Source organism: Cottoperca gobio, chromosome 15 (genome assembly GCF_900634415.1).
Source record: "Cottoperca gobio chromosome 15, fCotGob3.1, whole genome shotgun sequence".
NCBI classification, from domain to species: Eukaryota; Metazoa; Chordata; class Actinopteri; order Perciformes; family Bovichtidae; genus Cottoperca; species Cottoperca gobio.
The window spans coordinates 6,563,342-6,847,143 of record NC_041369.1 but is presented as its reverse complement, the minus strand read 5'-3'; the positions used below and the strand labels follow the sequence as shown (position 1 = coordinate 6,847,143).

Sequence of the window (283,802 nt, the reverse complement as noted above, 5' to 3'; positions counted from 1 at the left end):
TAACGAATACATAACAAATTATTATACGTATGTCAAACATTGATAGCTTATCACTTACTTATTTAAAACGTATCAGAGCGTCTGGCCAACGCAGCTGGAAAAGTGCCATCTGGTTCACGTCATGCTGATGCTGGAGAACGGCTAACATGCTGAACGCTAGCTGTACTGTAGAAACACGTTTAATAAGTTACTCCGTCGTCAGGGATAATCTTAACATAGGGTAGCAATAGGGTATCCACTCGTTATCAATACATTGGCTGTAGGGTTCACCGTCAGCCGACGTAGCCTATATCTGACGTAGTCACGTAAGTATTTACGTACTATATTTATGTAGGTAAGTATTTACGTACTATATTTACGTAGTTAAATATTCACGTACGTATTCCGTATTCACGTATGTCTAACGTAACGTCTGCATATCGTATGAAGCACACGTCGGGTACGTCCGGTAATTTTGAACATGCTCAAAACATCAGCGTTCAACAACGCACCCCAGCGTAACACAGCGAGCTCTTAACGAATACTACTTATACCTTACCTTATATCAACGTACACCAGCGTGTTGCCGATATTTTGTATACGCCATATTTTTGTATACGTTATGCATTCGTTGGGCATTCGTCTGATACATTTTGTATAAGTAAGTGATGCGCTATCAATAGGTTAGACATGCGTATCTGTATATGTTCATTTTTCCGATCCGATGAAAAGTTGGACGTATTTGGACTCTGACAGATTGTGATATACGCCAGCATACGTTTCTGCCATACGGAGATGTGTGGCAGGGTCTTAACAGACTAATTCAGTTCCCATAATATTTGTGTGAACATTTGAGGATTTAATTGTGGCAATTGTAGAGTCTACTAACAAAACGTAGTATTGTGTTTTTGTTATAAATCTTAATTTGAATATGTTGGGGGGAAAAGGGGAAATCATTGGTTTAAGATTAAAATCTTAATTATGATATTTAAACGTGGTTGGTGGGGGGGGGGGGTGTCTCCTGGTAACTGAGCATGTGATGTTGATGCAATAAATATGGTTTTCCATTGTATAAGTATGCTCGTACTCAATTGAGTGTTTTTGACATATTGTTCTTATTTTACCTCAACTGATGTCACCATTATACTTCATAAAGGACTTACAGTGTGGCTCTGATATTTGTATAATTTCTTTCTTAAACTTGGAGAATTCATGCATGAATGATAAATAACCCACAACAGGTCAATTTTGTTGTACATCAGACTGTATGTATCTTCTGAATTTTAAAATGAAATATAAAACTATGTTCCTTTTATACACTTGAATACATTCTTATTCCATGTTGGCTCCTTAACTGCCAGTATTTATTTATTTCTTGTGTAATATGAGGTTCGGTCACTTGATGTGATCTATTCTCTGTTTGGATTGATCTCATTAGGCATGCAGCTGTTTTACTGAATTTACAAATGACTTCACTGTTATGAATATAAATATATAAATGAATCATGACTTTCCCCTCTAAGGTCCTGAGAGAAGAGACACATGTACAAAGCCTGAGAGAGTGTAGCCATCTGGGACTTCTGGTCAAAACTTTCAAAGTAAAATCTTAAATATGCAGCATTAAAGTGAAAAACAAACATGCTTTATTTATTTTATCATTCACTGTAAAAAATCTGTGTCATATAACCCTATTAATATTTAAAAGGTGTTAAATCTGAGAAAAGGTCTTAAAAATAAGTGTGCTCCAGCTGAGTAATGCATTTATGAATGGATTAATTCTATATTACAGTTTTGTGTTTGCTTTTGTTTCTTTAATGAATAAGATGGCTCTGTGCATTGACTGTTTTAGGTGAAAGTTGGAAGCTTGCATACACATTGAACAGATCTGTTTATGTTTATTTGTATTCTTTGGCAAACAACATGAGTTATTAATGTGTTTAACAGGCCTTCTCAAATGTGACAGACGTCAGCATAACTCCTCTGACTGGTTGATTTATTACATGTTCTCATTTGACAAAAACATTCTGTACCACAACAATATTCATCAGTTGATACATTTTAGTCATTTCAACATAAATGAATTAAATCTAACTAAATACAGATGTATAAATCAGGCTAATTTGTAATCATGCACAAATGTAATCCAGCTAAATGTAATCCGTGTTCCTTCAGATCACTCGTTTTTCTTTCTTAAACTAGTGAACAGAAAAGCGACTGCAATGCTTTTTAGTTTTTTCACTTTACTAAATGGTCAATTGAACATATGCTGCGATTAGGAGCGAGGGGCGGGGCCAATGTATAACCTTCACTCATCACTGGAGTCTTCTACCAGCCACACGTCTCCTCCGTTATTGATTGGCTGGTGCAGCTGATCATCTCAACATCACTGGAGTGAAGACAGATTAACCTCAAGCGCATCACTCTAAAATGTTGTATCCTCTTTGTTTTCTGATTCACCATCTTGTTAATAGTGTTTGTAAAACCGGTAACAGGCTGCTGCTCTGGCGGTGATAACTGAGTACCTCTGAATAGCATTAGCACAGCGCACATGTGTGTGTGCAGACACAAACTCCTTCAGAAGCTGTGATCACAAACGCTTCAGATGAGAGGGCGTCTCGCTTCCCCTCTCCTCGCATGGTTTCCTCTCTCCTCGCATGGTTTCCTCTCTCCTCGCATGGTTTCCTCTCTCCTCGCATGGTTTCCTTGCGTGAAAAAGACGCAAGGAAAAAACGCGAGTGAGGATAAATGTTGTTGCAATTTAAGATGCACCCACAGAAAGGTAACAAGTGCTTGCATCCAAAAAGTTGCATTACCGCCTTCTACTGGATTGAAATTGAAGTTGTATTTATTCCCCAACCTCTAATTAAACTAGTCGCAGTAATCTAGGCAAACTCTGGCAGGACATGAAAGCCTCAGTAATCCTCACGATAGCCAAACACTTTCAATACCTATCTTTTACCAAGCGAGGGCTTTTGTTTTGACATTTCTTCCCACAGTTCCCCTCTCCCCTAATGTTCACTGAACATTTAGTAAGGTAATAACAAAAAGCATTGCAGTGGCTTTTCTGTTCACTGGTTTAAGAAAAACGATTGGTCCTCAGATGCACGGCTTGAATGCTCGTCATGGTCATTATTCTGTTTATGCCAGCTAGCAAATGCATTCAAGTGAAGTGTTAAACCACATATTTTGATACCTAGAAACATATCAATTATATATCGTATTAACATTCGGTCAAATGACTTTGGGTAATGTAGAGGTGTCGTTCAAGATGAAACCCTACTACTGAGCATGTTAGCATCGTTTAGCTAACTGTTCTGGTTTTCCGGGCCGCACCTTTACTGTTTGGGTTCAGTCGTAGGTTACAGGCTCCAGTCAACACTGTTTCCCGCCGAAGCACGAAGATAGCTAGTTAGCTAGCTAGCTGTTTTAACCACTGCAGGCTAGCTGACCTGCCGAGCACGTAAACACCGACAGAAAAAGTTAGTTAGTAGCTGGTGAACATTTAGCCGCTAAAGAACAAGATATATTTCTCACGGGGTGATGGCGACCAACAATGAGCTCACGGGACAGTGAATATCGGATTTAAATGAATCAAATGGTCTGAAACAGGACTCCTAATGAATGCTAACTGTACTCCGTTTCCTGGAGGTGTAAAGGTGTGTTACCGTTTGCCAACATGGTAGCCATGAACTTAATAGTTGTCATTATTGTTTAGCTGCCTCCAAGTGGCCAACATATATTAATGACACCTGCTTTAAGATAAACCATTTTACTGTGGTTTCAACATTTATTTTGGTTTTATCATGAAATGACGGAGTCCAGGCTTTTATTGTGAAGGGACGGTGGCCCAGCCCCCGGTGCTCGGTGGTTGCGTCGTGCAGCGGTGTTGACGCAGCTGAGGCCGGTGAGGGTGAAGCGCTGACAGGACACTGGTGGAGAGCAGCAGTCGGCGCACATAGCTCAGTGAAGTGTGTCTGCAGCAGCCAACATAACACTGGATTACCATCACACAGAGGTAAGCATGTTCCTGCTCTGCATCACTGCTGCTGTGCTTTAATGTTTTCTGGAGATTTATTATTATTCCATATGAACCCTTATTTTTTTACATTGGCACCATAACAGCTGACTTTGTGTTATTGTCGTATATAGCAAAACCAGCACCACTTCATTTATTTCTTATTTAGCACTCAGTCATTAAATGTGGATTCAGCAGACCTTATCAAACATAAGTGCTTTTATGAGTTAGTCAATCTAGATGTTGCACCTCAGCAGAGAGGCGCTCTGGCTTTGGGACAGTTACTGCAGTACAGGCTGATACAAACAGGGGGGATGCGAAACGGCCATGGGGTGCCGCACTGTGAAGCTAAATGCCCAGGAGAAAAAGAGAAAATCTCAATTTTAGGGAATGAAACGCTTCCTGGCTTTACATCTTGCTGAATACTGCCAGGTATCATTTAAAAGAAAAAAGACTAATTAATCATTTCTATTGTGGCTGTTTCTGTAAATACGCAGGTAGGGTTATTAGTGGTTGTCATTGTGAGTCATGGGGAGCTGACTACAGGCTACTCCACATGCATACAATAAGGCTGTGACATCAGGACCATGCACTTAATGGAATCCATATAATGTGGCATGCAGGTGTTAGAAATAGTTTAATGAATAATGTTTCACTCCCATTTTTATCACCATGTTGTCAGAATAGAATGTAGCCTTTGCCATTTTTGATTGGATAATTTTAAAGGTGATTATGCTTTGAGGAATTGAATGTAGAAGAAGTAGTTTGAGTCCTGGAGGTGCATTAGATTATCAGTGATGCGTGCTTAAGTACAGGTTGTAATGTTATTTTAGAGGAATATTTTAGTACAGTTTGTTATTTTTCATTTGGTATTCCAGTGACGTCTGTGTGAGTATGAGCAGCTGTGTTGTGTAGCTGCACAGTGGCACTAGTGCATGTATTCTCCGCAGTTATAGATACAGTGGACCTGAATGTTACACTTGATGTTATAATCTGCCAACCAAGTCTGCCTGAGGCGTCATGATGAACTGCATGTGACACGGACAACTGCCTCACAGCACGCGTGGACGTATGTAGACACTTAGACAATCAAATATATTCGCTTCTTGTTGTACATGTTGCAGTGCTACAAAGCAGTCAGAATTACTACCACAGGTAAAAATTGCTTAACACTCTCAAACACTAGCAATACAAATCCTTTATATCTTAACATGTCCCTTTTAGTGTATTTCTGAGTGGAGCTTGAACTCTGCTTCCAAATGAAGTTTATGAATGCCATTACATGTAAATCCTAGTAAGAAAAGAAAAGCTCTCTATGCTTTTTTAGTTTTATAAATAAACTAAATGAAATATTCTTACAAAAAGCCATACTCCTTCTGAATTGAAGTTTCTATCTTTTAATAAATCACCACCCTCACTGCAACATTAGTATCTCCACTGTCACTGAGTCGTGTCGTTTTCCTCTGAAACCCAGCGAATGTATTTGTCTTGTTTGCCCGTGTTTCATTCATGATTTTACTACACTGGTGACTTCTTTTACTCCAAGGGATCTGTGTAACATGACGCTAAACAAGCTTGATAAAATATTAACCCGGACACAAATAATTCATGAAACTGCTACGAGGACAGAGGCAAAGCAGTCAGACTGATTTTTCCCCCCAAAGAAAATCCCTTTTCCCATGTTTTGTTATGTGGACGACACATTAGTGAATATCACACTCCTCTGTGTCTTATCACAGGGACACATGTAGTGGAGATAGTGTATCTCAGACTGTGTTTACTCAGAAAGAAGGAACAGGACTTCCATGAGCTACATGTTAAAGGACTTTGTCAAGTGTTTAGTCACTGAGTGAAACAATATTTAGAATCTACCTAATTTCACAGCCTGAGGCCGCTCTGCTCACGGCTACTACTGAGTAACTCATTAGTTGTAGTTCAGTAGCAGTTCAGCCGCGTATGAAGCAGACTCCTGGTTGACGACATGTCAGCAGAGGAGTTGTAGATGTTTACACGGAGATGGTTACAGGTTTGTGTGTGCAAATGGAAGTCGTATGTTACCGAGCCATGAGCCATTTGTACAGTCACGCAAACAGCAGCCAGACGCCTATATGACCGTTTGCACATATTGTTGGGCAATTAAAGCAAGTCCAATATGAACTGAGTGAAGTCCAATCTTTTAGAGATTGAAAGGATTCAACATATGTAGCAAATGTACAAATTACGTTTTGCTGTAGTAAAGACTTGTTTATTTTAGATTAACTAGCCTCAGATTTCAAGAAGAGCGACAACAATTAGTCGACTAATGGATTAGTCGATCAGAAGAATAATCCCCAACTATTTTGATCATCGATTAATCGTTATACAAAAATGGCACAAAATGCAGTTTTCAGCCTCTCAAATATGGAGGTGTCCTGTTTTTTCTCTTTTTTATATCAAATACAAAGACTGACAACTAGATTTTTGAAGACATCCTCTTGATGTACATCTTTCACTATTGTCTGACATTTTATAGACCAAACGATTAATTGATTATCTAGAAGTTAAACGTCAGATTAATGAAAACAATCATTGGTTGCAGCCCCATTTTCATGGAGGATTTTCTTTCTGAATTACTCCACGATTTGTGGGCTTTCAGGTGTTTTAATATGTATCAACAGGATTTCAGGTACCGAGTGACTAATATTGAAACAGAACCTGAAGTTTGGTACCTGCTTTTATAAACCAGTAACATTCTAGTTCTTGCTTTTTCAAAGACATAATAAATCAAGGTCACCGTGTTGCATTTCAGTCTTTTGAGCTCGACAAACAGAAATGATAACCTGTGGAGTAAGCATGGGACCTGTTGGTGTGAACCCAGCACAGTGGTTAATATTTTATGAAGCTTGTTCAGAGTCATGTTACACAAGTCCCCTAGATTTGAGAGCAGCAACCCTCGCAAACCGCAAAGATTTGCCAGCCGGCCTCCAGATCACACAGTCTTGTTTTTCCAACATGATCTCCATTTGGTTTGGAAATGTGACACAGAATATTAGAAAAATATGAACTAAGTCATAATATGTTTATTTAAGTTAAATCACCACATGTGCTGAATATGTCTTTTACGAGAGCAACATTATTTAATTATATTCGTATCTTTGTTATATTTCTTAATGTATTTATTATTATTATTCATGCGAACTGCTTGTTGAAGCACGACATGGACCAAAACCTTTCTAGTGAGTGTTTGTAGAAAGCCGTGTCTGTCCCGTGAGTAACGGTGGCTTTGAACACCAGGTTTCTGTTTTCACTCCATGTTAATGTTACAACAGGTTGCTAAGCAACCGCCCCCCTCATCTGCTTTCTCCATCTGCCACCATTGGCTGAAGTGGATGGTGAAGTGTTATGCTTTGACTTTTCAAGGTCCATGGCACAAAGAAGCCCTGCGATCGTGGACGCATGTAAACAAGGCAGCGAAAAGACAATTTATGCTTTGGTGATGGATTTAAGCTGCACTCCTCGCCACCACCACCCCGCCCCCAACACCCCGCCCCCACCCTTCTCCCCTGTGTTATATGTCAGCAACTGGTGGAAAACGTCAGTATGGCGCCAGTTGTTGGAAGATATTTTAATATAACCAGCATGTGTCTCACTCATCATCACACAAACCAAACCCGAATGATCAAGCGACGGTGATGTGTAGCATGTTTATAAATCACTCACCACGAAATATAATAAACGATAAGGAAGCTCTCACATGTGTGCCGCCACCTATAAGGCCCGGTTGTTATTGATGGAGCTGCCTGTTGTGTTTGTGTCTGGCTGTGACGGGACGAGTCAGACTGGTACGGCATTCCTGAAATAGACAGATGATGAGGACCCGCTGGAGTCCTGCCGCGCACTCATTTCACACGAGGATACCTTCATAGCACTTAAAATTGCTGGATTATCACTTCGCTGTTTATATTCACGTTTAGCCGCCATATCCTATGACTCAATTATCAAGTAGTCTTGTCACATAGGCGCTCGGAGAGTTATATTAGGGAACACACTCAGAGCGTCCATTCCACGTCGGAGTCAAAACATCCAGCAGAGATGATGACACTTTCAGCATGATTTGAATTGTCATCGCAGCTCACCTAACGTGCGTTATTATCTAAGCCGGGAGGAATCCATTGTGCACAGCTGAGCTCGTTATCTAGTGATGACATTAAAGCAGCGTCATGAGTCTCTCATTCATATCCCCAAATAGGGCGGTCAAGATATTAGCTTTCCAAAACACAATTATCATGGCCAAAAGAATTCACCATAACAATATAATTGTCATAGATGTCGAAAATAAATAAATAATAATAATAATAATGCTATCAGTCAAATGCATCTGTAACTTCTGGTAATTGGTTTTGTTTAGTTTTTATGCCTCCGTGCTGTTGACAGCGGTGACCAGAGGCATCATGTTTTTGGGATGTGCGTAAGTACGTCGTGCCGCTCTCGTGAACGCCTGAAGGGGATTTGGAGTTTGAATCAAGGATAAACTGATTAGAATTTGGTGGTCAAAGGTCACTGCAACTTCACAAAACCTGATTTTTGGCCATAACCCAAGAAATCAAATGCTAACTGTGACAATTTCACACAAATATCTAAAAGAACAAAATGAAGTGAGGACATTTTGGACAGACATAGAAGTTAACTGCAAGTTGACTGGCTGACGGAGGCATACAGCCATGAGGCAGGTATTATTAACATGACTTCAATCTTTTCATTTCAAATATCCCAGTACTCTTTAAAACCGGTTTACAGTGAAACCCATATAAATACAGCAGTATATTATTTTAAGGAAATTGACGTTGTATTGCCGTCGTTGTGGATTTCTTTCAAATCATGTCCCTTACTGTATCCCAGTTTTTACTATCTCCTTATTTGCTCATAAGTTTTTCTTCTTTTTAATTTTTCACTTTTCGCCTTCCAAAGTAAACTCTCAAAAAAGCCCCATAAAGAGACACCTAAGGGCTTCTTGAATATTCAGTTGAATGTTTATCCTCACTCCGGGGCCTGTGAGGCAAGCTTTCTCACTCTTTGAGTGCAGCATGGAGCCCTTTGCTGTGAAGATGTATCACCCTGGGTAAACTGTCAGCTCCCTGACATTCTTATTACACTGGCTCTAAAAGCCTAGCAGGCATGTTATAAGCAGACTGGCTCTCTAACACAGCATCTGGAACAGTCCATGCGGCCAACTGCAGTCCTCCCCAGGACCTTCACACGTGCCAGCCAAGTGTTCCTCTATCCCGGGGATCTGGCTACGGTCACGTCCAAAAACTGTCGAGCCTTCTCATGGACACGCTGGCAGGCTGCGAGCCTCTCCAAGCACTAAGGGACACATCTTTCATTGGCTGGCCTGATGGAAGCTTTTGTTTTATGCCTCAGAAAAAAGGACATGTTATTCCTAAAGGTCAGCAGCATCCTTGAACATAACAGTGATACTACTGGATCACTTTGAACTCATTAAGTCTCTGTAATATTTCATTAGGTGAGGTTCAAAGAATTAAAACAGCGTTCATATAGACTCAGCTTAAGCTCCTACCATTATCAACATGAATGTGTAATCCTGCTCTGAGGCCTTTAATGACTGCAGTATTTAAGTTACATACATTTCCTTTTATGCTGCAGTTGTTTGAAATGAACTTCAAATAGCTTGGTCGAGGAATGTGTAGAATCCCAGGCTGCCGTCCAGCGTGGAAGCTGTTTATGGAAGAGAGTTGGAAGGGTGGAGGGGTAGGTGGGGGTCTCTTGTCAATTAGGGGGATAAGCTGCTGCTCCGGAGCGGCCCTTTCGAGCCATGTTTGGAGCTATTTGGTGAGATACACGCACAGCGCTGGATAGCTTCTCTCCTCTCTGCCATTTGTTGACAAAGCAGAAGTCAAACTGCGTTACGTAACAGCCCTTTCTGTCCGTCCATAGTACAGCCGAGCGTGTGGTGAGAGCTCTTTTGTGTTAACATAGCTCACTTTTAAGGCGGCCTCTCACTGCAACACAGAGACCTCCTGTGTGAAATGCATCATAGCTCAACTTGGTACCACCCCACCTTTGTTTAGTTTACACAGGGGGGAGGCAGAATCTGGAGCCTGATTGTGATAAAGTGATTGTTGCTGCTCCGGTCCACTGGACATTGAACTCATAAAGCAGTTCAGTGAAAAATCCATTTTTATAACACAAAAATAAAAAAAGTACTGTATCTACTAGGGTCAGACAAATGTATTTGGTAGCATCCAGTTTGTTTCCAACATCTGATAAGCTGGAAGTTTCTCACAAATCACAGCTACAAACAAGCATCCGAGCCACTATCCAGAAGGTGTTGTGGGTCACACGGCTTGAGTCTGGCCTTCATCTTAAGAGAAAAATCTGTTCTTTGTTTCTTGTTATGAAAATGTAAACATTTATTAAAACATTGGTATCGGCCCTCAAAAAGACGTTTATTGTTATATTTAACTTGAATATGTTTCCTTAACATTAAGGAATAGGCCAACATTTTAGGAAATACACTTTCCTTCGGAGAGTTAGATGAGAGGATTGATACCACTCTAATCGCTGTACGTCACGCTAAATATGAAGCTGGAGCATTCAAGCGTTCTGTTTTTCTCTCTCTTATGTCGTTGTAACGGGAATATCTCTGGCTTTTGAACTAATGGTTGTACAAAAAAGGGCATTTTGAAGATGTCAATTTGGGTTCTGGGAACTTTCTTTTTTAAACTAAACATAGAATTGAGTAAGGAAATATTTCCAACTGAAGTATCTACATACACGTACATGTACATGTTCCTGCTGTCTTACAATTCATTAGTTCTATTATAGAAATCTCTTTTTAAAGATTTTGGTATTATAGATCTAATCACACAATAACATGCAGTCAGTAAAAGTCATTGCAGCAGTTCATCATGTTGCCTGAAGTATGAAAACCTTATGGACGGCTGAGTCATCCGGTAGCAAATTCCAGCCGTCCTCCAGTAGTCTGTCTCTCATCTCGTGGCCCTGCAGGAGCATTTCAAGAGGTGGGAGGATTTTATATGGTGGTCTGCACAGTTGTTGAGTGGGTGCCACATTCCCAGGTGGCATGTGGTGACAGGTCCATCTGGGCACGCCTGTTGTCAAAAACAAACAGACCCCCTACACAGCGAAGGTCAAGGTCAAAACGGGACCATCCCGCCCAGACAAGACCCTCAAAGCTCAGCCAGACGCCCCAGGAGGTTTCAGAGGGTCCTGATGTGCGTGGACTAAGGGATCGCTGTGCACATCATCGAGTAGGTAATGCGCCTCCCGAGATCTGCAGTGATGTGTTGGGAAGCCTTTTGGGAGTCTCTTGTTTGAAAGGTATTTAACACAGGTTTGAGCTGAGAGGGCGTTTTATTGGCTGTGATTTCCTGGAATCTTGACTGATATTTTTAGTGCATGAATAACACGTGCACTGTTTGTACGAGGTCTCAAGAGACGACCAGAAGACGTCGGAGCTCAGTGCTGTAGCTTGTGGCTTTTTTTGCGTCATTTTTAAGGTAACACCAAAGTCTTGTTAAATTCTGGTTCTGGTCGTGCTGATTGGAGACTGCTGGTCTAATCTAACAACGTCAGATCACGATGCCTCAGCGCAACAAGAACCCCTGGTTAAGACTGTGAGCTTAAACCTTAAAAGGTTCTTTACTTTTATCTGTTTAGCTTCTCGGTCGAACTCACTACCTGCTGAACATTTATTTAAGACGGGCAAGAAGTACACATAACAAACACGATAGTATGACGACATGATATTACAACCTCACTATAAGATTTGAAAAAAGATTTCGAAAAAACAGCCAAACAAAAAACAAGAAAACAAAACCGGTTTGACAAAAAGAAAAAAGAAAGATAACGTTTAGCAATTCATATAAGTAGGTTGACAGTCCTGATACACAAACAAAAAAAAACACACGACAGGCACACGTATTTTGTATTCCACGTACTGTCGTCCCACTCTTCAATAGAGCTAATTAAGTTAATTATTTCATATTTCATATTTATTATGTTGTGCTACTTTGCAATGGTATGTGGCAATTTCGTTTTTCCAAAAGAAATTGGTTTCACAACTTTTTTCAGAAACTTCAATTCAGGTTACTTCTTGATTGAGCTCTAAATATAAATATTTTTACCCAACATAATAATTGTATTTATTATCTAGGGACAATTGTCACCCAGAACCCCCAAATAATGTTTAAAAGTGTAAATGTGAAATAAATGTTAGGTGGCCATAGCCAGTTTTGGATATTGGACCACAAACTTGTAGGACATCCTTCTCGTCCTCATTTCAGAATCTACATAATGATGACTGTTCAGTGTTAAACATATTATATCCATGTGCGTTGTAGAGATTTGCCAGATAGTCAGTCTTGGAGTTCCTCAGGGTTCTGTACTTGGACCGATTCTATTCACCTTATATATGCTTCCTTTGGGCAATATTATAAGGAACCACTCTATAAACTTTCATTGTTATGCGGATGATACCCAATTATATCGATCAATATACCAGACGAAACCAATCGATTGGCTAAACTTCAAGCATGCCTTAAGGACATAAAAACGTTGATGTCTAGCAACTTTTTGATGTTAAACACAGACAAAACTGAAGTTATTATACTTGGCACTAAATGCCTCCGAAACGCATTTTCACCACCGTAAGGAATCTTGGCATCATCTTTGATCAGGATCTGTCGTTTAACTCCCACATAAAACAAATCTCAAGGACTGCCTTCTTTCATCTACGTAACATTGCAAAAATAAGACACATCCTGTCTCAAAATGATGCAGAAAAACTAGTCCATGCATTTGTTACTTCAAGGCTGGATTACTGCAACTCATTGTTATCAGGTTGTTCCAAAAAGTCGCTTAAGACTCTTCAGTTGGTCCAAAATGCAGCGGCACGTGTATTGACAAGAACAAGGAAACAGGATCATATTACTCCTGTATTAGCTGCTCTGCACTGGCAAAATACAGAATATAATTCAAAATCCTTCTCCTGACTTACAAAGCAATTAATGGTCAGGCTCCAGCATATCTTAAAGATCTCATAGTACTGTATAAACCAACTAGAGCATTACGCTCCCAGACTGCAGGGTTACTTGCAGTTCCTAGAGTCTCTAAGAGTACAATGAGAGCCAGAGCCTTCAGCCATCAAGCTCCTCTCCAGTGGAACCAGCTTCCAGTTTGTGTTCGGGAGGCAGACACACTCTCCACATTTAAGAGTAGGCTAAAGACTTTCCTTTTTGATAAAGCTTATAGTTAGGGCTGGCTCAGGTTTGCCCTGGATCAGCCCCTAGTTATGCTGCTATAGGCTTAGACTCCCGGGGGACACCTCCCTGCTCTCCTCCTTCTCTTCCTCTCTCCTCCCCTCCCTCTCTCTTCTTCTCCCTCTCTATCTGTATGCATTTATGTAAATGTCAATTTGATTTGATTTGATTTAAATTGACACCTTTTATGAAGCAGGGAAATCTAAAAGCTTCCTCCATTATAAGGAGTGACGGTGCGTTTTGTAAATTTCAGTTTTACAGGAGTTTGTCTGATAAAGTCTCCTTTTTATTTTGCTGCTTGTCTTGGCCCAGTCACTGCTGCCCGTTCCAGAGCTCCTGCACTGCTCTCGTCTTCTTCACAGGATGGATGGCGTTCTTTGCCCGTCTCTGCTCTGAGGCATCTCTTCCTAAAAAGGCCACTCTCTCGTGTGTTTATACAGCGAGCCGAACTGCTGCAAGCTGTCATCTTCCCATTAACTATCATATGTGAGAGGTTCAAATACTCCCACATCTCCCTTTCATACGGTATATTCGCCATCTTGGGGTTCATCTGAGGATACAGCGGAGTTGAGATCAGTGTAAGCACTCCTGAAAGGAATGCCTGCTAATGGTTTTAGAAATGAGATCACGGATGCATCGTCTCCCTGGGATGCAGGGGGTCAGGAAGCAAGTTGATTTTATTAAAGAGAGAAGGGAAATAAATACTCAGAGCTCCTGATGCTCTAAGACTGCAAAATGTTTTAAAAGGCCCCTGGGGGACATGCTTGGAATCGCTCCCATTTTCATCCATTTAGGCCTATCTGTGGAGGTTTCCAGCTGGAACATGAGTCCCCTGCCTGTTCTGCAGGTTGGCTTATTTACCGCTATGTGTAAACACACTGCGAACACAGTCCCACACTAACTAGCAAAGATACAATTTAAAGCAGCATAAAATCATAGAAGAAATTCTAAATGGATGTTTGTTTTTTCCCCATCACCAGTATCCGTAGTCTACAAACAAAAAGACCATTTGTGTGCGTCTGTGTTTGTGTACATGTATGCTTGAGTGACAGTTTGAGTGTGTGTGTGTGTGTGTGTGTGTGTGTGTGTGTGTGTGTGTGTGTGTGTGTGTGTGTGTGTGTGTGTGTGTGTGTGTGTGTGTGTGTGTCTCTTGACTCAATCAACCCTTTTCTTGGCATTTTAAACGGCGACGTCTCTTAAATCAGTCGTGCAGGCTGAGCACAATAGGAGGCCCGGCGGAGCAGTGGGAAGTGTTTCACAGACACTTTTCTGGTGGCCTTGGTGTTCTTTCTGCATGCTCCACTGATGCAGCTCAGATTAACATATGTTTGTTCTCTCTCACACCCTCCCTCCTTGTCCTTAAAGGGGAACACGGATACATATTTGAATTCATTCATTGGTCAAAGCCTTCCTCCCAAACTAAACTAAAGGCATGGAAAGTGAGGCTTGTGATTAAAGTGTCAACTACAGAATTGTTATCAGCTGTTTTATCTTTTTACCTTCACTGAGTTTGAACTGATAACAGAGTCCCCATTGTGTTTGAAATGGTTGAAAGAGAATCCACAGAAAAATCTCTTCCCCAATTAATTTCACATGTATCATCTGTTGACATCCAAGATTGGTGTTTTAGCTTTGTGATCACAGAATCATGGAGCAGCACATGAGTGACGGTGATATTGGACTCTAAGGACACAGTCAACTGTTTGTTCTGCTGTTTTCTCCCTTTGCTGCACATTTTAATATCAGTGTGCTAAACCTTTATAGCACTTAAGAGGGTTGGAAAGCACTAAGAAAACATCCTTTTATATATTAGATCTTGCCGTATGAAATGCTGGTGGTTATTGTGTTGTTTTTGAAGCAATAACTTTTTCATCAATGATTCACTTCAAGCTGTGAATGTCTTGTGTGTCATAGACCAGATTTGAACAGATGACTGGAGGTTCACTGCCTTCCTGTCTGGCTGCATTGTATCTCATTTCAGTGTGTAACCCAACCATAGTACTACCACAATTTCATTAGCTGTATGCGGTCGCCAATTACAGCTATTGGTTGCAGTGCCTCCACTATTTGTCCAGTAGAAGCTACTGCCAGCCTTTTCAAGGAATCTTCTCTATCTCTACGAGATATTGCTTCTCTGTCTTCCATAATAATATACACCGCATGCTGCGAGCCGACACTGCAGCAAAGCACCGGCCTGGTTACCAAACTTTCTCTTAGATATACTGATATCTGCAGGTGGTGACATCGTTAAGATACAAATCACGTGTGAGTAGAGCTGCAGAGATTAATCAATCAGTTGTCAACCATTTAATCACACGGCTACTATTTTCATAATCGATTAGTTGGTTGGAGTTATTTTTAAGGGAAAGAAAAGTCCAAATGTTCTGTTTCCAGCTTCTAAATGTGAACGTGTTCTGGTTTCTTTACTCTTATATGACAGTAAACTGAATATCTTTAAGTTGTAGACAAAACTTGAGGACGTCATCTAGGGCTTTGGGAAACACTGAATTACATTTTTCACCATTTTCTGACATTTTATAAACCAAACAACTAATATATTAGTCCAGATTAATCGACAATGAAAACATTGGGTAGTTCCAATTTTACGTGTAAATTGAGGATTTTGACTTTTCACTCATTTAACCTTCTTAACTGCATTATACAAACACCAGAAGTGATTAAACTGTGACATGAAATTGTCTTTGCTGCACCAGGTATCTTTGTATGTCTGCAGGCTAAAGTATAATTCCAAGATATCGGCTCCTTTACGCGACAATACTGAGTTGAATATTTGCATCCCTGTGTTTCTCCTCCAGAGCTCTCCAGAAGGGGGCAGCGTGAGACCGAGCGCAACTCCCAGTAAGTCATCTCACTCTGAAAGTACCATTGAGTTATAATGCTTTTGGTTTAATAATTGGATGCTGGTGGAGCACTCAGACATCCAAGTCATATTCATACACACACACACACACACACACACACACACACACACACACACATACACACACACACACACACACACACACACACACACACACACCTTTATTTAAAGCTTTTAATGGTACAGAATGTCTGAACCTCTTTCATTCCTTCTATCGATTTATAAAAATGCCTTTTACATTTCTGTAAACATTTCAGCCACACAGTAAAAAGTGTGTGTGTGTGTGTGTGTGTGTGTGTGTGTGTGTGTGTGTGTGTGTGTGTGTGTGTGTGTCATCAGGTCCTCGAGCAGTCTGCGCTGTCAGGATCACGCCTCTTAAAACTATGAAAGGCTCTCCTGACCTGATTCCTGCCACAGGTGACGTATCCCTCCGCCTCATCAATCTTTCAGTGCCTACAAGTGTGGGACACCTCGTACTCACAAAGAAAACACAGAATGAAACTCTTAAAACTCACATCTTAACAATGTGGCGTCACTTTAATAACCTGTGTTGAGTTGGGACCAGCTCCAGCTGCTCTACTTCCAGCTCTGACTTAGTTTTACAGGACAGTAGGAAATTAATTTAATGGCCTGGTTTGGATGTTACAGATCTATTTTGGTCATTTGGGGCATGAGGTAGCAATAACTTGGATTCCAGCGGCTCTGAAGCAGAAGTGCACTGTGTATATAAGACTGCTCTGCCTTGAGTGACGAGGAGCTGCGGAGGTGATGCTCTTATTTTGAATGTGTTCAGATCTGGACCCCAGCAGAGTGTGCAAAGGGAAAGGTGTCGTGACTCTAAGGGCCACCCTTATCCACATAGACGAGGAGGGCTGCATCAGCCGAGAGCCAAATGTCATCACAACACCAAGTAAGTCGGAGCGAATGCCACAGCTGCCTCATAACAACCCTCCACATGATGAAAAAATATTTAGAGGACAGTAACAGTTGCACGGCCGTGTCAAAACAGGACACGTCATTGTGGAATGTGGACAGATAATGTGAACGTTGCTGTAATTTAAAAAGCATTTAATCATGTTATTTAGTCGTAAAAATTCCTTGCATGCCTTTCAGAGTTCTGTTTTGATGTCAGGATTATATAACGCGTTATGTTTTGGAGTGTATGATCAGTCGGCGGGCGCACTCAGAGCCGTGATAAAGGGCAATTGCTCATATTTTCATGCGAGTGTCAAAGAGCTTTATTGTTGCGGCCTGCCCACTGCACTTTGGAGCAGGGCGCCTCGACTGTGGGCTTGTTTGTTACGTAGAGCACATTGGAACCGGACTGGAGGCTGGCCAAGGCTTTTGGGGAGATGCTTTAATTGTTGTAGAGAATATAAAGGCCATTGGAACAAACGGCCTTTGCAGCTCACTGAATAGACGCTTTGTTCTGATGACAAAGTTCAGAGATTGTGGGAGAATCTTTTTTTCCTTTTTTTCCTTTCCTGGGCATATTAACATCTCAGTGCATGAAAACCTCTGAGTAAAGCATTCACACCCTGCAGATTGAAATGGAGATTTGTTTGATCAGCAATTAGCTGTTATGGTTTGAGTAATACTGTACTTTTTAGTATCATCCTCAGTGTTTTTATTCTTGCTGAGTTTGAGTTCTGGACTCTTTTCAGGTGACTGGACAAGCCAGATTAATGGAGACGGCTCTAAGGCAGGATTGGCTGAGGGAGGCAGCAACATCACAGCTGATTTACCGCCTGTAAACAACACTCAGTGCCAGGTACGTTTACTTCCACCGCATTTAACACAGGACCTTTGTTTGGCTGTTTGTTGTTTTACAATTATGAGAGCTGTGTGATCTCTTTATTTTGAGGTGGTTATTTGATTTCAGTGAAGAAAAACTTTTTATTAATTTAACAGCGTATTTTATGTTGATTTCAGGCCAATTCACCAGAGAGCATAAAAGAAAACCATGCTCCATCGTCCACTGGCATTCAGAACTATATCACGCCAACCTCCGGCTCCGTTTACCCCTGCACCAGCACAGTTAACCCCACAATAGTCCTGCTGCAACACAACAGAGGTGAGCACACCAGTCTTCTACGCCTAACTTTATGTTACTCTTAGCTGTCCGTGATCCGTTAGCCTTGTCTTGCTCTGTGTCACACATAACCTGCGCGTTCTCACTTTTGCTTCATATGTTCAGTCACATTTCACTGTTCTGTCTTTCTCTCACAACAGAGCAGCAAAAGCATCTTTCTCATTTTGAAGGTATGCACTGGGGGGGAGGGGTTTCTATTTGTAATGTGTTTTTCATGTCAGCAGTCAGTATTATTACAAAGCAATATTTTTTGTCTCTCGACTGAAGCATCTGTCACCTTCCTACTGCCATGACACAGCCAGAGAAATGTGAATGAGTCATGTTTTATGCGTCAATGTGTTGGAAAATATTGGAAATGTTTATTTGTTGACAAGAATGTACCCGACAAAAACATCACAGCTATGATTTATTTTCTGTCTCTTTTCTTTCCATTCACATTCTGGTTTTTTTTCCCGATATGTTGCTAATTCCAGACCTGCGTCACACCAGATTTAATTTCATGTCTGTTGCCAGATAAAGATTTACACTTTCTTCCACTTACTTGACACCTGACGCATCTCATTCATGGAGCCAAGTGCTGCATAATGTGCCACAAAGTTTACCTCAGGGTCAGCAGTTTGTATCATCCAGTGGCTTTACTGACATGAAATGAGGAAACAAGAATGGAAAATTACAAAAGAATATTATTACAATATTCTTACCATGACCATGGCGGGAAAACACTTTGATGACACTTTTAAAGCTAAATACAAAATAAATAATATATTATTTATATAAATATTTTGCACAAGAAATGTTTGTATTAAGTATTAATGCCATGGCAAGTGTTGCTACATACATTTCCCCCAAGTGTTGATATTGTATTTATAGTCTAATCATTTCACTCACTCTTCTTTATTCAGTGGTACAGAACACATTCCGTCATGTAAAATGGATAATTTGGTAAATTATAGGTAGAAATGCAAAATATTGATGTGATCAGTGACACAGAATATATTTTAAATGACATGCGGTACCCATAGATTCTCCACGTAAATTGAAACACATAGTAACAATTAATTGGAGAAAGTAACACACACCAATACTTTGTTTTTTGGCTGCCATTTACTGTATGCAGTATATTTAAGCAATAGCTCACGACAGGCCGTGGTATATGGTCATTATATCACAGTTAAGGGGCGTCGGGCCGAACCACGCCCCTTAACTGTGATATAATGACCATATACCACGGCCTGTCGTGAGCTATTGCTTCAGTATATCCTGTCATGTAAGTCAATGCAATACTTCAGTGTTATGTGTCATCTCACTATAAATGTGCTGTGAACTTTGAGTGTTGTCTGGCTTACAGGGTTTGTGATTTTTTTTGTTTGTTCCAGACCCAACCCCAGAAAGGGACAAAGGCCCTGACCCTGGGAGAGACTCGCTCAGTCCAGTCCCTGATATGGACTGGAAGAGGCTGCGGCTATCACTGCACTCCCCTGACTTCAGTCCTCTCAACAAGCCCATTGTGCCTGTACGGGTGAGCAACAAAACCTCCTGTCAAATGAAGACAAATCTGCTCACTGCTGAGTTTAATGGGTGTTTTGTTCATATGATCCAGTATATGGGTCTTTAAATGTTACAGTAAAGATTTATATCAAAGACATTACTATACTGTATTGTAATATAGTATGTTGTTGATCCATTTTATAAGTCTAAACTAAATAGTTTTCTCTCTTGTATTTAAGAAAACTTTGTAAATTCCTTTAAAATCATCAGTGAAACAGGTGAAAGGAAACTTTTGCCAGGACCATTTTTGTAAATCACTCTTTTTTCATCTTTAAAAACTAAATTCTGGGAGGTGAAAATACATACAGTATATGATATTTACTGACAGATATTTATATTTTGTTATATGATTTAAATACATTTCTAGCCTACACCCAATAGTGTACCTTGTGTCTAGAGTACACGGAGAAATACATGAATGCTTTTAGTCCTATTTAGAACATGCGGTAGTCGTGCACTTTAGCCTCTTGTGGCCAAAATGAGTATTACAACAACTTCTTCCTCCCACCTGCTTTACTGATTTTTGGGGGGGAATTTAGAAAGATTATCCTGGCAAAACCTTATTTTCAATGGCTCTTCTCCATGTAGGGGCCAGCATAAACATCTTAATGGGTTGCAGCCATTGTTAATGTTGCACTTAAACATCACCAGGGCTGCGCTGCTCCTGCACAATGTTCATATATGCGCCTGTCATTCTGACCTATAATTAAAACTCTCCACATCTTAATTTCAGAACCCTGAAAAGTCCAAAGACTGGTACAAGACAATGTTCAAACAGATACACAGAATACCTGGTAAGAAAATGATCATGTCTGATCAGTTTTTCCTTTCATGTTCCTCTGTTGGTGTCTAAGCCCTGTGTGTGTTTCTATATGTGTTTGTTATGTCACGATGTGCTCTGTCTCTCCATCACTGTGCTCAGAGCCTATTGAGGAAAACCCTTACCGCCCCACCTACATTTTCCCCGAGAACTATGACAATCAGATGAAATCAAAAGGTATCCGCTGGCAGTGACTCCTCTCTCGTTGGCTTTACTGATCTGCAGCCATCCTGGGCACTTTCAAATACTTTAGCCGTTAACCCTGTCCTACCTGGCCCTGTGGCAAGTGCAAAACCACATAACTAAAAGATGCCCAAAGTATTTGAAAGACTTTTACCTAATCTTTTCCGAAGTCTGTTCCATACCATAGAGCCGTTTTACATGCACTGCAGGTTTCGTGCTGATCTTCTGATTTAACTCAGTGTTGCTGTCCTGGGACATTTTCAAGATCACTCTGCTTTTTTGATTTAATAGGCCTTTTTCTTTAAAGAAGATATTTTTGGCATGTCACAGTAGTAAAAGCACAGGTGTACATGATAAAAATGAATGACGGTTGAATTCCATTTAGCGTCTTCTGTTTCATATATATGTGGTAGGTATTGTGCATGCTGGCTCACCGCCACGCCGTCATGACTCACTAGAACACTTAAATAGAACGGCGCCATCGTTAATGTTATTAGTGACACCTGTGCTTTTCCTACTATGACGAGTCAAATTGCCTGCTGTGAAAAAGGCCTTTATGGTCTGAGTTTTAAAGGGGCAGTACACCAATTTTACACATTTACTTGGTACGGTCAGTTTACTTGTCTGGACTAGTAAGCCTGGGGTTGCATTTAAAGAGTTGCATTATAGGATATGTAGTCGCCAGTGTTTTTGGAGCCAATACCAGGGACAAAAAGTCAGGATATCTTAGCTTCTGCTGCATCAATTGACCGTTGTTCTTAAATCTGTCTTTTGCAAGTCCCCCATTTTTATGGAATAAAATGCTGATAAAAAGTAATGTTTGTGAATATACTGTTCCTTCTAATTATTGATTTCACAAAAAAAATGGATTGGGCTTTTTAGAATCTTAATTTAAAGATGATTGTCTGGTTGATGAACAGCATTGACATTGATACATGTTGACGAGGATGATGCACGAAGCCTTGTAGTGCCATTCCACTTTCACTTAATAAATTGTAACAATTCCTCATGGCTTTTCTCTTTTTGCTGTTAACCATCTAATATCAAAAGCTTCACACCGTTGATGTTCAAATATTTTATTATCCATTAACGTCGTCATCATCATCATCATCATCATCATCATCATCATCATCATCATCATCATCATCATCCTCATCATCATCATCATCATCATCATCAGAGAGAAGACAGAAGAGCATGGGCAGTGTTTAGATGTAGTGTACTACTGTAGCCACTAGATGCTGCTGCAGTCCTGCACTGATGCATGGGCTGTTCTGCCCTGTGTCGAGTCTCTCAGGCAGTACACACCCTTCAGACTGTGTACCGCTCCTAACAAGCTTCACCATGTTTAGGTTCCTGGTTTCACTTTTGAAGTCAACCCAGACAATTTACATGCAGAGAGGAGATGCCTGAAGGCATTATTTTCTTCTTAAGTTGCACTATGTACATAATATATGTTTCTCAGTCTCATCTTGACCTCCAGTGGACTGTAATTGTGACTGATACGATTCTGTAAACGCTAAATACTAAATAATTCATAAGGCATCAAAAACACTGTTTTCCCTGTGTTCCCCCCCCCCCCGCCTGCCTCACACCTTCCATTAGGCTAAGCATTACAGGTTCACAAAACACAATCAAAGTGTGTCAAATCAAAGCACTTTACAGGAAGCATTACTGAGCTAAAAAGGGATGCAAGCATCGATGCACATCAAGGCTCTGAATTAGTAATATATTGTACAGCAAAAAGGTCACGACTGCCACATTCAGAATTATCTCTCAATAATATATATTTTATCTTCATTACTTTTGATTTATTTTTACTTTATTAAGTAACAGAGCCTAAATATATGTTTTTATAAATGGCTTTTGGTTGTTGTCTGCCCCTCTCTCAGATGATTGTCCCACTCCCTTTGGTTACCTGGAAGATGGTGAGTTTTGGAATTTGGCTTTCACTGAAGTACAAAATCATCCATTCTGCGTCTGTATTGAGATTCATCTAAAATGACACTCTCACAGCATACACGATCCACACTTATTAAACACTGGTAACATTCCAGTTGATGCATTAATCATTCCTTTATATCATGCTGTTGATGTCCGTCGATATTATTGTGCCTGTTTTCAGTGAGAGCAGTCCCGCGCTCAAAAAGTGATGCCGAGGTGGATTCAAGAGGCCGGTCGATGCCCGTGCCAACGCGCTCCTCTTCCCTCAAACCCTCTGCCAAAAGGTCAGCGTCCTCCATCTGCTCCAACCCTCCTTATGACATTCACTTTGATGTTTAACACAAAGGCACAGTACTGTTCATGATTGTTAGGAAGAAAGGAGCTGTTTGCTACTTAAAATACTTCAAACGCCAAGATATACAAATGATATCACTCACCGTTAATATAATTCTGAGAAATCCTATTTATGTCTCTTTCTTAAAAGTGTTCCAGTGATTTAAAACCATGGCTGTAATGGTAGAGGCCAGTGAATGTTCTCACACATGACCTTAAAGTCTTGTGATGGACATTGTGTTCTGGTCCTTATTTACATACAGTGCTAGTAAGTATAATTGGTCGTTTTGGGTTTTTTTCATGCTGAATTACTTTTTTCCAAGAAACTTATGAGCATGAACATCTCTGGTAAACACAAGATTTAACGTGGTGCTTTTGTATGATTCTTTTTTGGAGAACTCAGATCTGTCCATTAAATCAACTAATCGATTAGTTGAAAAACTCGTATGAGTGTTAGTTGACTAAGAATTTATTTTGCGGAGGACAGCTATAAGTGCACAGCAGGTCAAAAACTATGTCTTCTTCCTGACTTTGAAAATCTTTAGTCCTCAGTGACTTCCACTTCTATGGCCCCCAAGTTTGTACTGGAGGCGTGATTAGTTTCACCCCTACACACACACACACACACACACACACACACACACACACTCACGTCAGCACTGACACAAGATGATCTGCTCTGAGAGAAATGAGCGATGGAGTGATGAAGGAGGACAGGTGATGCAGGATAAACTGTTGCCCACTAGAGCTGCAGATGACATGTCGAGGACTGACCTTCCTCTTTCTTCAGGGGTTGTGTATGAAGAGGGGGGGCATTGCTTAACACGTCTTTGTCCATAAAAAAAAAGAATGCTGCTAGAGGTTCTTGACACTCAGAAAGTGTTTTTTGTGCAGTGAGATGAGATATAATATTTATTTTCTCAGGTCCTTTTATGAATGATCATTTTAGCGTTGGCTGTCTACTACTGTAAGATATTCTCCCAGGAAGTGCTGCGCTCTGTTTTTTGTCACTGTGTCCGTTCTTGTATACCTTATCGAATTACTGATTTGGCTCAACCGTGAATTAGATTTACTGTCATATCATCATTAGTGAAAGCGAGGGACAGCAGGAGAGCGAGCAGGGATAATGAGGGCGGACGTCATGTTGAATAAAAACATGCCTATGCTGGTTGCCATGGAGACTACTTGATAAGGATTCGCTCTCTTCCATCCCACACCCCTCCCCTCCCTGACACCCGCCTCTCCACAGGAACGAGTGGGAGCCCCCGGATAAAAAGGTAGACACCAGGAAGTACCGCGCCGAGCCCAAGAGCATCTTTGAGTACGAGCCAGGGAAATCATCGGTGCTGAAGCTGGAGAGAACGGTATGCTAGCCGCCTAACTGTCTGCCAGATTCTCTCTCTCTCTCTCTCTCTCTCTCCTTCTTTCTGTGTGCATGTCGTTTAAGCTGTCCCCCATGCACACCCCCTCCCACCACCTCTGTATCTAAGCTCCAGGGTGGCAGCTTCACTAACAGCTCGGGCGGCGACGTTATGTGTAGCCTGAATCGCCATGTGCACCACATTCCTAAAGGGTGTCCTGTTGCGGTGACAGATGATCCTGCTTGGCAGCGGGGGAGTATCACTTACAAGGATAGCCATTGTCTTCCTGTCTTCAATTTAAGGTTATTGGGTCGTATCAGCTCGGTGTGAGAGGATCCCAGCGCGGACACAAACATGGATCCTGTGTGTGTTTTCTTCAGAGTCAGTGTTATGCTCTCTACTTTCGTCTCCAGCCTTAGCAATTTGTGCTCAATCAAATGACGCCACATTATTCAGTGTCCTTGACGGCTGTCTTTTGAGGATGAGCTTTGTTACATATACATATTTACCAAAGGTGAACACCTACATTTTTAATTTCAAGTATTTTATAATTGCCTCTTACACAACAGAGGACATGGATGGTGATCAGTATTGTGATTAAGTACATGTAGTTAGTTGATTATGTAATTATTGTTTGTCTGACGCTCGGTTACATCAAGCTAGTGGATGTCGTTAGCAAAGATCTGGCCCGATCCCAGTGGCACCAAATACGATCATTAGAGAGAGTTCGCTCCAGTTCATCACAAGCTCACTTATTGTGGCTCAGTGTTCTTGTTGTGTCAGCTGCTCATTTTCTACGTCAGATCTATTCAATTTACTCTCAGTAACATTACTGTTGTGAGCATTGTATTAAAGGAATAATTAGACATTTGGGGGATATGCTTATTTGCTTTCTTGTCGACAGTTGGTTTTGGCTCTGTCTGTCTGTCAGAAGGTGAGTTACGTAAAAACTACTGGCAAGATTGAGATGTAACTTGGTGGAAGGTTGTAGCATGAGCCAAGGAAGAACCCAATAAATTGGGTCAGATCCGAATTACGGGCCAGATACAAGAACTATGTTGAATATTTGTTAATATTGTGAGATAGGGCATTTGTGCTGTATTCATGTGGTGTCAGAGTAACTGGAAAAAATTACTTTCCGAATGGGAGCATGTGAATGCACCTTTGGCCTTGGTCTAAGCTCTCCGAGAGCCATTCTAGATGTGATCAGCTGGAGCTAGCAGCTGCTTAGCTTAGCATAAAGAATGGAAAGAGTTAGCCTGGAAACAGCTAGCCTGGAAACAGTTAGCCTGGAAACAGCTAGCCTGGAAACAGTTAGCCTGGAAACAGCTAGCCTGGAAAGAGTTAGCCTGGAAAGAGTTAGCCTGGAAAGAGTTAGCCTGGAAACAGTTAGCCTGGAAACAGCTAGCCTGGAAACAGCTAGCCTGGAAACAGCTAGCCTGGAAACAGCACCTCTAAAGCTCAATGAATGACGTGTTGATCTTGTTTGTTTCATCACAGAAACCAGACTGTGCCAGACTGTTACTTGGCCCGAAGCACTGACTTCCTTGAGTCCCAGTTGGTTGCCTGGCAGCCACCTGGGGACAACACGACTCCAGGTTTTTGTACAGATTAAACAAACGTGATAGTATGTGCTGGTAGGCGGATATTGTTAAGCTGTTTGCCCTCGTGTCCAATCTTTGTGCTAAGCTAAGCTAATTGGCTGCTAGCTGCAGCTTCATATTTATCTGACACTCGACAGTGATGTCAATCTTCTCATCTAACTCTCCAAGAAAGCAAATAAGTGATTTTCCAAAGTATCAAACTATTCCTTTAGGATAGACTTGAATACATGTGAACCTATCCTCTACTTAACCTGTCGTACAGAGTCATTGGTACCTTCTTCAATCAGAACATCTATAGTATAGCTGATCATTTATGGTGTTGGGTACAAATATGGACTCAATCACCAATATGTGATGGCTCATTACCTTTGTGTGTATATTCTGTGCTGTCTGAACTGTCTTCTCTTTGTCTTTCTCCTCCTCTTCTTGTTGCCATGCCCCTAGACTCAGGATGTAAACCCAGAAGATGTAGGTTTAGAGAATGAGCCTTGGTATAAATTCTTTTCAGACATGGAGTTTGACAAAGGGGTAAGTGGTCGCTGTCTTTAAAGTGGCAGTGTATTGTATTGTATTGCATGTGATAACATCCATGTTGAAATAATGCCTAAACAAACTCTGTCTGTCTATAAGGATACTCCAGTTTCTACTCCCACTTGCAATATTGTACTGAATAAGTTCTTTACTGATCCAGCACATAAACAAGTTATGTGACAGCATGTGTAAGAGGAAAATGTGATTTCCTCTTGAACTAAAGTGACTACCATGTGTCCCATCAACCTGGCTTAATGAGACCAACGTTTATGCATCCCTTTTCTTTCACTTTAAATATTCACTGTTTTTGGACGTATATCAGTAAACCTATGCACAGAAGACTTTTTACCAACGCACTTCATATAGCTGCTCTCATTCCTCATCATCACTTCATACAAGTTAAAAGGATTTCGTCCCTACGAGGGTCTAAAATAGTCAACTGAGATCTATTTTTGCCCTTTTCAAAAGTGTCTCTCAGCAATTTATCTGTGTCTGTGATGCTGAGTGAGCACAATCAGCTCAGGCAACAGAACACTGTCTGACCACTTGCGTTATCTGTGGCTTGAACTTTGTGCAATTTCAATAATTAATATTTAATAAGTCTGATTATTGATTAGGATTTGTTATACTCCAGTCGTAGAGTAAAGGATCGATTGAATTATCACAGGGCTCCTGTGAGTTTATCACCGTCCTTTTCTCTTTACAGCAAGCTCTTGCGATCTCTTGCCAACCGTGGCACTCCACACCCAAGAGGAACACGCCGTTTTGTTCACTTTGATGAGCACTTTGCCAACTAGAATACGTATCATAAGCCTGAGGCCTGGCAGTGGTGGAAAGAGTATTCAGATCCTTTACTAAAGTAAAAGTACTAATACTAGCTTTGTGACGATGCATTTTCCAGCTGATCCAAGAGGATGTTTAGATTAAGAAGCCCATAACTGAACACTTCATTCTTCTGTTTATCATAAACATTTGGAGATTCAGTACATGGTCTTCACTGGACAGGAAGCTGTCCGCTGTATTTGTCAGACACGCAGTGGAGTAAAAAGTACAATATTTTAATATGTAGGTCTACATTTGAGATGCAGTGGGGTAGAAGTATAACGTTTCATAAAATGGAAATGCACAAGTTACGGACAAGAACCTCAAATGTGCACTTGAATAAATGTCCCTAGTTATATTCCACCACGGTCCAGAAGTCACTCTTCCCTTGGAGAGGCTGCCGTCCTTACGAGCATCAGGCTCCAGGATAATCCCAATCCTTGAAATAATACTTGCTGCCCGTCTGCTATCTGGTTTATTAACCAAAATACCCAAACGGGCGCAGACATGTTGAAGCAGTATACGGTGTCATGCCAAATCCACGCCTCGGGGCCTTAGTGGGCACCAGACAAGCGTGGCACTGGCCACCCACAAACAGATGTTGGTTCTCCTCGCCGCCACACCCTGGATCATATGAGGTGGCACCACTAGCTACGACATGAGGTCATGTCCTAGCATCAGCCAAACGCAGAGGCACGGTCTCCTGTTCTGGGTTAGTGTATATGTGGAGGAGGTTTAGCGGTGGAGGCGACTGGGCTGACTGTCTCATGGCAGCCTGGATGTTTGCCAGGCTTGATGACTGGCTCCTGTTTAATGTCAAAGTCACTTCTAAAGCGGCACATGGTATGCGTAGTATTTGACCTTAAGGCCCAGCCAGACACTCTGGCTCATTGGAGTTTGATTGACGTATCGGTACTCATTCTGTATTACCGGAGGAGAGATGTGACTGGAAGTCTGCGGAAACCTCAGCGCTCCGGGGTCACATGAAGCGCTCGGCCTTTCACGGCTCTGATCAAGTTAGGGCTTGTTCTTATCTGCAGGGAAAACGTTAAAGAAAAACTGAACCTGGTTAAAAATAATGTAATAATAAACGTTCTTTTTGAGTTTTCTTAACTATAACACGTCACTACCGGACAAAGGAGACGGCATGAATTGGCGTCCACTCTCTTGACTATAACCACAGGAATTGAACGGACATGGCAGGAGACGGTGGAGGTCGCAATTGCTTCACATCGGAAACTAAAGTAGCGTGAAGATTAAAACAATAAACATGATTGCCATTCCTGCACAGTTCTCCAACCATGTATTTTGTATATATAGCTAATTTATTCAGAGACAATTCAACTGGCCCTAACAAAAACTAGTTCAAACTAAATATTTAAAAACTAAACCTTTCTGAATGAATGAAACTAAATTAAAACTAGCAAACGTACTCTGAAAACTAAACTGATAAATAAAAATGGAAACTTCTTGATTATTATTATTTATTAATAGTGTGGTTGTGTGGTTTCACACCGCTAATTAGCCAGTTGTCAACTAAATGCCTCTAAAGAGCGGGCTTAGTGTAAGTAATACCGCAGATAATCCTACAAGACTGCACTATTTTCTCTTCTTCTTTACCCCTGAGTAAAAGTAATGGTCCTCTTGATTAATATTAGTTCTGGGTTCAAGAGGAATCTGCAAACACAGTCACAGTTCCGATCAAACGTAGGCTCATCGATATACATGGCTAGCTGGAATTCCACACATAACTACGGTCAGGAAGAGCGTTTCGGTCCCCTGCAGCCGACAGAGTGACTCCATCTGTCGAGCATATGCTGACGGGAGGGCTGCTGCCACACTGTCTCAGCGCTGAGTTACACACAACACCACCGCCACCTGACATATTCTAAAGGAGGCAACTCTGTAAGCCGGCCAGCTCATTGTGCGTTCATATTTAACCTCTGTTACACACTTAGCCTTTTACCTTTAAGCATTTAGCGGAGATGAGCAGAGGGGCGCTCATGGCTATAACAGGCCCTTCACACTGGGGGAGCTGTTTGTTTTCATGAGTACATATCAACACAAATACAGTGCTGCCTGGAAAGAATGAGATTCATGTTACCATGACCTACTCATGATCGCTATTTTGAATATGAAAGCGGCTCTGAGTAGCCGGGGACACCTGTTAGGAAACATGCACAGGAAATTCTGCAGAAACGTTGTCATCGGTGTTCCACTGACTCACCGAGGCCGTCGTTCATGTCCATATACTGCTGCGGATACTTCATGCTCTCACTGCTTTGACCAAGTTTCATCCTCTGCGAGTGTCTTGATCTGATAAGTGGGAACAGTTTGAACATCTCTCTTTTACCCCTTTATCCTCCCTTTTTTTCATGAGCTGGATAAAGAAGTGTCTCACAGTAATGAGATGTTAAGCGATATCAGGGGAGGATTAGTTTCAAACAGTTTTACCCTTTTTATATAAAGAAAAGTTCACATTAAGTGACCCTAATCAGGCATCTGGTAAATAACCAGATTAAGATTCCATTCCTTTACATCCATGCTTGTTTCCTGTTTACTTTCCACTGATGCTGTGTGTGTATAAGCCCAATTACCCAGGGGGGATGCAAGAGGACACTATCCTCTCCCCCTGATATCACATTTGAGGGGGGGGGGGGGTACAAGACAAAGAAGAGCTGCAGATTATTCAATGACACTGGCGTGTTCCCCCGACTCGACATGGAACATTTTGCTTTATAAATAGATCAGACTATAGACCTGCCAGCCTGATGTTCTGCTCTTATAAAGATAGGCATTTATTCTGAAAGGTTATAAATGATCATCCTGCCCTGGCAACAAAGTGCAAAGGCATGTTGTGGAAGCGGAGCCTTGGCCGCGCCGTGGGGAAGTGGATGTGGAATTAGCAGCAGGGCCAGGCTGGCTGGGATGGGGATTGTGCAATCGTATTTGCAAACAACACTTGTGCTCTTATTCATAGTGCCCGTGTCATGTCTGTTATTTTTATCTGCTGTGACGTCCGAAAAGAGGAAAGCAACAGAAACAGCGAGCTAAAATTAGTTGGCTCTAAACCATTCAAAATGCTCGTGGGTGCTAACACACAGAATGACCACCCCAGTGTTTAGGAGATAATATCTGCTTGAAAATACTCTCTACTATACTCTTGTAGTCCTTCAAACATTATTCACTCACTTTGTGCTTGCAGCCTATTTCTTTCTGCCTTTATTTTTGTGCTCTTTGTCTTTATAATATAACATTGTTATAATGATACGTTTCTACAATGAATATGTATTATCTTTTTCCGTTAGCATTTGTGTCTCTTTTTGGCTCTTAAAGTGTGTGTGTGTGTGTGTGTGTGTGTGTGTGTGTGTGTGTGTGTGTGTGTGTGTGTGTGTGTGTGTGTGTGTGTGTGTGTGTGTGTGTGTGTGTGTGTGTGTGTGTGTGTGTGTGTGTGTGTATGTGTGTGTGTGTGTGTGTAATTCAGCCTGCTTGCACCACCAGCTGGTTAATTGTCCCCCGGTCTGGTCCAGTGGTAATGTGTGACTCAATACCAGACAAAAGAGACAGCTTCACTGCAAGACAGTAGCCCATTGGCTGAGCCTGTGACAGCCCCCTCCCCGCATGGGCGCCCCCTGACCGATGCACGCCCACTCCAGCCTCCCCCCCCCCCCCCCACTCTCCTCACTGCCGCTTGTTTTCTCCAACTTGCATGCAGGCCAAAACACACGCTTTACTCCTCCATGCCAAGCCCAGTCCAGAGAAGCTAAGAACCCCGGCTGCTCGAGACAAAAACCCGGAGCAGCGAGTGAACGGCACAGAGGAAAAGAAGAGAGAATCTGACCATAGCTAATGCTCCTGCCTCTGTTCTAGCTGGAGGAGACCTTCCTGTGGATCTATCAATGACTTCTTTGTTTGGTTTGTTGCAGAGTGCCCCCTCTTTCAGCCCCCTGGAAACAGCCTCCGACCTGCAGCAGTAGTAAGTCCATGCCTCCTTCTTATTCCAATACTTGCTGCTTTAAATCTCACTTCCTCCTTCCAGCATGTTGATGATTATTTAGTGCATGTTATGGGGATAAATGTCAGCGAGAGATTGCTCCACCCTGTAGAGCTCGCCCACCCTCAGCGGGGGGACTCCTGCTTCCTGAGGAGATCCTGTTAATAAGGCAAAAAGCCACCAGAACAGTGTGTCCTCTGTCTCTATTTCATGGTGTTTTTTAGGGGGGTGGGTGGTTGTAGTGTGGAGACATGGCTGCTATGTGGTGATTTATTTAGACAGCAACCTGGATGTCACTGGGATAGAGGGAACTCGCCCAGCTGCTGCATAACTTAAAAACCGTTATCTTCTGAATGGGTGTGTGTACGGAACGATGACCGGCAACTGGATTATGAAAGAGGATGCTGGCTGCTACTAAAACAAAGAGTACCCAGCCCTTGATCTTTCTAGTTTTTGTCCGACGAGATTGACATCTTCTATTTTTGTTTGCGTAATAAAATGTAAGGAATTTAGGACTGAGCCATGGTGAGTGTCTCGAGCTACAGTCCAGGGAAAATAAACTTCCTCCCTCCATTTCTGCGCAGAACTTTCCATCTGCTACAATCATTATGTCATCGCGGCCAAGTGTTCGAAAAGAAATCCCCAAGCCCACTTTTTAATCCGTTGATTTGTTGTTGGTTTGGGAAGAAAGAGGCTCCCGGTGGAAGTTCACCCCCCCCCCCCCCCCCCCCTCCCCACAAACTTTTCAAAGGAAACCTCAAGTCATAAACGGACTTCCTTCAAAGGCACACATGTTTATGGCAGGATGTTTTTTTTTTTCCTCGTGGGTTTGAAATCAGAGAACATTCTTGTTAAAATAGAATATAAATTGTAAAATGCAAATCCATATGTGCCAGTGTAGTCATCAGATGAATGAATGAACCATTACGTAAATGTGTTCTTTAAGGCGTCAATTAGACATCCATTGCGTGTGCATGATAGTTCTTACTTGTTAAGGTGTTTAGAAGATGTTTATAACAAATTGTTTGTATGGCCTCACAATGGGAGCTGTCATCGCGATGCAGCAGTACGTGCTCAGTAATTGGAATTTAAATGTGCTCCTCATCCTTGCAGATAAACATTACCGTTAACCTTCTGCCACAGGTTCCCTCTCAGGCAGCACACTCACTGTTTGACCAGAAACCCTCCCAAGAGATTGTCTTTAAATCTTACACGGCTCCTGTCCGGCAGATTTCCTGCGTAGCATTTATTTATTAAGTAACCTAGAACCAACTTGATTTTAATGGCTCGCTGCAGTCAGCGGCGCACACAGCTATGAAAGAGCTTATTGTGTTGAGGTTGTGAACAGGGCGAGTAATCTATCCATACATTTGTGCAAGCTTGTAAAACTCTGACTTGGCAACACTGCAGATGTGAAACGCATTTTGGAAAATACATTATTCTTTGTCCTGGCGCGAGGGAAACAGGATTGTATGGGTATTTATTTTAGATGATACCGGAGTCTGTGTCAGTTTAACGACCGTGTTTGTCTGCACAAGTAAAAGAGCAGCGTGAGCAGCGTGCAACACGTGAGCGGCATGTGAAAGAGAGTAAACCTGACAGTTGTACAGGTGCATGGCAGGGGCTGATGCACCATGTGGGAATGTTCAGAGAATATTTATAGAAATATGTCCCTTTGGCCTCTCTGGAATGCCAAGATATGTGTGGTAGCGAATGCCTTCTCTCAACAGCCTCCAAATTCTGCACTTTTCTTTCTCAAGTTTGGATTTTTCTGTCTCTGATTATTTTTGTCTCCCGCAAGTCTGTGTAGCCAGGAATTACCTCAAGATATACTAAATAAGAACCATATGAGAGCTCATTACTCAATGTGTGTGCCTCTGGTTATCATAAAAACATGGAACTCAACTCTTGTATGAATTGGACTGTGTTTAATTAGCTGTCTGCGTTCCTCTCCCCGCTGTCTAGCTCCTCGAGCAAGTCTGGACACAGCGAGGTGGAGAAAGACGGAGGATCACCCTCGAGCGAGCCTGGAGCTCCAGAATGCGACCGCCATGTTTACAAGAGTGTCCTGGAGGGCGGCGACATACCCCTACAAGGTCTACGGGCCCTAAACAAGCGCCAAGCCAGCTCCTCCTCCTCTAAAGGTAGGATAACAGCCACTTTATACATGTGGCCAGTAAACAGGTGTGTGTATGTTTATGGATGTGGAGGCCAGACAGGACAGGCCATTAAAGGTCTTTCCTGCTGAGACACAAGCAATTAGTTACAGACATGTCGAAGTTTCAAAGTTTCAGACAGGGATACATGTGTTTCCGTTTACCTTTCCGTTGGAATCCACACATTTGTTTTTGCTTCCAGACCTCACAGCATCGGCCAATCACCTCGAAACATTCATTCCCTCAGCAGCTTCTTGATTTATTATTGATGCCATGGATGTTTTCATCAAATGTGTACCGGCCATCTGCTTTGGAAAACTCATGGAGGGAGTGAGGTTGTCCTGCTAAGTCTATGGAAGCTAACCTTGGAGAGTCCCCCCCTTCCACCCACCTTCCACCCCCCCACCTCTTGCTCCAGTTGTGAGCTGCCAGTCTCTAGGCAGGCTTAGGGCAAGACTCCAGCGCGTTCCAGCGCCAGAGAGGGGATGGATGAGGAGGGACGGGCGAGATAAACAGACAGGGGTGAGATAAACAGGAGGGACACAGAGGGTGGCAAGGTATGAGGAAGTCAGCTGTCAGAGTGAGGTCAGGGGCTGGAATGCCTGCGCACATGGCCGGGGAGAGAAACGCTGGGGGAGGAGAGATGTAAGGTAGAGCAGGGAAGGAACAGTGTGTCTCAATAAATGTCATTACATTACATCTGGGAAGACATGCAACAGATGTCACTTTAGAAACGTTAAACGTTTTGTGTATTTCCACATTAAAACCTAAGACGCTTGGAACAAAGATGCATCGAGAGAGTTGTTTCACACAGTTGAATTGTGGGCCCATGCAGTAAGTGGATTGGGCACGGTCAACTGACTAGCACGCTCATTTGTAAGCCTTCTACCCAAAGTGCTAGAAACCAAACACTTGATCATGTGTTTCTGTCTTGTGCTCCTGAAATAAGAACATATCTGTATTAATCTTCGTCTTTTAAAGAACTGAGCCTCTGAGGGCTTTTCAGATGCCACATGCAGTGGATAGATATTAAGTTTACTTCCTCAGTGTGTTTTTCTGGTAGATATGACAGATGGGTCAGAAGTGTCTCACAGCATGTGAAAGTGTTGTGTCACTTCCAGGTTCCAACTGTAGTGCTATCACGAGCGTACTATTGCTAGGAACTGACGCAAGTATGTCGTTTTTTACTGGGCAGGTTGACTCAGGATACATTTTTAATTTACAACCGTGTCGGGGAGCAGTGTATTAACAGGGGTGCCACAGGGTATTTATCACTGCAGCCGCCTGTCTTATTGCTAAAAGTAGAGAAGAATATATGTGGGAGGTTAAAGCGGGACAGGCAGCAGTCACGTAAGAGAAAATGTGTGAATAGATAACAGAAAAGATTTCTATTTATTTGTATCTTTTTGTTTTCAATGTACTGATACTGCAGTCAGTGTTAAGAATTCCTATATGACCTCCAACATCACATAACATTTCATGGCATATTGCTGTTTTAATACTTAATGTTCCACTTGTTATATTTCTGTTCAGTGATATTGATAATGCAAGAATGTGTTAGACTTTAAATTTCCCCTTGTCCCCACTACAGCACCACGCTGTTCAACAGTCATCTATTACTTGATGCACAATGCATCAAGTCTGCTTCCTCTTCTCATCTACTTTGGATGGAACTCGGTCTTTACTTTAGAAATGTGCCTGACTCTGTTTTAGTGTGTGTGAACCTGTGACCATTGTAATCTAATATGTTGTTTATTCTGTTGTCCTGCATGCTTGCCAGTGGATTATAAAGGTGGGAATGGCTATATAATTTCACCCTGCTCCTCTGTAAATAGTCGATCGGTTCTTGCCAGTAACGCAATAGGTAACCAGTGTAAGAGTATGAAGCCTCTTTCTGCTGCCAAAGCCTGCATACCCCAAATCCTGCCCTCTAAATTCAAGCCCAAGCTGCTGCCGCCCAGTGGTGACGGTCAGGAAAGCAGGACTAAAGCTGTCCGACACCCAAAGGCCCACAGCTGTGAGGAGCTGTACACCGGGCTGTGTGACACAGACTTTGCTGGAGCAGGGGAAAGGGAGAGCGGGGAACTTTCAGACTCTAAGTTCGGCTGTGGCACAGAGTGCGCGGACAGCCTCAGGAATATTTCCCCTGCTATTAGGAGGAGCACATCGGCGTTTTCCAGCCTGTACAAGAGCATGCATCACATCCAGCGGCCCAGCTCTGCCGGCTGCAGCCCCAACGGCAGCGTACGCAACCTGGCCTCTCTTTTTGAGAAGTCAAAGGGCGAGGGGGCTGAAAGGTCAGAGGCGGACGACGCGGGTAACATTCCACGGGAGGCAGTGTCGTCACGGGTCAGCGAGTTTGAAATGATCATCCAGCGGTCCAGCCCGGCGCCCAGCCGCTCCTCCTCCATGCCCACCCTGCACTCCAGCCACAGCCCCGACCACGGCGCCGCCCACCTCTACATGGCGTCTGCAGTGTCAGCGGAGTCCCTTTTGGTATCTGACGACACCCAGATGGATGCCTGCTCCCCAGTGGAGCCAGAGGACAAGAGGTGTGGGGAGGAGGCTGTGACACCAGGCAGTGTGACTGTGGAGGCTTCCTCCTCACAGGACAGGCATGTCAGGACTGAGTCGCCCTCTAACACTGAGGCCGAGGTCGAGCAGATCTTCAGTAAAAGTTTTCCAGAACTGTTCCACCAACATGTCAGTGGATCAAAGAGTCCATCGGCGCTTCTTCCACAATCCTCTCCGCAACACAACCATCTCCACCACCACCACCACCTGCAGCACCTGAACAATCAACTTCTCCTCAAACCCAGCAAATGCAAAGGCTCTTGCCCGGCTTCCTACACTCGCTTCACCACCATCCTCAGACACGAGAGGCAGCAGGCCACCAGCCAACAGGAGAGGCCGCCCCCTCTGGAGAAGAAGACCACGCTGCCTGGGAACCTCCTACTCATGGGCCCCGCTCCCTTCAGGTTACGGAAGAACCTGCAGTCCCACCAAACTCGGAGGACCCTGTTAGCCACCAAGGTGACATCGGGCACCCAGAGGCCCAGCGCTTTGTCTCCCGAGCCAAGACCTCTGATACCTCAGCGCCTGTCCTCCCTGGAGGTCCTGGAGAGGCTGGGTAGCGGGGAGGGGAGCAACACTGACAACCTGAGTAACGGGCAGGGCTTGGACGCCAACGGGAACCTCCTGCAGACGCTGGCAGCTCACCGCAGAGGTGGCTATCTCCATCCCTTCACCACTGTCACCCTCCTCTCTCCTCCCTTTGTGGTCACTCATTTATCTCGACTCTCTCTTCACCTTGTGTCCCTTTTTTCTCCACAAAGCGACGCCGCCGCCCCTCCATCTGTAGTCTGTGTGGTGTGTTTACAAAGTGACAGGGAAGCCTCCATCTCATTGTGTCAGTGTGCTGTTTGGTGCTCTTCCATTTCACTGTGAATGAGTATGGTCCCCACAAACGCATCAAAACACCTCAGTGACTGTAGGAGGTTCAGGCAGCTTTTGGTAATGTATATATCTCCCGGTGACATCAGATTTGAGTTGTATGCAAGAGTTCTAGAGCCTGCATGAGCATTACATCGACACAGACTGAATTCTATTTTATTACCTCAAAACGGTGTGAGATAAATATCTACATTTGTCTTTTTTTATTATCCACAATGAGACGTCAAATCTTGTCCTTACACAAGACAAGCCTTACCTTAAACTACAATTCCCAGCGTTCCTCTGTAATGTTGAAGTGGGACAATTTCGATATAACATTGCATACGCTCTCTCAAACTGATGTCTCACCATTTCTGTATCTGTTTTTATTTTTCTGTTTATCTGCCATCTTTCATTCTCTCACCATGAAAGGTTTGTTTAAGCCTGACCGGATGTTCCCTGCTTTGATTTCTTTACACAGCCGGGACATTGACAGTTATTATGTGTGGCCCTTGCTGGGACACAGAATGAAACATCTATGGCGGTGTGGGGAGCAAATTAAGTCATGAAGATATCTAGCTAAACTTCAGTAAACTAATGGATGCTGGTTGGTCGATTAGTAAAACCATGATGTCATGTTTATTCTTTTGGCCGAGACACAGTCGGTTTCATATTTTCTTTCCTGCATTTGTTTTTTCCATGAACACACATCAGATCATTCTGTGTTCATTCCTACGTGCATGCAGGAATACATTTGGCTTTTTGGATGTGTGTGTGTGTGCATTTTGTTCTAGTGTTGCAGAGGTTATGGTGTTCATTCAAAGCATGCATAGTTGTATTGATTGTTATGATTCTTTTCATTGGAATTAAGGAGTTGACTGCAATATCATCATCTTCTGTTTGAAAAGTTTTGTTCTTTGAGTTGGATTTGCCCCGACGGTAAAAATGCTTCACGGCGTAATCTTCTTTCTGTCTCTGTTTCAGACTCGTCCCCAGTCCTCGGGGAGAGCCAAGATGAAGTGTTGCGAAGGCGCCATGGGGACAAAGAGGTAAACTTCCTTCTTCATTTAAGACAAACTTTCCTAAATGACACTCCACGGACAATGCTTTTGTCAGGAGAGCTGTTATGAATGAGGAAATATATATTATACATGACAAAGAATGTGTCACATAAATAAAAGAGTAGAGGAGACCCATATCTGGAGGGGACAAACAGTTGAGTCTGGTTTCCTGACAGAAAATCTTGGAGGAGCAGCGGCGGCTGAAGCGGGAACAGGAAGAGGCTGACACGGCGTCGAGACGACACACAGGCATTGTTCCGACGCACCACCAGTTCATCACCAACGAGCGCTTCGGAGACCTGCTCAACATCACAGATAACACAGAGAAGAGGAAATCAGGCGTAGAGGTACAATACAGGGCCGTGTCTTATCCTTCTGTAGGCAGGAAAAAAGCAACAGATGCTTGATGTCAGTTTGCGTGCGAGTCAGGCTGGGGGGGGGGGGGGTTTGTCAGCGGGATTTCTGCAGAAACAGATGGCTTTCTCTTCTGGGTCAAAACATTCAGAGGGTGATGGAAGACAAAATATGAGTTGTTGAATGTATTACTCTCCAGCTTCCATACTTTACTTCCACACTGCTCATCGTTTATCGAGATGTAATTCTGTTTTTAAAAAAACCTTTATTCAGTCCTCACCATTAGATACCTGATGCTCCTTTTAATACAGCTTCTATTGTTTTTTTGGGGTGGCGGGGGTTCAAATATACCACAAAAGACAAATTCAACTTGAACATAAGACCGTTAAGTTGAGTTCCTGTCTCCAAGTATAGTCTACCAGGCAATTGATAAATGAGCGTACAGTCAGGCATCCACACACACATTTGTGCATTGTGCTTTTATGTGTTTTGCATGTTCATGTGTTCTGTCTGGATGTGATTTGTGGGGGTTTTAAGCTGCAGTTGGTAACTTTAATATAAAATAACATTTTGTCATATTTTGTTGAAGCTGTCGCTACATCCTGACAGTGGTGCATGAGACGGATGATCAGAGCTGCAGAGTCTCTACCGCTCTACTAAACTGTCAAACTAGGCAGCGCTAGTTAAGTATGGATGAACATTCTGTTACTGCATTGCCTATTTCTGAAATGTTTTCAGAAAGATACCTTAGTGTACTGTTTAGGAAAATGAGAGCGTTTGCTCCGGCTGCTTGGTTTTCGGGTCACAAACGTTCTCATTTTAAAGCTAAACAGTACATTAAAATATGTTTCTGAAAACATTGGATGCAAGAAATAGGCAATGCACTAACAGAATCTTGATTTACATTTCTTCAGCGCTAACAAGTTTGACAGTTTGATCGGAGTTCACGAGCAGTGATTGACACTGCGAGACTCCTCGTCTCTGATTGGCTGTTTTCCTTAAGGTTACAAGGTCAGTAGGAGCACTGGGGGAGGCAGAGGAACATGATTTTTACACAAATGATCCGTCTCATGCACTTCTGTCATGATATAGTGACAGTTTCAACAAAATATGACAGTTACCAACTGCAGCTTTAATATACCCTTTTTAATAACAGATTTTAAAATCAATTTCTGCCTTTTGCAAGCAAAAAGTTGACATAGCTGTTTTTTCTATTTCTATTTCTAATGTCAATGACATTAGTTGCAACCTTGTTGTGTTGGCCAGAGTGTGCCTGCTCGCTTGGCAGGCCGGTCTAACAGTAAATAATCCCCAGTAGTTTCTTACTGGCATGGTCCAGAGGACAAGTAACCCAGTCTGTCACCAGCACTTCATTCCTATCAGTGAGAGTATTAATGTTCACACGGGCCACTGGAATGACAACTCGTGCAGATTTACAGCTCTCACCCTGTTCCAGAAACATCTTTTCTCTAAACACAAACATGAGAGAATAGTAAAGTGCCAAAGATGTCGGTAGATAAGTGTATTTAGTCTTTTGGATAACTTTCACTCACTCAGTACAATGTCAAGACACATCTTCAATTTCTTTTCTTCTTGTTACATCTGCACAGAGAACTCCAGCCATGGCTCGCTTCGACTTCAGAGCAGAAACTCTAAAGTGAGTAATCTTTCTCACAAGCAGGGGGTATTTGTTGCAGGGATGTTGGGTGTGACAGTTAGAGGTGTTATTGATGCTGTTAAATCACGTCCACTTTGTGTAGATTTACATATGAGCACACCTTGCATAGGTGGGGTTAGCAACTCCTGACAAAAGAATCGCAGGAAATCAATGTTTAAAATAGTAGAATTATATTAATACATGAATGTGAATACATCCCAGCTCTGCATGAGATCACACATGCTTCATTTTCATACTGCAAAACTATATGTTTTTTCATTTCATGTGAGTAACTCATCTCTGTGGAACATTTTTTAGGGAATTGCCGTTTCAGAAGGGGGACATCGTCTACATTATTCGACAGGTGGATCAAAATTGGTATGAAGGGGAACATCACGGAAGAGTTGGCATTTTCCCTCAAAGTTACGTCGAGGTATGTAAGCAGAGCGACTAGGACAAGATATTCGAATAATGTCTCTTTCAGCTTATCTTCCATGTATATTTTATGTCATTCTCAATTGCAGTGTTGGAGATGTCTTGCCGAATCATTCTGCTCTGCTGTTTCTTATCACTTTGGTTTCTTGTTGCCCTCTTCAGCTCCTTCCCCCCACAGAGAAAGCCCAGCCAAAGAAAAGTGCCCAAGTGCAGGTTCTGGAATATGGAGAGGCTCTCGCCCGCTTCAACTTCAACGGGGACACAGTGGTGGAGATGTCCTTCAGAAAGGTATGAAGGATGAATTAGTCAACACACTGAAGAGCAGTTAGGAGCACTTTAAAGGAACTTTCCAGAACATAGAGTCACACTTGTTCTGAACCCACACATCCTGTGTCTGCAGGGAGAGAGGATCACGCTGATTCGTAGAGTTGATGAAAACTGGTATGAAGGGAAAATCTCAGGCACCAACCGCCAAGGCATCTTCCCAGTCACCTATGTAGAAGTCAACAAACGACCCCGCGTCAAGAACGGGGTGGAGTATCTCGACCCTCCTGTCAGCCAGTCGCCACAGCGCAGCACTAATGCCTCTCCTCAGGTAAGGAAGCCAAACTGGTCCCTCAAGCGTGGGATACATAAATGGATGTAGTAGTTTTTATTACTACTGTGAATCCAGCACGTCTCTTCTTTGTTCACCTGTACACCCACCTTTTTAATTTACATATTCTTTGCCCAGTGTATTTCTCATCTTTCGTTTGCTTTTCTTTCTCTCATCCCTTCTTTGCTTCCATCTCCTCCAACATTGCTGTTTCCCTTTAAGCTGTATCGTAATCGTCTGACCACCTCCCCCCTGCCCCTCCCTCGCTCCCCCCGCCGCTCCGTGTCCCCCGAGGTCCACGCTATCTCCTCTGAGTGGATCTCCCTGACTGTGGGAGGAGGGAGCCCTCCTGCCGCCCCCACCCCTCCCCTCCCACCGCTGCCCACCGTGTCCTACCGCTGCGGCGAGTACCTGCCCCCACCCTACTCTGCCAGCCCCGTGCCTCTCATCAGCGGCAGCCCATACTGTGTCTCACCCATGGCTTCCCCATCTGCATCCCCTCTTCCCCCGCCGTACCCGCCCAGACCCAACTCAACCACTCCCTTCCTCACGTTCACCCCGCCTCAGGGGGAGGACTTCTTGCTCTCCCGTCCCAGCATGAGCCCCTGTGGGGGGCCGGTGCTGGAGGGCTGGTTGAGGGGGGAGAAGGAGTTGACAGAGGGGGAAGGCGCAGAGGGGGACGCGGGCCACGCAGCCCGGGGCAGAAGGCGAAATAGTCCTGCAGAGGTATCTTCTGCATGGTGTGCAGTGTTGCATCTCAAGCTCACTCAGGAACCTGGGCCTTTGGCCACAGTTTAATTCCCTAAAAAAGATGTTTGCTGAAGTACTGAAGCTGTTATGTGTGTGTGGAAGATGTGACTAACGTATGACCTGAAGGTGATTTTACCCCCATGGATGAATCTGGAGGCAGAATAAGTTTATACTGATCACAGTGTTTCAAGCTGCAAGTCTGCATGTTGTTGTTGTTGTTGTTGTTGTTGTTGTTGTTGTTGTGTGAGCTACTAACATGCAAGTGTTTTACAGCCTTTCAGTGTTTGTATAGTGAGTTTCAGATGTCTTAGCTGTAAAGACTGTAAGAGGAGCTATTGTCCTTGCATTTCCCACATTTATTGAGAGCTCAATTGTCTTTTCTTCATTAAATTCAGCATTTGGTTGCATGATGTTGTTGATCCATTCGGAGGTGTGATGCTGTTGGAGTTTGGAAGTTTATTTAGGACAGTGACATATTTATTAGTAAGTATTTATAGGTTTAACATGTTGGCTTGTGTTTCAAAAGCTGCTGCGAGGTTAAAATGTCCACCTACAGGGAAATGCAACCTAACTGTGAACTGAAGTATGACGATGTTTACAGCAGGTGGATACGTGGTGAAGAGCTTTAGAGAAAAGCTTTTATTTTGAAATGTCCTTGTTGATTTGACTTTTCTTTGTGTTGCAGTTTGTGAGGAACGAGGCTGAACATCATGGGCGGAGCTCCAGAAGCCCAGTGATGCTGTTTGATATTCAAGATAACAACAACGTTAACTCGTTTGCGGTAAGGTGGTGCAGAACTTTCTTAGACTTCTGCTGTAGATTTACAAAAATAATGTGTAGTTTGTTAAGTGACTTCATCATCTGTTTAACATTCTAACCTTCAAACATCCATTTGACTCACATCATCTTTAACTCCCATTATGTCTTCTACATTTGTGCTACATGTTAAATATGTGAGACATGAGAAGAATAGCCTTTCAGTAAATGACTAGTTTGACATTTTGGGTGGGAAATGAATTTGCTTTTTTGCGGAAAGTTAAATAAGAAGATCAATATCACTCCTGTTTGTCAGTTCAGTAAGAAGCTGAAGGTATCGGTCGCTTAGCTTAGCTTAGCTTAGCTTAGCTTAGCTTAGCTTAGCTTAGCTTAGTTTAGCTTAGCTTAGCTTAGCTTAGCTTAGTTTAGCTTAGCTTAGTTTAGCTTAGCTTAGTTTAGCTTAGCTTAGTTTAGCTTAGCTTAGCATAAAGACTGAAAACAGGGTGAAACAGCTAGCCTGTCTTTGTCAAAGGCTAATAAAATGTAACTACCAGTGCCTCTAAAGATCCCAAATGATCATAGTTTCTTGTTTGTTTAATCCATACAAAGACCAACTATGTGCAACACAACTGAGCATTGCTAGAGAGGTCTTCAAAATAATAAAATCTAGCTTAAAAAGTTCCAAAGATTGCAACATTGGCCTCACAGTTACATTGCAATCAGCAGACACACCAGGAAGTCACTGCTCCCGGCCAAGAAATAGTCCAGCACATATCTTTCTGTTAAACGTCATATTGTTGTTTAGACACTTTACACTGTTATCCCAGTTAAACTAACTGGCTGCTGGCTGCAGCTTCATATTGAATCACCAGAAATAATAGTGGAATCAATCCTCTCATCTAACTCTCCGCTAAAGCCAATAAAAGCGCCCAAGTATACATTTACCCAAAAGAACGTTGAGCTATTTCTTTAAGCTGTACCTGTCCTCTTCCCCTTGATACTGCATGTTCATACTGAATGGTATCCTGTAAAGAGGTGAACTAATATTTCATGTTTCCTGTCTACATGCTCTTTCATGCCTCTCCTCCTGGGCTCCACCGTCGTCTCCTCTGCTTTTTCTCCTGGCTTTTAACGGATCACTTCCTTTTCTGCCTTGCTACTTACTGGACCTACCTTCCTGTCTCGCCCTACGCCCCCCTCCCCTCCCTCTCTAACTCCTCACTTCCCCCACCTCAACTTCACCTCGGCCTCTTCCGGGACTCTCGGTTGGGCCGCTGTCTGTCTTTCTCTGACGACTTCACCTGCTACTACTCCTAGGAGACAGTGTGTAATGAGATCTTGAATATAGCTGAGACCTCGGTGAGGTACTGCAGCAACCTGTCCCACCTCCCTCGTGACTCTGTCCATAGACTGCACCCCCACCCCAGTAAACAATCTCTCATCATTTCCCAGCAACCCCAGTCCCACAGCAGCAGTCCGGAGCCGAACCGTCTCAGCTGTGGAATGTGAGTAAGATCTGTGTTTCACTTTCACCCGTTTGTCTTTGTCATTTATTTACTGGTTCCACTTTTTTGCGTATCTAAGTTTTGCAAGTTTACCAATGTATCCTTGTATCCTGCATCCTGCTCTAGTTTCCAGGCTCTGTACAGTTACGTGCCGCAGAACGAAGACGAGTTGGAGCTGCAGGAGGGAGATCTCGTCAGCGTCATGGAGAAGTGCGATGACGGCTGGTTTGTCGGTATGTGCCTGCAGGCCTCGGGATACATTCCTCAGAGACGCAGTTACACTCGCTGTGTCACATTAATCCATATAGGGTTTCTGCAGATTGACAGCAAAGGACTGTACGCGTGCAATGTGCATGCTCAGGGCAGCAGTAGAGTCATTTTCACCTCATCACATCCTTCCATATAGGGTTTCTAAAGAATGACAGCAGAGGATTGAGTGCAATGTACATAAGGCTTTGCACTTAATTTTAGATATATGCTTAAAGCAACTACAAGGAATTTCATTTTGTGTTAAATGTGGCGCCTCATGTGGACAAAAGCAGTAGTGTTTTCCCAGAATGAAGACTGCATTTCCCATGAGCACCTCCGCCTTCTTTTCTCAACTTTATTCAAAGTACTGCTGATTGCCTGGTGCATGTTTGTCCTCATGCTAATTATCACAGAAAGATTTGAGGTGCGAGCTTTGCTTTGCTACATTCCACTTATGTAAGCCAAAGCGTCAGCTCTATTTGTTTTACCCACAAACGTAATGTCATATATTGATGTAAAACCACGTCTCGCAGTGTATGTCATAAATAGCATAGACATATTATATACCAGTCTAGGTGGAAGGTGGACAGTCATTAAGAATACCTTCTTATAGAAAGAGCCAGTCTTCTCGCTGATGGTCCCGTTTGCTTGTGTAGGTCATATAAAGGCATCAGTGAAGGTCCTTTTAGCATTTAAAGGAAGCATCCTTTTACTTTCTTTGGTCTGATCCATGTTTCTCTTTCTTTTTCTCTACAGGTACCTCAAAGAGGACAAAACAGTTTGGGACTTTCCCTGGGAATTACGTGAAGGAGGTGAAACTGTAAAGATATCTAATCTGGCTGTAACACTTGGTTGCCTGTCAAGCTTGGGAAGTCATTACTATCGCGCATGGCTGTTGGTTAGCATAGTCATTTAGCCAGGCGAATCCATTTTGTCTGGGAAAGTGATCAGTTCGGCCGGAGGTATGTCAGACTGCACGGGGAGGCGGAGACAGAGACAGCTCACTGCCCTAACCTCAGTATGGTGTACAACCTTGAGCACTTTTTACACACTTCTTGACAGAATTCGTCCGTCTCCACATGTGGAATTTCTCCGTGAAAGTCTACCACAAAGTAGCTTTTATTGTACAGATAATAGCTTCCATGTTGTCCATGTAATTTACAGTGCACAAGTGTTCACGTAGCACGTCAGTCTGGAGGCCGGCAGCAGAGCAGTGTATGGATTAAAGAGTGGATCTTATAACCTGAACGGGACTTGGGAGGATTCAGAATGTATTTTCATGGGATGTGTGTTTTGGAGCTGATGCTCGTGTGCTACCTTTCAGGACCAGAGGTGTTTATCATGATTAGCTAAGTATGATGCAAACCATGCTTCCAAAAGAAAACCTTCAGTGTTTGGATCAGCATGCCAGACATGTATGAAATTTTAATGTGGTGGAGAAAATGACTTGAATCGAGTGCCCTCCAGAGTCTAAATACTTATGTATAAAGCCCCTTTAGAAACTGCTATGACATACGTTTTACTTTCTGTTACATTATATGAATCATCATAAAGTCAGTTTTTGAAGAACACCACAACATTCACAACTCAGCTGTAACCTAAAGCGTCAGATACCAGTTCAGTATTGCCTTTATGTTCTGTTCATCGTTATACAACAGTTATTAAGTGGGCTTTTAGTTTCTCTTTTTCCCAGTCACCACGGCAAACACAAGTACAGGACACGTGCACTGTGTTGCATGTCTGATTTAAAAAGTGAAGAGAAACTGTGCATATGCACATCCTATATTTTCAGAATCTATTTATTTGTCCTTTTATACCTCTTCTGTCAAAATAGAAGTGTTTGCTGATGGATGAAGCCTGTAAGGTAGCTGGTGGGAGACGCCTGGCTCTGGCACAATCCACAGGACAGGCGTGGTAGCACTTAACTTCCTGTTTGGTCATTTAGGGAGATTCCACCTAACAAGATAATAGTAGATTAATCACAACAACAACAAAAAAGCTATTTCATGTTTTAAGTGAAACCAACAAGGTGTCTTAGAAAATAATCATACTGACTTTTAAGAGCATATTGAGATTTGAATGATGCCCTTACAGATTGTATGTTTTAGCCATGTAAATGTGTACAGAAAACTTTAAGAGGCCTTCCAAATATGGCTACATATTTTCATATGTAATGACTTGGGTAATACAGTTAGTGGAATGATTTCAATAATAAGGTCAGCATTAGTACAGCATGCGCTGTAAAATCAAACTGGAGCATGAAACACGATCAGCCATCGCCTGAATATTTGCCTCCTTCGGCTGAAAGCAAACATACGTGACGACAGGGTTAACCGTCTGCTCTTTGAGCTTCAATAGCTCCCTGGTGGAAGATTGCTTTGAATTCTGCTATCAAAGCATCAGAGCCGTCTTCCCATGAGTACAGAGCTCCCCCATCTCCAGCGCCATCAGATCTGCCACATGTCAGAATAGATCCTCTACACGCACAGATTGAAAGATGATAGCTACTTTTTTTTTTCGTTGCTCGTGTTTTCATCAAATTCCTTGTTGTCATCAACCGCTGCACTGTGCTCATCAATCCTCAGCAGAGCTGTCAAATTGTACTTGCAAATCATTTTGAGTGCTTGTTACGACCTGCTCTGCACTTTGTAGAGTAATTGCTGAGGAAGCATTTTAAAGGGAAAGTTCACCCCAAAATTAAAACACATATTTTCCCTAGATTGTTTTGGTGTGAGTTGCAGAGTGTTGGAGATGTCTGCCTTCTCCCCAGTATAATGAAACTCGATGGCACTCTGCTTGTGATGCTCAAAGCGACAACAGCAATGTCTCTTTTCAGAAATCATGACCCGGCTAGTCAAGATAATCCACAGAACTTGCTGTGAGCGGTTACATGTAGGAACTATTTTCTTTCTACTGTCTCACCGCGCAGAAGGAACGTTACAGCTCAGCCCAGGAGGACGCCATCAATGTTAACATCTCGCCCCGTCGTGAGCCTCTCGTCCATGAATGGAGGCTCACCTTTTCTGCGCAGTGATACGGTAGAAGGAAAATAGAGAGAGGAAGACCATGTATTTTTTGTTTTGCAGTGAACTGTCCCTTTAGCTTTGGACTGAGGTAGTGCGCTCTCTGAAGTCGGATCCTTTCCCAATCCACACATTTCTAATCAAATGGTGCCAGACTATCCGTGGGCCTACCTTTGAGTATAATGTGAAGTATTGAAAGATGCTCTCACTTGGATCTAAAAGTGTATGTTTACTATATCTGTCTTTGTTTTGAAGGTGTTAAGCTAGTTGTGCAGTGATGATAAACATTGACCTAATTGGAACATGGTTTGAAGCTGTATGTGGCTACCACATAAGTGATACATGAAGTTTAATATTTGACAAAGTGCATTAATTTAACAAAATTTAGTAGCAGTCAGTGTTTCATCCTCCCTGACGTTTGCTGTTGAGACAAAATCAGGTGTTTCTTCTTTGCGCGGATCACCATTTTGCCAACATCAGCAAAGGAATGTTTTCTCAAGATAATACACTGCATTATGGGTTTGCCTGCATAGCACTGATATAATATTCAGGTATTTTGTTACACCACAAAAGCATGTTTTTCCCTCCACTGCTGGCTAAACGTTTTTGTTCCTGTGTAACTCCAGCTCCGCATGAATGTGCTGATTGGTTGTGAGTTTGTTGACCTGTAGGCACACTACATGATGGACAAATAAACAACTGCTCATTTAGTCATAACACAGCTCACTCTAGATTGTTTCTGTAATATTGTGCTCCAGAAAACATCACAGGATGTATGAATGTATGAATATATGAATGTGGTGCAATGCACACATAATATGTAAAGATGCAGACTATTGAGCAGCATGGCACAAGAAGGATTGTAAATATGTAAAATAAAAAATAGTGGTTTATTTACCTGAAGGATTTTTGGCTAAGCACATAGTGGAGCGTTACCGAGCACAGGAAGTTTGACGCATATGAACATTACGCTGCCATTTGTGAAGATCATAATGCCTTATGTTAGATGCAAAAATTGTGCCTCATTTTCATTTAATTGTTTTTGGAGTATCACTGAAATGTATCCATGACATGTTTAATGTAACCATGGTTTCCCCATTAGTCCTAGTCTCTGTGATGGGAGAACATCTACTAAGAACTTGTCAGTTACTGTGCGAGTACCTAAAAGTGTGACAGGATGCTTTAAACTTAATGATTAATAATCATAAGAATGGACTAGTTTGATGAGACGCACAACCTGCAACAGGTTTGGTTTGTTTGCTTCAATTTGCAGTGCTGTTACATTGACAATATTAAAATAAAGATACTATACACTGCTGTGACTTCGGTATTATGCAATATTTAATAAACCGTTTAAACCATTTGGTGTGTTACCTGTTTTGATTTCTGGAAAAGATCTGAAGGATGGCAGAGGTAGAGCTGTGGACATTTACGTTCATTAAGCATATAAATGTTAATGAGCTGTATAAAGTTTATGAGCGTGTTAGGGCACATTCTCTGTAATCATGAGCGGGTGCAAAACCATGTGAGCTAAAGGTGGAGCTGAGAGGATCTTTTATCTTACTTAGCACATCATTTCGGTTACACCCTGGATAATTAGTGAAATTAATACAAGGGTGAAATAAGCTTTTAATATATGTAAGAGGATAACTTCTGTAATGTCAGTACATGAATAGTTATGGTAATGTTATGTTGGCTGCTCTGTGAGATGTAGCAAAAGTATGTGTGTCAGATGTGTAAAATCCCATTAGGGTGATGATGTTGACAGATGTGTGTGTACAGCCTCAACAGATGTACTTTTCACTTGACTTGATCTTCTACATTGTGAAGCGCTTCGCTCTAAAGCTCTTACAGACTTCAGTGGAATGCCTGAAGGCCTGTTAAGGGTGCATGTGAACCCCACAAGAAAGGACGCGTTTCATTCGGTCAGAGCCTTTTCTCTCCACTTTCAGCAGAGGTCCTCTGGCAGGAATTCAAGTTTTGGGAGCGGCACATTCCACATCCTGGGATTTAGCTCTACCATAAATGGTAAGCTTGCATATAAACACGGTGACGTACCGGCAGGCCGACATCCCTAAAACAAACAGTGGAGCTCAACTGAGAGAAGCAAAACATGACGAGGGATTACTCTGCTCTGCTTCCAAAGTATTTTCAGTGAGGTGAAAAGTTAATTCAATATGGTCATCATTTGCATTTAGCTTCATCAAATCAAATTAAATCAACTCCAAATTCACCCACAGCCCCACAAACAACATTCAAATCCAAACTGAATCTTGGATGCAATAAGGTGCTAAAAACACAGTTTAGATGGTGTTGATGCACCAGTGTTGCTCCGGATACATATCGATTATTAATCAAGTGATAACACACAGGACTCCTTACAAAAACAATGGGTGAAGTGGAGGTGAAGACACCGTTTTCTCTTCTGTTATTTCTCTCTCGGGACAGAACAAACACAAAGGTGTGAGTCGTTTTTTGAATGTGTGTGTGTGTGTGTGTGTGTGTGTGTGTGTGTGTGTGTGTGTGTGTGTGTTGCACAGAACATTTTATTCTCAGTTTAAACGATAAGTCTGGCGTTATCCTATATGTTGCTTCTTGTCAATAAAGCCAATGAAAGGACCTACATGCTTTAGTTTGTCTCTCACTTTCTGACTTCCCTTTCCTTTCTCTGCCTCTCAACTCCAAGCCTATTTACTTTAAAATGGGGCCTAAATGTATTGTTCCATTATTAAAAAATGTTTTGAAAAGGCTTAAACATGTACTGATTCAGCTGGGCACTGCCGTTTTTAGAAAATGTTATTCAAACAGGAGTATATAGTGGATTTGTTGCGGACTATTTTCAGATGCAGTCCTACAGATTAATACATATTTGTGCGCTAATAAATATTTACGGCTGCAGGACTGTGTGTGTGGGATTGAAAGCCAGTGCAACTAATGTATGTGTTTTTAATAGTTGTATGCTCAGAAGAATAAGCTTTATTGGTCTTGGGATACACATTAGTAAGATTAATGGTTTGGTGTTGGTCTTTTAAGAAGTATATAAAAGTCTTGGCCCTGGGTCTTATTCTACCACTGGGACAACTTCCCCTGACATCCCTGAAGCTTGATCAGCGTCCCCAGACACATGACGGAGTGGTCCCTTTCCTTAGTACACGATCTTTGTACTCTCACTTATCAGCGTGGAAACTTCAAAATCTATTCGTCCAACCCCAACCTGAGGGCCCACCCCCTCCTCTGATGCTGCAGACCAAGGCTGAAACCTCTGTCTATCGATCATTGCACATGTCATTCGCTGTAGGAAGTGGACTGGTGTCTGAGACAGATCTTTAAACACAGTAACAGTTAACGACAGTTAAACACGTGCATTAACGTTATGCCGCTCCGGGTAGTAGTGCAGGGGCCTGGACCCTGGGGATTCAGGCTGGTTGGGGGAAAGGACTTCGAGCAGCCACTGACTATTTCCCGGGTAAGTATTTCACTGTTACGTGCTACGTTGTAGTTGAGTGTAACCACACCTGAAACTCTCACCTCTCGTGGTTTCCTCTCGAGAACAGACTGTTTGTTAACGTTAGCTCGTGTTAACAAAAGGCTAACTTTACTTCACAGACGCTAAACTGTTATCACTCATTTAGCTAACGTGAACTATTGTTAGTGTCGGCATGTTGTACTTCCAGCTACTGACATGACTAGTCCAGGGTTTTACTTCCAGCCCTTGTAGCTTCATTTCCCCATTTCAGTTCTTTTGTTACCTGAGATATATTCTTGGTGAAGACTTATGTTTAGTTGAAGTAACTGTAAGTAACTGTAAACTTAAGTTTAGGCTACAGGTTAAACGACAATAGTCTAAATATAACTTTACCGGTATTTCGTCATGTCCGCTAACTTTCTGATATACGACTAGACTGTCGTAATTATTAAAACAAATCTCTTTCAGTCCTAACTTCAAATTAAAAACATAATATGGAGGAACAAATGTGTGACTATTTTGAGTGTCCCTGAACACCTCTTTGACTAAACTGACAGCTTTCGCAACTCATTCTGTCTTTCCAGCAGAACATTAAACTGGGCAGCATACAGTGCTGTGTCAGTGCGCATCCACACTGTGCGCATCCACACTGTGCGCACTGTGCGCATCCGCACTGTGTGCTCCACTGTGCTCCTGTTGTAGATGTTGTAGATGTTGTTACAGGGGTCGCTCCTCTCCACCCAGGGAAGTGATTAGGAATTCCTGGACTATGCCACAGTCTCGCTTCAAGCCGTTATCTGGCTGAAAACACTTCTCTGCAGGCGGCTTTGCCCGTGTTTACTGTAAATAATGAGATGTGTGTCAAGGTCAGAGTTAAACGATACAACAGTAGGATTAATCTCTGATTAGAAAATTTGATTTCAGACCCAATATTCATGATTCAAGTTATATTACGAGTAAGTGGTGGTCTTTTCTTTTTTTAAAGAATATATATATATATATATATATATAGATAGATATATATAGATATATATATATATATAGATAGTTTATAATATATAAATAAAAATGCCCATCCCAATTTCTCAAAGTTCAAGTTCAAATTTAAATGTCAGTCCAAAGCTAAAGATATTCAGTTTAATATGATATAAAACAGACAAGAGCAGGAAAGCTCCAACAGCTATTTTTGCCTGAAGAATTACTTTAAAGATGAATCGATTACTTAAGTAGTTCGAGATTTAGTTTTCTGTTCTGATCGACTAATAGTTGCAGCTCTAGTGTCCAACACCTTGAAACTTAATAATATTAATAATAAGCTTGTATAAAGTCCAAAAAAAAGTTGCTGTTTCCTTTTCAATTCATTATGTCTACTGGGTTGTAGGTCACCCCTGGGAGTAAAGCTGCCAAGGCCAACCTGTGTATTGGAGACATGATCTTGGCTATTGACGGAGAACCAACAGAGAGCATGACTCACTTGGAGGCGCAGAACAAGATCAAGGGGTGCATAGAGGAGATGGTGCTCTCCGTAGACAGGTGGGATGTAGCAACATGTGCAGGTCTGATCTGTGTAGCCGCGGGCCTGAAAAACACTGAGTAATATGAGACAGCTCAGCTGCAATCCAGGTGTTCAGGGAGTGACGTGATGTTTATTCATAGCTTTTAAGTCTGTCTTGTTGCACTGAAGTCTTTAGTTTGAGAAGTGCATGTATGTATGTTTGCTTAACTGTGTCGTGTCGGTGCATTGCATCATAACTTTCTGCTGATGGCAGATGATTTCAAGTAGCAGGGATGTTGAAACGGGCAGGTTGAAGCAAATATGTTTGTTCAAATTAAGAGGGAATGTGTTGCATGAAGGGGGGTAAACTGTCAAGGAAGCTAAGCAAAAGAACAAACCTGCAAGAGGTCTGTTGCGTTCAAAGACATAATGCCATGTTCATGTGAAGCTACACAGGTAAAGAATCCTCATGCATGTTATATTTAAAGCCAACATGTGGACAATTATATTGTGATCTTGTCCTTCCTCTTTTGTGCAGATCAGAAACTAAAATGTGGTCGCCACTTTCAACTGAGGAAGGGAGGACACACCCGTACAAGATGAATCTTGCATCAGAGCCAAAGGTGTGTGTGTGTGTGGTTGTGTGTATGTGTGCTGTCTCAACATCCAAGCAGGAGGAGCTTTTTAAAATGACTCTGAAACTCACTCCTTTAGTTTGAATCTTTACAGGTAGCCATACGGTTTCTGGAAGCCTGAACGTTCCTTTCCCACCGCGCCCAGTAAGCCTTGTGGGTTGTATTTTTTCTTTTATACTGCCAACGATGAAGTCATTGTTTACTTCCCAACAGGAGGTTTCCTAGGAGACGGTAGTTTATCAGCCAAGCTCTGACGCAAGCCTCAGTTCCTGCCCGCTGAGCGGAACTTTGCTGCCAAAGTGTGAATACATGTAGGAACTGGTGCGATGCGTTTCAGGCTCTGTGTGTCGCAGCTCACAGATGTTGTGCACTTTCCTCACACACAATAACACGTGTTTCAAGCGCTTGTCTGGAGTTTGTCACTTTGTCTGTTTTTATTACTTCAAACATTGCTTTTTACATGTTAGGCTACTGGTCAATGCTAGTGTTGTCAGGTCTTTATGTGTAAGTTTAAGACTCGGGGGTATTCTGCAAGTTAATTGTCAGATGCTTGAAGCATGAGCTATATCTGGAGGCATTTCCGTGTTCCCACTGAAGCATGAGCTACATTTGGTGGTACTTATGTGCCCACTTTCATCGCATGCCAGTGTCATGACATATTTGTCTTTTAAAAACCGGTAGCTATAATTAAGGCAAAATCCACAGCCTTACATTATCCTGCGAACTTATGTGTGACTTTCAGCCCAACTGGAAGCAGCAGATGAAGCTGTTTTCAGTTGAACAATATTTTCTCAGTTTTCAAAGTGTGCAGAGGCAACATTATTAAATTCCTTGTTGGAAACAGAGTTTGGGTGTAGTATTCCTCACATGATCTCAGCTGCATGTTTGTACACGTGCAAGTTCATAAAAACATTCAGTTCTGAAGGCGTCAAAGGTTCTGACCACCATTGCATCAAGTCTGCACCACGAGTGTTGCATGTTTCACACTCGGTGTGAGAGTTATTTCACAAATCTTTGCACTCGCTATCTTTTTTTCTTTTTCTTGCTTGGTTACTCGCTAAAAGCTTTAACGGTACAATTTTCCATTTGTTTTTCCACAGGAGGTGAGCCACATAGGCTCGACCCACAACAGGAGTGCTCTGCCGTTCGCTGGTTTTGGCCCCAAAGTTGTGACCAACCAGTACAACAGCCCCTCTGGTCTCTACTCTTCAGAGAACATCAAGGACTTTAACTCGACTGTGGACGAAGTCAAAACCATCGCTACAGCTAATGAGGCCAACAACAAGTAAGATGGGGGCAGCAGAAAAACACATCAGTTTAAATGCACGCTATATTTTAGAATATAAATGTATATAAATAAAGATGGCTCTTTCCGCCGGGGAACTGGAGCAGTTACTGCGTCCTGAGAGGCAAAATGTTTTTGTCAATGGAGTCGGGTGGCTTTTGTGAGCATAGATAACAGCTTCAGTTCCCTGCTGGAAACAGCTGTGTGACGGCAAGGTGACGCAATGAAAATATTCTAAATATAGCTCACATTTAAACTGGTATTGGGTTTTTTTTTGGTTTTTTTTAAGGTGGCTAAATTAAAGGAGTGCCAAATACTGTAGGTATTGCCTGACTGGATAAGTACCTCATACAACCCCACTTCAAAATGTGAACTATCCCTTTAACAAAACTGTAAAAGCGTTGCTCGATGTTTATAAGGGTCAGTCAGTATGAACCTCGTGCTCTGTAAGTTGGAGCTGGTGATCAGTAACAAAATCAAACAATATTTTTGACTCACTAAATCCATATTCTAGGTTTAAAAGTGTATTTATCTTGTATGTTTGGCATCAACTTCTACAGGTTTGTTCGCTGTATTGCCAAAATATTTTGTCTTGTCATATCTGGCGGAGTACGCATACTCTCACTCCGCTCTGTTTCCTCTCTACTTTGTAGAAGTGTATAATCTAGTGTGTCCATATACCGTCACCTTTCCATCAGAAGGACCAGGTCAAAGTTTAACTAACATGTTGCGTACATGCTTTCTGTTTCTTATGTGTTTACTTGTGTTTCACAGTCCGTTTGGTTGAAACGACCTCCATCTCAACTTACTCTTCAGGAAAAACATTCAAGCACTATTTTAAAACTTTGATCAGAGGTCCGATGTTTAATCTCAGAAGAAAGAATCTCAATACGTCTAAGAATCAATTGTTTTATTGAAAACCTAGAGGTCTCTGATTGGTCGGCTTCTAACTGCTGGAATAAGTGGCGTTTCACTGCATTCCTGATTTTAGTTTCTCAGCAAAAAAAACCAAATCTAATTTCTGGACCATATTTCACAGTGTCCTTTTCTGCTTTTACTTTTTTTAAATGTCGTAATTTTACAAATTGTTTTGTTCTTCAAAAGTGAAAAGGTTTCATGATCTCTTGGACTTTTATAGCCGTGTTCTTTGAGCCTCAACATCAGGAACAATGAAAAGACAAAGCGTTTGCTGTTCGTCTCCTCAGACTGTTGAGACATTTCTGCATCCTGTGACTCGTGCAGACATATTGAAATGTGCACACTTGCTTCGTAGAGCGCCATCCGATCCATCGGGCAAGAGGCCGCCTGTAGCAGCAGATTCCGAGGTTTACAAGATGCTGCAGGAGAACCAAGAGTCCGACGAGCCTCCCCGACAGTCGGCTTCATTCAAAGTGCTTCAGGAGATCCTTGAGACGGGTACGGGTCCTGCTTATTACTCACACACCACAGCTTCCTCCAAGAGTAATCTCGCTTTTACAATGTATCGCTTTAAGGAACACTTATCTGTAGATGTGTGGAACCAGTGCAACCTCAGTTTGTTAGGATTGTTCATCCGAGTGTCTGATGTTTGAAGGTGACCCTGATAAACCGTCCGGGTTCAGGAGTGTGAAGGCGCCCTCAACAAAGATTGGATCATCAGTGGGGAACACGGAGAAGTTGCCCTCCTGTGACAAATGTGGATCTGGGATTGTGTAAGTGTTTTATGATTCCTCTGAACTGTTTTACAGATGACGTGTTTATTTTGCAGCACTAAGGAAGTGTTTCAGCCATTTATGGCTTCATCGGAATCTAATCTCAAGTCGGACGCCAGACTCGCTGATGGCTGCGGTTTGTCTTGCTTCACTTTTAACACTTAAAGCTTCCACATGGTGACTAGATGTTGTGCGGCAACACACAGGGCCCCAGAGGTTTGTCTTCTCTACTTGGAGTTTGTCTCCACCTTGTGGCTGAATTTAGTGAAGACCGATACAAAGTCATGTTGCTTATAGTAGTGGACACTATAATTCTATTTTACTGATTTGGATTCAATATCCCTTCAAATCTGTGCAGATACTTTAGTCACGATTAGGATTTAAACATATACGTGTAGGAATAAAGACTAACTTTCACTCATGAGCCACGCGGTGTGTGTGTGTGTGTGTGGTTGTGTCTGTAGCTGCTGCCCTGGATTTTCTCTTTTCTTTAAGTTTTTCTGTGTTTCTGGGTACCAGCCGCTATAGAAGCTTGGCTAGGACAGGTGCCAGATCGTAAGCACACATTCAAGAGGAAGCTACGAAAATTGCAGACAAAGCACTGAAAGAAATGCAAATATAACGAGGCGAAACGCCAAGCGGACAAAGCTTGTTCCAACACGAGAGTAAATCTGGGGCTGGCTTTCACCCACTGGCGAACACCGTTACCCTCGTTGAGACGGGGAGGAGGGCCAACTTCAAATGTTGCGTTTACAAATCCTACTCATTGTGCCAATAAGATCTACTTGATGACTTGGGGGTTAACAATGTGCCCAGAGCTCTCAATAATACTTCTCTGATTATAGGATCGTTTCAATGTTGTGTCATGTGAAATTGAACAGAATCCAATAAATCATTCCAGACCGCTCCTTTTTAAAATTTAGGAAGATGAACCTGGTCATTTCTTTATCTTGAACTGTTTGCATGAAATGTCTAGTAGCAAGAACAATATCATATATCAGCCCTGCTTTGCGTTAGGACAGTCAGACCACACACTATTATCTTGCATAGTTAACGGTGTACGACAATCTGAATGGCTGGGACATTTGTTGCACGTCTGTCTCTCCCTTGTTTCCTCACATTTCTCTCTCCCATCTTACTGTAATGAAGGCAACAAATATGCCAAATCATTTCAGATATGAGGGCAGATGTACGTATGTGGATACTCTGTGTGTAGAGGCTAAAAGCAGCGGATTGATTCCCATTTCTGAATAAGATGTTTAGCGATCGTATATATCGGTGTAATGTTCTGGCGTCCAAATACTTGTCCATGTAGTGTAGTGTAGTGTAGTGTAGTGCCGAACCAATGGCCGTGCACAAACCAAAGAGAACTGATCCAAATAATTGAAAACCAGGTCATAGATCAGTGTCTGGATAAACTAGATAATTGTGTGTTAATCATGTTGAATGTGTAAATCTCTTCTTCAGGGGGCTGGTGGTGAAGCTGAGGGACAAGTTCCGTCACCCCGAGTGCTACACCTGTACAGAATGTGACGTCAACCTAAAACAGAAGGGACATTTCTTTGTGGAGGACCAGATTTATTGTGAGAAGCACGCACGCGAGCGAGTGACTCCTCCCGAGGGCTACGACGTGGTCACCGTCTTCCCCAAGTAGAGCGCTCGCCGAGCTCCGCGTCGGACTGCACGCCAGTATAGGACAAATGACATAATCCAAGACATTCCAACATTCAGCTCATGCTACTCCCAAGACTATCAAATGGTCTTCTCTGGTATTATGCTTCAGTACAGTCACTGGTAGGCAGGACGGTAAACAACTACATCTTTGAAAATGTTGATTTGCACATTAACTTTGGCATCTACGAAATGAAAATCGATATGAGATAAAGGCATTTAATTGTTTTTCTCTCCCTAAAGAAAAAAAATCAGTTTTAATGACAGCCACTGTGTTTAAGTAATATTTGTCTTTGTACATGTACTGTATGTCCTTTTGAATCATGGAAACAATGAAAACCACTTTTCAACCCAGGAGACGTGTTTTCTACATTTTTTTAATTAAATAAATAAATAAACTTTTATGCAGCAAAAAAACACTCAAACCATTTTGAATATCACCAAATAAATATTTTTACCTTAAATCAATTGTCTTGCCTCCTTAATTGATTGTGCTTCTGCTCTTTTAGAGAAACTAATTGTAAGATTGCTCTGCAAAAACTAAGTGACATGACAATGAAATTGTGTTCTAAAAACAAACTAATGGACTTAAATGACGTGTGACTTCCTTTGTAAAGCACTTCATGTGTAAGTGCTTTTTAAATAATACATTTACAGCGACGGTAGAAAATGATCTGTATTGGCAATTAGGATCTCAATGAGTGACGTCACTGCACGTGTTTTTGCTCCTGACTGCTGATGGAAAACACCTGCTCTGACGTGACCGATCAGTATGTGGGACTGCAACATGCCTACAAGTGTTCAACCATCGAGAGCAATGCAGCGGCACCTTTATGTTCAGATGTCCTCATGAAGTCAGTGCCAAGTGTTTTTGACATAATTCTCACCACAGAATGACTTTAAATAAAAGGTGACCGGGATAACACTGGATTGATCTCTGGATAATATCTTGTAACAGTGTCTCGGGTCAAAGTCAGCTGAGGTCACATAAGCAGACTCTGCAGGTGACGCGGAGTCCCACTCCGCAGAGGAAACACTTGTGGGGCTGCTCGGATCAGACCCCACCGGCAGGTATCCCGCCGTGTGTCCGTGCTGGTCGGCCATGCGCAGAGTCTCGGTCAGAGCCCAGATGTAGTTGTGGGCGAAGCGCAGAGTCTCGATCTTGGTCAGCTTCGCGTCCTCGGGCAGCGCCGGCAGGATGCTCCGCAGCGCATCCAGAGCGGAGTTCAGGTTGTGCATCCGGGAGCGCTCTCTGTCGTTTGCCTTCACTCTGCGCCGGCCCCGCTGCTCACCTCTGCTTTTATGTTTTACATTTTTTATTGAGGAGGCTTCACCTCCGGGAACAGTCAGTGATTTCTGAGGGATGTTTTCACCGGAGTCTTCTGAAGTGTCACCAGCTACAGTTGGAGAAAACCTGCTGAGCGTCACTGCGTCTCTGCATGAGCGCAGGTCACTGGGGGCGCACGGTGCTTTAGGAGACATCCTGTGAAATTTAAACAGAATCAAACCTCTGATGCATAACCACAAATATAAAAGAGAATGTACGACTATTTTACAAGATTTGCAATAAGGCAATAATGTCTGAAAGAGTAATTTAATCAAGTTTTAGTTTTTAAGCTTAGAGTATGAAAATCTTTTCCATGAGCCTCCAACATGTTTTTAAATACAATCTATGATTTAAATGATGTCCAGTGCAGGTTTTTACCTCTAAATTACGTACTTTAGATTATTTGTTAAGGCATGTAACCGCTCTACTATCTAGAAAATCTATCTGGTAAAGATCAAAAAGCAGATTTTGAAAGACTTGAGATGGATGGATATATTTGCACTTACTTGACAGGTGATGCTCGGACAAGGAGGCAGCCAGTCGTCCTTGTTAATCCTCTCTTGTAGCTGGAGGCAGCATACACTGTATATGTGCAGCTGACAGTGAGGGATGGATGCTCATCTCTGCTATTTTATATGGCCTTTATCTTATCTTTTTGCCCGGTGGACGCCTGAATCAACAGCGCCTGTCGAGGGGCCAATCAGCTTCCAGGCAGCGCGTCCTTCACCCTCTCCCCCCTCTCTCCCTCAGTCTTCACACTGCTGTATTTCTTTGTGTATTTCAATCAAATACGTGTGTGTGGTAAAGTGCCATATACGTATGCCAAGTTAACCGGAATCATATGTTATAGCCTGAGTGAGATCAAACTTAATGTTCTTGTCTTTGATTTTCCCAAAAGTCTGTCTTCAAAAAACAGGCATCATTCAGGATCACTGCTGATTCTGAGCTGCTTCTTTGGGGATCTTATTATAACTGTTCCTATATTGTTTATTACATAGTAATCACATCCTGTCAGCCATGCAGTCATCTCACAGAGACAATGCTGGACGTTTAGGTAGAAAGATCCATTGGGAGCTTCATCGTGGAGTCCAGTGAGGACATATTTTTGACAAACAATGTAAAGATTATCACTCAGACCTCAAGCTGAACTTCCATTTACACTTCAGTCAGAGAGCAGGAGCTGGAGAGTTTTAGGCATAAAAGAAAATGCGTTGGCATAAACTAAAGAAATATAAATATATCTGTCTTCTTTTTACGCATAGACATTCTTCATCCACAACCATAAGAATGACCTTGTACACGAGTGTAAGTGTTCAGCTCATTTGAAGCTCTCAATGCCAGTCAGTACATCGTTATTTTTGTTCATCAGTAATAACGTCTCTATGTTAATTAAGAGACGCTGCAAAGGTAGTACACGTGGCTGCTTTTGTCCCTTTCACGCGCAAAGGATATGGAATCGTAAGAAATATTTAAGAAATTACTGTATTTCTCTCCAGAAATACTTTTTAGCACAAAGTGTGAGTTTGCTTTACAAATCAGTTCAGTTTTCAGATATCTCCATCGTTAAGGATACTTGTAATGCCACATTTTACGCACTCGAAATATTGGCAAGTGCCGTGCTGGGTACACAGTGGCCATGGTAACATGGCAAACTGGCTTCTAATATCAACTTCAAGTGGACCACAGTACTGAAAACTGAGGTAAAGACAACAGAATCTCAGCAATTATTTTCAAATAAATTGTTTATTATTAAGTATGCTGTTGCGTATGTTTTATTGCGCATATCACAGGACTTGGTAAGGTTAGCGTTAAATAACTTTATGCTGCTGCATGCTTTTTTTTGAGTGTTTCCAGAAGTTTCTTTAAGGAGTAACTTATCTCTTTGTTAGCTCAGAAGATTTAAACTATATCAAAGAAAATGTCCTATTTAAATCCACATATATTGGGACAAACATTTGTTTAATGCGTTAAAGCGCAAAACTCACTTAGTTGGACAAAGACAATTACGCATGGGGCCACCTAACATAGAGTATCAGAGAGGGTCAACCCCGCTGTGTGAACAGATAGCACAAAGGCTCCTGTCGTGTGTCACAACAATAAAAGCTTGATTTCTTGTGTCATGTGAGCCTCTATGTGTGCGCTATGACATCTCCAAAAACATGTCCACTATCGCCACAACTCAGGGGCGCATTAGATTTTATAATGTAACTCTACTTTTAGAAAGTTAAAGATTAGTAAAATATGTCAACAATATGCAAACACGTTTCAGCAGTGGTGGTGGGGGAGGGGGAGTGTGGCAGAGCTCAAACATGATTTACAATTGCCAACAAAGGACCACAAAAAGCTCTCCTTAACTTTCTGTCTAAATATGTGTTTTGGGATCTGATAACCATATGCTTTCAATAAACTGGACAAATACACGAGTGAGATAGGAGATGGTGCCTTGCTGTTATAAACGGCACGAAAAGTCTAAAGTAAACTGAATATTAACACTTTACATATAATCATTGATGCTAAATCCATATTCGGATATCATGGACAGGTGTGGGTTTGAAGTTGTCAGTGTCTCCTTGATTTTTATCAGCGTGCTGTAGTGTCCTGCTTGTTTTGTAAAGTGTAGGCAAACATAAGCGCGCAGTTGCTGTGGAAATAGCAGATATCGGAGCAGACTTGGTACGAAAAGTGATTTAACAATATTTAACAATAAACTGAGCAAGCTCCAGAGCAGGTGATACCTGCCCGATGCTCCTGATTAATACTTCCTCTACCACTTCACTTTACAGTCCCCTTTGCTTATTTATTATACGAAATCTATTTATTATTATTTTAGCAAACAGAGGTACCAGGTGGGGCTTTATTTTCGTCTTCAGCTTTTTGTTTGAAGGACGTTTTGAGGGGGGCAATCAAAGTCCAACAACTCGCTGACCAGATTGTTGTCATCCCAAACTAGCAGCGAAGCCATTCAATGTGCCCCCCTCCTCTTCTTCTTCCTGGCAAAGAGCTGCCGGGGGAGAGAAAAAAGGAAAAAGAAAACTTCTTCAAGAAAGAAAAAACATCTTAAAAACATTTAATTGCAACCCGGATGCCATATGTACACCTCTTGTGAAACCCCTCAACAATGTGACTGCCTTTTAGAAAGTATGGAGTGCGCCTTTGGAGACGTGTGCGCTTTTGGAGAGGTGCGCGCGTCGTGACCAGAATGACCCCAAACACACTTTACACAAGAAGTAATTCACTTTTAATGTGCTTAGGAGTTTCCTTTCACAGGCCATGCATTGTACCGCTCACCTCAGCTTTAGAAGACAGTGTGCGCCAATTACAGTGGAATAGCTGTCCTATGAACACAGTATGTCTTTTTGTAAAGATTTGAAGCACGAATAGGGCTGTGGCTGCAAGTCGCCCTCTTCACCCCTAAACTAATGCACAATGTTTCTTTCTTTCTTCCGATAGCTTGTTTACGATGGTCCACCTTGTGTTCATTAGTGGCTCTTTGTGAACAAAAAGAAAAATGTGGATTTTCTTTTACAAATGAAGAATTTAAGATAATTTAAGTTAATTTATAAATCTATAATTTAGCCATTAAAGATTAGTCTACTAAATTGACTTTTGTATGAAAAGCTCATATACAAGAAGTTTTTTTTTGTAGGGCTTTTTCATTTGAAAGTCTCTAGTGAAATCCAATAGTTCTGCGATAATTAATAAGAATAATTAATTGTTCGAGGAAGGCAGCCCACTCTGAAGTGTCTGCAAATTAAATCCCAAATAATTATAATTACAATTTACATCTTTAGAGAAAATCCTTATATCATTATTAAATATCTAACAAATTTAGCAAAATGTTGCTCCATCCATATTAGGCAATTTGAGGTGATTATTTGAGTAATACAATAGATCCTTTGTCGTTCTTTATATAGCAGTATTTTCACTTTATCAGTCCAGCAGCAGCATTAATAATAAATAAATAGAAACACCACTTCAAAAGAACGTAATCTGTGTGAACTATGAAAGAGCTTTTTCTGTGCAGCATGTGTCCTCTTCATGCTGTTGTTGCTGCAGTGCCGGTGCTCGGCTGCTCTGGGGCGCTGTTTTCACTCTATGAAAGAAAACAACATTTCATGTCATTACAAAACCAGCAACAAACGATGCATTCACGTAATGTCGAAAATATCTCAATTCTAAGTAGAATAAAGGTGAACAACCCAACACAGCTGTAAAAACGAGTGTGCGCCAGAAATATCGCCCTTTTTAAAAGGCAGAACTTCGCAAATACATGGCTGTCAGTTCAGTGGTCACTTTGTTTTGTTTCATAGATAAACATCAATTTCACAATCATTAGCATTTTCTTGTCACAAAAGAGTAGTTCACTCTGAGTAGCTTAACACTACGCGATTTGTCAAAATAACAGTTGCATAACATATTATTTGTTATACTCAAAGTTGTAGTTACCTTGAAGGAAAGTGTCCTATGTATTAGTTTAAGAGAATTTGGGTGTTTTAGCAATCTGCCAAACCTATTCTATATTCTGGTTTGAAATGTTAAAATTGTGACTACTTTTTAGGCCAATACATAACTAAAGAATTAAGGGAGTTTAATTTGTGGCGTTGACCGGAGTCGTCCAGTACAAACCATGAATCTTTAAACTTGGGCAATTTGAATTTTTTGAAGATTGATCTACTTCCTAAAATGAAAACCGATGGATTATGTGAAAGATGTAAATATATTTATTCATTGCTTTATAATAGATACATTGTTTGTGTTACCTCATGAAAAGTTAATGTAAATGTTTTCATAGGACAGAGACCGTCATGTGGAGAAACACCATGACAACATAACGGCACCAATATGAATACATCAGCTGAATAAATAAAATGTAAAACAAAAAAACATACTTGTTTTTTGTTACTGTTATTTTCATGACCTCAATATTTCTAACATCCTTGATATTTTGTATTTTTTATTATTTCTAATGAATTCACTGACAAGACTGAGTGTTGAACTTTACAAAGGGCATTTGAACGCAGCATCAGCTCTTTGCTAACTCACCCAGTTGTGAGCGTCAAATCGTACGACGCTCCTCTTTCTTCAATAGTAGATCTACAAACCGTGCGACGCCGCGCGGACAGCGGTCTTCATGTGGTTAGACCTGCCGCAGCATTGTCAGATCTACACATGCCCAGACCGCGCGCAGCTTTATCACACTCCTGGTTACTTCCTGAATCAGGGTTAGCTTGCTGCTGTGTTTGTTAGTAGCATGTAGATGAGAGCCGAAGACAGTAAAGCAGGCTGCTGGAGGTGACTTTCCAGAGGAGCAGACACATAAAGATACACTTTTGGCGAGAGTTTGCTTCGACAACATGGATTACTGGGTATGTGTCGCTTCACTTTTGTTAGTTTTTTACACACAGGACGGTAGTAGTGCTGATGTTAGACGCTTGAAGAGGCGAAGACTTGTTCATCAATAGTGAAGAGAACTAACGAGACTTGTTTTGCTCTCAGGGATGCTCCAAGTCCACAAACAGCGTGTTTGACTGTGACCCTTGATAAGAAAGACTTATGTTACAGACTTATGGCTGTTTTGAAGAAACACTTACCCTACATTGATACTTTGGCTCCTGAAATGGGACACTTTACATAACACGAGCCACAATATGCTTTCAGACACTTACATAAGACATTAATAGAAAGTAGACAACAGTGCTATCTATACATGACTTCATGTTAAGCTTCCATTAAGTCAAAATCTTATTTTATTTTTTGATGAGGTGTCTGCTAGTAAGGTTTACAGCTCTTTACTATTGTTTATTGAAACAGCCAGCCACTGTTTAAAATTAGAGATCCTGTTCAAGTTAAACCTGCAGGAAGCTTAAACAAAGCATTACTTTTAGTACTGCCACCAGAGAGCTTTGGAGATTTGTGGGATTTTCTTAAAGGAGCAGAATCAAGTGTGTTAATTGTGTTAGACAGAAGACTCAGCACGAGGGGGGCAGCTCTCTGACGCATATCAGCTTTCAGTGCAAAGTTAACCTCCAAACGGTGTGTCACAGGGACTCATCACGATCAATATACGGAAGAGAAAGAAGAAGTAACTCATGAAGTCACTAAATGTCAGTTCATGTCACGATAGAATTGAATCTCCATAGTTTAAAGAAAACACCACAGCTGTAATTATTTACCCTCAAATGATTTCTGGATTTCTCTTTGACTGTTTGGATTGTCGCAGTCTGTTCCCCCTTGATGTATCCAGGAGAAGCCAGCTCACACCCAGTACATTTCCATGAGAACATGACCTCCCCTCTGAGACAACAAAAGCTCTCCTTACAGAATAGTCAAATGTTGTACGAGGGGGAGCAAAGGAATGGGCGTCCAATGTTCAACAATAAGTCGAACAATACTGGTGCAAGTGTCTTTGTGTGAACTCTGTATAAGTTTTCCTGAGGCAAGGATCGCATTGACTGGTTTTGGAAAAGTGTGTGCGGACCTGAAGGCAAACATACAGACAGAGAATGTGTTGGACAACAGAGGGGAGCCTGTGTCTTAAGGGTCAGACTTTCCTTTTGCACTGATGTCAGATAACGCCGTTTAATCTTGTCTTTATGTGTGATGCGTGACAGCGATCACTGATAAGCTCTTCAGTCAAGCGTCCCAGTCAACACATGGTAATGCATTATTTGCAGTTGCTTCCCACCTCTATGCAGCTGATCTGGCCAAACCTGCATAAGAACATGTTATCCCAACAGGCAGGTATGACAGCTACAGTCTAAGCAGGGGGGCGGACTCCTCACTGACAGCCCTCCGTTCAGTCACTAACAACAACTTGATATTCTCATCATTGAACTCTTTTTGTATGAATTTCTGCTGTTGGCAGATGATGCTTTGACACAGTGTTTCAACATTTTCAATTGCGCAAGAGACCGTGCCTCATTGTGAGGTTATGTGATGTTTATATCACAAGGCGCAGACGTGAGATATTGTCTTCTTGAACCTTAAGCCTTTCGCCATCTGATTGTGGCTGGTGTGGAGAAACAAGGGTCCTCTTTATCAAAACTGCCGACTGTTGTGTAATAAAAACGCAGCAGAGCAGAGATAATGGAAAGATAATTTTGCTGCACTTATGAAATGGCATTCATGAGTCAGTTACTGTGAAATTGCTGTGATTGAAAGCTCAGTTTGATCCGGGTGCACATTTCAGCATTTATTGATGATCAGGCTAAAATGTACAAAATATCACGTTTATTGTACGACAAACTTCCTATCTATCTTGTCGAATCATGATAGATTACAAAACATCCCCACTGCTGGCTGGATGTGTTGTTGCTGGTTTGTCTGCTGGGAGGAGTCTGGTGATAGTCGTCCAGGCAGCTGAGAGCGTTCACTCTCACTCTCACCTGGAGATCCGAGAGACGGCAGTATTAGTGTGAACTCTGTAGCTCTCACAATGTCGTCTGATGTGAGTACTTCCGTTTATGATTTGTCACATTGAGCTTTACATGCATCAAGCTGAACACTACCCAGATTTAACATATTCAAAGTTAATACTTTTTGGATTTTCATAGTTGTCTTAATATTAGAGAGCTGTGTTGTTGAATTATAAGTACTTTGGTGTCGTGGACCTTTAACTTCACCAGGCTGTCGATGTCTGTTCCAGCGCTGCGGGGGAAGTTTCTTTAAAAGTTACAAAGTTACTCTTTCTTAAAAGTGAGTTGTTGGGAGTATATGTTGCGTAAATTCAAGATAAATCTTTCTTTGTTTCGGAACAGTTCTAGTTCACTATTTGTCAAGCATACTTGGACTGTAGTTTCTCAATCGGCAGCACGGCATCTCCAGAGATAGCGTGCAGCCTGAATGGGCTTGACTTGCAGTATTTTCTAAGATAACATGCTGGAGTGTTACTGTAATTTAATGTCTATGTATAAGCACATAGGCACATGGGAATTGCAAGTACACATCTTCTCTCAAGAAATCTCATTGAAATGAAATAATTGCCTCATTTCTTATTAAAATGGTAACTTTGGTGACAAACGATGACTAACTGCCATCAACATGTACTCAATGGTCACTTCCCCATATTATGAGAAATAAACCTTTTTGTAACCGCATATTGTATTTGTGTGTCTCTGTGCCCAGAGTGCCTTAGAGGTGTATAAGGAGATGGTCCTGCTGTACCTGGAGGAGGGCCGGCGGCAGGTCAACTCGCGCTGCACGGACCTGGAGCCTTGGCAGATCATCGGGGCGACAGTCATCACCACCATGGGAGCGGTCTGGATCAAAGGCTTCCTGTTCCAGCAAGAAAGTAATCTTTCACACGTGATACATGAGTGATAAGTAGGGGGATTAAACCAGACATGATAACACATGAAACAAGATAACAATCTCCTAAAACTGTAGAGACCATGTTCACAAAGCTTTGAGTCAATAAATACTTTATTTAATATTTCTTATACTTTTATAATTATTTTCATTATTTTACGAAGCATTATGGACTAAAGAAACACGCTCTTCAACACTGAACCAGTATTGGCATATAATGCATCTTTTTTTGTGTTGTTTTAAATCCACTACTAAAGATGGAGCTCGTCCTGTGAAAGTACCTCCACCTCAGAACTATTGAAGGTTTTCTTACGTTTGGAGTTCAGTGCTCCACCTTCTTTAGACTTTTGTTTGAGCATTTTTTACTTAATTCTCCCAATTTCTCTTATTGATTTCTGTGTGTGCACACAGCCCTGCAGTTTCATGACCTTTAATGGCGCTTAGTGGGGCGTTTCCCTGCTAATTACTTTCAACTGGCACGTGCTTTTAATTTATGATGACAAAGGGATTCCTCATTATAAGAGCACAGGTACAAACAATTTAAGTCTACGTCATGAATCTGATGTAGACTTTTTTTAAGGACCTTTCTCAAGAACAAATTTAAGAAAAAACGTAGGAAGATATTGGTGAATGAGGCACAATGCTCCTACTAGTTGAACATTATGGGAGTTTGGCTGCCGTACTGTAACTGGCGGTCATATTGTCTGAACTGTTAACATCAGGTTTACTGCTCATCTAGGGACTAGCTTTAATTGACATTTCCTTGTTACTCTGCAGTTAGTGTCTTCGAGTACATACCTTCATTCAACAAGACTTTCTACATCTGCTATCATCAATCAATCAGTGTTTGAATTCCTCAGCAACAAGGTCAGCCCCACCTCTCCTACTATAGCTACAGAGTGAGGCTTCTTCCAGGAAACTGCATGTCTTCAGTGCTTTCAGGGTCAGAATGAAATGCTTTGTGAACATGGCTCCGATTCTAACAGTCCACGTCTCGCCTTGACGAGTGATTATAGGTCATAGTCAGCTGTTTAATGTCTGGTTGATCGTGTGCCAGCTCTTTCACCACAGCAGCTGCCTTGTGTCTTTGGCTAATAGGTCTCCTGTCCCGAATCAAGAAGCTGTGCTTTCGACTCATCAGAAAAATACCCTTTATTGGCGCAACTGTAAGTATCAGTGGTAAATGTGTTCCTCCTTCTCCTAGCAGATGTGCGCTGACTCTGGCGTCTGAGACTCGTATGAGTCACTCATGGATGACTGAGTACAGCACGCAGGGGGCGGGGGGGGTCAGACCTTTGGCACACTTTACATCATGCACTGGTGATAACCTTCTGTTACGTCTGGTCACTATATCACCAATAGATCACTCACTTTCAGGCTTTATCTAAATTGTACATAAAGGGTTGATAGTGCAGTCTGAAACACAGTTACCTCACACACACACACTCATTTTAGGGAATAACATGCTTTACTTTACTGGTGTTATCACTGTCCATGCCTGTAAAGTATATGTTGTCCTCTCTTTATGACAGATCCAGAGCCAGCTCAACAAGGCTTTGGATGACATGTCTACCAGTCTGTGTACTCTGAAGGCGGGGATGAGCTACACTAAGCAGCTGCCCTCTAAAGGCCTCTCTCAGAGCCAAGTGCTGGACAAAATCAGAGAGTACGAGACTCTGAGTAAGTCCTCATTCATTCCTTTGCTTCATTATCTGTAGAGCTGACTTCCTGAAGAGCATTTCTAGCCTTCATTACAGTTTGTGGCCTTTTTTCTTATTGAAAATAAATGTCTTTTGTTGTTACAGATGAGGTGAAGTGGGAGAACGGATGTGTTTCGGGGGCAGTGTACTGGGGTGATGAATCGCTGACCAATCTCCTGGTGAAGGTTTGCATCTTTGTATACATGTCTGGACTTTGGCGTTCCCACACAAATAGTTTGAGGTTGAACTTGAACACATTTTGGTGTTTGCTACAGTCAGCAGGACCGACTTATTTAGTGTTTCTTTTTGTATTTTGTAGCGACTCCTGCTCAGGCCACCCTGCTTTGTGTGTCACAGTAAATATTTGGACTTTATCTGAACTTCTTTGTGTCTTCCTTTGGTTCCTAGGTATATGGAGATTTTGCTTGGAGCAACCCACTTCACCCAGACATTTTTCCTGGCGTAAGAAAGATGGAAGCAGAGGTTGTCAGAATGGCTTGCACACTTTTCCACGGTGGACCGAGCTCCTGCGGCGCAGTAAGTTATCGTAAGCATATGCTCACTAACGATATAAACTGAGGATGGATGGATCCAAAGCATTTGAACAACTGTTTTTGTCCAGGTGACTTCAGGGGGAACTGAGAGCATACTGATGGCCTGCAAGGCGTACAGAGACATGGCGTACGAACGTGGTGTCAAATACCCTGAGATGTAAGAGGAGCGTTATTAGATATCGGTTGATGAGTTATTACTTGTACACATTTGCAATTTCCTTCAGCTTCAGTCACTTTTCCAAAAATGTACACTTACAACAACAACACAGTAAGAAGCACTAATGTGACACTAAATAAACGACAAGACAATCTTTCTCTTTTTTAATGGTCGTAATATTGTTTGGGATCATTAATGGCCAGTGAGACTTTTTATATTGTAGCATAATAAAACATAATTACATGATACAAATGGATCCACACAATGTGGTTCAGTGTTATAATACAATCGGTAAAACGTTGCCATTTCTTTCAAAGAAAAAGGGTTTCTCAACCAATATGTAATTTTCTCTAGTGATATATAATTATTAATTTCTGCAATCCACATTCCAACTGGTAAAGGGTCTTCTGATTTCCATTTTAGTCTGACCCATTTTTTCGTCTGTAATTAAGATTCTTGCAAGTTTAACAGCGTTGCCACGACTGAGGTTTAATTTGGTGAAGGGTTAGGGTTATCCAGAAGACATACTTCAAGCTCCGCTAGGAACCTAATCCTGTGGATTTGTAATATGATGTTATATTTATTTTGCCAACTTCTTCAGTTTTACCACCGAAGCAAGCAAAACTTTATGTATGTACAAAGTAAGAAAAAAGTAAAAAATATATATAAATAAATAAAACCAACAAATGACCCAAAAATAAAATAAAAATAAGACGGCAATAAAAGAAGTAAGAATACAATTCTATTAAATAAAACCTTGAAGAACACGTCTGAACTTAATCATGGTCATGCCAGTAAAGAATGAACACAGCATTGACCATTGGCTTCCTTTCGACTGTTTTCCACAGAAGTTGTAAAATTATAATTTATATTTTTCTACGTTTTGCAGTCTTGCACCTGTGAGTGTCCACGCAGCATTTGACAAAGCAGCGCATTACTTTGGGATGAAGCTTGTTCACGTTCCGCTTGACAAGAAAACCATGAAAGTAGACGTGAAGGTGAGAATACAAAGAAGACCGTATGTGCCAATTGACTGCTTTTCTTAGACATGAGTTATTCCCATATTGTTTCTTTTGCTCTCTCAAGGCCATGAAGAGAGCCATCAACAAAAACACCGCCATGCTTGTGTGCTCGGCGCCTCAGTTTCCTCATGGAATCATCGATCCCATTGAGGAAGTCGCCAAGGTCAGAAGTGAAACATGTTTCCCTCTAAAGATTCTGAAATGAAAACCGGGAAGTCAAATCTCCTGACACTTTCCCTCGGTGTGTTGCAGCTGGCTGTGCGCTATAGCCTCCCACTGCATGTGGATGCCTGTCTGGGAGGTTTTCTCATTGTGTTCATGGCCAAGGCTGGTTACCCACTCGCCCCGTTCGACTTCAGGGTAAAAGGCGTTACCAGCATCTCTGCAGACACCCACAAGGTAAGGAGTGGTTGTTGATTCACTTTAAATTAAAGCTGCTTTAAAGCTTTCTTACTTCAGAAGAAAACAGCAGCACAATATCTTATAACAAATCCAGGAAATGGATATTTTACTATGTTTAAAGTAGTAGTCATAGAATTAAAAGACCAATGTTAAATCCTAAATGGCTCCTCCAGGCCATACTTTTATAGGAATTCTAATACTGTGTGTCACTGCATTCCCCCCCAGTATGGTTACGCCCCCAAAGGTTCCTCTGTGATCCTCTACAGTGATAAAACGTACCGTCACTACCAGTACTTCGTAGCTCCAGACTGGCAGGGGGGAATCTACGCCTCGCCCTCCATTGCAGGCTCCAGGCCCGGAGGAATCATCGCCGCCTGCTGGGCGACCATGATGCACATGGGAGAGAATGGATACATCGACGCCACCAAGAAAATCATCAGCACAGCGCACAAAATCAAAACAGAGTAAGACCTAAAGTCAAGATGTCAGAAGCAACTCTCAAACTTTTGATTTCATACATTATTTAAATCATTTTGTCTGTTTTTTTTCATTTACAGAATCGGCAAGATGAAAGGTGTGTTTGTGTTTGGGGACCCGGAGGTGTCCGTGGTGGCAATAGGCTCCGATGTTTTCGATATTTTCCGTCTGTCTAATGCTCTGACGTCAAAGGGCTGGAATCTGAACACACTGCAGTACCCATCCAGGTACATGCTCAAAATAATGAAATAGTTTTAATATGTCACGAGTAGTCAGGAGTGTAACAACTGTATGATGTTTTCTTTCGCAGCATCCACATTTGTTGCACAGTTCTGCACACGCAGCAGGGCGTCGCTGATCGGTTTGTCAGTGATGTCAGAGAGCAGGTCGCCATCATCATGAAGAACCCCAAAGAGAAAACCACAGGAATGGTGAGCGAGCTGTGCTTATAACTCCATCGTGCTGCGTTCAAACACTGAATATACAGCACGACGTTTAAGTAACAAATTCGTATATAAGTATTCTAAACGTACATGTACATTTCATATCATGTAGAGTGACATATTCTCAAACAACAAGAATATGAACGGAGGGAAAATACATTCTGGTTCTCCAATATTTTAAGACTTATATTTTTACCTGGCAAAATTAATTAAGGAGCTTTAAAAACATTATCCTGTCAAGACTATTTTTTTCACCTGTTCTTAAGTCATAAACAGGAACCTTTTTTTTTTTTTTGATCAGACAGAGAAACTGGATCACTAGAATATTTGTTTCTCACTTCCCTCTCAGTGCTTCCGCATATATACAATACTGCAGCACTAAACAAGTACACGCTTAAGAGGAACTTGTATAACACCCTGCATGATGTTTAGGAGAAGTCCACACTATCATAATAACTTTGTTAAAAAGACTCTGTGATGGCACATTGTGAAATCTTCAGCGCAGCCACAATGGAGTATGATATCATAATATGTGTTTTCTATCTGAAGCAATAAAAGTAAAAGACACATTTTGGGGTCAGTACTCAGAATCAATAATCAATAACTCACCATTTTGCTTTGATTACACAATGTCACCTGTTGCGTTGTTGCCAGCCTACCACATAATAGACACCGTTCAGTTTCCAGTTCAGCAGACCTACATGTCTTTGGACTGTAGGAGGAAACCAGACAACTCAAAGTGGAGAATCCTGTTGGTGTGTGTTCATGAATCATAGAGACAAGTGTGAGATCGTAATCCAGTCGTAATGAGGCATGACAAAGCATGTAAAGTATGTTTGCCAGTCTCTGTTGTTTACCATGCTGTTGGTACACGTGGCATTTTGTTATCCTGCTGCAGAAGGTGTCTGTTCTAGTCGACACAAACTGCATTCATTTAAACAGAGTGGAAACTCCACCCAACAGGCACAAACCGGCTTCAGGCCAGTCATGTTCGTTATGAGCACACCCGGGAAAGAAAACAAAGGCCATAAATAGCAAAATCCTGCTGTGTCCGACTTTGAAAACCCCTGGGCTAACACAATGGCGCTCAGTCTACAGTATATGTAGAATGACAAAGTCTGTTTTCTGGAAGTCAAGGGAGGTTTATAAGGACGGCAAATATTTCCTGAAATGCTCTCAAACTATCACAGACTGGTGATAATCTATCAGTGTGAATCGCTTTAACTCTCTTCCTGTTTCAGGGAGCGATCTACGGCATGGCCCAGTCCATCCCAGACAGATCCATGGTGACGGAGATCTCCCGAGGTTTCCTGGACTGTCTCTACAGCACTGAGGTGTCCCTGTCAAGCACCAGCCACATGAACGGCAACGGCAAAGCCCACTGAAGCAGGATTGGGCCCTCCTGGCCAGACCCCACTGCACGCAGGGAAACACGCTCGCCTCCTCCCAGAGCTCCGAGCTAATTGCTCAACGGTTGCCTTATCTTGCATACATCCACCATACGGAAAACATCTGCAAAGATCTTTGAAGCACAAGTCATCGCGCGCGTGCGTAAAGTTCATTTCAATTGTAGCTTGTGTTAAAGGCATATGTTTGTCATAATCTCCACTGATTAGCAAAATCATTCCATATTTCTTTTACTGCCGGAACATTTCAGCTTGTTGCCATTCACTATCTGTGATGACTCAGCAAAAACACAGACCACTGAAAGCTTGTTAGCAGCGCTTTGCTGCCCTCTAGCATGAAACCTGATGTACTGCTTTAGACTTAGAAGCTGTAAGTTTTCATCATGTGGTAGTTCTCTGGAAGACAGCTTTTTTAAATGTAAACACTCTGTGATGTCCAGACAAGAACATATCAGGTTAATCTGTAAATCACTTGAAATTACAATTCTGATGTTTATGGTAGAAGTTTGTCTATAAGCATGAACGTGCATGTCCTTTGTTTGTTGGCACTTAGGGGGATGACCATTTATTTTGTTTCAAGTCTGCATTCGTGCTACAGTGGTTGGATTTGTAGACGAAGGGGGGATGATTTGGATAGTGGGAGATTTTAATGTCGTTAATATTTAATAAAATTGTCTTTATATAGGGAGAACTTGTAACCAGGCCATGAATATTTTTAAAAGGGGAAAGTGGAATACAAAGCTTATTGGCCACTTTGGTGGCTTTGTGATTGTTGTTCAGTTGGAAAAGAACTTCACACAGTAGCTGGTTTGTAAAGTAAGCAATGAAATTGAACAGATTGGACTGAAGGTTGTTTCCAACCCTGGTCCTCTGTATATTATCAAGAAGCAGAAACTCACTCGTCTGCATAGAGTCACTCGTCTACAGCCTTGTTTTAATCATTTGTCTCCTAATTCAATCTACCTCAGTTTCTACTCGTTGCAAACGTCATTCCGTCAGCCACAAAGCACGTTCTAACAGGGCAAGTGTGTTTTTTTTTTTTTGTTTTTCATTCCTAACATAAACTTCACAATGTTAGGACCTTTGACAAACTGTAATAAAGTGTTTTTAGATATACTCCTACTGAAGGGAAACAGATCCATTGTGATGGAGGTTTTTGATCCACAGACTGACAGATTTGATAGTTTTATGTTGGGACCCAGTCTGCCCTGTCTGAATGTTCAATATGTTTTAGTAGATATCCGTTCAGCAGGATATGTATACATATACTAACAGGTTGACAACGTAACAATGCATTCTGTAACACCAAAACAACTTGTTCTTTCTTTTATGTGCTTTCCTAATATTGCTTGTTGAAATTATTTCTACGTTTGTGCAATATATAACTTTTCCTTTTGTGAAGTGAAACGAAGAGGAACGCTCTACTATAAATGTTTTAAGTCATTAGAAACTTATTGAATGACAGCATATCGGCCTCGTTAGTATAATTTAACCATTTGTGTGACCACTGGGTGTTTATTAATCACTTAATTTGTCAGTGTTTGTGTTTTTACATACTGAGCATTTTTAAAGAGATTAGATATGAATGTATTTAAGTTCTTACATGTGCAAGGACTTCTCCATCTTTTAGTAAGTACCTGGTTGAAAGACTGATGACATCCCCACTAACGAGTTAAACTCCTCCCATCATCATGTGTCCATCCATCCTTTAATACTGTGCCCAGTGACTGGGGGGAAACCCCTGCCCGTGCAAAAAAGACTTTTCCAGCAGTGAACCCTCCTGTTTGCTTTTGGAGAAATGTCTTCAAAAATTGTGAAGATTGAATGGCTAAGAAATCTCTTTTGAATAAAAACATTTCTTTTGAAAATGACTACGAACTGTTAGATTCTTTAGAGGTCTGCAGAGAAAAGCTAAATTGTGTTGATGCAGTTTGGTGACATTATGTAGCAATAATGAACCTTCGCCTCTGTGCCTTCAGAGGTTTGACCTCATGACTTCTGCAGATTTTCCCTCTAACTTCCTCAGGGATTTGGTTTCATAACATTAATCCACTGGTCCCTCAAGCACGCAGAGGGGAGACAAAGAAACACAATCGAATACATCCTTACATCAGTCTTGAAAACACACACGAAAACACACACACACACACTTTGACAGAAAATTACTTTTACCAACAGTACAGTACAAAAGCATTGGCACATAAAAACACCAGTTGTGACAGAGGGACACGTGTCAATGTTATCTGGAATAACTGGAATGGTTGCTGAAAAATTACTAAATGATTTAGACTTGTAAATAATTATTTTACCTTTGGCTAATAATCTCATTTATTCACCAAGTGCAAAACCAGAAACACATTTTAAAAATCACATTGGACCCTTTGCAGTCTAACACCTCCAGCTACGGAATTCACAATTCATTGAAACACACTGGTTCATATTCTTTGGATTCGCAGGTCAGATCCTCTGACTTTCTCAGTGAACTGATGCGACTTTAAGGAACTTCAGTTTCCACTGTTGAAATGGCTGATGCGTGTTGCTCACATCAAGGAAGCCTGGTCAATGAAGGTGGCCATAGTGATGTCTCGCTGGGACAGCCCCCCACAGTCATGTGTGCTGAGAGTGATCTGGACCTGGTGGAACAAAAAGGGGAATGGAAATCACCACATGACTAGAAAATGTTTGCTTTAGCCAAAAAGATGTTGCTTAAATCAGAAAGCCTCAAGTTGCAAACCGAAAAACTTAATTATAGCATCATCTACGTTTTCCTTCCCATTGATATGCAAGGCAATAAAAAAGGCAAATATCTATCCCTGCCTCCATCTGCAACAGTGATAAAAGCAGTTGATGTGTCAACTGAGGCGAAGGCCCTGAAAGCAGTCAAAGTGTCATTTAATGCTTTTGTGTTCAGGTTTAAACCAGTAAAGTTTAAAAAGGTGAGCACTAAAAAGAGCTGAAGTGGAGCATTTCAGATGTCAAATCAGACCTTGTTCTCATTTAAAAAGTTAAGTGAGTGAGTTAAAGGTAAATGAGGAAAGTATTGTCAACCCAGCATTGGGGTAGGTTTGAATTTGTTGACCATGGCCTCTTATACAAAAATGTTCAAATGTTTTAAAACTACACATATTTTAAACATGCATTATCTTTTTGTCCACTTGGGGGCATCAACGAGCTGTAAACAACACGACATATGACTTTAGTTGATATCGCGAACATGTTAGCAAACAGTTGTTGTGCAACTGAACAACGTTAGCATTCACTCGTGTTTCAGGCCCCCTGATGAATGCAAGTCCAATATTCACTGTTTTAACTCTAACTGTCTCCTGGGGGAAGTATCTGTCTCTTTAGCTGCTAAATGCTCCACTATATCCACCAGCTAGCAGCTAAGCTAACTGTGCCTACCTGCTGGTGCTGAACAGCGTACAGTGAGTTTATTGGAGCCTTTTGGCTGGAAACAGCTGCCTGCTGTGTCTGGAAGCGATGCTGGTGAGTGCAATAAAAGTGAACCAAAGCACTAAGGTTTGGGCCTTTGCCCACTTAAGCTGAAAAATAGTAATGGATGTGCAAAGTAAACCACTTTCCTCAAGCTGACCCTTCCCCGAGGAGATATGTCATGAGCTTCACATGTGCAACAAGCTTGTACATTTGCTAAAAACAGGGAGTTGTGTTGAAATCAGCCACATTTAGGGATTATTACAGTGCTTTTCATGATTTTGCAGATACATTTTTATAAAAGACTAATGCATTTGATGCTTCGGTACATGGTCACAATACTTGGTCATGAGTCATAATTAGTATTTTATACCTTATTATAGACATTGAACCATTCAGGATGATGGTCCATCTTTTCTGCTTGTAAAGCCACTCTGGACATGAAGCCAAAAGCCTGAAGGGAAAGAACATCATACAGTCATGTGTGTGTATATATATATATATATATATATATATATATATATATATATATATATATATATATATATATATATATATATATATATATTATATAAACAATGTACAGTAGATCATGTGGATTTTGTTTGTCAATTATGATGTATTATGAACCTGATTGAAGTCTTTAAAAATAAACTCTTTATAAATGGCATCCCGTCCCCCGACCTCCACCCACTGAGCGTTGCGTAGCAGGGGGAGTAGGTGGTTCCTCTCCTCCTCAGTCAGACTCTGAATTTTACCAGCCTGGTAGGAAAGAGCAGAGGGAACAGTACAGCAGATCTGAGAGGGGCAGTTTCACAAACACAAACTGTGATTGGTTGCACAGGATCTCATCTGGAAACAATGAGAGGCTGCATTCCTGGGTTAAAAAACTAGCTGGTTCAAAGGTATGTGGTGGTGGGAGGGGGTGCAGGTCCCTTTTGGTCAGTTCCTAATCTTTACACATGATGCAGGGTCGCAGGGTCACAAGGTTTTAGAGTTGCCTGCTTCAATCAGCCCTGACTGTCAACATTTCACAACATCCCCAAATCTGGTTTCATTGCACATTGAGGGGGGGCTTTTGAAGGCAGATGAGCGGTCATGCTTATAAAACCAGAGCAAGCAGATGTCACGATCACCGCCTGAAACAGAGCAATGACATCAACAGGTATCATAGCAACGCTCTAATCTGCTCTATCAGCTAAGCGAATGAGCAGCACACAGACAACGCCTCTTGGCTTAAACCTATTCATCACGTGCGGTGGCTTAAAGCATACACAAAGACAGGAACATCATGTGTCAGTCTTATCCCTGCAGAATCATACAGGCTCATATTAAATGTATCAATCTGCATTCGTAAAAAAAAATTCTAGAGGAGTTTTAGACTGAGTGACTAAATGACAACAGGTGTGTGAGCAGTAGGCAGCCCTCACACACTGGAGAGCGGTTGTGTACTCACCATGTTTGCAGAGTGTTTTCATGCACAGAGACGGTTCAACTCCAGCTCCCTGTTGCACAAATCTGCTGTGGCAGCAAGTGAGAGCGACTGGAATGAATCCATCTGACACAAGATCCGTAGGTCCTGCTTAGCTGCCCCTGCAGAAGCCTGAGCAGAAATCCTCACTGCTGATAGGCTACTGCCATCATGAGTTTAATCATCAACTGTCATCTGTTGCACAAGGCATGCGTGAGGCCAGCTATTACTGTACTGGCAGTGTTTGTTGTCTGATGAAAGAATGGAGATACTGTCCCTCCTTATACACTGTTTAACAATCTATTCGATATATGCACACGTATTAAACATGAACTTAAACTTCAGAATAATGGCACACTGTTAATGATGTCTCTGTTCAACATGACGGCAGATTTTAAAGCAGGCGCTGACCTTCAGCTGACAGGAGGAGTTCATGTCAAAGGTTAATGAGCTGCTCCTGCGAGATTGCCCCGGTGAACTCATCTGTCACGGCGAGCGCTCAGGGAAATGAACTGGTTAATGAAATGAGGAGAGGGAGAGGATGTTACAAGTGATCAACATTTCACAGATAAATGAGTGGGGAAATGAGAATAATGGTTCAGTGTTCTGGTTAGAAAGGAAGGCTTAAGAAGAAAACAAATAGATGCAAGTTAAATGGTATAAATTGTCTTTGGAAATATAGTTATCCCTCTGACTCCTACATCAATACACTTACTCATATAATCTTTTTAAACCGGGTCTGTTTTCATCATTAATCCCTATTTTATTCTTAATCAACAAAATTGCAGACTCATATTACCCCAAACGTGCTTCCACACATATGCATCAGAAACCAATTTTAAGTAACCACCAAGCACTCGTCCACGCTGCCCTTTGACCGCTCTTATATTGGTGTGAGGGTTATAAAGATGAGCAGTTGAGGTGGTTGTTTTCCAGTAGCAACATGGAGCCCAGGAGAACGCTACAAGCAAGTCTAACTTTGTTAATCTTTGTCACCAGCAGCTATGGGGGACACTTAAAGTCAGGTGAGTCTTCTAGGATTCATTAGTAGTAGACGTGGATCCTTCTGGTGTTCAGTCTCAAACTGTCACAAATGTTCTTGTATTGAGATTTGACGCAGGATTATACCAAAGAGCAATCACTTTGTGTCCCAACAATCAAACATCTCGTGTCAATCAATGTTTGCTCTTCATACTTGAGGTTAACATTCAATTATGACAAATGGACATGTCCGTAGTCTGAGAACTTACTCAGTCAATACTATTGAGTCTGTGTTATGATCTTGATAATGACAGTGATCTGATACACCCTTCCGTTTTATATTTATGATGTACAAAAAGCTTTGTGTACACCATAAATCAGTGCTGCTTTGAATCTTTATAGGGCCCACTCTAAAAATGGACCAGGCTTTGTTAACATTTCATAATCAGCTGGCAGAAGAAGTGCAGGTCTTCTACACGTCAGATCACTGCTACAAGGTAAAGAACATACACTCTGTCTCTCCCCACATCTGTTTGTCCAGGTTGTCCAATATATAATAAGGTATGTATATATAAGTCAGTAAAATAACTAAAGTTCTCCACTTGTCAATTTTGAGAGCGTCACAGTGAAACATTTAACGACACATATTACTTGTGTATCTGACAAATTAATCTTATAATAATTATACCTTTAATCATCATTTGTCTTGAGACCCCTTTAAGTGTAAAGTACATTAAGTCAGTGTTTGTACTTCTCAGTGTGTGTACCAGCACTTGGTCACTGTGAAGCCCAACAACAACAATGCATCTGCAGTGATCAACACGAAATTCACTCTGACTATGCAAGTGTATTCAGAGAGCAGGAATGCGACTCTCTGCAGGTAACACACCACCTACAATCACAAGAGGTAAAACTGCTGATTAGTTTCCTGGTTACTCATATTAACTGCCTGTGGGAGTGTATTGCTCTGGTTTCCAGCCATGATATAGTGTGGTGGCATCTGATGATTGCATCAGCAGTCTGCAAGATTATTTACAGGGCTGGGGGAGTAATCCTGACCTGCTTTCTGGACCTGAGTGATGCCCTCCCTTAAACTTCCTCCCCGGGTATCGATCAGGAGCCTTTTTGGGGTTAATAAGACCTGACATTCCAATATTGATGAAAAGGGGCTCATTAAAGCTTCAAAGCTGTGCCTGTCCTGTGGAAACCTCAGCCGAGATGTTAACTGGAGCAGACTGTCGCCATATTTATAAACAATCAGGACTGACAAGGCAGAGTTCGGGGGTCACCTGTAAACATGGGGCCAGAGATTCGGTTGCAACAGATCAAGCCTCTGGTGTTTCTCGCCCTCTCAGAGATCTGGTCCTGGGCTTCTCAGATCAATGCTGAGGTCTCTAACCAGACTGTGCTGCCATTGATTTCCTTTCCCCCTTTGAAAAAACACTCCAAGTGATAGCCAGTATGTCATCCCAACAGTGGATCAATATGAGCGTGTAATGCATGTTTTTTGGTGGCCTGGAAGTGGAGATGACGTGAGGACAGAGGGCTGCACTTTAAGTCTGCAGACACTAGGTGGTGCTCCTGAGCTTCATAAAGGAAGGAGTTAAGAAGACCATTCTTTTATATTTAGGTGAAGAGGAAAAAGTGAATGAAAAAAGTAATTTGATATTGTTCTAAGGTAATATCATTTCAAAGGGGATCAAATCAAAACAGCCTGTAGTTTGATGTGCTTTTAAGGGAAGAGCATCTCAATATTTCACTGTTTTGGATGCAGGACGAGTCAGACATATGGAGAAGGCTGGTCACTACTCGGTTTGGATCCAGATGTCCGAGACTGCCAGTATCCACAGCTGCACTAACGCTGTGTATAAAAGACCAAACAATACATACCTGCGTAAGTGCACAACACTGATGGAGAATGAAGAATACAGACGCTCAGTTTTGAATAACGGACTGAGAACGTGATTGCTTTAAGACACAGTGACAGTAAAGGAACATGGGTCCACGCTCAGGCCAAGCCTTTGATCCACTGTCTACTAAATTGAGTCAGCAAAGAATCACTCGGCTTGTCGACATCTACTGAGCTGTAATACTCCCGCATCTCCTGGGACATGATGTGTATTGATCAGATAAGACATGCTTTCTTGAAAAGGGATAAAATAAAAGCTTTTCTGTTTGTTTTGAAGGCCCTGCCTCTGCGCGTGGAGGATTGTGGGTAATACATTAGGGAGTGTGGAAGGATTAGGGCGTAATGGGATTTTGAAAGCGTCTCTCCATAATGTACACTCTACTTAACAATATTGCAGATTATGTTGTAGATCAGACTTTTAAGGCCAAGTAGCCATTATCCCAGCAGATATATGGTCAGTGTGACGGCACCCCTCACAGTATGATGAGCTTCCATTAGCTCCGCAGACCAGTGATTATACAAACTCCCCATAGGACTTGCTCATCTTAAGTAATGGTCTGGTCAGCAGCTCAAGACAGGTTAGAGTTGCCCTGCTAGGGAATTTCAAAGTTTACTTAAGCATCTCGGATTGATCGGCCATGGGGCTTCATGAGGTCATTTGATAGGTGCGGTATTCTTCAAGGATTTGTTTCTGTGCAGCTTTAATCATGTTAGTACTGTATTCTGCATTGTACCACAAAGCACAAGTCACACGCCGAGGCCTTAATTCTCACAAAGAAATCCAGAATATCGACTGCCATCGAGTGTTTGTGCGACTTCAGCGGACGTATCGATGAAAGGAACATAACGTAGTTCAAATGTCTCCATTACTTTTCTTTTCATTCTGACAATAACTAATAGAGCAAACATGGCTGTCGCAGAGATCTCGTGTTGTTTCACTTCATGTGCTGAGAGCTTTATGGTGTTTTTATGAGTGGGCAGCAGAGATGCCAGGACTTTCCCGAGGCAATTAAGTGACCACTCTTTGTTCAGAGTGGATGTCATAGTGTGGATTCAGCTCAGGTTAAAATGGCTTCTTTTTGTTTGTTTTTACACTGAAGACAAACATGTGCTTTGACGCAAGAAGGCCATACTGATATCTCCTGAGCTTTTGTCTTATAGGTTTATAATCAGAAGCACTGCTATAAAATACTGTTTATTCAATACTGCTGGTGCCTAAGGGTAAGCAATAATGTTGCAGACTTGCATTTTTGATTGCAAAAAAAGAAGGTAAAATCACATTAAGTGTTATTTAGCATCATTTACATCGCACTAACGTCACCATTTACATTATGCAGTGATACAGAGACAGGACTGGGTAGATTTAATTATTTCTTTAGCAAATAAGAGACATCTCATCTGCAGTATTTGTGCCCTCTCATTCTGCAAACCTCATCTTGACCCCGCTCCTATCTATAAAGCCCTCTGGCAAACCAGCTCTTTCCCTCTGTCTTTGTTTTCTTGTCCTTGTTCCAGTGTAGCCTTACATTTTCCTTTTCGTACGCCTGCAGGGTTATATTACCCAGATGGATCGACCAAGAGTTTTCCATTAGGTCCTTGTTTGTCACTTGAGGGATCCCCTTTGACACTGGTTGACTGACAAGTGAGTCCAGAGGCGAGCGAAGCAGACAGTTTGGACTGCTAATCAGACCTTTTATCCCCAGTCAGATCCTATTGTGATAGAGATGTACAGTATAAAGCTCCACACATGGAAGTAGGGTGCACACTGATTACACAATGTCCATTCATAAACATTTTCCTTTTCTTATTTTCCAGCTCTTCTGGCGGCAGCTCTCTTACTGGCGATAATCGCCCTCTTATTCGTTGTGGCACCGTACATCTACAGGTACATATGTTTTTTACATCATCCACAATGAAAATACCATCCTGCACTGATTACTTCTCCATCTGACTGAGGCAGCTCAAACGTGTCTCATTTACAGGAGGTGTTATACATCACAACGTATTAAGACCATTTGCTGCCAAGATTCACAGTACTCAGTGGATAATGTAAGTAAGATGTTGCTTCTAATAAATGCATTAGATTAATATCTTAACAAATGCAACAAGATGGCACGGCAGTCTCATCAGTATCTACTGAGCAATTTTGATGTACTAAACTTCCCAAATGAACCATTAAAACCACATGTGTAGTCATTTTAATGTGTGTTTGAGAAAAATGGATGGAAACCTTTTTTTAAATAATGTTTATATCCTTGTTTGGTCACTAAACTCAACGTACAGAAGAGCACTTTATGAAGTAACTGCACCATCTTTAGCTTTTCAATGCAGAAAAGTATTTAATTTCTTTACATGCAAACATTAAAGTTGCCTTAATCCAACAGTAACATTGCATTATTTTTATTGGCCAACTACGCAGCCTGAGCTGCATACCAAAATTGCTCTGAGACTCCAGTCATCAAGACGTTTGGGAGACACTAATGGAATGATTGATACAAATGTTAGCAGAGCCAATTGTACAGCAGACTTACATGGAAGAGATAGAGTATCATATCCATCCAATCATCTTGCTTGATGGCAAGAGCTGCTGTGTAATTTTGGTGAGCATGAATGGCTACTCTCATTCTTCCAAGCAAGATGTCTCTGTCTTCCATATGCTGTCTGGTTGGCATGCAGATCCATCACAACATATTAGTGCTGGTGTCTTCCTGCTCTGGCTCTTTAAACTGCTGCATGGAGGCCAGCGAGTCAGGCTAATCTAACCGAGAGGCCAACAGGCCAGAGTCATCTCAATGCTGCCTTCAGAGAGAGGGAAAAGGAGGCGCCGACACAAAGGATGACCCGGGATAGAAAGATAGACAACATCATTTTGAGGAGTTCTGACCCATGTGGCAATTGGATATTTGGTTTTGTCAACATTTTTACACCTCTGGACAATTATAGTTACGTAAAATCTTCAAACAAGTTTGAATAATATGTCTATTTTTTGTAGTTGCTACAAGTATATGTTAATGTTTCCATTTTATGTTTTTCTAGAAGTGTCCCCTGTTCAACCTCTACACTTCTTTTTAATCTAAAAGTTAAAGAGAAACAAGAAATAGTGACCACGTCAGGAGACAGAGCTGTAATTATTACATAATCATTCTCTGCTACAGAAGAGGGTCTTTTCAAACGTAATGCCAATCAGCAGAATATGTCTTGTAATCATCACTTTGATATTTAAGCATTCAAAGCAACATGAGGCAACTTAGAGGGCTGTGAAGAGACACGAAAAGCTAAATTATTTAAAGCTGCACTAATCAATATTTGAATATCAACATTGAATGCAGTGACTACGTGGAATGTGAAAGTGGAGAGGCTCACTCATCGTGGCCTACAGACATGTATCACCCGACACTACAGTTGCCGGCAGCGCTGCAGAGCATTTTAGTGTCTTTCAGCTCATTGTTTTGGTTTGACTGTTTTGCTCAGTATTTCGCTTTTCTTCAACCTTAATCGCAGGAAAAGCGGGGCCTCCTTTGGAGCTAAAATGCTCGTGCACATTACCTACTCAGCATTAAAGGACAAACTAATTTAGCAGCTAAAACAGAGCTAAAGGTGAATATTGGACTTTCATCAGGTGACAACATGAATTCAAATGAATGCTAATGTTACTCCTTGTCTCTGCAAGATGTGTGAATGTCTTGCCTTATCAACTTTATTCAACAGACTTTCAATGTTAACATTTTGTTCCACTGCTTCCAACTGGCCAAAGAAAATCAGTTAATATTTATTAAACACGTTAAACTGAATAACATAATAACAAATGCAAACACTTCTGCTCTCTTTCCCCACATTTCATGTCCGTCTCCTCTAGCACTACTATATAAATGCATTTAGACAACAATTCTTAGTTTCAGGTCATTACACACTAATGAAAACATAGTTATGAATATATTATAATCCTGCCAATAAATCTCTCTGAATCCTACACATTGGTCCTACTTTTCATACAAGCTTGTATGAGCCAAACTGGGGTCATTTCCTTAAAAATATCCTAAATGAGTTTTTCTACCCCGGCCTATAATTGTTTCTACAGGACGGAGCGCCGGCTTGTGAAGCTGAGGAGCACAATACCACTAAAGCTAAACCAACACGTCTGCACTCACTGGACACTTTCCGAGGGTATGTACACCACCAGCAACATCCTGTCTATCAGTCTATCACCACATGCGGCTCGTTCACATGCTAAGTCTTTTTGGAGCAGTCTGAGGCATGATGAAGATGTACAGACCCATCATAATGAATAATTACAGGGTCACAGTCTGGCCACATGCTCCCCCCAAGCTTTTGTTATCAGGCAGTATAGCTCTGGGCATGATTTCTGATATCAGTGCGTCTCGGGTTTGGAACATTGTGTTGCTATTGGACAGGAGTGATGCATGTGATTGTATCTGGACTCCCTGCTAGCCTTAATTGTGGCCTGGGGGTAGACACAAAGCCCGCCTCTCTGGAAACAGGATGCTGGTGTGGCTGTGACCTCCCCCTAGCCAAATAATTGATGTAATAATACCGTCAACATATCAGCACACATCCACACGGCCATAGATCTCCTGCCAAAATGGAGAATGTGAGGAAATCCAGCAGCACAGGGGCAGCGTCCAGCAGACATTTGGCATCGTCTCCATCTGTGGCTTCCTTTTGGATGAAAAGACATCTGAAACCACCGTGCATATGTGCTGAATTCAAAATACCACATCGTTTTATTTGGGTTGGGAGCGGAATTGGTTAAATACACTTTGACCAGAATTTGCAAAAGGTTCAAGAAAAGGCAAAACTTCGATTTAATTTCCCTTCAGTTACGCTGCAGTCCTGCTCAATCTTATTAGCTGAAATGTCACTCGGGGTTACAGATACTTGTCACATATTGATATCCTGATAGGTAACACTGGAATTTCTCATATGCGACAACACACTTAATCAAACTGTGACTCAGCGCTCAAGATTAACGCTGCGCGTGCCTCCTCGGCCCTGTGACTTATGATCCATACTCCCTGATAAGTAACAACTTTCTGCGGAGAACAGGCACATCATCGACCATAAATGCTGAGACATTTCTGAAGGCAAAAGGCTTTTCTTCTGAGCTGAAAGGTTTTTCTGATCATTGCTCAGGCTGCACTGACATGATATACAGAGAACCGTAGGGTACGGTTCCACGTTAATTTTTCTAAAAGGATTTGGATTTTAATCTTGTGCCGCACTGCTAAAAGCCTGTCGTCAGTTTCCTTACTGTTGAAAATCGCACCGTCAGTAGTTCATACAACGGCGGGAACAACTATTACAGCAAAACAATGGCTGTATTTAACACCAGGTGGCTGACTCATTCCGTGGCCTTATTTTGACTGAGCTCCAAGTTATCCTCCGATTTAGTTTCAGATACGCTCTGATGTTTGGCCACACAGAAAAAAAGAACCTTGGCATTTCCACTCAAGCAGTAATTTATTATGACTAGATTGGATGTCAGTGTATTTGATATGGCCAGCGCAGAAGGTAACTCAATACTCTGCAGTGATAGAGTGTAACTATCCATTTGCAACAGGGAAATGTACTAAGCTAACACTCTAATTGGTAATGCATGTACAGTGATTCAAATCAAAGAAGTCCATAAGCGTCTATCAGCGAGTCATAACCAGTTGTCACTGCTGCGAGAAAGACACGTCTATCTACAATATGTTAGCTATAAATCACGTATACTGATTCCCAGACATGAATTAAATCTATTACTGAAGTGACAAATGCTCATTGGAGAGCTTCACAGGGATATTTACAACTCCAACCTGATTAGTAACCAGGGAACGAGCCTGTGGTGCTTCAACCTGGACATAATCTCGTATTAACTTTGGTGCAACATAAAGCAAAGTGATCTCAGTGCACATCATATTAATCATTTAAAGTTTCCCTTCATCACAATTAGCAGCCACTGGTGTCACATGTGTGGCATTTGTAATGTAATCTGCCAAAAATGGGGCCCTCCTTCACAATCAGAGTGTTTTGATTAAAAAGATGGCCAATAAGCCCCGATGCTGCGGGGACTTTCTCCGGGCTCCCATGTGGCCAGTGATTTAACCTCTGTCTTTGTCACTATGGCGACTAATGGATGTGTTCTTCAAAATTTAAATGATAGCCTGCATGCATATGTGTGCGTGCGTGAGAGAGAGATTCGTATATGGACACATGCAGCCAGGTTTACCTTACTTTAATAGCCCTTTTGAGATGATAGTGGCCGATTTAAAATCTAGTATCAGCAGGTTGGGGCTAAAAGAGCAGTAATGGCTTTGGTGCACCTCTTAATTGAATCTAGGCAGAAAAACGAGAGGAGGCAGAGGCAGATACAGTGCATCTTATCCGAGAGTCTTGTTCTTAGTCTTGTCCTGATCTTATTATGGCTCTTAAAGACCCCCGATGATATTTCTTTTCTTTTGATTAAATAAAACATGAATTAAAAGCATACATTCAAGTATTTATGGTGAACGAATTGAATCTGCCTTGGAGCAAACCTCTGTAGCCGCTTGACCATACAACTATTTACATTCCCCCTCAAGTTTGTGTTATGTAATGGCCACCGCCCATTTTCTGACAAACACCTTTTTTCTCCCCAGCGTCTGATTCAGGGAAGCAGTCCATCACGTGTGCTGTGTTTCAGCAGCCTTGGCCAGTGCTAAAGCATAAAGTGTATCATATATTAGACGCAAAGTCTTTAGTCAGCACTCCTGCTCGAGGAGATCCAGAGGACAAGTGTTCATTTCCTGAGTGATTCATAATGCTTAGATTGCATTACCTTGCATTTGGAGTGTGACAGAATAAAAAAAACCCTCCTCTGGCCTCTTTAACTTTAATTCCAAACTGAATATTGTATCAGATGTATTGGTTACATGGTAAGTTAAATATGAATCTGTTATGCTGCATTCGTAACAGTTTTAATCCATATTTCCATCATTCACTCCCCTGCAGGAAGGTAATCCAATTATTGCTCAACTCAACTCACCAGTGTGTTATAGTGCTTACTCGTGGTGGTGTCGTTGTAGGTTCTCCCTGACTGTGATGGTGTTTGTGAACTACGGTGGAGGGGGCTACTGGTTCTTCCTACATGCACCATGGAACGGTGAAGTATAAGACATGCACAGAAATACAAAATAAAAGAAAACGTTAAATTACAGCATGTATAGTACAAACTGCAGCCTTATAGCAATTTGAATCTCCTCTTTAATTGTGTTTCCCCTACAAGTATATTTTATAGAGCGCTGCATCATCCCCAGATGTTAGCGTCACACTGTCACGGTGCGGTTAAAAAGAGGACCCAAACGCAGTACACACGTAGTAATAACAAAGAGGAGCTTTAATAAACTAAGCTGAATACAAAACACAGGTATAAAACAAAACTGAGGGAGCAGGCTAAGGTGATAAGAAACAGGTAAAACCAGGATGACACGAGGGAACAGCAAGATCAACGCAGGGATAAACACAGAAGGAACGACCACACCAGGAAACATAGATGACGAACTGACGAGGAACAGTTGGACACACAGGTGTACAGTATACACACACAGAGAGACAAGTAATCATAAGAAGAGGACACAGCTGGAGGAGGCAGGCAAAGACACCAGGGCAGCATCAAATCAGGGCGGGGCAAACAAATCACTAAAAGGCGTAAAAACACACAAAGACAGGAAGTAAAACGAGACACAAGTGTTCTTTACAAAGTAAAACAGGAAACAGAGAAACTAAGAGCCAGGATCATGACAGAGCCCTCGACAAAAACACAATGGGATTTTTTCATTGGAATTTGGATTATTGCAGAAAATAAACTAAGTTTATGATACAAGATAATCTTCACAAATCAACCCTCCTTTTATGATTTTGTAAATACAATCACCAGAAGGAAAAAGCTAGCGTTATGCTTTAAACGAACTACACCACGGTCGCATGACTTCACGTCACCACCACTAAGATAAAGGCGGAGAAGTGTTCGCTGTGATGACGTGTAGTAGTCTCATTTAGCCACCTATTAGCCACTGTTGTTTTTAAGACTCTTCAAAATGTACGAGTTATTTACTGACGTATCTTACATTACATTTGACATTGAATACGTGAAAATCTCTTAAGCTTGTGTTAACCACACACCTTATTTCAGGCATCTAACCAAAAACCCATTCAACAAACCTTTGTAAACCTTTGTAAACCTTTGTAAACCTTTGTACTGTCCCCGTTGTGGAACTAATAAAGGATTTCTGATTCTGAGACGAGGGAACTGGAAGTGCAGAAATGCTGACTCATTTCCAGATTTTGAGACTCATTCCTGCAGCACTCTATAGATGAATGGACCAAGAGCTCACAGTGGTCAGTCGGTTTCATGGAAGGAGCGGTACTTCTAATATTAATGAACGCCTTCTTTCACATAAAGTCACATGTGAAATGAACGTGTGAACTCAAGGCAATTATTCAACGGCAGCAATCTCCTCATCGTGTCTGCAGCATTTTCTGACCTGTTGTCACTAATTATGATGAATGCAGTCTCAAACCAAACACACAGGATGCCATTCCTCATGTGAGCCTAATCAAAAGGCACGATCCATAGATTTTTATTGTTATTAACAACCGGGGAGGAGACGAGAAGGAGGAGTAAGTGTTTGACTTACTGAGCTGGTGGTTGTTGAAAGGTTAAAGCATGCAGAGTCCCTTTTCCCTATGTAAATACAAGTAAAAGAATGTCACTGTAGCTTTATTAAATCCATGTCATTGTTTAGGGGTGTTCTCAATTTAAAACTTATAATAGCCTCTTTGCCACATCTAGAAGGATGTATTGATTTCAGGGCGGTTTGATTAATCTGCTCATTGCTGCTGTCACGGGATATGCATTCACCTTTTCAAAATGGAAAGTTAATGACTGATCATCACTTTAAGGACAAAACGCTGTTCTTAATTCACCCTGTAACGGCATCAAATTCAAGCATCTGTGTGTTTTTTGATAGTAATGTGTGTAATGTGTCTGGATTCGTTGCAGGCCTAACTGTGGCAGACCTTGTCATGCCATGGTAGGTTTGCATATCATTTCAGTCCTTTTTAAATCTACACAAATATGCATATTTATGTGCATGTACACATGTTTTAATAGTGTGTCATTGTTGTTTCTTCCAGGTTTGTGTTTATTATCGGGACTTCAGTGGTGTTGGCTTTCAGATCCATGCAGAGGAGAGGGGTCAGCCGCCTGCAGATGCTGCGCAAAATCACTTGGAGAACAGTCGTCCTCCTGATGCTCGGCTTCTGCTTCATCAACTACTCTCCAAGAGACGGACCACGTAGGTGCAGAATATTTAGCACATGATTGTTAATGGAACAAAGACGTTACATGTGGATGTGTTTGTTCTGTACTTTTTGTTTTGTTCTATACTGGGGAAATGATTAGAACACAGAATGTGGCATGTCTAATAATAATAATAATAATAATAATAATATGTCCACTTGCTACATGTTCAGCACTCCGAATCAATAGCCCCATCAGAGAACTTTCAGAGAAAGAGGCTTTCCTTGTGTTAATGCTCCTGTTCAGCTCCGTTAAATAACAACGCCATTTGCTGTTGTGTTATGTACGTCAAACTATTTTGACGCAGATTCTATAACGAACCAAACGCTAGCTTGATAATCAACTACTTTTTTCAGTAATTTCAACAAATATGGAAAAACATTTGATGGTTCTACCTTCTCAAATGTGAGAAATTGTCACTTTTCTTTTGACTTAGCATTATAATAAACTAAATATGTTGTTTTTTTGACTGTTGGTCGAACAAAACAAGACACTTATTAACATTTTCATTGGTATTTCTCACTGTTTTATAGACTAAATGAATATTCTATGAAAAGAAAAAGGATTAGCAGACTAATTGTTTATGAAAACAATCACAAGCTTCAGGCTTCCAGCTGTAGAAGATAGGAGTAATATACAGCTTATATTTGGTATGTTCATAATATGCACAAACTAAAAGCCTTGTTTTCACAACTGCAGTTTGTCAGGTGACAAAGGATGTGTTTAAATCCAGATTTGTGATAAAAGCCAAAGCTGCAGAGCTGTGTCGGGGGTTAAAGGCTGAAAATCCCCATTTCATCGTCTACCTGGGGATGCACGGGCGCCCCTCACACATTAGCCAACCCCAGTGCTAATGGACTTTCCTGGGTGGATGTCTGCGTAACTGGATTAACAAAAATATTGTTATTGTGTGTGTGTGTAGTCTCAAAATCTAGCACCAGGGGACGTTTAACTGAGGCAGATTGAGCAAAAACAAGCGCTGTGGTAATGGACAATTACAAACAGATAGAGTTACACTCTTCATCTGCAGCTGCTGTAGAGGCTGAAGCATAACAGAACAGTGACTTTTACTATAAACTGCAGCTCTGCCCTCCGTCTCCAAGGACGTCCTCTGCAGGTCAGTTTGATCTAATAAGAGAATGGACTCATATCGGCTCAATGTGTTAAAACCGTTTCAATGTCAGACAGACAGGAGGAGGTGTTAACCTTTGACGGAAACTATGAGTCATTTCAAATGAACGCCACTACGGTTAGATGTGCAAATCATCGTCAAATCACTGACCTTGAAACTCCAATTTTGGATATTTATTTTTCTTTTGTCAAAATGACAAGACACTGGACTTAACGTATCAATTTCATATTCCATTAGATGAACTCACAAACTCATTGTTTTCTTACAAGTTGACGTTTTTGACATACAAAAATATTATTTTGCTCAAGGCGACATTGTTTTCAAGACCGTTAGACAATGTTTACTCTTCTTTGGATGGTGACAAGTTACAAGAAACGATCAGTCGGATGAAGACGAGGTCAGATTCTAACCGCTGCTGTTGAGTCGCCGTCACAGGATGTTCACAGAAGAAAGTCTTTGAAAAGTTTTTGGCTCTGCTATTTGCTCCACTTTCTGATGGCTTTATTCAGTTCTGCTCACTTCCACCATAGAATCATTATTTTATTCAATCTATCACTGAAAGTGCTCAGAGATGGGAAGCAGACAGCAGAGCTTTCACTTCTCAAATGATATTGAACTTCAAAAAGGGTCTCAATTTCACGCAAAAAAACTGAATAAATTGAGAAAAGGAAACAAAAGATGTTACAAGTTCCTGCAGTTCTCCTTAAAACTGTGACTTTCAGGACTTGTACATTTTACAATTCAATTGTGTGGGGGGACAGATACAGTAAGTGATCTTGTTGTGGGTGTAACCTGCAGATTTAGCAAATGTGTCATAAGTAAGAGCTTCCTCTTTTCCTGTGAAAGGAAATATTTCCGCCTCTTATTTGATTTGTCCCGATCAATGATTGGGATTGCGCTGTTTTCACGGCACTTTGTGCGGCAAAGAGGTTTTCAATTAACTAATGTGTAGATTACTATCAATCTCTCAACCACGAGCCAATCTTATCCTCCCCAATTTGTCGAGACAAAGAGATAACTGGGAATCTTTGATTAGCTTCCCACGTTCTTGACATGTCCGTATCCTGAAGGCTGACACCATTTCCAGTGCTGTCCGTCATCCTCCTTCAGGAAGAAGTACTGTAGAGGAATGTGAGAGAAGATGCTCTCATGTCCAATATTATCAATTTCCTGATTTGTAATTTGCTCAGATCAGCAGGAATAGCTTTACACCACAGAGTTATGTCAGTGCTTGTACCTGAGTTGTAAGGTCATATATTCATCATTGGGTATCAAGGCATGCATGAGGGATCATGCTGCGTGTGCTTGACTGTGTTGCAGTGTCCTGGTCCTGGCTGAGGGTCCCTGGAGTGCTGCAGCGTCTGGGCTTCACCTACTTTGTTCTGTCTCTCCTTCAGACTTTCTGGGGCCAGAAGAAAATCCCACTGAAAGCGGTGAGCAGCTCTGTCAAGTTCACTTTAGTCTGTCATTACACACCAGGGGAAAAAGAAAAGTCCAGCCTGAAACGAAACATCTAGAAACAGCTAATTCACTTTGTGCTCCATAGATTCCTTGTTTTAGCTGGAGGCTATTTTACATTAAAGGTATAATATGTAACATTTCAGCATTAAAAACGACCAGACCTTCGTTATAGATTTTGTTCAGTTGTGTTCTTACATTATCCCAAATGTTTCCAACAATTTTCAAACATAGAGAAATCCGTATTTTTAATGGAGGGTCTGTTGTATTTGTCGCCTGTGATGGTGTCGTATCCCCTTTGTGCACGTGTCAGCGTTGTGGTTGTCTACCAGCAGCTGTCATAAATTGATTTTTCATCCAGTTTTAAGCCACATTTCTACGATACACTTTTTAGATATTGATCGTTTTTAAGTATTCATTTGAACCAGAAAAAGGATTTTAGACATCGAACATCTGGATCTTAAGTTACCAGAGAAACAAGACGTGCAAACGTTAGCGTCAGCCAGACAGAGTCTGAAAAACGTCAAACTGCATTATTCAGTGTTTTTCAGTGATAATTTGGCCCCCCGTCCTGAATGTCTGGATCTTAAATTATCAGAGAAACATGCTGAAACTCTGCTCGCAGCTTTTCCAGGACGTCCAGTTTTACACAGAGAAACATACTTTTTTTAATTTAGGGTTTTTCCCAATTTTTCTCACAATACACTATTTACTCCCCTTTTTGTTGACTGCAATGACAAATCCCACGATCCCACGCTACTTCATGACTGAATGTTTTGATTAAAAGACCCCTGGTGGCCGAACATGATATTGCACGTTTAACACGATTTACGTGTGATGCAGAATCACTGGTGGAACCCCGTCCAGGATGTCGTCCTTTATTGGCCCCAGTGGCTGATTATCATCCTGCTGGAGACTCTGTGGCTCTGCATCACTTTTCTCTTACCTGTACCCGACTGCCCCACGTAAGTCAAAGCAAGGCTCCCACTGTCGTGGAACAGACTCACTAATCCACTGTGCACATCTCCCGTTGGGCCTGTTGCGCTGCAGTAGAGGTGTGAGTGTGCACCTTGTGTTGCTGGTGTTATGAACCGCCGTGATTTATGGGCCTGTGGTGGATGCTTCAGAGGGCATAATTAGCCAATCTCAGTCTGTCATGTGCAATAAGAGGAGCCGAGGCAGAGGATCCATCTTCCTCGCTCTGCGTCTTCTGCTCAGTGCTGCTTTTTGTGTGTGTTTTTCGCCCATTTCTGTGCATGGCATCAGTGTTGGAATAGTCTGAGATCAAACAGTAGCACTTGTGTTTCTACTCACATCTGAGTGTGAGGATATGTGGTGAACACAAATCCCGTACTAAACTTTATTTTGTCAGATAGAAAACCTGCCTGAAGAGCTTCCTTTGGTTAAATCTGTCTCATGTTCCTAACATGTGCAATTAACTTTCTTGACATTTTAATCCATTATAATTATTTTGCCTTGTTCTTTTAATACTGATATTATATATTGTTTGGCGTCAGAGGGTATTTGGGAGCTGGTGGAATCGGTGATAACGGTCTTTACCCAAACTGCACTGGGGGCGCAGCAGGATACGTTGATAGATGGATGTTTGGTGATAACTTGTACAGATACCCCACATGCAAAGTAAGATTTCTTTTTCCACACACACCTTTCATTGTTTTATCCATCTATCTTAAAACCTTGCAGGTGTAATTAAAACAACCTTGCTGGTTCTTTTCATCTTGCTTTTTCCAGGAACTGTATCGCACCACGCAGCCCTTTGACCCAGAGGGGGTTCTGGGTACAATTAACTCCGTTGTCATGGGATTCCTAGGGATGCAGGTAAGATGGATCATTATTTCTCCTGTATGATTTAACAAGTAGTACAAGAGTGTTTCTAATATTTCAGAGTTTTTATTTAAGTGTCCCTATTATTCTGTTGTCATTGTTTAGTTCCAATTGTCCTGTTGCTTGGATTAGGAGTAATGCTCTTCATTATACTGTGTTTTACACATGTATGGTTCATCTTAGGTTATTTATTGAATCATTAAAGCTAATTAAATGGTCAGGCCACTCTTTAGTTGTTATATAATAATGTATCTGATATTTCATTTGTGATGCTAAAACCATTTTTACTTCAGATTTGAAAAACTACCAGAAATAGTTACAGTCAATCAGGATCAATCACAGACTTCACTATTTCCATAGGGAATAAATGTTAAATACAAGAAAACCTGCAACGGTTTACCGAACAATATGTTGGTTTTGTGTTACATAAATGAGCAAACAAAATACTATTCTCCTCCTTTGTACTGTAGATGAGAGAAATGTGACATTTTAGAATCTCAGCAGGTTTAAAATACATACAAAAAGAAGCAAGTGAGAAAACTCTGGATGTTTTCTGTGATTTGGGTGAACTGCCCCTCACAGTACTGTCCTCTGATTGGCTGAGAGCAGCAGCTTCTTTAATCATAACAAACCAAAGTCGTTCTGTGAAGGCTCACTGGTCAAATGAATAAAAAAGATTTTGGATTTAATCAGTTTAGAGATAGAAACCAATCAGAGCCATGTGTAGCAATGATCTTAATCTGAATTTATTACAATTACACAGATTAATTGTTACTGTTTTAAATGTCTGTACCAGAGGTTATTTACCTAGAGGATCAGTAATGCTCTTCAATGCTGAGATGTTAATAACAAAATATATATATATATATATATATATATATGTTAGGCAGTGAGACTACAGTTAACTCTGTACTCTTATCGAATAGCTCAAAGTATTGGATTATGCTGCAGATGCCGGCTGTTTTTACTGAGAAAATTCAGTTTTTTATGTACCCACGACTTGGAATAACATGCAGAACAATCGAAAGTTTATGTTACTTTTATCTTTAAGTGCAATTAAAAAAGGTAATTTTATCCTATTTCACTTCCAGTTGTTTCTATTTTTAACTGCTTTATTTATTATTAATGCTTCTTATTTGTATCTTGGTGACGAGGAATTTTAGTTTATTATTGTTAGGCTATATTGTAAATGAGGTCTCAGCCTCAATGTGTTTCCCAGTTAAAATAAAGGTTGAAAATGATTATTATTATTATTTATTTTTTTAAATGAAGGTTATGTGAAAGACTCTTTCCCGCCTAATTGGAAGTGCACAGCTGCCCTCCTTTAATGTTGAAATGTTGTCAGAAAGTGAGGAGAGAGCTTTTGGTCTTTGGACCTGAGCCTCTGATGGCGACAGCGTCACTTATAACCATTTGTGTTGTGGGAAGTAGCCGTGCAAATGCAGCCACATTGCTCAATTCCCTGTGGGCGGTTAGCACTGAGCCCTTCCGTCAGCGAGTCTTAGACGACACGCCAGGTGTCCGCTGCCCTCCTCTGTGCTTGCCCGTGCTAATGTCCTCAGCTGAAACATATTCATCATCACCAAATTAATCAGAGGGTGTTGATGACTTACACGCCACAACTGGCTCGACAGGATAGGAGAAATGTGACCGCCACGTCAGGGACGCGGCATTGACATCCCAGGCCTATTTGGTTACCCAAGGGCAAATACATGCACACACCGGTTGTTGGTGTGTACATGGTATTTCTCAATAAATGAAGGATTGAATGAGTTGTGGTGTCCGTGCTGATCTCTGCCTCCTTCTCCACAGGCCGGGAAAATTATCATTTTCTACAAGGGGATGAACCTCCACATCCTCGGTCGATTCCTAGTGTGGGCCGTCATCCTGGTAGGTTACATGATGTGGGGGTTTGAATCACTGCTGGGAAAGTAAACGAGTATAAAAGTCAATTGATAATTTAAAACCTAGACAACAAATCACTTCGTCCACTTCTATGACTCACACGGAGCTGTGCACTTTTATGGTCTTGCTGTTTTACTTCGCCTTGCAGGTAAACTCTGCAGCGTGTTTTCCAGCCACTCGGGTATTAGTCATCGCTGCCGAAGCCATTCATTAGCAGGGCTTGGATAGAGGACATGTGTGTGATCTCAGTACAATTAAACAACATCCATGTGTGGCGGTGTTTCCAGGCAGACATGGGTATCCAGTGCCTCAGGGGGACACACTCTCTCTCACTGCCAGTGCCTCACGTGTGGTTTTAAATTAGAAGAGTTGTGCGTATTTCTTACAGTCTACTGCAATCAGTAGCATCTAATGAAGAGCACGATTAATACACCTGCACACTAAGTCTCAACAAACATTTACAGGCCAATCACAGGACGGTATGGATAAAGTGGTATAAAGGAAATACATTTAAGTCCATTCCAACCCAGCATAAAAAAGATTTGCATTTGAGGTTATGTTTGTTTTGGATCTGTGTTAATTCCGGGTGGTCTCAAAACACAAGAAAAGGCAAGCTGGCCTCTATTTCATTTAGAAGGGGAATGTGTCCCACAGGGAGAAGCCAAGTGTTATACGAGACGTTCAGTTTTGCATTTCTAAACCTGTGACTAACGAGATTGACAGATATCCATGTAGAAAGGCCAGGCTTTGCCGAGCTGTCCGCTGTTTTTATGTACAGTACAGCGAGATGCTGTGGAGATGTAGCTGGTTTGCAGAACAGGGTTAGCAGGATCCTGCATGCTGTGGAGGCAGACATCCTAAACTGGCAGTGCTGTGGCCTGAAGCGATGATGGAGCTGGAGGAGCTGGCTGCGTCACTCAGCCTTTGAAATCAAACTGTGCAGGATAAAAAGGGGCCAGTAGACGCAGCCAGAGAAAAACACTTAGTTTGGTCCCATTAGTTTTAAGTTATGTAGCTATTGTATTATATTACTGCCCCGTTTCTGCTATTTCAGTTCCCTGCAGACTAGCATGTTTAACATTTCACCAATGTGAAAAAAATACTGTGAAGGTTCGTAAAATAAGTAAACAATTTCCTCCATTAACTTCATGTTATCAGTATTAAAGCTGTCATGTAGGTTTGTTGAATCAAGGAAAGTAACCCAATAGTATTTGTGTAGCCCAATATCACAAGCAATATCTCAATGGAGGTTTTAGGTCCCAAATAGGAATGATTCCTCTTCCAGCCAGAAAAAAGCTCCCAAAACCCTCCGCCTGTAAGAAAACAAGATGAGCCGCCTACAGTCATTCTAGCAGCGCTGTGTGGCTGCTATTAGGCACAGTGGTGCTTCGAGCTCAATGCTAACATGCTCACAGTAACAACATGCTCATTAGAGTTTAGCGTGTTAGCATGCTAACATTCGCTAATTAGCACTTCATACAAAGTACAGCTGGGGCTGATGGGAATGTCATTAGTTTATCAGGTATTTGTTCATGCACCAAAGTATGGTAGACATTACAATGTTGACCTGATAATGGTGTGAGATGAAAAGTCAGAGAAGTTATTACAATTCATCCTAAATGTCAGTACTAAATTATCTGACAATCCATCCTATAGATGTTGAGATATTTCACGAAAAACTACAAATTTTGACCGCATGGTGGCACTAGAGGAAGAGTGAGGGGATCACCAAAGTCTTTAAGATTCATCATCTTGGAACCATGAAGGTTTGTACCAAATTTCATTCCAAACAAATTAATAGTTGTCAAGACTTTTCACTAAAAGCGAAGGTGTCAACTTGCTGGTTGTATTGGGAGGTCTGACAATCTTTTCAATATCCAAAGTGATGGACAGACAGACTGACACTGCCATCCCCAGAGCCATGCTAACTGCATGGCTGAAAATAGTAATCTGTCCCTTGATTCTGATCCGCTCCAAAATGTAATGGGTTCTTCTTTGGCTCAGGCTACACCTTCCACCAAGTTTCATGAAAATCGGGCTAGTAGTTTTTCCGTAACCCCGCTGACATGGTAATAAGATTGTGATAGGTCCAATGTTAATGTACTAATATAAGAAGTCCAGTAGTCCGAGGAATGGGTCTGTTAGGATTTGTGAATACGGAAGAATCGTACTCATATATGTGAGAATCCATTGAAATTCTGTTGTGACAATTGAATGTCATTAACCTCAATTCTTAAATGACAAATCTCCCCATGTCTCCTGGTGTTGAATCTTATTGACTATCATTGTGGAGCGAGTGTCTGGAGGGAGGAGAAATAAATTAGATCCATTTGGCTTCTCCCAGAGGCATAGAGTGATAAAGTAACACATGAGAAAATAAATAAACATTAGGCTTTTATGTTTTGCCTCTAGATCTCATGGTTCACCTGTTAATGCTGCATTTGATGATGAGGATGCTCCTCGAGATTGGGATGTTGCAGATGTTGTATTAAGGATCACACAGTGTTTAGTGATGGGTCGATACAGGGACGTAAAATCCTTGTTAACTGAAACAGAAAATAACAATAAAATAATAGATTTTCTCACATTGCAATGGTTGACAGAGAGAGCTGGACTTTCTTATTGATTCCAGGAAGAGATACAGACCGTGTGCAAAGTATAAATACAGCATGTGTGTTCTGCTTTGCTTTCTTCTTTAATCTCAGCTCAATCTATTTTTAGTGCCACAAAATGTGTTTCACCAACAAAGAAAACAAAATTAGTTTTAGTGATTGGCCTTTTTTTCTTATTGACTTTTCTAATCTGATTTCGGGAGGCAGCAGAGCCTCTTGTTTCAGACATGTGCTCTTGACATTAGCGGGCCTCCTCAGTGTAGGAGGGAGCTCATTTCTCCAGGCATCCAACCACAGGATTGATATTATGCACAGGAGGTTCACAGAGAGCCCGAATGTGTTGATACAGTAAAGACGGGTTTTACACCACAGTTCACTGTACTGGGATCTCTGTGGCGGATTGATGTTCAGGGGCGGCCATGCATCTTCCTCCTAATAAACAACAGTCCCTGTTAATTAAAATCCAACGATCAGGCTCCAGAAGTGAGAAATTGAAATTGAGCGATTGCCCCACATACCAGCCCCGTCCCACATCCTGCTGCCTGGATAGCCTGGAGACTTAATCCAGCCCCGGCTAGGCTATTTCCACACCATCGATTCTGTCATCTATACACATGATGAATATCCACCTAACAAGCATGTTTGGATTCTAACCACTGCCCTTGGTTTCTCTCTGGAGCACAACATGTATCCTCAAGTATCTAAATTACATGTAAAGGTACATAGAGGAGGCAGTAACAGCTTTCATTGATGAAGAGTTGACGAGATCATACACAGTTCCTCTGTTTCGGGGTTAATGAGGCTTTGGAGTCGACTTCAAATGTGTGACTGTAGGTGGCTCTCTTCTGAAGAGCGCAACATTTCAGTGTGGATGATCAAATTGACGTACTTGCGGTCCGATATTATGTGTGTGACTCGATGGACCTTGTTCATCAAACTTTCAGATAATTGGTTAATCCGTCGGGCTCGGCTTGATTCTGTTGCCTCACGTTTTAGAAGCCCAATACTGCTCGCTTTATCGCCCTCCATCGATTTGAAATCTGTTTCATTTCCACCCTTAGGGAATCTCTGCAGCCATCCTTTCTAAGTGCACACGAGACGGAGGATTTATACCTGTCAATAAAAACCTTTGGTAAGTGCTTCCTGACCCTCTAAATCCAGCCACTTTTCCTCACAAAAGAAAGGATGGGTTTCCAACAGGCACAAATCAAGGCTGCTAAAACACGCGTTTACTTACCTCTAACGACAGCAACGACTGTAAATAATCACCCGCGCTGTCGGGAGTGTGAGGTGGAGCGGTTATACATCCTCCCAACATGATCACTCTTCCTTACGGCCAGGAAAATAAAGGATGCTTTATCCTCTACTCACTCACAACACATTTGCCCAGCTCTGTGTGATGGAATGGGATCAGACTCTGGGAAAAGCATCTGTATAACCGCAGCGTAGTCTAACCGCTCCCAAACTATCATATTGCTTTTTGCTAAAACAAGGCACGTTTGTAATGGTTTTGCATGAAACACAGCGCAATTACTAACCTCAGACGTAGATTACTTTACGACCTGTGCATTTGTTCCACTCCCACATTCCCCTTTAAAACGACGTGAATCATTTTAATGTTGCAGCAGGAAGAATACCATTTCATCTGTGATGTGTAAGCAAATTCTTCATGCTGTTCCACAGGGGCCTCCTGGTAATGCTGCGCTCATCCCTCGCCATTACCTGCCTGGCTTTTATAGGCAGTTCATCATACACAGGTTATTGAGCTCTTGAATACGAGTCCCTGCCTGGATGTCTAGAAGTAATTAACTCCCAGCTAAGAGTCCTTTTTGGCCCCACTTCAGCGGAGATAAAAAAAATAAAAAAGCCCAATGCAAGGAGGCTCCGGGAGGCAGCCATTTTACATCAGATGATATTACATCAAACATTCTTGCACTTAGGAACAGACAGGGACATGGATGGCTGGCACAGCTCCACGGGGCACGTGCCAAGGATCCTCTGCCGATGCTTTAGACCAATCCAGCAAACTGTCCCGCAGTTTGCTGGATTGCCTGGAGACCCCTGGGTGTTATTTATCTGCAGTACAGGATTGATAGACTCAGTGTTTTTACACCCTTGTTCACACCACACCACTAACATTTTAGTGAGTGAAATGTTGCTGGTGTTGTAAAGTGTTGCTGATGGTCTGTTTCTGCAGGTCGTTGTCCTTCGTGATGTGTATGGGCAGTTTCTCCTTCCTGCTGCTGGGAGGCATGTACTTTGTCACTGATATCAAGGGCTGGTGGGGCGGACAGCCGTTCATATACCCAGGTACTGTTTATATCTAGTCAACGGGCTCAAAGTATTATAGTGGGGTTTATGTTTTTAGAATAAAACACAGAGACATGATTGGCACATAATTGCACAGCTGGACTGCTTGAAAGGTGTATGTAATTTCTTAAAGCAGCTATATTCAACATTTTCTTTACTACTTAAGTTTATTTATAGAGCTTATTAAAAAACAACAGTTGTGATGAAGCCACACAAGATTATAACTCGACTCTGCTCCATTGAGTGTAAATGTATTTCAGCTCATTGCGTTGGTTTCTGACCTGTAAAATCAAATCAAATTTATTTGTATAGCCCAATATCACAAATTATACATTTGTCTCAGTGTGCTTTACAGACTGTACAGGTTACGACATCCTCTGTCCTTAGACCCTCGCATCGCACAATGAAAAACTTCCTAAAAGAAACCCCAAAATTAAAGGGGGAAAAATGGAAGAAACCTCAGGGAGAGCAACTGAGGAGGGATCCCTCTCCCAGGACAGACGTGCAATAGATGTCGTGTGTACAGGATAAACAACATAGTACAAATACAACATTTGACAGAAATTATGTTGTGTTGGAAAAAAAAATAGAAAGTATGGATGAATCCAGGAAAATGTCAAAAAGGCTTCCCCGGTGTCCAGCAGGACCAGGTCAGCAGGCGCAGCCACGATTCATGATCCTGACGTAAACTTTATCAGTGGCAACCTGCCACATGAGAGACAGACACTCCGGGGATGATACCCCGGATGGTGAGTTAGTAACATACATTTACATAAATGCATACCGATAGAGAGGGAGAAGAAGAGAGGGAGGGGAGGAGAGAGGAAGAGAAGGAAGAGAGCAGGGAGGTGTCCCCCGGCAGTCTAAGCCTATAACAGCATAACTAGGGGCTGATCCAGGGCAAACCTGAGCCAGCCCTAACTGTAAGCTTTATCAAAAAGGAAAGTCTTTAGCCTGCTCTTAAATGTGGAGAGTGTGTCTGCCTCCCGAACACAAACTGGAAGCTGGTTCCACTGGAGAGGAGCTTGATAGCTGAAGGCTCTGGCTCCCATTGTACTCTTAGAGACTCTAGGAACCACAAGTAACCCTGCAGTCTGGGAGCGTAATGCTCTAGTTGGTTTATAAGGTACTATGAGATCTTTAAGATATGCTGGAGCCTGACCATTAATTGATTTGTAAGTCAGGAGAAGGATTTTGAATTCTATTCTGTATTTTACCGGGAGCCAGTGCAGTGCAGCTAATACAGGAGTAATATGATCCCGTTTCCTTGTTCTTACCTGTAACTGTAATGTTTTAATCTCACTCCTCTCATCAAGGTTTTTTCCATGTACAGGCAGCTGTTGTCAGCTAACATGCTCTAAAACCCACTGTACACTGCAGTGTACTCCAGTATCAGACAGACACACTTTAAATCTGTACCATGTGTGTCAGTGTTGTGTCAACTTGTTTCTGCTGCCTCAGAGTGGACAAAATATCCGTTAATGCAGGTTCAGAGATGCGTTCTGGTGCATTCCATTCCGGTCTCACTTTGACATGCTTTGAAGCGAACCTTGCACTCATTGAAGTAATTTGGGAAACAAGAATTCTGGTATATTGGGGCATGCAAATGCAAAACTCCTGTTTTACATAAATTATTTTTTTATTCTTCTAGTTTGAATGTAAACACAGTAATTAGCACCCCTGGATTAGCTATTGTAGCTAACTGCATAGGGATCTACTTCCAGGGCAACTTGCTGGCAAACCAAGTTAGCTATCTGTTCATCTGCAGTAGTAACAAACATTTAGTACCCATCATTTTATATATTGCAGGATTCTGCTTTAACAGGGGTTAGTATTACAAAAGTGTCCTAAAATGGTTTGATTGCCTAGTGATTGTCCTGATCGCTGATTTGGTCTATCTGTCCTCCTGGTGAGACTCAGAGACAAGCATTTGAAATAATAAATGTAAGATTGAATTTTATTTTGAACGCTTTTGGAGGTTAGCACTGCTTGCCCCCAATACACTTGTTTTGTCTATAAAAAAAAATCTGCAAATCTTTCCAAATCTGCAACGTAGCATGACTGATGAGGAATTAAGAAACTGACATTTTCCTTTAAACCAGAGGAGTCCTGTTCAATAGCAACGTGTGTTTGTTTGTGTCTCCTCAGGGATGAACTCCATCTTTGTATATGTTGGCCACTCTCTCCTGGGTTTCTACTTTCCGTTCAGCTGGGAGATTCGCTTCCAGGAGAGCCACTGGGAGACTCTCTTCCAGAGCCTGTGGGCAACTTCACTGTGGGTGCTCATCGCCTACCTGCTGTACAGGAAGAAATTCTTCCTCAAAATATAAACCAGGATGCTCATCTGTTTTCATTCTGTAAATGATCGTATTTTTCAATTCTAAACAAACAATGTTCAGCGTATGTTGATTATAATAACATATGTGGGGAAATCTGGCCTGCTGTTCTTGGCTTAATCAGTTTAGTTTACTTTTTAGGGATGTACAACCTACCCACGTAAATTTGAATGAATTGTACTGATGCTCGACGTTTTTATTCAACACAAGCTGCAGCACAGCAGAAAAAGTATGAAAAGGTAATGAAACACATTAAATCATCATCCCGTTTCTAAAGACGTCTGATCCACTGTGTGTGCAGCTGAGGATTTATTTGATGCCACTTGTTTTGTACACTGAATAGACTGATTAAATCAAATATACTGAGGTGGTACTTAACAAATTAGGCCGAGTGATTCCACTACACACCAGGCCAGCCATTATGAGTCTGTTGCCATGGCCACTCCTTCTCCTCCTGTGCGTGTGCGGATACCATCTGCTGTCCGAGTGACAGTGCTTTAATAGGGGTCAAGATGCACCGCTCACAAAGGAGTGTCATTAATGGGCCCGACACCTCTTGCACTCATTGTATTAGAAAATTAGGGAAATTACACAAATCCAATTCATCAGAGAACGACGAGGAGCCGCCTCAAGGAGCCTGAACCCGTGTTTACATATTTAACACATGCTCACCTACTGAAACAGGGATTATTTTTAGAATGTAATATTTCCACGTGGTTGACTATCTGGTTGCGTGATTTATTGATATGTTTGTATACATGATGGTATTGACCTCGCTGTGTGACTTTAGCACCAGGTCAGGTGGTGTGTACATCATGAAATAACCATCTTGTTAATGAAATGAAACAGCATCAAGCTCTTCTTCCAGAGTGAAACCCTAATGCACACTGCTCAGAGGGTGTAATAACATTGCGTTATATGCTGTAGTGGTTTTGGTAATTATGAACAGAAGTTGTTGTTTGAATCCCTGTAGGTGCATCCTGCCTTCTTGAACAGGACTCAAGTCCATAATTGCTTTTCCCCAAACTCTTGTGCCAGCAATGGAAACGCATAGCTGCATCTCCTCGAGATGAAAATGAAATCAATACGGACTCACCACAGAGGTCTAAAGATATCTTTTGTGTGTTTGCATGCATTGATAAAGCTTTGTATTTAAATATAAGCATTTAGCTGACTCATTCGAAGAGACTTACAGGAACTGCAACAGCCCGACGAGCTCCATTAGAAACATCTCAAGTAAAAACCAAAAGGTTCAGCATAAGAACGTCTAGACAGCGGAGATGATGAATATTCTGCTCAGGTTTCAGATTGAATTTCTGCTGAACCCACACTACAGAAACGTTGTTGTAAAAAAAGAAGCTCATAAGATAGCATTGTGGTTCCACATACCATGACTACACCACAACATTTCCTTGTCTTTATTGATTCTCGTTGAGCATAATGTCTCAGGATACCTATAGTCTGTCATGTGGAAACTTTATCTCAGACACAATGTTCTCATTCAAACCGCTCAGCTTCTTATATCACATGATGATCCCCAGGCTCTCCCTTGATACAGCCAGCAGAATTACATTCATCCTCCTATATCGTGTAAGTGAACATTTGGAAACAGGATCTGGTAACATATTGACATGAGTTTCACATACGAAGACAACATGATATCTGGAAAAAAGTTAAAAACCTTTGTGGACGTTTATTTTGATATACTGTGTTTCTTTTTCCGTCTCTTGAACATTAAGCTGTTAATACTACATTTGTATGGAAGCCCTGTAAAAAACATGCTCAAGCTGTAAAACAAATATTCCGCTCACATTGTTAGCCCACAACATGACTGAGTTACGCAAGACTGCTGCTGCTTTTTAATTCACTTTTAGCAGCATTCTTGATTGATCAGCACCATTCAAACAATTCAAATAAAATGTAAAGTTGAAATCTGAGTACTTAGAATAAAGAAGGAATATAATTCCAGTGTGAAATACTGGATATAACTCAATGTAGCCTATACTTAAAGGCAGTTGCTGTGAGTGTAGGCTAATGGTTTGTATCAGATTTGACTTATCTTATTCTTTTGGATATCCTATCCTGTGATTTTGGCCAATATCGGACCGATACAGATACTGAGTATCCGATCGGCTCATCCCTACTTATAATAGAAGCTTTTTGTATACGAGTTAAAGTTAAATCAGTGCTTTGTGGCTGAGACTACCAAAGAAACCGAATATAACAGCTAATCTGCTAAATATTTCAGTATAACAGCACCAACTCAACCAGAATAATTCAAATTACTCGTACACGTAAACATATAAGCTGACTGCAGTTCTTTCTTTCTTTCTTTTACTTCCTGCTGATTTCAGAAATAGGTTTCTTTTGCTTTATATGGTTTGTTCTAATATTTCCTTTTGATACAAACAACACAAATTGAGTAAACCAAAGACAGCAGGTACAAGCATAATAGCAGTGTTTTCTTCCACTTGGTGAAAGTTGCTGGAGATCCTGAGAAGCCCTGCTGTCCCTTCTGCAGCCCAGTGAGCTCCAGTGTTTGTGCTCCATGCAGGGACATTGATTGGAGAGCGATTGCTGTGTGAGTGACTGGTGTCCTGCCCTGAGGCTGCAGCAATGCATCACTCCACACCATCCAATCACAGAGAGATCCCTCACATGAGCGACAGGCAGCCTTTAGACTCAAGACCTCGAGTCACACAGCTGGTTTTACAGCAGTTAGCTCATTTTGGGAAGAATTCAGATGTCTTACTTAAGTAAAAGTACTAATACCACACTGTGAAAATACTCCTCTACAAGTAAAAGTCCTGCATTCAAAACCTTACTTCAGTAAAAGTGTGTATCAGCAAAAGGTAGGCCTACTTGAAGTAAAATTACACATGCATACCAGATCATATATGTTATATTATTGAATTATAATTATTGATGCATTAATGTGTTCATCACTTTAATGTTGCAGCTGGTTTAAATTACTTTACGTATCATTTGTCCCTCTGAATTGTAGAGGAGTAGAAGTAAAAAGTAGCAGGAAATGGTAAAGTATCTCTTAATTGTACTTGAGTAAATGTACTTAGTTACTTTCCTCCAATGCTTATAAGTATAATTACTAAGCAGATAGACACTGCACATGTCTGCTAGTCAGTAGTGAAGCGTTATTAATACAAATGGTGTTTAGAGCTGCAGCTCAGCAGTGAAATGGTTCATAATTTAGCCAAACACCCTGCCACCTCCCTATTGGCAGGAGATAAACTGACGCCTTTTAAAAAAAAAACGTTGAATCTACTGAAGTAAATATATTAATACTACTAGAATATAAAATAATGCTATTTAGTTGTGTTTGTTTAGTCTGTTATAATGAAGCAGTGATTCAAATGAAAACCCCTGCTACTCTTTCTTAAAAACAGTGCCTGTACCTTTAAAATGCACCATTACACATTTAATGATAATTGTTAATATTTTCCCCCACGCAGAGTGTTAATGAGGTGACTGACCTGCTGTTAAATTATGCTCTTAAATTTCCTGTAGATGCTGTGCTGCCTGCTGCTGCAGGAAGCAGCGGGGCAGTGAGTGGTGAAGCAGTGAGCCTCCTCCCCCCTGGCCAGCCAGCCAGTCAGCCCCGCAGCAGCCACTGGAGCCGCACACAGCAGCCCGTCTATGGGACACTGAGGATTTCATCTCCCTGCCCGGAGCCGCGCGCACAGGACACACTCTGGTTTACTCAACGCCTTCATTTCTTTTATCGCTTTGACTCTTTTTCTTTTTTTTTAATTCGTCGCTCTAAGGAACTTTTTTGAATCTCATTTCCATTCAGAAACTTTCCCTTATGGTTCGCGAAGATGGGGACAAGTTGTGGTTTCTCTCGGGGAAACATCGCGGTGGTGCTGCTGCTGCTGCTGGAAGGTAAGGTTCATCGTCAGTTTTATTGATAGACTCGTGCTGAAAGGCTACAAGATACATTCATTTTTAAATATATGGTGTACTAAAGTATATTTCCAAGTGGCTCACTTGGAAAAGAACATGAATCATTTAATTATTTAGAAAAAAAATAAAAATAAAAGGTATAGTCTAATTTTTAATCCCGAGGAGACATTTTGAAATGGTGTTTTCTTATCTTCTTCCCTGTTTGAAACATAATCTGTTAATCTGTTCAGCATCAGTTTTTGTTTAAAGCATCTTCTCCATCTCTCCTGTCAATCAGAAAGGCAATTACCTGAGGTATGAGCACAACAGGAACTAAAATATGGTTTGGGATGCACTTTAAATCCACAAAATGTATGATTCCCTGCAAAACTGACTTGTTGAAAAAATATACAGAGCAACACAGAGAGTAAAGATTTCTGAGCTGCTTTGCAAACAGAACCAGTAGACCTGAAGTCTAAAGGGCAACTGATGAATACACATGAAATTGGCTGCTCATGTGTAAAGCTAAATTGCAACATATTTGGAAGCTGCAGTGAGTTTTAAGGCTTGTCTAAAAGGTATTGTGAAATGGCACGGACACAATGCCGGCACTGTTTCATTCTGCAGAAAGTGATACTTGCATTGTGCGCTGGGCATGTTATGCGTGGTATGGCACACTGGAACCTAGAGTCCAATGAATACAGCCGTATATCATAATATTATAATCCCATTCACAATCCCACAGCCCAACTGTACCAACACTGTCCTGCCATTCCGTCTATATTTAAAGTGTCTCTCATAGCTCAGGAGTGCAAATCTCAGTGTGTGGCAAGTATGTCAAATGTGATGCTTGGACAAATATAGGCCATTGTGCTGAATTCCTGAATTTGTTTTTGGATTTAGTCTTAACAGAGATTACTATCAGTGGTGCAGAGTGTAAAAGTAAGATTATCATCACACTCTTTTAGTGGAATTGAGATGAGAAAAAAGGTGTTAATGTTCATGTGAAGAGGTCAATGCTATGTGCCTGCAAAACTGGGCTCACAGTACTAATAAACTACATGCCTACGTACTCGCCCAAGGGAGCACTTTCCTGCAGTGTTGTTAAAATGATGGATGAAATTTTTAAGATGCCACAGTTGTATATAACGCTCTCTGCTTATTTTTCATTGTGACAAGACAGTGCAGCTCTCAGTGCACCTAAGAGATGTTTTCCCATCACCCCTACAGTAGATATGATGCTCCCATCACACACCCTGCATACATTTACATCCCAGCTCTGCTTTGTCCTGCATGTATTGTCACTGACGCAGGAAGTCTCTTAGTATTTATAGATGAACGCAGTTGGTCCAGTTCGATTTCATATGTCAAGGACATGATGGTAATTAAACGGGTGCTGAAATATACACCCTACGTAAACGCGGCCGCTCCTCACCTGCCTGTTTGTTGCAACAAAAGACCTACACTGGTTCGGAGAGGCGAGCTGCAGGCAGGTGTGCAGCAGCTGCTCCTATCTCTGGGCAAACACTGGCTGTTTGTTTTCTTTAGGAAAATATCGGCTGTTATACAAGTGCACACAGCGTTCAGATTGCACGTCGGACGTTAACTGCCCTCAAAATGACGCATCAGATTGACTTCGCTGTATATGTTGATGAAGCTGATGATTTTGATTCACTTTTGGAGGATGTTCCGGGTGTTGACGTCATTACCAATATAACCATTTTCTCCTTTTCACTACTTTATTAAATCACTAAGTTTTGAGTGTGTCAGAGATGAACTTTTTGTATCACATAACCTCTTTTGTGAGTTTTCGTCACCGTCATTTAATATTTGTTAGAATCTGAGGAACGGTTAGATCGTAGAAGAGAAAGATACTTAGTGTTTGGTAATTCCCATCATCACTGTCGCAGGTTACAGGTATCTCATTAGTTTAGTGTTTCTTGCTGAGGTAATCAAACAAGGAAATTGGCAATCAGCGTTGGCTGTAAGAGTAATCAGCATTTTTAAATGTGGCTGCATCGCCATGCACTTACGAGTAGAGGTGGGCGGAAGAAGTTTGGGAAATAAATTAAAGTGAATTAAAAGCTGGGACGCCTCTTTGTAGTTAGAGATGTTTAAATGTTTTCTAATCATGTTTGAGAATATCCAAGGCTTTGAAAGCTTCTGGTCAGTGACGGCTTTGTTAAGATTTTAACTTTTGATATCAGAAAGAAGCATTTGGCTGTTGGTGTGCGTCTCGAGAGCTATGTTTTATTAATTTCTTTGACGTTTCTTTAATGGAGGCTGGATAATGAGATTTCATGATTTAGACTAGTTTAAAGAAACGATGAGGGTTTATGGACTCTTTACAGAGGTTAACAAAACGTTATGAGTTGAAACTCAATAGCACCTTTTGTGACTCAACCTGGTGAAAGCCTTTATCGAAATGAACCAAATCCTCTTAACAGACATTTCTGTGTAATCCATCACTTCCCCAAGAAGAGCCACAGATGTGTTCACATAAAAGCATTGACCCGTTTATCTTGCACCGTGACCTTGTTACTGTAGCTGTGACCCCTGCTGTGCCCTGTGACCTCTGAAACCTTAACCAAGTGGTCATCTCCAGTGATGACCCCCACCGTCCCAGAGGAAGCCGTGTGTGCAGTCTCTCTAGCTGCTCCTCCTTCTCCTTGCATTAGCCATTTTCATCAGCATCTCTTCCTTTTGAGAAGGACCAGAGCAATAAATCTCATTTGATACATGCTGCTATTTGATTTAGCTCTTTATTTCATTATATGATTTAGTGAAGCTTCTGCCTATGGATGCATGATCAATCTTGTCAATTTTCTACACTTGCTGTTACTACGTCTCTTTTAGGATAATTGAAAAAAGAGTTTATCTTTTATAATAAGTTGCATGAATAGCGCTGCTTCTCTTTGAGTCTCTCTGAAAAGTAAATCATTTAATTACTTGTGTATGGCACTGGCACAGGGAATTTATTTTTTGCTTTTTGTAAAGATTGTGGCGTACAACATCTGGCCTTACGACTTCTATTACTGAGAGCCTCAGTCCCAACCTCTAACTCTGGACTGTTGCTTCTGATGCTGCCTGCGTTGCTTGGATTCTGCTCCTACCTGTCAAAGCTCTCGGCCTGATCCTCTAGTCAGTTCAGGGTCACACTTCCCTCTCATGCATGGGTAGAATCTAATTTGCTGTGGTGAAAGGACAAGGAGACATTGATTGAAATTTTGCCCTCGGGGCATTTAGTTCTCTGTTTCACATGGGCCTTGACAAGCTATTTTCCAGTCGCCAAGCGGCGCACGCTGTGTTTGACCCATCGTCCCCCCCCCCCCCCGGCATCATGTACATTTATTTGCTCCTTTACTTTACTGAAGTGGGTTTGAAGTGAAGTTTTCCACAGGCCTTTCACTCATTCCACCAGCTGGGAGTGCCAGAAACTCTGAGAGCTTCACTTCCATTTGTGCTGGAAGATCAGTGCCCTCCATCCTCTGCCATAAAGCAACGTCCCTCCCTTTGTTTCCACACTGTAATCCATCAGATTCACTATGAAATCTGATGTGGATACACACAATGTAACAAGCAGTCAGAAGCTAAAAGTACAGTGCTCTTTTTAGTTTAAGTACAACATGATATTTCAGATTTAAAGTTGTAAAGATTTAATGATGCTAACATGCCACATACTCCATACTGTGAGTACGTCTGTGCAATATATCAGGAACCCCTCTAGGGAATTTCTTAAAATTTGGCACAAATGTGTGCTTGGGCTCAAGAGATTTTGAGGTTCAAAGGTCGAGGTCACTGCAACCTCACAAAACACGTTTTTGGCCTTACTCAAGAATAACTCAAGAATTAATTAGCTAATTGTGACAATTATACACACATGTCTAATAGAGTAAAAAGACGAAGTGATGACATTTTGGACAGACATGGATGTAAACTGCATCTTGACTGGTTGGCGGAGGTATACAACTGTGAGGCAGCAATTCTAGTTGTTTCTTTTTTGGTACAAACGCCACATTTACCTTGCTGTTGAAAATCAAACAAATGAGTTATAATGTGACCCACAGAGAACAGCAGGACAACTTTCTGGATAGTTTTGTTGATCAAACCCAACCAAACAAGAGTTTGAGTCAAAAATGTATAAACCTTTATCCACAGAACCACCCGGACTCTTAAATATACTCTCCCGGTAACACCAAAGATTTATTTTAGAGAACACCAAAATTAAATTATAGGATAATCATTGGTTTTGTTGAGTTTAATTCTAATTTGACCAGAAAAGAAATAGGGCTAATGTGTGTTGAAGAGAATATTGAACTGGAGAACATTGGACCCTGGGAACAAATACGCTCCCCTTTTGGCAATGGTTGTACAGATCCCCTTTTATGGACGCAGTTTTGGAGCAATCGCTGAAACCTTCATGAAACTTGCGGCAGTGAACTATACAGCATCTAAGCAATAAAAATGACATTACTGTATTTTTTCACGGGCAGCTCATATCTCTGCCTACTTCTGTGCACATGCCGATGAATCTGAAGGCTTTTTACCACCACTGTGATTATGATAGAGATGTTTTATCAGAGCAGTCTAATGACTGCTGCGTCAAACTCAGTCTGGAGCCAAATGATGTACCACATGTTCAATATTTGATGCCACCGTCACTCCAACAGGAATTCTTAAACCGAATTTGTACTTGCAGCTAACCCCTGAGGGGATGTTCTATTAGATTTCTTGATGACTGATGAACATGGTTCATTGGATCTCAGCTCTTGTATTCTCTGCGGGCTAATTGGATTACATTATGGTGTAATTGATTATTATGTTACGGTATGCATCGCGGTAAACTGAGTAATCTACCTGGAGCCTGACTACCTCCTCCAAACTGATATCAGATATCGTATTACTCTGATGAAAAGTTTGATGGCTGTGTCATCATAACAGGAAATGACTTTCTATTCTTATTACGCCTTATTGTTTTGAGATTGAAAGCATCACAATGAGGACTATATTAAAATCCAGGTTGTGGATTGTACAGTATGATATGACTAAGCAATAATGCACACTGGCACAGGAAACCAAGAGGGAGAGATTTCCAAACATTATGATCAATAATAGCTTTCACGAGTCGGAATCATTGCTCAATGTGCTGCTTTTTAGTAATTGAATCTCTGAAGAGGACCATCCTCATAGCTGTTACAGCTTTGGAAGCAGACCAATCATGATAGGTTCCAGAGATATTTATTGTATTTATATCACCATGGTATAACTGGGTGAATGCTCCTTAATGCTGCTGGATACAGCTACTTTGTAACAGGTGATGCATCATTTGAAAACGTGGATATCGATGGGCTAAATTGTGGCTGTGAAATGAACAGTAGATGTAATATGTCTGTGGTCTTGCAGCTGAACAAGTGGGTCTGTATTATGTGCAGCAGCGGAGATGATTGCACACATGCAAGCCATCAGCCTTTCTCCCCGTCTGTCTCATCAGTGCAGAACAATCAGCATCACTGTTGATTAGTACGGTTATTGATTGGTCTGCTGCCAGATACACGGCCTCACCAATGGGTCGTTACCAGGGACAGATGCAGCGCACGTTGACCTTGGGAGAGAAAAGGGCACCGGGCTGAGCTCTCACCGCAGGAGCTCCAGTCTACCAACAAGATTAGTGAGGGAATGAATCATAACGCAGCCGGGTCACTTTTCCTGCCACGCCGTTGACAAGGATGTTCAGTAAGGACGTCTGGGTGGGAGATCCAACGTTCTGTTTCATTGAGCTTTAAAAGCAGCCTGTGGGTTAGTCTAGCACATGAGCTCATAGCTGGTAAATCTATCAGCCGAAGCACGCATTGAGCTAATTGAGTTCCTGTCTTTGTCTGGGACGACGGAGAGAGGGCGTCCTACCCTATCAGCGCCGACCAGTCGTAGACACGCTGTGGTCTGTGGCTGACTGAGCACACGGTTTCAGATTTTGTGATGAGCTCGTGTCCTTTTTGTCCTTCCACGGTTAAAATATGAGACAGAACTGACACAGGCCATAATTAGCTCAAGGAAAACTGCCATGGTCAAAGTCATACGTGTGTAGATGAGGGAGAGGTTTTTGCCATTGTTGTTGTTTTTTTCATCAAACAAGTGAAGCAATGTACGAGTTCAATTTCACTATCCACTCAGCGGTACATGATATCTATTGTAAACACGGATCGCTACAAGAGTCCTCCTGTTCAAACACTGCCGTTGTTTGCAAAATTACTTACTCTGGCTTTTGAAGAAATGGCACTGTGTATGGCAGCGTAGCATCAGTTTTATTGGTGTGTAAAGGCTGTAAAAGGTCTGCTTATGGTGGTAATGTTTACACACTTTGAGTTATGGGAGGTCAAGGGTGTCCTAAAAAAAAGGTTATTGTGCACGTATATGTCAAAATCTGAAAGGAGCATGTTTCAGTGCTCCTAAGACATAAAAGTACAATAAAACTTCTGTACGTTTATTTTTTCAGCCCATGCGTCAGAGGGAAAATGTCATTACTGTCTATTTTTCCGTCATTCTTGTGCATCATTTAGGGAACTAATGAGTCATGCTTTTGGAAAATCTTCATCATGGCAAAGATGCCATTTGCTAAGAGAGGCTTGTTACATCAATCCAATTAATTAGTTTTGATATAAACTGCTTGCTTTCTGTTGGCTTCAGTCCTGAAAAGAAATTGAATTTTGAATGATATGAACAAATTGTGTTGCACAGGGTCCAGCAGCCACCGTGGCTTGTTTCATTTGCAGAGCTGCCGTCATCTGCTGTGTTTGATTCATGGCGGTGTCATGTGTAAGATATCTGTAGATTAAATGAATGTCTTTATTGGTACAACAAAAGGGCTGTTGAAAAGAGTATTTTTCTAGCTTTTTAAAGATATAATTTAATACGGTATCTTTAGAATCTTATGAAATGAATGCAGCCATTGGTCTACAAATATATTATGATAAAGGTAAAGCTGCAGCGTGTGGGCCTGTGTCATGAGATAATGGCTCCCTCTAATGGTCACTCTAAGAGACATACGGAGATCAACACTGAGATTGCATGAATTCTCTGCATTTTACTTCCTATATTTTCTCACATACTGTATTATTTTGCTCTTGGATCTCTTATATATACAGAGTGCATATGTGACTATCGTAAGTCCATCCATTCATGTTGAACCATTTAGTTTCTGCCTCCCAGCCTCGTAAGACTGCACCATTTTATTACATTAGAAAAAGTACAATGTTTGGAGACAAAATTTGATTTTCGTCAGGCACAGAGGTATCAGACATCCTCAGATGTGCGTCACTGAATAAATGCTGTTTCACTTACGAGGAAATGTCTTCATCTTTTCACTAATGTGTTCATGCTGTTTGGTCTGGTTTGAAATCTTTTGCTTGATAACAATTTAGTTACAATAACCAAATACACTTTAAATGAAATCCTGTGTTATGCAAAATAAAATTCAAAATGTTTATAGTTTTCAGTTAGGGAGAAAGTGATGAAAGAGCTATTCCTGTGCCTTTTCTTATGAAAGAACGTGAATGAAAATGCTTATTTTATTTGGTTGTATATATATATATATATGCACATTTTTTAATGTATGCCATATTTAACATATACCTAACAAAAGACACACAGTATAATAATAATAATAATAATAATAATAATAATAATAATAATAATAATAATAATAATAATAATAATAATAATAATTAAATCAAAATAATCAAACATGAGCACGAATGGTTCTAATTTGGCTGTGATAGATTTAGCTCGAAACATCTCCCCTAACATCTGAGTCATGAAACTGACTCCCACCATCTCAACAGGATTAACAAACAAGTGGCATGCTGTTTGTTTTTGTCTCAGGAACACTTTTAATAAAAAGGGCTGCAGCCTCCCTGAGTGTATCTCCATCCTTCAGGAAGGACGGCCACATTTTATCCATCAGCTCGGCCTCCTGTCATCCAACCCCCGCAAAATTAAATCAATGTCTGAAACCAGAGCCGAGGCCTCAACTGCACCAACAGAAATAGACAATCTAGTTTTGCTGTCTGCTAATGACATTAGTGCGTTCCCTAAATGGTCGCCTACCGTCGTCAAAGAGGAACATAACAGGGATATAATTACAGGAGGAACACTCACATCTCCATTTTCCTGTAAAACACACAGCCTGCCATGGCTCCATATGGATTTCCTCAACACACATGCACACATGCACAGCCCCCTCTGGCAGGTAATGATTCATTTCTCCTCCGTATCATGTTATCCCTTGTAATTAAACTTCTCAAGGTGAACACAAGGAGAATCGGAAACCACATGTTATTGACCGCATGAGAAATTCATTAAAAGAGCTGCCTAAGTGTCATTTGAGCCCCTTATTTCAATTTCCGCTAACAGGAGAGATGAAATAGGAGGAAAAAGAACTGAAGCTGTCATATTTCATGTATGTGTTCATTTCCATTTACGTGGCCAGACGGGTGTCAGTGGGTATTGTTCCCATTGTAATGTTGATGGCTGATAACTGCTGTTATCCTGCTCTGTAATAACACTCAGTAGTACTGTCAGGCCTTATTTCCAGTTATCACAATGTTTTCCTTAAAGGGAATATCCCCCTGTGGTTCACTTGGCTGCCTGTTTTTTAACATGTGGTTATGTCTTCTTCCTGCAGGAGCGACAGGGCTGTACTTCCCTCAGAGTGAGTATGTTGAGACAGTGTACGTTGGCCAGCTGGCGGGGACGCCCATCCTCCAGGTCCACGCCATGCTGGACAGTGATTCTGAGCGGCCGCGTTTCTACCTGTGCGGGATTAACTCCCTTAGACGTCCAGCCCACAGCTCCTGGTTCAACCTGGACGTCAACACCGGAATACTGTCCTTGAACAAAACCCTGGAGGAGAGCGACTTCGCCATGCTCAGTGAGTTGCATTTGAGCATTTTAATGTACAGTCTCCTTCAGTGCCAGGTGTCCCCAACACATGAGAGTAAATTAGCTTCTTGACGTTTATGCTCTTTGCATACTAATAATGCTTTGGCTCCGTGTTCAGGTCTCTGCCTTCAGGATGATAATGTAATTGCATACAGGCAAAAAAAAAAAGAGCGTAGTCATCAAAAAGAGCACTGTCTGAGATTAAAATGCTGCTTGTTTTTGTTTTTGGCTGTGCGTCTCATCAGATCGACACTCATGGCCCGTGAAGAAGTTGGTCCTGCATGCCATGGTGTTACCTAACCTCACCAAGAAGTCCCAGTGCATCAAACACTCCCCTCGGGTCACCCTGGACTTTGTCAACGCCTCACTGCCTCACTGCGCTCAGACAGATATGAAGGAGCTGTGCTTCTCGCACAGAGACACCGCCATACCCCACATTATGGAGAACCGGTTCCCCGGGGCCCTGCGGCAACTCCGACGTCTCACCAGACTCCACGTCTGCCCCAACTACACCATCTCTTACCATGTGGAATCAGGTTAGACACATTGAAAAGAAATGAAATGACACATTCTTCCTCTTACAAATGATAAGTTAAGTTTATAAGCAATAAAAGGCACTAATGCTCAATTTAATACACTCAGGGGTTTTGCCGCTACAGCCTTTTTGGTCTGGTAATTTGCTCTGACCAGTAGCTAATGGCGGCAAATGTTAACAAACTTATAGAAGATACTGCTGATGCACAATACTGATCACTTGTTTGACTCTTCTCAACTTGTGCTCCTGTTAAATGGACAGTTCACCCCAATATCAACAATGTATGTTTTAGCTCTTACCTCGTGCCGAGCTGCTGAGTGTTGGAGATATCGGCCTCAGAGATGTCTGTCTTCTCTCCAGTATAATGGGACTAGATGGCACTCGGCTTGTGGTGCTCAAAGAGCCAAAACAAATCATTTGATTATTGTGATTTCTGAGAAGAGACATTGCTTTTGAGTTTTTCAAATGTATTTGTTATGTATTATTGTATTGGAGAGAGGGCAGACATCTCACTCTGCAACTCACACCCAAACAATTTAGATTGATAAATGCTATTATTATTATTATTATTATTATTATTATTATTATTGTTATTGTTATTATTATTATTATTATTATTATTATTAGTATTAGTATTAGTATTAGTATTAGTATTAGTATTAGTATTACTGTCACTTGTAGCCACCATGGCTAAATGGTTAAATCACACCCTTACCATTTCTGACAGTGGCTGTAGACACACACACACACACACACACACACACACACACACACACACACACACACACACACACACACACACACACACACCTGATTTTGGTTGTCCCTCTTGTCCACAGATACCCCAGCACCGTTCGCTGTGGATGAGAACACCACAGAGCTGGTGGTGACGGCGGCGTTGGACCGTGAGGAGAGCGAACGCTACCGACTCCTGCTGGTTTGCACAGTCCGGACAGAAACACTCATCACTAAGGTGGAAACTTCACTGGATGTTTTTGTCAACGATGAGGATGATAACGCTCCGTACGTGAATGGAACAGACACAGCAGATATTATCATCAGCTTCAATCGGACAAAGGTGAGGAGAATAATAAAACACAGAGCTGCGGAAAATCTGAGATTTAAGAGATTTTAAAAAATGTATGGTGATCCATTCCAAGTCTGATCTCTCCCGTGTTTATGACCTCAGGACAGGTGGGGAAAGGTTTCGCAAGGATAATGTTTTATCTTTCTTTTTCTTATTTTTTTCAGCTGTGAAAACAGATGTTTGTAAAAAAGGTGTTTGTTTAGCCTCTTGTGGCCAAAACTAGTATTCCAACATTCCCACCTGTTTCAATTCTTTTTAAAGATATTTAGACAGATTATATCCTATTAAAACCTTTGTTTACTTGTTCTAAAGTCATATATACAGGAGTGAAAGCTATTTAAATCAGACTTAGAAAATGGATTACCAGAATATGTTTTTCTCACTTCTCTTTCACTCTGTGCAGATGTGAATGTTTTAAAGACACAGTGTTGGCTGATTTTATCTTCTTTACAAATGTCTCACTGTTTTCCCCAGGGTGGCTCTTTTGGCACTTTGTTCATCTTTGACAGGGATTTAACCCCCATCTTCCCGATAGACCAGACTCACAACAGATATGTGGGGACCTTGCTCAATAAGGATCCGTGGATAAAGGAAACATTTGACATAAAAGGCTCCTTCAGTGAAATGAAAGCTGCTCTTGGAGGAATCCGAGAGACCGTCCACGTCTACCGTAAGTAATCCAGGGGCTGATACAAATCATCTGATTTTATGAACTGTAGTTTTTAATCCACATTTTCATGTCCCCCCTCACCCCTTGATTTTAGAGCTTGTCCTGAAGAGGAACCTGTATGTGACTGAAAACCGCACCCTGCAGCTGGACTACCTGGTCAATGACATCACCTACCCCGGGCTCGAAGGAACAGTGTCGCTGCACTTCAACGTCACCATCTTACCCGTCCACATGCGCTTTGCCAATATCACACATATGTTCACGTTGACACGCAGAGCTTCTTTGTATGCTCAGGTACTCATGACTGCTTATCATATAGATCTATATTTCTCTTCTTAGTCTGCTGTCTTAAATACGTTTTTAGTAACTCACACCAGAAGCTCTCTGGATGAGCCACTTACCTGTAGTAGGCAGCACTTCATGGTTTCTGTACAGAAGTACCTGATTTGATGCCACTGAACAACATGCTTCAAAGTCTTGATGATTTTATTGTATACAGTGTTATACAGTGTTCACCCTTGTGCCTCACTTAAAAAGAAGTTGCTCTGCATCAAAAACCTGCGCTATAAAGATATAATATATATATAATCATATATTTCCACTTAAATCCACTAAATCTTTTAACCAACTTCAGTCCTGATCATTAGTACCAAACACTCATTCATTTTCAGAATTGTAATTTAAATGTTAACATAATGCCATTGTTGTTGTTGTTTTTATGAAGAAACAGACAAACACAACATTTTTATTATTTTCTGTATACTAAATGCAAGGGGGAATTTATTTCCCAGTCTGTGATATGTCAAAGATTAGAAACAAGATTGATTTTGATGCATTTTCATTTTTTCTGCAGGAAACCAAGGAAATAGCATGTATTTGCCCCATCGGTCAAACATGGGAAAATAGTCAAAACTACAATTTTGAAGCCAGGGCTCTAATTTGAAAGCCTGATGTAATAGAATGCAAGATGTTATGCTTCATAATTATGAATGTTGGCTTTAATGGGGTTCAATGGGGACATTGTTGTCCTTAAGGCGTGTGAGTGTCTGTGTTTTGGCTTCACAGTTTATTATAGACTTATTTTAGGGGCTGAGATTGAGTTTCCAACATTTCGAAAGAAAAAGAAAAGAAAACTCACACTCTTGCCAAATTTTATGACATATGCATTTAATCAACCAAAATGATCGAATAATTAAAAAAGAAGAAGCCAAAAATGTCCCTAGTGATCCATAAGGGTTAATTATATTCACTAAATAGAAAGCATAGCCAACAGCTAAGAAAGTGTTGACTCACTCCTGAAAATACTTAGCGACTGCCACCTGCTGGCTCAGTGAAGATACAGTGGTCCTTAAAGGTGTGTTGTACAAACCTTCCACTTAAATGACCTGCTGTCTTTTAAGCTTTCAATCTCTTGTTCCATCTCCTTTCAGGTCGGCAGAGTCTGTGTGGAAAACTGCCAGCAGTTCGATGGCTTCAGGGTCACATACCGGCTCGAGCTGCCTGATAAGAACGCGTCTGCTGATGTGCAGTCCTGCTATTCAGCCATAAGCATCACCCAGGCCGAGGACGAGATGTGGGGACTGCTCTATGTGAACGACACGGAGGCGCTGCGCAGGCCCGAGTGCCAGGACCTGCAGTACCTTGTTGTAGCCCAGGAGGAGCACACACTGCTGGAGGCCAGCACGCAGATCCACATCATTCTAGATGCTCAAGGTGAGACTAGGACAGTCAAGCTCCACTTTACACTTCAAGAGGTTTTAAAAGAAAGGATTTATTCACATCGTAATGGAATCTGTGCTCATCTTTAATCTACGTTAGTAAGCTACACACAGCGTGTTCATGTTTACAGGTAAAACATCTTACGTTAATTAGCTCAGTTTTCTCTGGAAACACTGATCACTCGCTGCTATTTAGGACAGGGTTTGTGTTTCACTTCCTAACTAACTCAACACCACCGCAGGCGCACATCTGCAGACTCTTTGCAACAGTTTCCCCTTCTCCCAAATGTCTTTTCAAGATTTGGTTCTGTGTGTCTTTGGCACTTGTTGTACATAGCAAACAAGGCCAGCCAGGGGAGCCAGCAGTCTCTGTCGTGTGCAGAAAACAGACAGCGAGGAGACTGTGAGTCTGTCCGAGGCCTGGGGGCGACAACAGGGAGATGCCAGTGGAGGCAAGTCACTGAGAAAGGTACATTGTATTTAATGAACACTTAGAATAAACAAATATAAGCTTTTGATAACATTGTGACACCACTGAATCATGTCCATAATAATCATGAGACCTTGGAGTCGTTTAACTAGAACCAAATGTTCCCTCAGTGGTAATGGAACAAATTAAAGGACCAGAACCAACATCTGTATCCTTCCCAGCAACATCCTTTTTCAAGAGTCATGCAAAATGTGGTCTTAATTTTGATGAAAACAAGCAGTAACAACACCACATGATGTCTGAAGGAAGTCACCACAGTCATGTTCTGTTGTTTAAGCTGCTCCTTTTTTCTTTTTCTGTAAAGACTTAAATTCAGGCTAACATCAAGATGTGCCTCAAGACATGGACTGCACTTAATTTTTTTAAATCTATACATTTCAATTACCCTCACTGTTTGCACCAGTGTGGTACTTTTCTTCTCTAATTCCATAAATATCATATTTCCCTTGTTCATTAATGCCCTGACTTTTTATTACGTGATCAGCTGTTCATGTCCAGAATAACACCTTTATAATCATGTTTTATAACTTTATTTTTTATGCTATCGCAACATTAATACTTTTCTATTTTTTAATGAATGACTGATCCATTTTTATTCTCTATATTTTTATTTTCTTGTTATTTTTTTTATGTTTGTTTTCTGTCACATTTGGTTTCATCCAATTTGCTGTTATTCTTTAATTAAATGGTTTGTCTAACTTTGCTTATATAGTAATACTGTTGTTGAGGACCGCCTCGAAAGAAAAGAGGGGTTAGTCCTAACAGGACAAGCTAACCAAACTTTGGGTAATGTTTTCCAACTTAAGTTTTTCTCTCCTTTGTCTTTACGTCCCAGGAATTTCTGAGAATTACTCGACCTGCTCCCCTGACCTGCGCACATGTCCGGACAGCTTTTGTGATGCAGTTGAAAGCAAAGATTCGTCAATATGTCCACAAGACTGTACAAGTAAGAAGCACATGCATGCATTTTGTATTAAATATAAAGCTGTGAATAAGAACATTCTGACTGTTTATTTGTCTGTGAAGAGAAATCTGTTATCGGAGGTCATGAACGAGGCTTGAGGAACGGGATCCAGGCTGGCCATGGAACCTGCTACTGCATCTCGGAGAAATGCTTCTGTGAGAAGGAAGATGTTGAGGGTGAGATGTTATAAATCACACAAAGCTGTCAATAGTGATATGGCTAAGAGCTACTATCCCGATATAGATTGTTTCATATCTATGACGATATAGCATGTTTCCTGCTAATTCAATAAATACATGGTAAAGACAGTTTGTTGTTTGCTCCTCCAGAGGTGATATGTGACGACATGTGTAAAACCGTCATTGCCACGGCCCTGCTCCTCTCCTTCATCATCTCCATCCTGCTGTCCTCGTACTTCATCCATCGGTACCACAAGAACTCACCTAAGCCCCCGATCGCCTCTGCTGAGATGACTTTCCGCCGGCCAGCTCAGGCTTACCCCATCAGCTTCCCCGCTAACAACCTTCGCCGTGGCTCGCAGGACTCCATCGAGCCCGACACCTTTAAAATACCTGTGAGCTGCTTCTTTCACACTGTGGCACACTTTTCTTCAGCTTACTGTGTTGAACTGGTCAAGAAATCAAACATATGCATTTGTTTTTCAACAGGAGGATCCTAAGTGGGAGTTTCCTCGTAAGAACCTTGTACTTGGCAAGACTCTGGGAGAAGGGGAGTTTGGGAAAGTTGTCAAGGCGACAGCGTTCAGGCTGAAAGGGAAAGCTGGTTACACCACTGTAGCTGTGAAAATGCTTAAAGGTAAGACGAGCCAGACACCAGACAAGTTGGGGAAGTAATGGTGATATTTGAGAAGTGAATGTCAGAAGAGATGAATGGTTTCATCATTACAATCCCGTCTTTTCATCCATGACAGAAAACGCCTCCCACAGTGAGCTGCGGGACCTGCTGTCAGAATTCACTTTACTGAAGCAAGTCAACCATCCACACGTCATAAAGATGTATGGAGCGTGCAGCCAGGACGGTAAGACCTCAGTCCTCCTGCTATCCTCTCTCAGGGCATGTGTCTTGCACATGGACTCACTAAGTGATGCATTTCTCTGAATAGGTCCTTTGTATCTGATCGTTGAGTACGCCAAGTTCGGATCGCTTCGCAACTTCCTGCGAGAGAGTCGGAAAGTTGGCCCGAGCTACATGGGCAGGGACGCCAACAGAAACTCCAGCTACCTGGAGAACCCAGACGACAGGGCGCTCACCATGGGTGACCTGATCTCATTCGCATGGCAGATCTCCAGAGGCATGCAATACCTGGCGGAAATGAAGGTATTTGCCGTACTGGAGCAGAAAACATTTTGAAAAGAAGATGTTGTCTGCTCGCTGGAGGAAGTTTGCAGTTGAAACACTTGAAATAGTTGAAACACTGAAGCATTTATAGTTGCAGTAAATACAAAAACTAAACGAAGCTGAAATGAAATAGAAGTGCTGAAAGCTTTTCAAGTCTAAGTGCATCTAATCTAAGGAAGATTGAAGATTGAGTTGAAAGGAGTTGAGGTCTCAGTTATTAAAGAATAAGATATGAAAGCAGCTGAATTGTCATTTGAAGACCAGAAGATGAAAGCAGTAAATGAATGAATGAATGAAATCTCAGTTGATGTGTTTTGGTGGAAGTATTTAAAGTTTCAGTTGAAGTGGAAGAGCTGAAGCCACTTCAAGTGTGCGGCCTGTTAGCAGTTGAAATGTAATTTGGCTGTGTAAGCACTGAAAGTCACTTTAAATTAACATTTTGGTCCGACAGGTTGTTCACAGGGACCTTGCAGCACGAAATGTCCTCGTAGCTGAAGGGAGAAAGATGAAGATCTCAGACTTTGGCCTCTCCAGAGACGTGTATGAAGAGGACTCGTATGTTAAGAGGAGCAAGGTAAAGAAAAGTACTCGTTCTGTCGTACTTACAAAAACCTTTTAAAGAAAAGAAAGTTAACAAGGTCTCCTCTCTGTTTCTCTCTCTCCAGGGCCGTATACCCGTTAAATGGATGGCAATAGAGTCCTTGTTTGATCACATTTACACAACACAAAGTGACGTGTGAGTACAATCAGCATATAAAGGAACCACTCTCATATCTGCAGGATTAATATGAAGCTACAATCAGCAGCTGGTTAGCTTAGCTTAGCATAAAGCCTGAAAACAGCCTGGATCTGTCCAATGGTAACACAATCTGCTCAGCAGCACCTGCAAAGCTCATGAATGAACACGTTATACCTCGTGTGTTGAATAAAAACATTACATTGTAAAAACCACAATGTGTCCCTTTTTAAACGTAGGTTATTGTATGGATTAAATGAGGTATAATGTGTTACTAGTGAGCTTCAGAGGTGCTGGTGTGCCATTTGTTTTACCTTCAAACAGCGTGGTGATCTGTTTCCACTCTTTATTGTTTAAACTAACAGCTGGCTCGCTGTAGCTTCATATTTAACAGATCCTATCTGTGGCTTCCACCTTCTCATCCAACTCCGAAAGCAAATATGAGTATTTTCCTAAATGTATTCCATTCTGTATTTATTGAAATATTCTTATGAGCTCCTGTGCTGTCTTCCAGTTGGTCCTTTGGTGTGCTGTTGTGGGAGATAGTGACACTGGGAGGGAATCCATACCCAGGTATCGCTCCTGAACGCCTCTTCAACCTGCTCAAGACCGGCTACAGGATGGAGAGACCAGAGAACTGCTCGGAGGAAATGTGAGCTCCACTCTTTCCCTCTACAGCATGTCCACTGAGTGCAATAACTCCTCTCCACCGCATTAAATCAGACAGGGAGGATTAAATGATATTTATTCTCACCCACTGTAAAACCTTTTTTTCCTCTGCAGGTATAACCTCATGCTTCGATGCTGGAAACAAGAACCTGAGAAGAGGCAGACATTCTCAGAGATCAGCAAAGAACTGGAAAAGATGATGGTGAAAAGTCGGGTATGGGGAAGCTATACGAAACATTATGATAAGTTATTCATATTCCTCCACAGGAAAGCAGTGGGGGAAGCAATAAATCAGCCTCTTTCCATGCCTAGCGTAATTTTGACAAAACTTTGGTGATACATCATTGAGCTCTGGCAGTTTCTTGCTTTCCGCTCCTTTTGGATTTGCAGCTGGCCCAAAATGAGCAGTGTATAATTTCTGGGGGACATTATGAACTGTTTTCTTGCTGTTTAGAGTCTCATACACACATGCTGTGTGTTACACATGTTCTGTGTAACACATGTTCTGTCACTCTTCCCAAATGCTTTAGATACCATAATTAGTGTTTGAAGAGCAATCCTAAAATGTGGCCTTGGGCAGCGTAATCACAGAGCATAGCAGTCAGGCTCCTGCTGCTGGAGTGAGCTAAATATAGAGCATTTAAGAACAAGGGAATGCAAACATCCCAGAATACAGCAGGCTACTTCTTCCCTGTTATCAGAAAGAGGTAGTGGGCATGTCACTTGATGTAATGAGTCGAGAGTATTTGCACACATTTCCCCAGGATGTTTGTCAGTAAACGTAGAATTGTTATTTTTATTTTCATTGGGGCATCACACACAATAAGTGTAAACAGAATGAACAATATGCAATCTAGTATACAATATGACTGGAAAGACACAGGCAGAATTAGTGCTTATATACATACATACATACTTACATTTAGTTAGCGTTGTTCCATAATTTATCCCCAACAATAGACATACGTCTCCTTTTAAATTAAAAGTCTTTCAATCTTTCAAAACATATTTGCACTCATGTATTGAAAGGAATATTTTGTACACAGTCTGGCAAGGACTTTGTTTGTCTGAACAATATTTTCATTAATTTTGAATATACCAAAAATGGATTTGTGTGATCATAGTATCTGGCCTTTTTAATAAGAGGTACAGCTCTTTCTTTTCAATAAGAGTATTGAATTTGTAGTTTTTAAAGGTTGACCCCAACACTTCAACACAATAAGATATATAAGGAAGTGTAATAAATGATATACAAGGTCATATCATTGAATATATCCTTAGATTTATACAGGATTGACTTTGAGATCGTACCTTTAATATAGTCAATATGTTGACCGCTAGGAATTTTGTCTCAGAAACTCTTTTCATTTTATGATCAAAGATTTCTAATTCAGTATTTCCATCTATTTCTAGACACATTTAGTTTTCTTCTTCTTCTTCTTCTTCTTCTTCTTCTTCTTCTTCTTCTTCTTCTTCTTCGTCTTCGTCTTCGTCTTCGTCTTCTTCTTCTTCTTCTTCTTCTTCTTCTTCTTTTCGTCTTCGTCTTCTTCTTCTTCGTCTTGAGCATTAACACACTCTGCCTTAGCGTGCTTAGGTTCCTCGCCTCAGTAATCAGCCTAATCACATCTTGATCTGCTCTTGTCAGGATTACCTGGACCTGGCGGCGTCCACGCCAGCCGACGCCCTGCTGTACGACGACGCGCTCTCTGAAGAGGACACACCACTAGTGGACTGTAATAACGCCCCTCTCCCTCGAACCCTCCCCTCCACATGGATTGAAAACAAGCTCTATGGTAGAATCTCCCATGCATTTACTAGATTTTAGAAACAGGACACACAACACAAGCTCTCTTTTTTGGCAAGTTGTGATTGGCTTTTCCGTAGTCAAGTGTGCGTGACTGTGATCTAGGCATGCCTTTCTGCTGATTAATGCTGATATATCTCCCATTTCATCGTAAATGAGAGGCTCAGTGAAAAAAAGATCTTGTGTCTTGACTTTTTTGTTTTACTTGGACCTGCTTCTAATGTAACATGAATGCTGGCCAAAACAATGCTACATTTGTAAATATTGAATAAACCCTTCATTCTAATTTATATGGCACTGCTCATACTCGTGCTTCGTTGGCATTTTGTTAGTTCATTTTTCACTCTATCACATTTCCACTGTCATCATTCATTCATCCATCATGTGTTTGCATTGGAAGAAAGAGTGTGTAACATTTGAAACAGGTCCTTGCTGAATCAATCACTGTCTGTGTTTATTAAATTCCAGATTGTCTTAAATTTCCTGACTTTCTAATGTATATTAGCCATTGATCTATAATGTTTCACAATGCTGAACAGAGAAACAGTAAGGCTTTTCAACGCAACTCTCAGGTGACGTTGATTAAAAGTAAAGAACACATTAGACTTATTGTCCATCTGCATTTATGAACAGTTGCAGGAAGGGGCATGAGCAACTTCACAGCCCGATACATTACAACACAACTCAATAACTCATCAATGACATGGTTTTTCACTTTATGTAACATATACAAAGCCATAACTTTACACCTCTGTCAGTCAAATCAGGACCTTCAGAGACCGGCACTACAGAGTTTGATTTGAGAGCCTTACTGTCTGCACGCTGTTTATCTTTAACTGAGTGCAGAAAAATGATATGTTCTCGTTTTTAGGCATGTCATACCCCAACTGGCCTGAGAAGAGCCCGGTACCGCTCAACAGACATGATGCCACTAATCCAGTCTTTACAAGATATGCCAATGATAGTGTTTATGCAAACTGGATGGCTTTGCCTTCACCCGCAAAAGCTGTGGACAAGCTTGATAGCTAAAGACAAACCAACACTGTAGAAAAGATGAGTAATTGGTAGATGTGTATATTTCTATAAGACTGTACATATACAATCTGATGCTAAAGTTGGTTCCCTTTTATTTCTGTTGCACGGAGTATTCAACGTTTAAAACTGGGGTCTTTTTTTGCTGCAAAAGCGGCAGGATCAATGTAGACCACACATCATTCAGCTCTTCAGTATGTTAATTATTACCTCACGGGTCATGTTGGCCAAGCTGTATCACTGCATGACTATTGTACCAGATTGTATTTCAGTGTCAATGTCTTTTAAGTGCCTGTGCCGCTTCTACAATAGCCTCCAATTATTAATGTGCGACTGTGAAGATCTTGTTCCAGCCCAGGAATTAAAGGGGACATCTTTACCATCACCTGCTGTAGACAGCTGGGATTGAGTGGACAAAAACTTGTTCTGAAAATGTAAAGTTTCTACTTTAGAGGATTGTGCTCCTCGAAATGTCAAAGACCTATTTTGTGTTTCTCCCACAAGATGTTTCAAAGCTGTTCTTGCCAAAGAAAAGTAACACAGACATGATCAGTGAACAGTTTTCTTGCTTTTGCTCATGTTTTTTTTTTTTTTACATGGAAAATATCAACTTGTGAGAGATACTCCAGTCATGAGACTTAATGTAGATTATGTCCCGTGTCAGACTGCAGTTCACTTGTGGATTCACTGTAATGGCAATCTTTGTGGAAAAAGTATGATTATGTAAACTAAATGAGTGTTATCATTGTTATGTTCTTATTATTTGATTAAGTTCCAATTAATAATAAACGTTAAAAATGTGCACAGGGTCTAATCACCTCATGTCTCTGAAAATACACAGGAAGCTTCTGTTTTTTTTACAAATGTGTGGTGGTTCACATAAATTATAATTTTTTATAACATTACAATATAAGGTTTATTCTCAGTTCACCTCCAGACAGACATGATTTGTTCATTATACACTCTAGTTTTGAAAAATGTTTAGTCCTATATTATTATTGAATATTTGCAGCAGTGGCCTGGGAAGCATTTGTCCACAAAAAGCCATTGCATGTGTAAATATTCAATGTCACAGAATAATGCAAACTTTATGTGCCTTTTTCGATCGCCACTATGACTCAACTCTTCTTCACTCTTTTGTTTTGGATGTAAACAAATATTTTTTTGAGAAGCTGATGAAGGTGTTAGTTGTTTTAGATTTTAGAGGATGAGGTTTGTGTTTCAGTGTAATTTTAGTTTAGAATTCAATAGCCTGTTTACTTTATTGTTAACATAAGGTAATACTTAAGATAACATTTTGAAGGTGTCTTAAGTATGTATCCCTATTGGGATGATATATTTGATGTAGGATGTAGGATTTGTATAAGATTAAAGTATACACGATAAACTATTATGCATGTCACCCTCCATCTCTTCCATTATCAGGATTTTGACCTTGCCACTTAAATTGGAAATGCTCTCTTATTTGCACAGTTCTGATTCAGCTGGTTCACTCCCCTCTGACTGAAACTCTATCCGTCAGAAAAGACAGAAAAACAGAAAGAAAGTATTGTTTGAAATAGCTCTGTGACAGACTGGTGACCTGTCCATGGTGGCTCAGTGATTTCCACATAGTGTGTGCTGGGATAAGCTCCAGACTCCTGTCACCCTTAATGGAAATGAATGAAGGAAATGAATGAATTACTAAAAATAGAACCTCATGGGTACATTTCCTGGTTTACTTTATGCACCATAGTGATAACAGATCCCACGTTTGAACAATAAATAAGTGATCTGTCTCCAGCTAGTGGTAATTCAATTCAGAATTGTCAGCTAGTGCATCATAACAGATAAGAGGCTTGTTTTACCAGTTAGAGGGCAGAGAAATACAAAACAGGATAAAAAAAAGCCATTAAATATAAGAGCTCCTTTTAAATTATTAAATTAATTTTGTTATTAGTATTTAAAAGAAACGCATTGACTTCTATTCATGTTCACAAACAAAGGTGGCATAAAAAATAACAATCCTTCAGTATTCTATAATAATTATAATAAAAACGTTATTATTATGAACAAGGGGCTTCAGCGTGTTTGATGACGACACTCGTTAGCAAAGCTCCCATTGGTTGGTTGTTGAGCGGAAGTAGACTATGACCCACTCTTTTCTCTCTGCTCCGTGGCATTTTGCAACACAGGCTGTCTGCTGCTGCTGGTTTTATGCTAAACCCACAGCTGTAAGCACAGGCAGGAATGGACAAAGACGGAATAAGGTGAGTAGTTGGTTTTATACTATTATAACTGCTTAGCCAGGTCTCAGATATAAAATAACCCGAAAGCGTAGGGAAGCTCCGAACGTCGCTAAGCTAGCTACAAAAGCGCGTCAATATCCGGTTTCGATTTTCAAAGTAAGTGTCCACGATATGTATGGTATCACAATATCAAAAGGGACAGACGTTGCTGACATTTGAACAAACACTAATTTAGCAGTTTGCTGAGTAGCTACAACACAACTTAATATTGAAAAAGGTTTTGTCAATGACAACAGTATGTGCTGTACTAGCACAGCAGATAATGTTGTCATTGCCAAGAGTACGTGCAAGACACAATTTGAAACTTAATTAAAACTCACTGTAAAGTTATATTCTCCAATATTACCAAAGCAACAGCCATGAGTTTTTGTTCCAATTAAAACACAAGAGTAACCAAATCAGATGATTTTAAATGACATGTTGAGGTAGACTGTCTTATTGTAAACACAACTCACTGCTTAAATAGTCTAATTCTTTAGTAACGACAATTGAGTAAATTCACTAGAGTTTACAAATCCCTGTTGATGTATGACTGTGTAGTCTTCATGACTTTACTGTCACTTGGACTGTTAATGGGATGCTTTCATACCATAACCAAAATAATAATAATAATAATAATAATAATAAGCTTTATTTGTATAGCACCTTTCATACAAGAATTGCAGCCCAAAGTGCGTCACAGCAAAAACATAACAATTAGTTCAAGAATAGACAGAATAAGAGCATTTGCAGTACAATAATCACAGTGATGATGTAAATGAGTCTGAAGTACCATTATAAAAATAGAAGAATTAAAATAGCAGATAAAAGATGGTATAAATGAGAAACTTGAGGTTAGGTTTCAGCCTTCAGCCAGTCCCGTGTTGCATTTATATTTATCCTAGTCATTGGCGGCTAGAAAGAAGACAGAGCTAAAGATAAAGATACATTTAGGACATTGACTATTTTGGAGTTGTCTCTGTCTCTGTTTATGTTGGCTCTGTTAAATTCAGCATTAAAATAGTGTTTCGTGTTTGGTTCCTCTTTTTTGAATGGTTTAAACCATGAAGCTAAATCAACAGATGGCTCCTCTGAATATATTTATGTCATTAGATAGGATCATGAAACTGTCTGAAGTCACGTTTCATATTAAGTATTTACTTTTGTTTTTTGGCACGCTAACATTAAACTGCTGGATTTCTCTTTTTTGGTATGGCATTATAACACACTAGAAGTAGAAACTACAAGATGGTCAAAAAAAAGGGAAGTGTTTTGGAAAGAAAACAGTCAAGCTACATATAAGTTGTTTAATAACTACTGTATTTTTTAAAACTTTAGAGCAGTGGTTTCCAGATCCAGCCCTTTGGACTCAGAGCCCTGCTGATTTTCATTAAAGCCATCTTCAGTGAAGACTGAGTGTCAGGATAGAAAAACATCATTACAGTTGGTTTGACTGTGTGACCTTCAACAAACAATTGTGCATGGTATGTGGTATGTGGTAGATAGGACGAAGTGTAAAGGCTCCACGAGGACAGATCCTGAGGACTTAAGAGTGGCTGGCATAGTATAAGATCTCTTTAGGATATACAGCACACAATAATCAGAAGAAAAAATAACTTGTGTTGTTTTATATATGGTATCTGCATGTTACATGCTTTTATTCCACAAGGTGCCTCTTGGCGTCTACAGTTTATTGTTGAGCTGTGCTGGAGAGTGTCGTGCTGTTATTTTGAAAAGGAAACCGTTCAACCGGAAGTCAATCTGTAGTAGCTTGCTGTGTATCTCGCCCACCAGCTTTCCTCTGTGCTGTTGTTCAGCTCAGAGCTGCTCGCCGTGAGTTAGCTCTCAGGTGAAGCTAATTCCTCCTCCTTCTTCGGGTCTAAATTAAATCTTTATAATGCGAAATCTTCATAGAAGTTGAACCGTATTAAACACGTTGTTACAGAACAATGTTTTATTCATTGACTGAATACAATTACTACTGGCAGGTTGGTAAATCACCATTACCAATTATGTTGCTTGAATGTTGTATTATGAAGTGTTATTGTATGATTATCTGGTAATAATCCCCAATATTTATCAAAAGGTCTTCACAAATGGCTCCCTGTTTAGTAAAAGATTTGTTGTCTTATTGTGGATTTCTGTGATTTCTTTTGTACCTAGGTGATCATTGCATGGAGTCACAAAGGACACATGTATTAAGGTGGGAGCCAAGAAACAAGACATTCACAGTAAAATGACATAAAGGCCCTTCCAAACCTCTAAGATGACGTGCAGAAGCACATTGTGTGTAATGTGATCAGAGAGGAAAGGGAATGCAGACTTGCCAGCTATAGCTTGTATGCGAGCGTGATGCCCAGGCGGGGGTTGACGCTCCAGGGCCGGTTCCGCTGGCTCTTTCTGGGCCTCTTCCTGCTGCTGGTGCTGCTGCTGTTCGCATACCTGCTGGAGTGCACCCCTCCAGCAGACGTCAGCCTGGCCCTGCCCGGCCTAGCAGGGGAGGCCTACGGGAAGGAGTACTACCAGGCCCTGCTGCAGGAGCAGGAGGAGCGCCACCTAAACCGTGCCGCCAGTCTCAAGCGCCAGATTGCCCAGCTCAAGCAGGAGCTGCAGGAAATGGGTGAGAAGTTAAAGCTCCTGCAGGACAAGAAGGAGCCCCCTGGGGTGCAGGGACTGGCCGACACTAAAGACCAAGAGCCGGGAGATCTGCTGGAGTACCTGCACTCTCAGATTGACAAGGCTGAGGTCAACACAGGGGCACGCCTCCCCAGCGAGTATGCCCTGGTGCCCTTTGAAAGTTTCACTTCGTCCAAAGTGTACCAGCTGGAGATGGGTCTGACGCGGCACCCGGAGGAGAAACCTGTCCGCAAAGACCGCAGGGACGAGCTAGTGGAGGTCATGGAGGCTGCGCTGGACATCATCAACAACCCCGATGAGGAGGACGGTGTGGAGGAAGACATGCCGATGCAGAGACAAACCTACACAGAGGGTCACTTTACTGAAGGTAAGATCTACACTACATTACTATGGACCAATGAATGATCACTGTGCCTGATGTGTGTTCTGAGTATAGCATTGTTTTTCATATTTCACAGGACTGTACAGGACAGAGCGAGACAAAGGGACGCTCTATGAGCTCTTCTTCGCCAAAGAGGATTCCAGCAGCTTCCGCCATGTCCAGCTCTTCAGACCTTTTGGTCCCTTAATGAAAGTCAGGAGCACATCAGTAGAAACTTCAGGAATGATTATTAACATCATTGTGCCGCTAGCAGGCAGAGTAGATACTTTCACACAGTTCTTGCACAACTTCAGGTGAGAATGAACCAGAAACGGTTTGTTAGACATGACTCGGCGTGTTCACGTCACACGTGCATTCAGACACTCATCATTGTTGTGCAATAAGATGCAACATGAGTGTTCTTGTCAATAATTTCATGTTGTATGTTTTTAGGGAGGTGTGCATACAGCAGGACAGACGAGTTCATCTCACGGTGGTTTATTTCGGGCCAGAAGGCCTCGAGGAGGTGAAGTCATCTTTGGGGAAAATGTCAAGGTTTGTCCCTTTCACTGAGAAACAGCTTCTGATGTGCTTGTGCTGGTTGCGTGGCAGTAATGTGTCATGGGAATTGAAATGTACATTTGTGGTGTTTCAGGGAGGAGAGCTTCTCCAATTACACTCTGATCCCAGTGGACGAGGAGTTTTCACGAGGTCGGGGTCTGGACATCGGAGCCCACGCCTGGAAGAAAGGCGACGTCTTAATGTTTTTTTGTGACGTTGACATCCATTTTACTCTGGAGTTCCTGAACACCTGTCGTCTCCACGCTGCTCCAAGTAGGTTTTTACATATTCTTGCTCAGATTCCTTGTGTTGAGTCTTTGTTCACTGAATATACTAAGTCGACTGTTTGTTTTGTAGATAAGAAAGTCTTCTATCCAGTGGTGTTCAGTCTGTACAATCCTGCCATCGTCTACGGAAATATGGAGCTGGCTCCACCTTCTGAACTCCAGCTGGTACAGTCTTTACATTTATCTCTAAATACTATTTGTAGAAAGATGATTTAAATCTATGTTAATGAGGCCCTCCACACATGTTTTAAGACATAAACAAATCAGCCTGTCTGGATTGATAATTTGCATCTAAGATGGATATAAACATAAAAAGTTCTTACATCTGCATCTACTTATTTTTTCTGGATTGAGAAATCCAGAATCTCTGAATTAAATGAACACAAGACGTCTTGTACTGAAAAGCTTCCACATCACAATTGTGTTTTAGCGCCCGTCTCTTTAAGGCCCCCTCCTCAAAAAAAGCCCAGTCTGCTCTGATTGGCTTGCGAAAAAAATATTCCGTACCTTTTGCAAAAGTGGAAAATGTGGTGTTCCCTTGTTTATTGTAATTAAAAATGTCTTCTCAAATAGATTCACAAAAAAGATGCTGGATTCTGGAGAGATTTTGGCTTCGGAATGACGTGTCAGTATCGCTCAGATTTCCTAAATATCGGTAAGCACTGATAACATCATGTGATTTAATATTACATTTACTCGTAAACAGCTGATATGTTAACTGACAACTTGTCACTGGATCTTATTCCTCCAGGTGGGTTCGATCTTGAAGTCAAAGGCTGGGGTGTGGAGGACGTCCACTTGTACAGGAAGTATCTCCGGAGCGAGCTGATAGTGATTCGGACGCCGGTGTCCGGTCTCTTCCACCTGTGGCACGAGAAGCAGTGTGCGGACGAGCTGACGCCGGAGCAGTACCGCATGTGCATCCAGTCCAAAGCCATGAACGAGGCTTCCCACTCTCACTTGGGCATGCTGGTTTTCCGCGACGAGATCGAGGCTCACCTTCGCAAGCAGGCCTTCAAGACTCAGAGCAGAACGGAGGACTGAGCCTCGACGCTCCCATCTCCATTCCAACGTTAAGACTGTGAGGTGCGCACAATGTCATCGCACTACAGCAAACACATGTTTACATGGATCCTTCTGCATTTCACTGCACAGCTGTAGACAAATGAATGTACAAAAACCAACATTGATCGATGTTAAACTTCACAATATGGTACAACTTTTCAGTATCAAACACAGGTCGTATTTAACCTGCTGAAGGAGAACCAACCAGATGTATTGGATTTAGGTTGACGTTGTATTTTACGTGTTGACATCACTTCAATAAGCATGTCGTTATTATCTTGGGGAAACATATCTTCTTATTAAGCCATTCTACAGGATTCAAAAACAGCTCCTGACTTGCAATCAGTTTCTTCACTCGGGCTGCAACTATTATTATTATTATGATTATTATGATTATTTTCATTACCGATTAATCTGCAGACTATTTTCTAGATTAATCGTTTGGTTTTTAGAACGCCAGAAAATGAGTGAAACATGTCCACTTCAGTTTAACAAAGTTCAAGGTAATGTCTCGTCAGTCCAAAACCCAAACATTCACTTTAATGTGACATAAAACAGAGAAAAGCTGTTTCTGCATGAAACAATGACTTCATTTCTCACCTTCTCTTCTGCTTCACTACCGTTCACTGCTGAATGAGATCTCAGCTGTTTCAGGTGATTTCTGCATCACAAAACAATTCTCAAACACAAGCAGAAAGAAAGCCAACTATATAGTTATTTATTTAATGTTGACACAAGAAGAAGAAAAAATTGCACTTTGTTAAATGACCCCACAAGAACCAGTACAGTTCTACTGGTTCCCAGCTGCAAGTTGAGCATGAGAGCAATTTACAATCTTTGCTTTAACAGTATATTGGCAGTTGTGTTAGTATTATATTTATAGGTTGTTTCAGACCGGCAATATGGTTAAAAAAAAAAGGGAATTGTTTGTGTTTTATGTGGCAATCAGTCACCAACTTCCTTTGCCGATGACGGCTTCCAAGGGACGAGTTTAGCAGAGAAGCATGTGGATCAAACGGAGCCAGGAACAAAGATGTGCTAATAGCATGCAGCGCTATCATATCAGGTCTATGTGGACCAGTATTATTGTCTAAATACCTGGTAGGATTTGTCATTTATGCCGGGTGAGAAAGACTCACATTATGATTCCTAATACTGGAGTGAGTTTGAATGTTACAACCCTTCTTGTAAATACGTTTCTAATATTCCTTTGTTTCATAGTTGAATACTTGTCGTACGTGCCTACATGCTTAAAATGACATGAAATGTTTTTGAAATTGTATTCCATCTCATAATGAGAGGATGTTACAGCAGTCGGAGGTTAGTGGCTTAATGTTAAAGAGTACAGGAGAGCGGGCAGGAAGTGCTTTATTCTTGTCACAATGAAAGCAGGTGATTCTGCATCTCATCCTGGACTCTGACGGTTTTTAATCAATGTTTTTGCTAATATAACAGCTTTTTGTAGATAGTCTTACATGCACCTTCCTCATGTCTTCCTCTCATCAGTACACAACAAACAGCTCGTGCAAGGAAATGATTTATTTTAAAAGTTTGGACATTAAATAAAAGTTACACAAGGCTGCATTAACTGCTGCTAAGTCATAGTCATTTCTGCTGTTAGCATTTGATTTGATGATACACATTTGGAGTAAACTCGACCAGTTCTATCATTTCTACTATAAAAATGTAATATCAAACATGTCAAGTGTCTTTGAATCTACAGTCACATTTGTATGTTTCTTAATTTAAGACAAATGGCATAATACAATTGTATTATTCATCTGTATACAATAAACTACATGAATAGAAAATTTGAAAAATCAAAATCAAGGAAAACTGAGGTGAAATAAACCGAATGGGAATGTTTCAGGCTTATTCTCTTGTCCGGTACTTCATTGTATTAATGTGCGATCTGTTCTGGATGGATCCCCGTGGCCGTGTAGATCTCTTTGAGAATAAGCAGCGCTGTGTCTTCAGATTGCCTGCAGAACAACAGAAGTGTTGATGTAAAGGATTTACAGTCGTCTGCTAACAGGACATGTTGGAAACAGGTGAACGTAATGAAATGAAGCGGCTTCACTTTTATGGCCTTTTCATAGCCGACATGACTTCTAGCAGGAGAAGCACAGATGTTACTAATAACATTAAGTCTCTTGTCCACCAGCACTCACTACACCAGGACCCTGAGACTGAAGCAGATAAATAAATTCATTATCATTTTATCATTATTAACTGACAAAAGGCCTGTTAATCAGGAAACCGCTGTGAGAGCGATACTGTGATAGAAATGTGAATGTAAAGTATTAGCAAACTGTTCAAATTCAGTTGGATTAATAGTTCCAAAGATATTGAGTTTAATATAATGTCGATTCATTTTTTATTACATTTTTAAAAAAGTAACCGATAATAAACCATTTTCTGCTGATCCACTAATTGATTGGTCGACTAAACGTTTCAGCTCTTGCTGTAACGGGACTGCGTTTTGAACTTTATAGTTCACGTGTGAAGGTGCAGTGGTAAAAAGCTTGCTTGAATTAAAATACAGGTCTCTGTACCAGTAGCAGAGATGACTCTGGAGGGCAAACAGGTACTCGTTGAAGCTCTCGATGGGTTTCTCCTGCAGGACATAGTCGATGCGATTCCCTCCGTTCAGCATCCCGACCTTCACCTCAGGCTCCTCTTCTCTTGGCGGCTCGAGGCTCTCTGGGAGCTTATTCTCTGTGAGAAACCACAGTGGAGTTATACAAAAATGTTTACTTGATTGAAGAGTCACAAATCAGAGACACTCACCCTCCCGCACTTGCATCTCCTGTTCTTCGATCTGATTGGCTACCATGGCCAGCTCAGCCTGCAGCTGGGCGGACGAGGTGTGAGCGCGAGCGAAATCGTTGAGCGTCTGCCAGGCGCTCCGCAGGGAGCTGATGAGCCCGTGCTTCAGGTCAGAGCCCATCCTGGTGAGACTCTCCTTCAGCTCTGAAACACAGAGATCCATTACTGAACCCATCTGCACGGGAAGACTTTGTGATTGAAGAGTTAATTGGTTTAAACAACATTAACATATTTCTGTTACTACAAAAATATATCTACGCACAAACCAAACCTTTTTATTTGACCAATTATAAGCTTATTTGTCTTTGTCCTCTGAATGTTCAAATAAAAAGAGAAACTTCATGTTGCCCCTTAGCGTACACTTCTCTGCAGCAGCAGAAGAGAATCACTGTTCAGTCGTTTTATTAAGCCGAAGCACGTTCAATGTAAGAATAGAGTCTTTGTATTTTGCACACAAATTAGAGTACCACTCAGAAGAGGCAGAGAAGATGAACTGAGGACACAACATGCAGCAGTTTAGTCTCTTCAGAAGACATCAGTAAATGAACAATAGTTATCTTAAGTTTCTGAGAAAATAATCAGCGAGTCGTACCGAGATGAAGCCTCTTCCTCCCTTTGTGATGTGGGATCAAAACAGGCTTAAAGTCCATGTCTGGTATTATCATGGGCTCAATCCTGTAAGCCACGGGGTCCAACTGAAAGAAAATGAGTCACCGATGAAGTGTGATCGTTATGCATACAGTGACTCACTGCTTTTATAACATTTCGATTATACTTCAGCCTCTTAGATTGTATTTCATGCAGCGTAACTAACGTGTAGGCAAGTCGGGTTAAAAGGAAATGACTGTTTCTAAGACGATATTAAAGATGTAACATGAAAAAGATGGCTGATGTCTTTGCACGCTACAATAATGTACTCGGGTACATAGTAACACAGGTGGGTGCCTCTCTGTGTGCAGCAAGCAGGAGAGCAAATGTTTGTTTTTTTAAAGGATTAACGGCAACATTTGAAATTATTACATCTTTTTTCAATAAATATTGACTTTTGGATCTTCCAAATATTTAAATTAAAAATTTAATTTCACACCATCGGTACAGCCCTGAAATGTACAGACTTGGAATCAAAAACAATACAAACATGTTACAACTCAAGCAGGCACATAACTTCTGAGCATCTGTCGCGTCACCGACAGTAATTCCTTCAGGATATAAACGGTTGGAAGAGCTGCATACCGGATGGTAAATATTGAAGAACCCCTTGCATGTGGGCAGCTGGTACGTCTCCTCGATCTTTTCCAGTCCTCGCACTGTCAGGAACATGCCGATGGGAGAACCCAAGGCGAAGAAATTCATGGGCTCAAAGTCCAGCGCGTGGTAGACCACAGACACCTGCAGGGCAAAACATTAATATGTAGTGGAGTTCAGAATCTGCTTCAACGTCATCCCTCATCACGGTTACCTGTCCGGTGCCAACTTCAAAGTAATCGTAGTCGACGTGGACGGAGACGGGGTTGCCCGCTGGGAGCTTCTTCTCAGAGGGATGAGGAAGAGCTTCAGCAGCTGGTGGGGGCGCCGCAGCCTGACTGACCTCTTTGACCTCCGCTTTCTTCTCCTGAAACCAAGACAGACACACGAAGAGTTTGTTGTTCATCACCGCCGGTTTGCAAGCCTCACCGGTGCTCCAGAGACCAACGTACCTGCTTATTCACTCGCTCTTTGACAAACTTGGCGACCTTTTTCCTCGGACCCAGCGGGATTCCCATCTCTTTCAGGTCCTCGATTGTGCACATAAGCTGAGAAAGCGTGAGAAAGGAACCATCACCGTCTTATAAAAATGATATATGAAGAACCGCTATCATTTTACTTTCCAAATTTCAGCAATTAACTACCTCAGCATTTAAAGTGTCCTTCCATGACCTTAAAAAAAACTTTAATTTTCTTTACCATGTTGGCCTTTGTGTAGTCCACACCCCCCCTGGACTAATTTAAGGTTACACTTTTGAGGCTTTTATTCTTACAAAAGATTCTACGTCAATCTTCTCCTCATCAAAGGTACTCTTGTAGTCAGACAAGCCAAGATGTTCCAGCATGGCGGAAAGATCCTCAAACTCCTCTTCCTTGGGCTCCTCTTCCACAGCTGGAGGGGGGACGGCATTATTTCCTTGTGTAACGGGGGCCGCCTGAATGAGAGGCAAAATGTATAATTATGTAGTGCAACATTAACTTTGAAATGATTCATTATGCACTTGATGTTTAATGTTGCTTCTGAATTAACCCGTGTATGACCTGCTTAGTGTCTCCATTAGTCGAGTGTGTGAGTGGCATGGCCGCTGCAGCAGAGCCAGTCTTCTGATTTGACAACAGGTCAAAGAGAATCAGGGAACCTGGCAGTAAAGGAGACACAATACAATCTATGTGGAAAAGAGAAGAAAACACTGTGCGGGCGGAGTGGAAGCTAACGATCAGCTGTTTTATTACCCAAGCTGTGTCCGGACACTGATGTGCCTCCTCTGTAGTCTGGGTTCCTCGTCATGAACAGGGCATAAAGTCTGTTAATCTCTTGGGCAACTGTGTCCATGATGGTCTGGCAGTAAGTTGGACTGTTGTAGAAAAGCACATCTAACAAAGTCTCGTTTGTAAAATGACGTAAACGTCCAGTGCTGGGCAACGTAATCTTCTTGATCCTCCTACAAAAGAGAAACAAGACATAAGGCTATATCATTCATGAGTTACAATAAAAAGTACATTGAAAAGGATACGTCTGGTTATACTCTTTGTTTTTCTTATCGTTAACAAATCCCACTGAAAAGACCAAAAACAACAAGTATTCTCTTTGTGGGCTTATTCCTCTGAGCCAGAGCTCCTTTGATGTCCAACAAATATTCAAAACACAAAATGGAGCACCGTGTGACATGTTCCTTCATTAACTTAGTGAGTCAAACCACATGCACTGCCATCCTGCTGCTGCGGAGTCACAAGAGACCCAAATCATTACCAAGTATTAATCTGCAGCTGAAAATAGTCCCCAGAAAATGCACTATATCCTTTTGATTGAGTAACGATGGCTAAAAACTACCGTGGCCAGCGGTCCTTACGGTAATAACAGCCTTTTACAAGAGAAAAGTGAAACCCTATATGTGCGTCTTTACAGATTTACGTGTTTAATAGAAATAAACGCACTGTTTGGTCTTTTCATAGCATGTGTTGACAATAAGTCCAGTCGTTCTATAAAATGACCTTCTTCCGTACAATTACTGGATAACTGACATTATTTCAGTGAGAAATTATGATTTTGCAATTTTGAGTTTGAGTTGATCATCATCAAAAACACACACAGTGAGTGTTAAAGGAATACTTCACTCCCAAAACAACCATTTGCATATTCATAGAAGAAAACATGCCTCCACAGTGAACGAAGAGCATTCTTGATGAAGTAAATGGGGGCCGCGTTTAACAACAAGTCACAGGCATTTTTGCTGAAATCATATAAACAGTACTCGACCGTTTATGCAGAAGTGTTTCTTCTCCTTCACCGTTGGGGCACGCAAGAAACAACAAGTTTTCTTCAAGAATTCAAGGTAACAGAGTAATTGATAAACAAATGATCATTTTGTGGGTGAAGTATTCCTTTAACCTTCCTCTCCTCACCTGTCCACCCCTGTGGCATCTCCATGTAGAGCCGTGTGCCACTGGACAGGGAGGAACTCCACCCTGCTGATGGCGTGCTCATCCAGCGGTTTCTTAAAGTGACTGTGCAGCAGCTTCAGCGACACGCTGCGGAAGTCGTCCACTGAGAGCACAAGGATTTGTACAGATTATTTCATAAATACAGTCTCCGTGGAGGGTACAGCGATACTGGCAAACGCCATGATTGTTTGGTACTCACCGCACTCGACCATGCTCCTAAACCTCAGGTCACACACGGGACCGATTCCATGAACCATGAACACAAGATGATCCACCTTTGGGAGCTCACCTGGAGAGGATGCACAGGATTGAAATGTTGAATTCTCCTGTACTCGCTGATCGACAGTCACTTCTTGTCCTGGACTTCTGTCCTTAATAAAGTCTCAACTGAAATCTGACTTAACTGTCCCTCATAAAACCGTTTGATGGCTGGCACTTCCTCTAATGCCTTTTAAAATGCCTCATCTCACTTCATCGTGTCCTGAGAACATATTTTCCTTTTAGAAAAGCTTTCTTGTGGAATCAATGAGCTTATAGTTTATTTCACTTTACACGAGCGAGCAGAAAATGACATCGAGTTTTATGTTTTTTTCGATTTAATTTAACTTGGGTAAAGAGGAACTTGACTACCATCCGGCACTTCATCATGGTCATCATCAATCCCTCTCTTCACCACTCTCGGCCTGGTCTGCCCGTCCTGGGTTGTGCCCCACTCATCCGGCATGGAGGACGCCTGAAACTGCACAATCACCTACAGAGGCAAACGGAACTTAACTTTAGACTAATAGGATTAATTATCACCTGACCAACTCGAACACTACTCAGAGAAGGATTTACCTTTGGATTGTGCATGACAATAGTCTCTCCCGATGGAAACTCCAGTCTGCGGTGCCACTGGTTGGTAGACACGGCTTTCTTATATTCTGCCTGAAGTTAAAGACGCACTGTATTCAGTATAAACCGTGATTTAAAGTACAACATTAGAGTTGATGCAGAACTGGATAAAAAATATACGTTTGACTGCAAGTAGCAAGATGTTGTCAGAAAGATCGTGTTTTTTTTTTTTTTTTTTTGGTCAAATGTAGTAGTGAGACAAACCTCCAGCTTGTCACTAAACTCCTCAGAGTAAGGAATAAAGCGACTATCCGTATCCCCTTTGTAGAACCAACTGCAGCGCCGGACCTCCGTAGGCTCCTCTTCCCAGTACACTGAAGATCGCATGCGATCATAGAGCTGCACGTCGTAACGGCCTCCATCTGTACGTATGATCACATTTTCTGGGTCTGGTTGAACTGGAAAATAAAAAAAAAAAGCCCACAAAACTGTCAGAGAAGGTCACCGTGTCATTCAGAGCACAAACACTGACATGTTACATGCTGTCATTTCTCTGGAGAGAAACATTCACAAATTAGCACGTGCACAGTGTGTCATCGCACCTGAGTTATACGTCTCCTCTAGCTGAAGGGAGTCAATGATACTGAAAGGAAGCCAGACGCTCTTTGACTCCACCTGCTTGCAGTAGAACCAGTGAGGCTGAACAGGCTCATAGACATTGTAGTTGTATTGCATCATGGGACCAGCAGGGACGATGGCTCCAGCAGTGGTGGCTGTAGGCGGAGGCGCTTGAAACTGTGTGGGAGGAGGCTGAGGAAAAAAAATCCTCATTATAAATTCCTCTTCACTAATGATGATGGCATTTGATGGTGCTACTAACAGTCATTTACTTAACGACTAGAACAGTGAGCAGATCTCCACCATGGGTCTCCCTCTCCCCTCCCTGCCGACTCACTTACAGTCCAGATTGCGGGACGAAAATAACAAAAACAGGGATTTATTATTCTGTTATGGTGCCTAACTTTAGTGGGTCAAAACATATCAGGTATGGAATCAATCTGCTGATGCTCCAGTTCAAATTTAGGACAAACTCAGTATTTGAGTCACGACAAAGACAAAAATGTGGCCTGCAACAGACTAAAGCTTTTTAAGCCCAGCCGATTGCCAGAAGTGCCTTTTGCTACTGAAGCAGCTGTTGATCACTTGTTGCCCCCGGTTAAGAGAGGAAGTGAGGAGGCAGCAGTTCATGACAGTACAAAACATTTAATAAAATAGGTTTTCCTAACTGAAACTAACCCAAGAACCACAAGAGGTCCTTGAGCATACAGCCATAAAATATTAGGCTGATGGGTCCAGTAGTATATGAGATAAGCTGCAGACAGACAGACGGATACACGCACACAAGACCGAACACATTATTTCCACACAGACTTGCGCTAGGTGGAGATAATAATTACTTAATTAAGTATCTGAAAAACAAAACCAACACAGTCACGATTAGCTTATATATACCTTTGTGAATGCGGGTCCTGATGGCGGAAATGTCTGTTGCGGGGAGCCGAGAGTGTATGGACTCTGCTGAGGTGTGTGTGTTGGCGCCAGGACCTCTGGAGCTGGCATATAGGGACTGGCTCTGCTGCTGATTGGGGTGTGTCGGTACGGGTTATGACTCTGTGGCTGCATCTGGGGAGGTGGTGGGGTCATTGTGGCTGGGGGAGGAGTGTGACGCCCCATAGGGCTCTGGTAAACTGCACCGCCAAACGCTGGAGGAGCAGGGTTCATTTGTGAGCCTGGATGGGGCGGTGGAGCCATGCCGACACTGCTGGGAACAGAAACTGGGCCTGTTGATGTCGGGGCTGCTGACGGGGCCGGCGGTGGGCATGGCGACTGGCCGATGGCAGCAAACGGGTCACTGCTGGTTACGGGGCTGGAGAAGTAGTTGAATGTAGAGGGGGCTGGTCCATTCCCAGAGGTCTGACCTAGAAAGCTGTCTTCTTCTCCAACATCAGTGGAGTCTTCTAATAAATCAAAACAATAATTTGAACAGTAAGCACATTTATTTGTGATTCTGCAAAGGACATCCAAAAAACTAGACACACTTAAACACCACAGTGAGCATATAACAGTAGGGCGGCAGCTATCGTTTAGTCTATGATGCCAGAGAACAGAGAACAATGGTCATCAAAATTATCCAGATCATCAACATTGCTGACGATTAGTTTTCTGCGAACTATTTGATTAAACAAACATTGCCATCCATTGCATATATAATAGCACGTCAGTACTCACAATAAACACCTGACATTGAGGATGCTGTGAGAGTGGAAACAAAATACAGCTAATTTGGCAGTAGTGTTTTAGAAAATACTTTAACATAACACAGACAGAATGATATGCCAATTTAAAAACAGAAAATGTTTTGATGATATGACTAGCAAATAGCTGCACATACTCTTCATTGACATCAGACAGAGGACAGTCTGAACACAACACACCACTGTCAATTAGGCTAACCTCCCTGTCAGCTCAGACACGCCGTTTCTCTTTCTTTTACACTATATAATGACAGTTCACAGTTTACAGGAACCAGGATACCAGGTTAGCTAGCTAGCTTAGCCTGCTAACGACAACGTTATGTTAAGACATGTCCTCAGTCGGTATTACATCTCACCTCCTGACAACACCGCCGGACCAGTGGCCTGACTCACTGGCATGAAAGGCAGGTTGAAGTTAAACTCCGGAGCGCCGCTGAACAGTAAATTTGCACCGTTGTTGGGAACATTATTATTCCTCCTATCTGCCATTTTCCGCTAGAATTACACGTAGCCACTACTGGCGCAGGCAGGCAGTAAACGCTCAGTTCTCCCAACAGCTTGTTCCTGCCCACGCAGGTTTAACTGATCTCAAAGCATCAACGGTAGATCAACGTACGGAAAGACAACGTTCCACGTTATTTGTAGATCTACTAAAATCACGCAGGTCATTTGGCTGCACTTCGTTGGTTGTAGGAAAAACAAACACTCCTCCTCACTACTGCCGCCTACAGGCCAACTAGATTACTCACACTGCGACATTGTAACCTTTGAATGGGCAAACACAAGAAAAAGCTACTTTTAATAAAAAAGTAATTTTATACAAAGAGAAAATTATTTTTCTCCTCACTGTACCACCAACCTCAAATCAAAACACCTAGGCTGTTGAAGATGTATTCATCCATGGTTGAAGCACAGTAATGTCTGATAGCTCCGAGCTCCGGTTGGTCCGTGTACTCAAAACAAACGAACAACGCTCCTCCATGTTAGTGACGCAATTTTCCCGCCCTCACTTCTGCCTTCCGGTGTTTGCCGAAAGTCAACAAATAGTGTTTTTCACAGAGATTTTAATTTTCTATATTTTATATTCTTCCGACGTTTGTCAGTGGCCAATGATGCCTTCCACACATGACTGGATTAACAACCCTCTCGGTGTTGTTGAAGGGATGTTCGGTAAGACACACACCGGAACTTTACTCCTTGACAGCTAACGTTAACGCGTGAACCTAGCTGGTTAGCTTTATGGCTACGTACCATGCTAACTGCCATGCTCATCACATGTAGCTATGCTTTTCATAACCTCCAGAAATACCAAATAATTTAATAATATGCGGGTTGTAGATGCCAACGCTGCTTTGTTGCAGCTTGAATCCGCTCCGTTTTCACTTTCAGATACAAGAAGAAGTGCTGGGTGTGCGGTTTGAAATGAAGACATGTGTGCACACATCAAACTTAAAAATCCACAACATGAGGCATTCACGGGTCCTTAAAGTGTCTTAAAGTCGTTTTAAAATGGTCTTAACTTCTCTGAACACTACCTGACACCGATCATTATTTCAGAAACAAATAGTTCCACCTTCAAAAGCAAGCAAACTTGAGATATCCTGTAAAAGTCATCAATATAAAGAAGTATTTTCTCACTTATAAGTGGACAATACTGATATGTATTTTCATTACAGTAAGTTGCAGGGTATAAAATGTAAAACATTTAAAAGTTATATATATTCATTAGACATTAGTTTAATTTTCACCGTGTCATTGGCATTGCACATTTTCACATACTAAAATGCAGCTGTATTTATGTGTCTCAAGTAAATGTCTGTTCATTGTTCTTGCACCATTACACACTGAATAGTTTGTTTCTTTATCCCATGCTTACTTTGTGTGATATTACAGCCTATCTATTGTCTAGGATTCTTAAAGCTGAGGTTTTCTGTTATTATAAATGACTAATTTAAGGTCAGATAAGGTAGAAATCATTGTTCCTAGACCGACTGTCTTATCTGAGTTACGGTCCTATTCTTAGATTTATTTTATGTCTCTTATTGATTTGATTTATCCATGTGCATTTTTATTTAATTTGATTTAGAAAAACAATTCTTTCTCTTTTCAATTAGTTTATTTGTATACTTTTCCAATTTCAAAGCACAATTCTGTATATTTTATATCATCCATTTTATAATCTATGAATGTACATAATTCTTTCATATAATTTCTTTAGTTCAGAAATATTTTAAACATAATGGCCAATTTATGTTTCTGTTACTTTAAATGACATCATGCTCTTGTTGATTATTTCAGCTGCTTCCCAGAACAATCCGAACTCTGGATGGGAGGCGAAAGTGGTTGAATTCTTTAAAGGTCACCTGAAAGAGAAGGACTCTCATCCCTGGGTAATGCAGCTCTCCGATCTTTTTGGCATGTAAATTCCACAGAGATGCAAAAGATGCCTGAAGACGTCAAAGAACGAGCTTTTTAAATGACAACCACCTTTATTTTACTGAAGGTCCCGTCTTTGAACGATGTTCCTCTGCACTACCTGAAGCCTAACAGCCTGGTGAAGTTTCGATGCTTAATCCAAGACATGTTCGACCCAGAGTTCTACCTGGGAGTGTATGAGGCTGTTGATCCAGCTACAAAGGCTAAAGTAAGCACCTTCTGTCCTCTCCTGTGCAGATATCTGTATAAGTACAGCTCTCATGTGTCCAGTCTTTTGCATTGATAATGTGTGTTGGATGTCATCACATTTTCAACTCATTTTACCGTCTGACTATCTCTAGGTATTGCGATGCGGGAAGTACAAAGATGTGACGGAATGTGGAGTAAGCCCCCCCCCCCCCCCTCTGCTAAATCACTCAGGAGATCCATAAATACCTCAGTTCAGCTTCAGCTTTGCTAACAGCAACACGTTTATCTCCAGGTGGATTTTGACTCCAGAAACACATCGACTGCAGAGAGACAGACTTTCTACTGTGTGCCAATCCCTGGAGAAAGTCCCTGGGTGAAAGAGATATCCTCCTCGTGTCCAGATTATGTGTGCAAATGCTGTTCAAATGTGATTTTGTAATTTGTTCTTTGCTGCACCCAACTTCTGTTTGAAGAGTTTTTGAATACTGCTCCCTAGTTTTTCCTTAATTCCGTCACACAGCTATGCCGGCACAGGCCAAGCGAGAGTGGTTCCTTCAACCTCGTATGCACCGACGAGACAGAAACGCAGCTACGAGGAAGACGACGACGACGACGACATGGACACGCAACCGCAGAAGCAGAGGGAGCCGCACACTGGTAGGAGCTGCTGTGAATATAGTGCAGAATGCAAACCAAAGAATGTTTTACTACTGTCTGGGTTTTTAAGGGGACACAAGTCTTACATTTGATCTTGTTCCCATGAAGGTGAACATAAAGGGTGGATCTTTGCTATAAATGCAAACTGCTCCCTCTCTCGTTGCAGGTCCTCAAAGTCCCACGGAACAGCACGGCAATGGTGACTGTAAGCGGCGGGAGACAGAAGCTCCGTCCAGCCAGACGGCATCTGCCTCCCACCTCGACCTCAACTTCCCCCTGCCTGGAGAGAAAGGCCCCTCCTGCCTTGTCAAGGTGTGTCATGTCGTACGGCTTTGGTACATTGTTCTCTTATTACCTCATTTTCATTGCCTGGTCAGCATCTCTCTTCAAACATTTGTTCTAAGAAGGGTCGGTCCATACCAACCCCAAGACCTCCCAGTTCATGTAATAGATTTTCTTGAAAGATTTATGTGAAAACTTCTATTAAATTCACAAGACTACGCAACATCCTGTAGCTCTACTCCAAAAGCCTTTAGACTTATGAATATGTGTGCGTTTGTCGGCAGGTGTACGCGGACTGGGACGGCTTCAAACTCAACGACACACTCGAGGTCTTCGGGATCCTCTCCGTCAGCCCTGCTCTCAGCGCTCTCGCTGACGAGAAGTAAGACACAGAATTTAGTTTTCATTTCCCTCCGGTGGCAATCTGCGTGCTTGTTGCTCATCCTTGACTTGTCCACACAGAGATGCCTCCTCATCCTTCCTGGACCCTGCACAGTCCATGGAGACGGCAGAGGAGCAGCGGGTGCACAGCCCGCCAGCCTCACTCGTGCCTCGCCTCCACCTGCTCTACGCCAAACCGCTGCCACACAACAACCCCCTGCTGCCCTCCGCCGCCTTGGAGGACAACAGTGCCTGTAAGGACAAATAGAGTTTTGTTTTTCGTGTGTGTGTCCGTAAATGTCAGTAATCACAAGTATTTTCAACCTCCTTTTTTGAATTTAAGGCTGTTGCTGATGTTTCCATGATAAAAACAAAGCGTGATTGTCAGATGGTCTCTGGGGGAATATTTACTGAGCCTGCTGCAAATTGCTGTCAGGGACATGTTGCAGCCCCAAAACCTTTTACACAGATGTAAATTAGCCTCGCTGCAATCCATCTGATTTGCATAACGTGCTGCCAGCTAACACCTGACGATGGGTTTTGACACGTGTTGCACATTTCTCTTTTGGAACCGCAATTGTGTATTCATCAAACAAAAGAGGAAGACTGCATGAGTTAAATAGCCGGGTGTTGTCAGCTCAGCAAACAGATCCATGTTTAAATGTGTCATGAAAAACCAATGTGGGCGATCTTTGGTAAAACATTTCAAACTGTTGACTAGATTATTGCTATAAACGGGTTTACAGAATAGATATGATGTGTGGTCCTTTTCAATTTTAAGCGCCTAAAAACGGCTGCACATCCTTATAAATATTATATATGATGATAATGCTGCTAGTTGTACACACATTGAGTTCAACTCTTTACATTTAAAAATGCAGAAATGTTTTGTGAGAGCGAATTGACGAGTCTGTCAAAAAAAATCAGTTAAAATTGTAATTTATCAGGCAAAAATGTGAAACATTAGCTGGTTCCAGCCTCTTAAATGTGAGAATGTATATCAATTTAATACGTTTGGGTACTCGTAGACTGTCAGCCTCTGGCTCTCAGAACTTTTGATTGGTTTAGGTGATGAATAGAATTATTAAGTAATAGACTAATAGAAAGAAATCTTCTTTGCCTTCGATGTTCTAGCTTTCAATGTGGCCCACTGAATCCAGCTGTTTTGAAAGAATAGGTCAGTCACAGTATCAGGTCGCCCTCTAGCTGTGTGGGGAAGCAGGAAAAAAGGGCCGTGGAAGCTCACATGCCTGTAGGGACTTGTTTTAACTTTAACTTTAACTTTGTCCTCCTCAGTTTTATCTTCCACCATGAGCGAGATGGCCGCTGTCAGGGCAGAGCTGCTCACATATTTCACTCACATCCTCCTGGGAGATGCCCTGGCTGCTGAGTACCTCATTCTGCATCTCATTTCTAACGTGTATGTGAAGTTCATTCTGTAATGTTTAAGCAGGAACCTTTCTGTCTTTGTGCTAAAGCCAAGAGCTTTTTTTCACTTCACAATGTGGTTGATTTCCTTGTAGGTACACTAGAAGGGATGTTCTCCCACTGGGCAAGTTCACCTTGAACCTGAGTGGCTGCCCTACTGTCTCCTCGTACACGGAACGCTTCTTCCAGATCATCCAGCAGCTCGTGCCTTCTGTGAGTGAAGCAACTGCCGCTTCTTCTTTATCTATTTATCTTTGGTTGAAATGAAAGACACTGAAAGTGTGTCCCCTCTGCAGGCGTACTATCTGTGCATGAGCCTCCAGAATATGAACCAGATGCGGTTTGTGCCAAAGAAGGACTATGTGGCCAACCGGCTAGTGAGCGGAGCCCTGCAGCTGGCCAGAAACACTTCCCTCTTCCTGGATGAGACCCAGCTGGAGCAGGGACAGCTGGACACGGCAGGTGAGGCTTCTAGAGACCACGAGGGGACGACACTGAGAGGACAGGCGCTGCAGTTAATGTCCTCCCTGCAGGCTGCACACACCGTTAGTGTGATTTGACTGAGCTAACCCGATTGGATCTTCTTTTCTGTGTTTGTTTTTGTGGTGTAGGTGTGCGTAACGTCACGGCCCTGGGGAACCTGATCTCCTGGCAGAAGGTTGATTATGACTTTAACTACCACCAGATGGAATTCCCCTGCAATATTAACGTGCTCATCGCGTCAGAGGGCCGCTCGCTGCTGCCGGTGAGGACAACTGCAGGGAGAAAACTCACCCTTACCCACCACTGACCCCCCCCGTTAGATTTCCTTCAGCCTCTCATGAGCCGTTTCCGACGCTGGAGGTTGTTTCTAGCCATTGGTTGGCCACAGCAATCCCTCCAGCCGGCGGCTTTAGCTCGGGTCTCACTCTGTTGCGAACAGCCCGAGGAATGTGCCGTGTGCTATTCCTGTGTGTTGGTCTAACGAGTTGCCATGGCGGCAGCTGTGTGCCACAGGAACAATCCTGGGAGAGGCGTCAGGCTCGGCCGTCTATTAGTCGTGCAGTGAAGGGCAGCGCGCCACAAACAATTCCAGGGTTGATTAGAAGTCAGATGTGCACGGCTGTGTTTACATTCAAAGTATCGGCCGATAATGAGCTCGAGCCTCCAGCTGCTCAAGTGCTTCAGAGTCAGCTCGCCAAGGCTTTGCTCCTGTCTCGCGTGCTATAAAGTTTTGAGAACTTGCCAAACTAGGCGTGTGCACACGGCAGGCAGAGCCCACTTTTGCATAGCAACACATGTGAAACTACAGATGCTTTTTTTACATTACAAAGTTCTTCCCTGGCACGGTGTCAATATCTATTTCTCTGTAACTCCACAGTCAGACTGCCAGATACACCTACAGTCTCAGGTCGCCCCACCCCACATGGAGGAGTATCTGAGCAGCATCCACATGCAGCCGCAGGCTTCACAGCTGAACAAGTTCAGAATGTACGTGAGCGTGGCTCGGCTACTCGACTACAGCATCTCTGATGAAGTGACAAAGGTGAGACATGCTGTCATCTTAAGCTCGAGTTGAGTTTCACAGAAGAACTGAGAACCCTGTACTCATGTACCCAGCATGCATGTGTCTTATCATCTGTGTGCATTAGTGTCTTTTTTTAACTGCTTTTCTTTTCTGGTGTCCTCAGTCAGTTGAGGATGACTTTGTAGATATGAGGAAGGACGACCCCCAGAGCGTAACTGCTGAGGACCTCCACAGGATGCTCGTTGTGGCGAGGTGGGCTGTGAACCCTTTTGCATCGCTTTAAAAAATATTGCTCCTGATGTTCTTAGAGAACAAAAAATGTCTGTCAAAAAACTGCCATTATAATATATTTCTACCATCACTGAGGTAAATCTTTTAAAGCTGTAGTCCTGATCGTCTCCACCAAATATTCAGAATGTTAACCCTTTAAATGCCAGTTTGTTTACATGATGGAAAAGAAAAAGCTTAAGTGCTAAGAGATTCTTTTTCTCAGTCTGGGTTATGTCCATGATTAGCAACAACAGAATCATAATACAGCAGTAAAACAGAGTAAATAGCATGTGTTTGCCCCGTAGAGCACATGTGAGAAAATGTCTATGGTGGGATAAAGGTAAAAACAATTGATTGAAAGCCTGATGGAGTAGAATGCATGATGTGTGGGATCAATGGTTTTAATGAGTTTCAATGGGGACATTTGTCTTAAGGGTCTGACTGTATTTTGAATAGACTTATTATAAGAGCCGCGGTTACAGCTCACACCCCGACATATACAAAATGATTGAACAATTAAAAAGACAAATGTCCCTTATGATGCATAAGGGTTCAGTTTATATAAGATCCTTTACTTGGTATTTCTCTCCTTTTTATCTAGTGAGAATAATAAACGGCCTGTAAAGCCTTCTTTAAAAAGTGTTAAACAAGACATTATGATCAGCACTGGGAATGACATTCTCTTCATGGGTCAATTCAGCCAGAATAAAAGTTGTTGAATACGTCCACTTACTGTTTTGTCTCAAGTAGTGGCCGGACCAGGACACTGAAGTGTTATCACAGTATTTGGAGTATTAATCTGTGACTCTGTCCGCCCGCAGGTTGCAGTCTCTGAGCCTGGGACAGACCTCTCTGTGCAGAGACAGCTGGCTGAGAGCCAAACACATCGAAATGCTGCGGAGGAGCCGGATGGAGCAGCACAAGTGTCTTAACGGCAACGAGCCGTGATCACGCCGAGGAAACTAGATGGCTTTTCTTTTTCTTTTTTTGATACCTAAAAAAAAAAGAAGTTTGTAATAAAGATGTTTTTCATGTCATAGTCACCTCCGTATTCAACTTCTTTACAGTACCGAGTTGCAGATAGGATTTATATATATTTTCATTACTCCTATTTTGTCTTCATTCACAGCCTGCTGTGCAGACCATGCCGGTGTCGCTGAAAAAACTCAATCTGAATTTCTAACCTAAGAAATAAGATAATGAGGTCAGGAGGAGGAGTTCTTATGTGTTTTCTTTAAGTCAGTACATTTAGCTAGGTGCCAGCATAGAGCAGACTGTTTGATATGCTGGAGACTTCCTGTTAATGGATTTCCAATAAACCTCATGCTACGCTCACTTATTCCAATGAATGTCTTCCTGGACTGAAAGTGCACTTTGTTATCAAGTAACACACCCAAAGAGGATAAGAATAAATAGGATACTTTAATATACAATACAATCTCAGTACACCGTGGAAAACAATGAAACAGTCAGTTGGTAAAGAGGAAAGTTATGAATACGGATGTCCAGATTAAATGGTACTAATGCTAGAAAATGTGCTTAAACAGTGCAAATGAAATGCTTTAAGACCTCTAGTCACATGATTGTGTGTCATGGTCAGAGGTCCTAATTGGAGGGGAGGACAACCACAGATGAGAACAAAGAGGTGGTTGCAAAAGCACTTGGTGTAAAAACAAAAGGAGAAAACTATCACCCAGAACATGTAGGATCAAAAAGAAGTATGCCAGCTGTTGCATATAAAAACCAGACACTAACACTTGCATTGTGGTCTATATCGGGAATGTTGAGGATTACTGTTCCTTTAGCTTAACACAGCAAGTTTGTGACAGAAATAAGTTTCTGCTCTGCTTGAGAACGGCTCCAGTGTTTGCAACCCTGCGCTTACGTTAAAAAAACAAAAAGACCTTTTTACCTCCGCATTAAAACTTTGCATTACAGCTATTACCTTAAAGCTTTGGCAGCAACACACACTATCAGCAGGTTCAATAACTATATAATGTAGCACCCACAAAGCAGCCACAGCTACATCTCACTTAAAGTCAGAATAAAATATACAAAGTATCCAATGTATCTGCTGGTGAGCAAACTGAGTGCAGAAAACAGGCAACAATAACACAAAGAAATATGAAACGTGTTTATCTTGGGATATTTCAGCTCGTAGCAAACCAGATTATTATTATTATTAGAATTAATCATAGATATACAAAGCTGTGTGATAAGATGGTTCATTAGAATTTCTTCTGGAGGACGGTAACAAGGTCATGTAGGACATTTTTACTGAATGACAACAAGTGTAACGGGGGAAACCTCACGTCTCGAGGTCAACGGAAAGCCACGTACAATATAACAATGTTTACGGCTTTATAGCACATACATATAACTAGGGCTCCAAGCTCCTAAATACCAGCAGCAGCAGCAGGGCTGCTAACTCACACATACTGTACACACACACGAAGAAGAACCATCTTATTTCCATGGAGAACGATTGAGCCCGTGGATGAAATATCCCAAGATAAAGCTTGATGACATACAGTAACCCTGAACATGATCTTTTCATACAGTACACCAAATGTAACATGTAAATAATGGACTTAAAAAGGTAGATTTTGCCATAAATACCTGATATACATCATAATCCCACTTCAATTCCCTGTTAAGGCAAATATGCTTTCAGTTTGGGGAGTGCATAAAGCGTCAGTGTGTCTAATAATTGGATGGGTGCAATTGCATATATATCTACTATATGCTACTCTCCTGACATGCGACGTCAATGTACAACGCTGGCCGAGGACTCTGTTCAGACAAACCCTCATTAGTGAATTAGTACAACCATTAGCAGAATAGTTTCATTACATTTCTCTATCAAAAACAAACTCCAACCAGTAGTTTCGTGGTTATTCATGGTTAGCAATGACAGTACTGGGCGTCCTATTCAAAATATAATGCTCATACCTCTCAGAACATATTAAGATGCCTCCCTACCATCAATACGAAAAAAGCTTAAGGGAAGGCTCTACTCAGAAACAAACGGAAGATACTCACTACATATCAACAACCGGGATACTCTTACTAAGGTCTTGTGTAGTCATGATTTCTAGAACGTTATATCTTCTAAGTTACACTTGACAACATTGATATTACATAGGATAACTACGTACAGTATGTCGTCTGGCTAGTTTCTGACAGCTATACACACAGAATTGTCCTTTGGGAAATCCCAAAAGATATTTGGTCGGATTCTACAACAACTGTCACAAATTGAAGGTTATTATGTGTCTATATCACAAATGCCGATAAGTGACCTGCACATACAGGATGACGTACAGTACATGATAAAGTCAGATTGGTCTTTCAACATACAGCTAATGCTACCTGTTTACATGCACACAATTACTACTCCAGGAGGTACAGTTTAAAACATCTTAAAAACCTAAATATCTTCTTATGCCTCGTCATGTGTCTCCTAAGGTAATCATTGGGGAGAATATCCTCGAAATTTGAAAATAAAACTACTCGTAGAACATCTTACTTTAACGGTAGTGGTATTTCTGGAGTGATTTAAGAATTGGATGTACAAACACTCATTTCAGTCAAATGTTCTATAAAATTGGTCATGGGAATTATAACACAATTGATAAATGAACACGTAACATTGTGCGAGGTTGCATGGCAAAAATGGATATGAGCTAAACGTCCCTTAGATCAGACAACACAGCCAGTGCCCTCTTAAAGAGTAAGGGGATCCATAATCATGTGCATGTAAACACGCTCACTGCCATGTTGGGCTTAAGTATATTTCTAAGTTCTGTACAAGAGTCATCAACACAGCAGGTTTAACTAAAGGGCAAATTCAAGAGCGCATTTCTTGGCTGAGTAGTGACGCTCAGTGCAAGCTTTTGCTACTGCTACCGTACAGGAAGTTTCTACACGACGTACAACTACAAAATCCTGCTACAAGGAAAGCACTAGATCTGAATGATCCTGGTCTGGCACTGTGTAAACATTGCCTTCAGCTCGTTCTCTTGGGCTTCGTTGACAGTATCTGGCTCTGGGCTCTTCTGTACCTTTGCCACAGCAAAATTGATGCCCTGGGTGAGTCCCGCCTGAGTGAGGCTGGCCACCTGGACCATGGAGCTCTTGATCTTTGCGAAGGGGGACACCACTCGGCTGCCGTTGCTGTCGGCGGGTGAAGGGCCGAGGCTGCCCTCCATCTGTGAACACAGACTCCTCTGAGAGCCTCCTGAGGCCGCAGAGTTGGGCTTCTGGACGGTGAGGAGGTTGGAATTGGAGGTAGTGGAGTCGACGTCTAGCTGGGACGGCCTGGGGAGCTGCGGCTCCTCCGGCTCGGGCTGCCACTCGGAGCTCGGCTGCTTCTCAGAGTCTGCTAGGGTTTTATTCTTCACAGGCACCGCAGGGTTGAATGGGGGGACGCCGGCTGGTGGCTGCTCTCCAAACACCTCAACAGGTTGGGTCTGTGCATCCTGGACAAACTGGTGGCAGTAGGCATCAATAGGAGTACCAAAGTCAATCAGAATGGCTTCTTCAGCCACCGAGGCGGACCCAGGGGACTTGTCATCACTGACTTGAGAGGGGCTTTCCTGCTTCCCGTCGCAGCCAGTGATTCGGATAACGGACGGGATATTCAGCTCCACGCTGCCAATAGACTGGGAGCGACTGCCCAGTCGGGGGTTTGATGCTACAATGCCGCAACTGGGCAGCACATAGTCCACGTTTTCTAAAGAACCAGAACACGGGTGCTCTGGGTCAGAATTATAAGAGTCAGAGTCGTCTGAGATTTCAGAGTGCCTGTCACCGATATCCTTTAGGGCTCCTGTGCCGGGGTTGTTATCCGATGTCTCCAAGCTGCTGTCCGACTTCCACAGGTTGACGTGCATAGTTGGCTTGAGGAAATTTACTTTTACATCAGGCTTAGAGAAGTTGCCCAACCTCCCGAGGGGCTTGAAGGTGCCAATGTTTACGTTCGTCTTGGTCTGTTTCACTTTCTGATTGAGAGAGGAGAATTTGTTGAGGAGAAAACTTTTGCCCTGAGCCAGACCAGAGCTACCCTGGACCTGGTCAGCAGGTTTGTTCTGGATGCCCATTATATCCTCATGAGGTTTACTCTGCCGCCTGAAACACAGATACAAACCACGTAAAAAGGTTAAAAGTTAAAAATTGTGATGGCTGCAAATGTTTATCTTTATTACATTTAAATATGGGAAAAAGAAACAGACTAATTAACCCTTGTGCCGCACAAGGGACATTTATGGCTGTGTTAATGCATATGGCATACATTCTGGTGCCAAAATACAGACATTCAGACCCTTAAGGACAAACATTTTCCCATAGAACTGCATTAAAACAACACTTTTTAATCCCACAGCCATTACAGCAGAGCACCAGGCATTATATCAAATCAGTTTTTAACTATTCTTCACCAGATTGAGCCATTTTCTCATGCTCGCCCTATGGGGCAAACACATGCTATTTTCCTGGGTTCCACAAGAAGCATTGCCGCTGTATTATGTGTTTATTGCAATGCATTTAAAATCAATATTGCTGCTAATCATTGACATAACCCAGACTGAGAAAAAAATCCCCCTAGCATCTAGTATACATAAAATAGTGGCATTATGTAAACAAACTGTCATTTAAAGGGTTACATTTCTGAAAAGTAATTAATATTTGCTATTTATGAGCAGGACTGAAAGTGGTTAAAAATGTGCCCTATCTTTATATCATTTCTTTATCTGACACTGCACAAAACATAAAACTGCATCAAAATCAATGTTGTTGCTAATCAATCAATAATTGTGGGGATGTTTTGTTTTTCATTAAAAACAGTGACATTTCATAAAGAAAACAACATTTTGAAAATGTATTTATATTTAATAGTAGTACTGATGTTGGTTAAAAGATGCAACTGAGTAAAAGTGGAAAATAAGCAGCGCAGCGGTAAATAATGATGACAAATTATTACTCACCTCTCCAGCTTCTTTTCAACCACAAGCATGTCCAGCCCCGTGGCCTGTTTGGTTATGCGAAGCATCTCCGCTATGCATTGTAACGTGTCTGAAATATTTCACAAGTCAGCTTCAACTAGTATTTGCAGTTTACAATCTAGAAAGTTTCCTTTTCTTGCCCTTTAGAGAATTTAAAGAATTACATCCTACCTTTTCCATCATCCTCAGGATTTCGTGTTGCTGCTCTCAGCGTGTGAAAGTATCCACTCGTCTCTTCACTCCTGTAATGTAAGCGCATGCAGCAGAACTTTGGCTTCCCAAACAGAGTCGGCTCTGGACCTGCAAAAGAAAACACCACTTGTAACTTCCATTTGTAGTGCCTCAATTTCCTTGCATGAATCATAAGCGGAGATATTGCTAAAAGGTTACTGAGAAACTGTTAAGCACACTTTCGGGAAGTGTTGGGTGACTCAGTGAGGGAACAAGAAGAATCCTCACTTCTCCTTTGACTCTTACTTCTTACCAATTTCAATCTTTTCCAAACCCTCTAAATTGAGGCGCTGGTATTGGTTGACTTTATCTGCTTCTTCATCGTAGCTGCAAGAAAATAAAGGCAAAGATAAGTGAATCTATTTAGAACCGTTTCTAAAGAGAGAAATGTTGGCGCATTTAAAGTCAGACTTACTAAGCAATGTAATAGGCTTTGTCAGACAGGAGCAGCAGCACATCCACATCTTTGTTGGTTGCATCAACGAGGCTGGTGGGAAATGAGAAAACGGTCAAAAGAGCACTTCAGAAACTACTGTACCATAGTATACGTAGTGCAATAGACAGGGCAGCTAGCAACGAACCTCATGTCACAATTTATGAGGGCCCAACCTCCATGAAACTTCTCATCATCAGGCAGCAAGAGCTGCATGTAGGTCTGCAGCAGGAGGCTGACCTGCTCCTGCGCTCCTCTCTGGCTCTCTATCTCTTTCTCTTCATGCTCCTTCTCCTTACTGAAGATGGAGTACAGGTCCTCTGTCACTGGCAGGCCCATCATTAGATCTGCAGGGAAAGGCAGAGGATTCAGAAGATTCAGCAGATTGTGGGATAATGTGGGTACAAATACAGCTATAATATGCATCTGTTTTTCCTTACCAATGACCGATTGTCTGTAGGCATCCCTGAAGCGGTTCAGATAGTAGCGGTTGGCAGAGTTCACGCCATCCTTCATCACACCAGCTAGTCTCCTCTCCCCCGTCCTGGTGAAATCTCCCTGAAACAGATCATACAGCGTCTGTTAAATATACATTTAGACTCATCTTTGACTTGTGACCCTCTGTGATTTCAATCCCTTTTTAAAGGGATAGTACGGATGTTTTGAAGTGCGGTTGTATGAGGGAACTGATCCACAGTAAGTCGTTATCTGTACCGTCTGCAAAGCCACCAGACTCCGTTGACAAAAACAATAATTTTACCTTCAAAAACACGGGAGTTGCTGGTTTACCGCTGCCTCCATCAGTTAGTTAGTTTGTGTTATTGTGTGACTTTGGTGTTTTAAAGGGTTAGTTTGGAGTCACCAAAGTCAAATTGCTGTTTGTCAATGGAATCAGGTGGCACTTCCTTACTGTTTGTTTAAGCAACACTGAATCAGATGTGAACGAGTGTGAAAAGACAATGATGTTACCTTGAGCGCTGCTGTGCCTGCGTACTGTCTGCTGATGGTATCTCCGTTGTTGGCCCACATGATCTGATAAATCTTGTAGCATTTGAGAGGCAGAGGCTGCTCTGGAGGCATCACACCCAGTTTCTTCAGCTGTAGGAAGACACAAGACATTTTTGTCCATGGGGAGGCTGTAAAAACGTACACGTACATGGTGACGCTTCTCTTTCCGTTTACACTGCATCAGTGGGAAAGATCCGCATATATTTATTTACATATTTATCTAAATCAATTTACAATTTTATCTGCAAACTAAATGTGATCCGAAATGATGGAGTTGGAGTTGCTGGATTTCTAGAACGCTAAAAAGACTTTGGGTGTTGATGTGCACTAACTATCTGTTCTGCCATCTTTGCAGTACGAGCATCAAAGATCTGCCGTCAGTGTGTAAAGTGAGCAGCAAATATATGCAGATGTCAGTGATCTGTTGAACAAACATGAAGTAAGCTGCCAACAAACCAACACAGACAAGGATTCATGTTGCAAAGTGAATCTGCTGAATCCCGCTCACAGCTTCTGTAAAGCACTTTGTAATCCCAGTCATATACAATATGTCAATGATGATGTTGATTATTATATAGTATTAGTATTATTTATAAAATATAAACATTTTATTCCTGTGAATAATTAATCATATATATAAAAATAATATTTGATTATTGACATACTTAATGTGCTCCCGGGAGAACAAAGTTGTGTTTAATTAGATGGAAACAAGTTTCATAATGAACAATGTAACTTTGTACTAACAAATGTGTGTAAAGCACTTTTCCCTGGGTCCAAACAAGGAAGAGCTCTCACCTGTTGTTCCATCACCGCCCGAGCAACAGCAGCCTGCACCACGTTGGTCCTGTCCAGGCAGTCCATACAGTTGATTCGAAAGATACCCTCCTGCTTGCAAATGACTCCGGCCTGATCCACCCTGACGGAGGAAAATACATTTATAATAGGATGCATTCATAGAAATACACATTTAGCCCAATAATAAACAGGATTACTAATGTGCCCTGTAGCCTACAAGCAGTTCATTCATGTTTTCTAACTAAACAAATCAATGTAACCCAATGAAGATAAGTAAGAGTTCATGATGTCAGCATCTGTCACAACACTTACCAGGCCCACTTCATGTCAGTGATGAGGTCAGAGATCGCATCAGTCAGTATTTGCACATTCTCAAACTTCATACCTCGGCTGAGAAACAGGATATAAGAAGCACGAAAGAGGAAGTAAATGCAACGTGGTTTGAAATAGGACGACTACATTCATGAAAAAGTCACACTGTTGAGGGATGCGTTTCTCTTACCAGTGCTCATGAAAGTCAAACGAAACATATGTGAGGTTTGGGTTGTTGTAAAGCAGGACTTGCTTCAGATATGCGTCGCCAATTATCTTCTCCCGCCCACCTTGATCCACTAAGTTAATGATGACCTAAAGAGGACAATGAAGAGCGCAGCCATTTAGCCTTGTGTGTAACATTTATGCCCCTTTTAAGCCTTTCCTGTGGAAACACACGGAGATGCTTAATGTTCGAGGGAGGACAACAATTCTAGTCGGGATGCTCCGACATGAAGCACATGGTCGTTCACGCTATATGCATCCACAGGTGACAGAATGACCACAGTGGTGTTTTAAACAATCCTAACACAAGACCGATGCATCCAAGTAGACAAAAGCTATGCTAAGCACATTCCCAAGCATACACTCTGGCAAGCCAACCCACCTGCGTCTTGTAGAGTTTAAGCTGTTCTTCAAAGTGAGCAGAAAAGTAAGACATGGTCTCCTTCTCTCCTGGAACAGAAAAACATGCATACAAATGATTTCCATATAATTGAATCGTAATAAAGACACAAAGAGATCTAGTTTGCAGACTTTACAGACAGAAGTGCGGTTTCCTTAAAGAAAAGTTAGAAATTCACCTGAAGACACAACAAAGATTCTTCATATTCAATCTATAATTCTTCCAAATCCCAGTCAAAACATATTTACAGACAATGGGAGCAAGGAATAATGACTGACAAGATAACTATATTTGGTTGATAGGACAACCCTCAAATACACTGGGCAGGTGTGCAGGACCTTAAGAGAACACTGGTACAGAATGAAATGTCTTTTTTCTTTTAATAAAACTATAATAAATAAATAATGTATGCAAGATAATGTGGTAGTTCTGCTGACCTTTCTCCAAGCGTGGCCGGGGATTGTAGCGGTACCCCGCCTGGCTCCAGAAGACAGGCACGGAGCCACGAGTCTGCACGAAGGACAGGGTGTGGCTGTGCACGTGGATCAACTGCTCCGTCTCCACATAGTTAGCCACATGGCCATCGGTATCCACTCCTCTGCGCTTGTACCGCATCCCTTTGGGCAAGGAGAATGCATCAACACTATTCAGATTATTTATATCACAGATCATGCTCCACTTGAAGGGAATAAAGACATAACTTTCAGCAGAGTTATTCAAAGCCTTTTGTGAAAGAAGCCCTATATGGATGTCCCAGTTACACAACATAACCCATATATTTAGGCTGAATCAGTTCAGGCATGACCTTCCTCTAGGCCAAGCTGACAGCAACAGTAGCTCTACCTGCGCGGTGGCGGCTGCGTCTGGAGATAAGAGCCACAGTGAAGCGGGGATGGATGTCATCAACACAGGTGATCTCCTGTGGTGGCGTCTCAGGGCTGCTCCTCTCCTCATCGGACGTCTCGTTGTAGTTCACCACCAGTTCCTCCACCTGTACAAAGCCCTGGATGATGGGGATCACCCAGAAGTCCACCTCTGGCACCTGGAGCATTCAAAAAGATTAAAAATAACATCAGGACAAGAAGCTTAGGATGCCGTTTGTCAGGTTGGTAAGGAAGCACCTTGCATCCCACGCACTTTGTATGACGGAGCCGTTAGTCCTTCTTTCACTGCGCATACTCTACTGATAAAGCTGTTAATTATCATTACACACAACTGCCTCGCTTACACAGCAGGGCCAGCTACGCCCTTTGAGCTGACAATGTTGAAGAAAAACATATGTGGGGGCAAAGTGCACTTATTCAATTCTGTAATGAGAGAAACAAACAATAAATGTGTCCAAATATTTCTGTGTGGAACAATAATTTACCTGAAGGTCAATAAGGTCTTGGATCATGTGTTTATTCCAGAAGAAACGGTCGTCCACCTTTCACAAAGAATTAAAATGGTTGTCAATCGGACGGAAGGGTTTTGGGATATAAATAAGTCAACGAGCCCAACGAGCTGCGTTTCGCTCCATACCTGTTTCCATAAGGGTAAGCTGGACTTCTCAGAGTCTCCCTGACGCTGCACAGTGTTTGTCAGGTCGTAGGTCTCGCTGTAGTAGAAGGAATCAGAGTCCATGAATATCTTGTACAGCTCATCCAGCAGCCGCCTCTCCAGACGTTCCTTCTCTTTATTTTCCTTGACCTGGAAGGCAGGGGAATACTGGAATGGGTGTGTGGATAGAAAAAAGCGGTAAGTTGAAAAATCAAAGAAAACTAAATCCCATAAGAACTTAAAAGCACGAAAGACAAAAAACGTAGCGTGTCGGCTTAAGGATGACAGAATACAGCACAAAAAATACCTTTTTCTTGATGGGCACAGCTACATTAGATTTGATCTGGCTGAAGGTTTTCATCAAGAACTTTGAGTCATCGGGCGACGGGGCCAGCTTCTCTGGTTTGTCGATTCCAAAGTGGTGCTTCTTGCAAAGCTGAAAAAGAGGATCCTCTATCAAATCTATGCATATGCATACACATGGTAGGGAAATTTGGAAAGTTAAAGAAATAGCCACACCACCTTTAGTTTCTAAAAACAAATAAACAAATGTAATCACTACCCACTACAAACAGCCAAAAACAATACAGTACAGTACTATATGTAGTTCTCATTTTCCTAGACTGACACAGTAAACAATCTAACAGCTATATTGATCTATAGGATTTCTAGGCACAACAGGGGTGGAATAATCATTGTGCAGTACAAGGACAATCTACAACAGGATGGGGTCTAAAAGACTATCCAGGGACGCTCATCCTGCTCCGGATTTACTCACTTGAAAATAAGTTTCTGTCTCACCATCCATGAAGTTTCCCTGAAAGACTGAAATCTTAGTAATATTCAACTTCCTTTGCGATCTATTGCAGTGATTATATGTCTGGGATTTTATTTTCACTCCGAAAATAAAACAGATCTTTTAGTGAAGAAAATAAAAAAACTACAACTCACATCAGAGATGAATCATACGGTGATGCATACAGGGTATTTTTGGGTATATTAAATAAAATAATTAAACACAACTCAGGATTCTCACAAGCACCATTATACCGATTGCCGGGGGTACATTAACACCGACTCTGATTTCTCATCACAGCATGAGAGTACACACCTCCAGCTCAAGCTCCTGAGGCTCTTCATCAGACAGAGGAATGACTGCTATCTTGGTGATCTTGTAGACTTTGTGGTTGCCTGGCAAGTTGCCCACCAGCGCTTTCTGGCGGATTAATACAAGGCCCAGAGGAAGGTCTGCCAAGAGGAGCAAGAAGAAGGGGGAGTTGCGTCATGGGTGCAGAATTCCTCACATTCTGAAAGGTGTGAAAATATGAGCTGCACACCAGCCAATAGCTGCACATTTTATAATAAGTACATCTGGTAAATAAAAAAATAAAACCATGTTCATCTATCTGAATAACTAGAATATAATTGTCTGTATATTGTCTTGTGAAGGGTATAAGGTTTAATCTCAAACGTCCTACCCTGAGGCCCACAGAGGCCAAACAAAATCACATTTATCATCATTTGAATCGTCACCGTCAGCTCACTAGTCTTCATAACTACACACATTTCAAAGTACTTTAACACATTTTTTTCACACCTGTCCTTGTGCGTAAGAAACGTTCTAAGCACTGGCTGGTTTGGCAACTCGAGCGTCCACTGCACACAGCTGAGAGTTAAATGTTCAAATGTTTTTTCATTCTCCACTTACCTGTGTGAAGCTGTATCTTTCCAATGACACCTTCTACCAAACCCAAACAAACTGGATTCCAAGCTAACAAGAGGTCTGTAGCTGAAACAGAAATATAAAGTGAAACTTCAGAACCGTAGGTGTAGCAAGAGCTCTGCAAGATATGATTGAGGCCAGAAAGTGCCTCAAAACAGTTGAGGTTAGGTGATTTCCTGTTATCATGCAAAAAGTTATTTTCAATACACAGTTAAAAAAGGTGAAAACTTCTTTTAGAAATTGCAGCTGGGCTAAATGCAGAAACAAGCCATAGCTATTGGGATCTCACTAAATCTGTATAATCATGTCGGTATGTCATTCTTCATGTTTTTAGTGCATTTTGATTGAAGAAACAAAAAAATAGCCTGTTGCCATTTACTAACATTTTCAAACACCAGACAGAGTTATGTAAATGCACAAACTCAGTGGCTAAAAGAAAAAGTGGAATGCTTAGCATTAGTGACAGATTATACATCAATAGTGGAATACATTGGAAAAGTGTGAGGGGTGTGTCCAAGGGTGGAGAACAGACAATGACTCTTCCTGTTCCACCCGCCAGAACATTTCATGTACAGGGGAACAGTCTGTGAGGGCCCCACAGGAAAGGTCTCACAGAAACAAAAATATACTAAATAATACCACAACTTCACTCAGAATGTGTGATAACATGGAAATACTTCATTGTGTAACTGGGAGTGGAGTGGAAACCCAGTGAGGAGTGGAAACCCTTTTTCCAATTAAATAATGAAACAGTGGTGCAACTAAAACCCTGTTCAGGATGGCTGCACAGCCATACAACTTCCACTGACACAGAGGATAACATGCACTGCCTTCTGGAGACTAATGAAACTTCTCTTTTAGTTCAGCAGTTCTTTCACTTCACTATGTCATTCCCACAGTCCACTGTATTTCATTCAAAACGAAATCATGGCCAATTCTTTATCACAGCCATGAGCCACAACAGCAGTCCTGAGTTCTGCAACTAAGATGTAATGCCAGAGGCTGCTTTACACACTTAACATGCCTGTGCTTGTATTTATTGTACTGCATAATACATCCGAATAGTATTTAGTTTTCTAATAATTCACCATATTAGAATAGTACTGTTAAACCGTCCTGAATCAAGCATATCGTATGAAAGCTACAACTCTGTTATATTCTTCAGTAACATAAGAAGCAAAGCAAGAACTTTGGAGTCTGTTTGGGGTGTTGGCACTCCCGGAATGAAAGCTAGGACGATGATTTCAAGACTTGAGAATGGCGCATTTCCATCTGTCCTTTGAAAACAATCAACTTGTTTTGTTTGACGCAGCTGGATAATGTACAGCGATAAAATGATAACGTTTATTACAGAGATTAACGAGGAGCAATTACGAGTGGAAGATTAGACTAACCCGCTGAGGTGCTTTAGATACACATACCAGACAGGCCAATAATTACATAGCTTTTATTTCACTCTAATAAGTAATTAAGTCAAACGTTAGTTTCAGGTAAATGGCCGGCTGCGGTACCGAAAACTGTCATCCAGTACGTACCAGGTCTGACGGTCATGGTCCCGTCTTTTCGGCTGCACCACAGAGCACGGTCCCCTCTCTGGAGGATGTATTCGTCTTTGGCTTGGAACAGCTCCATTTTGTCTCTTTACGTGACACAAAAACAGGTAACTAGCTGGCTTAGCAGCCAGGTACAGGCAATTATCAACTTCCACGTCTTGGAGGTTGACTGTAGCTAGCCAGAGAGCGACTGGCTAGCCACGGTTAGCTCGTTCCCCACAGGCTGGTGAGCTACGGTAGCTAGCTACCTCTGGAGCTGGCAGGAGCAGCTGGATGCGTGTCGGATTTGTTTATTCCACTTAAAAGCATGCTGCTAATAAAATCCCCATTTCCACTAAAGAAGGTACTCTTCTCACTGTCATGCTGGAGAGACGAAAAGGAAATACACATCAATGAGTGAGAAGTCCCAGCAGCTGCTGCGTGCAGTTCAAGACGTAACCGACAGTTTCCTGCTCTAAACAATAACACGTGACCTGTCCCGTCATCACCGGCGAACAGGTACCGTACATACACAACTATTTACATAATGGAAATGATTACAGTAATTACTAACTATGATTAATTCATTATATGATGATGTTATATGTTGAAGACACCATATGTTGATAACTGGACACCCCATTCTGAAGTGAAAATGAAGAATGTGGCTTTATTTTATTGGCTTCTATCAGCCATTATATTGCCTTAATTTGTCCTCTTTTTTTAATTAAATCATGTGATACTATATGGCAGGGGAAGCAAAAAAATCACAACTGTCTACAGCACCTCTTGTTTAGTGACAGCAAGCCTAATGTCAGTTGAATCTGTGGAAAATAGGAGGATTACGTATGAAAGAAACATGAAACAAAAGTTACTAAGTCCCTATTCTGATGTTACAGTTTGAGGTCATTTGTATATAAAAAGCACAAAACACACCACTTCCACACATCTTAAGTGTCCACACCCACTTAGGAACAAGGCAGCAAAAAAATTCTGTTATGACTCATTGGGGCTCTGAGGGAAAAGGCAGGGAGACATTAATCGTACTATAAAAACTCTTCTGTTGAAAACTAAGCCAGACTTAAGACAGCTGAAGACTCGGTCCCGGACACATCTTCGAATCCAAAAGTGTATCAGACCCATACATTATTAAAATATGGATTAATTTGACAGGGAGTAAACATAGTGGACTTTCAATTCAGTATTAGGTATGATGCATATACATGAAAGCAAGTATTATACTATTATAAAAACAAAGAGCTTTCAGAAGACAAGTCTACCAACATGCTCCTAAATAAAAATCAGTATCAGACTTTCAAGAATCTGTGGGATCCCAAATATTAGTCAAAATCCATGTCAAATACGTTTTATTTTCAAACATACCAACATGAATTGCTTTCAACAATGCATCAGTCTGCTACTCATAAACAGTAATTACACTACACCACAATATATCATTTGTAAAGGTGTGTTGGGCAGTGACCCTACCTTACAGATGGCTTCTGGTCGTATTATAGTGACAAATTACGACACAAACGATTAGTGTAACCTTTTAAAATGACAGATTAGAGTTTTCTTGCGCTTCATCTCTTTAAGAATTGGGCACTTTCTCAGTCAGCATTTTTAAGGCTTTTGGGCCGTTTTTGTGTTCGCGTTAATACAGATTGTGGCTGTGGTAGTTATACATTCTGACAATCTTTAACTGTAGTTCCTCATTAGCACAAAGTGCTGATTATCTGACATCTCGAGTAAGATACAGATCTCACCTGCATTTGTCATTACACATTCATGAATGTACTAAAATACTATATAAGGATATAAATACTGATATAATGTTTTGAAATAACAAGTAAACCAATGCACATACAAACACATCAATCAAAACCGGTGTAACTTGTATATTTCAAATGAAGTGCTGCTGATTTCTCAGCATGATACATTTCAATGATGGCAAAGTGCAAAGACAGCAAAATCAGTAATGCGCCAAAAAGCAGCATCTAATAAACATATTCACTGTGCTCTGTGACAAAGCAGCTCCAACATGTGGCTATAAAGGGGAAAATGCTTTTCTGTTGACTGAGTTTAGCAGTGAGTTCTGCTTTAAAGCCCCAATGTTTGCACTCGCGTACTAAACGTGTTGCTGACTGGATTAAGAAAAGCTCCATACAATATTTGATCAAAACAAAAAGGCAACCACACATAACTTTTCTTAAGAAAATACTTCTATTCTTCTTCCATTTATTGATAAAGGCCTCTTATTCAAACTTCAATTTGACTAGAAAGTGTTGACAACACCTCGATCATAACAGCTGTCTTATTATGAAGACATTGGCACAACATAGAAGGCAACAACATTGGCTTGAAAATGATTGCACTAAGCTACCATCAATTATGTGCTGAATGGCGGGAAATACCAACACTGTTAATCAATGCATGCAACTTCCACAAATGCTGTAGATATAGGAGGAGGAGAGTTAGCCGGAGCAGACTTGTTCACTATCACATATACAGCAGGTCATCCTGCTCTCCTTCATTATGAAGTGTGAAGTCATTATGATATCTCCTTTGCCAGCTCAACATTCTCCTTGGTGATCATTCTGGGCTCTCCTTTCTGTGTCAGGTTGTCTCCCTCCATCGCGGTCTCGCTGGCAGGCCTGGCTGGCCGCTCCTCCAGCTGCTCCAGTTCTTCCAGTATGTTCTGAACACGACGGACTCCATCCCGTCTTGCCTGCCGTACATCTACACGACCCTCTGGGTCTACCGAGTCCAGTGCTAAGAGCTCTTTGGTCAGCAGCTCCTCCAGTAACAAGTATTTCTTACCGTTCTTCTTCCCTTCAAAACATTTCACATCCTGCTCCAGTTTAGCAACCCGTCCGACTATCTGCTGTACTTTGGCCAAGCCTGGGTGGACTGGGCACTGAGCAGCATGTTCAGTCTCAACCTTTACAGGTGGGACCTCTGGGGGAACAGCTGTCGTGTCCTCGGCCTCAGGTTTTGGAGGTATTTGAACTGTGATATCTGCAGTATGTTGTTGTGGTTGCTCCGCTTTCTGGGGCTGCTGGAACTGTTGATGCGTCTGCATTAAGTGTTCAGGATGCTGAGGCAGTGGAGATGTCTGTGGTGGTGCCTGCTGAAACTGCTGAGGTTGCTGGAACTGTTGAGGTTGCGGAGGTGGAGGCTGTTGGAACTGTTGAGGTTGCGGAGGTGGAGGCTGTTGGAACTGCTGAGGTTGCGGAGGTGGAGGCTGTTGGAAAGGATGAGGTTGCGGAGGTGGAGGCTGTTGGAACTGCTGAGGTTGCGGAGGTGGAGGCTGTTGGAAAGGATGAGGTTGCGGAGATGGAGGCTGTTGGATCTGTTGAGGTTGCGGAGGTGGAGGATGTTGGAACTGCTGAGGTTGCGGAGGTGGAGGATATTGGAACTGCTGAGGTTGCGGAGGTGGAGGCTGTTGGAAAGGATGAGGTTGCGGAGGTGGAGGCTGTTGGTACTGTTGAGGTTGCGGAGGTGGAGGCTGTTGGTACTGTTGAGTTTGCGGAGGTGGAGGCTGTTGGTACTGTTGAGGTTGCGGAGGTGGAGGCTGTTGGTACTGTTGAGTTTGCGGAGGTGGAGGCTGTTGGTACTGTTGAGGTTGTTGAGGCTTTTGAATGTCAGCTTCTGTGTGCGATGACTGGGGGAGCTGCGTGTTCTCGGGTTTCTGTTGAGCACTTTGTTGTTCCTGCTCCATTTTCTGTGGCGGGTCTCTCGTGAGGACATGCTGCTGAGCCTTGAAGTTGAAAAAGAAGTCGTCACAATCTAGGTCAACACATACTGATGTGAAAATCTAAATCTTTTTTTTTTTAACATCAAGAAAGATCCAAGTGCCATCACACAAAAATAAAAAATTACCTGCGGCCTTTCTCCCAGCACCTGTGTTACAATGGGTGACTGGCTTCTAATATGAGGCTGAAGATGAATAGAAGTAGCATCGCGATGCTGGGGATTCAGTATCGGAGAAGCTCTTTCCCGGGGAGGCTGCATTGCTGCAGAGTAGCCAGGCCATTCGTCGGTCTGAAGGCGATGGTAGGGCTGCTGGTGCTCTTGGTAGGGGACGCGCTGAGCGTAGACAGAGGGATTTAACTGAGCCTGTGTTGGTGTTTGGCCTCCTCCACCCTCATGGATCACCCGGATGGGGATGTAACCTGCTTGAAGACCAGTGCTGCTGGGCCGTGAGGGTTGGTGATTGGGGAGAGTGTAAACCTTAAAAATATATCAAATAGAAACAGTGAATATTTAGTGTCATTTATTTTGCATACAAATGATACAGAATGGCAGCATGCATACTCAAATCCTACCTCTGCTGTTTGTGAAACTGGCGAGCTGGCCTTTCCAGGCTCAGGAGAGCAGCTATCAGGGGATGCATGTAAAGGTGATCTGGGCCTGCAGTGGAGCCCCGGCGTCGGGGAAGGTGTCCGCCCGTCTGACCGGATATTCTGTGCAGTGGTTGGCTGGATGAAGGAATAACATGGATGCTGTTGCTGCCTCAGTTCTGCGCCCTCGTGGAAGACAGGGATAGGAACATAACCTGGGCGCAGAATGGGGTGCTTCATCTCCCTCACAAAGGTTTTCTGTATCTCCTGAGGGCTTGGTTCTGGTGGTATGTTGGGTCCATTTGCTGACACTTCTCTGACCTGAAACTGAGCCAATAGTATAAAGATATCATTTAAAATCATCTGTAATTATGTCTTTACAACTGTGAGTAATGTATATCTATTACATAATACAGCAAAGGAAAGCAACTAAATAAAACTATTCCAAGCACTTAGAATACCTTTAAATAACAACATTGATGTTGGTTTCTTTATTTATATTAAAGTAATTAAACAATTCAACCACAAAAAATGTCAGACATAATCAGTGAGTATGGTCATTTACAGTAAACGCTACAAACTTGGTTGACATTATGATCCTTAAACCTAAGGCAATTATTATCAAAGAGTTTGTCAGTTGTTTTGTTTATTTTGAGCAATTACAAGTTATAAAAACTATTGGAACAAACAAAAGTCTTCTTGCTTAACATTGAGTAAACATTCAACATGATGATCTGAACATGTGCAGTTAAACATGTTGTTACATTACAGACATATTAATACATACAACGTAGAGGTATTTTTAATAGGAAAGTTCTCTCAGTCCTGAGATAACTGCAAAGGTTATAGGTTAAAATGTGACAATTCCACAGGGAGATGCTAAATGTATCACCTCGTTGAGTATTTGATAAATGAAATGAACTTCTGATTAACATGGACTAAAGCTCATTTCAGACAATTGCTGTGTTCGTGTGTGATATTTTGCTCCACAATCAGAGTGACATCATTCACTTGCCTCACAATAGTTTGGCACACCCTTCTAAACTAACATGTAAAGCGAATCATCATTATGTCATAGGCAGAGATAAACAGTTTTTGCTCCGCCGTGTGGAAAACAATATGTCTATTATTTTTGCACATGAAATTGCAGTGGAAAAACTGAATTTCTTCCGAATGTCAGTTTTCTTTGACCAGCATCTGTTCTGGTCTAGTGTTATGAAAAATAACATAAACTCCAGTATACACTTGTATGCATACAAAACTAATCATCACTATAAGTGACTCCTTGTTGGGGACTTACTCTTGCAAAAATAATCACAGGAAATAAAAATAGCATACTATCTCACGAGTACAACATTGACACTGTCAACACGCTCCTGGACGTCATCGTAATAAGGTAAATTTCCACATAAAAAGTGTTTTGTATTGTTTTCATAGTGTACCAAGTTACTTGACACCTGCTAATGACAGCTATGAAGCAACAAGTCTACAAGTGGTTCAGCAATCTGTCAATGATATGTCTGAAAAGTGATCAAAGATCTCCCCACTAACAACAAATACCAAAGCCAACAGAACACAAACTGCATTTATATGTAAGCCGGTGGCATTTTCGCTCTAAGACAAAAGTTATGAAGTAGCTGTGAACGACCCTTTGCCCTCTGCCATTTCTGTATGGGACACTTCACACTGCCAGCACCATTGCACCAATTTTATCCCCTGACAGCTGTGCCTTTCCAGCAGATTCTTTGGGACACTAACTTTGGACAACAGTGTCTGTCTCTGAGACGAAAGATTACCAACTGGCAGCCAGTGAGGTTAACTTCAGCCCACGGGGGGCTTCTCCGTAGACCTGTGTGTTTTCACAACATGTATTAAATACAGCTGAACATGATATGCAGGGCAGCCAGCGCCTCTATCCTACAGTTATACTCCACACAGGCCAAAGTAAACCGGACCAGCCTCAATCCTTGTAAGGGAAAAAGTTTAATATGAGGTGGACGTTGCAGTGTCTTCCCCCCACGAAAGAAGCGTTATTGAAATACTGGAAGCCCCTCATAGGTAGCTTTTTACATGCTGCATGGTGAGTCATCGCGTAATAATAGAGTTAGATCATGACACGGGAACATAACGGGGTTGATCACCCGTTATAATAGGCGTCTGAGCTGTATGTGAGGGGGAGGTGACGGTGCCCAACAAGGCCTACAGTCAACAAGATTAATATACAACAGTGATGTAGCACAATGCTTTAATTTAACAGCATACCAAACCACAACACGCGCTATAACCGACGTATCTCGACACACAAATAAAGAGTTGTCCAGCCGCTGACATTGACAAACCAACTTTATCCCGCCGCTCTTTTACCTTTTTCGTGTCGTGTCGCGGGTCATTCCAGGTTGTCGTGCGGTTGTTGTGATCCACAAAGAAGGGCCATCCAGTCTGAGGGTCAATTTTTACTTCCCAGCCGAGGGGAAGAGGGTCGTTGTCATTGTTGGTCATTGTCAGTATCGGTGACTGTGTCTTCATGCCGTTCATATTGCGGGTTGTCGGGTACTGAAACATTGTAAGCAGGCGACGGACGCTTTAAAGATTCCTCCAAGTGACGTGGAAAAGTGGGCTGGAAGTTTCTCGAAATAGCTGGGTTAATGTCGGGGGCGGACAGCGCTGGAGACTGTGGCATGGGTTCCCAAAGCTGTTATGTCGCAGACCCCGCCAACATAGACACAAAGTAAACCTCTGATCTGCATCGCATTTTATTTCCCAGGGAGCCGCAGGATTTTCGCTGCAGCTGTGGAGAAAGTGCTCCCATCACATCGGTCATAATCTCTCCTGCTGAAGGGGAACCCTTCCCCATATATTCCTGGGACGACCTGAAGCACCCTCATTGACCCCTTTGCATCGCTGGACCCCAGCTTGAGAAACACTTTATGTGACGAGGGAATCCCAAGCTTTTTCATAATAAAAGGTTCCCCAAAGATATGTACTCAGACTCCCACATGATAAATATTGTCCAAGGGAACCTTAGTCTGCTATAATTTGATACACAATTACGTAATTAACTGTGGCGTGACACAGTGTGGGCACAGTGAGACCTCTAATGACAGATCTTCCTTAATTCACAATAGTCTGTTCAGTCTCATACGATAAAAACGAGTAAATGTCAAAAACACTCATCCTCACTTGGCTGGATAGGTTACTGTCTGAAATCACTACATGATGTGTTAGAGATCCAGAGTTTGGAGTTGAAGATGATTTATTCCTGTATTTTTAGATTTTTTAAAAAGTGAGCAGAATGACAATAACAAAACCTGCAATACATAGCATGTGGAGCCAAGTCCTGTAAAAGTGTGTTTGTGTGTATTAACAGCATAAGCTTTCACAATTCCCACAGGACTTTGTTGACAAGTCAGCTCCATAAACATTTAGCAAAAAGAATATTGTTTTGTATAGGTTATTATATTGTAGTGAGATAAATGAATTACAATGTAGCCAGATTAGATCTTATCCGAGTGTATGTACACATTTTTTGCTGGGGGAAAAGTTCCAGTCATTCCTCCATTGCTCATTTGTAAGTGCCACAATAGGTGGTGCATTTAGTCAGTGGAGTCATTAGTACAATGATAAATCACATTGACAAATAATTATCAGATTCTTCATTGTTCATCAGTGATGATGTGGATATTTCAAGAATACTTCACGACATGTTTCCAGAATATTTTGCTTGCTATAGGACCAAGGGGCATCTGTGACTTTTGTAAGCCTATCAACCAGTACTGAATGGATATGTATCTGGTTACCACCAACCACCTGTCCTGCCTTGACCCATCTATGACAGTTAGGAGGTGGTTAAAAAAGTGGCTTCTAATTAAAAGGGATTAAGTGTTGCTCAACACAAATGGGAACCACTAAGCCTTGATGTGAATAGTGATTGAAGAGAATTTTTTAGTATTTTTAATGGAAATTGGATAATTTAATGACACACGAGAAATCTTACTTGTTGGTCCTCGAAAGAAAATTACTTCGAAATAAAAGCACCTGTCAAAACTCATTAAAGTTACTGTCTTTGGCGCCCCCCAGTGCTAGTATCAAAGAAGACATTGTGGCAGACAGTAATGCATGTTTCCCAACATAACCTCAGAGGTATCACAGCAATTATTATTTTGAGTAAAAATCATCAGTCTCGTGATTCAGCAGCATGTTTTCCACATACACCTCTATTAATATCCCTCCGCTGTGATTATTCCTGATAATTGCTGCCTTTAGTTTTGCCTAAATTGACTTTGGAAAGCGACAGGGGGGAGGTGACATGAGACAGTTCAGGATTATTTTCAACACGAAAACTATAAATTGATCACCCCTCCACCTTTCACTGCCTTTGAAAATAATTAACTAATTAACGTATAAATGTATTATTTGTTTGTTTATGTGTAAATTGTCAACCTGTTTGGTAATGCAGGATACATTTTTAAAAACAGGTTAGCTCAAAATGTGATGGGAGTGTTTTGATACATTAGTCAATACCCAAGTCACTTTAATACATCTATTGTACAGTTAATGTTTTGTTAAAAAAGTGTTCACATTGTAGCCTTCACGCTGACTCCTGAGCTCAGATCTAGAAAGGTCCTCTTGGTTCTGGAAACTGCCATGAACCGTCGAATACCGGTGACTAAAACAACCGCACCCTTTCATTCCACTTCAAAATAAAAGTCTTTCACATAAATCACTTTCAGACGTTGTATAATGTGATCAATTAATTACCTAATGTAGTAGCTGTTTGGGATTTTGTAGTTATTAATAAACTAATCACCTCCAAAAAATAATTTATATTTAGGAATGTATAATTTATACTGTTGAAAGTGTAAAATGGTAGCTTTTCGTTACCTCACCCTGACCTCGCCGGGGCTCTTCACACACACACGCACGTACGCTCGCTCTCTGGACTCCCAGCGTGACGTATACCCTGGCGCCCGGTTAGCTAGCTTCTAAGCTAGTTAGCTAGTTGTTGTAACTAGTTAGTTAACAGCGTACACAGCAGTCGGTTAACATTAGCTGTGGGCTTTTGTCATGGACGACGACAGCTACCCCAAAACCCTGTAAGTAATTTTAGGTGTCTAACAATAGCGTTAGCATCGCTAACGTCGGAAACCGGTGGCTAAATTAGCTAACGTTACCCGCTGTCTGTACAACCCTGGCGAATACCGCCATACAACATAAACATTTAATATTTCACTAACGTCAGGTTAGTTAACATAAGGTTAAATGCAAAAATAACACCCATTTCCTACGTGTTTGTTATCTGTAGGTTAAGCTTTGACGGCAGTAAAGTTAGCTGTCTAACGTTAGCCGTTACTAACGTTGGGCCATCTTGAAAGTCAAGCTAACGTTCATGTTAATAACGTTATATTAGTAACTCACCATAAGGTAACGTTAATACTTGAAATAAGCGGTGTGTGCGTCACATACAAATATGTTTTGATTATTCTGTACCACCTCAGTGTTATCTGGAGTAACGTTAAACTGTAACCGTGAACATCGCTCATTACATGAATCTCCTCTTTTCCTGCAGGTATGTGGGAAACCTCTCCAAGGATGTGACAGAAATTTTGATTCTGCAACTCTTCACCCAGATTGGGCCTTGCAAAAGTTGTAAAATGATCACAGAGGTAAGTAGCCAAGATTGTTTGGTTTTATATTCCTGTATGTCCTGTAATTTTCACCTATTAGTTATTAACTATTTAAACTTAAACCAACCCAGTGATTTCAATTGTGTTCCCCCACTGCTAAATACAATGAAACCAGGCTCTATTGTTGAGCTGCAGTTAAGCTCCATCACAGTTGTCTACAAAATAGTGGAACCAACCTTTTGAACTTTTGTGTTTGACCTTGTACCTTGCAGCATACGAGCAATGACCCCTATTGCTTTGTGGAGTTCTTTGAACACAGAGATGCAGCTGCAGCCCTTGCAGCCATGAACGGGAGGAAGATATTAGGAAAGGTAGGACAACTAAACTGTTTCTGAATTCCCCTGTGATCCATGTGTGTAGAAAATGTCTATTTCTCAGGTTCTCTGTCATAGATCTATCTATGAACTCTCTGTATCTGTGAACTCTCTGCTTTCAGGAGGTCAAAGTAAACTGGGCCACCACTCCAAGTAGCCAGAAGAAAGACACATCCAGTGAGTATTCACCCAATGATTTTCTAATCTGCTGAAAGGAAGTATAACAGAGAATAGTAAATGGTTTCTTTCCTCTTGTTTGTTTGTCTTTTGCTTCATCCTAGATCACTTCCATGTTTTTGTGGGAGATTTGAGCCCTGAGATCACCACCGAGGATGTCAAGGCTGCATTTGCACCTTTTGGGAAAATCTCGTGAGTTTTCACTTTAAAGGATATTTCTTTTTACGTGCAGTAACATAATTTGAATGCTACAATGCAAGCGTATTAATTTCACTAAAGTTGGGTGATATTATGGTACTTCATAGTACCAGTATTCTGTAAACCTATGATCTGAAACAAGTGTCTGACCATGTTTTAATGCATACAATATGGGTATTGACTAAAATATTAAGAAGTATCATGCATATTGTGTTTTCAAACACTGGTTCACAAGGGCTGACATCCCAAAGGTTTTTGTTCCTTCTCAACAGTTTACGAGCTACTTCTGATCTCACATCACAGTGGTTTGATATCGTATGAAACACTTGGACACCCTGTTGTCCTAGGGGTTAAGGGGCAGACCCTTTCTTGCATGTCATTGTTCCTCTCATTTCCTGTTATCTCTCCACTGATAGCTATCCAAAAGGTATAAAATGCCCCACCCAAAATAAATGAATAAATAAATTCAAGTAAAATTTTGCAAATGTCACATGAGAGTGAATATTGAGAAACAGACTCAAACTGTAAAGGGGAAACAAAAGCTTGCATTACTCAATAAGGCCTTGACTACTCATCGAGAGTGGATGCTGCTTATATTTTTCATCGTCTAGCACTGAAGATTAGTACTATATGCACATTTTCTTTGAGAGAACGAATCATCAGGTAGACAGATGAGCAGGTTCTGTGAATGTTATGCTTTTACTCTGGGAAAAGATTAGCACACAAACACAAACAGTGAAAACCCAAGTTATCTCCTGTAAAATGCAACGTTTGGAAGTCAACAAAGATGGTTAATGTTCAGAAGAACCCATACATTTTTGCATCTTTATGTATATTTTGTGTCATATGCAGTGTGTAAAAGACACTACTTCCATGCTTGTAAACATATTTGATGATGGATCAATATAATTTTAAGTATCACATGAACTGAACCTCTTACATTATATGCTATTTCTTTGTTTTTAAAAACACTTAACAGATTTGAACAGCCTCATTTAAGTTATTAATGACCAACACCATTCCTGTAAGTTGTTAAGAGCTTTATTGCATTGACCCCCTTTAAGTCTGTGTATTGTATCTGTTTTTATGACGAAAGTGTCAGCTTTTAGCCTACTCTTGCTTTTCTTTTCATATTTAGGGTGTGGTAAGTAAACTGTATGTCAGCAACATGAAAGCTGTGTGTATGAACCTGAACAGCTTTTAGTTGTGGGTCTCAGTAAAGTAATAGCCCTCTGGTTATTTTACAGAAATGCTCATTGGACAGGAGCTTGAAGGCTAACAGCAAGGAACTGTGCACTCTGGAGACTCAGATGTAGTTTTTTTTTCTCTATTTATTCCATTCTTTCCATATGTCTTTATTTGTAGATGATATGTATTAACATGATCTAGCTTAGATTAACAAATTCCAATACTTTATGTATTCCTCTTAATCTATGTTTAAATTGTCTCATTTTTCATAGTGTTGTTTTTGTAGTGCAATGAACCTCCTCCAAAACTTCTGAAAATGTCAATTTCTCAAAATTTGCAGCTCCCCAAACTCCATACTCCATATTGGTGATAAAGAATTGACCAGGGAAAAAAAGAAATCTGTTAACAGGCCATGTATGCCGTTTAATTCCTTTTTTCTCTTTTGATATTTTCTATATATTTCTATTTGTAGGAAGAGCACCAACATCAGATTTTAAGAATGCATGGTAATCCATATAGTCTGTTCCTTTTGTGAATTTAAATCAATAGCCTACTGTTGTGAGAACTGAACAAGAAGTGGTGCTCTAGTGGCAAGGATCCATCTGAAATTATTTAGAAACAATACAATAGGTTGCATGTTTCTGTACCTGTTTTTGTCTCAAGTGTTGCTTTGAAGTTATATTACGCGTCAGTGCTCATCCCAAGGTCATGATAGCTAATGTACATTCATGTAGGACAGAGCAGAGGATTCAGTTCAGTGTGTTTTGCGTGGTTCCTTTTTTAGTTTGACGCATTTAAACTGGAAAGTGCATTGAAGTTGTTTTCACGTTTCCCTCCAGGGATGCCCGTGTTGTGAAGGACATGACGACAGGCAAATCAAAGGGGTATGGATTTGTGTCCTTCTACAACAAACTGGTAAGGCTCCAGTACAAGAACACAGACTGAAGGTTATTTCTATTTTCTGTTTATTATCCTACTTCAATGCATTTACAGTAATTAAAATATATTTAATCCCAGTTGAACCCATACTCACAACAACTTGCCTCATCTAACATTACATTGTTTACCATCAACAATTTCAATATAACTTAGATTAAAAACAGTATTATATTTTTAGAACTGATTATAGTCACCAATAAACTTTACAGATTCATCAAATCCAGAGAGATGACTGTCTTTGATTTGGATTTATAGGATGCAGAGAATGCCATCATTAACATGGGGGGACAGTGGCTTGGAGGACGCCAAATCAGGACCAACTGGGCAACGCGTAAACCACCAGCTCCAAAGAGCATCCAGGACAGTAAGTTTTAAAGTCCCTGCTCAGCAACTGTTCGCCCACACAAGGTTTTCACTTACTAGTCCAGTAAAGATTTGAGTCTGACTGTATTTTTCTCAAGAAGAAAATATACATACCATAATGTTACAGGACTGGTCTGTAAACATTTTTTTTTTAAAGAGGAAAAAACAACGAGCCACAGCCCTTGGATAATAAGAGACACTGCTCACATTTAAGTGATCATTATTGTATACATGGATCAGATTCATGCTCAGATTATAATTATCATCAAGCGATTCTAACGGTTTCTTTCATTTTGCAAATAAAGACAAATCCTCCACTCGATATAGTGTCCTGTCCTGGTATCCGAGTCACAACGTCGGAGATTAGAGATTTCCACATGGAAGTAGAAGGAGGGTCACCCCAAACCCATTTCACCATGATGGCTCTCCTCGCCAGCATTATAAGCGATTAAACCACCTTCTCATTTTGTTTAATAGAGTCAGGGGACATTTCTAAGCAGACATGAAATAGGCTTTGCTATGCAGACTGTTAGATTGACATTGTCCTCGCTCTCTTGTCAGCTTTGTTGCGCCTGCCAGGGTGGGACAAATATTACCTTTATCATTCTTATTGGTGCATCTGAGTCTCACCCAACGGCCAGCATAGTTCTGTCCAGATAAAGCTTTAATCAGACGGGATAAGAGGAAACACAGCTGTTACCATACCAGACTTAATTTTTATCTTTAATGCATCCCATTCCATTATAGGCAACAAATACTGAAGTGTAGGTAAAGTAATTATCATAAATCTCAGCTGTGACTTGGTTTTGAGTTTTAAACATACGGAACATCCCTTCACAATTGTTGTTTGTTTTTATTTCAGATGGCTCAAAGCAGCTGAGGTTCGATGACGTAGTGAGTCAGTCCAGCCCACAGAACTGCACCGTGTACTGTGGAGGGATCCAGTTAGGACTATCAGGCAAGTGTCATGTTCTCTAGAGATGCATCGGCACAGCCCTTAGTCCCACTACAGTAGTATACTATAATATCAGTAGTAGTATTACTTACCATACCCTTTTCTCAAATAGCCTACGAACTAACCACATGAAACTGTTTTCTGTTTGATTCTTTCAGAACACCTAATGCGACAGACCTTCTCACTGTTTGGTCAAATAATGGAAATCCGAGTTTTCCCAGAGAAAGGATACTCTTTCATCAGGTAAAGCCTCAGTGCATTGCAGCATTTGGCCTCTAGATGTCAACACAACCACACTGCTCAGTGTCGGTGACCTTTGGCTGTTATGTTTGTCTTCACCTCAAAACAGCTCAAAGTTTTAATATTGTGTATTTTCTGAATTGCATTGTAGAGATTCTGTTTGATAAATTTGACTGCTAAGCTACTTTTCTTTTCTTTAAGGTTTTCCTCCCATGACAGTGCTGCCCATGCCATTGTTTCAGTAAATGGCACAGCCATTGAAGGACACATCGTGAAGTGCTTCTGGGGCAAAGAATCTCCTGACATGGCAAAAAGTCCACAGCCGGTAAGAAAAAATGTCACTGATAATGAAACTGATAAGATTTTTAAAATATATTTTTATGGTCATTTGTGTGAGAGATGACAGAAAATGAGGTGAGAGATGAGAAGAATGAAATGCAGCAAAGGTCTCCGGCTGGACTAGAGCCGGGTACGTTGCAGTCAGTGGTCGGCGTCTTAATCTCTAAACCAGGGGAGCACTCTGAAACTGATTGTGATAATAAAAGTAAATAGAAACGTTATTACCAATCCCAAGATATGTTTGCAGAGTGAAAAAAATAGTTTAATAGACTCGAATACACTTTTCTTTTTTTGCCTTTTTCTTGCAGTATTTGCTCCTGATTGATTTAAAATGTGACAGTTAAAGGATCCGTTTGTTATTTTTCAACCTGGACCCTTTTTTCCCCACGTTAGTGTGTCTGAATGACTAATTATGAACAGATGGGATCAAGTGAAAGGTAAAGAAAAACATTTGTTTCTCTGTGGGGTCCTTTCTATTCTGTTGTCAGACATTTATAATAACAATTAGCAACAACAGCACTTATAGTGGACCTACAGTGGACGGTGCACAACTGCCCAATATAATCACATTGCAGCCTGTTTGCCGGCCGCAGCGCTCTGGCTCGATACTGGACCAATTTCAAAAACGTGTCCCCATTTGTCACTAAGACACCAAAACATTGTTAAATAGTGAATCCACGTTGAAAAATACCAAAGTTGCCCTTCAAGACATGTTTTCACTTTTTCCTCTCTTTGGTGTCACTCAGGTTGAGTACGGTCAGTGGGGGCAGTGGAACCAAGTCTATGGGAATCCACAGCAGCAGCAACCACAGCAGCAGCAGCAGCCACAACAACAGCAGCAGCAGCAACAACAACAACAACAACAACAGCAACAGCAGCAGCAGCAACAACAGCAGCAGCAGCAGCAGTATGGGCAGTATGTGACCAATGGGTGGCAAGTTCCCTCCTACAGCATGTACGGCCAGACGTGGAACCAGCAAGGATTTGGAGTAGAGTGAGTTTTACTCTGCAGTATTTATTCAATTCAGTCATAAACATTGTGACTATATTGTCACAGGCCAGATGACTTACCGCAGTCATTTAATGCCTCTAAATGGAGATGTATGGGGCCTTGACCACACGCTCTACTTTGAAACTTTTTAAACATTCTTCTCTAAGATAAAAAAAATATATATTTTATTTAATTATTAATTATTTCACAACACAGTTGATCTGATCAGTGTGCAGGGACCACAGCCATACTAACTGGATTGTTTTGACGTCTTTGCAGGCAGTCCCAGTCCCCAGCCTGGGTGGAAGGCTTTGGATCTCAGTCAGCCCAGGCTACAGCCCCACAAGGTCAAGTCATGTCCAACCTGGCCAACTTCAGCATGGCTGGCTACCAAACGCAGTGAGCTGACCCTAAACTAAGTGTAGTACCAAGAGGATTTTGTCAACCCTTTTTAGACCACACAGCACTCTTTCATCCCGACAGCTGCTGTGGTAGAAGAGAAGGGCAGGGGCCATATTCACAAAGCCTTTGTAGCTAATAGTTGCTCCTAAACAACCAGTTTAATAATTATGTTTCAGATGATCGAATCCCTTTCATTCACAACTTTAAAAATGTTTATTTGATGATAATTCATAGTTCTGTCATGGAAAACTTTGCTGGGGCTTCTGAAGTGAAGCCAAACAACTTCGTTTGTCTAAGTAGATGTTAAAGGACACGCCAAGCTTTTGAGTGTTTGGCCCCATGAAAACTTTACGCAGTGTGACTGGATTTGCAGCACAAGCAGCATGCTTACTGCACAGCCATCTTAATCCAGATAGAGACCTCTCGACACACACTGAATAAGTTGACCAATGGACCAAACCATCAAAAGCTCAGTGTAGTCCTTCAAAACTAATTGCTACAATCCCCTATTCAAAATGTAAGAAGAAATATACAAAAAGAAACATAACAGCTACGTTATTTTAGTGGAGTTAAAAGCACAACCATCATGTTACTCCAGCAGCTCACTGGAACATGACGAGGATTAAAATCTTTGGAAACCTCAAACTTTATAACATTAACATTGAACTATCAAACTATAGCAATATTAGCTCTCCGTCTGCCAATATGTTTTTAAAATTTCAGTATTTGTTACAGACTTGTCAACATGTTTATTTACTCGTCATGTTTGGGGCATTTATCTGTTATTCTATACAACAGAATACTAAACTCCACTCCATGCATTGATTAAGTTAATTTTGTGTGATATAGGTCAGTTTGTAAAATGGCATACAGTGATGTGTTGTACAAATCGAGCGGGTATGATCAGTCACCATGAATCAATGCTACAAACTGCAATGAGCCACAACAACCTGCTAACAGGTTGGCCCGGGTTTAGCTTCAGCTCATCCATAGAAATTCAGTCGTTGTTTGATATATTCATGAAAAATGCTTTGTGAATAGAGGCCCTGGAACGGTAGTTTAGTTTTCCAGTATATGTAAAGAAACTATTTGTAATAACAACTGTGGCTGTAAAGGACACATAAGCGGGACATTTGGGTAAATGTTGTGTACAAAGACAAATGTCACCTACACGATTCTAAAAGCAAAAAAAACAACATTGGGTTTTTCATGTTTTGTATCGGAGTGATCAGCATGTTCTTTGCATACTTTTGATGGATTTTAGTTCACACATTAATGTAGCCTAGATTGGACTCAATTGTATTCCTGTGTCTCAAAGTAAAGGCTATAGCATGTGCTCACTATATAAAGAAAATAATGTAAAAACAGCTTAACCCCCAATCTTTGTAAAGGTAACGGACTCTGTGCTGATTCTGGGGGCTGGTTTCCTAGAAAGATATTGGGTCTTGAATATGTTTCTTCCTATTGATAACTTCAGTTAATTTATAGTAATTTCATTCTAATGGCTGTGAGAGTTTTTGCGAACAACCTTAGACTTAATTTAGCACTAAAACCAGCCCCTAATGATATTGCATCATGGTTTACATCATTTAACATATTGTTCTTTAGTCACTGTCAAGACATATTGTCAGATGTTTTAAATTTGCTATAAATTGGGATTGTTTTATTTGATGAAAGTGGAAGGTTTTCCTAAATATGTCATTGAAAACAGGGAAGCGTTTAACTTTCTGACTTTTTTTCAACATTTCCATATATGCCAGGTAAAGCATTTTTAAAGATCGCTGGCAAATTTCGACAAGAGGATTTCTCAAAGACGTCCTGCCATTTGGGTTTTATTTGCGTACGTGCCATTCTGTACAGCATATCACACTCCTCGTAAGATTACTCTCCTTTTCCTGTTGTACTAGCCGACAAACTTGATAATGTTTTTGTTCGTTTGTTTATTATACCCGGGGGGATGTTTGTGTAACAAAACAAGGTCATGTTGGCTGAGAGTGTAAATATAAACCTTGATCATGAAATTTACGGAATAATGTACATACTGTAGGTAGAAATGCCATCAATTAAACTCCTGCAATATGATTTATGAATAAGCCTTAATTGGTGTGTCAGTAAATTCAAACTTTTTGTTTTTTGCAGAGGGTCCATTACAAACCAAAATTATTTTTCATTGTAGATTTCCCCATTTTTGAGTTTGTGCCATTTTGTAGCAGGAAGCAGATGTTTCAGCTTGAACTGCACGCTTATGACATGTAAAACATTTGTTGCTTAAAATATTGAATGTAATGGCAATTTGCTTTTATGACAATAATACATATAAGTTGAACAGTAGAAGTGATGTTTAATAATAAAGGATGAAATCAATTTTCCATTTAAACGGGAAAACTCAATAAGTGACTTCAAATAAAGAAACATTTGAACCTGGTTGTTAAGTACATTTATTGGACACTAATAAATTGTGCGTTACACAGAAATTCTGACAGCAAAGCATTTATCACTGTAAAACATTAAATAACATTAACAATTATTAAGATGAGGTTCTGAAGTTTGTACCATCTGAATGTTACATACACTAGACGGCATCTATACATTTGCTCTAAAACCTTTCCCCCCTTTCTATTAGCAACGATGTTGGTATGAAGCCTGAATTGTTTTTAAAACTTCCTATCCACTGAGATTATGCTTCCCAGATCCAATGATTTAGTATTTAATGTAAACATGTTTTAATGTGTCATAAGTATTGCACCATGTCTTCCATATAAATATAAGGGAAGCATTTAGCAGATACATCTCACTAAACTCTGCAAGCAAGTCGAAAGCTTTTGAGCAACTGTAATAGAAATTGAACATTTATAAACATTAACTGACTAAAGCAAAGCGAGCATCACTTAGTCTGATGTTAGGTGGCATTTGCACTGCAGAATAACTTTATTTTTCTAACCTACTGTTTAAATAAATGTATATTACACAACACTAATATGTATATTTATGTCCAGGTCTCATACATTGTACAACATACATTGTAGTCTTCTACATATCTGAGCTTAAACTTGAACCAGTTTATTATATTAGCTCTAGTGCAGTCGCCTAGTAAGCAGGGAATTTCAAAAGCATATTTATACAGTATTTACATATTTCCATGAAAGGAGTGGCTGTAATGTAAGAGCAGCTGTAGCAGAGTGTTTAATATTGGAACGTCATACTATCGGTAGTTTATCATTGATCTGAACGCCCAACCAAGAATCCTTTCATTTAAAGTAATAATTGTGAAGATGTTCATCTAAATAAATATCTGTTAAGTCACCGAATGAGGTAAAATGGTGATTGAGTCTATGGGCCACGGGTGAAAGCCTCTGCATTAACAGTATTCCAATTGGATCTGTGGCGACATTCACGGGAAAACTCACAAGCGCTGTTGGGATCTCTGGGAAGTAAGATCCTAAAAGACAGACTTTAAACATTGCAAAGTTGTGATGCACAAAACGTTGTTGGCGTGTGACCCGTTCATCCTCACGTGTCGTCTGACTTCCAGTGAACCCACGTTTCTGTTTCTCAGCTGTCGAATCACATCTTACTGTCGAATGCGGAGTTATTGGGAACTGCCAGCCTCCTGGATGACATCTTAGCCTTCGTCCCTCTGTCCACACAAACCAGGACGCTCCTATCTGAGGCAGTGTCATCACTCTGGATAGGGGTAATCGACAATTAAACTCAGAAAGTCAAATATAATTTTCTTAAGTACACAATATTAGACATTTTCCTTGTATTTTGTTACAGCCCCTTTGGCATTACCAACAACACAGTTGTTTCTTAGCTTCAATATACTTTCCAGTGTACTCCATGAACTGATAATCCCTAATATTTGTAAAGGTAAAGCATTTGATGCATACAAGGTTTAAGAAAAGCTTCCATACACGCATCATCATTGCTCACAGTCCGTTCCCTTACCGTTTCGTTCCCTTTAGTTTTCTCTTGTAATCCCAGTTTCTCCATAATCAACTCAATCCTGGATGTGATGCCTGCCACGGAGCTTTCGAGCTGGAGAACCTGTCTACCCAGTCTTTCATGGGGAGAGGAAGGTAATTCAGTTTTTGGTTAACGTCCATTGTTTGAGGACAAGACAATTCAAGACATTTCATAGGTTAGATGTAAAAACTCCTTCCACCTTAGAAACTGTTCCTGATCCACTTGATTCGTATGATTCGAGTGGTTCTTCAGCTCATTGGATGTCACAGTCGGCTTCTCCAGAAGTTCTTTCTGGTAATTCATTCCAAGATTGTTGAGTTCAGTGCAAAGAGCATCCTGATAGAAGAATGGGGAACACCATCATGAATTCCTTCTTACAAACGTGGCTTTTATTGCATTGTCAAGATAAATAAGAAACAAACTAACTATCACACAAACCCTCTTTTCCTCCAGCTCGATTTTCATCCTCTCTTGTTCGTCTTCGTCTAGAATTTGGTTCCCGTCATGGTCAAACCGGGAGAAGGCTGCAGAAATTTCATGATCAGCATGTCCCAGCCTGCGAGATCATCAGAGCGGTGAGGGTCACATTCGACACTAAAGTAACACATGCTCCTCTTTTTCATATTTTGTCACTTACTCTTTCAGAGTTTCTCTGAAGTCCTTGAATTCAATTTCTCCAGATCCAGATCGTAGCGCCTTCTGAACATCAGATATTTTCTCCTTTTTAAGTTTCAACTTCGTAAAAGTCTTCATATAACTCTGAAATACATGGAGAAAACCATTTTGTTTGTATCTCTGGCAACACTTTATCAATAGATGTATTTATCCTACATGGATCGGATACCTGTTTGATGATGTCAGTAAACTGTAGCTCATCTTTTTGAGATGAGAGCTCCTCCTTAACCTCAGAGTATGTGTCATTTATGATGGCCAGAAACATGTTCTGAGGGACAGATACATCAAGAGAAAATGAGAATGTCATCTTTATTCTTTTAAGATCTAAGATCTTAGGTAGGAGAATAACTCACCAGTAGAACAAAGAACACAAAGAACACATAGGTGACAAAGTAGATTGGCCCAAGAACTCTGTTTGCCCGGTCGATGGCATTGTAATCAAAGTCTCCAAGAATAATCCTGAACTGTGTGAAGCTGCATAGTGAAACAAATAGAAGAATTTATTCATTCATGCTCAATAGTTGTATTGAAATATTTCCCGCTGAGCCGCTGTTTTGGACAAGTCTTACATGCACTTGACGAAGGTGCTGAAAGAGTCAACCTCTGTGCCAAAGAGCAAATATCCAAGTTGCGCATAGGCGAAGAACACGATGAAGAACATGATGGCGAAGCCCAAGATATCCTTAGCACATCGACCGAGTGTGGAGGACAGCTGAGTCATGGTCTTGTTAAAACTGATGTACTTGAAAACCTAAAGGACGATTAGTAAACACACAGTCTTTGGAATGACAGTAGATCATTTTCTAAAGTAATGTGTTGAAGTGAAAGATGTTAGTACTTTACCTTAATCCAGGCAAAGAACAAGTTCACTGCATTCATGTTGTTGTACTGTGTTTGCCAGAAGGCCAGAAATTCAAAATCAGCGTAGATACCGGGTTGTTCCAGCAGTTTGCCAAGCAAGTTGTCCACTTTGACTGTTCGGAAAATATTGAATATAATGGCAACGATGGCGAGCTGGGAAGGAAAATAACTTGATTATTTGAGGCGAAGCACAATCAGAGAAAAGGAAATGTATGAAACAAATAAGATTGGCATTTTCTTACCATTATGACAACAATATCCAGTATGTTCCAGATGCTTTTGAAATAGGTGAACTTGTGTATTCGAAGCTCAATAATCTCCTCTACAACGTAGTAGAAGATGAATAAACAGAAGACCATCTCGCAACCGAGGATGAAGAAATCCCAGTTATTGATGTAGCGAATTAGTTTGACTGTTCTTATCTGGTAAGAAGGGATCGCTCCACCTGTCGCTGGGAATTCAACCAACAACCTGAAAGAAGCGGACAAAACATGCATCAACCAATGCATGGGTACCAACCAATGTGTAAAGTTGGTATTGTCAATGATGGTCTTTACCTGATGACGCAGAACATGTTGATGTTTGCGTTGTAAGTGGAGAAGTCGACGAAGGCCGCTCTGCTTCCTCGATCCAACCACAGGTTGTCCACTAGTTCATTCAGTATGTTGGCGCTCTCTTCTTTGGTGCGACTCAGGTCTTGGTAGTATCCCGCTCCACTGTATGTGGTCAGCAAGCCCCAGTGAGAGGAACCTTTGACTTCTTTCTCTGTGTGGTAGGTCCACCTGTATAGGGAGAAGACACATTTATTGTAGTTCTCCAATCTAACTGCATACCCAAAGTAACACTGTAAGGAAAGTAGCAAGCGGCTCACGCAGTGCCATTGATGAGACCGAAGTTCAAGCTCATCCTCCTTCTTGTCATTGTAAACATCAAAACATCCCGTGATCTCATCTATGAAGTCTTTGTGGACCTTGCAGGAGTTGTTCATGATCTTGATCTGCCTCATCCTGGGGACTCCCAGCAGCATGTTCTCATAGTAGATGAAGGACTGGTCTCCGCTGTCCAGGGACTTGTTATTGTACCATTTAGTCCAGTAGAGGCCGTCCAGCAAAGGGCCCTGGGAATACTGCTCATAGGAAGAGAGAGTGGACGCAGTTTGAATTGCACACAGAAGAAATGTCATATTCTCATTTCTCACTGATTTCTCACTGTGGTGAACATGGAGGAAATTAATATGGAGGAAAACTCACAGTCCAGAAGTCGCCCATGGTGCTAATGGACTGAAACCTAACCCCACTTTCACCGGCTGTATTCACAAACAGGTCCGTCATGGCTTTAGTGTAGTAATAGGTACTCGAGCTGGTCATACCGTATGTCACTGAAAGACAACGTAATCACATTGTTAACGTCCAGTCGATGGTTCCTATCTGGCTTTGCTCAGGCTCAGCTCTAAATGTTGCTCCATTCAACAGTCCAAGATAAGACAACTCAGAAGCTGACACGCAAGGCCCCATTGAAGACTTGTTGTTTGGCTGTGTTTATGTGACTGCGGTCAAATGGATCCAGATTACAGGCCATCATTTGTTTGAAGAGAGAGCACGCCGGCCTCATGGAAATAGCCTCTTCAAACAATGTAAATCTAGCCCAGACAAAGCAACAATGGACGAGGCCAAATGCTCTTATCGCTAAAAGGCAACGGAGCAGTACCCGTGTCCCTTTCACTCCTAATGCTCAGCTGGACAAAGGCTTTCAGGCAGAGGGATGGGGAGGGCATTTGTGGTGGGCATTAATGCAGGGAAGCTTTTGATGGTAAATCAACAGTCCAAAGTGCCCTATACAGTAACACCGTGCCAAGCGGTGAGCACTTCAACAAGTGATCAAAAAGCATTGCTGATTCATAATTCACTTCATATGAAATACACTGTGATGCATTTAGTGTTTGAGAGACATTTGATTGATCCCCTCTGTCACATTGTGGACCAGAAGGACACATATAAAAGCAAACAACAGTATTTGGAAGTAATGCTTTTACATCAATTCAAAACGTATATAATAAATCTGGGAATGTAGGTGTAAAGTTAATCTTAAATCAAGTTTTATAACTTTACGTGGTGATATAATACTGCGTGTAGGAGAAGCGCTAAGAATGAATGCAAACACTGTACTGGCCTGGGTACTGAACATGATTGTTAGGCTATCAGAAGTGCCAGGAATAGACATTCATATCACAAGTGCATCAAGATCGTAGAATACTTACAGAGGCATATATCCACCAGGAACACCAGATAGACCAGTAGCTCCCGTAGCGTGGTGCGGACAAACAGTTCTCTGTTGTTTGAGGTGTTTTCGGTCAAAGTTGTGCCCCACAAGCCTGCAGACAAGTTACAGGGTTTTATGTCATTATGATACTAAATGATTTAAAGAGTCAAGACCTTTCCCGCAGAGGATCTATCAACTTCGATCCTGGGTTGAAATAAAGTAGCTGATGTTCCATTAAAGACTAAGATTAGCCAGAAGATGGTCCTCAGAAATGTTATCACATCAGTTGATTTTACAGACAGAACCAGAACCAAAGAAAGTCTCAAGAGAGTTGTTGTCAATATTCTGTCTAGGAGCTATCCATACTCATTAATCTAGTCGTACAGATGTCAGTTATAGCAGAAATACTGTGTGCTGGGTTCCCACCTTTGATAAAAGAGCAGCAGCCTCGTTGTTTCTTCACCAGGATTTGGTCAGTGGATGCTGGTTCCTCTGGGAACGGGCTGGGGGTGTCCAGTTTGTACATGCTGTCCATGGAGCCCTGGAAGAGGGGCTGCGGGTTATAGATGGTGCTGACAGCTCGAGGCAGAGGCGGTGGGGAGCCACAGTAGCCCTGGTTCACCCAGGCTCCGTTGCTCACGCTGTCCAACTCCACCTGCCCGGTCAGGTGGCTTTCGGCCCGGTTGTTCAGGCACTTCATGCTGTTTGACACCTGTGTGCCTCCGTCAGTGGACTGCTGGTGTTTGGATCAGAGAGGAAAGTGAAGCTTCTAAACACCTGCCGGAGAGATTTTTATAAGGAGAGGATGACATAAGCTTTGCTGAGGGAGGAGCTGTTGGTCTTCTGCTGGAGCTTTTGCAGTATTGAGATTGAGACCCAGTTAAAACCTGTTGGGGTCATGAAGTGGTCGGTGTTGTACTCACACAGCATTGACGTACTTGTGTATGTTTTGCATGGACACCTCAGTAAGGTTAACCCAAACACATTAACCCGAATGTGATACACAATAGTTTTCCTGTTAGCAATAGGCAATGCACCAGAACACCAAATATAATAACAACTCTCCTTCAAACTGGCAGTGAAGAGCTGGAAGTAACTTCATTCTGTAGTTCTTTATAATAGCACATACCACCAAATAAAATAAAAGAGGAAGGCTGAATAATTCACCAGCCTAAAGACATTTTAATTTGTTTTGCCCTCTCGATTACTTCCATGCTGAGCACATTGTTGTCACTATTGATTAACAACTGCTCCAATAACGGGCTCCTATTGAGGAAATCAATTAATTGCACGTCGATTATATTTTCTGTCACCAACTGTTTGCGGCTTGTGGCGGAATTAATGAGGAGCGTAATTGCAGTGTCACCGCCTCGTTACCATTACGCACTTTTGACTCTGCCATCTATTCATTTTCAACACGCCAACTGTCAGAAAGCGTTTATTAAGTATGCAAACATTCGTGGTGGCGTATGAATCATCATGACCATCTGTATCAGCGTTCGGCACCTCGTCCATCAGCCAAGTCTCTTCTGTAAAACAACAAGCGCCCTGCAACACTTACCACGCGTGCATTTAGGTGTTCTTGGCTTATACCAGAAATGTGTTAAGCAGATTAAATATTATATTCTTAATATTTAATTAATATTTTCTATCATTTGTATGACATCTATCTACACATTTATTTGTATTTGTGTTTTTTGTGCAGGTTAGAGGCATTAAACTAAACTGACTGGAACATGAGATGATTTAAAAACAAACGCAATTCCAAATATTACAACCCAAATGAACTGCAGGCTAATAAGGTGCGTATAGTGTAGCAGTTGGACAGTACAGTTAGTGCACTTCTGTAGTCCTATACTTAATGCAGATAGAGTTTGGGTCCAGCTATGGCCGTTCATGCTTCAGTGGCCGTGAACAGAGCGATTACACACGGCCATTACCACACAATGGAGTTTCATTTCTGCTCCCCCTCTGAAGCCGGGGCAGGACCTGGCACACAGGCTTCCTTAATCTGCTGTGGCTTGTGCCACCATTCAAACTTTTTCAAATTAATAATAATCAATTTTCAGTGGCTGATGATTGCCATTTAAACGTGGAGCTGTGTGGCTCCAACAATGGGGCGATCATATGGCGTCCTGGTGCATCTCTACGTACATTACGCTGTCCTGTAGCAGAATTGAGTTAGTATAATACTTTAAAGCTCCAGAATGTGTTATTTTTTATAGAGAATATTTGTAAATAGAATAGTTAAATGAGTTATGAGTTAAATGTACATTGCCCCCCCAACGTGAGTCTATTTTAAATGTTTAGATTTCGGTTTCTCCATTGACGTAGAAGTGTCTTATCTCGGAGCGCAGGAGCTCAGGACAAAAGGATGATTTATTCCCCGGGGTGCAGAGCGAGGCGGTGCAGCAGACATGACCTGCCATTACTCCTGCTGAGAACTTGACACACACAAAACAAAGGGCGTGCTGTAAATTAGTTGTTCTCCTTGACCACCCTTGTTTCATTAGTTTCAAGTTTTATTACCACACAAAGGAGACAAAGTGAGATTATGAGGGATAAACATGCCAGAGCTCTCTTATAATAACAGTTAGTTCTTATTGAAATTAGAAAATGATGCATATGCAGTAAAGAGAATTACATTTTTCAGTATGTCAGGGTTATATTTTGCAAATATAATTATTTTTGAGTATGCAGAAATGATGTTAATAAGGAATCATCTTTGTATAGTTAAGATTGTATAAACTAGCTTACTTAGCATGTAACGTAATTACGTACAGTACCATAGGAATAGAAGATGATTCTTATTCTATGGTAGATACAGTATAAAGCACATTATTGCATACAGTTCTATCGTTCTGTTGCAATATAAAAAGTACTGTATTTCACCATCATAATTAACTTAGAAGACACAAGAGAACAAGACAAATGCTTTTTCATACAAAATATTTGTTTTATTTTTTTATTCAAAAACTATAATTCAACAAAATAGAGGTCTGCATGTATTTTTCAACTCTACAAACACGTAATTACACTTTGACAAATTAGTTACATATTGACCACAATGAACATTGAACATTGCACAACATTTTCGGGCCATATCAAAATAACTGATAAAAGATGCACCATTGCCTGTTTCTTCAGTACAATCCAGAGGTCATTATAATGACACTACATTTCTGTCATTGCTATACTTTGAACAAAATGCTCAACATTGCCGGGTTTCCTAGCAAAAATGAATAAAAAGACTTAAAACTGAAATAGAAGTCTTTCTGATTGTCATACAAAAACTAGATAAACAGAAAAAGGAAATAATGCAATACAAATGTATTTACTGACTCCTGGATTGAAGGAGACATATTCACATTGTCACTCACAACAACATGACTGATTGTCCACCGACTGGCAGCAGGTTATGCGTGGACCTGATGGCCATCGAACGGATACGAGAAGGACGAGTGGATGTAGTCCTGTTCAGTGGGAGAGTCGTACCTCATGAGGCAGGCGTAGTTCTCAGGCTGCACGCAGTCAAACTGCAGGTCCAGCCACTGCCTGTGAGGAGCGTTGAGTCTCCTGGCGTCTGTCAGGATCCGGTTGAGAGCCAGGATGTAGCTGAGGGCCATCTGCAGGGTCTCATACTTGGACAGTTTTTTGTCTTCGCCCCACTGGGGGACCACTTTACGTAAGCGGTCGAAGGCTGTGTTCAAACCCTCCATCCTCTTCCTCTCTCTGGCATTGGCGGCCATCCTTCGCCTCGTGGTAGTCTCATATTTCTCCGGGCTCTGGGAGTCTGCTTCTGAGGACTCGGATCCAGAGTCGGTGCAGCTGGGTCGCCGAGACTTCATGATTTCTGGTTTAAGAATCAAAGCGGTGTTTCCAGTGTCAGCTTCAGGGCTCCTCAGAGGTCTCCTCAGTGTTACAGCTGTGTGTCCTTTGAGTCAGATATGAGTAACTCCAGATAGTGGACAGTCTGAAGAGTCCAAGGTGTCTGTGGTCCTGGAGACAGTGAGGGAGCAGCTTTTATAAGAAGGAGCAGATGAACAGGTGGCAGCAGGTGGAGTCCCCCCTCCCTCCCTCCATCCTCAATATTGCATATAGAGAAACACACCCATACAGACTCATAAACACTCACACCCACTCTCAACACACACACACACACACACACACATGCACAGGCATATATACGCACACTCAGTGCACCCACACATAAACAAAACCTTAATGAAATTCCAATTATCTTGGGCTGGGCTATCTGGCCGTGGCTTCACTCAGAGCCATGTGTCACAAACACCAAAAGTCTACCATCTGGTAGCACAACTCACCACAGCTGACGGTGCAAGCAAAGTGTTAAAGGGCTAAGATTGTGGATATTTCCCAGTTAAACTTGCATTCTCACCAATTATGTAACATATATATATATATATATATATATATATATATATATATATATATATATATATATATATATATATGGCAATCAACTGGTAAGGATTTAACTCTTAATTAGGTTTTGAATTAAACAGAATATTGAAAAGTTATGTTGTATAATTACTGTCAGCTATTAAATAAACTACACAAATGTTGCTCAAATGTGTGTCATTTGTATTGCATTTAAAATTCACTATACTTTGTCAAATAAGGGATTAAAAATGTTACTTATTGTATATAAAAACATATATCACCTCATTTTACAATACAAATGTTTTATTATTTATTACATTATTTAAATGGGCTTACATATGATGTTATAGCATTCATTCAATGTTTATATATTTGATAGTAAAAACAATTGAGTAGAGAAAATAAAGACAATAAGAAGTCTTTTTATTAATTAATTCATCAATACTTAACAAGTTCAAATGTTTTCTGCTTCTAAATCTAAAAAGAAGTCTTAACGGAAACTCATAAAATTGTGACTCCATCATTATTATATTTAGCTGCCGTGTGTAAATCTGTAGGTATTACAATTTAATATTTAATCTATTTATAAATTAGATATGAAATCTTTGGAAGCACCTTGGCTATAAATCCATTAGGTATTATAAAGTGACATAAGCCACCAAGAAGTGCCTTTCACTTCTCATGCAACTGGTCTGCACGTGATAATAACCATAATCTGAGATTAGCCCGAGGCACTATAAATGGAAGTGTGGCCTGTAACCTGAGGGCCTTTAACAGCACATCAGGGGATTATGGCTCTCAAACAATATGGACCAAGATGGTGCACAGATTACTGCACCAGCTGAGATTTAGAGAGCAGTTTGTGAACAGGTGAAATACGAATTTATACTTTAGGGTGTTTGTCAGTGCTGCGGTCTTAATGAATCACAGTATGTGGGATGCATTAATGTGTCTTTTGTACTTGGGACCACATGTGAAATAAATAATTGATCTGTGTGGTGGTCCGAGAAAAATGAGACAGACAGAATAATTTGTCTGTCCTTCCCATCTGCCAACATTGCATTTTGTAATTCAGGAGGATGGATCAGAGCAGGGTCCTCCGTCACACACACTGTTGACTGTCAACACACATAGCCACACACAAAAAACACTCTACTTTAACCAAACTTAGCGTTTAACTTTCTTTAAATTCTAATAACGATCTCTCAGTTGCGCTTTCGATCACATTTAATTGTGTTTATCTGAGAAAAAGATGCATAGGATTTGATTCATTTGTTCTACTAGTAAAAACATTTAGTACTTTGAGTATTTTAATTACCACTACTACTACTTTATACTTCTACTCAGCTGTAGTTATATAAATATATTTTAAATATGATATGTATGCCAGTTTTATCTTAATTATGTGGAAACAGTGTTTCTTTCAATAGTAAAAACTTGAATTGATACAGTAAAATATGGAATCAAACTCCAATCTTAACTTTTGAATCAGCCGTTCTAATATCAATTTAACAAAACGCTAGAAAAAAGTTCCAATGTTTTTATTATGGTGAAATTCTGGCTGCCGGTTTTTACCATTTATTTTTATTTTTTTACGGTGTTGATTATAAAATACACGTCAATATACAGTTCAAATTATTTATATCTTGACCAGCTACAAAATAAAAATTCTGTTTATACATTAATGCATCAATATTAATGATATGTGACAATTTAGTACTGTAAAAAGTGAGTACTTTTGAAACTTAACTAAATTGTTAATACTTCTGTGCTTATAATTTACGTCAAATATGAAAGAAGGATTTATATTGCAGTACTTTTACACCAGGGTATTGGTACTTTTACTTAAGTAAAGGAGCTTTTATTTTCTGGTGTGATCCTTTGTCAGCTCCTGTCCCTGACAAACTCAAAGCTTGGGTGTAGAGGCAGGTTATGAATGATTAATCACTGTCGAGAATAATGCCCGTCTCTGGTATTGGGTCATGGACACAAACTGATGCTGTCTGCTCATTTTAGGATGGACTGGTTAGCTGTGCAATTAGGCATATAATCCCATCTACCAGTTGGTTCATTGATTACAGATTGATGTAGTTTGCCAGCTGCTGCTTGTCTTGTCTGAGGGCCTCGTCTCAGACGTGGCCCGGCCCTTACGTGTCTTCCACCCTTTCTACAACCCCTCACATGATTGGCTTGTCTGAGTCATGCTCTCTGTCAAAAGCCATATGTCACAATTGAGGAGTGACCCGTCTACTGGGACAGAAACGTGTCCCCTCATAAATCCAGCTCTCCTTATGGAGAAATGGAGATTAGGGCATAAAGCGTATGTTTTAGTCCTGGAGAAAGTGTAAGAAAAGGATTCCCTCTGCGTGTGTTGCTTTGACTTGATAAATCTCATTATCATCACAGGATTCATTCAAAAGAGCAGTGTGAATAAAATCATACTTAATGAGCATAGAGAAACAAGGGTGTCACTACTTCAGATGTTCAATGTGTGGTTTATTCAACTCATTGCTGGTTTTGTAACAAACTTAAAACATTACTGCTGTTATTGTGCTGATACTGCAGGTATCAAGTTGAGTACGCTTAGAAGATGTACAACTGAATTTGAAATATCGTGGCAATATTCAGTATAAGTGAGCTATGAGTGTAATAAATTAGATAAAGAAAAATAAATCCAAAACATTGGATTTTAAAAAGCAAAAACAAAAGCCAACTCAATCAAAGTTACAGATATTCACGACCCAGCAACACACACAGCACCCAGTTAACAAGTAGGCATGGCAGCTGGTGAGATGAGGTGAATGTAATTTTATGCCTATTTGAACTCTTCCCCTCTAATTGGTCTGATTAGCGATGCTTAATTGGCTTCTGAGCTATCCTATTTTCTTTTTGTTGGCATCAGTTTAAGCTAATAGGGCTGTGATTACAGCATAGTGAGGGTGGACAAAGCACTCAGATCTCTTACTTCAGTAAAAGTAGAAACACCACAGTGTAGTAATACTCTGTTACAAGTAAAAGTCCTGCACTCAAAAGTTTACTTAAGTACTAAAGTATTAGCATCAAAATATACAAAATATTTTTGTACAATAGTACAAAAAGTAAAAGTACTATTTTGTACAACGGCCCATTTTAGAATAATATACGTTGAATGAATTACAATGAATTACAAATTATTGATGCATTAATGTTTTCATCACTTTAATGTTGCAGCTGCTAAAGGAGGAGCTTATTTTTTACTGCATATACAGCCGGGACGCTTGTGAACCTCTCTAATGGATCAATAAAGTTTGATCTTAACCTTTAACAATAAATCATAAATGATTAAATATAAGTTGTATATTTCGTATTATCTATCTGAATATTCAAAGTAGCAAAAGCTGTCAAATAATGTAGTGGAGTGAAAAGTACATAGTTGCAGGAAATGGAAATACTCGAGTACAAGTACTTACAAATTGTACTTAAGTACAGTACTTGAGTAAAGAAAACACTCATTTGAATAAATATAACTTTATTCTGAGAAGGACAAAACTATTTTACAATGTGCAACTTTACATCAGTTGAGTATATATATGCTTTCAGACTTTTCTTTAATATGTTTTCAAACTGATTTGAATTTGTCTTAATAACCTCTGTAGGATTTGACTTGTTGGTGTTGAAGCAAAGACAACAAAAACAAAGCTTTCATTCTCATCTGACTCATCCCTCTGTAATACACTCTGTAGATACAAATCGAGATAAATCCGTCAATAAAAGATTGAATTAAATCACATGAAATCAACTACTAACCATGAATGAGTCACCTAACATTATTAATATGACCGTGAGCAGACACAGTGTGTTTGTATGCAATATTGCGACTTAATTAGCCATGGGCATGCACATGAAAAAATACGGTGCAAAAATGTGAACCAGTGATGAACATCAAGAGATTATTTAGGTAAATGTAGAAATAATCCCACCTCGCTGGAGCAATCATTCAAATGTCTATTAATATACTCAAAACTACATTTTATATAAACCTTTACTACAAGTACATGTATATGATTTGCAATAAGAATAAGCGGGGATTGTTCCACTTTGAGAAAAGAACTAACAATTAAGAACAGATGTTAACACCAACACCCTCGCTGCCGTAGCTAAATATGATGTAGAAAACAAACGTCCACTGACGGCTCACGGGCTAAGACTTTGCTAATCTGTTTCTTTCTGTACGTGAAACACTCTTCATATGACTTGAGTAAATAGGAATGGTGACAAACCCACTATCAGATATCTTTAACACAATCTTTCTTTGCCATTCTACTCCGAGTGTATCACTTCCGATGCATCACACAAATCACAAGACAATCTGCTCGGATCATCGTTTCAACCCTCTCTACTGTCATGACCTCAGGGAGGCCTCAGCGAGTGCTCTGAGGGTCACCGTGCTGCAGTGTCACAGCTCCTCACTCTCCAGCACGGCCTCAGGAGGGCAGCTGGAGTACAGGATGGGGTTGGTGTCCGATGTGGGGAAAGCTGACTTGATGTCGAGCCCCTGGCCTGTCAGAGCTGCGTAGCGGCTGCCTGTGCGCGGAGCCTTTTTCATGGGTGCAGGGATGCTCTGATGCCACTGTGCTGAAGGCGCAGCAGATAGCTAGTATTACTACAAGCTGCAACATGTGGCACATTTCTTAATAAAGCTGATAGTTACACAGCTATACAAAATATTCACCATAGATATCAAGCCTGCAGGTGCTTGATACAATTCCAGCCTCGTTTTTGGCTGACACTGTGTACCAGCCGGCATCCTCTTTCGTTGTTGGATGGATGAGGAGACACACATATCCTGTTGCATCCTGAGTCATGCTGAAAGAAAGAGAATATGGAGAATTCATTCCAATTCCAATAGAGATCTTTCTAACTATTAAAGGAGTAGTTTGGATGTTTTTAAGTGGGGTTGCATGAGGTACTAAGTGTGGAGAAACAGACAGGAGTAAGTAAAGCAATGTACTGCTGGCTGGACCGGTTAGTTAGTTTGTGTTAACATGTGATTGTGATTCACGAAAGTCCCACAATAACACAAACTAACTAACCCAGGGGTCGGCAACCCGCGGCTCTCTCATCCCTCCGATGCGGCTCCCTGTGGCTTTTGAAAATAATTAATGAGTATTTAATTAAAATGTATTTATTTAGTTTGTTCGTTTTTAAAATGTAATTCTCAATTTGAAGATTATGGTGATCTTGTAACATCTAAATAAAACGTGTTAAAAAATGTTATGTCGCTGTTACGCTGTTACTATGCGTCACAACCGCCAATGTGCGACACCCGCCAGCGCGCGATTTCTTGAACTTTTGGAATCCCAGGTAGGACAACTATGGAGAATTCTAAGAAGAGAAAAGTGTCTGAAGAAAACAGAACGTTCAATGGTACGTGGACAGATTCATTTGCTTTCACTGCTGACGAGACTGGTTTACCAGTATGCTTAATATGTAATGAGAAACTAGGAAACAACAAAAAGTCAAATGTCGCAAAACATTTCCAGAATAAACACGCAGCCTTTGCTCAAAAATATCCGGATGGAGATGAGAGAAAAAAAGCCGTTTCGGAACTGATGCGGAAGGTTGATCTGAGTAAAAATCACTTCACGAAGTGGATGAAGTCTGCAAATTCAAGTACATATGCGAGTTTTGTAGCCGCTCAGGAAATAGTCAGGCACGGGAAGCCGTTCACAGATGGAGAATATATAATAATACGACTGCATTGGCAGGTGTGAGTCAACCTGATCTTGAGATGGAACTGGCCGACATAGCCGACAAAGACATATGGGTGTCCAAGTTTAAACGCTTGACAGCAGACCTTGAAGATGTTGCCCATCAGAAGGCCGTTCTTGCTCAGAATCACAAATGGTGTGATATTGAAAACCTCCCCAAAACGGACCAACTTGTGTTCGAAACTTGGAATGCTATCCCCGACGTTTATGTGAACATGAAAAAGTATGCACTTGGAGTCCTGTCGATCTTTGGATCCACATATGTATGTGAGCAGGTGTTCTCCAACATGAACTTTATTAAAAGCAAACATCGCGCACGCCTCACAGATGACAGCTTACGATCCTGTGTGAAGATGAAGGTGACGGCATACAGCCCTGATGTGCAGACGCTGTGCGCTGAGGTTCAGGAGCAGAAATCACATTAACCAAGTATGATAAATATTTTAATTGCCTATTATTTTGCACATATTCATATTTTTTCATTGTTCAGTGAAATAGTCCTTTTATTTTTCAGGTTGACAGCTGACTGCACGCGCCAGTAAAAGGATGACGGCACACAGAGAGAGGACGGCATTTTTGGTTTGCTGACGGTGGATAATTTAAGTTCAGCGTTTTTTTTTCATAAATACAAGAAGGACACAAATAGACATTGAGTATTTTACTTGAAAGTAACCTTCAACCCAACGTCAACGTCTTTTTTTCGGAGCTCAAAATGTTTTGTTGCATGCAGAAATGTAATTTTGTTTTCTCTGCAGTCGTTCATTGATTTCATAAATGCAACACATTATAGTTTGTTTATACATAGCATAAAGGCAAAAAAAACGTTATATGCAGTGTTATTTCATTTTAAATGTCAAAAGGGTTTTGTGGCTCCCAGTGTTTTCTTTACTGTGGGAAACGGGTCCAAATGGCTCTTTGAGTGGTAAAGGTTGCCGACCCCTGAACTAACCGGTCCAGGCAGCAGTAGACCAGCAAACTCACATGTTCTGCAAAGTAAAAGTTTCTCAATGAAGTCTGTTGGTTTTGAAGAGAGCACAGATAACGTGTTAAGTAACACACCGAATATGATACAAGTAGCTCATACAACCCCACTTCAATGTATCCAAACTCTTTCTTTAAGCTGCAGTACACGGTACGGAAACAGCTACATGATGAAGATCAGAACTCCTACTCACCTGAGCCTGTCCTTATTTTTAGGAATGGTGTCATTGTCTTTCTTCCAGAAGATGACTGGAGGGGGCATACCCACCACCCGACACTCCAGCCTGACCGGAGTCCCGTCAGGGATACCCATGTTCTGAAGCTTCTCCACGAACTGGGGAGGGTGCTTCATCTCTTTCTCTAAAGTGGACATGACTAAGATTACTGGACTTTCCAAACATGGCATGGGACATCATACTAAAGTATTCAACTCGTTTACGTACGACGAGTAATTCATTCCTTTTCATTGACAGTGTCCAGTCCTTACCTACGACCTTCAGCTCGAGACTGAAGGAGCTCTGCCCTGCTTTGTTGCTTGCAATGCACGTGTACGTGCCGCCGTCATTCTGCATCAGAGGATCAATGACCAGAGAATGGATGCCATTCTCCCGCACCAACATTTTGTGCAAAAGGTCCGGATAGATTGGCCTCCCGTTGACCAACCACATGAGCTCTGGGTTGGGGAGGCCGCTCACCTGGGAGACAAAAAACATTGAAAGTAAGGTGAAGCAAAAATGCGATATCTTTGGATTACATGCCAGAACCTGCTGCCTACCTTACAGTCTAGTCTACACAGTCTTCCCTCGTGAGCCAGCATGTCCCCCGGAGCCTGGAGGAAGTGAGGCTGAAAAAAGCGCTCTTGGGTTTGCTCAGCTTCAACTTCCTGTATGCGGGCTCGCACCCTGTAAAACGTGAGCAGAGCATGTGATGTGTGGAGGACAGGAGCAAGGCATGTGCAGTTGATCACTCTGATGTGAACAAGCGATAGGTCAAAAGATGGCACACTTTGAAATACAGCCCCCTCATTTGCATAATGAAGACGAAATACATAAAGAAATGTATAAAGAAAATAGTACAAAAATATATAAATAAATACGTACATTTAAACTAAAGGGAAAATGAAATAGAAAAAGGTAAATAAATAAAGAGGCAAATTAAAACAAATATCAATTTATGTCGCATTTGATCAATTAAGTAATGCCTATATTTAGTTTTTATATTATTTTTGTGGCATATGAATTGATTTATCGAGGCATTTATTTTGTATTTTGGCAGCCTCCATTGTTATGGGGGACAAACGCACACTTTGGTCTTCATCGTGGTGTCTGTTAGTATTTTATTATAGATGCGCATGATCCCATAATATCATTATTTTTTGGGAGGAAAATCTATAATGAAAAATCCACACGCTGCAGAGGGCTTCTTCTTACCTCTGCGGATCACACTGCACACTCAGTCCTGCTCACCTCTGAGAGTGAATAGGTGTCAGTCGGTTTCGGGGCGGTCCCGTTTGGACCATCAAATGACCCGAGCAACTGATTCGTCCCTGATGGTCATTAAATATCACATATCAGAATTGTCAGCTGGAGGGAAGACGTTGACATCGTGAGCAGGAAGTGTGAAGTATCACCTGAGGATTGGCTGCCATGATGGTGTAGTTGCCATCGTCGTCGTTGGTCGTGGACTCCATATGTAGAGCACAGGTCCCATCCCCCTCTCTTATCTTCTTGTAATGAATGTTCTTCCTCAAGACCTGCTTGCCATCCTTGAACCAGTAAACCTGAAGAGAGACACAGACGTGGAGGATAAATGCAAGGGATCAAAGTGACAGATCATGCTCTCATTTGTGCAGCACAGTTGTTGACCTCTCACCTTTGGAAAGGGGATTCCCACTACTTTACAGGAGAAAGTGACAGGCACGCCTTCCATGGCCCTGTAGTTCTTCAGTTTCTTGTCAAATATGGGCGCGATGCATCTTCCTGTGGGGACGTCATCGTGGTGCACCTCATCGTCCGACTCTTCCACCGGCGTCCGCTCCAAACGGAATTCGATCTCGCTCATTAGTCTCTGCTCAAAATTGGACATTTTGTACTCCTGGAAAAAAGGAAAAACCACCACATAGAAGTAATCGTCACGTTGCATTACGCTCAACACACGGAGATACGCAGCAGATGCTCTTGGAGAGGAATGCAACAATCAGGAACAGGAGACAACGTGCATCTATCATCAGGTGGCAACAATCTCTAACTCAGAGCGTGACGTTAAACCACGTGGCGTTGAGGATCATGCAGCGGTGTCTGTCTGATCATCATTCCTGGTCGGTAAAACAGTTTCATCGTCCAACTATAAAATAGGGCTGAAGGTAAAACAGAGAACAGAGGAAGATGAGCCGTCGAGGTGAGACAGGAGTAGCAGCAGATTGTTGACGTGTGTGAGGAGGAGAATATACACTTTATAATTACCCTCTTTTAAATGTGTTAGTTAATTAAACTTTAGTTACGTTATTATGTCATTATCATATCATTAATAATGTTGACTTAGTAATGCTATAATTGATGTATTTTTAACATTAGTTTATCATTTTAATATTAAATAATTACTCTGTAAGTTATACATTGTATTATAGCTGATTACACACAATTACATCCTGATTACTTTAGTAAACTATTTAATAACTAAACATAATATTTTTACAGTATATTAAGTATTAATATTATTATGTTAATGATTACCAAATAAACCTTTAAGAAATAGTTTGTTTGTTGTATAAACATTATATAGATCGATGGACCAGAAATCAACCTTTGACACTTTATTTACTTTTCATCTAAATAATGTTTATAGATGTTTTACAAAGTGTTTATTGATCATTTAAAAGAAGGTATTATAATCATCAGCTGATCCTTTATAATAGTTTATAGACGGTTTATAAACTTAATATAATATATAAAATGTTGACACTAAACTGTTACAAGAAATAATATAGCCTTATAATTAGAAAACATTATTAACATAATTAAATTGTTTGTTAGCATGTAGACAACTTTCAACTTAAGTTTAATTATTGAGGGTTATTATAAAGCGTTACCGATTTAAAAAAAGATCTTTTCAGAGAAGTGTTGGAAGAAGAAGGACTATTGGTCATTTGGCCTTTTGGGAAACTGAAACGCAAGCAGAAGAAAGGGGCTGCAAGCTTGAGTGGGGGGAAAAGTCAAATTAGAAGAATAAATACATTTCATTAGCTTAATGCATTTTAACCCTAACATGGTTTTTTCAGATCAATCGTGCAGTTTGCGTATTAGTGCAGACGCTTGAATGCTTCATTAGATATATTGATTATTCATAGTATTTAGAGTCTGAAACAGTTTAATAACCCATACAGCCTGCAGCAAAGCCGTGCTTGGGACGGGAAGGTCCTTGTACCTCATCATAGTTAATGACAGTAGCAGGAATGTTTGGTCCAAAGGGTCTGCTCGCTGTTTTCCCCTCATTACTCAGCTTCTATGAGAGGATAGGGATGGATGATGAACACCAACTAAGACACACATACTGTACACACAAACATGTAAATAACACACGCTAATTGTTAATAGCATGCGTATGTTGTTACGCTACATAGACACATAACAATGAATGACTGGGGAGGGAATGATGGCTGAAGCGAGTTCCTCATTGCCTCTGAGTCAATCCCTTTATCATTTTTAAATATGTGTCTTTTAAGATATTTCTGCATATCTACTTATGTATTCATCTCAACATGATTACATAAGTGTAAACCTGAAGAAGTGAAAATGCAACACAGTTATTGGTTAATATACAATAAACTTCATCCCTAAAAGGATAAAAAAAAGAAAAGAAAAACTAGATTGCAACAGTTGGTTAGTTAAAAATGTGTTCACACAGTCTAATATCTGACGGAGCAGGGATGTGATGGAGGCTGAAATCTACAGGTGAATATACATCACCATTACACTTCCCCAGTTCATTACTTACATTAGAACAATGATCTTTTGTATTACAAGTTTTCTGGAATGTTCTGTTTAAATATGCAAATTAGGTGTTATTTCATCTTATTAAATATATAATAATGTGCATACATTTATTTATATATATCTATATATATATATATATATATCTATATATCTATATATATATATATATATCTATATATATATATATATATATCTATATATATATATATATATATATATATATATATATATATATATATATATATTGACAAAGTTAGTCAAATAAACAGCTAAATGTGTATTTTGGATTTTTTCTTTCCACTAGTCTCAAATGAGAAATGTTATAGAAGCTGAGCTCAGTCTTGTGAAAATAGTTTTTGTTCATGCAAGTAGTTTTAATAATTTATTCACCACTACGTCACTGTGCATGAAGCCGTCAAAAAAGGAGAAAACAATGGGAGCTGCAGAGCTGCAGACTACTTGGTACCTGTTGATGTACAAAATGTTGAGTATCGTCTTTTAATCGAAGCTTTTTCTCAATGTCACGGAGGAGAGTCTCTTTGCTTTCGCGAATGTCTTCATATGACGGGATGCGCGCCTTTGGTACGTTCTTTTTGAGCCTGAAGAGACAGAAGAGAGAAATGTGTTAGAGCATGGGACAGTTCACCAGTCTCATAAGCATTGTCAGAGAGGGGAGGGCGTACCCTAAAGGAGCTCCCCTGGGGAGGCCCATTGAGTTGGTAGGCTGGCTAGGGGTCAGGGACGGCAGGACGGAGCTCAGGAATGCCACAGGGTTTTGAATGGGGCTGGGGGTGGAGCTGCTGGAGGTGGGAGAGGAGGCGTGGGGAGGCGACTGGGCTCCCATGGCGAACAGGCTGTTCAGGTAAGGCGGCGACACCGGTGTGGGTGAGGACACGAGGGACAGAGGGCTGGTGGGAGACTTGAGCACCCTCGTGGAGAAGATCCTGGGTGGCGGGGAGAATGGCGGGAGAGTAGGGGAGCTGGCTGCGGAGGAGTTGAGCTCAGCGGCCAGCTCCTGAAGCAGAGGGACCGGCGATTCTGTCGGGGAAAGACTCCTGACTGGCGAGAAGTTCTGAGCAGCTATGAACTCTTTCGGCCGGGCGTAGTTGAAGGTGTGGGAGGTGGCGGTGAGGTTCATGAGGGAGGCGTGGGTGCTTCTCAGTAGAGGAGCAGGAGATGTGACTGAGGTTAGATCTGTAAGGGCTGCACTGAGCTTCGGTGCATGAGGAGAGAAAAACTGGGTTGCAGGTGCAGTTCGGGCGAGAGCTGCAGGGGACAGGTTGAGGTGGGAGGCATGGATGGTGTTCATCTGGCTTACAGGCGCTATCCTGAGGGGAGGAGCTGTTTTCAGCTGTGGGGCAGGTGGAGGGGAGGTCACCAGGGAGAAGGTCTTTAGCTGAGGGATTGAAGGAGGGGAGCTCAGAGGAGAAGTGTTGAGAGGTGAAAAGGTGGTGTTGAATGCTGGAGCAGAGCTCAGAGAGGGAGCAGGGGTCAGTGGAGGTGCAGAGCGGGGCGTCTGCTGCGGGGGCGTAGTGTTCAGGGAGGGCTGGAAAGGTGGCTGATGGGGTTCAAGGAGCATTCTGGGCGACCACAGCGGACCATCATCAGAGCTTTGGACCACGGGCTGGATCTGGATCTGAGGCTGGGCGTGGGACTGAGTCTGAGGTTTGGTCTCCTGCTGCTGCTCCATGAGGACCTGGTTGTGCAGAACTTGCAGCTGGGATGGGTCCCTGTTGATCCAAGCAAAACTAAAATGAACATCCAAAAAATGACACTATACATGGTGAAAATGAGAGTGGCTCAGTGCACTGCTCTCGTAAATTAAGTCCACGCTGTAAACCCCAGCAGGAATGAGCCAAAGTCAGCATGAAGAATACTCTGCCCTTGTATGGGCCACCAACAAGAAGCCTACAAAACGAGCTGGAGACACTTTCAGCTTTCGTTCTAAACCGGATGCTGTCTTTTATTCATCATCTAATTACTGCAAATGGAGTTAAACTACACAATACAGTCAAATTGTCATGTTTGTCTAAGTGTTTTAAGCCTTCAGTAGACAAAAGAAGCTGATCAAACCAAACAATATTTAGTTTACAGCATAATATCTGAAATATTAGATCAACTTTAAAGCATTAAAGTTACTTACAAATAGAAAATGCCATCTTTTGTTTTAGAAAGCCTGAAGGTCCACATTTGAAGTCTGCATGCATTCATTTATGAGTTGCAACTGATTACAGCTGCTAGTGGAGCCAGAGGAGGAGGAACCTCCCCGTCTCAACACAGCTAATTCACTTTGGTGCAGAAAAAACCTGGACACAATCTGGATCACACATCTAAAATAATATCATACGCCAGCATTGCAGACCATTCTGACAGCCTTGTGTTAGTTTAAGAGTCCCGGTATCAGATTTCCACTTTATGATTATCGTGGCCAAAAGAATTCACAATAACGATATTATCTCGATATTTATAGAAAATTGTAAATGTATTTATTGTGCGTTTTGTCTCTTTTTTTGCTAATTAATTAAATAAAAAATACCAGTTTAGGGAGTTGGAACCATAACTGTACAAAAGCCTAAAAAAAGTGATTTGATCGATGATTTAAGAGGCACTAGATTTACACGAAATTATGATATGTGCATTATTAACATGATATCAATATTTTATTTTAAAGATATCAGGGTATATCACAACACCCCTATTTGAACTTTTATTTGCTCTACTCACAGTTTGGGTTTAGTCAGCACTGGTGGGGGTCCTTTGTTGGCCAACAAGTTGCCGTCTTCATCAAACTGACTGGATGCGTCACTTTGCTCATCCTCTTCATCCTCGGGCAGTCTGAAGTGCACGCGCAGGCCGACTCTGGAGCCGGAGCGCGAGTGTTTGTGGTTCGTCTGGGCACCTGTCTTTAGGCAGGAGTTGGGAGGGGGGTCAGGGAGGGGCACCACGATGAGGCTCCCATTCTGATGATTTGGAGTCCCCTTAACTTTGGTGCTCGTGTCAGGCGAGGTCACTGTAGGCGTGGGCGCTTCCTGCTCTGCGAAAGTCTCAACTGCAAATGGAGAAGTGAAGGGTTTTGGGTAGGAGAGCAACAGTGTGACGCTCTGTGGTTCTGGTTGTGCTCCGCTGGATCCAGGAGGGTTCTGGTGGAGGTAGACAGGACCTAAGTTTGGGGTGCTGGTGCTGCGAGGGTTGAGGCTGCTGCTCAGGCTGGAGGGTTCCAGGCTGGGTAGGCTGGTGCGGAAAGGGTCCGGACGCAACATGCTGGAGCCGTGGGGGTCCAGACGGAGGGTGCTGGTGTTCAAGGGGTCCAGGCGTAAGCTGCTGGAGACAAGCGGGTCCAGGCGAATGGTGCTGGAGTGGGGCTTGATGCTGTTGGTCACAGTAACCTCTGGTTGAGGGTTTACAGCGGGGGCGGATGAAAGTTCTTGACTTCGATTGGGCTCCATCGTCAAACTGCTGGAAGGCCTCACGTGGTTGTTGCTGCTGCTTTCGCCATTCCCTAATGAGAATCAGACATATCAATATATATGTACTTCTATAAGAATACATGAACAGAAAGTGAAACAGACGTGTTACCTTTGACCCTTAGCGCAGCAGCGCTGGACACGGTTCCATAAGTGTTGCTTGCTGTACAAGTAAACATCCCCGAATCTTCAGGAAAGACCTCAGCAATGACCAGAGTGCATATTTCCTCTAAAATATAAAAAAAGAAAAGAAAAAAAAGAAAATGATACTCACACAATGAAGTTGTTTTGGTATGACTGCATCACATTAGCTTCTCAACTAGGGATGGATACATGAGTGGTGTTTCAGATGCCCAGCAGTGAGGTTTCTGAGAGTCTATCTGCGGCTGCAGTAAGGCAGGTTGAAGAGATCTGCCATGGTGGTTTGACACAGGATGAGAGACTACCTTATATGGTTCAGAGTCAGGGGAAAGCAGCCCTGGTTTATGTGCTGAAGAAGAGCAGAAGCCTTCGCCAAGGACTATAAACACTTGAGCAGATTAATATGTACACACTGCAGCATCATATACAAACAGGCAGCTGCTTTGGTGCAGTCAATACTTGTGTTTCTGACTGATGAGGATTTAATATGTACCTGATTCAGCGGGAGATCTCAGCTCTGAAACGGAAACAAGTATTGAAATCATTATGAAACTGCAATAAATGTTCACTGATCATATTCCACCATCAGCTGCTGCAAGATGACATTTATTTGTCTTATATAAAGAAATATATTCAGTATATTTATGCTGCTGAATTCCCCATTTCATCACTGTTTTATAAGATGACCCTGAAAACCTTTTTCAGCAATATCAAACATTTTCAACTTTTTGGGTTCATTAATATTTCCCCCCCATTAGACAGGATTTGATATAAATATGATTTAAGATAGTGGACTTAATGATTTTATGTCTCAGAACATACAGGACACCAACAGCCTTTTGAAGCACTCGGCTTAATTTTTGGGGTTTTATTTGCACTGAAAGTACTTTCTTATACTAAATCAGGCAATTTGAAGAAAATGCCAATGTTTTTATTGTAGGATGTTCTTTTTATATTTTCTTGTCTGCATGCCAAAGTTTTTAAGAAATATTAAACTGTGAGAAATATATTTGAAATAAACTGTATGAATTATTGAACTAGTCTTTTAATCTTAATTACTTTTCAAAAACACATATTTTTTATAAGAAAAGGCATGTAATGTTATTATAATAAATGATTATTAATATTATGCGTTATTATTTGCTGAGTCTTTCCTCTCTTCTTTTTAGATACAAATATAGACGCACTCATACACACGAGCCCAACATCATTTTTGTCTATATTCCTGTTTTCTTCTGTTCCTATGTTTTGTAATATTGTAAGTCACTACCTCTATTTTTTGCCCAAAAAAACCAAGGACGCATTATGAAGACACAACGCTCTCAAAAATACAGAAAGCACTTTTGCACTTCAAATAATATGACAGCAGGCAGCAGCAGAGCTTACTTTTCTGCAGGATCCTGAACTCAGGACAGTCCTCTATGAATGTTCCCTCTCTGTACCAGTCCACCCGGGGTGACGGCAGCCCCTTCACGCGGCACTCTAGCACCACCAGCTGGCCTTCTGACGCAAAGAGGTCCTGCAGGCTCTGGTGGGACAAGACAGGCTCGGTTACATCATTAAACCCTGACAGACAGAAGCAGTTTACTTTCCTCTGAGAAGGACTCTACCTTTGCGAATACAGGGGCAGCCATCATAGACTGGCCGTTCAACCCTTGTGGATAGTTGTGGTTGGAGGTTTGACTCTTAAGATAAAGAAAAACGCACAGAGGACATGTTGAATAAAATATACAAAACCAATCGTTGTTGGTAAAGAGGAAGGATGTGTTGCAGCTCTTCTACCTCAGGTTGGGGTGTGTGTGTTGGTGCAGACAGGACAGAGGAGACCACTGAGTCCAAAGGCAGTGATGGAGCTACAGCTGCAACCGTCTGCTCTGGCGCAGGTGTGGATGTGAGAGACGTAGACACGTCCTGGGCTTCGTAAAGTTCTGTATCGCCTTGTGACAAAGTAGGAAACAGCTGCACAGGGGACACCGTTGCCTCCTCCTGAGCAGGGTACAATGCGGATGCTGTAGAGGGCTCCGGGGCTGGCGGTAAAGTGGCTGATGTTCGGACTGGTAGCAGAGGTTCTGGGATTATTTGGTTATTTTGTGGAGAGGAAAGCTGCTCTGCTGGCTCCTCGGTGGCTGCTGCAGGTTGGCATGACGGAGAGTCTTCCTCTTCTGCAGAGAGAGTTTGGCTCGATGATGGAGGGGAAGAATTCTTCTGGAGCCTTTGGAAAACACAGAGGGAAGAGAGGAAAGGCCTCATTCAGTGTTGCAATAAGGTAGCTAAAGGTCCACAACAATAACAAATGTGGTAAAAACTCACTGTGCTACATGTTCAAAGGGATGTTCCCCCTCAGATTCCGAAGAGGAGGTACCTGTCGGTTGGAACAAACACACTCCGTCAGTAACTGTGTTTAACGTACGTGTAAAAGTGTCAATGACAAAGACCCAGTAGAACCACCTTCGACATAGATCTCAGCTGACGTGGAGTCAGTGCCATAGAAATTAGATGCAAAGCAAGAGTAGCGTCCCGTGTCTTCCTCGAAGGCCTCCGCGATGACCAGAGAGTGATGCTCGCCGCTCGTGGTGATCTGAATGTCAGGGCAGTTCTCCAGCTCCTTGCCCTCACAAAACCACCTGCAATTAAACATATACAGAAATATATATGTTTTCTTTATTAAAAGCATGTTCGAGATGCAAATATGTTACTTTTGTGTAAATTGTGTACATCGTTTTTGACCACTAGTAGCGCTATGGAGCAATGTTTTCACGAGTAAGGGCTTGTACATAGTAATATACAGTACCAGTCAAAGGTTTTGACTGGTATATATACGATCGATCAATATTAAAAAACATTTTGTGAAACCATTTTTGGCCATATCATCCAGCCCTAAGTGAGTCTCTTGTTTGCATCATGTAGGCAGGCAAGCATACAGGCGGCCGTGAAGAAGAAGACCGCTCTGTAAACGATGCACGGTTTAAGATTTCTTTTTTTTTTTGTCAGCTTTGTAAGTTTTTTAAAATAAAATAATTAATGTATTTAACACGTTTGTTAGGCCTCAGTGTCTTTTGGTGAGAATCACTGAATGTAAACATTAAACCCCTCAGAGCACCTTCCTCAACATTCCAGAGAAATGACAAAATAAAAACCTTTATTGATTTTTTTTAAAGTGCTTCTGGTGCATCAAATAATAATAATAATAATAATAATAATAATAAATAGATATTAGAACCACTCCATACATATCGGTCAGGGGTGGATGAATATGATTACGAGACAGTCGTACTTCAGTGCAACATGAACCGGTGGGTAGCGTGTATTCGTATGAAATGGTTTTCCTTTTCTTTGTCCCCCGTCTGTAAGTTAAGTGACAGTACTGTTATGCGACTCTCTAATCTAACTGTTAATACAGTATACAGTATATTCTACCATACCCTTGCTTTATTATTTAAAATCCCATCTTTACACAATTCTCTTTTTCCTTCTATTAACCTTCTGACACCATTTCTTCCAGTCTGCTTCCATGTGGCGTCTTTCCCAGTTCCCTAATAGTGTCTCTGGCTCGGTGCAATTCAGCGGAGTTATGCAGGCCAAGAGAAAAATGTTTTGATGAGCAAGCCCTATCCCCTTCCCTGTAAGACAAGAAGCAGCGCCAGCGTGCCAGTTTAGAGGCCGCTTCAAAGCACTGTTGATGTTATGAACATGAGGAGCACCAAACAATTTTTCCAAGAGCCACACAGAGTAATGCGTTAACTTTATGATCAAATTTGGTGACTTCCAAAGTTTTGGTTTTTTTGCCTTTAACGAGGGAAAAGATGGATGACATGCAACAAACGTCCCTGCAGGTTACATCAGGTCAGCATCCTATAGCCAAGTGTCAATATTGTAATCTATCATTTTATGCTGTTGATTTATAAACAAATAGGCAAAAATCATATTAAAACCTAAATAAAAAGTCCTACCTGGCTAATATTACAAAGCAGGCATTAGTCCTACCAGCATGCAGCACATTGGAGTTGCTGTTGGCAACAGTCTATTTGTTCATTGTAAAACTATAACAGTAAACCGATCATTTTTCCTGTCCTCACCAGTAACATAAGGCAGCAGCCTCTACGTCCAAGTATGTCTATTTTGAGCAGATGAGGTCTTGATGCTTTATGAAATCCAGCCAATAAACATGCAGGAATGAGGTGATGCGTTACTCTCTGGCTAGACGTCATCACACAATCAGAAATCATATCTTTCACCAGACTAGTGGAGCATAATAAGAATAAAGGCAATTACAGTACTAGCTGAAAATCTAGACGTCAAAAACTATTACTCAATTCTGACAAAATATATATATATATATATATAAAAATATATATATTTTATACATGTTCATAAGATACGCCTTTTTTCAAACCCAATAAACAGAATAAAAAAAACAAACATTTGTTTCAAAATAACAATAACACTGTTGATAGACAACATCATACAAGTCAAGTTTTATTATCACTTTGATAATTCTTGCATATTTGATTTAAAGCTGTTAACAGTATCAGCTTTAAACTGTATTCCTCAAGACACAAACGAAGCTACACATTGCTTCTCGATCCATAAAGAGCATTTCACTGAATATTTCTGTTTTTGAATCTGTGTGTATATTCTATGGAAAACATGAAGCCTCACTAAAGATCTGTTCCCGATACTTTGGAAATAACCTGCCGGAATGTGCTCGCAATGTTCTGCCTGAGGCTCATTTCTAATGAGTAAGAGTCTAAATTGAAAGCATTACTAGTAGATTTGGTGGCTGATCTGTGAGGCAGAGACCCCGGAGCCCACAGCACCTGTCAGGGCTATTTTTCCCTCTGGGCTTCAGAACCAGAGAGGAGATTCCCTCTGGAGCCAGGGAGCTCTGACTGGCTGAACCAAACACATACACGCATAATGCTAAACATAGACTGTACACACAATGCTGTGCCCTGACACACCGGAGACAGAACACCACTGCAAACTGAGGGGAAATATGAACCGGACCACTCTATTTTCACTCAGTCAAGTCACAGTGCATGCTTCAACACAATGTTAAGGAAGTCAAAAATATTGTAAAAGTGGAATACAGTGAAACAGAACTCAAATCTTATAAGACACTGAGACCAAAAACAAACCATATGGTTAAGCAATAACTTTATAAATCATCTTACCAAATTCTTCATGCTTCTGTCAGGAGCTCAGTAGGTTCCATTATCAGACGCAGCTACAGCTCGCACTGTCAGTCCAGTCTAAAAATGGCCGAGAGCTACATTCTCCCCGGACACGCACGTTAGTGGCTCAACAATGTTCAGTAGGACTAACAAGCCCATGCCCCCTATAGTATAAACCTCAGCTTCATTTTAACTCTCAGCTTTGTTGTCCTGGGAGTGTCCAGACAGGCTTTTAACAAATATCTAACTGCTATAAAAAAAGCATCAATAAGAGTGTAAATGGGTTATTACAGAATATAGACCAAGATGAAGTATGTCCCAAGAGGGATATTTTACAGTTAAATAATTAACCCATCAGTGGTCTCCGGTGGGCAAACTGACGACAATACATCAAACATATCTTTTTCATTTCACATATTAGCAGATATGCTGTAGGTGGCAATACCAGTAAATAATTAAATAAGTAAATAAATATTGGACGACAATATTGGGCTCTGGGGTACCAGTGTTCCTGCAGATTCTTAAAAAGGCATTGAATTCAATAATCTAAAAATACAGCCTTAACTGGGAGCCTATTCAAATGTATTAAAGCAATCTTTCAAAGGTTTTACAAATGCTAAGTTTTGGGAAGAAGGATTTTATGAAAGAATGTATTGTGACGCTGCATTGTTATATCTCAAAATAGTTAGTAACATCTATTTAAACTTTTTATTTTATTAAATGCCTCTCGTATTAGAGTCACGCACTTTTGGATAACTGAAATATTGCGCATAAAGTTAGTTTTAAATTTCATTCCCAGAGGCATTAAAAAGTCTTAAAAAGACTTCTTGCCTCAAACTGTAGAAAATCTGTAGAAACATCCTGTATTTCTGTGTATATATATATTTTTTTTGGAGTGTAGATAATACGGACATATATATATATATATATATATATATATATATGAAAAGTAAAGTAAGTAAAAGTATGTAAGTGTTATTTGCAAAATGTAAAGTAAAAGTGCTCATAATTCAGAAAGAATATTCCCTGTCAGTGTGATTGATTATTGAATTACTATTACTGAGGTATTTTTATATAATGTTGGGCAGTTAAAGCTAGAAATATGCATCATATATTATAAGATATTTGTATGTAAGAAAACAAAAAAGTGTCAAATAAAAGTAGTGGAGTAGAAAGTACAAGGTAGCATAACATAGAAATACTTTAGTAGAGTGCAAACACCCCAAATGTGGATGCGCTTAGTTCCGTTCCTTTAATGAGTAAATCTAAAGTCAGCACTCGCTGCTCTGACACGTTATCCCAAACCCTCGGAACATCCCAAACAAAAAGGTTATCCGAATGGATCCAGATCATCCAGTGCAACCTCTCTCAAGTATTACTTTGTTTTTCAGTGAGACAAATAGACTCCGGTCTTACTGTATGTCATGCAGCTAAGAACTAAATTACTATCAGCACTAATTTGCCCTACCTGACTTCAGGCACAGGGAGTCCTCTTACAATGCAGTCCAGTTGGACCTTGCTCCCCTCTGGAAGCTCCCTGCTTTTCAGTTTCTGGATGAAACAAGGAGGCTCACAGGCAGGCTCAAAGGCAGGCTCACAGGCAGGCTCACAGGCAGGCTCACAGGCAGGCTCCGCTGTGCATGGACCTTCCGTCAGGGCACAGCTTTCAGCCTCCTCTACTGCCTCCTGGGAAACAGAGTCGTACTGCTGCTCCTCGGTAATCCTGCTGTCCTGAAACTCCACGTGCCCAATCCCAGAGTCCAACTGGGCCTCTGGTTGGTGGCTAACAGTGGGGCCGGGTCTCTCCATCTCCACCTCCACAGGCATGGCAGAGCGCTCCCTGTTGTCTGGGCCGAGGGGGTTCACCGCCCCATCGTTCTGGCTCTTGTTGGGGTTCCTACTCCTGTGGGGTTTGCACCCTCTCTGTCGTACCCGTTTGGAGCTGTTGGCCTTGAAGAGAGAGGAGAGCTCCTCGATGAAGTCCGCCGCCTTGTTCAGGAACTCCTTCTTAGACTGGTTCTCCATGCCATACGGGGCGTTCCTCGCTGACCGGTCGAGGTCGTTGAATCCCTCGCCGTAGTCCCTTGTGCTCCTGGTTGTGTTTTCCTGCCGTGCAGGACGCTTTATGCATCTTTCTGTCTGGTGTGAATGTTGTGTGTGATGCTGGCAGTTCTTTGAGTTCAGGGGCTGGCTGGCTGAAGGGCACAGTGGACGGGGCAGTGAAAGGAGCAGGAGAGGCGTTGGTGAAGGGAACAGATGGGGGTTCAGAGGAAGAGGCTGAGGAGATGTTGGAGGGGGTTAATGGTGCGACAGAGGCCTTGAGCTCTGCCCTCTCCTCACGAGGCTCGTGTCCGATGGCCTGGCGGGCAAGGTTCACACTCTTATCCAGCTCCTCTTGGCTGAGGAAGGCGGAGAGGTCTGGGAATTGGGGATCATTGTGGCCCACAGAGTCCTCAGGCTTGCCTTTGAGGGATCCGTAGATCTGGAGGCGCGAGGAGGAAGCGTCAGAGCGGCTCATCTCGCTGTGGCGCTGCTGGGCTCTGGCCTCTGCCAGGTAGCTCTCTCTTAGGAGCTGAGACAGTGACGGAGGCTGGTCAATGCTGTTGTCCTGCATGCTGTGGGAAAATAATCACAAGATATTCACACAATTCAAATATTTGAGTGGAAAAATGCTCGATTATTTTTCATACTATATGTTTTTATAACGATTTCCCACAACAGTCCATTTACACTGCATTCACATGCAACGGTAATATAATAAATGTACACTGTGATGGATGGATCTCTGCAAGTTCTTTATCATACTGCTCTGAAAAATGAAAGGAAGATAGGACATCAATCTAAAACACTGTAAGATAAGCAGTAGACCTGAAATGATTAGTTAATTGACAGAAAATGGACAGGTTCCACATTCTTAAAGGGGTACTACGCCAATTTTCAAAATTCACACGTGTTTACCCTATGGCCTAAGACAGTTCAAAAATATTAGTAAACATTAACAACTCTCTCAAAAAATTGCTAAAACTGAAATGTGTGATGTTTTCAAATGTGAAGTCTGGAACTGCTCCATACTAACTGAACTGTGAAAGATGTGATGATGACAGAGTATATGGGTCCATTTGTTTCAGAACTGAGAACACTAATTTGGGTATAAACAAAGAAACATTCTGTGGATCCACTAAATCAGTCCCTAATACATTTTGTATGGAGCAGCTCCAGACTTTATACTTGAGGACTTCTGAAAAGTGAGACTTACTTCTCTGGTTTCCAGCTTTGAGAGAGAGAAGCTCACGTTCAAAACTATTGATTGAACTTTCCCAGGTCATGGAAATAACAATATTGGAATTCTTAATTTAGGTGGTGTTGACCGTTAAATGTGAAGATTTGCTACTTTTCTTTATCGTCTTTGATAGGAAACTAAATATCTTTGGGGGGTTTTCAGACATGAAGCAAACAAATCAAGATATCCACTTGATTTTTTTATAAAAAAAACCGATTGATCAATAATTGAGAAACTAATCTGCAGATTAATCGCTAATCGTTTGGTTGCAGTCCAAATAAGCAGTAATGTAAAGTATACATACTTGCAGTAATAGGATGAAATAGAGTCACTGGCATGTCTAAGACTCTCAGTCAATAAGTGAAAAATATAGATCTTGTTTTCAGCACATAGGCTATTATCAGATATATCGGATACATGTAGTGAAGTGCTAATAAAAACACAATATGTACCTTCGATATACTTCGCATTAATATTACACTTGTGAAATATCTGGAGCAAAGATAGAACATGACAGAGACTGAAGTTAAAAGCAGGGGATACGTGGCAAAAATAGTTTTTTATTTTAGCCTAGTTTCAGCCTTTCCTCTAACCTCGACAGGGTGTCAGGTTCATGCAACGAGCGGAGATCTGCTAGGACACCTCCACCTCAGACCAACACTTACATGACGTTTAGTCTCCGCACAACTTTTCGACACTTGGCGTGAGCAAGTTATTGAATCCAGACACGAGATAGGGTACACATATGCTACTGACACTCAAATCAGCGCAATTAAGAGGCAGACATGCCCTTCCAACGGACCTGAAGCTGCAGCTGTTGTGTACATTAATCCTTTGCAAGCAGGCTCCGAGCCCACCGAGTCATATCTAATAATAGTGAGGGGTCAGTTTACATGAAGGAAATCAACACAAAAAAGAAGCAGTCCCCATCATCCCGTGTTCCCTTGTTATCGTGATTTTGATCAGCCAATACAATCATTGATCAAATGACACAAACAAAACTAACGTGGCTCAACACAGGCAGGTCAAGATAATTCAATTTAACACTCAAACAGAAATAGCCCGGAGCCTGTCTGAGGCTCAATGTCAGAGGTTTTCTGCATCTATACACAGCATGAGGCCGATGCCAGAAGACAGTCAACAGGACACTGAGCAACAATTAAATTAGGGGGTGGTGTGTTTTACCTTCAGAATAAGCCCAGCTGGCCCCTGTGAAGGACTGGTAAATCCTCAGAGTGCTCAAACGGGGAGATTCCGGTCTTCAGGCAGCCGCCACCTGGGGAAATGTTGGAGACATGCAGCTGCCCAGCCTTCCCGGTTTTAACGCACAGAGTTCACCTTGGAGAGTTTACAGGAAAGTATGGAGACGAGAAGCTAGGGTAACTTGTCACCAGTACAAGTAGCAACATTTGTCAGTGCAGTAGTCGCAGGTTATTTTGGGGAGGCCTGGCCCATGTGTCTGGGTGGCGTCCCAGCTCATTGGCCAGGGGGGGGGGGGGGGGGGGCCTGCTGTAAAGGGATTCCTCCTCCAGTGCTCCGTCACAGACCTCCATCCTACAGAATTAGAAGCCATGTCGAGCCTCCCAAACACTAATGTTAACACAGCAGATGAACAGAAATACACTTTAAAATGTTGTGAATTGCGCTGTAAAAACATGAATGCAGGTGGTAAAACATCTGGCGGTAATGTGTGATGAAGTATTTTACTGGTTTTACAAAAAGAAAAAAGAAAAGATTTCTTTGCAACAGATTTCTGGAACAGTGTTAGAACCAAGTGGCAGTTTATTCACAGTCGTTTGTTTAACACGGATCATTTGTGCAGCATGTTAGAGAGAATGTGATCCCTCAGCAAGTAACTAGAGATCCACCGATACCGACTCAAATAGCTGGACCGGGTATCTGTGACATTGGGTGCAGATCTATTCAATTCTAATTCCTGTTAAAGTTTTGACCAATTTGTTGTTCACACTAAGATTTGAGTTGCCGGTGCACAATTTATTATTTGAATACTCAAAAACAATTCACAAAATGTATGTCTATATATGTATTGTTGCATTTGGTTATATAAAATTAGCAGCAGTTTTTGAGTCAAGCCTGATGTTGCCTGATACATTAAAGAAGGATCCCAGTCACTTCCACACAGTGAGGCTTACAGTACAGCGTATTCATTAAACACTGCCATCAGATCGGTGCTCGGTATTGGCCGATACCTTAAGCCCAGGTGTGAGTATCCAGACTGAAAAAGTAACATAGCACATCCAGTATTTGGCATCTGCAATGACTTTCTTCCACATCTGTAGGTTTATCATAATGCCTTTTTATTCAAGAGAACGACATTTGTCAAGACCCAGATTTAAAATCTTGAAAAGTAAAAAAAAAAAAAAGAAAGAAAGAAAGAAAGAAAAGGAAATCACCTCCGTGTCCCACAAATAATGAAATTAGTTTATTTGAAATACAATGAGAACCATACCCAAGACCCACAGTCTGAAAGGAAAAGCAAGCCTGAGCATCCATTTACACTTAAAACAGTGTAAGACCAAATGTATCAAATACTTCTATTCAAGTGAATCATTTAACAAAAAAGCACCAGTGACAAAAGCTAGTGTACACTGACCACTATGCAAAAACTATTTACATCATGTGAGGAACATTTAATGCACAATACGGCAGACTCGGGTCAAACAATATTTGCACATCATTCTTTCCATAAAACCCATGCACCAGGTTTGAATATGTTTGGGTAAGTTGTCCAACAAACTGAAGTGAAATTAAGAAAAATTCTATTCTATGAAACTTTGTGGCAAACAGTGTAATGTCCTACATGGCGATCCCTGCCAATCCTACATGCAAGGCTAAAACAGACAAGTCATATTTAAAGTTAGAACTTGACTCGTGAACAAACAAAAAGCTCAAAACTTGCTAGTATAAAAAAAAAAAAAAATGGCTCTGTGACTCAGACAGTATACAACATTAACATCATCAGCTCGAATTAATTTTTTTTTATATATATATATATATATATATATATATATATATATATATATATATATATATATATATATATATATATATATATATATATATATATATATATATATATATATATATATATATATATATATATATATATATATATATATAAAAAAAAATCCTCTTTGGCGTAACGGGAAAATACAATCCGGTTTACCAACACAGTAAAGGCAACATGAAGAAGAGAATCATAGCTGAGGTCAATGACTTTGTTCTCATTTCTTTCCACACTCACTTGTGTCGAGTGAAGCCACTGGGTTACAGACACAGTGGGTGAAACAGAGAGAGTTGTAGTATTATCACATGGACAGTATTATTAGCAGCAATGGAAAGTCTTGATTAGCCCAGCCTCTCAAAAAGACACTTCCATGTTAAAGGTTAGGAATGAAATACCCATCATCGGCCTATCCCTCGAGAGGATAGCCGATCAGAAGGCACCATGAAGGCACTCTTCAAATGAGGAGAACATGAAGAAACCCATCTCAGCGCACACAGCAGCATCCCACAAATACTGAAGCTGGATGCATCATAATCACAGAGGAAAAGCACCATAACGGAAGTCTGTGTGCTTGTTTTAGTGCAGTAAGATTAAGCTTCTGCTCATCAACCCATCATGTTCTCTTCGTTGTTGTTCACAGTGTTTTGTGACCTTGAGTCGAGAGAGATGAAACTGACACAGTGTCAACATTGTACCTAGTGCAGTGAGCCAACTTGTGATAAGGATGTAGGAGGCACAGTAATAGTTCTGCAGGGAATCGGGTGACGCCGGCTGCTCTGCCATCAGGAGTCGTCGCTGGCCCGTTTGCGAGACTGGTCACCTCTGGAAAACAAAAACACGTCACATCAGAGAGTTGTGCAAACTCAGAACTCTGTGTTTATATTCAGACCGTGACTGTCTGAGAGTGATGCCTCAGAAAACACACCGCGGAAATCCGTTCATGGAGAGCTCCATCTGTAACTTCTGGTCATGAGCGGCGTAGTCAGGAAGCAGGGACTCCACAGCAGGAGGGTTGATTTGGGGAATAAACCCAGAGAAGAGAGCCGGAGCTAACTTGGCCCAGTCTGAAAGAGGAAACCAAATGAAACGGAGGAACATGTGTGGTGCGGAGGAAATAAAGCAATACGTCTGTTTTGTTTGCTGTGGTCGATGCAAAAAGATTACTTTAGCTTGCAGCAGAGACATACTTAAATAACAATAACAAATTAAATACAATCCTCAACTAAAAATGTGCTCTCAGAATACAGATCTCTGCAAGGTGTTTCCCTCTGCCCTCTCAAACAAAGAAGAGTTTAATCTCACTTAAATTGACCCTCCTGGCCTCCCGGTCAAGATGGCGGCTAAAATAACAAAAATTGGGTTTTATTCATCTTGTATCGTGCCCAACCTTAGTGGTGCATATGGAATTGTGGGTATTATTATGGGTATGGAATTAATCTGCAGATACTCCGGTTCAAAATGAGACCAAACCTTTCTATGGATGTCAGTTTTTGAGCCAAGACTAAGGCCAAACTGTGGCCTGCGGAAGACTAAGGCTTGCTTTCAGCCTAGCTGATGCTACTAAAGCAGTTGTTGATCACTTGCGACCCCTAACGGCCAGTTAAGAGGAGTGAGGAGTCAGCAGTCAATGAAGGTGTAAAACAGTCAATAAAATATGTTTTTCATAAAATGTGAGTCACCGCATCCACAAGAGGTCCTTGAACATACAGTCATACATGAACACAGAAACTATTAGTCAGATGGGTCCAGTAGTAAGTGAGATTAGCTGTGGACACACACAAACACACACGCACACACACACGTTTACACCTGGCAGAGATAATAACAAATGAACATAGGTTACCTGGTCGGAGGCTGTAGAGGCCTTTAACCACACTGGCCATTGTAGATGGCTGCACTTGAAACGGCATGGAATGAGCTTTGATGAGAAGAGCTGAACAAGAAAAGAAGTCATTTGTGTTAGCAAGTATTGAAGTCTTCTGTAGGTGCAGTTCCCACATTCTGTGCTTTTTATTATAATACAACAGCACAATGGGCTAAGACATGATTTAATAAAGTGTAGGAGACAAGTTTTACAATTTTCAAATGTCATGACAGCCACCAGGGCTTCGAATTAAGCAATGCACTCACGCATCAGTGTGTTGACATGTATTTCTGCAACGTTATCAGCAAACAGCTTCATCAGATCCTCTCTTAGGTCTCTGTTCAGTTTTGACTCGATGTAGAACTTATTCTGAAAACATTGAACATGAAAAACAGTTGAGAGAAGAGTGACACCGCAGCACAAGGCTACACTTGGTTGCACAGAAGGCACTAGATTTCACTTAATAGTCCAAGTTCTGTGTTGTCTTTACAACAGACATTTAACTAAACAAAGATGCCTACCAAGTACATAAAAACAGGAACTATACACTGAAGAGAAGCCGTGTATTGCGTCAGTGCAACATTGAAGTTCTCAATGAAGTCCTCAGGTGGGCTGGCCTGGAAAACAATAATGTAAGTGTTAGAAAATGTTATAGTTTCTGTATATAATAACTTCCTTGTATTTGGATGGCTTACTTGTAGATGGGTGGAAACCTGTAGCAGATGATTTGTTATTTTTAAAATCAAATCATTGTAGAGGAGCTCAGAGTGCTGCTGACAAACACATTTGTAGACGTAACTAGGATAACAGGGACAAAAAGGAGAAACTCAGAAACCCAGCATTTTAGTCAAACTAAAATGTAGAATGAAGCACATGGAAATGTAATGGGGCTCGCCGAGGCAACAGACATCCCACACTGTAGTAAAATGTGGCCAATCTCAGGGGTGTGTAACTATTCTGTTTTACCTGTATATCTGTGCGTAAGAAACAGAGATGTGGTCTGTGGGATTTTGAATCAACAGACGGTCAATTGCCTTCTCCAAGTTTGGCCAGTGGTTTTTCCGGTAGTCTTCTACAGCCATTGCATTCAGAACTGAGTGAAAAGAGGAGAAGTGGTCAGGTTGTATCAGAAACCACCAGGCCTAACAGACCAACTATCGACTGTCTGCTGCCAAAAGCTTCAATCTACACATATTGGTAACACTGCAGCAGGCCCAGGTGCTGAGGGACTGCAGGATGGCAGGCCCTGCTGTCACGGTGTCTGCTTTATGTGAACTTACGGAACTTGGAAGTAGAATCAAGGGTGAATTTTCCCTCAGCAGCGGCTGGCGGAGCCGTGCAGTCAGTCTCGCTGACTTCGCTGCTTTCACTGCCTGAATCAGAGTCCATGAACTTTGACCCCCCGGTGCTACCGGACAACAGTTTCCCTCGTCGCGAGCCCGGTTCTTCTCCCGGCGCCAATGGACAGGCGGGCTGCGGAGCAGTCGTTACACCCGACAGCTGGCTTCTCAGATACGTGCGGACTTTGCTGCTACTGCTCGCACAATAGTTGTGGTTATGGTCGTCTTTTAGGTCCAAACTGTCATCTTCCATGGCCTCCATGTTCACAACCAGTCCTATGTGCAGAAGCCTGGTGTCGCTACGTAAACATTTCCGATAACAGTTAGGGATAAAGATAAAAAAAACTGTCAGGCGTCTTTGGTGGTGTCCATCTCGGTTTTGCTGTTAACTGAATTTTACGACACGTCGTATTACAGGACTGCTGAGAGAAAACAGGGAAATGTAGTTCCAAATACTTTAGCTGAATAAAGAAAGTTTCTCGGTCTAATGAATGGTAACGTTAGTCAACTGGTCCATGTACAGCGGGTTAAAGACTAAATATTGATGAACCAATTTAACAGATTGACTATTTTGCTTTTATAGCTAAATTATAGGTGAAAACCTAATATTACCACACTACGCATGCGCGACATACGCTATGCAACCCCCGACACACCCACTAGTGTTAAATCCTTACATAGTATACTGTAGTTGCTATGAATACCATTTTTCCAGATCTGAACAATGTTGAAATGTAACTCAGTCGTTGTGTCTCGTAGAAACTCTCACTCTGGGTACACGCTCCTTGAAAGCCCCGATAAGTGTAATGAACTATCAGGGTGAGCTCAGAGGCTCTAGGTGGAGCAAGATTCACGTCTGCACCATCACATTGACGATATGGATGTGACCACCTGGCTCAGTGTGTATGAAATAACAGAAATTAATTGTCAGTGTTTTTCATTCTTTTTTACTGAGAACCCCCAAAGAGATAACAACTATAAGGATGTAAAAAAAATCGTATTTCCATAAACAAAACATTAGGCTACCTTGTAAATGGTAAGTGAATTAGGTTGGTGTAGACCTTTAACCAACACATTGGATCAAATAGGTCTATGTACCAACACTTTATCTTTACAGGCAGCAGAATCCTCTGCAGAATGACTTGATATTCTATGAAAGGTGACATGGGCAACAAAAAGGTTTTCATAAGGAACAAAAGTGCCATTTTCAATGTGAACTCATTGAATATATTCTTAAGGCTTAATATTACAACTTAGTATAACTTTGTACAGATATAAACTATCATCTACTCTTTGATGAGTATGTCTCACAGAGTATAAAAATAAGAGGCTTGACCATAAAAAGTAGCTGCCACATGTCAGAAGGAACACCTTTTCAATAGTTATATTTTTCCCAAGATTTAAATGACAGATTAAACATACAAAGCTTATGACAACATAGCCGTGTTGATAAAGAGTTCTTTGGTTTAAAAATCAAAGAGTATTGTTCTTTTTTTCCAAGCATTTACCCTAATGAAAGAGCAGAGCTGAACATTTATATTGCAAGTTAGACAGTGTATTCAAGTAAACCATCTGAAGATGTATGTGTCTGAAAATCATAATACCCACTATTTAGCAGGCAGTAGGTTTACATATTTACATGTCTCCCAATGGTAGCATGAACAAATTCTATAACACATTATTAGACAACAGCTGACTTCACACTATGGACAGACATTTGAAGTCTTTGCTTGTAATGACTGCAATTTAGGAATTAAAGCTTAATCTAGTGTTGCATTCACGGTATGCTGCAGTGGATGTCTCGGAAGAAGAATTTCTCAAAATGTGAATGAAAATGAGATGAGTACATGAAAAGAAATACTAAATAATAATAATAATAATAATAATAATAATACTACTGCATTCTATTTAGTAAGAAGTATACAGTATGAGGTTTCAGACACAATGCATGTCACGAAAAATCTTTTTCTTTTTTTTTTTTTTAAACAAGAAAAAAAAAACTTGCTGCATATTCACAAAGTTGTCACACAATTTCAACTTTATGAAAAATAATAGTTTGATGAGTCAAAAATATATGAAAAGACAATTAGTGCTTTGTTGACTTTACATTTAAAGGTGTACGGTGCTCTGAGTCTTTTCAGAAGTATTGTCTGTCTGCACGCTCAACGTGGCCTCATTGACTAAAGTGTGTTGTATTGTGTCTCCGAGGCACGTCTCTCCATCTGCTGCTAGAGTGACGGCGTCCTCCAGCTCGCTGTCTTCCTCCACCCCCTCTGCGCTGCATTCAGACTCGTCACTGTCGCTCCCACAGGAGCTCGACGTCTCATCTTCAGATTCGGAGTAAACCTCGGCCCCATGGAAGATATAGTGATTTGGTGTTTGAAACAGGTACTGGCCTGCTGTGGGAAACAACACAAACAATTTACAGTGTTAATTCAATCAATTATTTGGATTAATGTGCATTTTCTTGCTGCATGAGGGGGAAATATAGTGTTGATGAAAGCTCTAATTAATGGGTTTTCTTTAAAAACACACCCATGTCTCACTTTCAAATACATCAAATTATATACTTATTATAGTAAACAATGTTGTTCTCTCTTTTGTAGTCTAAAGCTTACTCTCAAGGCGTTTGCTGATTGGACTTCTGTTGAGTCGACTCATCCAGCATCGTCTTCGGAATTCAAGGTTGGAGGTTGGGCTCTTTACTTCAGCGGCCTCCTCTTTTGGCGCGTCTTCTGCTGGTAACTCTGAAGGCTCAGCCGTCTCCTCGCTGGGACACTGGGCATTTGGACAAGGCTCTGGAGGTTTTTTACCAGCTGTGTCTGTGGCATTTGGACTTTCGGTCTCCTCTGAAGGCTTAGTTACCGAGTCTGTACTGTGCTGCTTCTGCTCCTCCTGAGCTGCGTCGCTGGAAGCAGGCAAGGCCTCACTTGGTGGCTGTTCTGGTAGCCGAGGGGGTTTCTCCGTTGTCTCGGTGAGTCTTACAGTGTTGTAGCAGAGCTGCTCAAAGTCTCCACCCAACCGGTGACAGAGCTCGTTGACGATGACGTCACAGTCCCCAAGTAGCTCCACGTCAAAGTTGAGGTGAGGCAGCTGCTCCCTATTGATCAGGACTTGAGGCACTTCATGAGGAATTGAGTCTGGACGGGAAAAAGAGAAGAAAAAATAAGTTACATATTTTATGCTTGGGTTTATTGCAGGCACAATAGAAACAGAAATCCATTCATCAGAACAAGACATACTTGGGATGAGGGCAACTGGTCGGACTTTAAGTGAAGAGCCAATGACAATCAAGAGGTCCACCTCGTCTTTGTCCTGCTTCATGGCTCTGTGGAACATTTCTGGAAGATTCTCTCCAAAGAAAACGATGTCAGGCTTCATGATTGCCAGGGGAATATCTGGACAACGTGGACAATGAGGGACAACCTACAGGATGAATTTATGTTATTAGCATTATAAGATATTTATATAGGAGTTGCAGGTGTATAATATCCACACAAAGTAATCAGCTGTACCACCCTGATTTACTTCCATACGTCGACTGACCGTAAAACATTGATGCAAAATCTTTGGGGAGATGTTTATGGTTTGTTTAATTGTATTCTCTCTGCTTGTGGGTACCACTACAATCATTTTGTGCTAGAGCTGAAAACGGAATATAAAACCCATCCAAATGACAAAATGAACAAAAGAAATTGAATCAAAAAAAGTTCTACTTTTAATCCTAGTGGCATCTAGTTGAGCAAATAGTTTTGGAGTTGAATATAAAGGATTTATGATACCTGCTTCTGCAACTACTAGCCAAATACAACGGAGGTAAATGACATTTGAAAAGGTTATGATTTGAGTTTATTTATTTAGATGAGCCAAGCATTATTTAAAGTCTATTAATAAAAGACGAACTGCTTCAGAAACATTTTCACTACACCACCACAACTACAAACATTGTCCACACAATTGAGTGTAGAGATGTTGACACTAGTTGATGTTTCCAATCACAATGTTTTACCTGCAGTATAGACTGATGACACTAATATAGACTAACAATACATTGAAGTTGCTTAGGTAACAAAGCACTACAAACACCGAAGTGGTTCCCAAAAGAAAAACATGTAAACGTGTTATCTTGGATCAGTATGCAATGAATAAATACCTGGTTAAAGATGTCTTCCCTTATAGCTTCACAATCCAATTTGTGTTTGCAGACGAGACAGGAAGCAGTTGCAAACGACCCTGAAAGAACAGTTATTAATGACTTCCACAATGGACAGAACTACATAAAAGAAGCAGGATCCATCTATTAGTTATCACTCACCATGACACTGGATAATCCGCTGAACTCCAGCCACTTGTTCTAATGTATCAATGTTCTGGGTGTAGTTGCGCAGCAGCTTCCCCTGCTTATCCATCATAGAGATGAATTTGTGACAAGGTGAAGGCTGAAACTGACCAGGGTAGATCTCCTGTAACAAAGAAGATACATTCAACACTTAGTCTAGCACATGACTGCAGGTGACCGGATTTAATGAAGCCTCAAAAAGTTGTTGTTTTAGAAAGTCTATAACAAGTTCTGAATCCTCCTTTAAAAACACAATATAAACACAAAACAGTTTTTTGCAAACAATACAGGATATCTGCACATGTTTCAAGAACACATTTAATGATTTAAGACCTTTTTAATATCACTAAAAAACTAAAAATAATACCATAACTGCAACAAAAGATTGCAGTAGACACCGTTATTGAGTTATAACTAAATTGAATTTGGAATATTCAGTTTCCATTTCCGCAGCCAGCCGCAGCACTTAAATTGGAAGCTGGATGTTTTTCCTTTAGGTTAAAATGCAGAACACAGCCACAAGGCTTAATTTTGAAAATATTATTTAAAACTAACTTTATTATCTTGTTACATCATAAAATGGTAAAATAATGTTGTGATTTATTGTTTTCAACTTTGATTTGCACAAAAGCAAGTGGACACAATGAACAAACCTTAGCAAACTTAAAAAAGGGCCTGGGGTCGCGTCGGAAGTATTCAATGTCGAACATAGCTTGAGGGTCTGGAAGATCAGGAAAATCCACAGCAAGCCGTGCATAAATACCATCTCTGGAGCGGAAGTCTGGTATTCCACATGACACTGACACCTACCAAAAAAAGGCATACAGGCGTTCTTACTTAATAGCATGGACCTTGGTACTATATATTCAATCACGCATGGTAATTCAAACAGAAACACAATACAGTACAATATTACTGTAAATACATACCCCAGCACCAGTCAGCACAAGGATCCTTTTACTTTCATGGAGTAGTCTGACCACATCTTCTAAGGTGTTAATATCTTTCCGCTTCTTTCTTTTTGGAGGTTCTGAGATGTTGATGATGATCTGCCACAATGTCATGTCGTCTAAATCTGGTGGGAGTACAGTCTCAGGCAGTAAATCCCTCAGAATGGTCCTCGGATCAGTCTCTCTGATGTGTTGCTGGATGAAACTGTATGAACCTGTCAGAGAAATACAACATCTTGGTATGCGTTGTATTCCACAATGAACGTGTTCTGCCACTGCCTAATATTATGCAATTTAAACTACACGTTCTGACTAAAAACATCACATCAGAGGATCATTCAAAGCTGCTGCAGACAAAGTTTGATCCAAAATTCACCAAACTAGTTACCTATTTGCGGTTGAGGTGCCCAGTCGCTGGAGCTGGCATGTGACGATCTGTCGTCGTCGTCCTCGTTGGTGTGGTCCGGAGTGACAGCCAGACCGTTGGACGGGAGGTCGTCATGTCCAAGGAAACCTAAGCACAGAGAAGTTTGTCAAATTAAAAATTAAAACTAGATACAAGTGGCGTCTATCTCTAATAACCACGAGGATAATTTACAACCATTATCGATGGCAACAACATCATTGTTGTGACGTTACGTTAACGTTAACTCAGTGAACGCTAGTGGAAAAAAAGAACCGGCTAACACAAGCTAAGTGGCTATCAAAGTTTAGTGCCGTGAAGGAATAAGTTAAATTGTGAAATCAGCATAATGCGTCACCGACAGTTATCTCTTTCATTTTAACAAAAGAAAAAGTAAAAGCTGCCGTCTTAAGGAGTAAGTTAACGTTACACAACTCAACGCCCACTCATATCTTCTGTGTTTAACGTTAGCTAGCTTTAAGTTAATAACGTTACTTCAGACGGGAATAGCGTTAATTTATATTTTGTTTCACACTCACCGGTTAAGTTGTTTAACAAACACTGCCCAGTCGCGTACATACTTAAAGCTCTGTTAAATGTCCGTCTCTTTACATACCAGCATCCTCATCAGTTGTCCCGAGTACAGCGCTGTCGTCTTGTTTCACTACTGGTTTGTGCGGCTCGGCGACCAGCAGTCCCAGTCCATTGTTGTCTCCCCCGAGCTCTGCTGGGGCCTGCTCTACCGCCATCACCGGCTTTGCTTCCTTCTCCGTTGGCTGAGAACAATTCATCGCCACCTCCCAGCTCTCTGTGGCCCCAGAGACGCATGATAATTGATCTGCTTTAGCGACTTTAACTCCGTAGTTAGTTACCGGACTGATTTTCGACCTTTTCGCGGCAGGTTCTTCCATATCGGAGGCGCCCGATAAGGCCGTTCCGAGACTAGTCTCTCCGTCCGCCATCTTCAGCCCGCAGAGCCGCTGAGCAGGTCCTTCCTCTCCGACAGCTGTATCATTTGCATAGCGCACGTGACTCATTCTCCACCAGTAATCACGACTGGAACGTCCCCTTTTTACGTCGATGACGTAAAACCATAACAACATATTGCTGCCTTCAAACACTGTCAGAAAAAGACAGGCTTTAATATTGATATAGAATATTCTTGTACTTTATGTGAATGAACAGAAAAAAAACTATTTGTCATTTGTTCAACATTATTCAAAAAGGAAAATTAATTTCTATATGTGTTGAAGGTGATGAGAAATAAAGAAAAAGATATTGGTTTTTATGTAAAGTTTTTTACTTTGTATTTGTAGCCCTGATGTTAACAGTTTTGTGTTAACATAATGTTAATGTACCTCATGGATGTAATGTAGCCTATTTGTGTTTTCTGAGGAATTTGGTGCAAAGGTAAAAGGCACATGACTGACATGGTTGTGAGAAAAACGCGGCATGAAAGGAATGTCCGTACAAATACTTTTTAATTTTCATATGACATTTATAGCTTGACATTTCAATAATAAACTCAATTACATGGTTCTTACAGACTTATCCATTTAATTGTGTCACATTTACTATGTAATATGTAGCCCAGTCATCAAAAACATGATTTTGTGAGTAATGTTTTATGTGAATCTTCGACATTTCGAGCTGAGTGAGGAGCTTTAGTTATACACTTGAATGCAGCATACGTCATATGGTAAAAAGGGACCGCTTTTCCCCACAACTCAAGAGATCTCCCTTGATATTTTAACTATTTGGCAGTTTCTTCATTAATTACCCAAAGCTAGTTGATAAAAAATAATAACAAAATAAACTTTGAGAACATTGTCAGTGAATGACCCACAGCAGCAGCGAGGTGAAGTCCATCTGCAACCCTTGAACCGAACATCTGTGATCCACGATCACAGAGCCGTGACGAGAAAATAACCATTCACATTTTATATCAGATTTTTATGGAGGCTGTTTTGAACTGCAAACCAGAGGACTTGGAGGATTACTACGGGTTATTAGGGTGTGATGAATTGTCTTCGGTAAGTTCTAAACAGTGGCTTTAAGGATCAGTCTATTTGCTGGGTGAAATAATGGTTGTTTGGATCTAAAAACCTAAACATACTGGTTTAAGAGTTCGGAAGTGAAAGGTTACGTAGAATGCTGGATGTACGCCAACGATCGGCAACATGTAAGTTGCTCAACCAAAGGATTCATGAATGATGTATGCTCCAGAGGTTAGTCTGAACCAATACAGACCTGTTGATGTTTCAGCAAAAGATGTCAGAGGAACTAGTCGTGCGTCACGAATGTCTAAGTAGGCTGTGTCACAGTATTGTGTGCTTTATAATTTATTCTTCCACCTGAGGAACATGATGTTAACATCAAAATAACCATTCGACTAACTATAATGACAATATCAAGTTACATTAAAAATGTCAACATTTCCTGTAGCATCACTAAGCTAATACATTTGAATGCCTCAAAATGAATGCATCAATATAAATTCCAAGATGACATAGAATATATATGCATATTCATGATAATTTTCTTTTATCTTTTAATGTGTTTTTACCACAGTGAGCAATGTCCCTTGACAATAAAATTATTTATTTATTCCTGAATTTCCATTATTTAGCAAAAGTACTTTTTTAATTATTATTTATTTAACCTTTTTCCCTGCAGACTGAACAGATTCTCAATGAGTACAAGATCCGAGCCTTGGCATGTCACCCAGACAAACACCTAGACAGTCCAAGAGCAGGTAAATATGTGAACCATTGCTTGATATTTTCCATATACAGTATATTTAGCCAGACGTGTTATATGAAGTCAAAGTGAACTTAACTATTTATTTTTATAACATTTTTAATGTTAACTTACTTGCTCCACATATGAGGCCTCTTTCTGATGTCTTGACTTCAAAGAGAATGATGTTAATGTGGAGCTGCTTACAACGCCATGCAATAATAGCTAATTTGGAATGCATAATGTTTCATCTTAGACCGTGATATTTTCTTTCTTTCTGACAGTGGCAGATTTTCAAAAGCTGCAGGAAGCCAAAGAGGTTTTATGCAATGAAACCAAAAGAAAAAACTATGACCTTTGGAGAAGAAGTGGAATTACTATTCCTTTTCATGACTGGCAAGCCCTGAATGACTCTGTAAAAACTGTATGTATTGTGTTGACTTTTGTATAAATGTTTAAAAAATATTGTGCAATCTGTTTAACTGTGAAAGCCTGGTGATATATTTGCTCATCTCTTTGCAGTCAATGCACTGGGCTGTGAGAAATAAGAAGGAACCAATGTTGGAGGCCTCAAATGCTCCTGTCGCTTCCCAAGCAAAGGACCTTCATTCTGAGCCAGAAGCACAGAGGATCGCTTCATATGAAGCCATGCCATCCGCAAGTGAGTGAATTTCAAAATGTTCTCAAAGTAATGGAAAGTACGGAGACACAATTTCTTTTAATTTATGTTTCTAATGAAGTGGCTAATTAGGACAAATAAATCCTGGTTTTCAACAGTGTCTCTAGCATCTTTATTTTTTTAACTTTGTCGCAGAACTCACTGGCTATGCAGAACTGGCACCTCTTCTATTCACATACTTGGGGTATATTTTTGCCCTAAGGTCAATACAAATTAGTTGTGCTGCTGCCCTGGTGGGCGGCACTACATCTCTTAGGTTCCGTGCTGGTTCTCCTGTCTGTTTCTCTAAACTAGGGCGTACAGACTGCCATCTACTGTAGGTAATATACTGACTATGGAAAAGTACCTCATACAACCACACTTTAAGCAAATCAAAACTATCCCTTTAGAAAGGGGGGCACATTGGCACTCATATTAAAAAGGGTTGGTTCCAAAAATCCAGAAAAGTATGAACAGCTGGACCCTGATGTTAGTTTTCATTCATGTCAGTCTAGTTTTCGGCATCAGTCCAGAGTGCAACAGGTGAACCTGCTGCTTTTCTGTTTTAGTAAGCCAGGTTTGCCTTGAATCCAACAATAAAATCAGTCCCTGATGAATGGCTATGAGAAAACACTGAGCAGAAACCATGTGCAAAAATTACTATGATACAATGCTGCATTTTCATAGTAACTCTTCATATAACCAGCTCACTATGACTGCTATTTGTTTTTTTAATCAACACTCTTCCCTTGACCAAAGCTGGTCACCAACAAAATGCTCAAGAAATACTGTTGGTAACAACAGGATAATGTTTTTCACTATTATATTGTTCTTACAACATTGCTTAAATAAAACAATTATAATATAATGTATAACTGTGTCACATCAGCAGTTCTACACTGTTTCTATTGCATTCATTATTTACTATGTTCCACCCAGGATTATGTATTGTTTCACAGTGTTAAATTATTTAAAACTAACTCACTCATCCTTGTTTAGGTGATTACTGCCATCGACGTTTCCGTTGGGCCGCTGACTCCCCATCTAGTCTGCTGCAGAAGTTTAGAAATTATGAAATATAAATAAATCAGCCTTTTAATTTTGTTTAAATGTTTGTGTCTTCTTGTTGTCCTTATTCAGTTGGGACCCTTTTAACTGTTTTGTTCATCTCTGTGAATATGGTCCAGCTTTAATTCACTAAACTTCTTCATAAACTGAAAGATTGTGAGCTGTAAATGTGTTAGATGTGTCAAATATGTTGTCAAAGAAAAATCTGTATATAAGATTATGTGAATCACTTATTGTGTTGTTCAACATACAGTTAACATATGATTATAGATGATACTGGTGTACCTTTTTAATGCTGTAATGTGTATGTGTATTTTGTGTTGCTGTCAAGCTCATAATGTTGGGAATATAAATCTGAAGCAGAATTGTTTTACTTATGTGCGTTATTTAATGTAAACACCATTTTTGTTTTTATCCAAAGTAATTCTTCATTTTAATGTTTGGTATAATTTAATTAATAATAGTGTATCATATTTTATAAAGGGATCATGTTATTTGTTGAAAATCATAAAGACTACACACACATAGTCCAGCCACACAGGTGATATTACTTGTTGCCTAATTAGCCCTGTCCTCAGGACTGTGTGGGCATGTACAATCTCGCAGATGATTAGTTTGTTTCTCATTTGGCTGTAATCAGTCTAATCAACCAGGAATGGAAACACCTGTGTGTTGGTGCAGAGTCATTTGTTAAATAAATGTGATGAAGTAAAAAATAAAGTAGCCTATTCCTCTCTGAATGGTCATTGAGTAGAAGTAGCTATAAAGTAGAACAAATGTAAATATTTATTTATTACAAGTAGCTACAAATATGAGTGGAGTACAAGTTCCTCAACTACTACTTCGGTACAGAAGGATGCTTGTGTAAAGGTATAGGAAGGAACACATAGGCTACTCTGTAGCATACTTGTTATATGAAAAGGATATTGCTACGCAGCATACAACACTGCAGTGTTTCCACCGCTAGATGCCGCTGTGCTTTTTTATGACGTCACGATAGTAAGAGGACATACACAGAACTTCTTAAACCTGCTGACTATGATGAAGAACATCCTTTGTGTATGAATGCAAGACAACAGAAAATAAGGACGATAGTAATCTCATACTGATCACAAAGCTTTTAAAAGACACGTGATAAAGGGGTGCACCGGTCCAGGTCGGAGACGGAGCAGGTCAAAGCCCCCGTGCCGCTCAGTAGTGGGATCGCGCCTGTGAATAGACGACTGTAGTGCAGCCTGAGTAATACAGCGGGACCCAGTGTCTTTATACTCTTCTACAAACACACGCTCAACAGCAAAGTCTTTACAAGTTACAGCAGCAGCTTCATCAATCATCGTTTATCTTATTGTTCCCATGGAAACCATGCTTTATTGTGTGATTACCTGATTCTGTGCAGCTGTCTGGTCTCCAGCTGAGACACTCCCATCTCTCCCCCAGCAGCCTGCTCCCTCACCACCACCACTGCCACAGTCATATAAACTCTGAGCTGAAGCTTGACTGAAGGTCATCATTTACGAACACAATGTTCTAAAGTGTACAATGATATTCTTATGTCCATCTAACACCTGCAACTGTGTGAATCTTCCCCCTCCTCTCTCTGATCACTGTCTTTTTAACACATGAACACACACCCAGGGTTCTTTTCTCACCCAGACTGCTTGCACTCTGTATGATTAATGAACCTTCTTTGCAAAGAATAAATACTCCAAAGAAAAGTTTATTCCTCAAGAATCTTCATTTCAGTATTATAGACTTCACTCTATCAGGACTTAATTCAAACTGTCCACATCTGCTGCCTTGCTGCTCTGCCTCATCCTCTTGTTGCCCTACACAACACAACAAAAACTAAATAAACTTTCCATCTGATATCAGCTGTTAAATATCTTTGCAGTGTTTTATTAGCTCGGGAGTAGTGATAGGAACATGTATGATTTGTGCACTTACATAGTTGAGGAAATAAGTATTTTAGAAAAGAAACTTAACATAACAATAGACAATATGGGTTTAACCTGCGCTGTGTTATTAAAAGTAATAGGCTAATAATATTCATGTAGGCATTTGGTAGACAAATAACACTTAAAATCAAACAGCTGCTTGAAAGATTATTCTGATTTGATAATGGGTCTGGCTTATGTAGGGCAACATGAGACACAAAAAGAAAAAAGATATCTACATTTTGACCAAAACTGTTGAAAGCAAACTTACTTTGAGTTTTCACGACTCAGTAGAGGAGCAGCCGGGACGGGAGGAGCCAGATCTTTGTTCACGACCTCGCACAACATCTCTACATTCCTACACAGATAAAGAGAGACAGATACACACGTTAGATAATAGAAAGAGTGTGTGTGACGATACAAGCAGAAACTCGATGGCACCTGTGTGTTTTTGTTTACAGTTTTGTGTGAGCTACTTACAGTGTTCCCACCAGACGCAGGTTCAGGCCTTCAAGGAGAAGGTTCACTGGCACAAAGTTATACTGGAGACACAAACACACAGAAAAAGTGATGAGACAAGCTGCAATGGTGTCATCCGTCCACTAGGTGTCAGGATCCCTTCCATTAAATTATAATGACTGAAGGACATCTGTGGAGTAAAATCCCATCAGGAGAATCTTCAGCACACAGGGTGCTGTTGAGGCCCACGCGGCAGAAAACTAAACATGGCCTGTTAATGTATTCATGCAGCATTCAACAAGTCCCAACTTCATTTAAACTGTATTTTAGCTCAAACTCTGACTTTTTACGAAATAACATTCACCTTTTTAGATTTGAGCTCATTCAAATGTGTTTTTGGGCTTCAAAGCTTCCAGACAAATTATCACTAACTATTCCAAACGTCATTGGTGAGAGATGGATGTTGCTCTTATTACTGAATGACAAATATCTTTTGGGGATAACAGACACTTGGTGTTTGGGTGTTTGGGCAGCTGTTCCAGCATTCATATCCTTCTCCTACAGCTCTGCTACTAAACCTGCCGTCTGCTGCAACCAAACAGTGAAGATGTACAGAGTGTGCAACAGGTTCTTACTGTCTGTGGAGCCGCAGCAGGGAGACTGGCGGCTGCAGCAGTCGGGACGTTGTCTACAGTCCACTGATACGGCAGGTCCTGTGGAGAGAGAGGGAAGGTTAACCAGCCAGAATACTTTTACTCTCTGCACAGAAAGGATATGTTAACACGTACAAGCATCGTCTATGTTTTTAGAATTTCACCATGATCTGCCTAAAGGCTTTTTAACTTTGTGTCAGAAGAGTGAATGGGATCTTTCTTCTGCTTTTAACCTAAATGTGTATTATGGAGGTTTTCTTTCCACTCGTCTGAAAGAAGCTAAATATCCCACACTCTCTTCACTGATCTGTGCATGAAAAACCTCTGTTTTTGCCGCTAGTGTCTCGTCTTAACAGCTTCAGTATACTGAGCTCTCTTGAATTATTACTTTGAATCATGAAAAAATTGGACAAATTGGAAGTTATTGATTCTATCCATCAGCAGCCTCACAGTGAACACATGGGAAAGGACAACAGAGCGAGCTTACCTGGGCATCACATTTTCCACAATGACTTTCTGCTGGCTGAGGGTGGGTGTCGAGTTCCAGCCCAGCAGGGACTGGAGCAGGAGCAGGAGCAGGAGCAGGAGCAGGAGCAGGAGCAGGAGCAGGAGCAGGAGCAGGAGCAGGAGCAGGAGCAGGAGCAGGAGCAGGAACAGGAGCAGGAGCAGGGGCAGGAGGGTTGAACATCTCATCAATTATGAAGTCGGCCTCAGCCCAGAGAGTGGAAGACAGCTCTCCTGAATCCATCTCCGCTATGATACGTTCTATTTCTGCTGCGGGATCCATCTTGGTGGCAGAGATGTTTAGCTTCTCTTGTCACCAGACTCTTCCAGAAGAACGACTGTCTGCTTCTTTCTGGGGTTTAGTGAACTCCTGTCACACACTTTGACGGTGGTTCTGAAACACTGTAATGGGGAGTAACAATATATATTACAATTATTCAGGTATATATTCTATGTTTTAGTTATTGTAACTTCACCTGGAACAACTACAACATTAAATTGCTGCTCACATGTTAATGCATCAATATTAATACTCCAATACCATAATGTATACAATAATACGACACTTTGGAAGGAGCCAACCTGCATGATGAGCGCTTTCACTTTTATATTTCTGTGCTTTAATACAGTAAGATTTGAAGGCAGTTAGGACATTAATGTGTAAAATTAATTATTTTTACATTGTGGCATTGATATTCTTATTAAGTAAAAGATCTGTAAAACCAAGTGTGTCATTAAAGAGTTTTAAGTGTGTACTTAAGTACAGTTTTAAGTTACTTGAATATTTCCATTTTCTGCTACTTTATATTTTGTTTTTACCTAATCTTGTACTTTCTACTCCACATTTATTTAACAGCTCTAGTTACAAGTTATTTGGTGGATTCAGATTTTATACACAGAACAATCCCAACAGTTGATTTTACAACAACAGAACGTTTTATAAAGTATACAGTGAGTATATGATCTCCAACATTAAAATGCTGCTGTCAAGTGTACACATCAGTATTAAACAGCTTATGACTGGAGCCAATATGCAGCAGAGTGAGTACTTCTACTTTGTATACTTTAAGTACATTTAGCTGATGATACTGTTGTACTCATAAGTAAATAAGTAAAATGTTGGATCTACTTCATATCTTTATATTAATACTTTAAAGTTGAAGAATGATGCTGTGTAAACAACACTTTAGAGAAAACATTTAGCTAACGTTAGCTGTGTGTATGTTAGCTATTTATCGCTGCTAGCCTTAATTTTAAGGTATTTATCTGTTTCTGTGTAAATATTACAGTTAATATTCGCTGAACAATAAGCTGTTTAATTACTTATCGACTCAGCACTTCACTGACGGAACAGTTATCTAATATGACGTTAAAGTCTTCTTGTAGTTTGTCTTTTCACTTAATCTTGAGTTGTGTAGTTCTGGATATACTGTACGTGTTGTTCTCAGGTTGTCTGTCGGTGAAATTAACTTATTCTGCGAATAAGACATGTAGCAGCGGCATTATGACGTACGTTCATTCTAACGTTCACTTCTTTGCTTCCATTCTTGTGTTGTTTATCTCCAACCGCTCTTCATCCATAACCAGTTCATATAGATCGCTGGTAATCAGTGGTGCGATGTAACTAAGTACATTTACTCAAGTAGGCCCACTGTACCCCTCAAATAAAGTCAGCCCTTCTGCATATTAGATCGTAGTTTTGGACTCTATTTCAGTCATCAATACTCGTTAAGAAAAGAAAAGTACCATGTATCACAGAGTATTAGCTTAAAGCTCACAACCCTTTAATATCACTCATATGTCATAATATTTGTAATTTTGTATTGACAATTTAAAGCCAACAAGGTCAAAATGTTCACATACTATGTCACATAACAAAGCAATAAAATGTTCTTGGCAAAAACACAAGATGTATGGAAATTGCATACACTGCCCTCTAGTTAATCATACCATGTTTATATTGTTAAATCTTGTTTTAGACGGCTCACAAAGATGATTTATTCATTGGCAACAAACGGTTAATACACCACCATTAATCATATGTTATTTATCAAAGGCATGACCAGGTCACCACTTTATCTGAAGAGCCACAAACATGAAAAAGTTATGCTCAGTAATTATTTTACATTACAGAATACATGTGCACTGTTCCTTTAAGATTTACAGATGAAGAAGACATCATTAAAAACTCAGGAATCATGATGAATGAGAAGCCTTAGTTGTTGCAGTCATTTATTTTCATGCATTAACCCATGCATGAGATACTGTTCATTCTTGTACATTCCTAAAGTTCATGTAGCACTACATTAATTAATTCATGCTTTTTCATGCATTAAGTCATGCATCACTTCATGATAATTCACGTACCCTTAGAATAAAGTGTTACTAGTACAATTTTGAGGTATTTGTGCTTTAGAATTTCCATTTTGTGCTACTTTATTTTTCTACTCCATTACATCTCAGAGGGAAATATTACAGCCTAATTTCTACACCACTACATTTATTTCACATTTTATTTACTAGTTTTTTAGCAGATTCAGATCATTAATACACAATTTAAATCAACTAATAAATGATAATATATTTTTATGGGAACCATCACCATACCGTGGTGGAGAGGTTTGTGTGTCCCTATGAACCTGAGAGCTGTGTTGTCTAGAGCCTAGTGCTCCTGGTAGGGTCTCCCAAGGCAAATTGGTCTCAGGCGAGGGCCCAGACTAAGAATGGTTCAAAAACAACTTCATGAAAAAAAGGGAAAGGAAAGGAGAGACCCTGCCCGGAGGAAGCCCGGGGCCCCCATCTGGAGCCATTTGGACTCTATTCTTCTCCGAAGTTGCCCAAGGTGTGAGGCACCGGGCGGGTGTGGGGATACTCACAAGTCCCCGGCTGAGCGCCACTATGTTGGAGTTCATCCCGGTGGACGAGAGGGTCGCCTCCCTACGCCTTCGGGTTATGGGGGAAAAAGGTTGACTGTTTTTGCTTATGCCCCAAACAGCAGTTCGGAGTATTCAGCCTTCTTGAAGACCCTGAATGGAGCCCTGCAGGGGGTTCCAGTAGCGGACTCCATAGTCTTGCTGGGAGACTTCAACGCGCAAGTGGAAAACAATGGCGACACCTGGAGAGGCGTGATTGGGAGGTCTTCTGTGCTAGTCATGGAATGGCCATAACAAACACCATGTTCGACCATAAGGATGCTCATAAGTGTACGTGGTACCAGAGCACCCTAGGCCAAAGGTCAATGATCGATTTTGTGTATCATCTGATCTGAGGCCGCATGTTTTGGACACTCGGGTGAAGAGAGGTGCGGAGCTGTCAACTGATCACCATCTGGTGGTCAGTTGGATCAAGGGGTGGGGGGAAGACTCTGGACAGACCTGGTAATCCCAAACGGGTAGAGCGGGTGTACTGGGAGGAAGCCCTTGTCCTGGAGATCTTCAACTCACACCTCCGGCGGAGCTTTTCAGACATCCCTGTGGAGGTTGGGGGCATTGAACCTGAGTGGGTAATGTTCAAAACGTCTATTGCTGAAGCTGCAGTGATGAGCTGTGGTCTCAAGGTCTTAGGTGCCTCAAGGGGCGGTAACCCTAGAACACTGTGGAACACAGAGAGTGTGTGCCAACTACAGGGGTATCACACTTCTCTTTCTCCCTAGTAAAGTCTACTCCAAGGTGCTGGAAAGGAGTGTTCCGTTGTCACGAAAAGAGAGCTGAGCCAGAAGGCAAAGCTCTCGATCTACCGGTCGATCTTCGTTCCTACCCTCACCTATGGTCATGAAGGCTGGGTCATGACCGAAAGAACGAGATTGCGGGTACAAGCGGCCAAAATGGGTTTTCTCAGGCGGGTGGCTGGCGTCTCCCTTAGAGATAGGGTGAGAAGCTCAGCCATCCGTGAGAGACTCGGAGTAGAGCCGCTGCTCCTTTGCGTTGAAAGGAGCCAGTTGAGGTGGTTTGGGCATCTAGCAAGGATGCCACCTGGGCGCCTCCCTAGGGAGGTATTCCAGGCACGTCCAGCTGGGAGGTGACCCCGGGGAAGACCCATGACTCGGTGGAGAGATTATATCTCCTCACTGGCCTGGGAACATCTCGGGATCCTCTAGTCGGAGCTGGCGGATGTGGCCCGGAGAAGTTCCTTACTGGAGCTGCTAACACCAGATAAGCGGTAGATGATGGATGGATTGCTGCATTAATGTGTATGTTGCATTTTACTTACATTGACAGGGTCCGTCCTGCATAATGATTACTTTTACTGTTGATAAATCAAGTATATTCAGCTGATAATACTTACATACTTCTACTTCAGTGTACAGGTGGAAAATAATTGTGGTGCACATTTTATGACCTTAGGTTTTTGCCAATACAGCAAATTTGAATTGAACAGTTTGGTTAATTTATTCTTCTTACGTAATCAATGTATTTGTACAGTCTACTCAGGTTTAAGAGGTAACAATCCTTTAAAATGCACTAAACAGTTAAGTTATTGATATGGATGAAAGTTTAACTACATAATGTGAAATTCACGTCTCACGAGCCGATAGATGGAAGACGTATCACTGTTGGAGTTGTTGGGACTACAGAAACACACTCGCTGTTGGACAGACAGAAACTTCTCTTACCTCATAAACAATATTTGGCTGAGTACAGACTCACAGTTTGTGTGACAGACACCATCGTCTTGCCAAGAGCTCACAAAACGACAACAACCAAGTTTGATTTTGGTCTGCCATCAAGTTACATACAACATTTACAATAAATAGTAAAAGCTGTTGTGACCTACTATCGGTGAAAGTGACAGTATTATTATTGTTTTTAGTAATATTGCTAATACTTTATTTTGTTAATAATATATTGTCCTCTGGGGATAAAATAAATTAGTTTACATTAGAGGGTTTTAATTGTCTGTGATAATATCCTCAGTTTAACCCTCATTAGATAAAGCCGTGTCATTTTTAATCAGTAACTTAATTTTTTTGAAAAAAAGAACGAGGCCAGACAACAAGCAACGTTACTTTGAAAGACAGAAATTCCTCAAAACAGAGATCTTATCTTTACTCTGACATTATAGTTATCACAAAGCCCTTTAAATAATCACATGTTTTACAGTTGACTTTCTTATTGTGTTGGACAATAATGCACAAGACCTCTGTGCTGCAGAAAAGAACCATCAAACATTTTACACTTTTTCAGCAGGAGATGGAAAAGCTTATATGGACTAAAACTAACTAAAACACCATAATTTCATCACCAACATTTCGAAAGTGGTAAGTGTTTTAAGTTTTAAATAGACAAAAATACTTTTCATGTGCGATGCAATTAGGCTCATGTTGTAGATCATTTCTCCCTGGTGGTGCAGTCAGCATGCACTTTGTCTGGGAACACAGAGGTCCAGGGTTAGAATCCCTCTGTGACTAACTATGTAGTGCATCATGAATTATTGCTTTTCAAGTAATTAAAAATGACACACGCACACGCACACACACACACACACACACACACACATATTTAATTGCAAATACCCACAAACCACAGGATGCACATGTGGTGTAAGTGGTGATGATCCTCCATGGACGGTTCCATCTTTTTACACACGCGAAATGAGCTTGAAGAATGTTTTAAATATGTTTTTTATTTATTTTATTTTAAATTGCATCTGTGTTTGTTTTGATCACTTTAACTAACAAAACTTAATTTGTAATTTTCACTCCACTGTACAAGTGTTATGCATTCGTGCAGAAAATGGTTCACTCCACCTGCAGTCTATAAACTCCTGCAAAGCTCTTTAAGCTCCTCAGTTTTATCTCTGACTCACAGCTGATAAACACAGCAGGGGACAGGGGAAAAACTGCTGCTGACCTATAGAACAATAAAACATCAGTCAATAGGTGATTGATCAGCACATCTGTTATTTACTGTACTGTATGATGATCTCTCTGTTAGATTAGTTCCTTTTGATGTTTGTAAGGTCATTCCCTCCAATCTGATGAACTCAGTCCTGGGAAACTCAATCCTTTTATCTTTGGGTACATATATATGCATAGACATTTGTTTCATGGAGCAACATAGTATCCTGACCGTCTCTTTGATAACAGTTATGTAAACACTAAAACAAATGGCACACCCAAGATTCTTTCTCCATCCATCCATCCATCCATCCATCCATCCATCCATCCATCGTCTACCGCTTACCCGGGATCGGGTCGCAGGGGCAGCAGCTCCAGTAAGGAACCCCAATCTTCCCTTCTCCGGGCCACATCCTCCAGCTCCGACTGGGGGATCCTGAGGCGTTCCCAGGCAAGTTATGAGATATAATCTCTCCACCGAGTCCTGGGTGTTCCCCGGGGTCTCCTCCCAGCTGGACGTGCCTGGAACACCTCCCTAGGGAGGCGCCCAGGTGGCATCCTTACTAGATGACCGAACCACCTCAACTGGCTCCTTTCAACGTAAAGGAGCAGCGGCTCTACTCCGAGTCTCTCACGGATGGCTGAGCTTCTCACCCTATCTCTAAGGGAGACGCCAGCCACCCTTCTGAGAAAACCCATTTCGGCCGCTTGTACCCGTGATCTCGTTCTCTCGGTCATGACCCAGCCTTCATGACCATAGGTGAGGGTAGGAACGAACATCGACCGGTATATTGAGAGCTTGCCTTCTGGCTCAGCTCTCTTTTCGTCACAACGGTGCGGTAAAGTGACTGTAATACCACCCCCGCTGCTCCGATTCACCGGCCAATCTCTCGCTCCATCGTCGCGAACAAGACCCCGAGGTACTTGAACTCCTTCACTTGGGGTAATGGCTCATTCCCTACCCGGAGTAGGCAATCCACCGGTTTCCTGCTGAGAGCCATGGCCCCAGATTTTAAGGTGCTGATCCTCATCCCAACCGCTTCATACTCGAACCATCCTTTCCAGTACCTTGGAGTAGACTTTACCAGGGAGGCTGAGAAGTGTGATACCCCTGTAGTTGGCACACACTCTCTGGTCCCCCTTTTTAAATAGGGGAACCACCACCCCGGTCTGCCAACCCCTAGGCACTGTCCCAGACTTCCACGCAATGTGGACGAGGCGTGACCCTCTTGTCCACCGGGGTAAACTCCAACGTAGCTGCGCTTAGCCGGGGGCTAGTGAGTATCCCCACTCCGGCCTGACGCCTCACACCTTGGGCAACTCCGGAGAAGAATAGAGTCCAACCCCTATCCAGGAGTACGGTTCCAGAGCCAAGACTGTGCGTAGAGGTAAGCCCCACCAGATCCAACTGGTAGCGATCCACCTCCCGCACTATTTCCGGCTCCTTTCCCCACAGAGCCAGCCTCTGCTGCCCGGGTCTCGTCCGACCAGGTCCCTGACCATCACTGCCACCTGTGTGACAGCACACCCGACCCCAGCGGTTTTTCTATGAGTGGTGGGCCCACAGGATAGATGGATGGGAGGCACCACATAGCTTCTTCGGGCTGTGCCCGACCGGGCTCCGTGGCAAACCCGGCCACCAGGCGCTCACTTTCGGGCCCTCCCTCTGGGCCTTGCTCCAGACGGGGGCCCTGGGCTTCCTCCGGGCAGGGTCTCTCCTTTCCTTTCCCTTTTTTTCATGAAGACATGAAGTCTGGCCCCTCGCCTGAGACCAATTTGCCTTGGGAGACCCTAGCAGGAGCACTAGGCTCCAGACAACACAGCTCTCAGGTTCATAGGGACACACAAACCTCTCCACCACGATAAGGTGAAGGTTCCCAGAGAGGTTCTTTCTCAGAGAGTTAATCAGTATGTAAATCTAATGAGATGACCATCAGTGTCCTGTCTTACAATGCCTCCCCCATTATAACAAGAAAAGGCAGTTGACCCTGGCTTGATAAGGGAACTTGTAAAGTTGTGCAAATGCATGAAAAGAGAAATAGGCAGATCATCACTTGTAACATTATTAGAACATTATTTAAACAGTAGACATTTAAATTGCTATTACACAGCGAAGATGAACCACGGAGACAGCTACACCTTGTCTTCCTACCGGGGATTTTCCCAAGTTCCCCGTCTCCTCCTCTCGCATGGGCAGCGCCTCTTCCCGGGGCTCCCTGGGGCTCCACTCTATGGCTGGGCTTCGCAACAGCGCGTCCTCCTTGAGCCTGTACAGACGGGTCGGCCGCTCTTACACTGCGGTGCCCGCAGACTCCCTGGACTTGACCCAGACCTCCGTGGTCAACAACAAATTCAAAGTGATTCGAACTAACGAGAAGGAGCAGCTGCAGGTATGCGACGGGTCGACACACATGTCTCAGTTTTTGCATGTGGGGTTACTACAAAATTATTTATTTAAAAGTATTTCAAATGATTGCTCTATAATGGTTTCATTTCAATTTCCATGTTTGATAAGCTCAGGTTAAAGAGCTCCAACCAGGAACATTGTATAATCAAGACGGAAGGGAGGTGGGACTCAATTGCACGACACAGAGGCATATAAATGTTGAATGGAAATAGTCTTTACTGAAAACTTTGCAGTTGCTATGGTACACGCATAGATAGTTGATCATACAAAGTATCAAGGGGTAATCCAGGAGCAGAGTCGGGTCACGGAAACAGGTTTGGTACACGGGCAAATACTCAGCGTAACAGCACAGCAGACAAGGATCAGGCAAGGGCAGAATCGAGTCACAGAAATAAGGTCGAGGAAGCCGGGGAATCAAACACTTGAGAAACAGGAAGACGGGACTAATGCTGGCACTCTTGACATCGAAGTACGAAGACGAACTGGCAACGAGAGACAAGCAAAACTAACTCTATATACACACCAAGAAGTGAGAGGGAACGAGACACAGGTGAGGACACTAACGAACAGATTGGGAACACCTGGGGGTAGGAAGTAGAAACAACAGAGAACAGGTCATTAACAAAATAAAACAGGAAGTACAAACACAACACAAAACATGTAACAAACAGGCCTAGACCTAATAATCATTTGATCATCACAGATGACTGACAAGCAGAAAATAAGACAGAAGTGTGGACCCTGAAATCAACAGAAGAGACAAAAACAATTCAATCATTTGAGATCAATACAGACAAAAAGGTTACAAAAAATAATAATAAAATAGAGTTAAAAGCTATAATAACAGTAATAGTAATAAAGCTTGCATTTAAAACTATATTAAAACAATTTCAATACAATAAGCAGGTGAATACAATCTTGTAAAAAATCTCTATTTACCATTTTGTATCAAAGGCCTGGCTGAAAAGCTAGGTTTTAAGTGTTATTTTAAAGATTTTAAAATTTCCAGCAGCTCTTAGATCTTCACACAGACTGTTCCAGCGGCTCAGGGCATAAAAACTAAAAGCTGCCTCACCAAAGACTTTAGTCCTGCACGTTGGAGTGACTCGTGTCAGAGTACCTGAGGAGCAGTAATGTTCTCTCCTTCTGGTTGGTGGTCAGCACACAGGCTTCCAGTCCTTGAGTATCAGGCCAGGTATTTTCATTTACCTGACAGTGGGACTAAATCAGTTTATATTGGATGGAAACCATAACTCTACTCTAGAGTCAGAATGACCTCTTTCTGAACTGTAACGAGTATAAAGACACTTTAAACAATTCATTGTTTTAACCAATACGCAAGGATCATTTTTTTAACTTGCAAAAGGTGAGCTGGCCCTGTGAGTGCCTAAAGATCCCCTTCATACATGTTCTAGTGTATATTTACAGGTGGGAACAATACAATTAATAAAGTCAGTGAGGGACTTTTAGGAAAACAGATGCTGATCAACCTTCAGCTCTGCAGCTGCACGTGGAGCATGCTCCCTGAAGACGTTACGATAGTAAGAGCCCAAAACCTCTCTGAATGTGGTCAACTCTCGCCGGATGTGGTGGCGCGCGCCTGTAATCCAAGTGACCGGGAGGCTGAGGCTGGCGGAGCGTTTGAGCTCAGGAGCTCTGAGCTGCACTGGACTGTGACGATCGGGTGTCTGCACTAAGTTCGGTATCGATATGGTGATCCTGGGGGAGCTGGGGACCAGCAGGTCGTCTACAGAGGGGTGCACCGGTCCAGGTTGGAGACGGAGCAGGTCAAATCCCCCGTGCCGCTCAGTAGCGGGATCGCGCCTGTGAATAGACGCTGCAGCGCAGCCTGAGTAATACAGCGGGACCCAGTCTCTTTATACTTTTCAACAAACACACGCTCAACAATAAAGTATTTATATGTTACAGCAGCAGCTTCATCACTCATCGTTCATTTTATTGTTCCCATGGAAACCTTCACAAACCACTTTCTGTGTCTTTGTCCACCCTCCAGCCTCTCCCCGCAACATGCAGCCTTCACCTACACCAGGGGTGGGGAACCTTTTTCCTATCAAGGGCCATTTTCATTTTTACAACATCCTTCGAGGGCCATACTAATTATTGAACTCATAACCTCTGCAAATTATTTTAAAGACACAGCCCATTAATTTCACCTTTCTTTCATGCTGTGCAAAAAAGCAACTTTTTTTTATCCATGTATCTTTCTGTTTTATCATAAATCCTTTATTAGTCCCACAACGGGGAAATGTACCTTGTTACAGCAAAATAACATATGAAGTAAAGTGGCAGTACACAATAATTAAATAGGATAACAAATAATATAAGTACCAAGTGGTTGATAGGAAATTGTAAAGTGAATATTGCACATGGCAGTGATAATTGCACAGCAGTGGTGGAATAGTCTGTTCTTGGTGTGGTGGTCTCCCGATCTATCTTTCCATGTTTGTATGTTACGCTCTGCAGAGAGCTGTTTGTTGGGCCAAACTCCACCGAAGAGCGTTAACTTTATCAAAACGCACTCGTCCTTTCAGATCGTGCAGTTTGGCATGTTTCGTGCTGGAATGACGATCGAGAGTCTTTTTCATCGCCGCACAAACTAGGCACACTGGCCTTTTACTTCCACAAAGAAATCATCTGTCGTCCATTTTTCCTGGAAAGTGCGACATTCCACATCCACCTTTCTTTCTCACACAGTGAACCTGGCTCCTCTGTATCATCCCAGTGGGAAATAAAAGCACCACAGGGTACAGGAGGATCAGGAAAGACATTTACTAAATGAAAAAAGAAAAAGGTCACTTTAGCGGCAACAAAATGGATGATACAGTGGGCCTTAACTTATTAGGCAGTCTTTGCATGAAGTTAATGGAAGCCATTACTCATCCACATTTACTGTCTGCCGACATTTCTATTCATTATTTTGTATCTTTAAAAAAACAACACCAACTATGTTGACATGGTTTATTCTTTATTTAACTTTGTAAGTGTGCTCTGGGTCATAAAGTGTGGTGATCCTGGCTGTGTGTGTTCATCACCATAGATCAGGGGTGTCCAAACCTTTTTCACTGAGGGCCACATACAGAAAAATATATGAAGGGCTGGGCCACACACTCGAGGTGAGGTATATTGCCTTAAAAAAATCTATCAAATGCAGGTAGATTATGCTTGATAATTGAATATGCTCAAGGAGTGGCAGCCTCATCATCGCCTCCACCACAGCTTTCTATTAATGAGGTTTCATTTCATTTGTTACAATATGGGTTTGCAGCTCATTCTCAAAACAGGAGCCTCAGATTGCTTCTTGTCAGGATGGTGATCCTCCTTCACAGCCCTGTATAAAGGGGGTATCTCAAGCAACAAATAAGTTATTGGGCTTGTCAACACATCAACTAACGTTAGTTAGAATATGTTATCAACTTTAATTGACTGAATTTATTAAAACATTGACCTTACATAAATACTGTGTAATATATGTTTTAACTCTCCTATAATGGGAACAGCGTTGCACTCAGTGGGGGCAGTGATGATGCACTTTGGACCGAAGGATGCTGCAGGTCAGGAGTACATTTGATGTTTGAGATACGAAGGACATCACAGAGATGCTGTCGCTCATTTTGGTTCTCAACCTGCTTTTGTTAACAGAGATAATGTTTGACAATGATTATTTGATTTCGGACAGCGCGGGGAAGTGCGCACCATTGAAGTAGTTGTGTCTCAAAGAGACGGAGCTTCACACAGAAGGCTTTCATGTGCGCAGTAGGCTCTTGTTCAGTGTTGAGATGACCAGTAACATCAACTAAAAATGCCATGTCTTCCAAACATGGAGGGTCACTCAGCTCATGAAGAGGTCGATTTCTGATCTCAGGGAATAAAACCGCTGCAGCACAAAGCTGCGACTCAGCCAGCGCACATCAGAACTGTGGAGTACGTCCCCGTATTCAGCATCGACATCAGACAGGAAAGCTTTAAATTCTCTGTGGTAAAGTCCTCGTGCTCGAATTATGTTGTGCCCTTTAGACTCCTAAAACCAAGCAGCTCTTCCGTAACGCAAAAGTTATCGTCAACTCCCCGCAAAAACAATGCGGTGTCTGTCGCATCTGTGCTCTCATCACATGCAATCGAGTAAAAATCTAAAGCACAAGCTTTATCTGACACTTGATGTTTTAAGTTAGCTGACACGTCAAAACTGTGTTTCTGTGTTAGAACTAAGAAGTACAATACATTCAAGCGCACGTTTCTATCTGGGCCTTATTCCATTATACTTTTAGAATTTGCTGCAGGCCAATTAAAAATGGACCACGGGCCGTAGTTTGGACACCCCTGCCATAGATCATCATACACGTCACTTATTTATAGAAACACCTGTACTCATACAAAAATCCAAATTACGATCTCTGCAATGTACTGTATATAATCTCTCACGCACACGCATGCACGTTCATAAGCATGTCACGGACAAAGGACGTTAACGTTCTACGAGGTGACGTAAAAGCTGCAGGTGTTCAGAACTTTCTTTTGCGCTTTGACTTGACTCGAGTTGACTTGTGAAACCTGGAAAGTTGAAATCTTGGATACCTGATCGCCTTGAAAACAACTTCTGGATAACTGAGCTGAAGAAAAACCTTTAGAGTACATCTACAGCAAACCTTTCTCGTTGAAAACATGGCTTCTGCTGGATCCCCTGTGGAGGAGCGCCTGCTGACTCGGGTCACTCGGTGGTTCTTTGCTTTTGCAGGTAAGACATGTTTTAATTTCATGATAAATGTATTTATTAATCTTCCGTAATTGCTTAAAAGTGTATTTTAGTAAGAAATGTGCATTTAATTATGTCAAATTGTTCAATATTAAGATTAAGAGTTAATAGAATGTTGGCTGGCCTGAAGGAAAAAACTGATTTTGTTGACACTAGACGTTTTTTCGGTCTAAAACAGTAATTATGTGATAAGAATGTAATATCTTTCGCGGGACAGCTGTGGAATGTGTTAACAATGGTGTAGCGATTTGAAAACACCATTATTTTTGTTTGAGGGTCTCAAATTTCGAAATTTGGCGTCGAAAACTTTGGAAAAAAGATGGCGACCGGGCCATTTTTTGAAAAATGCCAACATAATTGTTATTTTTGAGCACCATGGAGATAATCGAACGTTTTAGGAGCAAACGTTGCGACGTCAGAACGTGCAGGTGTAAACAGACCAGGGCACGTTCCTCTGTGGGAACAGTTGAGGTTGCTGCTTAAAATGTATTCGGAGATGTTGTTAACTTTTAACACATTGAAGCGTGCATAATTGCGCACGCAGGTCTGTGCACTTAAATCTCTTCGTCTGTATCTCAGTTTTTTTTCAAAGCTTATTATATATTCTCAGATATTTTTTAGAAGCAGAACAAGATTATTGTGTAGAATTATGTCATTAAATTGACTGATTTTTCCCTAACTGGGCAGAGACAGTAGTACTGAATGTCACTTTTAGTCAAAGATGATTAACTACGAATTTAAACCCCCTGTTTAAGTCTATTGAATGGAAGTGCAGAATGTGACTTTTTAAATAATTGTTTTGTTCCTCAGGTGGATCTTTGTGGCCTCTGAACAACAACCGCCCTGACGCTGAGAGTCCACCCAACGACCCCGTCCTGCCTGACTACGAGGACGAGGACGCTGTGGACGGGCTTCAGGAGGCTCAGCCTTGTGAAGGTAATGGAGATAGTGAGCAGCGCCTTCCAAACTATGGGATGGATGGGCAACAACATGGTCCTGCTGCTCCTTCTCCTGTTTACTACCCTGTTCCTTACGCTGTTCCTTACGCTTTCCAACATGCTGCTTCTCCTCACGCTTACGCTGACGCTTACTCTGACGCTTACTCTGACGCTTACGCCAACTCCTACGCCGACGCTTATGCTGACCCTCATGCTGACTCTGACGCTCACGCTTATGCTTACGCTCACGCTCACGCTTACGCTTACGCTCACGCTCACGCTTACGCTCATGCTTACGCTCACACTCACACTGAGGCTTGCGCTACTGCTCGCGTTGACACTCATGCTGACGCTCTTGATGATGATATTGCTGCTGCTGTTGAGGAAATGGTTCGCGGGTACAGGTATAATGTTGAGCAAAGGTTTGGTGGGTACAGGTATGAGCACCAGGAAGACGGATCAGAACGGGACTCGGACTCTGTGGTCGATGTCGTGGGACTTGAAGACGAGGACCACGAGGTTGAGGACGAGTTTGTGTACGATATCCCTGTTCTGGATGTTGAGGACATCGGGCCATTCTCCCCAGAAGATTGTTCCGAAGACTCCAAAGATGTAGAGGATCCCCCTCAACTTCTGGCCTCGGCTCCTCCACAAGAAGACGCAGGGAAGACAGCGACGGGGAGGAGGCTGCTGCAAAGAGGCGGAGGTGGTTCTGAGGACAGCGACTTGGATTGACTCTACAATGGATGGGCTGATAATCCTCCTGGAAACATCAGAGCAATCACTTTGTCCATATCTGCCCTTCATCACTTCTAAATCACAGCAGGACCATTGAGGACCTTTCACGGAGGACCTTTCACTGGGACGTCTTGCACGGGGACTGTTTTAGTAGTATCTCCTCATTTGTTGCACGGAGGATCGATATTTCTTTCTTTCTTTCTTTCTTTAATCGTGAGGATCTGTGTTGCCCCAGGTAGCCCTCGCGTCTGGCAGGGCTGTTGACCCACCGTACAGGAAGCCTTTGCGTCTGGCCAGGCGAGGAACCTTCAGCTTGGTCGTGTGTTCAAATTAACACAATATTCCTTCTCTCAGCACCAGTGGCTCCTACTGGTTGGTCCACAATTTGCACAGCGGGAGTTAGCTTGAATCACCAGCACTGTGTGCCATGGAAGGCTGTCTGCAGTCCTCTCTAGGTCAACACTAAAGATATCACTGAATACAACTGCACTGATAAAAGAACAAGCAGGAGAAGAGCGACATTATCAAAGAGCATGGCACTTTAATTTCATACCACCTTCACTTGCCAATTGACAGGCAATGCATTGGACCCCTACAAAAACATTAAAGCAAAACGTATTTCAGCCACTACTTATCTACGTTCTCTTCAAAGCCACCAGACTTCATTCACAACAGTCATTTCACCTTGCAGAACAGAGGAGCTGCTAGTCTACCGCTGCCTCCATCTGTTAGTTCATGTTATTGTGTAAACAAAAGGTCTGACCGATCCCTTTAATATGGCCAACAAAGGTATGTTAACTATAAAAAATATATATTTCAATAATTCAAAGAATATTTGTCTTACTTTACTCTTATCTTCCTCCAGCACCTGAGATCCTGAGTAACGGAGGGTAAATATCTGGAAATCCTGGACTCCCTGAGATGTCAACCAAACCTCGCAAAGCAAGCATCGCAGCCTAACCTCTCACCGGTTTATCAATTCAATAAAACACCCTGAAATGTAAATTGAATCTTTGTTTTGTGTGATTTTCTTCTTTTACTTGTAAAAAGTGTTTAATATGCAGGCATCATAAAATGTACAATGGTTAAAATGCAGCTTAAACTGCTCTGCCTCTTTAAACAAGCACATATACTTAGTCATCTGTATTACTTTGTAGAACCCAAACACATGTTTTTTAAAAGGTCCATATACAGATTAAAGTATTGACACATATCCACAAGTTCTGAGAAACCATCAAAGATCAGGGAAGTAAGACAATGAGAGAGAAAACTGTCAAAACACACATACACACAGAAATATTTCTATCAACACAAATCTATGAAGGGTAACAGGAAAGGTGATTTACATATACCTACCAGAATATTCAAGCAAAAGCTCATGACAGGCCGTGGTATGTTGTGATTATATCACAGATAAAGGGCGCTTTTTGTGTTCTATAACTAATTAATTTCAGTAATTAATCATTACTTTTGGTTTGAAAGACAAACAAAAATTATGCTCCCTGCACACGTACAATAAAACTAAAAGTCTATAGATGGCGGGAAGGATGTGAGAATGTTATGGTCATTACACATTAACAATATTAGAAGGCTGGAAAATAAGGACAATACAGCGCTATACTTGGATACTACAAGGCAACAACAAAACGAAACAAATGAGGATGTTTGGCCTGAAGGTGGCGCCAGGGATACGGTCATGTTGATACATGACAGAATGTTCTCAGTTTGACACATTTTCAACTTTACATACAATTACATTTGAACAGAAACTGTTGAAAGATGATATTTTTGCTTGCTGGAGCAGTCGTCCAAATTATAATTTAAAACATCTGCATGTTGTGATCGTGTAAAAGGCCTTCGGCAATGTTAAACTGACAAAAATACAAAACACCAGATTAAATAAACAGGCTGGAAGAGTTTGTACCATCCTACACACACTCGTCTCTTCCAAAAACCTCTGGAGCATTTTCATATTTTAAACTATAGTCATGTTTGCACAACTTTACCTAATTACCACAGTGTTTTTATTTTGGTTCGACAGTGCCACAAGCATAAAATATGTCAATTTTAATTCCATATGGGCCCATTCATTTCACCTTTCTTTCATGCTGTGCAAAAAAGCAACTTTTTTAACCATGTATCTTTCTGTTTTATCATAAATCCTTTATTAGTCTCACAACAGGGAAATGTACCTTGTTACAGCAAAAGAACATATGAAGTAAAGTGGCAGTCCACAATAATTAAATAGGATAACAAATAATATAAGTACCAAGTGTTTGATAGAAAATTGTAAAGTGAATATTGCACATGTCAGTGATAAACGCACAGCACTAGTGGAATAGTAATGTCTTGGTGTGGTGGTCTACCAATCTATGTTTCCATGTCAATTGTTTCCTTCCAGATAAGGGCTCTCCCATCTAAGACCTTGCCATTAACATCGGCACCTCTGTTGTTTCCCCGACTCTGACTGCAAGGAATCTGGGTGTGACGCTGGACAACCAACTGTCCTTCGGTCCCAACCTCGCTGCAACAACCCGCTCCTGCAGATGCACACTCTACAACATCAGGAGGATACGTCCCCTACTGACTCAGAAGGCGACGCAGGTTCTTGTTCAGGCTCTTGTCTTCTCACGCCTTGACTACTGCAACTCCCTCCTCGCTGGACTGCCTACATGTGCCATTCGACCTCTACAGCTCATCCAGAATGCAGCAGCCCGACTGGTCTTCAATCTACCCAAGTTCTCCCACACCACACTGCTTCTCCGCTCCCTTCACTGGCTACCAGTGGCGGCTCCAATCTGCTTCAAGACTCTGGTGCTGGCCTACCGTGCTGTGAATGGATCAGCCCCTTCCTACATCCAGGCCATGGTCGAACCATACACCTCTGCGTCGACCAATCAGCTCGCACACACACACACACACACACATTTAATTGGAAATACCCACAAACCACAGGATGCACATGTGGTGCAAGTGGTGATGATCCTCCGCTGACGGTTCCATCTTTTTACGCACGCGAAATGAGCTTGAAGAATGATATCTATTATCTATCTATTATAGATATCTATCTATAATGACATTAAATATCTTTCTTTTTTAAATTGCATCTGTGTTTTTTTTGATCACTTTAACAATCCATCCATCCATCCATCGTCTACCGCTTATCCGGGATCGGGTCGCGGGGGCAGCAGCTCCAGTAAGGAACCCCAATCTTCCCTTCTCCGGGCCACATCCTCCAGCTCCGACTGGGGGATCCTGAGGCGTTCCCAGGCCAGTGAGGAGATATAATCTCTCCACCGAGTCCTGGGTCTTCCCCGGGGTCTCCTCCCAGCTGGACGTGCCTGGAACACCTCCCTAGGGAGGCGCCCAGGTGGCATCCTTACTAGATGCCCGAACCACCTCAACTGGCTCCTTTCAACGTAAAGGAGCAGCGGCTCTACTCCGAGTCTCTCATGGATGGCTGAGCTTCTCACCCTATCGCTAAGGGAGACGCCAGCCACCCGTCTGAGAAAACCCATTTCGGCCGCTTGTACCCGTGATCTCGTTCTTTCGGTCATGACCCAGCCTTCATGACCATAGGTGAGGGTAGGAACGAAGATCGACCGGTAGATTGAGAGCTTTGCCTTCTGGCTCAGCTCTCTTTTCGTCACAACGGTGCGGTAAAGTGACTGTAATACCGCCCCCGCTGCTCCGATTCTCTGGCCAATCTCTCGCTCGATTGTCCCCTCACTCGCGAACAAGACCCCGAGGTACTTGAACTCCTTCACTTGGGGTAATGGCTCATTCCCTACCCGGAGTAGGCAATCCACCGGTTTCCTGCTGAGAGCCATGGCCTCAGATTTGGAGGTGCTGATCCTCATCCGCTTCACACTCGGCTGCGAACCGATCCAGTGACTGTTGAAGGTCACAGACCGATGATGCCATAAGGACCACATCATCTGCAAAGAGCAGCGATGAGATCCTCAGGTCACCGAACTGCAACCCCTCTCCTCCACGACTACGCCTCGATATCCTATCCATGAAAATCACGAACAGGATTGGTGATAAAGCGCAGCCCTGGCGGAGGCCAACATTCACGGGAAACGAGTCCGACTTACTGCCGAGTATCCGGACACAACTCTCGCTTTGGGCGTACAGGGATTGGATGGCCCTCAAAAGTGACCCCCTCACCCCATACTCCCGCAGCACCTCCCACAGTATCACCCGGGGGACCCGGTCATACGCCTTCTCCAGATCCACAAAACACATGTAGACCGGATGGGCGTACTCCCAGGCCCACTCCAGGATCCTTGCGAGAGTGAAGAGTTGGTCTGTTGTTCCACGACCAGGACGGAATCCGCATTGTTCCTCTTCAATCAGAGGTTCGACTACCGGCCGAACCCTCCTTTCCAGTACCTTGGAGTAGACTTTACCAGGGAGGCTGAGAAGTGTGATACCCCTGTAGTTGGCACACACTCTCTGGTCCCCCTTTTTAAATAGGGGAACCACCACCCCGGTCTGCCAACCCCTAGGCACTGTCCCAGACTTCCACGCAATGTTGACGAGGCGTGTCAACCAAGACAGCCCCTCAACACCCAAAGCCTTCAGCATTTCTGGACGGATCTCATCAACCCCTGCGGCTTTGCCACTGTGGAGTTGTTTGACTACCTCAGTGACTTCCATCAGGGAAATTGACGATGATCCCCCATCAGCTTCCAGCTCTGCCTCAACCATAGAGGGCGTGTTAGTCGGATTCAGGAGTTCCTCAAAGTGCTCCTTCCACCGGCCGATAACCTTCTCAGTTGAAGTCAGCAGGGTCCCACCCTTGCTGTACACAGCTTGGATGGTTCCTCGCTTCCCCCTCCTGAGGTGCCGGATGGTTTTCCAGAAGCACCTTGGTGCCGACCGAAAGTCCTTCTCCATAGCTTCTCCGAACTTCTCCCACACCCGCTGCTTTGCCTCTGACACGGTAGAAGCTGCCGCCCTTCTAGTCCTTCGATACCCTGCAACTGCTTCCGGAGTCCTCCCGGATAACATAACCCGGAAGGACTCCTTCTTCAGTCGGACGGCTTCCCTGACCACCGGGGTCCACCACGGTGTTCGAGGGTTACCGCCCCTTGAGGCACCTAAGACCTTGAGACCACAGCTCATCACCGCAGCTTCAGCAATAGAGGTTTTGAACATCGCCCACTCAGGTTCAATGCCCCCAACCTCCACAGGGATGGCTGAAAAGCTCCGCCGGAGGTGTGAGTTAAAGATCCCCAGGACAGGGGCTTCCTCCAGACGTTCCCAGTTCACCCGCACTACCTGTTTGGGTTTACCAGGTCTGTCCAGAGTCTTCCCCCACCCCTTGATCCAACTCACCACCAGATGGTGATCAGTCGACAGCTCCGCCCCTCTCTTCACCCGAGTGTCCAAAACATGCGGCCTCAGGTCAGATGATACGATTACGAAATCGATCATTGACCTTTGGCCTAGGGTGCTCTGGTACCACGTGCACTTATGAGCATCCTTATGTTCGAACATGGTGTTTGTTATGGCCATTCCATGGCTAGCACAGAAGTCCAACAACAAACGACCGTTCGGGTTTAGATCAGGGAGGCCCTTCCTCCCAATCACGCCTCTCCAGGTGTCTCCATCGTTTCCCACGTGTGCGTTGAAGTCTCCCAGCAAGACTACGGAGTCCCCTACTGGAGCCCCCTGCAGGGCTCCATTCAGGGTCTCCAAGAAGGCCGAATACTCAGAACTGCGGTTTGGGGCATAGGCACAAACAACAGTCAGAGTTTTCCCCCCCATAACCCGAAGGCGTAGGGAGGCGACCCTCTCGTCCACCGGGATAAACTCCAACGTAGCTGCGCTCAGCCGGGGGCTAGTGAGTATCCCCACCCCGGCCCGACGCCTCACACCTTGGGCAACTCCCGAGAAGAATAGAGTCCAACCCCTATCCAGGAGTACGGTTCCAGAGCCAAGACTGTGTGTGGAGGTAAGCCCCACCAGATCCAACTGGTAGCGATCCACCTCCCGCACTAGTTCCGGCTCCTTCCCCCACAGAGAGGTGACGTTCCACGTCCCCAGAGCCAGCCTCTGCTGGCCGTCGAGGTCCCTGACCATCACTGCCACCCATGTGACAGCGCACCCGACCCCAGCGGTTTTTCCCATGAGTGGTGGGCCCACAGGATGGATGGATGGGAGGCACCACGTAGATTCTTCGGGCTGTGCCCGACCGGGCTCCGTGGCAAACCCGGCCACTAGGCGCTCGCTGTCGGGCCCTCCCTCTGGGCCTGGCTCCAGACGGGGCCCCGGGCTTCCTCCGGGCAGGGTCTCTCCTTTCCTTTCCCTTTCTTTCATGAAGTCGTTTTTGAACTTTAACAAACAAAACTTAATTTGTCATTTTCACTCCACTGTACAAGTGTTATGCATTCGTGCAGAACATGGTTCACTCCACCTGCAGTCTATAAACTCCTGCAAAGCTCTTTAAGCTCCTCAGTTTTATCTCTGACTCACAGCAAAGATGAACCACAGAGACTGCTACACCTCGTCTTCCTACCGGAAGATTTTCGGGGATTCTCCCAAATTCCCCGTCTCCTCCTCTCGCATGGGCAGCGCCTCTTCCCGGGGCTCCCCGGGACCAGCAGGTCGTCTAAAGAGGGGTGCACCGGTCCAGGTCGGAGACGGAGCAGGTCAAAGCCCCAGTGCCGCTCAGTAGTGGGATCGCGCCTGTGAATAGACGCTGCAGCGTTTGTCTCTTTATACTCTTCAACAAACACACGCTCTACAATAAAGTATTTTACAAAGTCTTTACATGTTTCAGCAGCACTCAACATGTATCTTATTGTTCCCATGGAAACCTTCAGAAACCACTGTGTGTTTTCACAAGCCAACAGTGTGTTTGTTCTCCACTGCCTCCAACTGGAGGAGAGCAGCGACGATATTAATCACAGCAGTCAATGCAGCAGGAAAAAGCAACGAAATAAACAAAATGATTTTATGATCATCTCAGTGCAGCTCTGTGTGTTGTCTCTTGTACAGTGATGGAAAGTCAATTTGCTCAATCCACTATATTTCAGGAGCACATATTGTACCTTTACTTTACTACCTGCATGACAGCTATAGGCTACACATGACTGAAGATCCACTCATTCATACATTTAAAATTAACCATCTACAGCACACATTTCTGGATATTATAATGTATCTGTAATAAGAATCCAAATATATGATATCACACTGACAAGGGTCATTCTGCATGAGTAATTGTACTTGGTATACGTTAAGTAGGCTGACTTTATGGAAGTATTCATTTGAATGCAGGTCATTTATTTGAATGCTTGTTGTTACGGCCACGGCAAATGCCGTCTGCCCTAGGTATCTGTTGGGGGTTATTATGTGGATGTCTGCACCGTTATTTTCCCTATTAGGTATGCAGATTGGATGTGTGATCCCCGGCCCCTGATTGGATGCACGCAGGTCCTCTCCTCCGACCTTGATGAAGACCGGCTGTGATTAGTGTGCACCTGTTCCGGCTCAATCCGAGGCGCACTGGAGAGACCGGTGACTACAAATGCGAAGCCAGCTCGACAGTCGGGGCTGCTGGTGATGTCAGCCATTTGCCTGGTACTTGTGTGTGTGTGTGGATCCTAGATTCGGTTGTATCTTAATATCATCAGTTAAGTTACGTGCTCTGTATCCAATGTGTTGGAATCACTAGGTGCTTCTGTGCTATTTATGACTTTTGTTTTATTTGGTATTGATCCAGTTTTCACCCAAAGTTTTGTTTAGAATTGTTTAGGTTGGGGTTTATTGTTCTGTTTGTTTGGCTTTGACGCCACGTTGCTCTGGTGTAAAAGCCCTCCTTCTGTTCCATTTGTCTGTCGAAAAGCAATTGTTTGCCAGTTGTCCAGCTATATTAATAAATGTATCTTATTTAAACCATGATCATCTGGTTTTATGTTACTCCTTTTCCCTTGCCGAGCCGGGTCGTAACACTTGTATTTTGACCTTGTACTCTGTCTAATATCAGGATGGTGGAAGGGTACATTAAAACAAGATTCCATTATATAACTCATCTTAGAAGTACTTACAAAATGTGTGAAGTGACTTTTGCTTTGCAAATTTTTCTATATTTCTTGATTCAGAAACAGGGGTGTCAGGAAGTGAACAGTATCCTGTCATAATAAATATGACAGGAAAGACCGTATTATTAAAGCATCACGACAGGTATGATGGAGCTGGACCCATCACTATTTTACAAATGTTTTTATTGAATCTGTGTAACAGCAAAACTGTCTGTTATGTAGAAATCTCTGAATGTCACCTATTTCCATGAGATCCTCACTGATCCTGTTTTGAATAGGCCTCATTATTGGAGTTATCGGCAATGTCGCGTGCGTAAAATGCGCACAGCGCCACTTTCAACTCGGAGCTGTGTTCACATATCGATCCGGTGTCCGCTGTGTGATCAGACCTCATCTCTGCAGCTGCACGTGGAGCCTCCTCGTTGATGACGTCACGTTAGTAAGAGCCCAAAACCTCTCTGAATGAAGTCAACTCTCGCCGGGTGTGGTGGCGCGCGCCTGTAATCCAAGTGACCGGGAGGCTGAGGCTGGCGGAGCGTTTGAGCTCAGGAGCTCTGAGCCGATCGGGTGTCCGCACTAAGTTCGGTATCGATATGATGATCCTGGGGGAGCCCGGGACCAGCAGGTCGTCTAAAGAGGGGTGCAACGGTCCAGGTCGGAGACGGAGCAGGTCAAAGCCCCCGTGCCGCTCAGTAGTCGGATCGCGCCTGTGAATAGACGTTGCTGTGCAGCCTGAGTAATACAGCGGGACCCAGTCTCTTTATACTCTTCTACAAACACACGCTCAATAACCGTCTTAACATGTTGCAGCAGCTTCATCACTTTTTGTTCCCGTGTTCCCATGAAAACCTTCACAAACCACTTTCTGTGTGTTTGTCCTCCATCTGGAGGAGAGCAGCAATGACATCGATCACAGCAGAAAACTATCAGGGTTTACTTTCAAGCATTCAATAAACGTGATGGAGAAGAAAGAAGTCTCAAATCCTAAACTTTCCTATACAGTTATACAGTCCAAATATACATAGATGTAATATGTCCACAATAATTCCTCCAGGTCTAAACATCAGGATCGCAAACATTTTCTTTGTTCTATCTTGTTGAGTGATTCTTAACTGCAGCATCTTCCTCCACCTGCAGATTCTGACAGACACTCGCTCCACCTACAGTCTGTTTACACCCTCCAGCCTCTCCCAGCAACCTGCAGCCTTCATCTACAACAGGGGTGGGGAACCGATTTCCTATCAAGGGCCATTTCCATTTTTTTAACATCCTTCGAGGGCCATACTAATTATTGAACTCATAACCTCTGCCAATTATTTTAAAGACACAGCCCATTAATTTCACCTTTCCTTCATGCTGTGAAAAAAAGCAACTTTTTTATCCATATATCTTTCTGTTTTATTATAAATCCTTTATTAGTCTCACAACGGGGAAATGTACCTTGTTACAGCAAAAGAACATATGAAGTAAAGTGGCAGTACACAATAATTAAATAGGATAACAAATAGGATTAAAAAAACAGAACTTCTTAAACCTGCTGACACGAGGAAGAACATCATTTGTGTATGAAAGCAGAAAGAAGGATGGTAGTAATATCATACTGATCACACACATTTTAAAATACAGTAAATAAAGTCTTGATCTTTACTGAAATAAGATTTTATCAGTGAGGGACTTTTAGGAGAACAGATGCAGATCAGCGTTCAGCTCTGTAATGGCTCAACTCGGACCTGCACATATCGATCCGGCTGCTGTGTGATCAGCTCTCACCTCTGCAGCTGCACGTGGAGCATGCTCCCTGATGACGTCACGTTAGTAAGAAACCAAAACCTCTCTGAATGAAGTCAACTCTCGCCGGGTGTGGTGGCGCGCACCTGTAATGCAAGTGACCGGGAGGCTGAGGCTGGTGGAGCGTTTGAGCTCAGGAGCTCTGGGCTGCAGTGGACTGTGCCGATCGGGTGTCCGCACTAAGTTCGGTATCGATATGGTGATCATGGGGGAGCCCGGGACCAGCAGGTCGTCTAAAGAGGGGTGACAAGACAACACTTTAAAATGGTTAAAGTCTAGCAAAATGCTCTGTTAAAAAGATGCGTTTTTAGGCCTGTTTTAAAAGCATCCACAGTCTGTGGTGTCCTCAGATGTTCAGGGAGAGTATTCCACAGTCTGGGAGCGGCAGAGCAGAAGGCACGATCTCCCATGCTTTTGAGCTTGGTCCTGGGGGTAAGGAGGAGGTTAGCCTTTACAGAACGGAGGTTTCTTGTGGAGGTTTGTGGGATGAGAAGTTCTCTGAGGTAGGATGGAGCATTTCCGTGAATGCACTGATGGGTGTAAAGGGAGATTTTATAATCAATCCTGAGTGAGACCGGGAGCCAGTGCAGTGATTTGAGGATGGGTGTGATGTGTTTGTACTTTCGCACTCACATCGGGATCCTAGCAGCGCTGTTCTGGATGTATTGTAGCTTCTGGATGTTTTTGCTAGGAATCCCGATGAGAAGTGACAAATGCATGGACAAGCTTTTCAGCATCTGACAGAGAGAGTGTGGGGTGGAGTTTGACAATATTTTTGAGGTGGTAGAAGGAGTTCTTGCATGTTTGTCTGATGTGGGCCTCAATGGTCAGGTGAGGATCCATTTTACCACCCAGATTGGTGACTGTTGATGAGAGTGATATGTTCTGACCGGAGAATTTAATTGGAGGAAATTGTGCTTCATCCACGCCTCTATCTCCTCCAGGCAGGTGGTTAATGTGGATGATGGCAGAGGTGCAGAGGGGGTTGGGTTAGTTCTGATGTAGAGTTGTGTGTCATCAGCATAGCAATGGAACGATATTCCATGCCGGTTGATGACACGACCAAGGGAGGACATGTAGATGGTGAAAAGAGTGGGGCCCAGGACAGATCCTTGAGGGACACCACAGGTGACAGAGTGTGTTTGTGATTTTGACACTCCCAAGGTGACATGCTCAGTCCTCCCAGTGAGATATGAGGTGAACCAGTTTAGGGCCGAGTGAGAGAGTCCGATTGTGGAGTGAAGACGGTTGAGGAGGATGTCATGATCAACGGTATCAAATGCTGCAGTTAGATCAAGGAGGGGTAAGGAGAGATGGAGATCCGGCGTTAGCTGTAATCAGCAGATCGTTGGTGACCCTAACCAGGGCAGCTTCTGTACTGTGGCCAGGGCGAAAACCAGACTGAAATTATTGAAGGTTATTGAAGTTGAGATGGTCCTGAATCTGAGTGGCAACTACTTTTTCCAGCACCTTGGATAGAAATGGCAGGTTGGAGATGGGTCTGTAGTTGGCAAGGACATCTGGGTCTAAGGTGGGTTTTTTAGGAGTGGTTTTATGACAGCAGTTTTTAAAGGGGATGGAACATGACCAGATTGGAGGGAGTGGTTTGTCACTGTAGTGATGAGGGGACTTATGGCAGAAATGTTAGATTTGACCAGGGCTGTGGGAAAGAGGTCCAGGGCACAGGTGGAGGGTTTCATCTTTTTGATGATGGCCTCAACCTCTTGCTATGAGATGTCAGTGAAGTGGCAAAGAGGCTGGGTAGGTCCGGGCTGGGGGTTGACAGACGGAACTGGCAGAGCAGCGGAGTTGGAGAGGAGAGAGCGGATGATATCTACTTTTTTTCTGAAAAATGCGATGAAATTGTCACACTGCTCCTTTGTGGTGTCTTGGGAGTTTGAGGTTTGAGGAGATGATTGACTGTGGAAAAAAGCTGCTTGAAGTTGCCAGGGCTATTGTTGATGATGTTGGAGTAGAAAAGTGACCATGTGTCTCTGAGGGACTTTGCGTAGGCCTTTTGGTGGTCTCGGTATGCCTGTCTATGAAAAGTGAGTCCTGAAGACTTGAGGCGCCGCTCGAGGACACGCTCCTCTGTCTTCATCTTCCTCAGGTGTACCAGGGGGCTGAGCTTGAGAACGTGACTGTTCTGGTTTTGACAGGGGCGTGGAGATCTAGGAGACTGCTCAGAGATTTGTTGTAAAAGTCCACAGATTCATTGACTGATGTGAGATTTATAGCGGAGAGATGCTGGAGATCCGAGGTCATGGTGTCTGGGTTGATGTTTTTCAGATTTCTGAAATGGATTTGACGTTTTGGTTTGGTGTAGGGAAGCAGGAGTGGCAGATCCATTGTGATAGCCTTGTGATCCGACACACCCAGATCGTAAACAGATAGATTACGGATGGGGGAGTTTGTGATGACTAGGTCAATTGTGTGTCCCCTGGTGTGTGTGGGGACATCAACATGTTGAATGAGGTTGAGGCAGTCCAGAAGGTGTAGGAACTTGGCTGCATAGTGACAGGAGGGGGTGCCAACGTGAATATTTATATCTCCAAGTATTATAATATTTCCAGAAGTAGTGCAGAGTGTAGTTAGAAGGTCGTGCATCTCTGGGATGAAAGCTGAGTTGGGTTTTGGTGGTCAGTAGATGAGAAATATTGTCAAGGTGAAGGGTGGTTTACATTTAAATCCAAGGCATTCAAATGAGGATAGTACAGGCAGAGGCTAGGGGGACAGTTTCAGTTATTTTCTGTGTATTATTGCTAAGCCGCCACCATGACCAGTGCTGCAAGCTTTTTCTAGGTAGCTGTAGCCAGGGGGACAGATTTCATTTAGGGCAGAGTAAACCTCTGGCTGTTGCCACGTTTCCGTAAGGCACATAAAGTCTATTCCCTTGTCCATGATGTGGTCTTGTATGAAAGATGATTTGTTGGTTAGGGATTGTGCATTAAAAAGTTCTATTTTGACTCTGGATGAAATGGTGGATTTCTGTAGGGTCCGGAGTAGACCGAAATCCACTCCACGTTTTCCGCTCTGTTCAATGTGTAGCGATCTCGCGGTGTTTCCCGTGCTATTAACACCGAGAGCGTCAGTCCTCTGATGACGTGCGACAGTGGTCCAGATGGAAGGAATGGTTGACACAGGAGGGCCAGGCTGGTGGTAAACAAACTTTCTACGGGAGCCTCTGTGAGTGTAACGAGGTCTGCGTAGGAGTCCAAGTTGTTTGACGGCTGAGATGACTGAGGTGGTATTATTCGCCATGGTTTGTAGAGTTGTTTTTAGTTTTTTTAGTAGGAGTCTTGGCTGGTTGAGATCCGGAAGAGTACTGGCTGAGGCTGTCCCGTGCTGATCATTTTATAAGTGAGCAGGTCCCTCCCTTTCCGGGGGGAGGGACAACGTTTCCTCATCCGCCCTTTCCGGTCTTTGACAGGGACGAAAGGCGGCCCTGACTCCTCCTTTGAGGATCAGCCATTCAATTATGGTCACGACGATCAAGCTGACCAGTGTGAGCATATATGGCCAGAGCTTGGAGAAGAAGTTTGATAGCTATGTTCCTAACACTGCAAACCCTTCACCTATGACCCCTACTGCCTCTTCTACCACGGTGTAGATGCCCTCAGAAATCACGGTAGAAGCTGTTTCATACCATGTACACTCATGTTCGTTCCACCCTGAGCCGCAAGTGATCCAATGTTCCTTCGGAGGGTGACAGGTGCCGCTGTTGTAGATCTGGCTAGAGCCCAACCATCGATACCCAGCTACTTCTTCTCCCTGGCACAGGCTTTTTCTGAAAGCATGTCCTTCTGCCATCATTATCATTGGGTCTCCCACAAAGGGGATGATGGCTCCATTTACATTCTTTCTTCTCGACATTCCATGTCTGAGAATGGATCTGGTACATCCCATCCCTGCCGGGAATACCCTAATCCATGTGCCTTTGGCACGTTCCGTAATCTTCTTCCATATTACCTTATGGGCGTAGGTCTCGAACTCGTCGCCGTAGTACTTGGTGCAATAGTGTGCCCAGCCGGGCACGTCCTTACAATTTCTTCGGGCGAGGGTGACGGTGCAAGTGGTATTAGCTTTGTCACAGCTCATGTTCATGGGTCTAGAGCTCATGAAGGGGTCGACTCGGTACCATATCCCGGGCCAGATGTCTCTGTCCTTGGAGTAGACCGTAGCGAGATACTGGTATTTCACCCAGTAGTTCTCACTCTTTGATAGGCAGGGGACTACCCATCTCTTGACTTCTTTTTCCTGCAGTCCCCACCAGGTGGATCCATTATCTCTAGAATGACCCTCTTTCCAGTCCTGTAGAACGCCTTTGATCATACTATTCTTCTTCAGGTGTTCGCAGTCAAAGCGCCATGATCCCCAGGAGCTCAGTTGCATCTGCCACAGTGGACAACGCGGAGAGGCTGCTTACGTACTTGGTGTCGTTCAAGTCCTGGAAAGCGTTTTGGGCCATGCATTTGTCAATTTTGTCAAGTCTTCTTGGGGGATAGTCATGAGATCATCTGGTGTTGACAATTTTTGAACATACATGTCTGATTAGAATGGTCCTTGTGCATTTTTTTCTTCTTTGTCTTTAAGAATTAGGATTTTCAAGATCACTCCGGCTTCATTGTCAGTCAACAGGTCGTCTAAGATCCATTTGCCTTCTAGTAGGTTCAACTCGGTGACCACTTTGATCCATACTTCGGTGTCGTTTAAGGCGCGTATCCATCGTTCGTGTCCTTCTTCCCGGATGCTGCTCCAGGCATCTCGATCCGTCTGGTTGAAGTCATTGCCCCAGGCGATAAACTGGATCTTGGGTTCGGCGTTCCAGCAGGTCTGCTGGAAGGTTTTAGTTGTCCTGTATTGGGCTCGAATATGAGTTAGAGCCCATGGCTCTATACCATATAAGTGGAGTATAGCTAGGGCTCCGGCTAGTCCGAGCCATATTGCAATTAATTTTAGGGTAAAGTATAGGCAGAATTTCTTTCTACCTGTACTGTATTTTTCAGAAGTTAATGCTGTTGTTCGTTATTCATGGCTTGTCTTGGTTGGGGTCTTGATGGTTGGTCTTGTCCTGGAGGTCGGACTCGCATACCAATATACATGCTCTCAGTATTTCCATTGTTCCGTCGGTGGTTGGATAAGTCCATTCTTTTGTGAAATGTTCCAAATTGTGTTATCTTCCTGTGTTTTGTCTTCTCAATAGGTTGGTGTTTAGGCGGTTATCGTTATGGTGTCTTTAGGGAGGGGTCCTTTCTCTTGGCCTTTCTTTGTGGTTCTGGTTCTAGTGACATATCCAACCCCCTCCATGCCCATTTCCATGAGGTGATTCTTTCTTCGTCTGGTTCGGGGAGGGGCCCGTGTGGCCAGTGGGAGCCGTTAGTGGTCAGTATTCCCCGTAAGGTTGAAGCGATGATGTGATTCAGATCCAGCCACGCTGCTCCGATGGCGGCTCCTTGCATCCTTATCACTTATGTGTGTAGGGGCTCTCCGTTCTTGTCCACCAGTTCTGTTTGTACCACTCTTGACCCTTGTTCACACAGGTATACAGGATGTCGTAATAGGATTGTTGTTCTCACCAGATTTGACCATGGGGGATTGATTTTAACCTTCGTCCGTAGGTCCATCGTCTGGTTTTCTAGCACGTACCTTTCTGGGATATGTTGTCTTACTTGAGTAAGGTCGTACATGCTTTCGCTGGTAGTCCAGATACAGTATCCTCCGAGGTTGATCTCTACATAGAACCCCTGTGTTTGTTTGGCGTAATTTGATCCCCACCTTAGCTTGAACCTCCATCCTGACACTACGATGTAGACTGTGTTTAGTATCCAAGGTGTTTCGAAAGGAAATTCAGGCACCGTTATCATCATTTGATATCCGCCTCCACAGCCGATGGGGTGCGTACGAGTGCACCTGCTGTACACTGTAGATTCCCCACGTAATTTTGCGAGGGAAAACTCTGTGGGTTTTGAGGCTAACCTGCGCTCCCAATTGGTGCAGAAATACCCTCCTGATCCTGGTTCGTTGACGGTATAGTCTTTTCGCGGGCAGTCCAGATATCTCGTCTTTAGTTTCCAGATAGGGTGTTTTGATCCCCAGGCATAGGCCGTTTCTGGTCCCATCACTGAGTTTGTGAATTCTTCTGCAACGTTTTCCTGTTTTCAGGCTTATTTTTACGGACATTTTGTCTTTGTACAACAGCAGCTTCTCTTTTTCCAATTGGTTCTTTGCTTTATCCATTCTTCTTTTACTTCCCATCCTTTCGCTTGGGCTCGGTCCCTTAAGTCGTCTGGTATGTGATCCAAACCTGAAGTGGCTCCTGGTTTTGCTGGGTCTCGAAACACCCTAATCACTAGTGATAGCTGAACGACGGCTAGTGGAGGTGTTGCTACCCGCCTTCCATCTGATTTGAAAGGCCATCCCTGGCGGACAGCCTCCTCCAGGGGCCCTTTCACTTTTCTTCCTCCTCTCGGATGCTCGCTGCGGCCCCGACCTTGGGGTTCTTCTTGAGGCGAGTCCATCATTGGGGCTGAGGGACTGTTAAATTCTCCTTGAATATTTCCTAGGGGTCTTTCCCTAAATATTAGCCCTCCCGCCTCTTCATACTCCTCGCCCAGTGCGGTGTAGGATCGAAGAGGGCTCAGGAAATGTTTCACTTGCCATCCACTCGCCTTCACTATGGTTAGGAGCTTTCCGTTCCTATTCTGTCAAATCAAATCAAATTTATTTGTATAGCCCAATATCACAAATTATACATTTGTCTCAGTGTGCTTTACAGACTGTACAGGTTACGACATCCTCTGTCCTTAGACCCTCACATCGCACAAGGAAAAACTTCCTAAAAGAAACCCCAAAATTAAAAGGGAAAAAATGGAAGAAACCTCAGGGAGAGCAACTGAGGAGGGATCCCTCTCCCAGGACGGACAGACGTGCAATAGATGTCGTGTGTACAGGATAAACAACATAGTACAAATACAACATTTGACAGAAATTATGTTGTGTTGGAAAAAAAAAGAAATAGAAAGTTTGGATGAATCCAGGAAAATGTCAATAAGGCTTCCCGGTGTCCAGCAGGACCAGGTCAGCAGGCGCTGTCACGATTCATGATCCTGACGTAAACTTTATCAGTGGCAACCTGCCACATGAGAGACAGACACTCCGGGGATGATACCCCGGATGGTGAGTTAGTAACATACATTTACATAAATGCATACAGATAGAGAGGGAGAAGAAGAGAGAGGGAGAGAAGGAAGAGAGCAGGGAGGTGTCCCCCGGCAGTCTAAGCCTATAGCAGCATAACTAGGGGCTGATCCAGGGCAAACCTGAGCCAGCCCTAACTATAAGCTTTATCAAAAAGGAAAGTCTTTAGCCTACTCTTAAATGTGGAGAGTGTGTCTGCCTCCCGAACACAAACTGGAAGCTGGTTCCACTGGAGAGGAGCTTGATAGCTGAAGGCTCTGGCTCCCATTGTACTCTTAGAGACTCTAGGAACCACAAGTAACCCTGCAGTCTGGGAGCGTAATGCTCTAGTTGGTTTATAAGGTACTATGAGATCTTTAAGATATGCTGGAGCCTGACCTTTAATTGATTTGTAAGTCAGGAGAAGGATTTTGAATTCTATTCTGTATTTTACCGGGAGCCAGTGCAGAGCAGCTAATACAGGAGTAATATGATCCCGTTTCCTTGTTCTAGTCAATACACGTGCCGCTGCATTTTGAATCAACTGAAGAGTCTTAAGCGACTTTTTGGGACAACCTGATAACAATGAGTTGCAGTAATCCAGCCTTGAAGTAACAAATGCATGGACTAGTTTTTCTGCATCATTTTGAGACAGGATGTGTCTTATTTTTGCAATGTTACGTAGATGAAAGAAGGCAGTCCTTGAGATTTGTTTTATGTGGGAGTTAAACGACAGATCTTGATCAAAGATGACGCCAAGATTCCTTACAGTGGTGCTGGAGGCCAAGTTAATGCCATCCAGAGCTTTTATGTCATTAGAAAATGCGTTTCGGAGGCGTTTAGGACCAAGTATAATAACTTCAGTTTTGTCTGTGTTTAACATCAAAAAGTTGCTAGACATCCAAGTTTTTATGTCCTTAAGGCATGCTTGAAGTTTAGCCAATTGATTGGTTTCATCTGGTTTAATTGATAGATATAATTGGGTATCATCCGCATAACAATGAAAGTTTATAGAGTGGTTCCTTATAATATTGCCCAAAGGAAGCATATATAAGGTGAATAGAATCGGTCCAAGTACAGAACCCTGCGGAACTCCAAGACTGACTTTGGCTGTCATGGAGGATTTATCGTTAACAAGTACAAATTGAGATCGCTCAGATAAATAGGACTTGAACCAGCTTAGTGCGGTTCCTTTTATGCCAACACAATGTTCCAGTCTCTGTAGTAGAATGTCATGATCAACAGTGTCGAAAGCAGCACTGAGGTCTAACAAGACAAGAACAGAGACAAGTCCTTTGTCTGATGCCAATAGAAGGTCATTGGTAACTTTCACCAGTGCCGTCTCTGTGCTATGATGAACTCTAAATCCAGATTGAAAAACCTCAAATAAACTATTATTATGTAAAAAGTCACACAACTGTTTTGCGACTGCTTTCTCAAGGATTTTAGCGAGAAAGGGAAGGTTAGATATCGGCCTATAGTTGGCTAAAACCTCTGGCTCAAGACCAGGCTTTTTAAGAAGTGGTTTTATTACAGCTACTTTAAAGGATTTTGGTACGTAGCCAGATAATAGAGACAGGTTGATCATATTTAATAACGAAGTGTTAATTAAGGGTAAAACTTCTTTAAACAGTTTAGTTGGAATCGGGTCCAAAAGACAGGTTGATGGTTTAGACGATGAGATTGTTGAAGTTAGTTGGTTAAGGTTGATTGGAGTAAAACAGTCTAGATATATTTCAGGAGTTACAGATGTTTTTAAAATTCCAACAGTTGAAGTTAAGTCATTACCAATTGAGGTCAGGAGGAGATTAATTTTGTCTCTAATAATTATAATTTTATCGTTAAAGAAACTCATAAAGTCGTCACTACTGAGAGATATAGGAACAGAAGGCTCTGTAGAGCTGTGGCTCTCTGTCAGCCTGGCTACAGTGCTGAAAAGAAACCTGGGGTTGTTCTTATTTTCTTCTATTAAGGAAGAGTAATAAGCTGCTCTGGCATTACGGAGAGCCTTCTTATACGTTTTAAGATGATCTAACCAGACTAAACGAAATTCTTCCAATTTAGTGGAACGCCATTTACTTTCAAGATTTCTCGACTTTTGTTTTAGTTTGCGGATTTGTAAATTAAGCCATGGAGCTTTCTTTTTCTGTTTTATGATCTTCTTCTTTAGAGGAGCGACAGAGTCGAGTGTTATTCGCAGTGAGGCTGCAGCGCTATCAACAAGATGATTAATTTGGGAGGGACTAAAGTTAGCATTGGAGTCCTCCATTATATTGATATTGAGTTCTGGTATTGAATTAAGTGCTGATGGAATCACTTCCTTAAATTTAGTCACAGCACTTTCAGATAAACATCGAGCGTAGGATATTTTGCCTACTGGCTTGTAGTCCAGTAACAGGACTTCAAAAGTTATTAAAAAATGGTCTGATAAAAGAGGATTATGTGGACACACTGATAAACTTTCTATTTCAACACCATATCCCAGAACAAGGTCCAGAGTGTGGTTTAAACAGTGAGTTGGTTCATGTACATTTTGACTGAACCCAATTGAATCTAATATTGAGATAAATGCATTATTAAGGCTGTCACTATCAACATCCACATGAATATTAAAGTCACCTACAATAATTACTTTATCTGTTTTAAGGACTAAATTTGATAAAAATTCTGAGAATTCAGATAGAAATTCAGAATACGGACCAGGAGCGCAGTACACAGTAACAAATAAAACTGGCTTTATTGTTTTCCATGTTGGGTTTGAGAGCGTAAGAACAAGGCTTTCAAAAGAGTTATATTTTAGTTTAGGCTTAGGATTGATCAAGAGGTTTGAGTCAAATATGGCCGCAACTCCACCTCCTCGGCCAGTACCTCGAGGAATGTGAGTATTAATATGACCAGGTGGAGTAGATTCATTTAGACTGACATATTCTTCATGTCTCAGCCAGGTTTCAGTGAGACAAAATAAATCAATCTTATTATCTGATATTAAATCATTTACCAATCCAGCTTTCGTTGATAAAGATCTGATGTTTAAGAGCCCACATTAATTTTTTGATTTAGTTGCACTTTTGCAGCGGTGGTGTTTATTTTAATTAGGTTTTCATGTATAACTCCTCTTCTGTTAACCATAGACTTGATTAGTTTCAGTGGTCGTGGGGCAGACACAGTCACTATGGGGATTTGAGTGGGTGACTGCCCGGAAAGAAGCACAGAGAAGTGTGTAAGACTACAACTCTTTGTCCTGGTCTCAACTCTGGGTTGTCATGGATTAGGTCCACTAATAGACTGTGTAATATTATCGGATATGAGATCTGCTCCAGCCAAAGTAGGATGGATGTCGTCACTCCTAATCAGACCAGGCCTTCCCCAGAAAGTCCGCCAATTGTCTACGAAGCCCACATCATTATCTGGACACCACCGTGTTCTATATCCTCTGCAAAGGTGCATAAATTCTCCGTCCCAGCGGCAGCCACACTCGGACTGGTCCCACTTAGTGTCCTGTAGGTCCCACTGGACGATGATTACTAGGCGAGGCAGGGTTGTCACTCTGCATCGTCCGCAGATGTGCGCATCTAGGACTTTTACGGGCTTCTCTAGTAATTTTTTAAGCTCCGTTGTAGCTCCGTCAGGCCGCCTTGGCTTCTGCTGCCCCGGTCCTTCCCACTGAACAGTGAGTTTGGTCGCTTTGAAGCATGCCACGCAACAGTTCTTTACTTCCTTCCATTCCAACACTTCTTTCTCCTCCGACAGGAAACCTCTTTTAGCATAATCCAATTTCTTTAGGGCTCTTCCTGCCCAGAGTCCTGAGGTTGATCTTCTTAAGGTTACCACCCCGCATAAAGTAGCCAGTCTGATATAGGGTGGAAGGCATGGTTCGTTACTGACCTTTTTTGATTCCTGGTTCTTCTCTAGTCTGGTACTGGTTTAAGCTGCTCCACTCCTTGGATTCCCTTGGTCTTTAATAACACTGTATTGTTGTCCAAAAGTTGTTCAACTATGTCCGATACTGTGTATTTGGCTTTCACCGCAGTCTCTGTTGGGTGATCCCTTGCCTTTATTCACACTCGCTGCCCGACGTGGAATGAGACCTGGAATGAGGGGCGTGCGTTTAGTTCTGTTGAAGGGGAGGGCCTATCAGATCGGCTTCTGTCGTTCAGAGCTTGTGTTAGCTCCACCATCTTGATGCTCCATTCTCGTGAGTTTGCATTTTTACCAATCCAATTCCTAGTCCTATTGTTCTTTCCACCACCCCATTTGCTTGGGGTGTATAAGGTGGAGAGTAAATCCTTCTCACTCCGAACCGTTGGCACCACTGGTCCACTTGTGCATTCTTAAAATGAGTACCATTGTCAGTACGTAACTCCTTTGGTACTCCGATGTCACTGCAAACTTGGTCCAACATGCTAACAATGTTATTCCATTAGCCTTTCTGGCTGGCCTCACGGTAACGTATCCTGACATAGAGTCCACAAGCACTAAAAGGTACTTTTCACCTTTCTTTCCTGTCACTCCCAGAGGACCAGCTACGTCCATACATACTGATCCCCAGGGTAACGTGCTTTTTATGGTTGAGCCTACAACCCGCTGCCCTCATCGACCATCGTTGTACTGTTCACAAACGGCATAGTCTTTGAGGACGCGGCGTATTTGGCTCGGGGTAATCCACAGTTGCTGCTTCTCCAGTTCCTTTTTAGTGGGTAGTGGGCCTGCATGGCCTAGCGCATCGTGTACGTCTTGTACTACCTCCACTACTAATTTTTCTGGGACCACCCTTCCTTTGGGTGTTCTGTCCCACTCCTCGATACCGACAAAGACAATTTTCCTCTGCTGTACATAGCGGTCCACTTCATCGTTTCCCCGCCAGTGTTCTCCTTCTTACCCGAGTGCTTTCTGATGCACTACGTTTAGCTCCAAGCTGAGCCTTGGTTCTGCAATCTTTTTCCATAGATCAGTGTGTGCGACAACTTTGCCTTTAGCTCCGCCATATCCATTTTCTTCCCAAATGGATAGATTTTCTTGTAGGGCTTGAGCACAATAGTGACTGTCAGTTATTATCCTGGCTCTCTTCACCTTCCTTTGGTTCAGCTCCAGGATTCTTTCCATAATGGTGATCACTTCTCCGGCTTGGGCACTTCCCTGGGTTTTACCTTTTTGCAGTGAATATTTCTTGTCCTTTATGCTTAAGTATAAACCCCCAGTATGCTTTGTCGTCTTGTCCTTTTCCGTGATCCATCCGTGTAGAGGATCCAGTCGTATGGCTTTTCTTCTACCTGGTCGGTCTCTTTTGATGACTTTTTGTCTGCTGGTTGTGCTGGTTCAATCTCCAGGTCAGGGTCTAGTAGGATGTCTTCCCACCTTCCCCATCTTGTTTTTGTTTATCCAGGTTGCGCTGATCAGTAGCAGTCCATACCCAGTCTTTTTTGTTCTTTTTATCCTCTTCGCCTTCTCTTTACAGTACATACAGTGTTCTGGCATACTTTTGGTACTGTGGAACATGATCTCTTACATAGTTGCAGAGTCCCAAAATCTTCTGCAGCTCGTTTTCTGTAGTCGGTGGAATAATTTGGTTTACTTTCTCTCGGTAGCCATCAGAAAGTCCTAGGTCCGCTGCTACTTGGAAACCTAGGTAGTTCACTTGAAACTGTCCAAATTGGCATTTCTTCAGGTTAAGCCTTAGTCCAGCTGTAGTGAGTCTTTCCACAACCTTCGTCAGTCTTACTAGGTGGCTTTCTTCAGTGTCATCGGCGATAAAAACGTTGTCGATGTAGATGGCTACAAGAATAATGATAGAAGGCTAGCATGGACCAAAGCTGTAAAGAGACAGGATTACAATGGGAAGTCTTGGGAGCCCAAGAAATCTTTGCGGATTTGCAGTGAGCATTTCATGCAAGGAAAACCAACTAATGAATTCCCTGATCCTGAACTCAAAGATAGACTACATACCCTAAGTCTATCTACTTGATTTATATATTGTGTTAGATCCGCATAGGTCGCGCCCTGGTCCCTCAGGGGCAAGTCTCGACCAACTCTCCAACTAACGGATCCGAGTCCTAATCCTATCAAGTTCCGCCTTAACTAGAATATAGTAACTATTTAAGTTGGTGGCGAGAAGACGTAGCCTAGTGTCTACTGCCTGTATACAACCGTCTATCCCGCTTGCACCAATAATCCCGCAAAAATGAATAGCAATGTGAATTTAGCGGCTTACCACTGGTCACGGTCGTCTGACAGCTCTCCTCTATGATCTGTGCACTTGGTATTGACTAGGTTTAGTTAGTAGTCAGGAATTGACCACAGGGACATGTTTAATCTATTTGCTAGAGACAACCATTATCAGAACCATTGAGATATTAATCGCTCCAAACCTTTATAAAATACCTCATAAAGATACAAATTCTTTCTGTCCACAATTCTCGGTTTAAATCAAAAGATTCATTTTATTTTAAGTATAATAGCATGGGCAAGGCATACAACTTAAATGGATTCAAACAACATGTAACATGATTATCAGAATTGATTAACAATAATATAAATCCCTAACACACTAATGCCATGTCTATCTAATGTACTTATCGGTTGGAGAGAGAGAGAGAGAGGTCGGATCGCCATGCAAAGCAATCCTATTCTTTCTGCGTGACGAAGGCCTCCGGGCCGCTCTTGACTTTGTCGAAAGTCCCATGAGGTTAGTCCGTGTCAATCGTCCATTTGCAGAGTGAGCATAGAAAACTCTGAAGATCCCATTTGTGAGTCCAAGCTGTTGGGAAAGTGATTACTCCTATCCTGCGCTTCAGTCAGCCGCTAGGATCACTTCTTCCAGAGTCTTTTTGGTGTTGTAGTCTTCACATCTCTCATCTCGGATGAAGTCGCAGAGGAAATAACCTCAAGCTTGTGTCAGCTCTCTTCTTATATAGGCCTTTGGTGCTCGCTTCTGCTCCGCTCTTCCTAAATCCATATTAGTTCCTTCGGTTTACAATATGCCCGTGACGTATTGTTTGATGACGGTCTTAGGATTTAACTATGCACCTCTTTTGTCCATTTACGGCCTTGCTGTAGAGTCATCTATTTTCTATCTATATATATTCTTTCCAGCGCTCATTATGTACGCTCTTGGTGAGCAACAACATCTTAGGTATGTTCCTAGTGATAAGGCCATGCTATAAATGGGTTACAAGAGCATCCTTAACCTAGGCGCCAGTGAGTTTGTGATAAGGCCACGCTTTTAGCGAGGTGTCAGTGAGTTAAGACAAGGCCTTTGTGCTGAACATGTTTTCCATAGTTTACTTCATAAAATGGCATGTATCAATATTACAATGGTTACACCACACAATTACATTTTACACCACACAATTATATTTTTAACTATGTCTCCTAGTTACGAGTCTCTTCTAAATCACATCTATTAGATCTAATTTGTAATCACACAATTATATCTCCTAGTTTCGAGTCTCTTCTAATCCCACATTGATTTGAGCATTTAAGAATCATCGTTATAATATTTAGTCTCTGTGTTACCTACTTCACTCCTTGGTTCAAACTAAGGACTGTTGGGGAAGGATTGTTGGGGAGATGAAAAGGCCTGATTCTCAACCTACTTGACAATTGACAAATGTACTTTCTATATATTGAGTTTTATAATGATTAACAAGCACAAGTTAGGTATATATTTATAATAGCTTACCCTGCAACACAACTGCAATAAGCACTTATGATATCGCCAGTTGTCTTGACTGCGCAGATCCATGCCGAATGTGGCGTATGGGAAATTTTCATTGAATGAGTATATTTTGCTTTCAAAAAGCAATACTCAGAATCTGCGAGAGGACTGAAAGATATTCGTATCAACCAGCCAGAGTCAAACAGTCTAAATGCTTTGCCTTCTCTGTATTCGTTCAAAGTTTGTTTATGAAACTCGACATCGTTCCCTGGGTGGTCAGACATTAAAAAAAATGTTATATCGCTGAGGTATATCGGCGGCCAAGAAGTCATGCTGTTGTTTTCATTGACCCAGCCATCCTGCAATGTCAAGGGATCAGGCACTGAAATGCCACTCGTCATAACCAAAAGCTTAGTCTTTTCTTTATCTGTGATTGAAAGTCTTTCATTAGCTGTTGGTTGCTCCTCAATGCCCATCTCTGATGCAGCAAACACCGTGGCAATAAGCTCGAGTTTTGTTCCTGAAACCTTTAAATTCCGCTTGCGGCAAAATACTTTCAAAGCTTCGACTTTCCACATCTGAACCTCATCATAAGAAAGGAGTTCAGAACTCATTGTAGAGTAGTAGGTTTGTTTACAACAAGCTTGAAGAATAAGCTAAATACAATGTAAAAACGTAGAGAAGAAATCCAATATGGCGGCCCTTGTAGAGTTGGTGCTCACTTTTCTAGGCTTGCCACACCAGCATGCATTGTGATTCCACCGGAAGCCCGAAACTCCGATTGCGTCTATACTGGAGACACAAACACACACACTTGTAAATAGTGTTTAATTTGCAGGCATCATAAAATGTACAAATGTACAAGAAAACTGTCAAAACACACATACACACAGAAATGTTTTCTCTCAACTCAAATCTATGAAGGGTAATCTATGAAGGGTAACAGGAAAGGTGAGACACAAAGGTGACAGCACAACTGCACAACTTTACCTAATTACCTCAGTGTTTTTATTTTGGTTCGACATTGCCAACACCATAAAATATGTCAATTTTAACTCCATATGGGCCCATTCATTTCACCTTTCTTTCATGCTATGCAAAAAAGGAACTTTTTTATCCATGTATCTTTCTGTTTTATCATAAATCATTTATTAGTCTCACAACAGGGAAATGTACCTTGTTACAGCAAAAGAACATATGAAGTAAAGTGGCAGTGCACAGCAATTAAATAGGATAACAAATAATATAATGTACCAAGTGTTTGATAGAAAATTGTAAAGTGAATATTGCACATGGCAGCGATAATTGCACAGCAGTGGTGGAATAGTGAATGTATTGGTGTGGTGGTCTACCAATCTGTCTTTCCATGTCAATTGAGCTTAATAAACATAGAAGTAGGATTAAAAAAACAGAACTTCTTAAACCTGCTGACATGAGGAAGAACATCCTTTGTGTATGAAAGCAAGACAACAGAAAAGAAGGATAGTAGTAATATCAATCTGATCGCACAGATTTTAAAATATACGTGATAAATTCTTGATCTTTACTGAAATAAGATTTTTATCAGTGAGGGACTTTTAGGAGAACAGATGCAGATCAGCGTTCAGCTCTGTAATGGCTCAACTCGGAGCTGCACATATCGATCCGGCTGCTGTGTGATCAGCTCTCACCTCTGCAGTTGCACGTGGAGCATGCTCCCTGATGACATCACGTTAGTAAGAACCCAAAACCTCTCTGAATGAAGTCAACTCTCGCCGGGTGTGGTGGATGCGCGCCTGTAATCCAAGTGACCGGGAGGCTGAGGCTGGTGGAGCGTTTGAGCTCAGGAGCTCTGAGCTGCAGTGGACTGTGCCGATCGGGTGTCCGCACTAAGTTCGGTATCGATATGGTGATCCTGGGGCAGCCCGGGACCAGCAGGTCGTCTAAAGAGGGGTGCACCGGTCCAGGTCGGAGACGGAGCAGGTCAAAGCCCCCGTGCCGCTCAGTAGTGGGATCGCGCCTGTGAATAGACGCTGCAGTGCAGCCTGAGTAATACAGCCGGACCCAGTCTCTTTATACTCTTCTACAAACACACGCTCAACAGCAAAGTCTTTACATGTTACAGCAGCAGCTTCATCACTCATCGTTTATCTTATTGTTCCCATAAAAACCTTCACAAACCACTTTCTGTGTGTTTGTCCACCACCTGGAGGAGAGCAGCAATGACATCAATCACAGCAGAAAACTATCAGGGTTTACTTTCAAGCATTCAAGAAACGTGATGGAGAAGAAAGAAGTCTCAAACCAGAAACGTTCCTCTGTGTTTTACAGTCCAAATACACATAGATATAATGTGTCCACAATACTTCCTCCAGGTCTAAACATCAGGATCGCAAACATTTTCTTTGTTCTATCTTGTTAAGTGATTCTTAACTGCAGCATCTTCCTCCACCTGCAGATTCTGACAGACACTCGCTCCACCTACAGTCTGTTTACACCCTCCAGCCTCTCCCAGCAACCTGCAGCTTCATCTACAACAGGGGTGGGGAACCTTTTTCCTATCAAGGGCCATTTCCATTTTTTTAACATCCTTCGAGGGCCATACTAATTATTGAACTCATAACCTCTGCAAATTATTTTAAAGACACAGCCCATTAATTTCACCTTTCCTTCATGCTGTGAAAAAAAGCAACTTTTTTATCCATATATCTTTCTGTTTTATCATAAATCCTTTATTAGTCTCACAAGCGGGGAAATGTACCTTGTTACAGCAAAAGAACATATGGAGTAAAGTGGCAGTACACAATAATTAAATAGAATAACAAATAATATATGTACCAAGTGTTTGATAGAAAATTGTAAAGTGAATATTGCACATGGCAGCGATAATTGCACAGCAGTGGTGGAATAGTAATGTATTGGTGTGGTGGTCTACCAATCTGTCTTTCCATGTCAATTGAGCTTAATAAACATAGAAGTAGGATTAAAAAAACAGAACTTCTTAAACCTGCTGACATGAGGAAGAACATCCTTTGTGTATGAAAGCAAGACAACAGAAAAGAAGGATAGTAGTAATATCAATCTGATCGCACAGATTTTAAAATATACGTGATAAATTCTTGATCTTTACTGAAATAAGATTTTTATCAGTGAAGGACTTTTAGGAGAACAGATGCAGATCAGCGTTCAGCTCTGTAATGGCTCAACTCGGAGCTGCACATATCGATCCGGCTGCTGTGTGATCAGCTCTCACCTCTGCAGTTGCACGTGGAGCATGCTCCCTGATGACATCACGTTAGTAAGAACCCAAAACCTCTCTGAATGAAGTCAACTCTCGCCGGGTGTGGTGGCGCGCGCCTGTAATCCAAGTGACCGAGAGGCTGAGGCTGGTGGAGCGTTTGAGCTCAGGAGCTCTGAGCTGCAGTGGACTGTGCCGATCGGGTGTCCGCACTAAGTTCGGTATCGATATGGTGATCCTGGGGCAGCCCGGGACCAGCAGGTCGTCTAAAGAGGGGTGCACCGGTCCAGGTCGGAGACGGAGCAGGTCAAAGCCCCCGTGCCGCTCAGTAGTGGGGATCGCGCCTGTGAATAGACGCTGCAGTGCAGCCTGAGTAATACAGCGGGACCCAGTCTCTTTATACTCTTCTACAAACACACGCTCAACAGCAAAGTCTTTACATGTTACAGCAGCAGCTTCATCACTCATCGTTTATCTTATTGTTCCCATAAAAACCTTCACAAACCACTTTCTGTGTGTTTGTCCACCACCTGGAGGAGAGCAGCAATGACATCAATCACAGCAGAAAACTATCAGGGTTTACTTTCAAGCATTCAAGAAACGTGATGGAGAAGAAAGAAGTCTCAAACCAGAAACGTTCCTCTGTGTTTTACAGTCCAAATACACATAGATATAATGTGTCCACAATAATTCCTCCAGGTCTAAACATCAGGATCGCAAACATTTTCTTTGTTCTATCTTGTTAAGTGATTCTTAACTGCAGCATCTTCCTCCACCTGCAGATTCTGACAGACACTCGCTCCACCTACAGTCTGTTTACACCCTCCAGCCTCTCCCAGCAACCTGCAGCTTCATCTACAACAGGGGTGGGGAACCTTTTTCCTATCAAGGGCCATTTCCATTTTTTTAACATCCTTCGAGGGCCATACTAATTATTGAACTCATAACCTCTGCAAATTATTTTAAAGACACAGCCCATTAATTTCACCTTTCCTTCATGCTGTGAAAAAAAGCAACTTTTTTATCCATATATCTTTCTGTTTTATCATAAATCCTTTATTAGTCTCACAACGGGGAAATGTACCTTGTTACAGCAAAAGAACATATGGAGTAAAGTGGCAGTACACAATAATTAAATAGAATAACAAATAATATATGTACCAAGTGTTTGATAGAAAATTGTAAAGTGAATATTGCACATGGCAGCGATAATTGCACAGCAGTGGTGGAATAGTAATGTATTGGTGTGGTGGTCTACCAATCTGTCTTTCCATGTCAATTGAGCTTAATAAACATAGAAGTAGGATTAAAAAAACAGAACTTCTTAAACCTGCTGACATGAGGAAGAACATCCTTTGTGTATGAAAGCAAGACAACAGAAAAGAAGGATAGTAGTAATATCAATCTGATCGCACAGATTTTAAAATATACGTGATAAATTCTTGATCTTTACTGAAATAAGATTTTTATCAGTGAAGGACTTTTAGGAGAACAGATGCAGATCAGCGTTCAGCTCTGTAATGGCTCAACTCGGAGCTGCACATATCGATCCGGCTGCTGTGTGATCAGCTCTCACCTCTGCAGCTGCACGTGGAGCATGCTCCCTGATGACATCACGTTAGTAAGAACCCAAAACCTCTCTGAATGAAGTCAACTCTCGCCGGGTGTGGTGGCGCGCGCCTGTAATCCAAGTGACCGAGAGGCTGAGGCTGGTGGAGCGTTTGAGCTCAGGAGCTCTGAGCTGCAGTGGACTGTGCCGATCGGGTGTCCGCACTAAGTTCGGTATCGATATGGTGATCCTGGGGCAGCCCGGGACCAGCAGGTCGTCTAAAGAGGGGTGCACCGGTCCAGGTCGGAGACGGAGCAGGTCAAAGCCCCCGTGCCGCTCAGTAGTGGGATCGCGCCTGTGAATAGACGCTGCAGTGCAGCCTGAGTAATACAGCGGGACCCAGTCTCTTTATACTCTTCTACAAACACACGCTCAACAGCAAAGTCTTTACATGTTACAGCAGCAGCTTCATCACTCATCGTTTATCTTATTGTTCCCATAAAAACCTTCACAAACCACTTTCTGTGTGTTTGTCCACCACCTGGAGGAGAGCAGCAATGACATCAATCACAGCAGAAAACTATCAGGGTTTACTTTCAAGCATTCAAGAAACGTGATGGAGAAGAAAGAAGTCTCAAACCAGAAACGTTCCTCTGTGTTTTACAGTCCAAATACACATAGATATAATGTGTCCACAATACTTCCTCCAGGTCTAAACATCAGGATCGCAAACATTTTCTTTGTTCTATCTTGTTAAGTGATTCTTAACTGCAGCATCTTCCTCCACCTGCAGATTCTGACAGACACTCGCTCCACCTACAGTCTGTTTACACCCTCCAGCCTCTCCCAGCAACCTGCAGCTTCATCTACAACAGGGGTGGGGAACCTTTTTCCTATCAAGGGCCATTTCCATTTTTTTAACATCCTTCGAGGGCCATACTAATTATTGAACTCATAACCTCTGCAAATTATTTTAAAGACACAGCCCATTAATTTCACCTTTCCTTCATGCTGTGAAAAAAAGCAACTTTTTTATCCATATATCTTTCTGTTTTATCATAAATCCTTTATTAGTCTCACAACGGGGAAATGTACCTTGTTACAGCAAAAGAACATATGGAGTAAAGTGGCAGTACACAATAATTAAATAGAATAACAAATAATATATGTACCAAGTGTTTGATAGAAAATTGTAAAGTGAATATTGCACATGGCAGCGATAATTGCACAGCAGTGGTGGAATAGTAATGTATTGGTGTGGTGGTCTACCAATCTGTCTTTCCATGTCAATTGAGCTTAATAAACATAGAAGTAGGATTAAAAAAACAGAACTTCTTAAACCTGCTGACATGAGGAAGAACATCCTTTGTGTATGAAAGCAAGACAACAGAAAAGAAGGATAGTAGTAATAATAAACTGATCGCACAGATTTTAAAATATACGTGATAAATTCTTGATCTTTACTGAAATAAGATTTTTATCAGTGAAGGACTTTTAGGAGAACAGATGCAGATCAGCGTTCAGCTCTGTAATGGCTCAACTCGGAGCTGCACATATCGATCCGGCTGCTGTGTGATCAGCTCTCACCTCTGCAGCTGCACGTGGAGCATGCTCCCTGATGACATCACGTTAGTAAGAACCCAAAACCTCTCTGAATGAAGTCAACTCTCGCCGGGTGTGGTGGCGCGCGCCTGTAATCCAAGTGACCGGGAGGCTGAGGCTGGTGGAGCGTTTGAGCTCAGGAGCTCTGAGCTGCAGTGGACTGTGCCGATCGGGTGTCCGCACTAAGTTCGGTATCGATATGGTGATCCTGGGGCAGCCCGGGACCAGCAGGTCGTCTAAAGAGGGGTGCACCGGTCCAGGTCGGAGACGGAGCAGGTCAAAGCCCCCGTGCCGCTCAGTAGTGGGATCGCGCCTGTGAATAGACGCTGCAGTGCAGCCTGAGTAATACAGCGGGACCCAGTCTCTTTATACTCTTCTACAAACACACGCTCAACAGCAAAGTCTTTACATGTTACAGCAGCAGATTCATCATTGTTTATCTTATTGTTCCCATAAAAACCTTCACAAACCACTTTCTGTGTGTTTGTCCACCACCTGGAGGAGAGCAGCAATGACATCAATCACAGCAGAAAACTATCAGGGTTTACTTTCAAGCATTCAAGAAACGTGATGGAGAAGAAAGAAGTCTCAAACCAGAAACGTTCCTCTGTGTTTTACAGTCCAAATACACATAGATATAATGTGTCCACAATACTTCCTCCAGGTCTAAACATCAGGATCGCAAACATTTTCTTTGTTCTATCTTGTTAAGTGATTCTTAACTGCAGCATCTTCCTCCACCTGCAGATTCTGACAGACACTCGCTCCACCTACAGTCTGTTTACACCCTCCAGCCTCTCCCAGCAACCTGCAGCTTCATCTACAA

General features: G+C 41.8%; 19 protein-coding genes and 1 long non-coding RNA gene across 28 annotated transcripts; 9 read left to right on the top strand and 11 right to left on the bottom strand.

The window, feature by feature from the left end:
• The first annotated feature begins 3,359 nt into the window (after positions 1 to 3,359).
• Positions 3,360 to 48,723, top strand: sorbs1 (sorbin and SH3 domain containing 1). The gene is made up of 29 exons (XM_029449368.1): positions 3,360 to 3,635; positions 3,802 to 3,994; positions 16,092 to 16,134; positions 16,496 to 16,573; positions 16,950 to 17,066; positions 17,821 to 17,927; positions 18,089 to 18,230; positions 18,389 to 18,418; positions 19,625 to 19,767; positions 20,530 to 20,590; positions 20,719 to 20,793; positions 22,692 to 22,727; positions 22,925 to 23,027; positions 24,326 to 24,440; positions 26,486 to 26,569; positions 31,321 to 31,370; positions 33,354 to 33,532; positions 35,325 to 36,770; positions 37,961 to 38,025; positions 38,214 to 38,384; positions 40,002 to 40,048; positions 40,367 to 40,481; positions 40,646 to 40,771; positions 40,884 to 41,078; positions 41,301 to 41,804; positions 42,514 to 42,609; positions 43,902 to 44,089; positions 44,216 to 44,322; positions 45,095 to 48,723. The coding sequence occupies exons 4-29, from the start codon at positions 16,540 to 16,542 to the stop codon at positions 45,160 to 45,162; spliced, it is 4,404 nt and encodes a 1,467-aa protein (XP_029305228.1). The 5' UTR covers positions 3,360 to 3,635; positions 3,802 to 3,994; positions 16,092 to 16,134; positions 16,496 to 16,539; the 3' UTR covers positions 45,163 to 48,723.
• Positions 48,724 to 50,558: 1,835 nt separating this feature from the next.
• pdlim1 (PDZ and LIM domain 1 (elfin)) lies at positions 50,559 to 58,068 on the top strand. The gene is made up of 7 exons (XM_029450380.1): positions 50,559 to 50,827; positions 52,209 to 52,360; positions 52,861 to 52,945; positions 54,058 to 54,242; positions 55,516 to 55,658; positions 55,816 to 55,933; positions 57,401 to 58,068. The coding sequence occupies exons 1-7, from the start codon at positions 50,735 to 50,737 to the stop codon at positions 57,585 to 57,587; spliced, it is 963 nt and encodes a 320-aa protein (XP_029306240.1). The 5' UTR covers positions 50,559 to 50,734; the 3' UTR covers positions 57,588 to 58,068.
• A 39-nt stretch (positions 58,069 to 58,107) lies between these two features.
• Positions 58,108 to 59,086, bottom strand: neurog3 (neurogenin 3). The gene has a single exon (XM_029450195.1). It carries the CDS (start codon positions 59,084 to 59,086, stop codon positions 58,460 to 58,462), a length of 627 nt encoding a protein of 208 aa, XP_029306055.1. The 3' UTR covers positions 58,108 to 58,459.
• Positions 59,087 to 63,987: 4,901 nt separating this feature from the next.
• On the top strand, positions 63,988 to 75,267 carry sgpl1 (sphingosine-1-phosphate lyase 1). Of its 2 annotated transcripts, none has more exons than XM_029449870.1 (14): positions 63,988 to 64,297; positions 67,056 to 67,221; positions 68,337 to 68,404; positions 68,771 to 68,918; positions 69,044 to 69,123; positions 69,347 to 69,475; positions 69,561 to 69,649; positions 70,539 to 70,647; positions 70,736 to 70,834; positions 70,924 to 71,070; positions 71,299 to 71,537; positions 71,631 to 71,777; positions 71,861 to 71,981; positions 73,235 to 75,267. In XM_029449870.1, the coding sequence occupies exons 1-14, from the start codon at positions 64,286 to 64,288 to the stop codon at positions 73,376 to 73,378; spliced, it is 1,698 nt and encodes a 565-aa protein (XP_029305730.1). In that variant the 5' UTR covers positions 63,988 to 64,285; the 3' UTR covers positions 73,379 to 75,267. The 2 variants fall into 2 exon arrangements, with proteins under 2 accessions (XP_029305730.1, XP_029305732.1); XM_029449872.1 differs by lacking the exon at positions 63,988 to 64,297 and adding an exon at positions 66,268 to 66,378.
• A 176-nt stretch (positions 75,268 to 75,443) lies between these two features.
• On the bottom strand, positions 75,444 to 78,444 carry pcbd1 (pterin-4 alpha-carbinolamine dehydratase/dimerization cofactor of hepatocyte nuclear factor 1 alpha). The gene is made up of 4 exons (XM_029449873.1): positions 78,288 to 78,444; positions 77,462 to 77,593; positions 77,205 to 77,285; positions 75,444 to 76,032 (listed from the first exon to the last, which is right to left on the bottom strand). Exons 1-4 carry the CDS (start codon positions 78,288 to 78,290, stop codon positions 75,940 to 75,942), a joined length of 309 nt encoding a protein of 102 aa, XP_029305733.1. The 5' UTR covers positions 78,291 to 78,444; the 3' UTR covers positions 75,444 to 75,939.
• An 801-nt stretch (positions 78,445 to 79,245) lies between these two features.
• Positions 79,246 to 104,124, top strand: LOC115020240 (heparan-alpha-glucosaminide N-acetyltransferase). The gene is made up of 16 exons (XM_029450194.1): positions 79,246 to 79,327; positions 79,686 to 79,780; positions 80,042 to 80,163; positions 83,175 to 83,241; positions 85,271 to 85,356; positions 88,257 to 88,333; positions 90,233 to 90,263; positions 90,367 to 90,527; positions 92,985 to 93,097; positions 93,966 to 94,087; positions 94,640 to 94,763; positions 94,875 to 94,961; positions 96,780 to 96,857; positions 100,546 to 100,616; positions 101,682 to 101,794; positions 103,943 to 104,124. The coding sequence occupies exons 1-16, from the start codon at positions 79,246 to 79,248 to the stop codon at positions 104,122 to 104,124; spliced, it is 1,611 nt and encodes a 536-aa protein (XP_029306054.1).
• A 3,822-nt stretch (positions 104,125 to 107,946) lies between these two features.
• On the top strand, positions 107,947 to 128,833 carry ret (ret proto-oncogene receptor tyrosine kinase). 2 transcript variants are annotated; one of them, XM_029449864.1, is made up of 20 exons: positions 107,947 to 108,030; positions 116,711 to 116,956; positions 117,213 to 117,503; positions 118,342 to 118,580; positions 119,064 to 119,259; positions 119,354 to 119,553; positions 120,690 to 120,972; positions 121,315 to 121,446; positions 122,303 to 122,413; positions 122,494 to 122,607; positions 122,761 to 123,005; positions 123,100 to 123,247; positions 123,363 to 123,470; positions 123,555 to 123,769; positions 124,242 to 124,364; positions 124,456 to 124,526; positions 125,041 to 125,178; positions 125,310 to 125,409; positions 126,841 to 126,988; positions 127,871 to 128,833. In XM_029449864.1, exons 1-20 carry the CDS (start codon positions 107,967 to 107,969, stop codon positions 128,026 to 128,028), a joined length of 3,330 nt encoding a protein of 1,109 aa, XP_029305724.1. In that variant the 5' UTR covers positions 107,947 to 107,966; the 3' UTR covers positions 128,029 to 128,833. The 2 variants fall into 2 exon arrangements, with proteins under 2 accessions (XP_029305724.1, XP_029305725.1); XM_029449865.1 differs by lacking the exon at positions 127,871 to 128,833 and having other exon boundaries at positions 126,841 to 127,020.
• A 1,294-nt stretch (positions 128,834 to 130,127) lies between these two features.
• On the top strand, positions 130,128 to 136,793 carry csgalnact2 (chondroitin sulfate N-acetylgalactosaminyltransferase 2). Of its 2 annotated transcripts, none has more exons than XM_029449558.1 (8): positions 130,128 to 130,280; positions 132,462 to 133,302; positions 133,394 to 133,610; positions 133,750 to 133,851; positions 133,952 to 134,130; positions 134,215 to 134,309; positions 134,718 to 134,799; positions 134,896 to 136,793. In XM_029449558.1, the coding sequence occupies exons 2-8, from the start codon at positions 132,651 to 132,653 to the stop codon at positions 135,186 to 135,188; spliced, it is 1,620 nt and encodes a 539-aa protein (XP_029305418.1). In that variant the 5' UTR covers positions 130,128 to 130,280; positions 132,462 to 132,650; the 3' UTR covers positions 135,189 to 136,793. The 2 variants fall into 2 exon arrangements, with proteins under 2 accessions (XP_029305418.1, XP_029305419.1); XM_029449559.1 differs by lacking the exon at positions 130,128 to 130,280 and adding an exon at positions 132,114 to 132,286.
• sec23ip (SEC23 interacting protein) lies at positions 136,734 to 145,834 on the bottom strand. 2 transcript variants are annotated; one of them, XM_029449554.1, is made up of 18 exons: positions 145,734 to 145,834; positions 144,072 to 144,577; positions 143,162 to 143,369; positions 142,824 to 143,017; positions 142,563 to 142,652; positions 142,356 to 142,476; positions 141,925 to 142,014; positions 141,687 to 141,828; positions 140,517 to 140,725; positions 140,325 to 140,422; positions 140,057 to 140,218; positions 139,736 to 139,831; positions 139,498 to 139,650; positions 139,272 to 139,427; positions 138,631 to 138,733; positions 138,000 to 138,182; positions 137,765 to 137,927; positions 136,734 to 137,191 (listed from the first exon to the last, which is right to left on the bottom strand). In XM_029449554.1, the coding sequence occupies exons 2-18, from the start codon at positions 144,369 to 144,371 to the stop codon at positions 137,110 to 137,112; spliced, it is 2,550 nt and encodes an 849-aa protein (XP_029305414.1). In that variant the 5' UTR covers positions 144,372 to 144,577; positions 145,734 to 145,834; the 3' UTR covers positions 136,734 to 137,109. The 2 variants fall into 2 exon arrangements, with proteins under 2 accessions (XP_029305414.1, XP_029305413.1); XM_029449553.1 differs by lacking the exon at positions 145,734 to 145,834 and adding an exon at positions 145,231 to 145,564.
• Positions 145,835 to 145,858: 24 nt separating this feature from the next.
• mcmbp (minichromosome maintenance complex binding protein) lies at positions 145,859 to 153,067 on the top strand. The gene is made up of 16 exons (XM_029449557.1): positions 145,859 to 146,044; positions 147,173 to 147,264; positions 147,378 to 147,518; positions 147,652 to 147,693; positions 147,792 to 147,881; positions 148,018 to 148,156; positions 148,323 to 148,468; positions 148,723 to 148,820; positions 148,901 to 149,073; positions 150,116 to 150,239; positions 150,343 to 150,460; positions 150,544 to 150,709; positions 150,859 to 150,992; positions 151,608 to 151,772; positions 151,918 to 152,006; positions 152,846 to 153,067. The coding sequence occupies exons 1-16, from the start codon at positions 145,984 to 145,986 to the stop codon at positions 152,970 to 152,972; spliced, it is 1,905 nt and encodes a 634-aa protein (XP_029305417.1). The 5' UTR covers positions 145,859 to 145,983; the 3' UTR covers positions 152,973 to 153,067.
• Positions 153,068 to 153,427: 360 nt separating this feature from the next.
• On the bottom strand, positions 153,428 to 166,733 carry inpp5f (inositol polyphosphate-5-phosphatase F). 4 transcript variants are annotated; one of them, XM_029449549.1, is made up of 20 exons: positions 166,231 to 166,733; positions 164,681 to 164,761; positions 164,084 to 164,220; positions 163,280 to 163,408; positions 162,955 to 163,140; positions 162,803 to 162,859; positions 162,277 to 162,475; positions 161,871 to 162,050; positions 161,416 to 161,483; positions 160,999 to 161,123; positions 160,809 to 160,886; positions 160,497 to 160,617; positions 159,660 to 159,788; positions 159,131 to 159,248; positions 158,839 to 159,037; positions 158,673 to 158,744; positions 158,511 to 158,584; positions 158,198 to 158,326; positions 158,009 to 158,096; positions 153,428 to 157,154 (listed from the first exon to the last, which is right to left on the bottom strand). In XM_029449549.1, exons 1-20 carry the CDS (start codon positions 166,325 to 166,327, stop codon positions 155,990 to 155,992), a joined length of 3,432 nt encoding a protein of 1,143 aa, XP_029305409.1. In that variant the 5' UTR covers positions 166,328 to 166,733; the 3' UTR covers positions 153,428 to 155,989. The 4 variants fall into 4 exon arrangements, with proteins under 4 accessions (XP_029305409.1, XP_029305410.1, XP_029305412.1 ...); XM_029449550.1 differs by having other exon boundaries at positions 162,955 to 163,122; XM_029449552.1 differs by having other exon boundaries at positions 163,280 to 163,434; positions 164,084 to 164,279; positions 166,231 to 166,285.
• An 843-nt stretch (positions 166,734 to 167,576) lies between these two features.
• bag3 (BCL2 associated athanogene 3) lies at positions 167,577 to 173,174 on the bottom strand. Its single transcript, XM_029449556.1, has 4 exons — positions 172,935 to 173,174; positions 170,556 to 170,897; positions 170,110 to 170,460; positions 167,577 to 169,987 (listed from the first exon to the last, which is right to left on the bottom strand). The coding sequence occupies exons 1-4, from the start codon at positions 173,130 to 173,132 to the stop codon at positions 168,779 to 168,781; spliced, it is 2,100 nt and encodes a 699-aa protein (XP_029305416.1). The 5' UTR covers positions 173,133 to 173,174; the 3' UTR covers positions 167,577 to 168,778.
• A 2,190-nt stretch (positions 173,175 to 175,364) lies between these two features.
• tial1 (TIA1 cytotoxic granule-associated RNA binding protein-like 1) lies at positions 175,365 to 184,784 on the top strand. 2 transcript variants are annotated; one of them, XM_029449763.1, is made up of 12 exons: positions 175,436 to 175,663; positions 176,137 to 176,233; positions 176,467 to 176,565; positions 176,691 to 176,745; positions 176,850 to 176,937; positions 178,971 to 179,046; positions 179,326 to 179,434; positions 180,296 to 180,391; positions 180,547 to 180,631; positions 180,830 to 180,953; positions 181,714 to 181,961; positions 182,238 to 184,784. In XM_029449763.1, exons 1-12 carry the CDS (start codon positions 175,635 to 175,637, stop codon positions 182,359 to 182,361), a joined length of 1,230 nt encoding a protein of 409 aa, XP_029305623.1. In that variant the 5' UTR covers positions 175,436 to 175,634; the 3' UTR covers positions 182,362 to 184,784. The 2 variants fall into 2 exon arrangements, with proteins under 2 accessions (XP_029305624.1, XP_029305623.1); XM_029449764.1 differs by lacking the exons at positions 180,296 to 180,391; positions 180,547 to 180,631; positions 180,830 to 180,953; positions 181,714 to 181,961; positions 182,238 to 184,784 and having other exon boundaries at positions 175,365 to 175,663; positions 178,971 to 179,078.
• Positions 184,785 to 185,924: 1,140 nt separating this feature from the next.
• Positions 185,925 to 190,821, bottom strand: pkd2l1 (polycystic kidney disease 2-like 1). The gene is given in 16 exon segments (XM_029450191.1): positions 185,925 to 186,044; positions 186,309 to 186,420; positions 186,526 to 186,662; positions 186,765 to 186,882; positions 186,964 to 187,085; positions 187,171 to 187,269; positions 187,355 to 187,475; positions 187,571 to 187,752; positions 187,845 to 188,015; positions 188,105 to 188,333; positions 188,420 to 188,644; positions 188,734 to 188,762; positions 188,764 to 188,988; positions 189,113 to 189,240; positions 190,120 to 190,233; positions 190,548 to 190,821. Coding segments are annotated over 16 exon segments (2,406 nt in total).
• A 2,716-nt stretch (positions 190,822 to 193,537) lies between these two features.
• On the bottom strand, positions 193,538 to 193,969 carry atoh7 (atonal bHLH transcription factor 7). The gene has a single exon (XM_029450384.1). The coding sequence runs from the start codon at positions 193,967 to 193,969 to the stop codon at positions 193,538 to 193,540; it is 432 nt and encodes a 143-aa protein (XP_029306244.1).
• Positions 193,970 to 198,016: 4,047 nt separating this feature from the next.
• mypn (myopalladin) lies at positions 198,017 to 218,716 on the bottom strand. Its single transcript, XM_029450085.1, is given in 22 exon segments — positions 198,017 to 199,139; positions 199,237 to 199,370; positions 201,451 to 201,616; positions 201,744 to 201,951; positions 202,032 to 202,158; positions 202,723 to 202,802; positions 202,887 to 203,036; positions 203,129 to 203,350; positions 204,680 to 204,757; positions 205,715 to 205,847; positions 205,932 to 206,978; positions 207,973 to 208,747; positions 208,825 to 208,941; positions 209,347 to 209,370; positions 210,240 to 210,381; positions 210,464 to 210,538; positions 210,636 to 211,065; positions 211,164 to 211,215; positions 211,302 to 211,477; positions 215,496 to 216,142; positions 216,144 to 216,642; positions 218,493 to 218,716. Coding segments are annotated over 21 exon segments (5,460 nt in total). The 5' UTR covers position 216,642; positions 218,493 to 218,716; the 3' UTR covers positions 198,017 to 198,960.
• A 1,746-nt stretch (positions 218,717 to 220,462) lies between these two features.
• Positions 220,463 to 224,393, bottom strand: cacul1 (CDK2 associated cullin domain 1). The gene is made up of 8 exons (XM_029449809.1): positions 223,480 to 224,393; positions 223,166 to 223,292; positions 222,895 to 222,997; positions 222,721 to 222,816; positions 222,466 to 222,568; positions 222,179 to 222,268; positions 221,261 to 221,399; positions 220,463 to 221,157 (listed from the first exon to the last, which is right to left on the bottom strand). Exons 1-8 carry the CDS (start codon positions 223,799 to 223,801, stop codon positions 221,118 to 221,120), a joined length of 1,020 nt encoding a protein of 339 aa, XP_029305669.1. The 5' UTR covers positions 223,802 to 224,393; the 3' UTR covers positions 220,463 to 221,117.
• A 77-nt stretch (positions 224,394 to 224,470) lies between these two features.
• sirt1 (sirtuin 1) lies at positions 224,471 to 230,272 on the bottom strand. Its single transcript, XM_029449808.1, has 9 exons — positions 229,848 to 230,272; positions 229,217 to 229,342; positions 228,808 to 229,043; positions 228,532 to 228,684; positions 227,855 to 228,002; positions 227,693 to 227,772; positions 226,782 to 226,965; positions 226,158 to 226,679; positions 224,471 to 225,938 (listed from the first exon to the last, which is right to left on the bottom strand). The coding sequence occupies exons 1-9, from the start codon at positions 230,266 to 230,268 to the stop codon at positions 225,649 to 225,651; spliced, it is 2,160 nt and encodes a 719-aa protein (XP_029305668.1). The 5' UTR covers positions 230,269 to 230,272; the 3' UTR covers positions 224,471 to 225,648.
• A 633-nt stretch (positions 230,273 to 230,905) lies between these two features.
• On the top strand, positions 230,906 to 234,436 carry dnajc12 (DnaJ (Hsp40) homolog, subfamily C, member 12). The gene is made up of 5 exons (XM_029449113.1): positions 230,906 to 231,264; positions 231,908 to 231,986; positions 232,255 to 232,394; positions 232,493 to 232,631; positions 233,628 to 234,436. Exons 1-5 carry the CDS (start codon positions 231,187 to 231,189, stop codon positions 233,708 to 233,710), a joined length of 519 nt encoding a protein of 172 aa, XP_029304973.1. The 5' UTR covers positions 230,906 to 231,186; the 3' UTR covers positions 233,711 to 234,436.
• Positions 234,437 to 235,399: 963 nt separating this feature from the next.
• LOC115019655 (uncharacterized) lies at positions 235,400 to 236,225 on the bottom strand. The gene is made up of 3 exons (XR_003833495.1): positions 236,111 to 236,225; positions 235,902 to 235,988; positions 235,400 to 235,522 (listed from the first exon to the last, which is right to left on the bottom strand). It is a non-coding gene; the product is annotated as an uncharacterized LOC115019655 (long non-coding RNA).
• Between the last annotated feature and the right edge of the window lie 47,577 nt (positions 236,226 to 283,802).

Excerpts from the sequence above, each read along its gene's own strand:
- sorbs1 (XM_029449368.1), top strand. The coding sequence starts at position 16,540 with ATGAAAGGCTCTCCTGACCTGATTCCTGCCACAG. Across the intron at positions 31,371-33,353 it reads GCCTCCGACCTGCAGCAGTA|CTCCTCGAGCAAGTCTGGAC; the intron begins GTAAGTCCATGC and ends CCCGCTGTCTAG. Across the intron at positions 40,772-40,883 it reads TGGAGATGTCCTTCAGAAAG|GGAGAGAGGATCACGCTGAT; the intron begins GTATGAAGGATG and ends CTGTGTCTGCAG.
- pdlim1 (XM_029450380.1), top strand. The coding sequence starts at position 50,735 with ATGCCGCTCCGGGTAGTAGTGCAGGGGCCTGGACCCTGGGGATTCAGG. Across the intron at positions 52,946-54,057 it reads ATCTTGCATCAGAGCCAAAG|GAGGTGAGCCACATAGGCTC; the intron begins GTGTGTGTGTGT and ends GTTTTTCCACAG. Across the intron at positions 55,934-57,400 it reads AAATGTGGATCTGGGATTGT|GGGGCTGGTGGTGAAGCTGA; the intron begins GTAAGTGTTTTA and ends TCTCTTCTTCAG.
- neurog3 (XM_029450195.1), bottom strand. The coding sequence starts at position 59,086 with ATGTCTCCTAAAGCACCGTGCGCCCCCAGTGACCTGCGCTCATGCAGA.
- sgpl1 (XM_029449870.1), top strand. Across the intron at positions 68,919-69,043 it reads CAGAGAGTACGAGACTCTGA|ATGAGGTGAAGTGGGAGAAC; the intron begins GTAAGTCCTCAT and ends TTGTTGTTACAG. Across the intron at positions 71,778-71,860 it reads ACACTGCAGTACCCATCCAG|CATCCACATTTGTTGCACAG; the intron begins GTACATGCTCAA and ends TTTCTTTCGCAG.
- pcbd1 (XM_029449873.1), bottom strand. Across the intron at positions 77,286-77,461 it reads TTTTTAAAGACTTCAATCAG|GCTTTTGGCTTCATGTCCAG; the intron begins GTTCATAATACA and ends CTTTCCCTTCAG. Across the intron at positions 76,033-77,204 it reads GGTTCAATGTCTATAATAAG|GTCCAGATCACTCTCAGCAC; the intron begins GTATAAAATACT and ends TTGTTCCACCAG.
- LOC115020240 (XM_029450194.1), top strand. The coding sequence starts at position 79,246 with ATGGAGCCCAGGAGAACGCTACAAGCAAGTCTAACTTTGTTAATCTTT. Across the intron at positions 94,088-94,639 it reads CCTGTACCCGACTGCCCCAC|AGGGTATTTGGGAGCTGGTG; the intron begins GTAAGTCAAAGC and ends GTTTGGCGTCAG. Across the intron at positions 94,962-96,779 it reads TGGGATTCCTAGGGATGCAG|GCCGGGAAAATTATCATTTT; the intron begins GTAAGATGGATC and ends CCTTCTCCACAG.
- ret (XM_029449864.1), top strand. The coding sequence starts at position 107,967 with ATGGGGACAAGTTGTGGTTTCTCTCGGGGAAACATCGCGGTGGTGCTG. Across the intron at positions 118,581-119,063 it reads TCAGCTTCAATCGGACAAAG|GGTGGCTCTTTTGGCACTTT; the intron begins GTGAGGAGAATA and ends TGTTTTCCCCAG. Across the intron at positions 125,410-126,840 it reads AGATGATGGTGAAAAGTCGG|GATTACCTGGACCTGGCGGC; the intron begins GTATGGGGAAGC and ends TGCTCTTGTCAG.
- csgalnact2 (XM_029449558.1), top strand. The coding sequence starts at position 132,651 with ATGCCCAGGCGGGGGTTGACGCTCCAGGGCCGGTTCCGCTGGCTCTTT. Across the intron at positions 133,303-133,393 it reads AGAGGGTCACTTTACTGAAG|GACTGTACAGGACAGAGCGA; the intron begins GTAAGATCTACA and ends CATATTTCACAG. Across the intron at positions 134,800-134,895 it reads CTCAGATTTCCTAAATATCG|GTGGGTTCGATCTTGAAGTC; the intron begins GTAAGCACTGAT and ends TTATTCCTCCAG.
- sec23ip (XM_029449553.1), bottom strand. The coding sequence starts at position 145,363 with ATGGCAGATAGGAGGAATAATAATGTTCCCAACAACGGTGCAAATTTA. Across the intron at positions 141,829-141,924 it reads TAGGAGCATGGTCGAGTGCG|TGGACGACTTCCGCAGCGTG; the intron begins GTGAGTACCAAA and ends TTGTGCTCTCAG. Across the intron at positions 140,423-140,516 it reads AGTGTCCGGACACAGCTTGG|GTTCCCTGATTCTCTTTGAC; the intron begins GTAATAAAACAG and ends CTTTACTGCCAG.
- mcmbp (XM_029449557.1), top strand. The coding sequence starts at position 145,984 with ATGATGCCTTCCACACATGACTGGATTAACAACCCTCTCGGTGTTGTT. Across the intron at positions 146,045-147,172 it reads TGTTGTTGAAGGGATGTTCG|CTGCTTCCCAGAACAATCCG; the intron begins GTAAGACACACA and ends TGATTATTTCAG. Across the intron at positions 150,993-151,607 it reads AGGGCCGCTCGCTGCTGCCG|TCAGACTGCCAGATACACCT; the intron begins GTGAGGACAACT and ends GTAACTCCACAG.
- inpp5f (XM_029449549.1), bottom strand. The coding sequence starts at position 166,327 with ATGGAGCTGTTCCAAGCCAAAGACGAATACATCCTCCAGAGAGGGGAC. Across the intron at positions 164,762-166,230 it reads GACCATGACCGTCAGACCTG|CTACAGACCTCTTGTTAGCT; the intron begins GTACGTACTGGA and ends TTTCTGTTTCAG. Across the intron at positions 160,618-160,808 it reads ACTGACATGAAGTGGGCCTG|GGTGGATCAGGCCGGAGTCA; the intron begins GTAAGTGTTGTG and ends TTCCTCCGTCAG.
- bag3 (XM_029449556.1), bottom strand. The coding sequence starts at position 173,132 with ATGTTTCAGTACCCGACAACCCGCAATATGAACGGCATGAAGACACAG. Across the intron at positions 170,461-170,555 it reads CAGTTTCACAAACAGCAGAG|GTTTACACTCTCCCCAATCA; the intron begins GTAGGATTTGAG and ends TATATTTTTAAG. Across the intron at positions 169,988-170,109 it reads TGCTGGGAGAAAGGCCGCAG|GCTCAGCAGCATGTCCTCAC; the intron begins GTAATTTTTTAT and ends TTCAACTTCAAG.
- tial1 (XM_029449763.1), top strand. The coding sequence starts at position 175,635 with ATGGACGACGACAGCTACCCCAAAACCCT. Across the intron at positions 175,664-176,136 it reads GACAGCTACCCCAAAACCCT|GTATGTGGGAAACCTCTCCA; the intron begins GTAAGTAATTTT and ends CTTTTCCTGCAG. Across the intron at positions 180,392-180,546 it reads GATCCAGTTAGGACTATCAG|AACACCTAATGCGACAGACC; the intron begins GCAAGTGTCATG and ends TGATTCTTTCAG.
- atoh7 (XM_029450384.1), bottom strand. The coding sequence starts at position 193,969 with ATGAAGTCTCGGCGACCCAGCTGCACCGACTCTGGATCCGAGTCCTCA.
- cacul1 (XM_029449809.1), bottom strand. The coding sequence starts at position 223,801 with ATGGAGGCCATGGAAGATGACAGTTTGGACCTAAAAGACGACCATAAC. Across the intron at positions 222,998-223,165 it reads TCTTACGCACAGATATACAG|TTACGTCTACAAATGTGTTT; the intron begins GTAAAACAGAAT and ends CTGTTATCCTAG. Across the intron at positions 222,569-222,720 it reads TTCCTGTTTTTATGTACTTG|AATAAGTTCTACATCGAGTC; the intron begins GTAGGCATCTTT and ends CAATGTTTTCAG.
- sirt1 (XM_029449808.1), bottom strand. The coding sequence starts at position 230,268 with ATGAGTCACGTGCGCTATGCAAATGATACAGCTGTCGGAGAGGAAGGA. Across the intron at positions 228,003-228,531 it reads CCTTTTTTAAGTTTGCTAAG|GAGATCTACCCTGGTCAGTT; the intron begins GTTTGTTCATTG and ends TCTTTGTTACAG. Across the intron at positions 227,773-227,854 it reads GCGGATTATCCAGTGTCATG|GGTCGTTTGCAACTGCTTCC; the intron begins GTGAGTGATAAC and ends CTGTTCTTTCAG.
- dnajc12 (XM_029449113.1), top strand. The coding sequence starts at position 231,187 with ATGGAGGCTGTTTTGAACTGCAAACCAGAGGACTTGGAGGATTACTAC. Across the intron at positions 232,395-232,492 it reads TGAATGACTCTGTAAAAACT|TCAATGCACTGGGCTGTGAG; the intron begins GTATGTATTGTG and ends ATCTCTTTGCAG. Across the intron at positions 232,632-233,627 it reads TGAAGCCATGCCATCCGCAA|GTGATTACTGCCATCGACGT; the intron begins GTGAGTGAATTT and ends ATCCTTGTTTAG.